This window comes from Mirounga angustirostris, unplaced genomic scaffold (assembly GCF_029215605.1).
Source record: "Mirounga angustirostris isolate CCGP_5_RB_7025 unplaced genomic scaffold, mMirAng1.0.hap1 SCAF_9, whole genome shotgun sequence".
Classification (NCBI taxonomy): domain Eukaryota; kingdom Metazoa; phylum Chordata; class Mammalia; order Carnivora; family Phocidae; genus Mirounga; species Mirounga angustirostris.
Window position 1 is genome coordinate 138,717,390 of NW_026991717.1, and position 231,795 is coordinate 138,949,184.

The 231,795-nt window shown below is 52.0% G+C and overlaps 3 protein-coding genes and 1 long non-coding RNA gene across 19 annotated transcripts; 2 read left to right on the forward strand and 2 right to left on the reverse strand.

Moving 5' to 3' along the window:
- Window positions 1-21,323: 21,323 nt before the first annotated feature.
- On the reverse strand, window positions 21,324-100,848 carry SETD3 (SET domain containing 3, actin N3(tau)-histidine methyltransferase). Of its 9 annotated transcripts, XR_010405310.1 has the most exons (14): window positions 99,671-99,815; window positions 85,283-85,309; window positions 85,064-85,173; window positions 83,183-83,275; window positions 79,703-79,851; window positions 77,402-77,474; window positions 76,844-77,100; window positions 38,414-38,472; window positions 37,055-37,169; window positions 32,038-32,112; window positions 30,812-30,978; window positions 29,869-29,954; window positions 23,323-23,505; window positions 22,580-22,639 (listed from the first exon to the last, which is right to left on the reverse strand). XR_010405310.1 is itself a non-coding variant. In XM_064571551.1 (13 exons), exons 2-13 carry the CDS (start codon window positions 85,164-85,166, stop codon window positions 22,208-22,210), a joined length of 1,770 nt encoding a protein of 589 aa, XP_064427621.1. In that variant the 5' UTR covers window positions 85,167-85,173; window positions 100,753-100,848; the 3' UTR covers window positions 21,324-22,207. The 9 variants fall into 9 exon arrangements, 6 of the variants coding, with proteins under 6 accessions (XP_064427621.1, XP_045757458.1, XP_064427620.1 ...); XM_064571551.1 differs by lacking the exons at window positions 85,283-85,309; window positions 99,671-99,815 and adding an exon at window positions 100,753-100,848 and having other exon boundaries at window positions 21,324-22,639; window positions 23,323-23,483; XM_045901502.3 differs by lacking the exon at window positions 85,283-85,309 and having other exon boundaries at window positions 21,324-22,639; window positions 23,323-23,483; window positions 99,671-99,829.
- Window positions 100,247-129,475, forward strand: CCNK (cyclin K). Of its 4 annotated transcripts, none has more exons than XM_064571554.1 (12): window positions 100,309-100,387; window positions 101,081-101,168; window positions 113,177-113,425; window positions 113,903-113,984; window positions 115,372-115,503; window positions 119,743-119,848; window positions 120,345-120,402; window positions 121,113-121,282; window positions 121,585-121,856; window positions 122,544-122,577; window positions 125,282-125,371; window positions 128,116-129,475. In XM_064571554.1, the coding sequence occupies exons 3-12, from the start codon at window positions 113,229-113,231 to the stop codon at window positions 128,739-128,741; spliced, it is 1,767 nt and encodes a 588-aa protein (XP_064427624.1). In that variant the 5' UTR covers window positions 100,309-100,387; window positions 101,081-101,168; window positions 113,177-113,228; the 3' UTR covers window positions 128,742-129,475. The 4 variants fall into 4 exon arrangements, with proteins under 4 accessions (XP_064427623.1, XP_045757459.1, XP_064427624.1 ...); XM_064571555.1 differs by lacking the exon at window positions 101,081-101,168 and adding an exon at window positions 104,492-104,526 and having other exon boundaries at window positions 100,311-100,387; XM_064571553.1 differs by lacking the exon at window positions 101,081-101,168 and having other exon boundaries at window positions 100,247-100,387.
- A 383-nt stretch (window positions 129,476-129,858) lies between these two features.
- CCDC85C (coiled-coil domain containing 85C) lies at window positions 129,859-205,458 on the reverse strand. 5 transcript variants are annotated; one of them, XM_045901506.3, is made up of 7 exons: window positions 204,415-205,458; window positions 149,571-149,647; window positions 142,625-142,663; window positions 139,055-139,162; window positions 134,659-134,754; window positions 133,801-133,899; window positions 129,859-133,177 (listed from the first exon to the last, which is right to left on the reverse strand). In XM_045901506.3, exons 1-7 carry the CDS (start codon window positions 205,208-205,210, stop codon window positions 133,088-133,090), a joined length of 1,305 nt encoding a protein of 434 aa, XP_045757462.1. In that variant the 5' UTR covers window positions 205,211-205,458; the 3' UTR covers window positions 129,859-133,087. The 5 variants fall into 5 exon arrangements, with proteins under 5 accessions (XP_045757462.1, XP_064427627.1, XP_054369848.1 ...); XM_064571557.1 differs by lacking the exon at window positions 142,625-142,663 and having other exon boundaries at window positions 139,055-139,159; window positions 149,610-149,647; XM_054513873.2 differs by lacking the exon at window positions 142,625-142,663 and having other exon boundaries at window positions 149,610-149,647.
- Window positions 205,459-205,783: 325 nt separating this feature from the next.
- Window positions 205,784-211,434, forward strand: LOC129046577 (uncharacterized). Its single transcript, XR_008508213.2, has 5 exons — window positions 205,784-205,861; window positions 207,703-207,800; window positions 208,559-208,701; window positions 208,895-209,000; window positions 209,380-211,434. It is a non-coding gene; the product is annotated as an uncharacterized LOC129046577 (long non-coding RNA).
- The last annotated feature ends 20,361 nt before the right edge of the window (window positions 211,435-231,795 follow it).

A 231,795-nucleotide genomic window follows, 5' to 3' on the forward strand; every position in this document is an offset into this window, starting at 1 on the left:
GAATTGCTTGAAATTTTTAGAGACATTATTATATAACCTGCAAATAAAGACAACATTATCACTTCTCTTCACATATTTAGATTGCCTTTGTTCATTTTCCTTTCCAGTTGCCTTAGTTAGACCAGTGTTGAATAACTGTGGTGATAACAGGCACCTTCTCTTGGTCCTAATTTGAATGACAGCAGCTTTAATATTTCTGTTTACTGTTCAGTTTTGGGTAAAAGGGCTTTACACATTTAAGTACTTTTCTTATATCCCATTTTACTTAGGAGAGTATAGTAGTTAGAAGTGTGCATTTTGGGGGCGCCTGGGTGGCTCAGTTGGTTAAGCGACTGCCTTCGGCTCAGGTCATGATCCTGGAGTCCCGGGATCGAGTCCCGCATCGGGCTCCTTGCTCGGCAGGGAGCCTGCTTCTGTCTCTGACCCTCCCCCCTCTCATGTGCTCTCTCTCTCTCTCATTCTCTCTCTCTCAAATAAATAAATAAAATCTTAAAAAAAAAAAAAAAGAAGTGTGCATCTTGGAGTTAGACCATGTAAGTCTAAATCATAAGTTCCTTACTAGATTTGTGACCTTACTCAATTTTTCTGTTTCCTGATCTGTAAAGCAGGGCTAATAATAGTGCTGACCTGTATTACAGGGTTGTTAAGATGATTGCCTTATTCTCCTGTCTTCTGACTTCCAGGGCATCAAATGAGAAGTCTAATTATAGTCTAGATTCCCTTAGTGAGTTGACTTTGTCTTTCTGGAATTTTGAAGGCTTTAAAAAAGTTTTCCCCAGAATTTAGGGATTTCACCAGGCTAATCCTCTCTGAAACTTGGTGTGCCCTTTTGATCAGAAAATGGGAACTTCATACTGGCAGGAGTCTACATTACCAAAGGCATTTTTTTTTTTTTTTACATTACATAATAACATCAAAGAAATGAATACTCCATGACCCCGCAGTGCCACCCGATGGTGTATACCTTAGAAAGTTCTGGCCCATTAGCACCAGGAGACTGGTCCTGGGTGAGTAGCACTGTTCTGATAAAACAAGGCATGTGATTTCAGGCAGCGATGGGATGGGGAGGGCCCACAGACGGCCTCAAAGGATGCATCATCCTGTTTCTTAAACTAGGTGGTGGGTAATAAGGTCTCCTGTATTGTTACTCTTTTTTACCGTATGTATTTTCACAAATACTCTTTTGTTGGTCTCACTATTTAACTAAGCAGACATTTTGTGAAGAATGTGGTTTATGAGGGCACAGGGGTTTGCCGTGGAAGGGAGTTTTAGAAAAGCAGGCAGGTGCTGGGGGGCCACGAGGGACCAGGGGCCAGCGTACCCAAGGTGGGATCGGTAGGAGGGGTCCACCCAGGTGTGTTGTTTGTAGGGAATTCAAAACATAATAAAACAGATTAAAAGTCAATCTAATGTTTAGTATCACCATGTGTCTGCAATTCTATACAATGTCAGTGATAAAGAGCCCTCCCTAGAAAAAAATCCTCCGTTGGTCTGAGTCCTAAACAAATGCTGTAGTAACTCTTTTTCAAGACCTACATGCAAGGTCAGGTCAGCACATGCTATTCCTTACCCTTCCCTAAACGTTGCTGTCTACATGGAAATAAATTCCATTGGCCCCGGAAGCACATAGACTCAGCAACTCCCCACGCAGAGCTGCTTGGTCTCCTCTCTGTCCCCAGCCACAGGGACACACCACAGGCCTCCTGTACCTAGTTCCTGGCATCCCACCTCACTTCCCTGGGCACCCCCTCCATGGCACACGTGACTCCTGGACTGACCTTGGCATGACCCAGCTGCCCCTCCCCTGATGTAGGCCACCCCATTCCTCCCACATCCCATCCACACGGCTACGTCATGCACGAAGCATCCCCTCGCTGCACAGCCCCATTCTCAGTGCTGTCTAGGAAACTTAGCCATCTTATGAAGCCCATCTTTGGGCTGTCCCCTCCAGGAAGCAGTCAATGGCTCTTTCCTCAGGGGTCCCACACCATGGTCCACAAAGCAGAATCTGTGGCCTGGCCCCTGCCTTGGGTCATCTTTGCACCTGACACCTGGACACCCTCTGACAGGCACTCAGCATGTGTTGAGGGTAAATGAGTGGTGTTGGAATCGATCATTCCAGGGCAGGATTTCATATCCCGAGGAGGCCCCACAGGCAGAAGTTCCGGGGGCTCTGCATGACTCGGGCCACACACTAGGCTCCTTCCTGGATCCCAGGGCCAGAGCTAGGCTCAGTGGCCCATGGAAGCTCAGGCTGCCCACCTTCCACGGAGAGCCTGCTCATGACTGCACCCTTTTTCTGGACCCTATCATAACACGAAACATTAATATTTTTTTCTCCATTTTCACCCCCCCCAATAAATCTATAAATTCAACACAATTCTAATCAAAACCTGATCAAGATTTTAATAGGATTTGACAAGCTGATTCTAATATTCAGATGGAAAAGTAAATGTTCAAGAATAGCCAAGACAGCTTGAAAAAAGAAAAAACAAAGAGGGGAATTTTGCCCGACAAGATGTCAAAGCATATTATAAAGTAATTTTAATAAATATAATGTGATATTAGCACATGAATAGATAAATAGATCCTTGGAACAAAAATAGAAGATAAAAAAATAGACCATGTATATACTGGAATTTAGTATGTGAACAAAGGTGGCATTTCAAATCACTGGGGGAAAGGTGGATTGTTCAATAAATATTGGAACCATTTACTACCTGGAAAAAAATAAAATAAAATTCTGTCTTCATGCCATTAACAAAAATTAATGGAATAAAGACATAAGTGTTTTTTTAAGAACCCTACAGGAGTAATAGAAGAAAGCTTAAGAGGATATATTTATGACCTTGAGGAATCTTAAGCAAGATTTAAAGAAAAGCGAAGTTCATAAATTTTACTATAGATTTTAAATATCTGTATGAAGAAAGATAATGTAAGATTAAAAGAGAAGTAGCAGATAAGGCGAAAATGTTCACACCATACATAACACACCAAGGATTACTACCCAAAATATGTAAAGAATTCCTAATAAAAAATATATGTATATATAAAGAATTCCTTTAATAAGAAAATAAGAAAAGGATCTGAATAGACAAGATGCAGAACAGAAATTATGAAGGGTTAAGACATGTATTAACAGATGCTCAACTTACTAGTTAAAAAAAGGGAAATGTAAATTAATTCGACATATTTTTTCCCCATCAATTGGCAAAAATTTACATGTGTCAACATCGAGTTTTGGAGAGCATGTAGGGAAATAGTTCACTCATCCACTGCTGGTGGGGTTGCAAATGGGTAAAGTCACTTTGGAGACCAATTTGGCAATAGCTATTCAAATTTAATATGCAGCTCTCCTGCTGGCTTTTCTTCTTGCATATTCAGACCAAAAGCCTAGATGAGGCTGAGCAGGGTAGATGTGCCCCCACCCCGGAAGGAGGAAGGCAGTGGGCAGTCCAGCATGGGCGTGGGAGACCAGATGGGCCCGAGCTGGGTGAGATTTTCCTCATTGAGGGCCAACGACATGGGCTTTCAACGGCCCTAGTGGGCTGAGGGGGTGTCCTGGCAACCTGGCAGGTGTTTATGTCTTGATTCCTTGAGGAATAAGTCAGCTTTGTGATTTGGGGCAAAATACTGTAACTCGGCTTCAATTTTCTTGTTGGAAAAATGGGAACAATACCACAACTGGACCGGGCAATCCTCTGCAGCCGCATGGAGAGAAGCTAAAGTCTCAGTCTCCGTCAGGGGCCTGTTCCCCACCTGGACCCCTGAGCCACAGAGGCTCCTTCCTCCTCCTCAGAGACCGAGTCCATGCTGGCTCCTCTTTCCCCCAGGAAACGCCCCAGGACGCAGGTGGACCAGGAGAAATCGGACAAGGTCCCAGCTTCAGTCTGGTCGGGGCAGCAGACCCAGAAACAACCATGACACAGTGGGGCACGTGCCTTGGGGACCCCTGGCGGGGCGGGGAGAGGTGAGGGAGAGGAGGAGACCCACAGCTGCCCAGGGTCTGAAGAGCAGAACCACTAGACTCAGCTGGGAGGCAGGGCCTCCTGTCCAGCTCATCCCTGGCGCCCGGCACAAAGTGACAAACGGCTCTGGCTGCCGTCCACGGGCTCCCGGCTCTGGGCTAAGCCGTCCCCGTAATGCATCCGGCGTCATCTGTAAAGCAGCCTCGTGAAACCGGGGCTGTTAGAGCTGAAGCATGGGGAGGGCAGCTCTGAGGTGACCACAGGCAATCCTGCTTTGTCACACGCATCGCTTCCCTGCCGCCGGCAGGTGCGCCGGGCCGTCCTGGCTGGGGCCGGCACCTGTCTGCCGCCGAGGAGGCTCTGATCAACACCTCCATTCGTCCAGGAAGATTTACAATTTTTTATTAAAAATGTCACAGGAAGTCCACTCAAACCCTTGAAGGCACTGCCAAGCATGTGCACGTTTGATATTAATTAAAGCAAAAGATGACAGACTCCAGGAAAAGGAGTAATTCTCTTCTGGAGAAATGACCTTTCAGAAGAGCTTGTTCTTCGGTTCTGGTTGGTCATTACCAGAAATTACTGAGCGTTTTCAATAAGGCTGGGGTTGCCAGCTCCGTTTGCAGAGTTGGGCCTCCTGGTCCGGTGAGGGGTCGCGTGCCCGGGGGCCCCTGGCGGAGAGAGTGGGCTTCCCCTGGCCCAGCCAGATGATGTCCTTGGCGAACAAAGAATGAAGTCGGCTTGCAATGCCGCTCTCGGTCCCCCGAGGGACAAGTCCTCACCCAGCATCTCGGCCTCCCTTCCAGCTCATCTCAGACCCACGGCCCCTGCCACACCTGACCTTCCTCACCTTCCCCCCAAAAAGCAGATCCAGCGTGCCTCTCCCGCCCTCCGGCACCCTCCTCCCTTGCAGTCTGGGGCTCAGCCGGACACCCTGCCTCTCTAGCAGCCCCCCACACACCTCTCAGTGTTCCCCTGTCACCTCACCCCCAGGAGAGCTCCTCCTGACCCCTGCCCCTTTTCCTCCAAACCCCAAACTGCAGCTGGGGTTTTGCCAAGTGGATTCAACTGCACTCTCCACGCGTGCGCGGAAGCAGCCGATGGTGGCCGCGGAGAAGGGCGCAGTTGTTCTGGCAGGTTTCATTTCAAATCCATGCATACTGCCTGGCCCGCTCACTTGCAGCTCCTCCCCAGTGGCCTGGCTCTGCCTCCCGAACATCCACCGTTTCTCACCTTTCCACCTCTCCCCAGATGTTTGCTCCTCTCCCCGAGCCCCACGTGAGGAGTCTGCCTTGTTTGTCCCTATCCTCATCTCCCCGCCCCCAAATCCACCCACCTCCCCGAGCTGTGCCCACACTCTCCACCCCTAGCTCACTCCCCATGGGCAAATCCGGTGGAAGAAGGGCCACCAAGGTTCCCCGCGGCTGATGTGCCAGAGTCCTGCACCCTCTGCTCCATTCTGCTTCTGCCAGGATCCCTTACAGAGCACGTGCGCCGCTCATGGGCTTGGCCTGAGCACAGTTAGGAGCCACGACACATCAGGTGCCGGCTTCTGGGCCCCAGGGCTCCTCACCAGACGGCATGCGGTTGCAGATGATACTTTCTGAGGGTCCAAGGGGACCTTCAGGACACTCAAGGACCCCCTCCGCCCCAAGCCAGCCTGGAGCCCTGTGGATGCAGGAGCTGAGGCCGGCTGGGACACACGTCAGAGCCACCTCTCCAGGCCCGTGAGCTTCTCCCTCTCCCTGTGGGACAGCAGAGCAGGGGCTGGATGGCCAGACTAGAGCCCCTCCCGGCTGATGCAGCCTGGCCCGAGTACCATTTCGGACCTCGTGCTGCAGGACCAGGACAAGGGCGGCTACCCAGAGGGCTCAGGGACCCACAGCACCGTCTCCAGGGCCTGTCCCACAGGCGCACGTCTCTGTCTGCAGCCTCACCTCTGACGCCCCTGTTCATCTGCCTCCACCCAGCTTGGCTGCCCGGCAGGCATCTTGAATGTAATTGGGCCCAAACGGGACTCCTGACCCCTCCTCCTCTCTGCATTCTCCCCATCCCAGGAAATGGCATCCGCGCCACTCACCCAGCGGCTCAGCCGAAACCTGATGCAACCGGATTCCCTGCTTTCCCTCACAGCCAGTTCATCACCTTCATGACCCACACCACTCCCTGCCCAGCCCATGAGGCCAGGACGGCCTTTCTGTGCTTGAGCCACCCCCCACCCACATTCCTTCCCACCCTGAGGGGCCTGCCCGCTCCAACCACCTGCCAACCTACCAACCTGCTTTCTGTCCCTTTAGGTACTTGTCATCCTCTGGAATCTGTTACTGCTTTGTTGTAGGATTCTCCCTCCAGATGGGAGCCCCACAAGGGCCTGGGACTGCTGCCCCTGCCCTCCCTGATGCAGGACCCACGCGGTCCAGGAGCTCTCCAACCTGGGAAAGGAATCGGCCAGGCCCAGCCGGCTGGGAGCCCGGGTCCCGTGGTCCAGAACCAGCCCGCCTCTATGAGCCCTGTCTCCTCATCCACACGTTGGCCAGCCCCTCCTGCACCCCACCTGTCAGAGGGGACCGCAAGTCTCCGCAGTGTGTGCTTGTGAAGCTTCCATAACAAACCAGCCTCATGCTGGTCTCACTCGGCTGAGCTGCTCCCTGAAAGCCGAGAAATGCCCAATTGCTACCCAGTCTGTCCTCTGTAGGACCATTCCTTTGCAGAAACATCCCTTCATCCTGTGCTTTGAGCTTCCTTCCCCCGTCCCCAAGCTATCTGGGCACACCATCAATTTCAGTCCCGTGGACTCACTTAAATAATAAACGCTGAACCTCTTTTCTCTAATGGAGAGTAAGTGTCTTCAGGATTATGATTTCTTTTTGCAAGACGAATAGCTGACGGAAAAGTAATACCACCTAATAGAATATAGCCAAGGAAGGGAGTATTTTAGTAGAGTTGGATGCAGCATGTGGGTGGTGACAAATGGTTTCGTTTGTTTTTAAAGAGGAAGAAAGAGAGGTGAGAACTTCATCCTGCCGGTAGCACTCGAGAGGCAGACGCGGGGTGCGCACAGCCCTGGAGGGAGCTCCGGACGCCGGTCCCGATGTGCTGGAAAGAGACCGGGAGCAGAGTCCCAGGGCTGGGGGCAAGTCACCGCTCCATCTTCCATCAAATGGCAGGGAACGAATTTGATCTCCGAGGCCTCAGTTTCCACCTCCAGAAAATGGGGTAATAAAATCTACCTTCCTCCTGGCGTAGAGGTTTAGAATCATCCTTCCAGGGTGTAGGGGCGGAGGGAGGCTTGCAATGCGAAGGAGGCACGAGAAAAGGCTTCCAGTCATGAGGACTCAGGAGACGGCGAGAGCTACGCCGTCGTCAGCATCCCTGGGTGCAGGAACCAACGGCCATCAGGGCAGGGCCCCAGGGTGGGCAGGATGCAGGGTGCAGAAACGCGGCCGTGTCAACGCCGCATCGGACAGGTCTCTGACTTTGAGGTGTTCACAGTCATAAACACAAATCATCAAAGGCCCGCTGAGGAGGCCAACGGAAGGGCCAGCGGGAAGGACCTACTGATTTTGAGGAGGAGACATTTGAGCGACATCCTGCAGGAAAAGGATCTCCGTTGTCCCGGCAAGACGCTCCTTGGTCATTTCAGTCCGCGGTCGCAGGGGCTGCTTGGACCCAGGGCAGGCCACTTGGAGGGAAGCCCCACTTGGCCACTGTCTCCCTGTCTGGGCCCCTCATGGGCCACAGGTCTCTCTGGGCCTCGTTCCTTGTCTGGAGCAGGTAATCACAGTTTGCGGTGTCTGGTGGGGCTCTGCAGCCGGCCTCCCTGGGTCCCAGGCACACAGGCACACGTGTAACACACAGGCACAAACACGTTCCCACACGCGCATGCACGCACACACATGCACTCACCTCATTAGGCCCCCGCTTCCTGGGCTGCCGAGCAAGGCTGGAGCCTCTGAGGGGGGTGCTTGGCACGTGGAAGTGCCCAATACATGGGCTGCCACTTGGTCATCGAATTAATTCTTCCTCCTGTCTCTGCCGCTCACTGAGGGGACCCAGGTGGCCTCAGAGGGAGACCATAAACCAGCCCCTGTGCACTGACCAGGTCCCGGGGGGGCTGGGGGGGGCAACTTGGCCTCCCTGGGGGGAGGGCTCAGTTCTACAGGTGCAAAGGGATGTGTGTGGGGGGGTCACCAGGTGGGTGGTGGGTGTGCAGTCAGAAAGGAGGGATCTGTTAGGTACAGGGCGGCGGGATGGACATTCCAGGGCATTCCAGGCCAGAGGGGGAGGCGGGATGGGGGCGCCGGAGGATGCCATCTGCGAGGTGGTGGGGTGTCCTCCGTCCCTGGCCGACCAGGAGTGCGGGGTACCAGACAGGGAAGCGCTCAGTGCCGGCTACTCCCTTTTCCCTGGAGACGAGCCTCAGCCTGTCTTGCTATTGGCTGAGTTTTCTAAATTGCCTTAAAAACCCTGTCCTTTTTCCTTTGTGTGGTCTACCACCAGCCTCCCCGCATTTCATTTGAAAAACAAAAAAAGCACCCCTTGGACCCTGATGCACCATTACAGACTCGTCTACAGTTCTGTACTTTTACAAGAGAAATGAGAAAATAATTTGTAAATCTCTCTGTGCAGCCCGGCGGCTGATTTCCCGGCGGCGGCCCTGGGCCCGGGTGTCACTCCGAGAGCTCTCTGCCATCTGAGACCAGTCCCCGCGGGCAGGACGGGGACCCTGATGCACAGTGCTGACTGGCACATAAGGATTCAGACCCGGCAGTCTCCGCCAGGACACAGGATTTTGTCTTGGTTTCGTGAACTACCTTTAGGCTTATAGAGAAGCTCTAGAAATAGTGCGGTTTCCATGTATTCTTCACCTAGCAACCTCTCAAGCCCTCAGCTTCCACGCACGACCAGAGTGTGGTCAGCAGACGCAGGTTTTCCACTCGTGCGTGTCCTTTTCCACACCCAGGACGCCACGGGGGCCCCACATTGCTTTCGCTGGGTCTCTGCGCCGCTCCCCCCCCACACACAAGGCTGTAACACTTTCTGGGTGGTTCCTTGTTGGCAAGAACCCCACAGAGGTGATGTTGCGTCTCGCTCATGCCTCCTGTCGGGGGTTCACGGTGTCCATGTCCGGTCACTGTGTTGATGATCTTGGTCGCTGGTCACGGTGGCGTCTGCTGGGCTCCCCCACCCTCAAGCTTCCATCTTTCCTATAAATGTCTTGAGGGAGATATTTGGCAACTTCTCAAACTTTGGTCCACTGACTTTAGCATCACTTGGCAGATTTTGTCCAAAACAGTAATTGCCGTAATGTCTGCTCAATGGTGACTCTGTTTTTAATTCTCTCCTTTTCATCATAGGAATTGGACTCTAAGGAAGAACTGTCCCTTCTCCCCATTTATTTATCAGACTGATTATTTGTATCAGTGTGGACTCGTGGGTATTTATTGTATTCTGTGTGTTATAATGCAGTCCTATTATTATTTTCTTGCACAAACTGTTTCCATTTGGCCATCGGGAGCCTCTTCATTTTGCCTCCTGTGTTCTCTGCACAAGCCCCCCATCTTTCTGACACCACAAGGTCCCCCAAGCTCATCTGGTATCTTCCCTGCCCCAGGGCTGAGACCACTCCTCCAACGAGCTTTTATTAGGGGCGGTCCTTAGAAACCAAGAGCGCTGGGGGTGCCTGTTGTTCCTGCCGCTCACGGCTTCCAGGCCACTCAGCGGACAGAGCTGGGCACACAGGGGCTCACCCTGTGCGGAGCCACAAGCACTCACATCCGTGGTTCTGTGTCCACCCGTCACACGGTGTGCTGTACAAACCCAGAGTTCCTCTGGATGCCTGAGCTTCCCACACCACGTAGCCCACTTCAGCCTGGCACTCTTTTCCTCGGCTGTAACTGGTTTCTCCAACAGAAAGAAACCCAACTCTTATGAGCTGCAACCTGGTGACTCATCGTCCAGTGCCCGTGGCTCTAGAGGGCGGTTTCCGAGTTGCCCACCTGCCACCTGCCCCGCAGTGAGAAACGCACTCGCAAACGTGCTCGCTGGCCTTTGCCTGCGGCCCTGCCAACCCCACCAAGACATCACCATCCACAGGTACCTCCCCAGCCCCTCCAGGGCGGTCATGTTATTCACCTGTAATCCAGTGTGGCTCATTGGGGGTTTTTACTCCATTCGGGGCTCCACCCGTCCAGGTGTATTTGGTTTATTTGGGGGGCTCCGTGAAGGTCTAGGAAATATTGCAGAGGTGCTGAGCCAGCCCTGGAAGGAAGGACACACTGAGCCCGGCCCGCCCTCCCACCGCTGGGCGCCAGTCTTTAGTGTGGATTTTATCCTTCCCGTATCGATGGTACACAGATGAGCAGGTGCGTGTGTACTTTCTCAGATCTCCTTCTTTCTTACAAGGATCACGTGCTACAGAACTCTCTTGCACTCTGCTGTTTGCAATTAACAGTATGGCCCGGAAATCACTCCACATCAGTTCACGGAGCTCTTGCCCTGCTTCTTTATGGCTGCGTAATGCTCCATGGTGTGCAGGTACCAGACTTCACTCAGCCCCTCTCCTATCTGTGAACTTCCGGGTGCTTTCCCATATTTTGAGTCACCTTGTGTATCTATTTCTGTATTTCTGCAGGCATATCTTCAGAACAGAGTCCCAGAAGTGGGATTGCTGTATTGAAAGGTAAGTGTACGTGTGTATGTGTGGTTCTGTTTGGTGTTGCCAAGTTTCCCTCCAAAAGCTCTGCACTAATTTGCATGAGAGCCCAAATGCAGCGTGCATGGGGGTCCCCATAGCCTTGCCAACAGAGCGCGGGGTCACGTTTCAATTTTTGTTAGTCTGATAGGATAGAAACGGTGCTTCGGTGTTGCTTTGACTGCATTTCTGAACGATGAGTGGGTTGGGATGCTTTTTCTGTTTGATGACTTTATGTCTGTAAACTGTGTATTCATCTTTTTCCATTTTCTTTCAAGATTTTGGTCCTTTGTCTCAATTTTTAAGAGTTCTTTATATAATAGAGATACTAGTCCTTTGCCTACAGCAAATGTTGTAAATGTTTTCTCCCAGTATATTGACTTTATTTTTTTTAAGATTTATTTATATTTGGGGGTGGGCATGGAGAGAGAGAGCACAAGCAGGTGGGGAGGGGCAGAGGGAAAGAGAGACTCTCAAGCAGATTCCACACCCAGAGTGGAGGCCGACTCAGGGCTCCATCTCACGACCCTGAGATCAAGACCTGAGACGAAACCAAGAGTCGGACGCTTAACTGACTGAGCCACCCAGGCGCCCTTGACTTTGTTTACTATGGTGGAGTTTTCTTCGATGTGATTAAAGGGAAATGTATGTAGTCTGATCTATCCATCTTGAATCGCCCTGGGGTTTGAGGGACAGTTCCAGCCTCCTCATCCCGTGCGCGCAGACCCGGGGTGGGCAGGGCCAACAAGGGAAGATGGAGGCTTTGCTGGAAAAGGAAGACAAGGCAGATTCACTGTGACCTTGAAAAGGTTATGAAAGGGCTCACACTGTGGCTCCCCAAACACTTTAGATTTGGGTAGATTTGCCAAAACTGAGCGAAAACACCCACGCCTCATGAAGAGCTCGCTGTGCTTCCTGGTGAGACACGACCACGAGAGTCCCCATATCCCTCCCACGCATAAATCTGGGGGCTCAGGTTCATGCTAGGGCTCTTCCACCCTCCTTGACCGCTCTCCTATTCTACAGACCGAGCAACCCAAGTCCAGCTAAAGACCCTGCCTCGATCAAAGAGGCAGGGGTGGGAGAGGGGGTCTGAGGCAACCCCCAGGTCTTCCCTCTTCCCCCTGCCCACACCCACTGCTGCAGACACCTGGGCACTTCCCGGCACCAGCCTGGTCCCCCCAGTGCATCGTAGGGCCCCACAGGGACCTCACGGAAGTTCAGAGAGTCTCTCCCTGGAGAAAAGCCAGGCTTGCGTGGCATGGAGAGCTCTGTGACGGGGCTCGGGTTCCCTTTGGAGGGCCCTTCTTCCATTACACCCAGCCCCTGGATCAGCTCCCCAGCCTCAGAACAGCCAGGCACCACCCACCTCCCTGCCCACTGGGAAAACTGCCCCAGATGTCTGCTGGGGCCCGGCATCCCCTGTGTGGTCGTTGTCCCTCTGACATGCCCAGACCTGCCCTGGCCCCATCCAGAGTGGGGGTCCGACCCCTGCAAACACTGAGCAAATTGTAGGTCAAATAAAATCCGTGAGGCCATCTCTTGTGGAAACGGGAGCAGAGTCAGGGTGGCAAAGAGGGAGACAGATGGGGTGGCGGGAGGGCTGAGGAGGTTACCAAGTAGGCCGGGAGGAGAGACAGCAGGAGGGCGGAGGGCAGGGCCCGCATGGGTGCTGGAGGTCCAAAGGAAGGAAAATGCAAGGCCAAAGTCGTCTTTCCTGCAGGTTTCTGGCTAGGACACAACAGCTTATTTTAACACCGAGCCCCACAAAGGGCTCAGACATCAGGTGCGCTCAGATATAACCCAGGTTTGCAGCCTGCGGGGGTATTTCGGGGAACAGCAGATGCTGCTCCACTCCCCGGCTCTTCCTCTCCATGGTGTCCGTGTAGGTGGCACCCGCTGCAAGCAACACCAGCTCCTGAGGACTTGCAGCTCACCGGAGCTTTGTAAACAGAGTCACATTTTTGTCTCCCAACCACATCTCTGGGAAATGATCTATCCTTCTTCACAGTCTGTAATCACCCCGCGAGCTCCTGCCCCTGCACACCGTCTGCCGGCACGGACGGGTGGAGGTGGGGGGGGGGGGTTGTTGGGAACAGAACATGAAGGCAAAGTCACCCCTCTAACAATTTCTAAGAAGGCCGTTTTTGTTCTTATGCATACTTTCAAGCCCTCTTGCTGAGCTAACGGGCTCGGACTTCCTTTGCGAGGAACCTCAGGTAGCCCCTGCAAGAGGTCAGCGAGCAACGCGCAGGGGCAGCCCAGGCCTCCGGCCGAGAGTTTAAGCACAGAGAAGCAGGTGGGGACGACGGGGAGGGCAGAGGGCGGCGGGCGGAAGAGGCAGGGTGCTGGTCCCTTGCACATCACGGGTGCTGTGGGAGACGCAGAGGCAAGGTACCTGCGGTCTTGACATACTGGTTCTTTAACACTGAGCACATCCGAACCGGGAAGCCTTTATTTCTGCCACACAACAGCAGCGACGACAAAGCCTGGCCCGCGGGTCAGGTTCTCGGCCAGGTCCGCGAAGGTACCTGCTCCCAAGGGTGTGGGATGCCAGCACTGGGCTCCATTTCCCTAGGGGCACTGTCGGAGCAGGGGAGTGGGGGTCACCAGGGTAGAATCCCCCATGAAGGCTTGGAGGGAGCTGACCTTGAGCACTGGGGGGTTTTGATGAGAGTGGAAAGGGAGGTTTGGTTTATCTTGCTTGGGTGGCAGAGGAGGGCTTTGTGGGCTCTTGCTGCTGTATGTTGTCCACTCTGGGGGGCTGCGCATGGGGGCGGTGTGGATGGGGGGCACAGGGCTCCCACTGCGCCCGCCCTCTGGTCAGGGCCACTCAGCTGCCTCCACTGCTGATGGCCCATCTGCCGGTTCGTCTGAAGGACGCAGCCTAGTGGGTGACACGTTGGTTCCTAACTCACATTGTAGTTAGTGCAAGTTTGCAGAAATTACTCATTTTAAAATGTGCAGATTCAACCGTTGAAGCCTGAAGTCTACATAACTGAATGGCTAGAATCTTGAGATGAGTTAACAAGCGCATGTACTCATATTATCCTACTAACTGCACACAGTATTTGGGCTTAATTTTTCTATTTCCTTGGCTTGTAATCTACTCCCCTTCCATCAGATACACAGCAATTCTCTTCTTCCAGGATCAGCTGTTTTATAATCATCACCCTGACAGCAGAACTACATCCTTGTACTCATTTAATAACTATTTATCATCCTCTATCTGCCCATTTTCAAAAAGGAATAAGTTAAGTGCTCCAGAAATTGGAAAAAAAACTGAAATTTGACCTTTATTAACTGGGTTAATTGTCAAAATCTCTGCTTGTAAAAAAAAATTAATGACCAAAAAGTGTAACTTTTAGAGTTTCAAAGATTAGGTTAATGTCCAAGGAAGTATAAACTTTGACCTTCTTGACACATGTCATAAGTAACATCTATCCTAATAAATTGCTACCTGTGGGCAATTATAAAATTTTCCCTGTATCCAATCACGCAATTTAATTGCTGCTGGAAACCCTGGCTTCCTTCGAGTTAGCCTGCAGAATTATCTGATGCTTACACGAGTCATTCTGTATTTGTTTCAGGAAGGTATACTTGTTCACTGGGATTTCTAGACACTGCAAGACACTGTTCATGGACACAGAGCCTGGCCGTTTCGACCAAATGTGGCTTGGGCCGTAAACGACAGGATGAGCCCCAGGAATGAAGTGGAAACTGAGGACAGCTTCTCTGCCTGACTCAGTCTATCACTGACCCTGGGTCCTCTCCTTTCCTTGTTAGTTGTCCATGGAGGACAGGGTGACGTAGGTGTGGCCCTGTGATTTGTCCTGTTACTGGTAGACAGTCAAGTCAACCCCACACGGGACCAACAGGTCATTTCTTAAATGCCCTCATCTGGGGACGGTTGTCTGCCAACCGGTCTGGAGAAACAGGACGAATCCCCACGGTGTATGCTCTCCCAGGCCAGCCTCTTAACACATTTGTTTCTGCAAAGGACACAGGGACTTCACTGTCATTTATGGAGTCCCTCGAAAGAGGTGACGCTGGGTCCCCTCTTAGAATTCCACCGCTCATTCCAAACATCCCAGAATGTCAGAAAACCTGAAGATGACCCCCGTTCCCAGAGGCGTGTTTTCAAAGCACGTAAGTGAAGGTGGGAAGAGAAATCAGAGTTACATTCTCTATTGTTTGGTTACAGAAATGAACCTGTTGGGAGGAGGGAGGGGGTAAAAGAGAAACAGCAAGCAGGTCACCTACGATGTTGTATACAGTGGAATGAAAAGCCCTGGCCAGGCTCCTTTCTGTTAAGAATAGAAAAGGTGAAGGCTGCGGCAGCCTCGGGCAGGGCCGGGTGGGGTCCTCCGTGAGCCCCCCCATCGTGGGCAAGCACCGGCGTCGTGCACTGTGCACCCCGGGGCCTGGTGGGGCGCCCAGCGCATATCGGGTATCAAGTCACGGCTGGTCACGGACCCAAAGCGCATCACGGAAGCAACACTGGGGCGAGTCCCTGTGGTTCCAAGACCCTGGGGTGACACGTGTCGCCCCACATCACGACTGGACCTGCGGCGCTTTGTCGCCTGTCAAACAGGGCTTTGCCGTCTGCCCCTGCCACCTGGGCGAGGTGGCAGCAGCAGCAGGTCAAGCCTGCGTGGGTCCTGGTGGGGAAGCACCTGTGCCTGGAGGCTCTCCAGTTAAACCCCTGCCGTCCCGAGCCTCCAAGAAGACAGCCTGGGGGCAACCGCTGGGTCTAACCCTTGGGGAAACCGAGGGCCCGGCGGACGTCCTTCCTCACCCCTGCGCCTCCCCTGGCCACATCAGGCTGAATGGCACTAGTCCCTGGAGGAGACAGCCTCTTCCGTCACCACGAAGTAAGAGCCGAAAGCCAGATGTCACTGGGCTTCCGGCTCCCCGCGGGCTCGCCCCAGTTACTCAGCGAACCGGCCAGGCCCACTGCGTTCGACCCCCGGTGCCGAGCTGGTGGCTTCTTGTCGACGTCCCTGGCGCAGGAGTCACCGGCTCCCACAGCACCCTGCCTACACATGCGGCCAAAATGCCCGCGACCAGGCCGCCGCACACCCCAAACCCGCTCGGCACCCCAGTGTCGTGGAAACACCACCACAAGGGCTTTTCTGTAAAACGCCACATTTGCTGGAGCAGCTGATACAGTGAGAGGAGCACCTGCTTCCGGGGAGGAGGCGGCCGGTGACACAGGACCGAGGCGATGAACGTGCCCTTTCGTCGATCGGCCTGATGCTCAGCACCAAGCGCAGAGTGGAGAAGAAAATCCCAGCCTCCCTTTCTCCTGCTCCAACTTTTCCCAAACACCCGTACTGGTCCTTTTAAAACCCAAGGAGTGTTCCACCCCAATTTTCAGACTGTCACTACCCTGCAGTCTTCATGGCGTGACACTTAATTCATTAGATGACATAAGCCCGAAGCTGCCCATTGTGACAACTGCCAGGGACCAAAATAAAACCAAACTTTTCCTGCAAGTCTTGTATGAAAAAGCGGTTGTTTCTCTAGGTGCAGGTCAGGACTCACCTGCAAGAGGATCTGGAGCCAGCTAGAGCATTATTTCCAAAGTGAGGTCTGCGGGGGTGGCCCTCACATGTCACCTGCACCTACGTTCAGGGGAGGGTTTGTTCTGAGCGAGATTTACTTGAGAACCAAAAGCCAAGTAATTCAGACGTGCCTATTCTAGGACGGGTCTTCATGCTTACAAACAGGCCCGTGTAAGAGAAGTAACTACAGTCAGTTTGGGAGATCTGCCGGGTTGGGATGACGCCTGGTGTGACCGTGACACACGGCATGAGTCCCGCCTTCTGCGACCGCAGGGCTGACGGGAAGACTTGGCGTCCACGCGGCACCTCCTCCCTCAGGATGTGGAGCCTGGGGTCCCACCACAGGCGGAGTTCCCAGGCTCACTGCCACAATGCATCAGTAACACCGGGGGCGTTTTCCTGAGCACCTACTCCGCTCCCCGCACCGCGCCGGGATTACACACAACGTCGCGGCTCCTCCTTCCTGCAACCACGAGCTCATTCCATTCTGCAGAGAAGAAGAAAATCAAGGCTTGAACTTCAAGAAACCTGCCATGGGGCCCAGACTACGGTGGAGAAAGGAGCGATCAGGATTCGAACCTCCCCGGGGGCATGCGGGCCGCGAGAGCAACCACTGCTCGGGCACCCCGACGTCAGCAGCCCCGGTCAGCCTAGAAGGAGCTTCTCCAGAACCATGCGCTGTTAAGACAGGAAAGGATGTTCTGAGGTTCAAGCCACAACACAGGTCCTCTTCTACTGGAACACTCTGGAAGGGTCGGGGTACAGGAGGAAACAAGGGGTGAGATTCCACGCCAACCTGGTTCCAGGAGGGAGGAGGCGTCCCCTCGTGGGGGAGCCGTGCGGGGTGCGCCCGAGGTGCCAGTTCCCACGCTAGACGCCAGGGACGCAAGGCTGAGCCAGCCACACAGCGCCACTTGCACACCCACGCCCGCGAGCTGGGGTGCAGCGGAGCCCAGGCTGTGCCCGGGGGGCTCTCGGTTGCCTGGAACTGAAGATGCGAGGTGAAGGGTATACACACGCATGTACACACACACGCAGCTGTGTGCATGTATGCATATCTCCGTGTCTGTGTGCACGTTTGCATATATAAAACATACGGACACACACACACACACAGGTATGTGTGAGTCGGAGCTGACAGGAGTGTGACAATCTGGGTGAACGTTCCCAACTCCATAAATGGTGCTCTGAGTCCACGAACACAGACTTCTCTGCCTTCCCGTCTTGCTTCTAAAGGAGACACCCACCGCGGCACTTGTGTTTCAAGGGGCTGGCGATCACTACCTTCTCCCACCTAAAGAAGCTCATTCATTACAAGTCGGTTAAACACCGTGGGGTTCTCCATGCGGTGGCTGGGCACGGTGTTCAGGATTCAGTCCCTGCAGGATCCCTCCTCCCCAGGAGGCGTGGACTTCCTGGCTCTCCCTGTGCCCACTGCAGGATGCACAGACGGACCGCTGACAGCCCGTCCAAGGTCCTTCCTCCGGCATTTCTCTGCCCACTGAGTACCAGAGCACACAGTCTACCCTTCCAATGACACGTGGTGTGGTCTGCCCGGATTCTTTGTTCAAACGGCCGCCCCGCCACCTTGAGGGCAGCAAGGGTTTTGGGAATCCTGAATTACTCACAGAAGCTGCCATTCACCAGGAACACAACTCCTGCTGAGTCCGGGTCTGAAGTTCCTCAAATCTATGGACAGAGGCAAGCTGTGTGTCTGCAGAGCACGGGTCATTTTTGCTACCCCAGTCCCATAAACATTTTCTGAATGCTCAGCATGCACAGACACTGTGCCACCAGCCGGTATATGCATGATCTCCTTTGGTCGTCCCAGAGCCGGGAGAGGCAGGAAGCACAGATATCATACAGGAGGGTACAAAAATGTCCAAGGACTGTGCGTGGTCCCATGGAGGGAGAACCCGGGTCTGTGTCCGGAATCCGCACACTTAGCCACCGTGCATGGCCTCCCCAAGCCTCTGCAAAGTGATTAATAAAATCAGAGCACCCCGGATGTTTAGAACACCGCCTTCAGCACAGTCACCCTGCTGGTGGGCGTCCTTAGAAAGTGCTCCCTTACTCAGGGGCCACCTGCCTCCCCCACGCTGGCCTCGGCTCTGCCTCTGCGGAGACTCCGACTGGGCATGGGCCCACCCCTCCTATGCTCCGTGGACATCACACAGCATGGGCCCACCCCTCCTATGCTCCGTGGACATCACACGGCTTCCTCCCACTCAGCCCAAGCGCACCCAGGACCAGCACGGCAGCGTCATTTGAATAACAAATTCACCAGTGCATTTAAATACAATTCCAGTTACTCAAATTCAACTTACACACAGAATTTTAGGAATACATTATGTAAGGTGCTACGGAGGAAAACAGTAGGCTGACCCCTAATGAGGTCACTGGATTCTACTCTATGCTGCCTGAAATTGACATTCAAATCGGACTGAGCCCAAATCTTGCCTCAGGGCATCAGCTATACCCAACTGAACATGCTCATTTTGCCAGATCAATAATATGAACGTGGCATAATATATCACATAAAAAGCTTCTTCCCGTAGCCATGGTTACAGCACTTTAAGATCTGGGCTCTCTGAAACTCACCCCCCAAACCAGCCTCATTTTCTTTACGGACAGTCCTATTTTAGTGCTAAGCTCAAGTCACAGGTACTTTCTTCGGTTTTGGGTTTTTTTTTTCTTAATTCTTTCACTCCAACACGTACATATTAACCACCAGAAAATACGGTAAAAAATCCCTATGTTTAAGTGAAGGCTTAATTTAGCATAACCCTGTGTATTGTATTGGGAACCTGAGAATCTTTTTAATGTCTTACCCTACCTCTCTCTCACTCTCTCTCAAAAAAAAAAACCAAAAAAACCAAAAAAAACATCTTTCAGTGAGCCTGTTCTAGAAACGACTGGGGGAAGTCACCTATCAATTGCCAGTCTGTGTGGAGAAACGGGGTGGTTCTCCAGGCCGGTGAAATCTAACTGCTAAGCATGTACACAGAGCGAAGGAACAGAAGCAGAGGCCAACTCTCCCGGACACTAGCCCGGACAGCCTCAGATCCAAAAGCATTAAGAAAAAAGTAAACTTGAAAACGACTTGAGAGAAAGGTCTATTTCGTGACAGATGGCAACGAGGGCTCTTCAATGCCAATTTAATCACTTCTCCTCGATTTTCAAATGCTTAAGTTCTGGCTCCAAGTGTTTGTGCACCAGCATGGGATCTGCTGCGCTGAAACGGGGAGGAGGGTGACCAACGTGCGCCTCAGTCTCACCGTCAGCCGAGGGCAATTCCGCCCAGCTTAGGGAAGGGAGGTTGCTCGACGGACACTCCAGCCTCCCACGGTGAAAAGTTCTGTCCTTGGGGCACCCGGGTGGCTCAGTCTGTTAAGCGTCTGCCTTCGGCTCAGGTCATGATCCCGGGGTCCCGGGATCGAGCCCCGCATCGGGCTCTCTGCTCAGCGGGGAGTCTGCTTCTCCCTCTGACCCTCCCCCCTCTCATGCTCGCTCTATCTCATTCTCTCTCTCAAATAAATAAATAAAATCTTTAAAAAAAAAATAGACCATACACAAGAGCAACAAAGCCATAAAGTATCTAGAAAATAACCTAAAAATAAAACACACAGGGGTGCCCGGGTGGCTCAGTCGTGAAGTGTCTGCCTTCTGCTCAGGTCATGATCCCAGGGTCCTGGGATCGAGCCCCGCATCGGGCTCCCTGCTCAGCGGGGAGTCTGCTTCTCCCTCTCCATCTCCCTCCGTGTGCTCACCCACGCTCTTTCTCTAGATCTCTCTCTCTCAAATAAATAAATAAATCTTAAGGAAAAAAAAAGTTCTGTTCTTATGAGCACCATTCTATGTCACAAAGGCAAAGACTGTCCTTGATTGGGAGCCTAATTTATATAATCACTTTTTGGTCCAATTACCTGAACAAACAGACCCGTCGGTGGGGACTTAATACACAGAATAGTCTCCCAAATTTTTAAGCAGGGACTTTTAATAATCACCTTACAAGTAAGAGAAGAAATGGAGTCCCCGGGGGGCCGTGACGACCCCCATCAGCAGTGCCCTGCGGGCCAGGACCTAAAGTCCAACTCCCACCCAGGGCTCTGTCAGCTCCATCGGAATCGTGTCTTTTCCAGGGAATATTTTGTCACCCCATCTCAAGACACTATTTTATATCTCAACTGTATATACTTTTTCCAAGGACGTATTTAATACTAGACTTAACTCTGAAACCAATGAGAAAATATATCCACAGACATACTGGTGATCCAAGTCCGAGTCTATGGGGGGCTTCTATGCCAGAGCAGAAAGCGCCTCACATACACAGTTCTGCCTTTTGGAAATTGATCTGTAGGTTTTACAGACTATTTGTATCTTTGGTAAAGTATCTCAGATACAAGGCTGATGGGGCAGTCTGCAATCACAGGCATCATTATGAATAGGTCGAAGCTGCACACCCATCAACAATGGCCTAGAGTTACGGGCGTCCGTCAACACTGATAAATGCTACCAACCACGTGTGAAAGTGAAACCTGCCCCTCGTATTTAACGGCCTCCTGAGCTCTAGAAGGCAATGCATCCTCAGCGCAGGATTAGGCAACTTCTCTGCAGATCTGCATCTTCTCTGAGAAGAAACAGGGAGAATGTCCTTAAGACCACCTGTGTGCACCAATGTCACCAAAATAGCAGGGTGAAGAATTTACACAGCATTTTCCAAAATAAGTGATGTCCTTCACAGTTAGGACCTCGGAGATGATGTGCAAACTTGTAGCTGAGGAAGACTGGCCATCCGCGGCCTGAGAACCGGTGGCTTTCTGGGCACACCATCCCTAGGCCTTGGCCTCCCGGAAAACCTAAAAGCGCCCTGTTGGTGTGTGCCCGCCGCCACCAGGTCCTCCTCAGGGCAGCCCCCTGCAGGCTGGGGAGTGGCCGACCTCAGGCCCATCCTGCATCTCTGTGTACCTGGGGCAAGCACAGCTCAGGGCACAGGCCACGTTCAGACCTGCTCCAAGAGTAAGCAGGATGGTTTGCGTCAAGGCTCAATTCAAAGGGCCTGTCCCCACTTAAAGAAAAGGAATACACAAAAAATATTAATCATGTTTTCCTTTTAATAAGGCTTTTTACTCAAAAGTGTAGCTTTGAAAATCTCTAGCTTGTTGTGAAAACCAGAAAAGCCAGGGAGCCGCCTCACTTCGAACACCGCCATGGCGAGCTGGACCGACACGGGAAATCAAATGCAACACTTTAAAATCAGAGCCAACATTTAAAATTAGGAGGATGATGCATGTCCTACTGTGATTCAAGGAGAAAGGACAAGTTCTTAACACAGAAAAACAAAACACAAAAGGTAAACAAATCTTTAGAAATCACTAGATGTGTGTGTGTGTGTGTGTGTATTTATATAATTAGGATTATCATCAACATTTAAAACTATTAAAAATAAGGTTGCCACCTTCACTTTTCTTTCAGTACCGGGGTGTTATTTTCTTAGGAAAAAAAAAAAGTTTCGCCCCAACCCTCAAGTTGCCAGACCTCAAGCCCGCTCTGTGCTGTACAACGCCCCCCCTCCCCCACGCTGAGCCCCCAGAGCGCCGACACCCAGTCCTGCTGTCGTCCTGGTTGTCAAGATGACAGGCCTACAAAAGCACAGCTGAGAGCAGAACTGCATTCTTCCCCAGGAAGAAAACACATTTGCCCACAATGGGTCTACAGAGTCTTCCAAAGCACCTCATTGGTGGCTTGATAACCTGTTCGTTTTGCCCAGAAGCAAGATGGCAATCTTAATCAAAGAGGGAAGCTAGATTTTTTTAAATAACTTAAAAAAAATCGTTTTTATATAAAGCAGCAAAAACATCTTTTCCTCTCTGCAGAAAGAAAAATGTGAACAAGAAAACACAGCGATGTAAATGGACGGTTCATAAACTTGCTCAACTCACCCCCCACCCCCCACCAGACGGCACCTCCTCTCAGGGCTACTGCTCTCTACCACGCTCAGTGCTATCTGAAGAAGATTCTTTGGTGCCTTCAGTCGCTCTTTTACTTTCCTCCTGATTTAAATTTCCCTTTTCTGACCTGGTCCCGTTGGGGATAGAGTTTTCACCATTCACGAGCCCGTTTTCCACAGCCTTCGCCCTGCCGACGGCCTCGGTGAGGGTGAGGGCCTCCTGCACCCCGGCCTCCTCCTCCAGGCTCCGCAAGGCCAGGGGCAGCCTGGCGCCCCCCGTGCCACTCTCCTCACACCGGGGCAGCGGGGCCCCCACCTGCACCTGCTTGCGATAGTGCTCCCGGTTCGCAGCCGCGCTCTTCACCGCTTTCTCCAAAATCTCTTTTTCTCCTAAGCGCAGCTTGATGGCCATTGCTGCACGAACAGAAAGGTCGTGGTTTTTCAAGAAGGATTTGTCTTCCTGGAAAACGAGAAAGAGCAAAATTAATTATAAGAAGTCTAAATCAGCAAAAGTACAGCGACAGAAGGCAGATCAGTTGTTGCCACGGATGGGGGCACGAGGGAAATGTGAGGGGTGACAGAAGGTTCTAGAACTTGACTGTGGCGGTGGCTGCAGGACTATGTGCTTATATCAAAATGTACACTTTAGAAGCGTGGGTTGTATTGTATTTAAATTACACCCCAAGAAAGTGATCATAAAACCAAAATGGTGAGCCTAAATCAAACGGTGTCCCACCACATTTGACAGGGAACTTGGCTTATTTTAAAAATCATTCCTTGTCTGTCTCGTGCACTGCCAGGCCCCAGGGCTCGGCACTGTGCTGAATGAATGAATGAAGGAGCGAGATGCATGTGAAGTTAGTGGTGCAATGGTAAACCTGGAAAGCACAAATGAAAACTCAGAATTACAGGAAAGTGTTGAATAATTTTTAAAAATTCATCTTCTAGTCAACAATGCCTCAAGAGGATTCTTTTGATAAGTATAAATGCGTTAAATAGGAAAATATTAATAAGTTGAATGAAAAATATCAGATATACAACGATTTTGCTAACAAAAGTCATTTACATTTAGGAAGGAATCTCTTTTTAAAAATCCCTAAAAACATGACAAAGCTCAAATCCTCACTGAAGCGATCTAATTACCTCAACAGTTGTTTTGTATGTTTTTAAAAGAAGCGAGGCTCGATCTTCAAGAAATGTCCAAAGTCTGACCTCATTGTCCCAGCTAACGGGATATTCAGAATTACCCAAAGTGAAGATTCTGTCGAGAGCATTATCTCCCAGCAAATGCTCCTTCAATTCTTCTGCAGAAATACAAACAGCCATCTGTGAGGGAGGAAACAGCACGGCTTCTCATTTTAACAAGCAGCCCACCTTGGAAAAGATCTTCCCCAGCGACGTCACCCGCCTGTGGTGAAAAGCTCCCCGGGATCGATGGGCTGGGCCAGGCCAGGCTAGGCTCTCCAGAGTAAGTCACACCAGCCTTCCTGATTGGGAGTCCAGACCAAGCCTCGGCACAGCCCTCCATCTCTCGTTGCTTTTATGAGGGACACTGAGAGCTTTGAGACAGTTTCACAAGATACGTTTTAAGGACAAATCTACAGGGACACGTCCCTTATTCTGACGACAGCCTTCTGGCAAACCACGCGCTCAGTCACACCAACGGGGTCAAAAAGACGTTCAGGTGAACAATGTAAATAGTACACACGGGTGACAGCACAACAATCCAGTGGCCCTTCTAAATTTAAATCAGATTGGTGCTCATGGCAGCAATAGACCTGACAAAGCTATTTATCTCCTCTTACAACACATAAACCACAAAACGAAAGAAATAAGAAAAATGGACTATAAAAATCTTAATGAAAAATGTGCCTTTTTCCCTCACTTGTCAGGAATTTAAACAGAAATTACAAATAAGCATAAGTGAACAACTCAATTACCTTCAAGTATATTTAAGAAAAGGAAAGGATGCAGCAACTGCTCTGAGCATTTCAGCTCCCGGCACATTATCTTCAAGAGACCCAAACATGCTGATCCTATTCATGCTCAAGAAATACACCCCAACTTCTTATGTAATTATGAGACAGTATCTCTTTCAGAGCAAAATGCCCCACAGCTGTCACTATTTACAATTCAAACTGAAGAATCTGCTGCCAGCAAACCAAACTTTTATTAGTATTAGTTAGAGGAATTCAAAGAAGAATACATCAATTGTCTTGACACGACAAATTATCTTTCTATGACTAAAGAGACACTAAAGAGAATCAGCAGACCTAAAATGATTCAGGCAGTTTGTTTTTTAAGGAAAAAAGAAGTTAATCTAATGTTCAAAAAAGAAATTTACTAGGTGGCATTTGATAGCAAAAGATCATGATAAAATTCAGGGTTTTTATATTTTGGATCCTATAGTTTATGTTCTTTGTATAAAGTGCTGAAAATTTAAAACATGCTTCCTGAGTGGTAGAGATTTCTTTTCAGAAGCCCTCACTAAGGTCACTGGTTTTGTTTTCTTCCTAAACCCGCCCAGGGTCTGCCCTCAACGTTGAAAAGCTAAGGGGCAGAAGCAGAGCCTTCTCTCTCTGCTACTTTTAACAGTGAAACTGGGCTTATTCACTCTACTGGGAACATGAAACCACCAAGGGGGGGCGAAAGGGGACATGAGGCCGTGTCACCATGTGACCAGAGGCTTCGTGAGTAGGCCCTTTCCCCTGCTTGCCTGCAGCTAACAAAGCCCTGACAGATCCTCTGAGTCCCCACCGGGGCTCTGTGCCTTCACCCGGCCACCACGGGAGTACATGTGGGGTCACCCCAGACAGTGACCAGTGCCCTAGCTCCTCAACCTGGCTCCGTGTTGAACGCTGGTTCGTCCAGACCCCTGGACTACTAGGATCTCTTCCACGAATCTTGTTCTTTGTAAACCAGCAGGAGCCACGTGGGATGCCTGGGACGCAGGCTCTGGATGAGCAGAGCTGGGTCCTGACGTGGGGCCATCACCTGCCAGCTGAGGGCCACGTTACTCCTGCTCTTCGAACTGGAGTTTCCACGTCAGTCACGTGGGAATCCCTATGCCTCACAAGCCTGATGAGAATGAGCACGAAGTCCGCCCCACACTGAGCACTGGCACAGTGACAGGGATCAGTATCACTGTCGTCTCTTGTTACAAATTCCTACAGGCTATGAACTGTGACCTTCAGTGTTCTACCTCTGCATCGTATGCAAGAAAAGCCCACAGGAAACCCTTAACTCGAGCCACGACCAAAGTACAAACTAGCCGGAAGCGCTAACTTGAGGGGCAGTGAGTCTACAGCAATGTGGCTGCTCAGAAGGGGCAAGTGCCATCTCACAGCTCTGTGGGTTCCAGCAGCTGGTGTCTACACTGCCTGGGTCTGGGGACTGTCTCTACCACCTCCACCCTGATGTCAAACCCTGGACCGGACAGCATTTCTCCTGCAGCCAGACAAGAGGACAGGGGGGCCAAGGACAACAGAGCCCAGTAGGCTCTGCCTCTGCAGACCAAACCGCCTCTTCCCTGCTGCTGGGGGAGCTTCCTTCGGAGAAGTGCTTATCTGTCTGCTCAACTAGATGGTAACTCACTTACTCACTTCTTCCTACCCAATCTGGTTTGCACAGGATCACAGGATTTACGGTAGTTTACAACAGCAAACACACACACACAATTACAAGTGAAACCTCAAGGAAGGGAATCATAAAGATCAGAGCAGAAATAAATGACATAGAAACTAAAAAAAAACACAATAGAACAGATCAATGAAACTGGGAGCCGGTGGTTTGAAAAAATTAATAAAACCGATAAACCTCTAGCCAGACGTACCGAAAAGAGAAAGGACCCAAGTAAGTAAAATCACAAACGAGAGAGGAGAAATAGCAACCAATACCCCAGAAATACAAACAATCTTAAGAGAATATTATAAAAAATTACAGGCCAACAAATTGGATAATTTGGAAGAAATGGATAAATTCCTAGACACATATGAACTACCAAAATGGAAACAGGAAGAAACAGAAAATTTGAACAGACCAATTACCAGCAAAGAAATTGAACCAGTAATCAAAAATCTCCCAACAAACAAAAGTCCAGAGCCAGATGGCTTCACAGGCAACTTCTACCAACCATGTAAAGAAGAGTTAATACCTACTCTCAAACTATTCAAAAAATATAAAAGGAAGGAAAGCTTCCAAATTCATTCTATGAGGCCAGCATTACCCTGATAACAAAATCAAATAAAGACACCACAAAAAAAGAGAACTACGGGCCAATATCCCTGATGAACATGGATGCAAAAATTCTCAATAAAACACTAGCAGATCGAATCCAACAGTACATTAAAAGAATTATTCACCATGATCAAGTGGGATTTATTCCTGGGCTGCAGGGGTGGTTCAATACTCACAAACCAATCAACAATACACCACATTAATAAAAGAAAGTATACGAACCATATGATCCTCCCCATAGATGCAGAAAAAGCATCTGACAAAGTACAACATCTATTCATGATAAAAATCCCTCCACAAAGTAATAGGTCTAGAGGGAGCATACCTCAACATAATAAAGGCCATATATGAAAGACCCACAGCTAATATCACCCTCAATGGGGAAAAACTGAGAGGTTTTCCAGTATGGTCAGGAACAAGACAGAGATGTCCACTCTCACCATTGTTATTTAACATAGTACCGAAGTCCTAGCCACAGCAATCACACAACAAAAAGAAATAAAAGGCATCCAAATCAGCAAAGAAGAAGTCAAACTTTCACTATTAGCAGAAGACATGATACTATATATAGAAAACCCAAAAGACTCCACCAAAAAACTGCTAGAACTGATAAACGATTTCAGTTGCAGGATACAAAATCAATATACAGAAATCTGTTGCATTTCTATACACCAATAATGAAGCAACAGAAAGAGAAATTAGGCAATCAATCCCACTTACAACTGCACCAAAAACAGTAAGATACTTAGGAATAAACCTAACCAAAGAGGTAAATGATTTGTACTCTAAATTAAACTACAGAACACTTATGAAAGAAATTGAGGAAGACACAAAGAAATGGAAAGACATTTCATGTTCATGTATCGGAAGAACAAAGATTGTTAAAATGTCTATACTACCCAAAGCAATCCACACATTTAGTGCAATCACGATCAAAATACCAATAGCATTTTTCACAAGAGCTAGAACAAACAATCCTAAAATTTGTATGGAACTACAAAAGACCCCGAACAGCCAAAGCAATCTTGAAAAAGAAAAACAAAGCTGGAGTCGTCACAATTCTGGACTTTAAGTTATACTACAAAGTAGCAGTAATCAAAACAGCATAGTACTGGCATAAAAAAAGACACACAGATCAATGGAACAGAACAGAAAACCCAGAAATGAACCCACAATTATATGGTCAATTAATTTTGACCAAGCAAGAAAGAATATCCAATGGAAAAAGACAGTCTCTTTAACAAATGGTGTTGGGAAAACCGGACAGCAACATGCAGAAGAATGAAACTGGACCACTTTCTTACACCATACACAAAAATAAACTCAAAATGGCTTATTAAAGACCTAAATATAAGACAGAAAACCATTAAAATCCTAGAGAAGAACACAGGCAGCAACCTCTTTGACATCAGCTGAAGGACTAGGTATGTCTCCTGAGACAAGGGAAACCAAAGCAAAAATGAACTATTGGGACTACATCAAAATAAAAAGCTTTTGCACAGCAAAGGAAACAATCAACAAAACTAAAAGGCAACCTACTAAATGGAAAAAGATATTTGCAAATGACGTACCTGATAAAGAGTTAGTATCCAAAATACATAAAGAACTTAACAAACTCAACACCCAAAAAACAAATATTCCAATTAAAAAATGGGTAGAAGACATGAATAGACAGTTTTCCAGAGAAGACATACAAATGGCCGACAAACACAGGAAAAGATGTTCGATATCACTCATCATCAGGGCAATGCAAATCAAAACCACAATGAGATACCACCTCACACCAGTCAGAACGGCTAAAATTAACAAGTCAGGAAACGACAGATGTTGGCGGGGATGCGGAGAAAGGGGAACCCTCCTACACTGTTGGTGGGAATGCAAGCTGGTGAGGCCACTCTGGAAAACAGTATGGAGGTTTCTCAGAAAGTTAAAAATAGAGCTACCCTATGATCCAGCAATCACACTACTAGGTATTACCAAAGAATACAAAAATACTAATTCAAACGGATATAGGCACCCCGATGTATATTGCAGCATTATCTACAATAGCCAAAATATGGGGAAAGAGACCAAATGTCCACTGACTGACGAATGGATAAAGAAACTGTGTTATATACATACAATGGAATATTACTCAGCCACCAAAAAGAATGAACTCTTGCCATTTGCAACGATGCGGATAGAGATAAAAAGTATAATGCTAGGCAAAATAAGTCAGTCAGAGAAAGACAAATACCATATGATCTCACTCATATGTGGAATTTAAGAAACAAGACAAATGAGCAAAAGGGAAACAAGAGAAACAGACAAACCAAGAAATAGACTCTAAACTCTATAGAACAGGGGTGCCTGGGTGGCTCAGTCGTTAAGCGTCTGCCTTCGGCTCAGGTCATGGTCTCAGGATCCTAGGATCAAGCCCCACATCGGGCTCCCTGCTCAGCGGGAAGCCTGCTTCTCCCTCTCCTACTCCCCCTGCTTGTGTTCCCTCTATCGCTGTGCCTCTCTCTGCCAAATAAATAAAAAAAAAAAACCTTTAAACTCTATAGAAACACAATGATGGTTACCAGAGGGGAGGTGGGGGGAGGGAGATGGGGGAAATAGGTGATGGGGATTAAGGGAGTGCACTTGTGATCAGCACAGGGGATATATGATTCCCATATTGTACATATTACACTATACATTAACTAATTGGAATTTAAATAAAAACTTAAAAAAAAAGTAAACGTGAAACCTCAGGACCATGGGATTGGGACGGGGGGGTACATTTTCAGACAAAAAATGAAAACACAACCACAATAGGTCAAATCTCAGTATAAGAAACCCCAAATGTCTTGTCTTAAGTAAACATAAAAGTAGATGCTCAATACATACATTTAACACTTTCTGTACCCGAAATCAGAGGCTGCAGACAAGAACATTTTGTGATGTAAACAGATTCTGTTTGCAGCGTTAATGACTCTAACAGGATGCCTGACATTAAAAAGCTTGCCAGCAGTTTCAGATCTGGAACGCAGAGTCAGCTGCCCAGTGAAGTCCTGTGGCTCACGTATGCCACGCTGACCACGTGACGTCAGGGGGCACTCACACGTCAGCACGGCGCGAGTGAGAGGAGGCTGTCTGCGGAGCGAGCACAGCAAAGACGCCCCTCTACAAACGCAGAATTTTCATGCAGACAACCCCAGATGTTTTAAGTTATCTTCCAACCCAGTAGGGAATCAGTTGTTTATTACAGATGAATATTGACAACACATCAAGAATTTAATAAAACATTTCCAGGGTCAAACAGATCCACTTCGGTTTCCAATAGTGCCTTCTCCCCTCTCCCCAAAAAGTGCTCTAGTTTTAAATAAACAATTGTATCTTTAATCTGAATCTTTAATCTAAATCTATGATTTACACTTCATGAATTTTTTAAAAAGTCAACATCTTTTTTTTCCCCCGGAAATCATTTACCTTCGGTCATGCAGAACACACGGAGAAAAGCCAGGAGCTGCGCAGAGACCGGTGGCTCGGTAAAATGCAGCGCAAACACACTGGAACTGACAAAAGTGGGAACAGCATTAGTCCCCCTGCCTGGGCACCTGCTCCCGGCAAGCGAGATCCCTTCACTCTATACTCTGCAGGGTGGGTCATCCTCAAGGGGCGCCCACCCCTCGCCTGAGCCCTACAAGTACTGCCTTGGATGCCTGGGAAGCACAGGACGGCGGGCTTCCCGGAGAGGACAGTAGTGACTGCCGGCTGTCCAGCTGTCCAGCGTCTAAAAGCCTTCACCTCAGGGTGCACACGACATACTCAGAGAATTAAGTGTGCCCGTGGTTCTCAAAAACTGTTAACAATAATTTATGTTGAGTTCACATTTTAATCATTAATCAAATATTGACAAGTTCAATAAAAACAGGTCTGGATAATCCATTTTCATTAAGAACGGTTCCTCCATTCCCCGGAGAACTAATAAATCATAATTCTTGTCTTCTTTATCATTTTGCACCTCAAATGCAAGAAAATCGCGAAGAATTTCGCCAGAAATTCTTGAATGGGGATCATGACTTCATTACAGAAACTAATGGTGGCAAAGAATTAAATGAAACAAATTGATCCGGGTCATTAACCTTTTCAAGGTGAAAGACACCAATGATCCACAGTATTTATTTAACTTAATGAGGAGCTCAGGCCGTGTCCCCTGGAACGGACCGTGAGTGCTCCCAACGACAAAATGCTATTTATCTGAAAACACTGCTAAGTCTCCATGCATCTCTGTTTAAACCTGCTGTGTAGCAGCGACAAAGACATGAAGACAAACCACTCTAGAGAAGTTGTATTAACGCACCAACTAAACACTGCACAACTGAAAATACTTTAAGGGACACAGGAAAGAGGTGAGTGTTTCCGTACGTACGTGGGGATGCCGGCGCGGGCCAGGACCTCAGCCTTCATGGCGTACAGCCGGTCACTCTTACTGACTCCCAGCTTTATTTTCACTCTGTCGTGTGAATTATTGTCAAAGAAAAAACCACTGTGGATCACAAACTCTGCATTTGACCGAGTGCCATAAAAAATGTAAATCTGAGATGCAGTAAAGAAAAAAATAAAGGGATATAAAAGAAATTCAACATCATTCTCAATACAGAGCAGGGCAAAGGATCAGTTCCCCTATGTTCAACTGTCCTTTCCACTAGGGTCACACGACAGCTCTACAGTGACTACACGTCTCCCCTGCAATCCCGCAACGCCCCAGCTGCCCGGACTGAGCCGGGTGACAGAGGCTGTCTATTCCCGCTGCCGCGTGGGCCTGCCTGCCTCTCAGAGGAGCCCGGGCCACAGCGCTCCCTGCCTCCTCCCCGTCCCTGGGACAGCGAGACTAGTACGTACGGCTGACAACTGGCGACCATCCCCCCTCTCCTTCTAATACAAGAGTCTCCCCTGGAACAAGATCTCAGACAATGTCTGTCAAGACACTCATTTCCAGGTCCTGTGGCAATTCGGCACCTAGCAGGAGGGTTTCTAACTCTTCTGAAGGAAGGGCCGATCAGCACTTCGTTAGTTGGTTTTGTCTCAGTTGGAACGTCAACGGTGCGTCAACGGCTGACGTCAGTTCTGCTTTTGGGGGTTAACTGCTTGGTCATAAGCCCAATAGGCAGAAAGGAGGCATTCAAAGATGCGCATTTTCAAATGTACTGAAAGGCCTGACCCTGCCCCCACCCAGGTTATGAGAGAAAAATTCACGGATTAAAGTGGATATGTAAGATCCACGGCTCCCAGTCCCCTTGTTTTTGCCATTTAAATAAACAGCCTCTTTATAAACAAGGTTCTAATCAACAGAAAAAGAGAGAGAACAATGCGGATTATGTAATCGAAAACTGTGTTCTACTGTCATAACACAAAGTTTATTTTCAGTTGACAGGATCACAAATATTAGGTCAACTGTGCAAGTAAGTGCCTTCACATCTTTTTTCTTTGTGGACCCAAAGCACAGTATGTTTCTTACAGCTTTGGGTCTCAAGATGTGTTCCCTAACCAGTCCTAAATACAAATCCCCCACTTTTCTGAGTTAAATACCCTCTCACCCTGATCCACGCAGTATTAACCCCCTGCCCACTGGCCAGCCGACCTTATGCCGCCTACCTGCTCTCCCGCCCGGAAGTCCCGCAGAGCGACACACTCACAGCGATCATCTTCCAGGTTGTAGCCGGTGGTGATCTAGGCGGGGGAGAGGGTGACAACTGTGAGCACCAAGGTCTGCGGTCCCCTCACTCATGAGGGTCTTTTTCGGCAATTAGAAGATAAAAGATACCCAAAGGTACTGCACTCTGCATGCTTTACTAAACCGACAGAGAACTGCTTGGTTATTTCCATTAATCCTGTTTATACCAGAGATTCTTATACAAGATTCTGCACCTCGAGTAAAGGACCTAACTATTAGGAAAATACAGTGTACAGATTATCACTCGCTGGCCTCAAGCATAGTCACTTGTCCCAAACCAAGCCCCACAGACAGAAGCAGGGTCTCCTGGAGAACTCTAGCTGAATGGCAGCTACGTTTGGCCACCAAGAAATGAAAGTGTGTCTTCCGTTGGATAAAGAATCAGGGAAAAAGAAAAGCCTGTTTCTAGATTATGTACATATTTTACCCTGAAATTAGAGAAATTGGAACTTTCAGATAAGCGAAGGGAAAATAAAATAACTGAGCTGTAGCCTATCCATTTTCAGCTGCGTGCTAGGCTGTTAGCATCTCTAAGCCCGCTCCCTACACCAGAAGCCTGCATCTCTCCCCAATCTCTCCTGTCCTGGGGGGCCAGGCAAGTCCATGTCTCGATGCACAAGGCACAGAGATATTCCTGGTGCCACTGCAGGTCAGCACTTGAACTCCTAAATTATCCTCTGGGTTCTTTCCTTCCTCGTCATTGCCCTGCGTGGCCGAGGTCCTTACCGTTTGCAAAAACCTTCTGACCGGCTTCCAATTCCTCACTGTCCTTCCTGCATCTCTAGTGACACTACAGTGTCGACCTCCTGTTTAAAACCTTTTGGTGGCCCTCCACTCTACCCATAGGAAAAAATCCAAATTCTTGAGCACGGCCAATTTATGAGGAGGCCCATGTCTCCCTTCGGCCTCTTGACCTGCTATCGCCCGCCACACCGGTCTCTGCTCCAGCTCCCTTGTGCCTAGAACTACCTTTTGCACCTGTTTTGTCTGAGCCCCGGCTTCTTTAGGGGTGCCTGCCCTTATCCTACCCAACCACCCTGCACTCCCAGAGTCCCTGTGTTGTCACCCCTCATCTAACACCTGCCCCACCAGCCAGACCTGGAGCTCCCTTTTCACCTGTGTCCCCAGCGCTGAGCACTCTGTACCTGACACCTGAAACCCTTTGATAATATTTACTTGATGCATGAACCACCAGGGTAAGGAACGGGGTCCCCAATTTATATTAAAAGCTCCTTCTGGGGCGCCTGGGTGACTCAGGGGTTAAGCATCTGCCTTCGGCACAGGTCATGATCCCAGGGTCCTGGCACTGAGCCCCGCATCAGGCTCTCCCCTCAGTGGGAGGCCTGCTTCTCCCTCTCCCACTCCCCCAGCTTGTGTTCCCTCTCTCGCTGTCAAATAAATTAAAAAAAAAAAAAAAAAAAAGCTCCTTCTTAGAAGTCCACCCCTCAGAGCAGCCTCCCCAGTCTCTTTGATTGTCTGAAACTGCATGTCCTGAGAATCACCACTCCAGACCGCTGCAAGTGCTACTTGCTCATAAAGGTATCAACAGCTTGGATCCAAAAACTTACTTCCGAATCCAGGGAATGGCATTTTTAGGATGGAGGGCAATGTGACGATCATCCTTAAACCCAGTATCCCCAGAACCAATGGCCTATGAACCGTCTACCTAGAAATCCCTCATGCTTCTGCTCTGCAAAGCCAACAGAGACACAAAAGCGACAACAAATGAATTGCAGCTCCCAGGAATCTGGCACATCTCCGCTCACAGGACAGTTTCAACACTTGATAGGATCAGCCCTGGGAAGTTCCTGCCCACTGTCAAAATCGCTGTTCTGACCCCAAAACATGATTCTGGTGACAAGGACAGAACAGGAACTGCCTGAGAGCTCCCTGCCCTGAAAGTCTGCAGCTCCGCAGCCATGTTTACCCGGGACCCGGCAGGAGGCGCAGATAGCAGGAGGGCAGGCAGGGAAGCAAGAGGGGCAGGAAAGGGCCAAACAAGAAACAAAAATAATTAGGTAGAAACACGGGAGGTAGACAACAGGCCGGGAAGGGAGGCTCACGGAAGGGGAGGCATGGGGCGATGTTACACAGGGCACCCAGAGCAGCCTTCCTTGAGGAAGTGTGTAAGTGGTCTTGCAGACAGTGTTTCAGGCAGCAGGAACAGCCCATGCAAAGGCCCAGAGGTGAGTGTGTGCTGGTGTCTGAGGAAGCCCAGGGTCCCAGACCTGTGTGTGCTGGGAGTATAGTGGGGACAAGTTAAGCAGGGAGCCTTGTCTGTTACTTATAAAAACCTGGGCTTTCACTTTGAGACTGGAAGCCTTGTATAAATCTAAATGTTTTAGATGTTTTAATACTCAACCAGAAAGACCTTGAAAAAGAGCCTCTCTCAATTCTGCTTAAATTTCCAGGAGAGTTATGCTCTCAAATACAAGGGCTGGTTACTTCAACATGCTTTACCTACTGGAACGGACACAGTGGCCTATAAACCACTTGGCAGTGTCCTCTGCACAAACCGAACCAGCTCAAGAAAGGAAAACTGCTGCTTACATTAATTCTGAACCAGTCACGCAGAATTTAAAGATACATCTTATCTTAGAATTTAATATGATGTCCATGAACTTGTCTGAATCTGTTTCTCCAAGTGGCTAGGAAATGGGCTCACACATGCCACCATCTCTGGCCCAGGGACCAACCCAGCCTTTTCCCTTCTCCCCTAGTTCCCTGCCGCTCCTGGTCTGGAATTACTGCTGTAGGCTCGGCTCTCCCATCTCTGCTCCCAGAAGCAGGTTTTTGTCAGAAGCACAGCGTTGCCGGGTTACAAATTTCTACCTACTCCCTCGGTGGTAGTCAGAACAGACAGACAACGACTGTCAAGATAGACACACACAAAACAGAAAATCGGCTGTCTGAAAAGCCAAGCCTTAATTTCAAGGACCTTATTTTTAAAAAGAGATTAACTGTTAATACATGTGATATACAACTTCATAGTGTTAAAATAGATTCTCAAATTCTACCAGACGCAATCTCCCTTGAAGTCTTATAATTACAACGGAAAATGGTTCAACCAAGGTGTGGAGTTAAGTATTCAGGGAAAACGACCACTATAAGAAAAAGCACCAGCATCTTGTAGAAACCTTCTAAAGGCTAGCAATGCTTCGCCAGCTCTGGGGTGGGATGCAGACTTTATGAACAGCGCTAGAGAAAACACAGCATTCGTGGTTGTCACCAATGCATTATTTTTATTTTGAGATGCACTAACTTTTTGTTTTTTACTCCTAGAGGGAAAAGAGTGAATAGTTTAATCCGATTTACATGAAAGCAACACAAAAACCAGTGTGTATATAAAGGTGTGAGGGCGCAAATGCACACAAAGGAGAGAAAGAGTTGCACAAAACCATTAACCATGTACCTGGAGGGTGTTGTGCAGAGGGACCCGGGCCACGGGCAGGGCCGGGTGCTGGCAGGGTGCTGGCAGGGTGCTGGAGGAGAAGGGAACCTCCACATTTTATTCCCGCAGAGGCCTCTGTTTAACTGTTTTTGCTTGTTTACAATAGAGTATGGACTTTTTTAAATTTGCGATATAAAACAATGAACTCTAATGATCAATCACGTTTGAGAACCAATGATCTAATCCAGTGAAGCAAAAAGAAAAATACTATAGTCAAGTATTAAAACCTTTTTGAAAAATTTTAGAACTTCGATCTTGTAATCAGTGTTAAGATAGCTCTGAAAGGAGAAAAAAAAAAAAACAAAGAATGAAAGTAAATAAAATATACTGCTCCTTACTATGGCTAATTAAATTAAGCATATCTAAACTAAGACAGAAATATAATTGTAAGAGGGGAACTCTTCGTTCTCCACAAGTTAAGAGTATGCTTGTTGCTACACCTTTCCAAATTAGCACCAGGGTATTCCAACTTCAAGTGTTTGGCACGTGTTACATGTGTTCTGGCCGTTTCGTGGGGTTGGATGTGAAACACTCATTTACAGCATTTTTTAAGCCCGTTTATAGTACTGCTAATAATAACAAAGGGAGCTGATGTTGAGAAAAGATGAACAAAAAAGTAACCAAGCTGGTATTCCAGTTATAATGCTTAAAAATTCAAAATATTCTGAAGTTGATCCTATTTCTGTGTACGGGTATCAGGAAATCTTGCTCAGACAACCCCCTCAGCACAGAGAGCGCGTCAACCTCCACCGTTGCCGGGAATCCAAAGAACGCTGAGGAACAGGGAGCCAGCTTCCGTGGCTTCCTCCTTTCACATGTCGTAATTAACAATCACCCTCAAATTTCCTTATTTTCTTAGTGTCTCCTACCCGGTGCTTCCCACGCCAACCCTGCATGCGAGGCCAGGAGCCAAACGCCCCAGAGCGCCTCCTCCTGCCCCAGCACCAGGGAAACCAGCACCAGCTCCTGAACAAAAGCAGGTTAAGAAGCGGGGCCAAGGATGTGGCAGTGTGTCAGGTGAAGGGAAAGGGAACAGCGAGCAGTCAGAGAACGTAATGGCCGGGAATGTAGTCAGCAAAGAGAAAACAAGGAACAGAAAAGGAAAAAGAAGAAAGGTGTTTTTTTTTTCCTTCAATAAATCAGTATTTTAAGACAGTAAGAAAAAAAACTTTGGTTTAGTCTGTGGTTCAATAAGATAAGAAAATGAATGTTTAGGCTGGAATTAGGGCTTAGCAAATAAATGCAGTTCACTGTGGTTTCTGAAAGTGGAATGAGATTCAAGTTCCTGGTTTTTAGGATTCAGCAAACGCAGAGAGAGAAAAACACCAGCTTCTCTCTGTGGGAGGTCGGAGGGGTGGCTCGGCTTGGTTCTGCCTGCTCCCTCTGGAGGGAGGCAGCAAGGGGGCAGGATTTGTAGGTGGAATGTCCACTCTAAAGCTTATTCACCACAGCTCCCCGGATTAAACACAACGCAGAGGGGGCGTTACCAGGCCGTTGGTGTGATTGCACATGTCCCATAAAGGAATCAGCGCCAGGGTCACCCGGGAACCGTCCTCCGTGGGAATTTGGTTTTGTCGAGTCATAACAGAAGAGACTGCCCACCTGTAACGATCAGAAAAGAGGTGAACTACGGTAGGCACATTTCAGAGCCCAGTGCAGTGAGACCTCCACGAGAAACTCTGGTTTGTCTGACGTCTCACCAGTGTTCAAAACCTTATCCTAAGTACCACAGGTGATGATTGGCCTTCTTCATCATCATTTAAAATTAAATCTAGGGCTGAGGGGAGGAAGGGGAAACTGGGAGGGAAAAGGAGACAGAGAAAACCCAGGGGTGAGGATAAAGGGGGGATGTTCCATCCAGGGAGACGGAGAGTCTGGAAGGAGGGCCGGGGACAGAGATCTCCAGGCCTCCAGGCTTCAGCCGGGACCCCCCCCCCCCCGCCCCGAGCCCACACCACCTTCTCCTACCCAAATGCTAACTCTGCACCTGTATGAAACCTCAGTGAAAGGCAAACAACATAACTCCTTTCTGACCAGAAACCCTCTAAGAACTCAACAAAATGTGGCATGTTATTTTTTATTACATTGTGCAGTCAATTAAATCTTTTTGTTTAAAAAAAAATTACATGATTTCACTCATATGTGTAATTTAAGAAACAAAACAGAGGAGCATAGGGAAAGGAAAGGAAAAATAAAATAAGATGAAATCAAAGAGGGAGACAAACCATAAAAGACTCTTAATCATAGGAAACAAACCGAGGGTTGCTGGAAAGGAGGTGGGTGGGGGGATGGGGTAACCGGGTGATGGGCATTAAGGAGGGCACGTGATGTAATGAGCACTGGGTGTTATACGCAACTGAAGAATCATTGAACTCTACCTCTGACACTAATAATACACTATATGTTAATTAACTGAATTTAAATTTTTATAGAAATCCCCACTTTACACTAAAATAGTCTATTTAAAAAGGGGGAAAAGTCCTCATGACCACCCCACGTGAAAGTTAATCTCCACTATCACCTGGCCACCTTGGCTAATCCCACCACTACAGGTGAAGGCAATTTCTGTGTGGTTATTAAAATGCTGATCCTTACCCCAGCTGTCCATTATAACTTCTGCAGGACTACCTGTCTGGGGGCTTTAACTGGTCACAGCAGATCACTTCTTACTGAAGTACTTCCCACTTCCAAGATCCCCAGATCACTCAGAAACCACCCCCCCAACACACACAATACACAACACACACCAAAGATGTAAACACACACACACCCCACAACCATCCCCCGCCACACCCCAACACACACACACACACACACACCCCACACCCCACCCCACCCCCACCAACCTGTAGTCCTCATAAGTGAAAGCATCCTTCAACGGCAGTTTGTTGGCGTGAGGATGGGTCTGGGAATTAGAAGTTTCAGAAAGCAGACGTGAAAAGAGAAGAAGGGAAAACAGAAATCAGTCAGCAGAATTTCATTATTTAGCTGCCTAACAGATCCTAACAAGAGCCAAATGAAGCAGGAGGCGTCCAGCCGCGCTACTGAGGGATCATCGTGCTATTATGCTCTCATACATCACTGTCAACTTAATTTGTTGTGCCCAGCAGCCGCCATAAATCTGCTTCTTCATATTTCGATACCAGAACCCACAGACACCACACAAAAATAAAATTTAAGGTGGACTGACTTAACCAAAGGTGGGCACACCCACGCTCTGAGAATCTGATGCAAACTGAAACCGGGAGCCTCCGAAGTTAGGGGTCTGTCCTGGCCTTCCTCGAACCCTTCTACCCACAAGCTGCATATCCCTCATGAATACATTTCAAATCTCGTCTTATATCGATAAAAGGAGCAATTAAAGGCACTCTAATAAATTGAAGGTTCTTTCATTTATCTCTGACTTAAATCATTTGGATGGAAATCAACTTATGTGCAAATGAATCATATACGTAGTAAATGCGGCTCAAGTACAGAAAATCAAGAGAGTTTTGTGAAATAATAAATTTTACAAACAAGACAAAGATAAAACAGAGAATGGCCTATTTAAATCGGACTACATTTTTCCCCCTCTGGACAAAAGAACATTTGGTAACGATGTCCCAAACGTCACACTTATGAGAACATTTTATCCATTCCCTATTCTCTCAGCACAACGACCCCCCCCCCCCCGGACCTTTCCAGCGCTCAAAAACTTTGTCTCAGTTAAGAAATTATAAGCTGTAACAGCATAATTTTAATCTTCGGTTTCAATTCCGGTCTGACAGAGACGGCAGCGAGTGACCAAGTGAGCAAACGGCCATCCCAAAGACGCGACGAGACCCCGCGGTCCGGTCTCCGCGCCGCTGCCGATGCGTGGAGCTCTGTGTAGCATGCAGTTTGTATCCTGGAGCATTAGCATCACAAGTGCACGGCCATTTATCATCGCTCCCCGTAATGTACTTGCTGGCACCACGCGCAGGACAGTAGGGGATGAGGTAAAAGTGGCTCAAACCGTAAATCAATTAGAAAACAAAAGCTTGTGCTCAGTGCGCAATTTTAGGCAAATTATATACTACAAAAGGCTGCCAGTTGGGTGTTAGCTCCCAGGTGCCCGCTCTCTCCTCTAATTCTTCACCCGGTTTTAACCCTTAGGATTAAAAGTCAAAACATAATGTGTGTGTAAGTTTGAAATGTTGCAGGAACATAAATGAAATTAAAGAAGGTATGTCTCAAGTCAATATATAAAATGACATATTGCCCAGAGGACTCTTCCAGCTGCTGGTGGCAGATCGGGATTTTCTCTGTTAAAAAAAGAAAAAAAAAAAATCCGATGCTTTGGTCAACCCCAGCGATGATGCGAGAATCCCAGGGCTTGAAGGTTCTTTCCAAACTCTTTTTGTAATGAATGAAATGGAAGGCCATGTCCTAAGAGCCTAAAGATGCTGTCCATTTACCGTTAATAAAACTTAGCCGTAACAGTGTTCAGGTTTTTCCTTATAAAAGTACAAATTCAGCAGGTAAGAACTGTCCCTCCACAAAACCAGAACCACTGTGCCGGTAAGAAGCAGCACAGCAAGGACCTCGCCTGCCGAAACCCTCTATCACTTACGATCAGTGACACTTCACATCTGCGCCACGGCGGACGGGGGCAGGATGGCGCACACGCCACCGCATTTCAAACTCTAGGACGTGGGAAGCATTGTTGTTTTTGCTATTTTAAAGTACTTTAATTCATTTAAACTGTGGAATGCACTATGGTATTTAGAGAGTTGGTAAATTCCAACACTCAATCCCATAGGTATTAAGAATCTGACCCACCCTCCCAAAAAAAGTCTGACTTACTGAATAGAAGAAAGGATGACAATTTTCAAAACTGGAATGCTGAATGTCAAAATGACTTGAGCAACGACCTTCCACCATTGCAGGACCCTGACACAGCTGTGGACTCTGCAACCGTACTCAAACAAGGTAACCTCCTCAAGGGCCAAAAAGATGGAAAACTAACTCTCCAAAATGTTTCCCTTCCTCCTATTTATATACCTTTCTTACCGAAAACAGAAGTTCATGCTCATAGTCCTGGTGAAGTCGTAAAGACAACTCAGGGGGAAAAAATATGCAAATGCTTTCCTCAGATTAATTTTGATGATTATTTGGCTGTAGGGTTATGTAATATTTGCAAAATCTGTTAGAAATAATTGTTCCTATATGCTTAAAAATTAGGGTGTGCCTCCTGTATGTAATTCTGGTATAAAAAGCTATTCTGCCACAGAACACATGCACTTAACCGTTATGCTGAGGCACAATTTGACACTGTGGAGAAAGGCAAATAACTGCCATTTCAACAGGGCTCTCACCACTGTGGCACTATCGCCACCTACTGGCCTCAGGGTAGAACAGGCAGAGCCGCAGAGTTCCTCAATTCCTGAATTCCTTCCCAGGGTAAGGCCTACAAAGCAACTTACAGTAAACCCAATCTAGGGTTTATCTACTAGAATAGCTACTGTTTCAGCTTTACTCAAGCAAAATTTGGATTCCAAAAAAAAAAAAACACCTACCCTACCTCTTAAAAGTATTGTACAATAGTTCTACAAGGATCTTGAACCATTGAAATACTGAAAATGATTTGCGTGTGAAAAACATTTAACTTTGAAAAGAAGTAATTTCACATATCCTGAAAAAATGAACAAGAATAAGAAAAATACCGGTTTCAAACACTCCTGAAGCTCTGGACCCAATGATTTTTTTTTTTTTAAACACCAAGTCTTTTTCCTGCTGAAGACCAAGTTAAGGCTTAAAAATACATCTTGCAAAAATTTTAATATTAACCCAAAGTTATTTGAAAGTTCCTAAAATGTTCTTGGATGAAAAGTCTTTAAGGTCATCCATTAAAGGCAGGATAAACATTCCTCACCTTATAAAGCAAAATCTGATCAAGGTTTTGTTTATCATGACATATCTTCTCCAAGAGAAGACATTCCTAAGTTGTACTCTAAAAAAGTAGGGGAGCCTCGGTCACTCAGCCGGTTAAGTGTCTGCCTTCGGCTCAGGTCATGATCCCAGGGTTCTGGGATCGAGCCCCACGTTAGGCCCTCTGCTCAGCGGGAAGCCTGCTTCTCCCTCCCCCACTCCCCCTGCTTGTGTTCCCTTTCTCGCTGTGTCTGTCTGTCAAATAAATAAATAAAATCTTTAAAAAAAAATAAAAAAGTAAATTAGAACAGAAAGCTTATTCTTTGTGGCCAATTAGCTTTCGCTGTGACTCGTTTCCGAGACATAGATGTACCTGGGATGGGTGAGGAGGGCCATCCGGCAGTGTCAGGGGCAAGTCTGGGATCTGCCAAAGCATTAACTCCCTCCCCACCCCCACCCCATAAAGACAGGGTTAGAAACTAGCCACAGATTTTTCTGCAGATTTTTAAATGATTGATATTTTTACTTTTTTGAGCATTATAAATATTTGAAGTTGGAGAAATAAACAGTTGGTGAAGCTCATAATCAGTCTTGAAGCCCTGAAGAGCTTACTTTTAAAAGAGGACTCCTGTTTCCTTATGTGAACAGGCAACCCAGTGAAGTCCTCTTCCGTTCCCTTTTCTGCCAAAAGGAGGTATTCCAGATGAGACACAGTAATATTGTATCTAGTACAAAATAATCACTGTGTTTGGGAAAGATTAATATCTAAAATCGCTTGTTTGGCTTCAATAAAAAGAAGTAATATTGCTAAATATGTAAGTATGACATTTTGAAGAATTTACCATATTGCATGGGTCTGGTAGCTATGCTTAAGGAAATTAAAAACCACTACAGTCAGCATATTTGATCCTTATTAAAGTTCTGTCTTGAACTATCACTCACATAAAACAAAAATAAACCGAGAGGAAATTTAAATAAAACCTATGGATTACAAGAGTTTGAAGATGAAAAAAATGAACAATATTCTGGCTTTAAAAAATTGATTTAGCATGCAGCTTCTCTTTATAGTCCCTTGATAAAAATGAAATCTCCCTAACAAACACTTAATAAAACCTGTCAATATCTCTGGAAAGAAAAATGACACAAATGCATTAAGTATTAAATACCCTTGGAAAAAGTCACATATTCCATGAATTTTTGATGCACTATCTTGACATTAATGTAAAACCTTGGTATTTATAATTGACAGAGATTTAATAAAGTGTAAAAGAAGATGGCTGCAGTACGGCATGCCGATTGTTGGGGTTGATCAGAAATGAGAGATACAGACGTGCACTTAAACTAAATCAACAGTTAATATGTGTTACACGGATCAGCTGCAGCCTTATTTTAAGCTCATACAACAAACCTTTGTGGAGAACCAAAATAAGCAGACTTCGTTATTATGTGAATTCCTAATTCAGAAACATCTAGTATGGGAAACAGCTTTGCAACAGCTCTGCACACGAACAAAATGCATTTGACTTAAAGTTTGTTTTCTTTTTAACATCTAACAGAAAGCATTTTTAAAATAAACCAAACCAAAGATAAATGCTCCCACATACAGAGAGAGAGGCATTTCCTAAAATAATTCTCAGAAGGAACTGTATTCAACCTGAGGAAAGATTCAAAACCCTCTAAGGGGGAAGAAAAAAAAAAAAAAAAAGGATTAGAACACACAAATGGCCTCTAAGACACAAACACCAAACACTTTCCAAAATCAGATCTTTATTTTCTAAAAAACACTCACCTCCACCTACACAGACTTTTATGAGGAAATCAAGTTGAACACATTTAATAATCACCTTCAAAGAGGCATTTAAATATACTAAAAGGAGAGTGGCTCAGTCCTTAAAAATGACTCCTAAATACTGTATTTTAAACAATTTACAGCCTGCTATAATATGTACTTGTTAATTTCAAAAATATATACGGTAGTTCAGTGACTTATTAATGGTTCTATAGTATCAGGAAGGGCAAAATACAAAATTCAGAAGTTGTACCTGGTTTAAGCTGATAAAAAAATAGCATGCAATTAAAATTTTCCACCTAAAATATGACTAAGATTATATTTGGCTTTACTTCTTAAGTGTATATTAAAAGGGACAGCAGGGTTAACTAGCTGTGGGTAGTCACACCTAACTCCAGTGATGGTTCCGTTTCTCTTATTTCTACAAGGATAAAATCAGTCACCGAACCTCAGATCTGAACTCTGTGGGTGGACGCAATTAGACGTTTGGGAGCTCTTCTCACGGAAGCAAGAGCTCTTTGGTGCTTTCAATGCCACCTGAGAGAACCTTCCACAAAGCAGCCCCGTGGCATCCTCCCTAAGCCCAGTGTGGATCCAGGTCTCAGCAAATGTCAGGTCCATGCAGATTGAGAAAAGAGAGGCAAAAGGCAGCTTCAACCACCCCCTATCCTGACGCCTGGGGAGACCTCTCCTCTTCCACGCAATTCCACGAGAGTGGGCAGAAGGAAAGAAGGGTTTCCCCTGCAGGAAGCTGAATGAAGGAGACAGGGCAGAAGAAAAACAAAAAGAAGAAAGGACAGGGCAGGAGAGGACAGCAGGACAGAACGGGGAAAACGCAAAGAGTGCCGGTTTCGGGGGTGGGGGGCAGAAGGGAGATTATCACGGAACACGAAGGCCTCTCCCCCAGTGAAGGCCGCGCAGGTGGCATGCTCCTCATGCTCGACCCGCCCTGCGTTTTCTAAGTGGACATAACACAGTTTAACAGAATGACAAGCTGCAAAATAGCTACCAGATCTAAAATTTAGTTCTGATGACCATAAATCAGAATCAAAGCATGGTTCAGGTATTTGGCTCTTGAGGGAAAAAAATCAATTTTTAAGGCTTTTATTTTTAAACACAGATTACATCCAACTCTTCAGGGAATTTTCCATCATAAAGTTCTTTGAATTCACTCAATATGATCAAATAAATACATCAATACACATTAAATTTAAATGATTTGCTTTTCACTTATATATACATATTTAATTTTTCTACAAAAATGCGTATTACCTTGTAATAAAAATGTTTAAATTAAGAAAATAAGATTAGTGGGGAAATATCAACGTCATTCAATAAATTTACAAAATTACTCTAAGATGGAAGAATTGTTTTTTTCATTGGAAGGCACTGAAATCTATAACCTGTATTCAGTTTAAATTAAATTGAAATTTGCTGAAGCACTGCAAAAGATATGCCTCTTCAAAAACTTTACTAGTCACCAACTGTAAACCCTGAAGATAGACAACTATGAACCAAATACAGTTACGATCAATCAGCATTTTCTGACTGCCAACCATTTATCCACTGACCAAATATTTATTGACTCAGGGAAGAAAAAGGTGAAAATAGGTTAGGACTAGAAATTCATTCATTCAACAAATGTTGTATTTACCGACCATGTGAAACGGAAGGCACTCTGGCAGATGCCGTGTGATAGGTGGGCAAAAAGACATGGTAACGTCCTTGCAGGGGGTAGGGGGGTTCTGCCTACCGGCAGTCAGAAGAGTCCCTTAACAACAAGCCGGGGGACCCTTCTCCGGGGCCACCCTGGTCAACCACCCTGGGTTCCCTGCTCTGCCTCCTCCCGGCCGACCCCAGTCTGCCGCTCTGTGAGTGTGCGTGTGTACGCACACGTGTGCACATATATGCACATGTGTGAGAGCATTTGACACCTGTTTCTCTCCCACAGCAGGGAACCTCAGTGAGGCAGGGACCACGCCTGTTTTGATCACCAGAGAATCTCCAATGGCTCGCATGGTGCTTCATTCAAAGGGCTCTTCCTCCTTCAAGTGCTAAGGAAAAACCCTCCTTTGCTGGGTGGCAGAGGAGAGCGCTGACCTTGTGGAATTAGATTTCCTGTCTATGGCTCCAGAACAGCCCGAACAAGAGGCAAGATACAGGAGGTGACAACTTCCCAAACCACCAGGACTCCACGGGGGATGAGAGGCAGGGCCAGGGGACCAGGCGATCTGGCTGCAGTGCAGTTACCACCAGGGAAATGGGGACCTCACGCTCCTGGTCTGAGGGGCACTCCCCCAGGCTTCAGAGACACAGCTTTCCTCCTCCGTTTCTTCTACCTTCCATCCCTTAAGATGAGGATATTCTCCCACCATCTGGGGGTCAGAGAATATTCTTTCTCCCTCTCTCTTTGTCCCCAAATCTACCTTTAAACACATTTATTTGAGAAAGCTCTAAGAATCCAAGAGGGAGCAAATGGGACCAAGCACGGCAGTCCTTTGTGCCAAAGAGTCACCAGATTTCCCTCCTCCATACTCCACCTCATCCAGCAGCGTGCACCCTTGGAAAAGGTTAGCCCATCCCTTCCCGTGTCATCGCTCATCACCCAGCTCCCTGTGCCTCTATTTCCCTGCCGGAAAAGGGGGTTGGACAAATAACTTCTATCTTTTAAGTTCTAAAATGCTTTGTTTCTTTGTCTTTTGACACTCCCCCACCTAAATATCTCAATCTACTGATTAACCTGAGGACTCTAAACCATAATCAAGAAGACAATTCCACCACATAATCCATGATTATTGATAAGGTAACTTACACTTGCAGCTCCTCAAACTTATCAATAATGAAAGTGCCAAGACACAGAATGGTAAAAAGCAGTTATTGTTTCAGAAGGACACATCTGCATCAAGGAAGCAGGCTAGAATTACTTGTCATCAGCTTCATAGTACCTTACTTTTCATTTCAGCTATTTCAGATTTCAGTGATTCAGAATAAAGACTTTGGACTCTGGTTAAATTCATCAATCCAGCATGATCAGAGTCCCCAGTCATTTGTAAGATGAGAGCATTATGACCACCACTGTGAAACCAATTTCCTTGATAGGGTGACTGACATTCAGAGCATGCATATAAACTCTTGTCCTAGAAAAGGAAGTACCATGCTTGGTACATAGGAAAGCTCTCTGCATCTCCAGGAGAGAGAGACAGAGAGGAGGGAGGGAGATTGATATCAACGATGGCCATTTGCTAAGCACTCTGTGCAAGGAACTCTTTTGAGAACTTTACGTGTATTTATATACTGCTGACCCTTGAACAACACGGTTTGAACTGTGCAGGTCTGCTTATATATGGATTTTTTACAGTCCAGTGCTGTAAATGTATTTTTCTCTTCCTTAGGATTTCCCTAATAACATTTTCTTTCCTCTAGCTTACTTTATTGTAAGAATACAGTACATAATACATATACGAAATGTGTTAATCAACTGTTTACATTATCCGTAAGGCTTCTGGTCAACCAGTTATTGGTAGTTAAGTTTTTGGGGAGTCAAAAGTTGTAAGTGGGTTTTCATTGGGGATGGAAAGGGTCAGTGTCCCTAAAACCCGCATTGTCCAAGGGTCAACTATAATTTAATCATTGTGATGCCTATGAAATAGGCACTGTTATTAGCCCCATGCTATTGATGCCGTAACTGATGGGCACAGAAGTTACCAGTATGTCCAAGGCTGCCCAGTAACAAGTGGTGGGGCTGGGGGAAAGACTTAGGCCACTGTTTTCTGGATGTTACTTTAAGGCAAAGGACAATCAGTTGTCCTACTTTTATAAATATAGCGTAAGTTCTGATATGGTAAATACATTTTTTCTTGATGAAATCCTAGAAAAATGCTTGGCAAATATTGCTTTCACTTAAAATTCAGCATATTGGGACGCCTGAGTGGCTCAGTCGGTTAAGTGTCTGCCTTTGGCTCAGGTTGTGATTCCAAGGTCCTGTCAGTGGGGAGTCTGCTTCTCCCTCTCTCCCTCTGCCCCTCCCCCAATTTGTGCTCTCTTTCATGGATGTGCCCTCTTTCTCTCTCAATAAATAAAATCAATTTTTTTTAATTTTTAATTTTTTCAAAATTAAAAAAAAATAAAGTAAAATTCAGCATATTGGGCCACCTGGCTGGCTTAGTCAGAAAAGAATGTGACTCTTGATCTCAGGGTTGTGAGTTCAAGCCCCACACTGGGTATAAAGATTAGTTAAACAAATAAATAAATAAACTTAAAATTCAACATAAACCCAGCCCTGCCACCCCCAGCAGGCCAATACCTGAGGCCTGCTCTGGGAATCTAGCTCCACGCACTAGAACGCCTACAACGGTCATAGCCAGGACCTTGCAGCCAGCCTTGCCAGAGGCCTGCCCTACACACAGTAGGTGTGCACCAACTGCAACCCAGCCACAACAGAAGGGTGCAGGCAGCCCACACAGGGCTCACCCCTGGGGCACCTGGCTTGGGTGACCAGGGCGGTTCGTTCTAGCGGGTCCCACAGGACACCTTCTGCATAAGGCAACTCCTTCAAGGCCAGGAGACATAACTGATCTACCTGATCCATAGAAATAAACAGAGAGTCAGGCAAAATGAGGGGACAGAGGAATTTGTTCCAAATAAAATAAGACAAAACCTTAGAAAAAGAATAAATGAAAGAGTTAAGCAATCTACCAGATAAAGAGTTCAGAGCAATGATCATGAAGATGTTCACTGAACTCAAGAGAAGAATGGATGAACACAGTGAGAACTTCAACAAAGAGATAAAAATAGAAAGAAGACTCAGAGTTGAAGAATATAGTAACTAAGATGGAAAACACACTACAGGGAATCAAAAGATCAGAGGATGCAGAAGAGGAGCAATCTGGAAGACAGGGTAGTGGGAATCACCCAACTGAAACAGCAAAAAAAAAAAATTTAAAAATGAGGATAGTTTAAGGGACCTCTGAGACAACATAAAGTGCACTAACATTCACAATATAGGGCTCCCTGAGGGAGAAGACAGAGGGAAAGGGATGGAAGACCTATTTGAAGAAATAATGGCTGAAAACGTCTCTAACCTGCTGAGGAAATAGACATCAGATCCAGGAGGCAGAGAGAGTTCCAAAAAAGATGAACCAAAGAGACCCACACCAAGACACATTATAATTAAAGTTTCAACAGTTAAAGAGAGAATCTTAAAAGCAGCAGGAGATAAACAACTAGATTTGTACAAGGGAGTCCCCACCTAAGACTATGAGATGAGTTTTCAGCAGGAACTTTACAGGCCAGAAGGGAGTAGCACAATATACTCAAGGTCCTGAAGGGCCAAAACTTACAATCAAGAATACTCAACCCAGCAAGGTTGGGTATCTCTAAGGAGTTTCCCAGACAAGCAAAAGCTAAAGGAGTTCATCACTACCAAACCGGCTTTGCAGGAAAGGTTAAAGGGATTTCTTTAAACAGAAAAGGCCATAACTAGAAATAAAAAAAATCATAAAAGAAAAAACTCACTGGTAAAGGTAAATGTAGAGTCCACAGCTGGTATGAAGGTTAAAAGACAAAGTAGTAAAATCATCTAGACCTACAATAATTCATCAAAGGATACACAAAATAACAAGATGTGCACAATATGAGGTCAAAACATAAAACTCCACCAAAAACCTATTAGTAGTAATAAATGAACTCAGTATAGTTATGGGATACAAATAACACACATAAATTAATTGTACATAACTCTGTTGCAGTTCCAAATTCTAATAATAAATTATCAGAAAGAGAAATCAAGGAAATGATCCCATTTACAATTGCATCAAAAAGAATAAAATACCTAGGAATAAATTTAAACTAAGGAGGTGAAAGACCCATACTCTGAAAACTATAAACACTGATGAAAAAAATTAAAGATGATACAAATAAATGGAAAGATACACCATGCTCATGGATTGGAACAATTAATATCGTTAGAATGTCCATACTACCCAAAGCAATCTATAAAGTTGATGCAATCCCTATCAAATACCAACAGCTTTTTTCACAGAACTAGAACAAATAATTCTAAAATTTGTAGGGAACCACAGAAGACCCCAAATAGCCAAAGCAGTCTTAAGAAACAAGAACAAAGCTGGAGGCATCACCATCCCAGGTTTTGAACTATACTACAAAGCTATAGTAATTGAAACCGTATGGTACTGGCACAAAAACAGATACAAAGACCAACAAAACAAAATATAGAGTCCAGAAATAAACCCACAACTCTACGGTCAATCTTTAAGAGAGACAGGAATACACAACAAGGAGACAGACAATCTCTTCAATAAATGGTGTTGGGAAAACTGGACGACTACATGCAAAAGAATGAAACTGGACCACTTTCCTACACCACATACAAAAATAAACTCAAATGGATTAAAGACGTAAATAAAAGAGCAGAAACCATAAAACTGCTAGGAAAAAAAAACAAAGGCAATAAGCTCTTGGACAAGTGGTCTGAGCAATATTTTTTGGATATGTCTTCTCAAGCAAGGGCAACAAAAGCAAAAATAAACAAAACAGAACTATATCAAACTAAAAAGTTTTTGTACAGTGAAGGAAACCATCAACAAAATAAAAAGGCAACTTTCTGAATGGGAGAAGATACTTGCAAATCACTTAATCAATAAGGAGTGAATATCTAAAATATATAAAGAACTCACACAACTCAGTATCAAAAAAAAGCCAAACAATCCAATTAAAAAATGGGCAGAGGACCTGAATACACATTTTTTGAAGTCATACAGATAGCCAACAGACACATGAAAAGATGCTCAACATCACTCATCACCAGGAAAATACAAATCAAAACCACAATGAGATACCACCTCACACCTGTCAGAATGGCCAAAATCAACAACACAGGAAACAACAGGTGTTGGCGGGGGTGTAGAGAAAGGGGAACTCTCATGCACTGTTGACGGGAATGCAAACTGGTGCAGCCACTCTGGAAAACAGTACGGAGGTGCCTCAAAAAATTAAAAATAAAACTATCGTATGATCTAACAATTCCACTTCTTGGTATTTATCTGAAAAAATGAAAACACTAATTCAAAAAGATGTATGTAACCCTATGTTCATTGCAGCACTATTTACAATAAATAGCCAAGATATGGAATCAACTTAAGTGTCCATCGACAGACGAGAGGATAAAGATGTGGTGTGTATGTATGTGTACAATAATAAACACGTTAATTATAACATGCTACGATTACATGTTATATATTATACCCTTCAGCATAATATATAATAACATAATATTTTAATTATTATATGTATATGGAATGGAATATTATGCAGCCATAAAAAAGAATGAAATCTTGCCATCTGCAACAGCATGGATGGACCTAGACAATACTATGTTAAGTGAAATGAGTCAGAGAAAGACACATGTGGTCTCTAGATATGTGGAATCCAAAAACAAAACAAAACAGAAACAGACTCATATACACAGAGAACAATCTGGTGATTGCCGGAGGGGAGAGGGGTGGGGATGGGTGAAATAAGGGAAGGGGATTAAAAGGTATAAACTTCCAGTTATAAAATAAGTAAGACCTGGGGATGCAATATACAGCTTAGGGAATATAGTTAATAATACTAAAATAACTTTGTATGGTAATGGATGGTAGCTAGATTTATCATGGTGATCATTTTGCAATGTATATAAATGTTGGATCACTATGTTGTACACCTGAAACTAATGTAATATTGTATGTCAACTACACTTCAATAAAATAAAATAAAAATAAAATGCAGCACAGAGATATTTTGAAGAACATTATAAAGCTTAGAGGCAAGCGATATCAGTGAGACTAAGACTGTGAATCTATTATTTCCCAACCACCAGAAAGGATACTGTGTTTACTGAAAAGTAACCTCCACTGTCATAAAATCTCAGACCTAGACGGCAACTCAGAGATCATCCGGCCCAATTCCCTTCATGTTGGACATGAAGAATGCTGGCCCCAGAAACCACAGGTGTATCAAATACGTGTAGATATACACGCTCCCCTTCCCTTCATGGTATTTCAAAACATCAGGGTATTATTTGGAATTTCTTTCCAGTATTTTCTTCACTAGAATTATGCCACATTAGTGTTCCAACAACTTCCAATATTCCATTATCTGGAATTCCTACCATTTTTGTGATAACTCTGAATAGCCTCTAAAATACCCCACAGGTTTATCAATCATTAAACCTGTACTATCTCCAAGTTCTTTTTTTTTTTTTTTTTTTTTTTTTTTTTTTTTTCCACAGAGGGAGAGAGAGTAAAAGCAGGGGGAGCGGCAGGCAGAGGGAGAGGGCCTGCTCAGCAGGGAGTCCGATGTGGGGCTTGATCCCAGGACCCTGGGATCATGACCTGAGCCAAAGGCAGACGCTTACCCGTCTGAGCCACCCAGGCGCCCCCTATCTCCAAGTTCTTAAACGACATGAACTTTTTGGCTACTTTCAACTCTCCTAGTTATCATGTTGTTAGGGAAATGAACCTTGGCCCCTTAAATGTTCTGCCTTTAAGCCTAAAGGAAACTGAAGGAGTCTGTAAGTAGCTAGTAGAGTGCAGCATGGAAGCTGAGAACCTGTAGGTATCAGACTTGCGGTTCTGATAAAGATGGACCAAATTCTGATGGAATCAATCGATCCTAATGACATAAGAGGATCTCCACAATTCAGAGAGCCTGTGAAACATCCACATTCTCAGGCACACCATCAGAGTCCATACATCACACATGCTGTCACCAGCTGCCACAAGTTTACTTTGGTCAATCCCAACACAACAAAATCTAGGGCAAAGGTACCTGCTGGTCACAGGCGGTGGGTGGGGGTGCATGTCCAAGAACCCAGCTCCAAGGTGAAGTGTGCGTCCCCATGGCCCCTGCAGCCACTTCCATCCACAATCTGTGGACATGTCGGTGGTGAATGCACTGTCCCAACACTATTTCCCTGGGTCACTGGTGGGACAGCAAGTTACAGAAGTTCCAACCAAGGGAAGAGAGGTGAAGAGGCCACTGAACCTCTGTTGTCAAAGAAAGCTGCTGATGAAAAGTCTAGCTCAGAAAAGTTTTAATAACTTTTATATCTCCTGAAAAGAGGACTTTCAAAAGTATTACCCTGAGATATGATAAATATTTGAACCTTCCTGGTAAAAATATCCCCATTAAAACTGCAATGAATTGAATTATAAGGTTATATTTATTAGAGTCAAAACAAAACATTCTCACACTCCATCAAGACACTGACTTGACTAACCAAACGTAATTTCAAGTGTCCATGACTTTGGATAGAGCAGTGGAGAAGCAAAAAGATCTTATATTCTTTAGTTGATAAAATTTCCTCTCTCATTTCATGAAGAGTCCAGAATAGGTATCAAAACTCTTTAAACACAGTCGTACCAAAAAAAAAAAAAAGCAGGCACCAAGATGTCGTCAGTACTTACTGGCTATTTCCCCATCAGTATTAACACTTCCCAGGGGAAAAAAAAAAGATGTCATAAAGAAAAATTGTTCTGTGAAGTAATATGAGAGTTAGATTTACCCTGAAACTGCGCAGGGCATGAAGTGACGAAGGGCCAGGCCAGGCCGTGCAGGGACCGCCCCAAGCTTCACCAGCTCCCATCTCGGGACGACAAGCCTAGCGAGGGCCAAGCAAGAGCCAAACAGTACCAGGCAGAAAAGGCCCATCTGACTGCTTCCTTCTCCAAAAAATTACGATTTGCCTTATATTTTCTTAATTAAATGCTTTACTGATCAACAGTTATGTAATGGATTTCACTCATGTTTTTTTTCAGAGGAAACACAATCTCACATTTTAAGAATAATGCTATTTTGTTGGAGCAGTCTCTAGACACAAATTTCCAATGGAACAGTTTAATCAGTGCGTCTCTTCTAAGCACTACCTGTTAGATAGGAAATTGTTCACTTGGAACAGAGAGCGAGAAATCCAATATACTGACTTAAGTCATCTTTTGACCCAAGATGATTTTTTATTATAGTCACAAGTGAGAAGAGATTTTAGAACTGGGTTTTGAAAAGTGGATCTGACTCCTGACCCAGAGTCCTGCAACTTGGAGGATGCAAGAAGACTGGGCAGCAAGAACAGACACGGGAATGGGTGACTGGCAGTCCCAAGATCCACCAGAGGGCAGAGCAGGGCAGTGGGGAGGGCCTGGGGTGCAGGGGCCTGAAGAACTCTCAAGTGTGGAATATTCTTGATAAATGGGGTTGAAGGCAGAAGGTGGACAGAACATTATGGCAAAGGACGGGACGTTCTGGAAACCAAGGGGACAAAGCTAGGACAGCAGTGTAAGAGAGCTCCTGACACAGGCCCCGGGCTCGCCTTGGCGACTGGGGGGGGGTGTTCTTTCTCAGAGGGATGAAGGGAGGTGAAGACACAGCTCCAACATGGAGACAAGAGTTAGCAGGAGAGGTCTCAGTTTTCTCTGAGAAGCAGGACGGAAGGAGCCTGCAGGGAGTCTGAAATAATCCCCAGGGGAATGAGATTCAGGTTGTCAGGCCGTGACACCGAGTCTCTCTGCAGGGCTGAGAAGGTCTGACTCAGCTCACGACCCTCGACCCTAACCCTTGGAGCTGTATTAGGGGAGCTGAGAAGGTGGGCGGTGAGGAGGAGCGCATATGCGCGGAAGTCAGGATGGGAGAAACTGGGGAGTGCTGCAGGGTGCCCACCGCGGAGGCCGGGGGTAGGTCACCCACCAGGAGGCGTGACGGGCCACGTCCACGGCAAGGCCAGGTTTCCTCCAAGTACGCTCCACGTCTTTGAAATCAAACCGCAGCAGACCAAAAGCAACCAGGCCCGACGTGACTTCCGTGTGGACGGTGAACTGCTGCGTCACCACACGGAGTCACGCCCCGCCCGCTGGGCCAGCCTGACGGGTGGCAAGCAGACGGCCGCTCTGAGGTGCGCGGTGGCCGGCAGGGCCTGTGCCAGGGGCACGCACAGCCCCGGGGGACACGTGGCCCAGCTCACAGCGCCGCGCGCACAGCCCCAGCCCAGGGTCCCTAGGCCTCCGCTCGAAGCCAGGGCCAGGCTGCGCGCGGACGACCAGGGGCAAGCGCCGAGGCTTCTGTGCGAGCAGTGTCAGCGGTCTTCGTTCTTCATTCCCGCCACGCCGGCTTCATCCGTGCGGGGCCCTCAGACCCCCAGGCGGCGCTGGCAGATGCCCTGCCGCAGGCCCGCCGCCGGCCCGGGTCCATAGCAAAGATCAGCAGCTGCCTCTGCCCTGAGAGACAGGAGGCAAGTGGGGCTCAGCTTTAGTCTCAAATGACGCAGGCTGGGGACGGTGTGGAAGAGAGCCTCTTCCCAAACACTTAATGAATCTACTGCAAAAAGAAAAAAATCTGTTTTCCCATCTGCACTTCCAGACACATATAATAAAGTGACATTTTCCAACATAGGTTTTTCTAGATCATTAGCTTTGTCAGTTAAGACTCTGTGCTTGGCAAAATGACCACTGTTTTTTTTCGATTCATCCTCTAATTTCTAAAAAAAGTTGCAAAATCTGGAAGTAATAACCTTATTTATCCTTGATAAAACCTGATGTGGAAAATAACCACAGTTGCCCCTTGAACAACACGGGATTAGGGCACCAACCCTCCCACACCGTCAAAAATTCGCATGTAACTTTTGACTCCCCCAAACTTCACGACTCACAGCCCACTGCGGACCAGGAGCCTTACTGACATAGTCAATGAGCACGTGTTCTGTTTTGTTTTGTTTTTAAAGATTTTATTTATTTATTTATTTGAGAGAGAGAGAGAAACAGTATGAGAGGGGATAGGGTCAGAGGGAGAAGCAGGCTCCCCGCCGAGCCGGGAGCCCGATGCGGGACTCGATCCCAGGACTCCGGAATCATAACCTGAGCCGAAGGCAGTCGCTTAACCAATTGAGCAACCCAGGCGCCCCAGCACGTGCTTTATATGCTGTATGTATTATACACTCTATTCTCACAATAGGGGAAGCTAGGGAAAAGAACAGGTTATTAAGAAAATCGTAAGAAAGAGAATACACATTTACAATACTGGGCTGTATTTACTGAAAAAAATCCACATACAAGTGGACACCCGCAGTTCAAACATGTTGTTCAAGGGTCAACTGTATTTTCACAACTGTATATTTGATATTACTTTCCCAGTTAGGATAATTTACCCCTTCCACTGATTCACCAACCCTAGGACAGCTTAAAGTCCTTCCTCCTTCAAACCTTCATATGACCTCATGACCTCTGAAATTCAAACCCACACACTCTGCAAAACACCACCTAGCTCCCGATTCCGCACCTTATTAAACTGCTCTCGTGTTGCTCCGTGTGTTGCTTCGTGGCACTCACTCAACAAATATTCATGGAGCGCCCCCTCATGGGTGAGATGCCGTGCCAGGAATGGGACACAGTGAGCAAGACAGCTCTGGTTTCTGCCCCCACGTGGCTTCTCGCCTGGTGGACGGGGGGTACCAGTCAGGCAGGCAGAGGTGGTCTAATGGGCAGGGGTTAGGTGGCCAGAGGGGGGCGGCAGGGGGAGATCTGGGCTCTCCCACTGAACTTGTCAAACACAGGGAGCTGATAGATAGGGCCTGACATGCTCCAGCAAGTGGCACCGCGTCCCCCCGTGCAGCAGGTGGGGTGCAGTCAGCAGGAGGCGGTGATCCACTGACTGGTTCTGCGTGGCTGCTCCTGAAATGTGGTCGATCCCAGGGGCCTGGTGGGCAGACAGTAGTGTCCTAGGCACTTACCTATCTGCCTCCTGTTGTTATAGTCACTACTACAGTAACTACTACTACTACTACTAGGCTAACTACTCCAAGTATGGTCATTCTGCAAATTAACCTTCTACTTTGAAAAAGAAAGCTAAGTACTTCAACTTAACGCCCAGTAACCCAATGGGCACACGATGCTGACAAGGAAAACGTTCTCTGGAAAGACAGATGACAACTTCCCCATTTGATTTGAAAATGCTCACTGACTTTTAGAGGAAATAAGGCACCCATTATAAGAATAGCCAAATTAATCACATCTTTTAGCTTCCTCACTGTGCTTAAAATTTATGTGCACAAAAAAAAAGGACATAATGTAATTAAACCTAGTATTGATCGTGATGCTCTGTGTCCTACAGGATAAAATATATCTGCAAAAATGTAGGAAGAGGAGCAAGTGTTAAGAAACTTTAACAAAAGGGGGGGGTTGATCACTCTCAGGGAAGTTGTCAAAGTTAAATAGGTATTATTTCACATAAAATAAATAATAATAAAGGAGTAAATTCATAAAAGTGATACACTTTCACCCCCGACCTGCTAAAGCATATTTCTGCATCTTCCATGCATTCTAGCAAAGTTTTGTCCCTCAATTCATCAAACATCACTGTCTGCTAAATGTAAGGCACTGTGGGGGGGAACAATGAGTAAGATGGGCTTCACAAGAAGCTAATAGTGTCGTCATAGACAATCCAGATGGGTAAAATATAACGTGTCACACCAGAATAAACGACATGTGTTGGAATTACAGAGAAGAGGTTGCAGACATTGTTGGAAAGAGAGAGATGTGGCCATGACTTGTGGAGGAGAGGCATGTGAATTGGGTCTCTGAACAAGCAGGAAGCAGAGAATGGGGGGGGGGGGGTATGTGGAAGTTCAAAAATCTGATCAAGACTATGGGTCTGATAAGGCAAGGAACTCAAGGCAGCCTCCAGCCAACTGCCAGCAAGGAACTGAGGCCCTGGGGACAGAAACTTGCCACCAGTCATATGAGTGGGCTTGGAAGCAGATCTTTCAAAGCTGAGCCTTCAGATGGGACCATGGCCCGTGAGAGACCCTGAAACAGCGGGCCTAGCCAGGCCATGACTGGATTCCCGCTCACAGAAACTGAGCTAATAAATATGGGTTGTTGTAAGCCTCAAACAAACAAACAAATGTGGGCCAGGCCTAACTTCTGCAAACAATTCACAGAAGCATATACATATGGTATCAGTCAGGACAGGCTGGGAGTTGCTGTAGTAACAAATGTCTTTCAAATCCCAGTGGCTTAAAACAACCAAGTTTTATTTCTCACTCACTGCAGGCCCACCATGGTTCGTCTGTGCCTCCGCTCCGGGGCATCTTCACTCTGGGACCCAGGCACTCAGCACATGCTAGTGACCTGCTGCCTCTTAGGAAAAAGGAAATGAACATATTTTGCAGGGTGGGGAGGAAGCAACAGAACAAAGACGTAGGGGGCAGAATAAACCTCCGTGGGCCCAGGGGGCAGGGGCAGTCTGGATAAGGACAGAAGAGGGAACACAAAGAGGATGAGTGCAGGTAAGGGGAAACTGAGAGGGACAGACAGAAGCCAAGGAATCTAAGTAACAAGACACCTCAATTCTCTTCAAATCAAAGGCAGGAGACTTTGCTTAGAATGAAGGACATTTGGTCTGTTTCATGATCATCATTAACGTGGTGATACAGTTTCTTGTCCCTTTGGCACCCACTTACACTCAGCACTCAGTTACCAGAGAACTAAGACTCTGTTTCAATCCCAAAGGCATAGCTTTCGGAGATACTCGCGTTCTCGGACTCCTATGCTGACAGCTCTGGATAAAGACACGGAGGACCTAGTGAGAGACAGTTGCTTCAGCAGCCTCAAATCCAAAGAGAAGCCCTCCGAGTCTCCTCAATTTCCAAAGTTCTCATGAAAACCAGCCAATCTGAAGGCCTGCATAAGGCCTGCCTTCTACATCTATGAATTTATTTTGGTCTCTTTAGTTCCATACACCTGTTTTTTCCTTTGAAACAGATGAAAATAGTGAAGCATAAAGGAAGTTGTAAGCTACTCCAGACAGGCTCCCACAGCAAGTACTCTGCCACCCCCAAAGTCCGACAGCCCAGGACACGGTTCTCTGGGTGTGCTGCAGCTGGGCCAGCAGTCTAGACCTACGGACCCCAAGAGTGGGGTCCTGGAAGCAAGGTTTGTGACAAGGGTCCCCGGTGATGCACGCTCGCTCCAGCCAAAGCCAGGACCTGGGTTCATTGCTAGCTGCCACCAAGGAAGAGAACAGGAAAGATCTTTGCTATCTGATGAAACCTCTCCCTGCTCTTCACGTGCACGTATGCACATATACATGAAGGACGGCAAAATGCAGTCTGGGAGAAGCTGTGTTTCCCACGAGGGTTTCTGGCCCCTTCCTCATCCAGATCTGCCCACTTGAAGTTCGGGGTCACTGAAACCCTGCCAAACAGAATAAGACTTATATTTTCCTCCTTAAGCTATTACGCTAATATTTTCTAACATTTTCTGTTATACATACGTATGATTTAGAATTTTAAAAATAATTTCGCATTTAAAAAAAAAAAGTCAAAAAGGTCTCTGACACCATATGGCCAAAAATTCTCACATTACTTTTTCCTCAGGATCGCGAATACAGTTTTGGACTTAACCTGCAAATAAGGAAAATTTATTCAACAGACATTTACTATGTGCCAAACATCAGGCTAGGAGCTGTGGGAACAGAATGGAAGCAAGTTGTTCTCAACCCTCTGGGGGCTCGGAACAGCCCTGTAAACTGGTGAGACTGAGCAGGTGAACGTCAGTGAACCATCAAACTTCTGAACCAGCTCCCCAGCGAGGAGGCAGGCCAAGTTGTGCATCTGGCTCACATCTCTTTCTCTCCCACAGCAGATGCCCCAGGACCCCTTATCAACTTCACAATGCTGACAACCAAAACTCTGTATTTCGAGAACTAACCACACCTGTTTTCAGTGGACTGGTCAGTCTACAAAGAAAAGTGCCGACTGAGGCAGGACCTGAATTCCACTCTTTGCCAAATCAACTCGAACAGCAACAATAAAAATAAACACTTACTAAGCACCTAGTGTGTGCCAGGCACATAAAATGTCCTAGACATGTTACAGAGATAAGCTTTCAACCTCACAGTAACCCTGTTAAGATAGGTACTACCAGCACCCCCACTTTATAGATAAATGATGAGCCAGGCCACCCAGCTAGGAAGCTGAAGAGCCTCCAAACCCATTCCCCTAACGACCCCACGTGCTGTCTCTCCACAAATATTAACACATATTGGAGTGAGAACTTTTTTAAAAACTGGGTGGGCCCACAAGGTGGGTACCTTGCATTTATGCGAAGGTTTCCACTTCTCACCGACTCTTCCCAGTACCAACATGAGGCAGAAGCTGGCCCCACCAGATGAGGCAATGGGCGGAGCGACCTGCCAACCCTTAGGTCACTTAGAGGCGCAGCTGTGACTCAGACCCAGGGGTTGATCCCAAACCTAGCACTTTCTAGTGCACACCATCCACAAATGTAGTAAAAGGGGAACTAGGGGTACCCCCAAAACAGCAACGTGTGTTCTTAACAATTTTTAAAGTGAGACCTAACGCTCTAACCCTAGAGCAACTCACCCCCTTGCCAGAGTCCATTTCAACAGAAGAGCATCAACAGCCCACGGCACGTTCTGGACAAGGTGATTTTTCCCATCTGACCACGCCACGGCCATATGTTCTTACACAGCATTAGATTTTAATGTGACCATGCTAGGAATGGAGTCGGCATGACCATTAAATGGAGGCAAAGAGCTCCAGCAACTCGTCCCTCCTTGCCATCCTCGAGAACAGCTGTCCACATGTTCGAGGACACTGCTTCTGCAAGTATTTTCTCCCGCTCCTAACTATCCTCAAACATCTGTGTATTTATGTGCATGGTGTACAGAAGATCCGACAAGTACACACACAACTGAACTACAATGGAAAAAAGTAACAAATTCCCATCAGTGTGAGAAACGTCTAGTTAATCATACCTATATGCAAAGAACCAGGTAAGAGTCTGATAAAAACAGCACACTTTCAGGTCAATGTATTTTATGAATTGTCCCTTTGGTGTGCAGTTTTCGTTATGGTGGCAACCTGACAGTTACAAAGTACCAACAACAACAAAGCTCTAAATCAAGTCTTTACTAATCAGATTGGAAGGTGAAAAATTTTCCATTTTCTGCAAATGCCAGGCCATTTACATTCTTGCTCCAAATACTGCTCTTAGGCCACCAACTACCAAAACTTTCGTTCTGTACGTTACTATGTTCCATATAAAGCTCCTGATCATGTACTGAATTTTGGTTTAAATAAAAGGCTAGGGACACAGATGTGGAAGAATCCAGATTTCTCTCAGATTCTTCTCCTCACACACACAGGAGCTAAGGAGAGGTGAGTCCTGGACTACGTGTGAAAGGTTAAGCCACAAAGCTTCCAGAAGCACACATGCACGACCCTGTGCTAGACAAGGTTTCCCAACTGCAGTACACTGACCTCTCAGGCCACATCGTTCTCTGTTGTGGGCTGTCCTGCGCGTTGTAGGTACAGCAACTTCCCTGGCCCAGCTGTGACAGCCAAATTGTCTCCGTCCCCTGAGGGGTAAACCACTCTCAGTTGGGAACCCCAGGGCTAGGCACAGAGTTCTTTAGAGAGACACAAAAAATACCATATTTGAAAAATAAAACTGATACACTAGACTTTGTTAAAATAAAGAACTCTGATCATCAAAGGCTTTCATTAAGAAAGGGACTAGGTGAGCCACTGGGAGGACACAGGCATAAATCACTCCTCATCAAGGACACAGATCCAGGAGAAAACACCAAATTACAAATGGGTGACTCAGAAGGGGGCAGGGAGATGGGGAGGTCTTGCCAAGTGTTTACAGAGGTTCTGTTTGGGGCGATGAAAAATTCTGGGGAACGGACAGTGGTGACAGATACATAGCATTATGAATATAACCAATGCCACTGACTTGTACTCTTAGAGTCAAAATGGCAGATTTTTTGATACATATATTTTACCACAATTAAAAACCTTAATGTAATATACTCCCTGCAAAAAAAAGAAAAAAATGTACTGCATTGCCAAGATTTCGTATAAAAAAATATAAAATGTATTATTAAGTATATTACTAATATGTTTAAAGAATACTCTTTCGTGTACATTGAGTTACGTAAAATACACGATAATAACTGTGTTTTAAACGAGTAAGAGATTTGGTTGGGGACTCCTTTAGAAGGAAGATATCCAGGTAGCTAATAAGCAAACGCAGACACGCTCGACCCCACCAGCCACCAGGGAGGGGAAGTGAGAGCTCCGAGGAGACACCCCTGGACACCCAAAGGAAAAAGCAAGCCTAACAGAGCGCGGGGGGGCGGGGGGAGCAGCCAGAATGTTCACGCACTGCTGGGGGCACGTACACTGGTTCAGCCAGTTTGGAAACCACTTTACCAGTACCTACTGAAGCTGCATATGTGACTGCCCGAAACTCCAGAATTCCTCTCCCCAGAGAGTGCCCAGAGGAAAGGGATGCATGTGTCCGCAAGCAGACGACAACATCACTGAGAGCAGCTTCCTGTGGCCCCAGGCCGGAAACGACGCAAAGGCCCAGGCACCGCGTGGATACGCAGACTGCGGGGTGCGCACAGGATGCTGAATGGTGCAGCAGCAGCAGGGACAGGCAGGGGAGGGAGGTCCCGCGGACCCACATGTGGAGGAGCCCCGTGGACAGCACAGGGAGTGAAAGCAGCCGGCAGCGAGCACGTGCACCGCCGGGTCTACCTACAGAAGCGCTCGGCCTCACAAACTAAGCTGTGCGGACACTTGGAAGGGTGCTCCCTCCGGAAACGGGAGGGTGGCTCCTGCCTGGGACAGGAGGCCGGGGGCTTCCTCCGTGGCAGACACGTGCCACAGCTTGATCTAGGTTGTGGTTACGTAGGATAAAAACTAATCGACACTGAATCCCTGTACTTTACGTGTGTAAGTTAAACCTCAATTAAAGAAAATTAAAAATCAACAGAAAATGACCCAAACTGTTCTTTACTACAGGGGGTTACTAAATGTCCCCAGCCTTTTTTTTCTATTATATATTTGTTCTGTTAATATGGGCCATTTTCAAGAATAACTGATACAGTCTAAAGCCTACTCAGTATCACTAGGATAGAATTCATCAACAGGCACACATAACTCTTACCTTCTTCTGTTTCCTACCATGTACAATGCCTGGGGAGATGGTACATTAATCTTATTTTAAAAGTTTATAATGTTCGATGTGTGAAGCTGGAAGCTGTGATTGACCTTTACTGCCTTTAAAGCGGAGTCATATTTTTTATGTGGTAAACTCTTAAATCACTAGAATCTTCCTTGCATCTGAAGTTCCCTTAGCAACTTTCCCCTAGAATTTTGGTAATTGATCCTATACCACCAAGTGAACTCCCATTGCCAACAACTGTCAATCTGATGTTGTATCGTCACTTAGCTTTCCTTAACTTGTCTTATTTCCGCCACTAGTTTGTGAGCTAGGGACTGCGGAGAGACGGGGCTAAGCGTGTGCCTCCTATGCCCACAGGGGCCTTGAAGGGACAGTCCCCCTGCAGTTCACTGCACTGGAAGAACCACCAGGGACCAGCAGCTGTACCTCACCCAAGACGCATGCCAGGACCCTAAAGGGCAGTGAGAGGGAGCTTCTCTTTAAGAAATACGCATTTGTAAAATGCTCTACATCTAAAATACCTTTCCTTCCATTTCTCACCTGGCTTCACACTTCTGCGGGGGAAACGGGGCACAAGGCTGAGAACGTGAGTGACTTGTCTGTGGTCACAAGTGAGCCACCGACGAAGAACAGGGTCCAGAGCTCTGATGTCTTGCCACCAGTCTTCCCCCCACACCTCCTGCCTCCAGATGACTCCTGCTCAATCCCATCCTTCCCGTGGGTCAGAGTTTTCTGAACCAAGACAGGCACAATCTACTTACAAAGCCTCCTTCTCAGTTTTCCACCATCCAGAAATTTGGTCAGCGTGCCTCCTAGGTCTTCACCTCTATCCCACCAAGTGTTAAGCACAACAGGGCCAGTAGTCGGCCTCGGAGGCCTCGCTGTGGCCTGACACCAGCCATCAGCCCTCCCTAACCACATTCAGAGGGCACTCTACTGCGGCATCCGGAGGAGCTCTGTCTGCTGGGATTCTGCACCTCTTTGAAAAGCCGTAAGGCTGGCTTAGAATGCCTTTTTCTTGACACAAATTTGATGTGGTCCGTGGTCCTGTTCTTAGGGTGCTTTAATACCTAGAGCAGCCTTTCCAGGAAGGTAGTGCCTGCCCACACACTGGAGAGCAAACGAAGAACTGTGTCGCCAAGTGCTGGCAGCGTGACCTCAGTCACTACTCTCCTGGCCACCCCCCCAGCTGGTTACTGAGTTCTCCTATGTGACAGCACTCACCGTCTCGGTGCCCGAACAACGCAGGCCAGCCCCTGCCTTGGCGATGCTTCCATTTCAGAGGGACTCCTGAGAATAAGAGCTACTGCCTGAAACATGCCAACAGCTCGTGCTGAAATACAAATCTGATTCCCTGAGCAGCTGGTACTCGATAAACATTTATGGGATGAGTGACCGGCTCCCACGGTTATGAGGTGAATGCAGTATATACACAGTAGAGAAGATACTTCAGAGTCAGACGTGAATCTCTGTTCTGGTGTACTGATAATTAGGTCTGCGTTTAAGTTTCTAGAACAGCAGACCTGCAAATAGGCCTCGCTTTCGTCACCCCTCAAATGGGAATAACAGCAAGCGGACCCCTTGTGAGGCTGTTGTGAGGGTCACATGCAGCTAGCTGTGCTTGATGCAGGTGGCACTGTGAGCCGTGGGATACTCCTGGCCCCCTCCCTGCCTGCCTCCGTCTCTCCACCTTCTCTTCCTCTCCCTGAGTGCACTGGGCGGCTTCGCTGCGCCCTTTGCCCTCTGCCTGGCAAACTCCTGGACCTTCTTCGGGTTCAGGGGCCCTGCCACCTCTGTGAAGCCTCTCCTGACTCCCCACTCTTCCGGCTGCTCCCCTTGCCTCTGGGCTGCCCCGTCCCCAGAACTGCTATTCCGTCACCATCCTGACTGGGTTTTCCACCAGGCTGAGAGCTCCGTGGAAGCAGAAACTGTGTCGTGAGCGCTCCACAGCCCAGCAGCACCCACAGGTGCACTCATGTCTCAGCAGAGGTGCTGGAGAGAGAAAGGCCCAGATGCGGTGAGACTTCTCGCGGGGGAGGAGGGGGCGCACGTGCAAGGAGACTGACTTCCCAACAAACCTTCCTCGGCTTTGGAATGCTGTCCCTGAGTCCCCAGCGTACCCCGGTCCGGCACCTCACTAACCCAGGGAAACTCCGCGCCACGCCCCCCTGTCGCTGGAATCCTTCATTTGTCACTACGTGGCCCACGTTCAGGCGACGGTGTCAGTATTTAGACACAGCAGCTGGATCTAGGTGGTCTGTCGGGTAGTCAACTTGCCCATTAACGAGGAGTCGATGTCCTAGTGGTTCTAGAAGCCACAGCCACTAATTCACTTTAGAGGAATGATAAGACCACACAAGAGCAAAGACTTCACAGCCGACGGAGGCATCATTTCTGATGCAGACGCCGTCAAATACAAACTGGCTTATTAATTTTAAATGATTTCACAGCATTTAAAGAAAAAACATGAGGCTGACACGAAGATTTTAAAACTCATTAGAATCCATCTTGAGATCCCAGATATATTTAAATTGAAAGCTGCTCTTCTGACAGCTCTTCCTTCAGACGTGCCATTGTGTGCATGCCACTGCGGTTCAGGTTGGCCGAGCACTTCCATTAAAACCTTCGCTCTCGGGCGCCTGGGTGGCTCAGTTGGTTAAGCGACTGCCTTCGGCTCAGGTCATGATCCTGGAGTCCCGGGATCGAGTCCCGCATCGGGCTCCCTGCTCGGCAGGGAGCCTGCTTCTGCCTCTGACCCTCCCCCCTCTCATATGCTCCCTCTCTCTCATTCTCTCTGTCTCAAATAAATAAATAAAATCTTTAAAAAAAAAAAAAAACCCTTCACTCTCACCGGCTCATACTTTCACAATAAACATTTGCTCCAGGCCCGACGTTTGCATACAAAAGATTTCTGCTTGAAATATATATTCCAAAGTACAAAATAAAGCTGTCTGGACGGAAAACTCAGATACAAGTTACTTCTGGTAGGTCTCAGGTTTAAACAAGTTAGAATAAGCTAGAAATTTAGGATCAAAAATGTCCTTTCTAAAGCACAGAAGTTATAAATAGAGGCTGGTAGACTCAGTCTAGGAGCAAGGGGGAGAAGGTGCACCTAAAGCCAGCGAATTCCAGAAACCTCATGATCGTCCTTAACTCCTCAGGCCCAGTGTATCCCCGGATACTATGGATTCTACCTCCGAGCACTTCTCAGGCTAGCTAGTCTTCCGCTTCTGAGGTTTTATCAGCAAGCAAGCAAACCCAGGCCAGTGTGGTCCCACGTGGCTCCCCATCACGTGAGGACACAAACCCCAAGGCCTGCTGATGGCCCTCGAGCCGGGCTCCTGCCGCATTTTCAGCCTCATGCTCTCCCTCCTTCTGTCTATCCCTACCCCCTCTCTGCTGTGCCCTCCATCCCAGCGCCTGTGAACAGGCCTTTCTGTTGCATCTTCTTGTCTTTTACATCCAGTGCAGGAAATTTCCTTCATGACATCACTGAAGGGTACTCAAACCCAGCTGCTGGTTAATGACATCAAGAGCATGGCTGGCATTTTAAAAACACATTTATATCCACTGATATCTCAGCTGCACTTGCAAAGACAGCCTGAGACAGGCTAGATTGTAACTGTGGAAACTGAGGTTCATGGAGTTTGAGCGACGTGAGCAGGTGTCACATAAACAGCCTCAGCTAAGCCACAACTCTCTCGTCCCACACTGGCCTGAGCCACAGAAGCTCCAGGCACCCTGGAGAGGTTCAGGCATCAGACTTCTGGGAGCTGGTCCCCACAAACCTGCAATGACTTCCCTCCATTCCAGGGGCTGTGGCCTCTGCTGAGCTTGGGCTGTCTTCTCAGGCTCATCTGGATATGCCCTGCTTGCCCCCAAGTCCAGACCTTCACTGACAGTATTTCCCTCAACCAGACAATCCTGCCTTTCAAGCCACAACCATCTGACTGCCCCAGGCATCCCAGAGCTCAGAGAGCAGTCACTGCCTCAGCTTACCATTTTTGTTCTTCTGTTTCCTGCCAACTGAGTCTCTCCCATCTCTACCATAAACTTTGAAAAGGCAAGGATCTCATATTACTTTTCGATCTCCTTATAGCACCTACCACTGAACTGGAGACCCAAGCATTCAGTAAAACTCCATTACTATCAGCAAATATTTCAAATAGTTATTTGATTTACTTAAAAAAAGAAAAAACTATTTTTTTCCTGACGAGATTCAATGTAAATAAAGATAAGCACAGTATCCATGCTGTGTTTCTGACTACTACTATCTAGAACTCACTTTTTCTTTTAAGCTGAAAAAATAAAGTTGACTTGTGAAAGGGAAAACTACCCAAATCAAAATGTGTGACGAAGCCCGAGGACTAAAGAACAATGGGGGTGCCAAATGAAACAGCTCTCCAAAAATGCACTTCAGGTCTGAAGTGCTGACCCTCGCAGGGTGCTCTGCTGCAGTCACATGTGAGACGGGGATGCCCAGCGACCCCCAGGAAGAAACCCTCAGCAAGAGGGTCAGGAGGAACCTTCTCGCCTCAGGTGTCTCCAGGTCACCAAGCAGAGTGGAGGAGGGGCATTTCACTGGAGCGACACACAGAGCACACGTGAGGCTCGGCGCAATCAGAAAGCCCCGACTCACCACAGGACCCAGCAGCAGGAGGGTGTGCATCATCTAAAAGGAGATCCAGCAAGAAGGGGAAGAAAAATGGCCCAGTGTCTACCTGCACAGAACTCTTGGAATCTGAGCATAGAGACCAGGCAGTGAACATCGGGTGAGGACGGTAGAAAACAGGAGAGGGGCGCCTGGGTGGCTCAGTCAGTTGGGCGTCTGCCTTCTGCTCACGTACTGATCCTGGGGTCTTGGGATCGAGCCCCGCATCAGGCTCCCTGCTGAGCACAGAGTCTGCTTCTCCCTCTCCCTCTACCCCTCTCCCTGCTCGTGCTCTCTCTCGCTCGCTCTCTCTCAAAAATAAAATCTTTTTTAAAAAATTAAATAAAAGCAGAGGATCTGATAAATTCTTCCTTCACTGCAAACTTCATCTTTGGGAAGACAAAAGACGAAAGGACAGGACAGGGATGTCCAGGGCCACAGAAGCCTCAAACAGAGGAAGGAATGTTCTGGGACACTCGGCACAGTCCTCACTTAAGCTGGCTCCTCTGACGTCCCAGCAAGTCGAGCATGTGTCCCTACAGGGGCAAGTGGGTCTGCCAGGGACCTGTGTACAAACCAGAAAAAGCTGCCCATCTGCAAGGACGCAGCTCGGCAGGGCCAGCTTGGGGAGTGAGGACAGGCTGGACTCTGGCCCCGCCCCTCCCCCGGAGGCCCTGGCCACACGTGGCTTCTGTGTGGGGACTCGGACGGCCACTGGCTCCCCTGCCCGAGCCTCCTATGTGGGGGGCACTGTGCAGAGGGCAGCAGCATAAGGTGCCCAGGGACAAGGGCCCCTGCCCGTGAAGCTCACGCGCCAGAGGAAAGAACAGGTAAGTGCAAGAGCAAGTCCACACAGTGACGTGTGCTGTGAGATGAACAGCATGCTCACTGTGCTGGTTCATTTTATGCAGCAACTTGGCTGGGCCACAGTGCCCAGATACTGGGTTATTCTGGATGTTGCTGTGAGGCTGTTTTTAGATGAAACTAACATGTAAATTGGTGGGCTAGGAGTAAAGCAGAATGCCCTACCTAATGCGGGTGGGCTTCATCCGATCAGCTGACGGCCTCAACAGAGCTGGCTCCCCCAGGCAAGAGGAAATCCTACAGGAGAGGGCCTTTGGACTTCAACTGCAGCATCAGCTCCTTCCAGGGTCTGCCCCTGCTGGTCCATCCTGTAAATTCTAGAGTTACCGGCCTCCATAACTGCATGAGCCAACTCCTTAAAATAAATCTCCTTCTCTACGTACATACACATTCTATTGGTTCTGCAGCCTTCCTTGAGACTGGATGATGAATACCAACAGTATTCAACCACACGGTGGCTGCAGCCTAAACCATTCAGATCATCAGACATCACACACAGCACAGTTCTGCAGGGAAGGAATGGAGCTTGGGCAGCAACATCAACCACCAAGGTGTTCACTCATAAGGGCACTTACCCCAGGTCTCAGAAACACGAGCAAGTCCTGTCCTCTAGCGTACAGAAAACAAAACCCCAAAATCCTGTCCCAGAGGTGAGGGAATTTACAAATACAGATCTTAGGGAGGCTGAGGGGAAAAAAAAGCAGGTTTCAAGAAAGATTTTTTTTTTGAGGCTTATTTTTAAACTTGCGGGGATTTCACAAAGTTCCATTGATCCGACTAGTGGGAAGAGCCAGGACTGGTAAAGTGGGGCTGGTGGAGGGAAGGAACTGCAAGAAGGATGGGTCTGCAAAGACAGGAAGAGGGACACACAGCCCCCAGGGTGGGTGGGTGGGGCGTCCTGGGGCTTCAATCCTGACTCACCATCAGCAGCTCCGGCCAGCTTTCTCACCCTCAGCCTGTCTCCTTCCCTGGAAAACGGGGTGATGCCCAGCTATGAGGTAAAAGGGAGGACTGGAGGAGCCTTGACAAGCCCCTTAGCCCACCACTGGCACACAGAACCATCGGCTCAGTGAACAGCGTCTTAGGAGCGAGGCCCCATCTCTGACCTCTGAGGCTTTAACTTCTCCAAACATGAATTTAACTACCAGTGACCTGGGCCTGGTATTGGGGGTTTCTTCAAAATCCAGTTTGGCTAATTCTGTCTCAGATTCTTATGGGAAGACACTAGTTCCCGACTCCTCGTCACCCCGAGAATAACAGGAGAGAAAGTTCTCATCATGGGGCCTGAAACAGCAGGCGTCACCACAAATGCCGATTCTCCTTCTTTCCCGAGTCCTGCCACCAGGGACACGTATGTACAATCGATCTCGCCCCTGTGGGTCTGTCTGCCATCCCTGTGGAGGGACCTCTATGAACACGCTGACGCCCAAGTGATACGTAAAGGAGGAGACGGGGACAATCTATGTGCCTGCTGTGTTGGGCACATGTTCCTAGCCCTGATTAGCAACAATGGAAGATTTCCGAAGGGTGCCAGGATCCCAAGTCAGGTAAGCAGATGAGAAAGGAGAGGGAGGCTGTGGTTCGGGAAGAGGGCTATCAGTGAGAAGAGTCAGCAGGGACAGGCGAGGCCGGGAGACGCAATGTCACTAGCAAACAGGGCAGATGCCGAATCTGTATGTGAGAACTTTGACAGGAGGACACGGAGCACAGGGCTGCCGAGCCTCCCCCTGCACAGACACACCACTGAATGCCCTCCGGCGACGTCCTCTCTCAGCCAACGAGACAGGAACACCCACCACCGCTAGGACATCAGGCCCACTCTCCCCAGTTAGAACCACGAACACAGAGAGAAAGCACTTCATTTCTTGAGCTCCCTCAGAGGCTGCTGAAACTTAAGCTGGAAAAAAACAGGAGACAAGGACCACTCACTGGATTCCGGAAGGTGAAGTCCATAACCATCTGCCCTGCTCTAACACTATGCAAAACAAGGGAAGAGAGTTAAAAACAGTTTTAATGACATATCTGCAGCCTCTATTTATGAAAATGATGAAAATCACATACACGTTTAGAATGGATACCTTACAAAATCAGAAAGCTTACGTAAGGACACAATAAGGACAACACTCTTGCACATTTAACACAAATTAATAATGGTCAAGGTCAGCTATCGGGAACAAGCAAGGACGCGGGTCATGACAGCTCAGCGAGACAGCCAGAGGCTCTAACAAAGACTGGAAGGGCAATGGAAACTCTCCAGGGAACACGGAAGCTACGCTGGTTTCCTAAGCTCCAGTGGTTCTCACGTTTTTCACATCACTACAAACGGAATCAGTAAGGATGACAATAAAGAAAGGACTGGTGGCTTCCTCACAGCTTGCAGAGAAAGCCCCGGGCAGGGGCATGGGTTCCTCTGAGAGGGAGCCTCTCCCACCTCTGTACAGCGGGAGCCAGGCTGGGCGGGAGGCGCATCCGTGCTGTTGGAAAAAGCAGCCAGCAGGTGAGCCCCGTGCAGGCTCCCGCCCTGGGCCCAACCAGCCGCGGCCTCAAAACCAGTCGCCACACCCAGCTTTCTGTAAAAGAGCCCAAGGGAGACTGTAAACAAGACTGCTCTGCCCTGAAAACCAGACCACTTCTTTGTCATGAAATTAAGACCAAAAACAACTTTAGAGATTCAAGGACACGGGCGTGGGGCTAGCAGACCTGCTCCAACCCCAGCCCAGGGCGTGGGCACCCTCACAGGTAACTGGAAGGATTATAGCCCTGCGAAGAGAGCGAGAGGCTCTGACTGGATAGGAGATGGGCTGGGCTCTGGGTTTCCTGCCCTGTGTTCAGGAGCCACTCCGACCCGCCCTGGCCCGGCCCTGCCTCCTCGGGCCAGTCCCACGAAGCACACAGCACAGAAACTCCTTACCTGAAGGGAAAAGGCCCCGGTCAACTCAGATGAGCAACCTGCAAACGGAAATCATCCTCCCTCTGCATCCCGCAGCCTCTACCCAGTCCGTTACCATGGCAGCCAAGGAATAAATATGGACTCATGTTCCTGCATCCAACACCTCCAAACCTGTCAATCAGCCTCCTCTGTCCTCACTGTCACCGTCACCTCTGACTCTGTTCCTTCCCTCTTCACTTCTGCAGCTATTCACAGATGTGGCACTGCCATGAAGTTGGCTGAGAACAAAAATGTCCCATTTGGAACACGTTTGCCTCCAAGGAAAAACATGTAAGTGGGAACAAGATCAGGAGGATGGAATCCAGGAAGCAGTGTGCGTCCATGGCCACACTTTCAACTTTGTGCTATGTGTGCAATTGTTCTGTAAGCCTAAAAGTTCATTCCAGAACAAAACATGTAAAAAGAAAATCTCTGGGGGCGTCTGGGTGGCTCAGTCTGCAGAGTGTCCAACTCTTGATTTCAGCTCAGGTCGTGATCTCAGGGTCCTGGGATCGAACCCCACATCGGGCTCCACACTCAGCAAGGAGTCTGCTTATTCCTCTCCCTCTGCTCCCCCACCTTGTGCTCTCTATCTCTAAAATAAATAAATAAAATCTTAAAAATAAAAATAAAAAAAAGAAACAGAAAATCTCTGTATCCCCAGAGATCTGGGTGTGCTACCTCACACACACACACACACACACACACACACACACTCAACAAGTATTAGTTGAAAAATGCAATAATCAAGAGGGCACACAGGTTAAAAACAAAAGACAGGGCAGTAAATCCAAGGTCAGGAGGAGGCGGTGGGTTGATATACCCACGAAGGAAGACTCTTAGGCAGGTTTCCAAGTGGAGGGGAAAGACCAACAGCAGGAGAAGCTGACCACGGAGAGCCCCACGCTGCCTGGGGGCCACAACCTGCGCCCAAACTTGCAGGTGCCTGCCCACAGCCTCTGCCTCCAGAGGAGACAGTTACAGGAATACACATGCACGCTCTGCCTCAGGTGCTGCTCCAGCACACATTATGTACACGGAAGTGCACAAACAGCTCTGCATGGCGAGGCTCGGGGGGTCAGGGTCTTTAGAGTGAGCTAGTGCCCAGAGCCTCTTACTCTAACTGGATGCTCAGCCCTGAAGGCGCTATGTAGGAGCAGATTCTCTGTGTAGATGCGAGCTTTAGGAAAACATAGGCTAAATCTATCTGGCAACTCCCATCTTGTGCTATTCTTGTGCGCCTCTGTCAGAGACAAGTTAGAACAGCGAGAAATGGGAGGAGCAACTGTTTGTATTTAGCCACAACTGCCACGGGATGCCAAGAACCAAGCGTGACATCTTCCTCTGCCTCTTGGTGGGCTCTGTTTTCAGCCAAGTTGTGAGTATGACTGCTCGAATCTTCTGCCACTACAGCTCTGACTAGGTAGGAGAAGTGGCCTGTTCAAGGAATAGAGCCAACTTAAGACTGCCTGACTCCATCCTGAAGCATAAGGCAGATAGAGTGGAAGCTCGCTCAGCTGAAACTCACAGCAGTTAACACACAAGTGGTTTCTCCATCTCCAGCCCTTCCACTCAACCTCTCAAACTGTCTGACCAACACAAAAGACGAAACCCAAGTAAGGTGGGACAAATCATGTAAATTATGAGATCAATAGAAAAACAGTAATTTTATACCTATGCCTCTATTCTATTAAACCTTACACAGTTGCATTTCCTTACGTGAGCATCATGTTCAAGCTCAGCAACACAGGAAAACGTGCATGTCCCCAGACAGCTCTTAACCCCAGGAGAAGCTGACACCCCACATCGTGGTGCCCGGTCTGGTAGATGGGACTACAAATTAAACAGACTGTTCATTCACAGGATCTGTTCATTTGTTTTTCACTGGCAGGGGTGAGCAATATGTGGACTATCGGTCATCTGTGCTAAGTCAGGTCAAATCTGATAGGATTTCTTCACCTTCACACAATTACATTGCTTCAGAGCTGGGTGTAAGCCAAGTCCTACTTTTCCAGTGATTCCCATCACAAAATTGGTCCCATATTTCCAGACAGAAGTCTCAACTTGGAGCTGAACTTTGGAACGTCCTGGTCTGCGAAGTGTACTCTTAGAGGTTCAAAACTCTGCAGCGGTTTTAAATGCAAAGTTCTGCCCTCTACCATTAATCCTCTCTTCTGCGCTGGTCCCCGTTTCACAAACTGACAGAAATTTTACCACCACTTAGGGTTCTCAATCCACACAAGCCTTTTCCAGGATCTGGCTGAGCCACGGTTCCTAATTTAGCTTCTCGAGTCTGGGTGTTGACATTTCTCAACTGTTAAGCTGCAGTATAAGATTTCACCAGCAGGTGCTCTATCTTCATACAAGGTATGCTCTCCAAATTCCTTGAATCTGAGGCTCCTGGTTACATACTATCATCTGCTGAACACCTAAAGAAAACCCTGTATATTGAACATCTCAAGAACACAATGTAAATATAATATAGAAAACTGAAAAGATCATAAAGCCCAAACCCCTTCTATCTATACATGAGAACCAGCAGAGGCTCAGAAAGACTTCTGAACAGAAAGTAATCTGAACTAACACCTGGCTGCTCTAAAAATCCCCTGACTATGAAAACACTCTGGGAGAAAAGAGTGTGGGAAATTATTTTTCTAGTTTTTAGTCAACAACAACCAAAGAGACAGACAAACATGAAAATACAAAACACAGTGCAGAGAAGTCTACCTACAGGAATTTATAATGACTAGAAGGTAGTACTAACGCTACTTTTCTTTCAGAATAAACACTCTAGCCCCTGAAGCACGTCAGTAAGTCTGACGTGACTATTTCCCTTTTCCGCACCCTTCTCCCAGGGTCTGGGGAGCACCAGTGGGGACACATGGAAACAAGTCGTGCTTGCACTCACATTGCTGATGTGACACAGGACAGTGGCCAAGAGCTGTGGCTGGCAGACCTCAGGAGAAAAATAACAGGTTTCAGGTCCAGTGCCCAGCCCCAGGAAAATGACTTTAAATGGGAAGTTATCATTAAAAACCGCAAATCAGGTTCTGGAATTGGGACCCCTCAAATGGTACGTAAGCATTCGTGATAGAGGACATGTGCACAGTTCTCGGGGAAGAGAGGCCCCATGACCCTGAAAAGGTTAAGAGCCACCACGCCCCACAGAACAAAACTGAGGGCAGGTCACGGCAATGAAGACGTTAAATACGAACTGAGGCAACACCGCTCACTCTCTCTTCCCGAGCAGTGGCGCACTGACGGAGTGATCTATTAAAAAGGAGCAAAAGCCAGACAGCTGATCCTGGAACAGCATGAGAAAGAGGGAGGGTTTGGTGCCGAGGTGAGAAAACCTGACCTACAAAATAATGGCAGTACAATGCTAACATCTGTGTTTACGCTGGATCGTTATCGAAGATTCCACGAGCAATGAGAACGTTCTACAACCAGAAAAGCAGGTGGTCTCAAACTCTAATTTTTAAAAAGATAACTTTTGCTTGAGTCCGTTTTTCTTGGTCAGGAACGCTCGTGCAAAGCCCTTCCCCTCCCCGGCCTGGACCCTCCTCGATGCCACGGCGGCTCCACCCCATCAGGCTGTCTGTGGTCCTACTCTGGCCCGCACTTAAATTAAACCACTGCCTAGGAAATTTCCTACAAAATCTCATTAGGATGTATTTTCAGTTTGTAATGGTTCCCTTCTACTAATGTGGAGTGTCCCCGTTCTTCTGAAAAAGAAGTACACCTGGACGGGCCACGATGTTGGGGTAACAGTGTTTACTACGGGCCAAGCCGGAGCGGGGGCCCCCAGGCACACACAGGGGCAGGTACGGCCCCAGGAGAAACCAGGCTGTTTTCCTACAATGCCAACCTGACTTGATAGTATGTCACTGAACATGGTTTTCAAACTAGAGCAAACATACACATTTGCACAAACTGTTGATATTTTTAAATGTGAAACTGAAGCCAACAACAATGACAAAAGCATGAGACTCTGAAGCAATTCTGAGCCTGTAATGGGCCACTCTGGGTGGAGAGCCTCGTCTTGCAGGAATAAGCTTCACTGTCCTTGGCAGCGAGGGTGTTCAGTAGGGAAGGTTAAGACACACTAATGTAAGTCCCTGCAGGCACAGGGGGAGAAGCGACATAAAACAATAAAAAAATAAAACAACTGAGTCACACGGCCTGAAGGAACGAGCCACAGAACGGTGACACAAATTGAGAACTCCTACAGCAAATACTGCTGTCATCAAGGGCCACACATGTGTCAACTCATTTGGTCAGCTCTGCAACCCCGGAGTCGGGCACCGTATTGGCCCATTGTATAGATAAGGAAACAGAAGCACAGAGACACGCCCCGAAGAGCGCACAGTCAGGGTGCTGCAGGGATTCGGACCCCGGCAGGCCAGCTCCGGAGCCCACCGCCTCAGTGACATTGCACCCGTTGCGATGGCTTCAACCGAGGTGTCCTCCATGTTCCCAGACGAAACTGCACCCCTAATGGCCACAGGTGCCGAGGCCCAGCACCTCAGTAGGTGCTCTGACGAACAGCCCAAGTTGCGCTGACAAGAGTTACACTGGAAAATGGGGCATATGTTTTTATCCTACAGATAAGGAAACCAATCAGAGGGGTAAAGCACCTAGAGCTGACCCCCAAATGATGCAGGGGGTGCGGTGCTGACCCCCACCCAGTCAAAAATCTACGCGTAACTTCTGACTCCCCAAAATCTTAACTACCAAAGCCTACTGTTGACGGGAAGTAATACTGATAACATAAACAGTTGATTTATGTATGTTATACATACTATATTCTATATTCTCACAATAAAGAGAGAGAAAAAATGTTATCAAGAGAATCGTAAGAGTAAATACATTTACAACATTGCACTGTACCTATCGAAAATGACCGTGTTATGAGTGGACCCATACCACTTAAACCCGTGTTAAGGGTCAACTGTAATTTCAAATTATATTTAAATAGCATGTGAGATATGGAATCTGGGTTTCAACTCGGGTTCATCTCACTACGAAGCTTGAGTTCCTTCTGTTCAGTCAGGCCCTAGGAATCCAACCAGTCAGGAATGATGGTGATCTTTGGCATCATGTTGGTACCCGAGACACTTTGTTCTATGTATAATCACAAAGCAAGATTTCTCAACCTTAGCACTACTGACATTTTGGGTTGGAAAATTCGTTTGGGGGCTGCCCTGTACATCGTAGGAAGTTTAGCAGCATCCCCACTGCCACGTATCAGGCGCAGCAGCCCTGGAGCTAATTCTTGAGCAACTGAGAAAGGGGAGAACTGCCAAAACACAGAAAAGGATGTAAGGAATTACCAGATGTAATTCAAATGTTCACAACCTTACATAAGTTTTTATAGGACACTTCCACTTAGAACTAATTAAAATTAATATAATACACAGCACACTCTGAAAGACACAAAGATTCTAAGCATTCTAAGTTATTAAATTAACTGTCACTATAATTCAGTAAAATACATGTCAATATATGAAGAACCCAGAAAGGGCCTTTCACTTTCTTGGAAAATTGATACACAGAGTACCTTTTTCTATTAGATACATTTTATAGCTTCTAAAGTTGTATTGTACTGTAATCTTTCCTTTTCAGAAAAGCTCAAAGACTTTCCTAACTTGGGAACAAGGGCTGCTTCTATTAACACGGGAAGTCAGGTATGTTCAAATCACACTTCAGGGATATTTCTGTACAAAAATAGACAGTGGACTAGAATCAGAATGGCTTTTACCTTAAAAAGCATAATGTTTAAACATGTGTAATAAAATGTGAGGTAGAACGTTTATGCCATTGATTTCCCCTTCTTCCGCACTCTGTTAAACGTGCATTTAAACAGTAACCAGGGGCACCTGAGTGGCTCAGTCATTAAGCGTCTGCCTTCAACTCAGGTCATGATCCCAGGGTCCTAGGATCGAGCCCCGCATGGGGCTCCCTGCTCGGTGGGAAGTCGGCTTCTCCCTCTCCCACTCCGCCTGCTTGTGTTCCCTCTCTCGCTGTCACTGTCTCTCTCTGTCAAATAAATAAATAAAAATCTTAAAAAAAAATAAAAATAAAAATAAACAGCAACCAGCCACTCACCTGGATGACTTTATAGAAGTAGGCATACTGCCGAGCCGTGTTCTTGTATTGGCTGAAGACGTCATGGATAGCTTGTGTGGACTGAAGGTCCCGAACTTCATCCTCCTCAAAGTAGAGAGGAGTGTCATATTCGCTGGGGAGGGTCTGAATATAGGGCTGCCAGAAAGAGTTAGGGTCAGCTCGCTCACACAGCAGGTGAAAGGCCAGTGTGATATTTCCCATAGCTTGAAGAATCCGGTCTTGAGAATATAAGGGCCCTGAATCAACCCAGAAGTTAACAGCGTTAAGTTCCAAAAAGCGACTTAAAAAGTATTCATTCAAAATATATATTAAAGTTACAGAAATAACTGGAAAGTTTTGTAATATTTAGAGTAACATGCACCTTTCTTCTGACACTCTTCTACTATGTCAGATTACAAGCATGCAAAACAATGTGAATTTGGGGGAACATTTCACTAGTTTGAGGAAATATCCAAATATGGTCCTTAGCACCACAAAATAAAATTTCATATTTTTATCACTTGCACTTTGCCTTGAAGAGTCAGAAATTATTCTCACCCAACACTGAATTTTTAGCAGATTCGACAGTCATTAGTAATTTTCGTGGAACCCATAAAAACAATTCTTCTGCCTAGGAGGAAAAAAATAAGAAAATCATATAATCATTAAAACATGTGACAATCTTCAGCCCCTTCATCTGTGGTCAGAAAGCCAATCACACAACACACATGATATACTGTTTAAGGTTACAAGTTAGCACTTCATTTCTAACTATCAAATGTATTTTTTTTTTTTAAGATTTTATTTATTAGAGATAGCAAGAGACAGAAAGAGAGAGAGCACAAGCAGGGAGGAGGGGCAGAGAGAGAGGAAGAAGCAGGCTCTCCACTGATGCGGGGCTCGATCCCAGGACACTGGGATCACAACCCGAGCCGAAGGCAGATGCTTAACGACTGAGCCACCCAGGAGCCCCGAAATGTATTTTTAAATGTAAATATTTGTGGTATACTTAGATGAGTACAAGCAGGGTTTAAAATCCTATTTCCAATAGAAAAAGTAACCATACACACTGAGAAAACAGATGAAAAAAAAATGGGACTTTCAACTTTAATCTGAAGTAAACATAGCCATTTGGAGTGGAGCACAAAACTATTAATTCTTTGCTGCACTTAAGTTCTTCAGTTCAAAAAGCAAAACAAAACACAATTTCTATCTCCAATAAAAACTTGAACCTGTCGATGTAAACCGCTCTCGCTGCTGTATTTTTGAAGCCAGAGGAACATTCCTTTCTCAACATGATTGTCTTTAAGGCACAACAGTTACCAGCAAAAGCACAAGTCCCTAGGACATATTTTGGTTTACGGAGGTTTTTCCCAAAAACATTATCTCATTTTTTGCCAACATGAGAGGTTTCTTTTTGGTATGTGCTGTATATGTTCTATACTGTTTAAAACATGCAAAGAGTAGTGCCCTGGCTGTGGTGACGATACGGGTGTGTGCGCACGTCCAACGCATCACAATGTCAACACTGCATATGTGCAGTTTTTTTTTATCAATTATACCTCAATAAAGCTTAAAAAATGCACACGGTGAAGACAGACCACAGTTAAGATAATTGGGGCAACATCCACATGAATGATGGTTCTCTGATACATCAGAAGAATGTGTGACATCCTGGTTACTCTTGCCTTCTGCCAATGTCTACCATTTGGATTCTGTTTATGTGCGTCTCTTCTCCTACTATATATAGATGATAAACATCATGAAGGAAGAAGGCTGGTATAATAATGAGCAAGGTACTATTCATATACTAGACATTTAATAGCTATCTAATAAACCGGTATGTGGTTTATCAACTTATCAATGAAAGGTTAACTACAACTTGACCAAAAACGTTGCCTGAGGTTTGAGGGGGCCCAAATAAATAACACTCATTTCCTCCATCCAAGTTCTGAACCCACTGAGAGAGACACAAGACTACAACAGATGGTCACCCAAAATATCACCTACTGAATCCCAGAATTAGACCGACTCCCCCACCTAGTTACAGGGAGAACTGGAGCCCCACGGGCCTCCCCACGTGTGGCCTGCCCTGTAAAGCACACAGAGCGGAGAGAGCGCAATGGATGCATATGGGCAACCAGCTCCCACCAAGAAACAGGCCAAGACCAGTTCCTTCTTCCCAAATCTTCAAACAGATTAGGTTACGCCTCCTCTCTAAGAAAGGCACGAGTGAGGGGCAGAGAGAGGCTGGGAATGTCAGGGTACTGCTGCTCCCTTCAGCTGGAAGGAAGGACCCAGAGCAGAGGAAAAGCATTTGTCCCTTAGCAGGTGTATACTGCTCTTCTTTCCCTTTCAGCTCCGGTGGTACAGTATCAGTAGGTGGCACTGCCAACCACTCAGTTCCCCCTCCAGAAAACAAGTAAGCACCCTGGACACTGCCCATCCTCCACCCCAATCCACCCACCTGCACATCGACTCTATCACAGGTCCTGCGTGCTCCCCCCTCCTAACCGCCTGAGCCCACATCCTTCTCTTGAAGTCTCAGAATCCTTTGAGGCATGTTCTGTGGTCTCCTAACAGAGGCTCTGAAACATGAACTGACTTGCCCCAGGTCACTGGTTAGCAGCATGGCTCCCAGAGGACAGACTGGAAGGGGCTGCCTAGAACACTGATAAGGCTCTTCCGGGCCCCTGGTCAGCCCGGAGACCTCGCAGCAGGAAGCAGAGTGCTGACGGCGCACTGCCCGCTTGCCCATGAGTCAGAATCAGCCCAGACACCCGTCTCCCCGTCCTGTGCCCGCCCCGCAGCACAATCCAAGCACGCCGAGGGCTCCCAGAGCAAGCGATCAAAACTCACCTTGATGTCTCTCGTGGCTCTCAAACCAAAGCCCTCTTCTTTGAAGTTGACCATTTCAAAACCCTCAACAGAGGCTCCATTTTCAGAGGCCCACTTCATTAGGTCAGGGAAGTAATCTTCTCTTTTTCCATCAAAAGTAACAGACAGACCTGTTTCAATCCATGTGTCAGAAAACAAGAGCTATATTTAGGACCCATATCATTCTTTCTGCTCTCAGAAACTAAAAAACACACACTGGAAATAGTGATAACGCTCCAATCTTGAAATCAAAACTCATCACCAGGTAACAAGACTTACGGGCGTGACCACTGTGTAATGTATGCAATATTGACTTCCTGTGTTATACACCTGAAACTAATACAATACTGTATGGCAGTTAGGCTTTAATCTTAAAAAAAAATCTTAAAAAGAAAAGCTAAAAAAATAAACTGGTTTAAAAATTGTTTAAATAAATTGGAAAGGACTGAAATCATACAATGTTCTCTGATTAAAACATAATCAAATTAGAACAAAAGAAAAAAATCTTGAAAATTCCCAAATATTTGGAATTAAGCAGAACACTTCTAAATAACCCATGGACAAAAGGAGAAATCACAAGGAAAGAAAAACAAAACAACAACAAAAAAACGAATCACAGAACAGTCACAGTACATATCCTAACTAGCGGCAGGAAAGGCGAAGTACAATCCTCAACCCTCGTCGGCTGCGGAGAAGCATTTGCTGAGCCCAGGACATAGGGCTACTGACTACTGGGCTCTGTGAGGCGATGCAGTAGAAAGGGGAGGGCTTCACCACCTCACATAACAGCAGCCCCCCCGCCCCCGCCATTAAGTCCAGCGTGCCGTGTCTCATAGGCAGCTTTGCTTCAACAAAATTCCCAGAACACAGAAATCAGTAGCTGACATGCGCACAGGAGGTGTGTGTAAGGATGAGCACTACAGGCTTGATTCTAAGGGCACAAAACTGGACAGCTCTGCAACTGAATTCTGTTGAACAGTTTGAATGAGTTGGATCATATGTATCTACAAAGAAAACAAAATAGAACACCGTGGGGTTTTTTGGGGTTTTTTTTTTTTTTAAGATTTTATTTATTTATTTATTTGAGAGAGAGAGAGAGAGAGAGAGAAACAGCATGAGAGGGGACAGGGTCAGAGGGAGAAGCAGGCTCCCCGCCGAGCCAGGAGCCCGATGTGGGACTCGATCCCAGGACTCCGGGATCATGACCTGAGCCGAAGGCAGTCGCTTAACCAGCTGAGCCACCCAGGCGCCCAGAACACCGTGTTTTTAAAACTTCAAGTGTTCTGGGGCGCCTGGGTGGCTCAGCTGGTTAAGCGTCTGACTCTTGGTTTCAGCTCAGGTCATGATCTCGAGGTCCTGAGATGGAGCCCCATTTCGGGCTCTGAGTTCAGCAGGAAGTCTGCTGGAGATGCTCTCCCTCTGCCCCTCCCCTCTCTCACATGCACGCGTGTGCTTTCTCTCTCAAGTAATAAATAAATCTTTAAAAATTCAAGTGCTCTGGGGCGCCTGGGTGGCTCAGTCGGTTAAGCGACTGCCTTCGGCTCAGGTCATGATCCTGGAGTCCCGGGATCGAGTCCCACATCGGGCTCCCTGCTCGGCGGGGAGTCTACTTCTCCCTCTGACCCTCCTCCCTCTCATGCTCTCTGTCTCTCATTCTCTCTCTCACAAATAAATAAAATCTTAAAAAAAATTTTAAAAAAAAATAAATAAATAAAAATAAATAAATAAATAAAAATTCAAGTGCTCTGATACCATTTATGCAAAATTTTAAAATACCACTTGCTTATGGGGTTATACAAGAGGTAGAAAACGGTCAAGACAAACTCCCAAGGGGGCCAAAAAAGGGACTGGGATAGAAGCATGGGGCTTCAGCTACATCTGCAACATGTATTTCTTAAAAACAAATAATGAAAATAAAACAAAGGATGGAGGGAGGGACAGGGATCAGACCAGCAGGTGGGAAGGAGGGAGAACTTGATCGGTGGGACTGATTCAGTTTGGGTAGGAGATTCTTAGGCGTTGTGTTATTTGAAAAGCCATGCAGAGGAAAAACCAAGATTTATTTGACAAATAAAAGGAGAGGAACAGGAACTTCACAAATGTGAGGAGCAGGGTGTGGAGCCCAGCCCAGGTGCCTGCGGCCACGCCAACACACCATCAGCGGTCACCTGGATCTCTGCAGCAGGACGGCCCGGCACAGGGCTGTGCCACACTGCATACGCAGAAAGCTGATTTTGTTAGGGACATTCTGAGACAGAAGTCACTCTTTGCTGAGAATTCAGGAATGCTCTAACCTTAGTGTGAGTTGTAGTTAGCCGTCTCTGCTAACAACAAACGCTCGGGACATACAAACACTGTCCCGCTATAGATCTGGTGAGCCAGGATTGGCAGGTCTACCATTTAGAGCAAAGAACCACATTATAAAGGAACCTGTCACCATCTGGGGTTCGAGACCATCTAAGCTAAAGACTGCATGTTTCTAGAAGTACATGGGAGCGCAATAAAACCTCAGAGAGCAAATAAAAAAACAAACCCTCTTCTGACTTTCATGGCAGTAAATAAAAATGGAGTCTAAGAAGGTTCTTCTGACCCTTTTAAATGCAGGCTCCTTATTATGTTTTCTCCTTCCACCTTCCATGTGGCCCTGCATACCAATCTTTATTTTTTGTGCTTTACAGAACAAAAACAATAGGTATATTGAATAGGCTTTTTCAAGCTGACACTTGGCCCCGTCGCTGGCCTGGCTGAGAATCATTAAGACGCCTACTGAATACACCCTGTAAAAACAGAGCTTCAGAAATAGAACTACATCTCTTACTTAACCAAGATAGGTTTGAGTTCATCGTAAATCTTGTGAAGACATTAATCTATTAGTGTATATTTATTTGTGTGTTGACCACTCATGGCATTATGTACTGACCTCAAACCCTCAAGGAAACACAATGTGGAAAAACAGATCTAAATACATATTTTGTAAAAAATAAATAAATGTGTCATTTTATTTATTTTTAAAGATTTAATTTATTTGAGAGAGAAAGAGAACGAGTGGTGGGGAAGGATAGAGGGAGAGAGAGAAGCAGACTCCCTGCTGAGCAGGAAGCCCAACATGGGGCTCGATCCCAGGACCCCAAGATCATGACCTGAGCTGAAGGCAGATGCTTAACCGACTGAGCCACCCAGGCGCCCCAAAAGTTGTGTCATTTTAGTCCCTAGATACAAACACTTTTCCCCTACTACTCAACATTCTTACCCCTCCCAAAGCAGGTAGCAGCACCTCAGAAATGGGAGAGATCCTTGGACAGCTTCCCAGCACATCTCTCCCAAATTCCGAGCCCCTTCCACTGTGACCTTCCACAGGCAGGAATGACACCAAGACTTTCACATAACCTCAAAACATTTCTGACTTGTGCCAAGTCTCTAAAGGGTTTTATTAAAATAAGATTATTATTCTAGAAAATGTACCTTTTTGTTTTTTTCGTATTTTCTCGACTAGAGACCGGATCTGCACATACTCTTCCCATTCCTTTCCGGGGCCAGGTGTGGGACTACTGCATTCTGTAACACAAAAGCCATGGCACTCAAATACTGCTTGCTTTCAACTCAACCAGCTAGTCTCCAGCACAGAGAGGACTGGGGTTTTGTTACCACTGCTGGTTTACTTTTAAAGGACAAAGATACCACAGCCATGCTGATAAATGTGGGAAGTATAAACCAGGTATACTTTTCAAAGCATATACACCCTCCGAACCCATCCACATGCCCCTTACTAAACTGGGACCCCCGTACCTAAGTGTGAGCACTGAGCTTGCAACTCTCTCACACCTGCTGTTCAGAAATTCTCCTCAGAATATACTTGACCGTGGGAAAATCTAAAAAGCTAGGCTAAAAATGCAAAACATTTCCCTGAAAACTCTTCTAGATGGATTTTTAAAAAAGGTCATCTTAAAAGTCAACATTTCTTTCTAGTTAAATCCTAGAACAATGGCTCTCTAAAGAAACCAGTTAAATTGGACATAAGAACAATTACTCAACAGACATTGCACATCCATGTGTAAGGCTCTATATTAAGTACTCTGGGGGAGTCAAAAAATGAGATGGCACAGTCACTGCTCAAAAGGAAGCTGAGACTCTGCTGTAGGGCCAGAAGCAAAGACCAGCACTCGAGACTGGTGCTGGTGGTTCTGGAAAGCTGTGCCCTGGGCACCCGGCCTATCAGCAAGCTCTTTCCTTTTTCAACAACTGTATGAGTTTAAAGAGAGAGCCTTCTTCCCACGGCCACCTTTGTTCTCTGAGGAAAAGAGTGTATGTGGTAAATAACACTAACAAGTCATAACGCATGGGCTGACTCATGACTATTAAGGTTAACCAGTCATTCTTCCATCAACAAGTCCTGACTGAGGCCCTGGAATACAAGAAGACAGAGCCTGTCCTCAAGCTGCCTGCAGTCCAGTGCGGGACAGAGGTGGTAAGCGGTCAGTACCTCAGTGCTCTATGGGGGGCCCACACCGCTCTGAGGGCCACAGGGGTCATAGGAGTCCACAGGAGCCCTTGGGGAGGGACCGGACCCCGACTTGGTTGCTGCCTGCTTCTGGCAGGAAGAGAAAGCTAAAATTTTATGTGGGGTTTAGCCTGTCACATAATCTGAACAGAAGGGGCAAAGAAAACGAGACAATGGAGTGAGTTAGTACAGTGACTACAGCTAAGTTTGACACCACCATAGCACCAATTTAAATTCACAAGTAAGAAAAGAAGTTACCAATTTGCACTAATGTATTAAAGCAAGTACAGGCACTTAATAGATACTTAACTTCCTTGAACCAAGAAATTGGAAAACGACTACTGAATCACTAAAACGAAAGGGGAGCCACTCTAACGAGGGGGCAGAGTTCCAAAGGTCTGCTCTGAGAGGCCTGCCGTGCCCACCTTGGGCCTGACGGCCACGGCGCACCTTTATGCGCCACGCCTCGCACGGCCCTCCCCTTCCCCGGCAGGCTGTACGTACCGCTGTGAACACCAGGACTCAGAGGGGTTGCACCATCTGCCCCAGGTAGTCGAGTAGGTCCCTGCCCACTGGAGCCCAGGGAAGCCCCTGTTCTGGGCGGTTCGCGGTTTCATCCAGCCCTCGTTCATCACTACCCACGACTGACATTCCCAGCTTTATGGAAGGGGGAAACGGCGGGTCAGAGAGGTTCTGACACTTGCCCAGGTCACGTGGCTAAAATGTTGGGATTTGTCCCACCTCCTGCCTCGCCGGGCCAGAGGCTGTCCTGCGCAGCCCGAGGATGCGAAGGCATGAGGCCACAAAGCCCCAGGGGGAGGCGGGAAGCCCAGGGCGCAACTTACTCTGCAGCAGCTCACTAGTCAGGTTCAAGGTTTCCTTCGGCGACACACTTGCCGCAGCACCAGTGCCTGATTTCTGCGTTTTCACTCGACTCTTCTTACCCATTTTCCAACTATAGAGAAGAGAGCGAAAAGACAAAGAGTGTTACATTTCCAAAGAATCAAATCAAGCAATAAAATGTGGCACAGCAGTGGCTTAGCCTCAAGATGCTAGCATCTTACCTCATGAGTGCCATATTCTGAAGTTTCCTTCCAGAAAAAGAAATGTGTACCAAATATTAGTATTTGGAGGCTCTCCAAAGGAAAAAAAAATCGCTTTGTAGTCTCTGGAAGAAAAGTTCATTCCTTTTCACCTACAAAAACTACAGTAGAGGCAAATTTTACTCTGGAATGGTGTCAAGTTACACAGATTTTACTGTGTATACTAAAATGCTTATTCCGTGACACTACACAGACAAAGATTTTGTATACACACGTGTATCACAAACTGCCATATGGGCACAAAAACCTCTATCTTCTCCCCCCACTTTGCTTTGGAAGAATCATCTCCCGTGAAGAGCAACTGTGCCACAAGCAGCAAACTAGGCTCTCGGGACAAATGCTGCGGACATGTGGGAGCTCAAAGACGCCTCAGAGAGCTACTCTACCTCTGCGGGTTTGTTTCACTGGAAAACTCAAGGTGCCTTGCCCAGGGTCTCACGGGAAGGTGATGGCAGATCCTACACGGGAACAAGGTCTCCCAGCACCTCCCAACGCGGCACCTTGACCACCCACGAGCCTTGGGTGAGAAGTGACCAAAATATTGTATAAGCAGATGAGGCAGTGGGACGTAAATACACCAACAGCACGCTGGGCACAGGCTCTGTGAGACGACTCATCTGAAAACGCTTCAGCACAATGATCTCAAGACGCGCCTTGAGGAAAGGAAGGGATCAGGATGTGTGAAGAAAGGGTAGGGAGATTCACAGGCAAGGAAAGGAACGGGGGAGGCACGAGGGTGCCCCAGGGGGAACCCCCCAGGAGGAAAGATGCCTGGCTCAAGAGGTGGAGAGGTGGCCAGGGAGCAGTGGGGGGCTGAGAGTCCGCCCCCTGCAGGAGGGCTACTAAGGCTGCCTGAGGAGCCTGGCCCGCGATCCTCCTCCAGAGAGAAACACCTTAGGACGACAGCCCAGCAAGATGGACAATACCCAGCCAGGAAGCTACCGCAGCAACCCACACGCTGATTAATAACCAACACCACGATGCCTCTCCGTGGAGCCCTTACAAGTTACATGTCACCTCAAAGGGGAACCAGAAGGGATGGGATAAAAGCTTTGAAAGACATACTCTCCCATTATATAGATGATCCCTGACTGCATCGGAAGTGAGGGCATGGGCCCGTGTGCTAACATAATAGAAAACCGCCTACCTCAAAGGGCCAGGATAGGTTTCTTCTGTCTCTAAGGTGTAGAATGTAACATGTAACTTTATGTATCTAACAAACCTTCTAAAACAGTGTGCGATACTCAGTGCACATCATCCCGGAATCAAAGGGAACAGGTAAGAGAGTATCTACAACATCTGCAGCAAGGAATTAGTTGCTCTGAGATCAGAAGCAGAAAAAAAATAAATAAATGGGGGTGAGGGCAGAAGGAGGAAGAGCTTACGCAGCTTTTTCTGAAGTGAAGGACTAGCCTCTTAAAAGAGAAGATCGCTCCCCACGTGCACTTGCTCGTGGCCAAGAGTGAAGGCACAGCCTGATCGGAGCACCAGCTGCTCTTCTCGGCATCTCGGGCTCTCTGCGGAGAACCACTGAACCTGACCCCAAAATAACCAAAACTACCCATAAGTCTAGAAAGAAACACTTTTTTTAGGGTGATTTTTTTTTTAATTCTTTTCTTTCTTTCTTTGGAAGGGTAGCTGACATACAATATTGTATTAGTTTCAGGTGTGCAACATAGTGATTCAACATTTGTATACACTGCAAAGTGATCACAAGTCTACCTGCCGTCTGTCACCACGCCAAGTTGTTACAGTATTATTAACTATATTCCCTCGGCTATACATTACATCTCTGTGACTTATTTTATAACTGGAAGTTTGTACCTTTTAATCCCCTTCCTCTATTTTACCCATCCCCAGATCCCCCTTTGAAAAGGACTTTAATTACACTTCCAAATACAGCTCTGCAGGAAGAACCACAGAAACCGGCCACTGTCGGTGATGGGCTTGCTTGGCCTCTCCCTTTGGCCCTGCCTGTAAGTCTTCTGCGTATCAGGCTCCAAACAACTTGAAAACATCACTTTGATGAGGCATTCCAGGACCCTCGCCTTCTCCTAGCAGGCCTAGGGAAAGTGAGCCCGAGACAGCCATGTTCTCCTACACCGGCCCCCACAGTGTGGAGACTCACTACCAAACAGGCTTCTTCACTCTGTCCGCAGTCCCCTACCTCCCCCCAGGTTTCCCTGCAGGGATTCCCGGATTGCCATCACTCCCAGCAGGTAGATACCTGTCTTGAGATAATGATCATCAATTAAAACAGCAACAGTGACCCTGTATGCATGCAGTGCTTATGCCCTGCCAGGTGCTGGGCTAAGATAACCTCCTCATTTGATCTTCCTAGACCCTCTATCAGTAGATCATAGCCTCATCTTTTTTTTTAAGATTTATGTATTTATTTGAGAGAGAGCGCGCATGCACGCGTGAATGGGGGGGGGGGGGCGGGCAGAAGGAGAGAATCCCAAGCAGACTCTACCCTGAGTGCAGAGCCTGATGTGGGGTTTGGTCCCACGACCCTAAGATCATGACCTGAGTCAAATGCCAAAAGAGTCGGATGCTCAACCGACTGAGCCACCCAGGCGCCCCAGATCATATCCTCATCTTTTAGATGGCATTCTCAGAAAGGTGAAGTCCTTCAGCTTTGTCCAAGGTCACACATCAGGTAAGAAATGAAGCTAGAATTGGAACTCAGATCTCTGTGACTCTAAAGTTTGGCCACTGCCCTACTGCCTCTGTTTAAATGCAGAGCAAAAGCACAGGGCACTGCAGGGGGCAGGAGGTCTAGAAGGTCTTCCAGACATGACACCCAACAACACCTTGCCAAGGGCCCACACCCCTGGATGTGTCCAACTGCCCGCCATCTGCTCCTGCCCGCCTCCTGAATTCATCTCTCGCTTACACTGTAACACTAGCCTCTTACAGGTCTCTGCAGCCAAGCCCATCGCTACCACTTACATCTGCCCCACGTTGCCATCCCTGCCCTAGCACTTCGGGCTCCACCACCACCAATGGCGCCCCAGTCCCTCATACAGGTGTTGTCTCGTGCCTCCGTGCCGTCCCTCCATCTGTCCCACCCCACCCCTTACCTGCAATACTTGAGTCACTTGTTCAGTAGCCTGCTTTCTCTAAAAGCCCTGCTGGGTATCACCTCTTCCTGATCCTCCTAGCTGTAATATGCCCTCCTCTATACCACTTCTTATACCACTGGATCTCACTGCACTGCGAGACTTGCCCACACACAGGCTTTCCTCCTGGATAACAGGCTCCTTGAGGCACCCTGTCCTGTTTCTATTTGTGTCCCCAACTTCCAGCCCAGAACCCAGCACACAGCAGGCTCTCTGCATAGGGTGCTCATGAGCTCCCAGGGAAAAGCAGTGCCTCCTTTGGGCAGTTCTTAGGTCAAAATCTGTATTGCTGAAGCTCCTACCCAAGTTTCAGTCTCCTTGGAACTTAAGAAAATGTGTAATTCCTGCCGCAGGTGAGAGGCCATTAAAGATCTGGTCACGGTGATTTGAAAACACAACAGATTCCCCTGGCAGTAATACTCTGCCGTTGAATACTTAAAACTCAATTGTTCTCAAGATTTCTTTTCCTTAAGCCAGAAAACTGCTGGCTTTTAAGAAATGACTACTAGGCATAGAAATACAATGCAGGCCAAATTTCCAAACACATCCGTCAATTAGCACTGGGTAGAGTAGGTACATGGAGCATAACCTTCAAAGGCCGGAGGAGTGTTTATAGAGACGGTGACTGAAGCCACACCCAGTTAGACCCTCACCTCCAGCTCCTTCTACCCTTCCAGCTTCTTTTTCCCCTGCCTCCAATCTCCTTCCCACCACACGTGGACAGTTAGCCTTCATAAATGGAGGTATAAAGTGCACCGCTTGCTAAGTGCTCAGGCAGCACTTCCAGTAAGGTAGTAGCACTCACGGAGCCTCCCGGGCCCCTTCCCAGTCACAGCCATCCCCAGCAAGGGACTGTCACGTTGATTCCAGTACCATCACTTAGTTTGTTCTGTTCCTGAACTTCATATCACAGACATGTAGGCTTCTTTTGCTCAGCACAAGGTCTTGGCACAGCTCACAGGGTGGTCCCACCTCCCCAGCACAGCCCTCGAGGTCCTTCACGCCCCACCCCACTTTACTCGCCTGCCTTCACTCTACCCATCACCCCTTTACATGGCACACTCCAGGGATCTGCTCGCTCTCCCCACTTTCTGGAAAGAAGCTATCCTCCACTACCCCCTTTGTCTTCTCCTGACAAAATGTTTCACAAACGTAAAGACGCAGCCAAAACATCCCCAATGTCCTTGAGGAAATTCTAGTCTCCTCTATTCATTTCATAGACTGAACCCATGAAAGTCAGTAAGAACAAGCCAAGTTCAAGGTGATTAATAGATGCTAAAGTCTTGGCTTACCTTGAGATTCAGTCTTTTGCAACTCTCTTTGGACTGTTTCCCTCCCACAGGGATATAGACCCTACTGGAGAGAAAGCAGCTTGCTTGGGAAAGGCAGTAAGAATCTTACACAGAGACGTTAACTCACTTCATCTTAATTAAGGTGAGGGGGTTGTCTGTCCTTGTCCCCAATGAACATACCTCCCTAGGTACAGGATCACAGGTCCAGGCCAGGTCTTAATCTGTCCTCCCAGAAACCGGGTTTGCACTGACCCCCTCCTGGAAAGCTGCCCAGCTGCCCTGGACTTGTTCTGCCTGGGAGTCCCCACCAAGCTCGGGCCCCTGTGCACTGAATCGGAGGTAGTCATGGGCTTATCGCCCAGCCTTCAGTTTGAATGAACTCAGGATTCCAAAGGGTAGTGCTCTCTGTACCCAGTTCTACAGCCCAGCAGCCAATCTTCTGAGCTTGCACAACCACTGATGTCTGTGACATGCATTTACCTCAAGATTAGATATGGTTTGGCACCAATTCTTCTGTAGGACACCCCTAGCTAAAGTATACCTGGAAGTATACACACTTACTTTTCACCCCACTGACCATTGGGCCCTGTCACAGTCCGCCAGCTCCCCACACACTGCCCTCCCTCAGCCCCTGGCCTGGCTGTCATTCGCTGACCCTCACTCTTTCCTCCATCACTGAGGCCTGTATGCCTTTACCCCAGGGTGAACACGTGTGTCTACGTCTTGGTTAAGACCCCACCTCGCTGATGGGTCACCCTCCCTGCACTGCTGGAGCCCAGCTCCAGAGCCTCCAGAGGCTCACACACCACAGTCTATGTTATTGATGTGCCTATTTTGCCCGCTGTCTCACGGCAGAAAAAACCCAAAGTTTCCATCTCTAAATCACCTACAGGGTCCAGCACGGTGCCATGGACACAGGTGAGGGTCAAATACTTGTTGAAGGAATGAAAATCTCTAGATACCATATTTGGATACATCAGTGTTACTCGTGGGTAAGGTTTATCTCCCATCACAACAGTAAGATTTTGTGTCAGAGAACCACTTCCATATATGCTCCCACCGGTGAATAAAACAGTAGTCAAAATGCAACATTTACTAAATATTTATCTACTTCTGCTAAAGAACTAAGATGACTCGTAAAAGTAATGATGTAAATTTTATGTACACATGAAATACACAGAATTTACCCTTAAAATTAAAAGATAGTGTCTTTTGGGAGTCCATAGTTTATCATCAGAAAAGCTTTGCATATTTTCATAACAGAAAATCTCTGATAAGCACAAATCCAAATTTTTTAAGTGTCTTTGGTCTCTTAGAAAGCAACAAAGCAGGAACCAGTCCACTTTCAATAGGAAAAAAAAGAGTTATGGCCGAAACACAGCTTGAAACTCTGTGGGCCAGGGTGCTCCGCACTGGCCTGATACACCCCCCCGCCCCAGCCGGCAGAGGCCAGCGCTGATGACAGCCATGTTGGGGGACTTAAACATGGCTGTGACTTGGCCAAGAGCCCACAACCACCAAACCATGGACCCACAGCTTCAAACCTGAAATCCTGTATCATTCCCAGCACATAGGCAGGCTCTCAATATAGATGCATGCACTCCATTAAACAAGCTCTCCTGCATCTATGTGCCTAGGACTATGCCAGCCGCTGGAGAACACAAAATGAAGGCAGGCCAGGCCTGCAGGCGTCAAGGATGATGAGGGAACCAAGACTCACAGCATTGGTAATTCCTCAAAGACCTAAGAGAAGTAGCTGAACAGAGAGGGGCAAGGGAAAAAGTACAATTAAAGAAGGATGACTAAACTGTAAGATGCAGTTAGCGTTAAAGGTGTTAGAATCCAGTCTGAGTGGTTTCCTAAATTCAACCCCTTTCTGCCTTTTTTAGCTAATGAAGATTTCCTCCACATTATGGATTAGAAATAACTACCTACCCTTTTCATTTACGATTCAAGAATGTGTTTCACATAGGGACACCTGGGTGGCTCAGTCGGTTAAGCCTCTGCCTTCGGCTTAACCTGGGTCCTGGGATCAAGTCCCACATCAGGCTCCTTTCTCAGCAAGGAGCCTGCTTCTCCCTCTGCCTGCCTCTGTCTCTCTCTCTCTCTCTCTCTGATAAATAAATAAAATCTTTCATTTACGATTCAAGAATGTGTTTCACATAGGGACGCCTGGGTGGCTCAGTCGGTTAAGCCTCTGACTTCGGCTTAACCCAGGGTCCTGGGATCGAGTCCCACATCGGGCTCCTTTCTCAGCAAGGAGCCTGCTTCTCCCTCTGCCTGCCTCTGTCTCTCTCTCTCTCTGATAAATAAATAAAATCTTAAAAATATATATATATAAAAAATGTGTTTCACATAATGAATAATTTTCATTGTGATTTCAGATGATCTGGGGCTAGATTCCAGGTTTCAACAAATGAACAAACAGGGAAGCTGAGCATCCTTTATGCCCCCACTGGAAAAAAACTACCTATTAGAAATTCATCAAGTTCCTACAGAGACCAAATATTTATTTTCAATATTTATTTCAAATACTTATATAAGTATAAAGATGTCTAAATTAAATATGTTACACACATGTACACACACACAGACATACACACACACATTCAAGTTAAATTCCAAATATTACCTAGAAGGTACAATGCTAATTCAAAGTTTTTTCCCCAAAGTTCAGACTGAAATCAGGTATCATTTACAAATTCTTATGGAATTACCTGGAGACAAACCAAAGTATAGAGTAAAAAAAGAAACAATACTTAAGACAAAAGAAACTAAGCAGAAAAGCAATACAGGACTGACAGACAAATGGACTCTACAAACAGTTATAGTTCAAAGGAAGGGCATCTATGAAAAGAAACAGGAAGCCTGGAGTTTCACACATGTCTACGTTTCTTCACCATCAAGATATTTTAAAAACCTAGAGAAAGAATCCTCAAAATGTGGCTCTTGAAGACACTATAAACTATTTAGGAAGCCCACCAACAATCTCTCCCCTTAGTAGATAAAATACTTTAGAAAACCATAAAATAAATAAAACTGTAAAATATTCAATTATTTAAATTGCTGACTAATAGGAACTGGCATCTGTAATCAGCAGCCACTTCTGACCAAGCAAGTGATTATTTTATATATAATCTGTATGGTTGAATAAAAAGTCAGGAGAAATAAGATAAAGCACATTTAGACAACTTGGCAAATGGGTGGGGGACAGTGAGGGAGGGAGCTACTTTACCCATTATTACCAAGTCTAGCTCACGTACACTGAACACAGAGATAGGTTTCAGCTGGGTGGGTTTTTTTTAATTCTAAATGAGAAGTATATAAATCTGTATTTTTCTTGAGTTGCTTTCAACTAAATACAAATAGAATAAACATTTTTGATTACACTTATTTGGCAATTTAACCAGAAAATTTTAGCTCTAACCCAGCATCTGCTTTTCAATGTATCCTGAATCTACCCTACTTTACAGCTGGACTGACTAAAGCAGAGAATTGTCCTATGACTTCCTCCTCCTACCTCAGGAAACCAGCTGTAAATGTACTTGAGGGGAGTATGAGAGCCTGCCTTATCTTTGTGCAGGAAGAAGAGAATCTCACTACAATATCTGGCAGGCCATTAGGATCAGATCACTACACTCTGAATTAAATACACCGATTACAGGATGATAGCTTAGGAAAACAAAAGCACTCTCCAACTGAGAAGTATTTGTGCAGTGTTTTCTGTCCTACAGACACTGAGAAGGCACCCACAGACCTGTACTGCATGCGACCATGTTAACTGGAGCTAGCATGTGGGGGAAATACGCACCCTCCACACAGTAGCAGGGCCTAGCAGTGGGTTCAAGCCACACGAACTGTACCAGTTTAAATGGATAACAGCATCCATCATTCCAACCTCTATCAAAAGAGGTGCCGATGTGCCACAACTCAAAGGTATGAGGAAGTCAAGGCAAGCAGGCAGGCAAGAAGGTGGAATTAATTTCAAGTCAGTAGCTACTTAAGTAGGGGAATGAATAAAGGCCTGTAAGTTACAAGTAAGTAAAATTTCAATCTCTATACAGAACAATTTGGGCTGTCATATAAATAGATGGATAGACAGATAGGGATAGATAGATATATACAAATTTGAGATTTAAAAAAATACAGATGTTTCTTGCTTTCTACAGTGTTTTTTGCTAATTTTCCACTAATTCACATGGTAATTTTAGAAGCGCTTTAAGCCATTTCTGATTGACTTTTCAATACACAAGAGTTTCAGTTTTAAACTGTGTTCAATTAAATTGTAAATACACTTAAAATGAGGCTCCTATTTAAAGGAAGTTGGGGAAAAAAACCTCTCATAAAGCAAAGAATCATTTGGTATCATGAATAATCATTTCCTATTATCTCTTTCTAAAATAAAAAAGAAAAATGTTAAGAAACAGCTGTAATCTGTCAAGAAATTACCTTCAAACCACCCACATTCCTCCCATAAGGACTCAAGATTCTAGAACTGTGGAATACCAGGTTTGGAAGAGACTTTGGGGGTTATCTGTGTTAACCCTCCACCTCGCACATGTTTAAAATAACGACACCTAAGGTCATGAAGCAATGACAGGTGTCAGAGTGCCCTGCCGTCCACTGGCAAACTCAGGTCTGAAAACCCCTGGGAGAGGCAGGGTGGAGCATGTCATGGCCAAGAAGAAATGCGCCCCCTGTGGCCTGCTGCTGCTGAGTGCTTCTGGGGGTGCTCCTCTGCTTCCCCACACAGGGCGCTGCTGTCAGCTGCCACTTGTCCCCCTCCATGTCGTGAGCCGCTCCAGCACACGGTCTGAAAGTTCACCATCCTCTCTGAAACCTCCCAATCCCGCCTTTCAAAAGAAACAACTCCTTCAATTTCCGAAGACAGATTTCTGTCCCCGCAACAAAGTCTTCTCTTCTCCAGACTTAGCATATCCCTTCTCAAAAGTGGACAAAACCACTTTGGTGAACAGTTTTTTCCCAAGGCAACAAAACCCTTTGGATGAGCTCTGAGAGGGACACAGCTCTGTGGGAATCGCCTCCCCTGGAGCTCAAATCAAGGGGATCTTACTAATATGCCGGAGACTGCCCTAGCTTTCCTACAAGTCAGGTAAACAAAGGAGCGCATTCATTCGTTCAGTGCACATTTCTTGAGTATCTGATCTGAAATGCACAGATGAGTGACACATGCGCACTCCCATAGCCTTTAGGGTAAGATGGTAAACAACTAAAACCTGTTACATAAACTGATCAGCAAGACAGATGTGCTATATCAAACAAGTGTCTGAATCTAAATGCAATTTTTCATGCTGTCACATGGTTGCCAGATTACTGAAACCATCATCCCTGCTACACAGTGTCCTATAGCAGGTCCCCAACTTGATCATCTTCATCATAACTGCATCAATCGGGCGCTTACTATATCAGGAAGTGAGGTAAGCATTTTACACAATAGATAGAGATAGGTATTATACCCACTTTGCAATGAGAAAGCTGAAATTCAGAGAGGTTAATAAATTCTATGCAAGATGAAGGGTCAATTGGTGGCAGAACCTCACCAACACACCTTGATAGCAAACTTTATTGATACTCAATAGTGTTTCATGGATTCACCTCAAAACCGACCCACTTGTGAAGGCCTGGAAGGTTGGCTATCACCTCTGAAGTTCAAAATAACAGTATCCCCTTATAGTAGGAAAACATGGTATGCAAAGGTTTTAGCTCTTCGGCCCTTTAAAGTATAGAGCCATCTTGCTGGCCTTGCCCAAATAAACAGGAGTGGCCTCAGCTTAAATGTGAAACATGAGCAAAACTTCCAAATAAACTTCTGCCCAATCCCACATAGCCCATATTGAGATTTGCAATGCTACACTCTTGTCGTGGGTCAAGAAACTGCAGTAACCACTCAGGTGACGATGACATGTAGCAATGCTAAGTCATTACAATCAACAAATGGAAAACTTTGTTAATCATTAGTAAATATGGCAGAAGCAACTTCAGTGGTTATTTTTCAACACTAATCCTTACTTTCTTTTAACTGTACTCACTGGAAAAGTACTGATATTGAAAAGTCATGCCTATTTCCTGAGACTGAAACCTTTAAACCACTTAGTCACATAATTTTTGAACATAGACCTTGCTATGTTCTAACGAAATATATCCTAAAAAAACTGAAAAGTGAAATTCAGGATTGTAGATAAGTAATAAGCCTAAAACACTGCACATTTATTAAGAGTTCCATGTAGACACCTGGTTATCTACATTCTCTGGACAATTCCTTAGTCCTTTCTGAAAAAGAGTGAAAACATTTCTTCTGCTCTGTCCCTTTTCCCTACCCACCCTCCACATCCCCATCACTGAAGCTAGAAAAGTAACAGGTTAGGATCTTACTTCGCTTGGTAATCAGTTATCACTCAGATCCCTTTCAAAATCTTAACTTCAGGGTTGGACCTGTCTTCCACTTGGGTTTATCCTGATTATTAATTAACTTCTACTTAGAAAGTACTAGAATAAGAAACAGTTTCAAAGTCTTAACTTTGGTATTTGAATTTTATAATCATTTGGAATCATTTTTCTCCCATTCAAATTTATTTCAGTTGCAAATTGTCAATACTTGTGTTTATATCTCTGGTTTCAGAGCTGTTTATTTCTAAAACCTAGAGGAACCCCCCAAATGGAAATAGAGTCGACACAGCTAATCTCTGGCTTGAGTTACTGGATAAATTTAACAACAAAAGTAGGACTTCTAATCTTGCCAATTCTGCTAACTAAGCTTTCTTTACATAACACTATTAAGTGACTTTAAAAAAAAAAAAAAGCTCCTTTGTAGAAAGATTATGTATCTTAATATTTTGTGAAAATTTCAATTTTACTTTAATAAACATTATGCAAATTAATTCTATTTCCAGATCAAAATATTTAACATCTCCAATTTTAGGAATAGGAAAATAAGATGATGTCAGGAAATCCAACGTAAAGAAGTCAATTTTGCCAAGTAAGGTACACCTGTGACTGCAAAAAAATGAAACCTAGAAAAATGTAAAAGCAAGGAACCCTTAGTTTATTACTCTTAACTGCTTAAGCAGAACTCGGAATGAACTGATGTCCAAAATAAACACGTCTATGACTGTAGCAAAAGAAAAAGGATGCAGAGCAAATCAAAATAGTCTTCAATGGTAAAATAATGGGCCCAAATATAATGTTAGCTAACTGAGAAAACAACTAGCCACAAGCAACTTCCAGAGTGACATAAGAATAAAGGTATGTTCACTGTCTTGTTAAAAATGTTTAATGCCATAGTAATAAATGACTTCCGCTCCTCTAATAGAACAAAATCATGGCTCCGTTAATCCCAGGACTTAGGTACAAGGAGAAGAGACACACTTGAAACTCTTCGTCCCCACCCCCAACAGAAGCACCTCACACAGCAGCCAGGGACAAGCAAACCAGTTTCTAAAGAAAAAAACCTCCCAGTGGAAGATAGTCATCAAACTACACACACACATAAAGATACACTATGATTAGTTACATTTCTAAAAGCTACTTCAGATTAAAGATAAGAAAAAAAGGAGACCGTGTAATTCAAACATTTTAAGAAACTGGAAAGCCTCAAAGTAAACGGACATCTAGTAAAAAAGAATCCAGGGTAACCCTCTGCTAGTAAAATTTTTACTCCTACTTCTGCTAAAATTCCACAAAGTACAAACTGTGTACCTGCTTTTACTGAATTCAGTAACTGTCTACTAAATATTTCTGGTACCAGCTAATGTTGACACTTTTCTCTGTCATCTGTCATGCTCTTCTAGGTATGAAAGCATCAAGCTCTAAGGAGGCTGTTGTGAGTGCTCGTAACAAAAACAGTTTCCAGTGGTTGAACTTTAGAATGGGAAGATGTTTGAGTACAACCTTTACATTTTCCTCATTTTCCAGGGGCTTCTAAAGCAAAGATTGAACTACTTAAAACATGGCCTAATGTTCACCACACGGAAAAGAAGTTCAGTGTGACTTTCTTATTGACAATCTTATTGCACTCATACTGACAGAACTGAACAGAAACTTTCATTTCCATAGCATAAATGTTTCAGTCTTCCAGTCCAACATCATTCCCATAACAGGAACAAAAGCACCAAGAGATGTCAGCAAACTGAAGAAATGAGAAGCAGCAACCACTTTACTCTCTCAGGCTAGAGTCGCATTTCAGACATTAACTTAAAATTTGGAATACACTGAGAGAAAGGAGGGCAGACGGGAAGGGGCAGCAGAAGGTTAAAAACTGAGGTTGTTTGGAATTCCAATAAAGAGGTTGTTCTGTAGCTGTCTGAGAACTTGGCTTTGCAAACTACTTTCTCGGGCCAGAGAAAAACTCCTCCTTAAATTGTTGGAACTTGACCAGAATATCAATCACAGCAGTCCCTGGGACTAATTTGGTAAGGCGGGACTGCATGCACAGTAGCCTGCATAGACATAATATATCATGGTTCAAGCAAATGTCTTGCCAAACTTTAACAGTGGAAAGCTGCTTTTTATTTTGCTATATTCTTTTTTTTTTTTTTTTAAGATTTTATTTACTTATTTGAGAGAGAGAGAGCAAGCGAGAGAGAGCACGAGCGACAGGGAGGGGAAGAAGGAGAGGAAGAGGCAGACTCCTGGCTGAGTAGGGAGCCCGATGCGGGGACTCGATCCCAGGACCCCAGGATCATGACCTGAGCCGAAAGCAGCCGATTAACTGGCTGAGCCACCCAGGAGCCCTATTTTGCTATATTCGTGAGTTAAATGCATTCACCCAAAATCTAGTAAGAAAAACCTCTCCAAGATTATTACTGGTTATTTCAACTTTGAAAGACCAGTGGGGCCATCGAGAAGAAAAACAGGAGAGGGAGAGGTACCATTTATACACAGTAAAATTCACTTTTTGGTGTCCACTTGTACGAGTTGTGACAAACGCATACCGCTGCGTAATCAACCACCACAATCAAGCTGTGGGCAGGTTCATCGCTAAACGGTTAACTCTTCGGAGGGTTTGAAAAGCAAAAGTAACCTGTCAGCATACTTCAAAAGCAGGTCTGCTTCTGAAACAGCTCCTTCATTTGGAAAAGCAAAGCAATACCCTGCAAGTGATCCCACACGTGTCGACACGCGGCGGGGGCGAGGCCGCGCAGCGAGTGGCGCCCGCTACCCGGCGGCTACCGTCCCCCGAGGACAAGCGGGGCAAAGGCGGAGTTGCAGCGCCCGGCCGGAGCGGCGAGGAGGACGAGTTGAAGGCCAGAACGACAAACTCCAAAGCACCGAATTCTTCTCCCTAGTAGGGCGCCGAGCGTGTGGACCACGGCCAGGGCGCGTGGGAAGAAAGATGACCTATTTTCAACGCCTGCTTTTATAACTGGAAAGTGAGGGCGAGAAGCAGGGACCCGTCCCCGAGCGCCCCGGCGCGCACCTGAGGTTTGGGGAGCGGAACACAGAAGCCACACAGCCTTCGCCCGGGCGACGGCGGGCAAGCAAGGGAGGAAGGAAGGAAGGGAGCGCGAGCGCGAGCGCGGGCCGGCCGCACGCCCAGCCCAGCCGCCCGGCGCAAGCCAGAGCGGCCCGGGCCCCACCCGGCGGGCGCCCAGCGGCCGGCGCTCCCTGCACCTGCCGCCGCCTCCGGGCCGAGCGCCCCGAGGGGCCGCGGGGCCGGGGCCAGCGCGCCCCCCCGCCCCGGCCGAGCCGGGGGCCAGAGGCCGAGCGGCGCCCCTAACCCGCCGGGCCCCCACACGCAGCCCTCCCGCCCGGCCCCCGGGGCGCAAACCGCCCCCCGCTCCTCGGGCCCGGGTCGGCCGGCGGGGCGCGCGCAAGACCCAGGCCGAGCGAGGGGCGCCGGCCGGGGCGGGGGGCGGCCTCGCCGCGCGAGTCTGCCTGCGGGCCGCGCGCGCCGAGGGGCCGCCGCCGGCACTCACCTGCCCGGTTGCCCCCTTCGCGCAGCGGCGGCGGCGCCACACTCGGGCCCGGACCCACCGTCCGCCTCAACCAAGCCCCAGGCGGCGGCGGCGGCCGGACGGGAGGGGCGGGACGGCGGCCTGAGACGGCCCCGCCGCCGCAGCCCAACCCGGCTCCGCCCGCCCCCGGGCCCCGCCCCCGGGCCGCCGCCGCCGCCGCCCATTGGCCCGCGGCTCCGACGCATGGGGCCGTCTGTCAGCCAATCAGAAGAAAATAGAGCTCTCCAAAGAGGAAAGTGTCGCCCGTCTTCTCCCCGGCCCCGCCCTGCGGGTCAGTGGTCGCCGCGGGCCGGAGGAGGAGCCAGCCAGGGGTCCATCCCGTCAGTCCCGCCCCCCGGGGCGAGAGGGAATTCGGGAGCAACCGAACGTGCTAACGGAACTTAGACGAAGGAGGCGGGGCCTGAGTCGCCCGTACTCCAATCAGCGCCTGGCGTGGGTACAGCCCAGCCAATTGTGGCCCCGAAGCTGGCGGGGGCCGAGACCGCGCTGGCCCGCAGGCCCAATGGCTGGGGAGGAAGCCGAGCCGAACCGTTGGGGGGGGCGGGGCGGGGCTGCGCCCGGTCGCTTGTTTCCCGTCGCGGTCGCAGCGCGATGACGTAGTTTCCCCGACATTCCGTGTCCAAAATGGCCACAGTCGGCGAGGAGAGACGTCGCTAAGGGGCTTGCCTGAGGCGAGGGGTGAGTGACCGACGGATCGCGCACAGCGCCGCTCATCCCCGCTTACTTGGAGGTCGGAGTAGGGTACGACCTCTTTCCTCCGCTTACTGGCGGAGTCTCTCTTCCCGGATTCCGCCTCGCTCCGCTATCCCCCGTGCAAATCGAAGTTAGTGGGCGACAGCGGGGCTGCGGGACGGGCTTCGGGAGAGGGTCTGAGGAACAGGCGCGAGGCAGGGAGGTCGGCGCGGACCCTAAAAACAGGCAGCGACCCTCGGAGTGAGGGGCGGCTAGGGTTCGGGGACTTTCTAGCAGGTGGGGAGAAGGGGCGGGGGTCTTGTCACACGCGCGCGCGCACACTCTGGGCCGCCCAACCGCAGACTACCCACCTCTTCCCGGTTATTTCGCAGCGTGCCGGTCCCTGTCGTGGTTAGGCCTGGGACTTCGGGAATTATTCCACATTTGGGGCACTCCGACTTGGGAGTCTGAAGAGCCGTGTAACAGGGTGGGACTGGGAATGAGAAAAAAGCACTTCCGCGATTAGATTCGTTCTCTCCGAGGCGTGGTCCTTAACCGATCCTCTCCTGGGTTTGGTTTGTTACTAAAGGACTTGTTCTTTAGCAAGTTGAGGCGTTAAGTCTGGAGCTTATCTAGAAGCTCTTAGCCTGTTACCAGCACAAAGTACGGTCGGTAAAGCTCCCTCAATTTGGATTGCAGTTAAGCCGTGCTTTCGCCAAATCATCCGACGTTAGGCACGACTTCTGAGAGCAATCACTTGAGAGTGGTGGTCTTCTGTGTTTTTAAGGTAAACTTGATAATGCTTATGTGTCTCGCTCTAAATCTCTCTCTAGAGATATTTAGCGTAGTGCCTTTCAATTGTAGGCGCTCTTTAAAGGTTTGTATGCATGATGTTGCTAGAATGAAAACTCTGAGGAGCTTTGTATCCTCAGCACCTAGAACACTGCTGAGGTATAGTAAGCTTTCTAGATTGCTGAATGATGGTAGAAGCGGTGGTATTGGTCGACCTTTTGGTTAAGATTGTTAGTGTCCTTAGGATCTTGCCTGTTAAATAATCTTGACTATAAATATAAGAGTTATCCAGGATTATTTTATTTTCTTTTCTTCAGAGTGACAACTATTGATAATCTGATTTTAAGGGGGGATTTGTCTCATTTTGATTATATTGTGATGCGTTATTCAAACAGATTGATTTTTTTTAGTTGATTCTTGCATGAAACATATTTAACATTTGTTTCATTTGAAAATGTAGTTTGCACCAACAAGCAATAAAGAAACATTCTAGTTGCTAATGAAGTCCATAAATGCCACTTCTGAAATTGAATGTCATAAAGAAAAAACTGGTCTTAGTTTTGGCTTACGAAATGAACTACTTTACTTCAGGAGATTATGTTCAAAAGCATGGAGTTCGCTGAGGAAGAAGAATGTTTTGTTTGCTTTGTTTGTGCTCGCTTCGGCAGCACATATACTAAAATTGTTTGCTTTGTTTGTAAAAACTGGGTAAGGACAAACAACCAAAAGGAATTAAGTTCAAGGTAATTGAGATTACAAAGAATATTAAACCGGGTTAAATTGAGTTCATATTTTTAGGGTCAGATAAATGATATACCAGAGTACTTGCAGGTAAAATTGTTGTTTATAGGTTTTGAGAAATCCAAAAAGCACAGTTAATGATAGAAGACTGGAGTCTGGTAAATGTCTGTGTTTGCAGAGAGCAGTTAGATGGGTGACTCTTGGTTGCTAGAAATTGTTAATAATCTATTTTAGAATCTTGTTGGGAGGGCAAAAAGAGAGTTTGTAAATACTTGGGAGAGGAGAGCTGATTCCTTCAAACTGGCAGAGTTTCAACTAAAAAAAGCCAGGTGACATACATGTAATTACTTTCCTTAGAAGTTTACTATACCCTGGTGATGAATGAGGGATTGTTAGACATGGATCCATTCAGGTTTCCTTAGGATGCTGAACGTAATCTCTCTTCCTATCCTAGTAGACACAAGAGATAAATGTACATTGGGTAAGGTCTGTTTGGATGGATTTATATCCAGTCCAATTACCCAAACCAAAATGTTGATTAATGGGTTGATGTCAGCCTGAAGAGAGGTCTTTAGAGATGAGCTACAGGGCTCTGGTCTTGCCCTTACTCTGGTTAGCACTTTCTTATTACCAACTTTAAATATACGAGGCATGCTTCTCAGATTAATCAATGCACTCAAAAGCCGTACTATAAAGAATTGTTAAAGGTTGAAACAATAGGCCAAAACTAACAAGATGTACATTTGCCAGGTTGAATTTACAAAAACTCAATTACGTGTATTTGAGATAAGCAAGACCTGACTTGAAAAAGGATTCTAGAAAGTAATGTTCCATATAAGGAAGTGAAGTATAGAATTTTCCCCAGATTGAGGGAAAGCAATATCTTCGTCTAATGACAAATTGTGGCTCTGCCATTTACAACCTTTGTGAATTAAGCAAGTTGTTTCATGTCTCTTCAGTTCTATTTTCTCCGCGATAAATTGTGAGGATAGGAAAATATAGCTGGCAGGCATACTGTGTCTCAGTGGGCACACAATGGACATGGTGTTGAATATTAGGAATCTCCCTTCCCCATTTGCTATGAAGATCATATAAAAAGTGCTGTTTTCCATTTTGGTTGCTAACGTTTAGGGGTTATCTTGAAACACTAAAAACCATGTTGAGAAAATAGAGATGTTTGTTTACCCTGGAGAAGAGAAGGGAATGGAAAAATTCTCTTCACGTATTCGAAAGGCAATCAGATAAGGGAAGGTTATTTTCAAGGGTTAGAGAGCAAGGTAGGAGCGTCAGAGTGTTGCTGAAAGGTAGAAAAATCAATGTAAGATTAATATAAGAATTAAGGTGAATACTAGTTCTTGATACTCAGCAGTGCCATAGGCTGTCTGGTAAACGATTAACGTCCCATTAATGAAAGTGGCCAGATGAAGGTTAGTGAGTGACCGAATGTTACTGTTAATTAGAATTTCCGTGTTAGGTGAGAAAATTGAGTAGTGACCTTTACTGTTGTTTCCAACTTGTAAGTGTCCATAATTCTAAATTTGAAAATGCATTTATTCTTTCATCATGTAAAATGACATATCCAAAGCACATACCTGAAACATGTTGCTAAAATCCTTTGACATGCTGCTTGTTTATTGAGAGATTTTTTTTTACTTTGTGGAGCTCATAAACGTCTCTGTCATTTTCACAGTAATCATGAGCTGCTAATGAGAAAACCTGTAATCTTAGGGTCTTGTGAAAAAACAAAGAGTAATAGGGAACAGGGTTATAGAACTGATGTAAGAACTTTTTCAGGGGGATGAATGATACAGAGGACTGTTTTTATTCTATTTGTGTACGTTTATTTTCACTTCCTCTCATGTATTGTTGATTTGGCCCCAGAGTCTAAAGGCACCTACGCTGGATCATTAGCATGGGGTTTGACCACTGACAGCAAGGCCAAACAGGCTTGAATCTGTCTGTGGCTTACCCACTGGGGGACTGGGATTGTCTTCCATTTGTGCTTCACCCTCACTGGGTCCGAACCCTTGTCCTCACTCTGCCCCTGTCGTCTCAGTGGGTGTCTTGGCACTCTACTTCCCAGTGGAATTTTAGGATTTATTTCCTCCCCCTTAAATGAGTTTTTCCCAATATCTTCCTCAAACTTTTCCTTCCCTCTGTCTCAGAGAAAGAGCTTCCTTCCTGAGGTTAACTTTTTTACCTATGCTTTTTATGATCCCTTGGCCAGTGAACCCCTCAGTGGCTTATTCAGCCTCTAGTGGCTCTTTCCCTTCTTGCTTCAGACATCCTTCCTTCTTTATGCTGAATAAACAAGAATAACCTGTTTCATAGCTTATTCATTCCTTGCCCCTTGTAGTCTTCTGCCCCACTGCACTTCTGCAAAGATTCTGCTATTTGTGCATGTGTGTGTGTCTGCTTTATTGAGATGGTTCACATACCATACAAATCACCTGTTTGAAATAGTGTGCAAGTCAGTGGCCTTCAGTACAGAGTTGTGCAGCCATTACTACAGTGGACTTTGACGGTCTCCAAGAACTAATCACCAATGTAACCTTTCCTTATTTCTTGTTTCTCTAGCATTTGTCACTGTTGCCTGCCACATCTGGGTTACGGTCAGTATCCCTTGGTTTCTCTTGCAATTGAAGTTGCAAATTTCCCACCTCTTTGACCATTCCTTCCCTTTCTTTCCTTTGGTGATTCTTCTGCTTTCTCAAGTTCTGTCCCAGACCCCATCCGTTTTCACTCTCCAGCCCTCTACCTGTGACCATGACTTTAATTGTCAGTTCTGTATAGATGAATCCCAAATAGATGTGTTCTTTCCAGATTTCAACAGTCCTGTTTATCTGATGCGTATTTCCATACAAATGTCTTACACGTTCTTCAAACCTAATATTTTTGGAACCAAAATTCTTCTCCCCGCCCCAGGTCCCCCCCATCAAAACTAACCCCTTCTCTTCCCACTTTTCTTTTTAGTATGACCCTTTCCATCAGGCAAACAAACTTGAAATCATCTCTTGCCACTTTTTTTGCCTCACAGCCAGTTGTGGTGCTTCCTCTTTTACTCAACACTATGTTGTGGGGACAAGCCCTCATCATTTCTTGAACAGCTACTATAGTCTCCTAGCTGGTCTTCCTCCTGCAGATCTCCAAACAGCCTCCACTTCATCTCTCTCTCCCCTTACCAGGCCTTATTATTTTTCATGGCACTTGCCACTCCCTGACAAGTAATCACATATTTGTTTCTCTTAGTCTCTACCACTACAACATAAACTTGTGGTAGGGCAAAGACCTGGCCTCTCGTTTCCTGCTGTGTCATATCGGCCTGGCTCATAGTAAATAATAAATATTTGAATGAATAACTACATGGAGAACTGTTGGGTTAATATATCTTAAAGTAGGTATTCCCTACTAGTGTACCATGAATAAATTACAGATAGTTTGAGATATTGATTCCCTCAAGCCAATTGGCCAGTTGCTTTCTGCTCCGCAAGAATGTGTATTATGAATGTTTGTTACTATTATTAATAATGAAAAACCAGAAATATCTCAAATGTTCATTCACAGTAGAATGGATAAGTAAATTGTGTTTTATTCATAGAATGGAATACTGTACAACAGCATTTCTGAACTTCAACACTGTTGATATTTTGGATCAGTTAATTCCTTTTGGGGGATTGTTCTGTGCCTTGTAGAATGTTTGGCAACATTCCTGGCCTCTACCCACCAGAAGCCAGCAGCAGCTCCCTAGTTATGACAACCAAAACTGTCTCTAGACATTGACAAATGTCCCTGGGGCTCAAATTCGCCCCTGAAAACCAGAACGAATGAATGAATAGTGCTTTATGCAACAAGGATAAACTCCACAAACATAATGTTGAGCAAAAAAGGCAGTTGTGACAGAGTGATACTCTATCATTCCACGGTCCTTCAGAAACCTGCAAGACTAGTTGCTGGGAGTAGAGGTCAAGATAGTGGTTATCTTTGGGGGGATCATGATTAGAAGAGGAGTGAGGAGAATGCCCGGGATGTTGGTAATATTCTGCTTCTCAGCAGGATGGTGTTACACAAGTGTATTCACTTTGTGAAAATTAGTAAACCATACACTTAAAATTTTCTTTCTGTATGCTATAATGCAATTACACATTGTTTGAATTTATAAAATCATAAGCAAGCACATAAACAAGCATTCTTTGGCTGCTGAGAGATTCTGATCCAGAGGGGATAAGGAGGATGGTCTGTTAAGTAGTCTTACCTGAGTCTCTCCCCCTTTTCATGAAGTGAAAGAAGAGTACAGGGACCACCTGTTTACCTGTGGTCCAGACTAAAAAAAAGAAGAAGAAGAAGGTAGCGGGAGGGGAAGAATGAAGCGGGGGAAATCGGAGGGGTAGACGAACCATGAGAGACGATGGACTCTGAAAAACAAACTGAGGGTTCTAGAGGGGAGGGGGGTGGGAGGATGGGTTAGCCTGGTGGTGGGTATTGAGGAGGGCACGTTCTGCATGGAGCACTGGGTGTTATGCACAAACAATGAATCATGGAACACTACATCTAAAACTAATGATGTAATGTATGGGGATTAACATAAGAATAAAAAAATAAAAATAAAAATACCTTTGGTCCAGACTGGACACCTGGTAACGTTTTACCACCTTTACTACTTGAGCCTGTGTTTTAGCTGAACCATTTGAAAGTAAATTGCAGACATGATACTTTATGCCTAAATACCTCATTCAGCCTGAGAATAGTCATTTTCGTATATAATCACAATATCATTATTACCGCTAAGAAAATTAACAGTCCCTAATACCCTCTAATATACAGTCCATATCAAAATTTCTCTACTTGTTCAAAATTTCTTTTCTAGTTTTTTTTTTCTTTAAAAAACAAGGATCTAATCAAGGTTCACACATTAGTTTGAACGTTATGCCTTTGTAGTCTTTCAAATCTAGGACAGTTCCTCCCATCTTCTTATTTTTTCATGACATTGACTTTTTTGAAGCAACCAGGTCAGTTGTCTGGTAGAGTGTCACATTTCTGGATGTGACGAATAGTTTCCTTGTGCCATTTAACTTGTTCTTCTACTCCCAGTATTTACTGTAAACTAGAAGTTCGGTTTAACCAAGTTAGCTTGCTTGGATTTAGCTTAAGCTTTCTGGAGGTAAGAATACTACACAGGTGGTTGATTTTTATTTCATATCGCATCATATCAGGAAGCCACAGAATAGCAGGTTTTCACCCTGTTAGTGATGCCAGGCTTGACTTTTTGTTAAGGTAAAGGTACTTTTTTCTACAATAATTAATACCAGTGCTAGCAAAGTAGACTCATGGATCTTTTACAATCAATCCTTGTTGTTTTTCTTTATAATATTCCAATTCCCTGATTTTGTCCAGTGAGAGCTGACGCTGCCTCTTGTGTCTTTTTATAAGCTTCCATTCGCCTGAGCACATCCCAGGCAGACCCCTACCCCAGACAGGGAGAATGGAGACCTGGTTCCTTTTAGAGGGTAACTAAGATGTGCACCCTGATGTGTTCCTGACTAAAGGAGTGTCATTGCTTCTAGATACTTCCAGTGGACAGAGCTAGGATATATTTTAACCATGATTTATTTTTATATTTTCAATTAAAATTCAGCATTAAAGATTTTACTTAACCTTTGATCTTGTGCACTGAACTGAAAATCTTGATTCCTAACAACATTAACATTTATATATCTTTGCTTTATCCTACAATACACACACACACACACACAAAATTATTTGACAAAACTGTTTGACAGTTAACAGTATTAATGCCAGAACTAACAAAACATTACTGGAGAAGTTTAAGATTTCTTTGCAGTTCTTTAGTCCTTAGAATATATCTCACTCAGGATGGAACAAGATCAGGAATTACTTATAATGATTTTCTGGTGGTTATGTTTCCTGTTTGCTATACACTGGGCTTCTTTTCAGTTTTAGGATTTGCTTTTTTTATTTTTATTTTTATTTTTTATTTTTTATTTTTTTTTAAAGATTTTATTTATTTGACAGAGCACAAGTAGAGGGAGAGAGAGGGAGAAGCAGGTTCCCTACTGAGCAAGGAGCCCGATATGGGACTCGATCCCAGGACCCTGGCATCATGACCTGGGCCGAAGGCAGCCGCTTAACCGACTGAGCCACCCAGGCGTCCCTGCTTTTTTTTTTTTTTAGTTAAGTTCATGAATGTGTTAAATATTTACATGATTTGAAAGTCAAAGTTGCAGGGTGCCTGGGTGGCTCAGTCGTTAAGCGTCTGCCTTCGGCTCAGGTCATGATCCTGGGGTCCCGGGATCGAGTCCCACATCGGGCTCCCTGCTCGGCAGGAAGCCTGCTTCTCCCTCTCCCACTCCCCCTGCTTGTGTTCCTGCTCTCGCTATCTCTCTCTGTCAAATAAATAAAATCTTTTAAAAAAAAAAAAGAAAGTCAAAGTTGCAGAAGGACTCCTGAGTCAACCTGAAAGAGCTGCTTCCAGTGGCTGTAGCTGGAGTAGTTTGGGCAGCAAAATAAATAATGATAGTATTGGATTATAACTCAAAGAATAAAACAAATACTAATGAGTCCATACTAATATAAATACATGATTGAATAAATGAGGGAGAAGGAACAGATCTTTCTTACAGAAGAAATCCAAATAATGTTGAAGGAAGGAAGGAAATAGAAAGTCACCATTGGAACACCATGATAATTGTTGCAGGCAAGATCCTTCAATGAATGCTAAAATTAATGGGCAAAACTTTAAGAAAAACAGGTAATTTGCTTAGTATTTTGTATTGCAAAATATTTTCTCTGAGACACTAATTACTGTAGTAATAATAACCTATGTCCCCACATTCTTTGATACCCCTCTTTCTAGGAGATGTAGCCTAATTCCTTTCCCTCGATAGTGGGCTAGACTTTGTGATTCGTTTGTAAGGAATATGGCAAGGAGAAAGTAATGACTTTCAGTGCGAAACTGGGCACAACCCCATCTTCACCAAGTGCTCGTGGTTCATATCAGACACACCTAAACCAGAGACATTTCAGTCAGCCTAGGTACTCTTCAAAACTGGCGAGCTCATGAAAAAACAGGAAAGACTGAGAAACTGTTACTAGAAGATACTAAGGAAATATGGCTCCTAAATGCAGTGTGGCATCCTGGATTAGATCCCGGAACAGAAAAGGGATTTTTTGAAAAACTCAAAATTTGAGTGAAGGCTGTAGTTGATAATGTACCAAAATTAATGTCTTAGTTTTGGTAAATGTACTGTGGCTGTGTAAGATGTTAACGTTGGAGGAAGCAGAGTGAAGGGTACACGAGAATTCTCTCCTATCTTTATAACTCGTCTGTAAATCTATAATTATTTTCAAATAAAAGATTTCTTAAAAAGTCAAAGATGGGGCGCCTGGGTGGCTCAGTTGGTTAAGCGACTGCCTTCGGCTCAGGTCATGATCCTGGAGTCCCTGGATCGAGTCCTGCATCGGGCTCCCTGCTCGGCAGGGAGTCTGCTTCTCCCTCTGACCCTCCCCCCTCTCATGTGCTCTCTCTCATTCTCTCTCTCAAATAAATAAATAAAATCTTTAAAAAAAAAAAAAAAGTCAAAGATGTGTAAAAAGGGATACCCAGAGAAGTATTGCCCACATCCCTGTCCTTTCCATTCTCTTCTTCCCTGTTCCCTGTTGGTAACCTTTTTTTTAAATTAGTTTAAAAAAACAGAGATGTCTGTTCCATCTCTCCTCTTTTCTTACATGTATACTAACGTACTGTGTACAGTGTCTTGTATCTCGCTGATCCTGGAAATGTCTCCTTACTAGTACTTAAAGAAAGGTTTTTTTCAGTCTTTTTTTATACCTGCATGGTACATCATTAGTGTTAATGTTAACTATATTTTATTCAACCAGTGCCCTATTGAGGGACATTTGGGTTGTTTACAGTTTTTGCTATTATAAATGGCATTTTTGTGAATAATCTTTTGCACACGTTGTTTCATACTTGTAACGGTATTTTCAGAGTGAATTTTTCGAAGTGGGATTACTAAGTAAAAGAGCAAATGCATATGCAGTTTTGTTAAATATTGCCAAATTCCCCTCTGTGAGAGTTGTTCCATTTTGTATTCCCACCAGCACTATATGAGATCGCCTCCTTCTCCCTGGCCTTGCCAACATAGTATATAGTCACGCTTTTAGATTTTCTGCCAACTGAGAGTTGAGAAATGTATCTCAGTATGACATCTGACTATGAACTCTTCATATTTACTGAGCATCTGATTGTGCACTTTCCATATTTACCTAGGCTTTAGGTAACTGACCTGCCCCAACCCACAGTGATTGCCTAGTTCTGCAACACAGCCAAGTACAAACTAGTGGAAGAAGATTGCTTTTTTCCTGATACTTAATTTTTTCCTTTTGGAGGAAAGGTCAGATTTTTAGGGTTCCCAGGTATGAGGAAGAGGAGGGATGCACTCAGCCCTGCCACGTCACCTTTCCCACCAGAAATGAAGCGACACACAGAAGAGGTTAGGCTTCCAGATTAATTGATGCCTCTGGCCCAGACTCTAGCTAGTGAACTGCTACTTTCTTGCTAAGCAGACCAACCTGGTTCTAGCTGCCTCTTTAAAATCCTTGACCTGGGGGCCCAGCTGCGGGGCGGAGGCACTGGGCAGGGAGCGGCAGGGCCAGGAGCGGGCGCTGGATCCGAGCCGAGCCAGAGTGGGCGATGCAGGCCGGCGTGGCGAGCAGCCACCATGTTGGTGTTTGGGAAACTGTTCAGGGCAGGAGGTGGCAAGGCCAGCAAGGGTGGCCCGACCCCTCAGGATGCCATCCAGCGGCTGTGGGACACGGAGGAGATGCTAAGTAAGAAGCAGGAATTCCTGGAGATGAAGATTGAGCACGAGCTGACCGCCACCAAGAAGCACAGCACCAAAAGCAAGCGCAAACTAGAACAAATATAGAATTATTTGGAACCACAAAAGACTTGAATAACCAGAGCGATCTTGAGAAAGAACAAAGCCAGAGGCATCACACTTCCTGATTTCAAACTGTACTACAAAGCTGTAGTGATGAAAACAATGTGGTATTGGCATAAAAACATAGATCAATGGACTAGAATAGAGAGCCCAGAAATAAATCCACAAATTGGCCAAATATATGGTCAACTAATTTTTTTTTTTTTAGGATTTTGTTTTGTTAGAGAGAGAGCGAGAGAGGGAGTTCGGGCAGAGGGGGTGGGAGGGGGAGAGGCAGGCTTCCTGGGCGGTGGGGGGGGCTCGGTCCCAGGATCCTGGGATCATGGCCTGGGCCAAAGGCAGATGCTTGACGACTGAGCCACCCAGGCGCCCCTGTGGTCAATTAATTTATGACAGAAGAGGCAAGAGTATATAATGGAGAAAGGACAGTTGGGGAAACTGGACCGCTACATGCAAAAGAAGGAAATTGCACCACTATTGACACCACATACAAAAATGAACTCAAGGGATTAAAGACCTGAATGTGAGATTTGAATCCATAAAACTCCTGGAAGAGAACGTGAGTGGTAATCTCCTTGAGATTGGTCTTAGTGATGTTTTTTTGGATCAGACTCCAAAGGCAAGGACAACAAAAGCAAAAATAAACAAATGAGACTGCATCAAACTAAAACACTTCTTCATACTGAAGGACGCCATCAACAAAACGAAAAGGCAACCTACTGAATGGGAGAAGATATTTGCAAATCATGTATCTGTTAAGGGGTTAATATTCAAAATATATAAAGAACTCCTACAACTCTTAACAAAAAAAAAAAAAAACCTACCTGATTAAAAGATGGGCAAAGGACCTGAATAGACATTTTTCCAAAGAAGGTATCTAGGTAGCAATAGGCACATGAAAAGATGCTCAACATCACTGATGATCAGTGAAATGCAAATCAAAACCACAGTGAGATATCACCTCACACCTGTCATAATGGCTGTTATCAAAAAGACAAGAAATAACAATTGTTGGTAAGGATATGAAGAAAAGGGAGCCCTCGTGCACTATTGGTGGGAATGTAAATTGGTAAAAACACTTTTGGAAAACAGTATGGAAATTCCTCAAAAAATTAAATATAGAGGGGGCGCCTGGGTGGCTTAGGCGGTTGGGCGTCTGCCTTCGGCTCAGGTCATGGTCCCGGATTCTGGGATCAGGCCCCACATTGGGCTCGCTGCTCTGTGGGGGGCCTGCTTCTCCCTCTCCCTTTGCCTGCCACTCCCCCTGCTTGTGCTCTCTCTCTGTCAAGGAAATGAATAAATCTTTTAAAAAATTTTAAAATAATAAATAAAATAAAATCCTTGACCTATTTGAAAATTGCTATTCTCTGATCACATTTACAGTTTACATATGCCAGTGTCCTCTTGATGAGAGTCCTTGTTTTTTATTTTCTTTTCTCAACATGACGCTTTTTTTAAGCTTTTCCATTTGCGCACGTGCACGAGAGAGAGTGTGTGCATGCATGCGTGCGTGTGCACAAGCAGGGTGAGGGGCAGAAAGAGAGAGAGAATCTTAAGCAGACTTCCTGCTGAGCATGAAGCCTGACATGGGGCTCGGTCTCATGACCCGAGATCATGACCTCAGATGAAAGCAAGAGTCGGACACCTAACCGACTGAGGTACCCAGGCACCCCAACATGACACTTCTAGAAAATCTGTTTATTCTGAAAGAAAAAAGGATGAGAAAGCTAGAACATATTAAAGGAACTCCCTTCTTCCTTGTGGACCACCTCCCTCCACCCGCTCCCTCAAAATCACTGCACCCACACCTGATTTATACTGCTCAGTTCAGTGAACTCATGCAGATGTGAAATCATCTGATCTGGTGGCTTATCTCCGTGAAATGAAGTAAACCAAAAAACCAAAATTTTGATTGGGTGGTGAATGGAAGAGATGGATAATTTTAAAGCATAAGTCTTTTTAGGGGGTTAGGACAGGCCTGGGTTTTACTGAAGAATGGAACCTAGGCCAGCGTGAGGGGATTGGGTCTACTGAAGAAAGGCAGAAAGGAATGTAAGACAGAAATGCTCTTCCTTTTAAACTACATGAAATTTGGAATTTATTATCCTGTGGGTCACTTAGGTGTTAAATTGGCTTTGGAGGTAAACCTGGGCTTTTATCAGTCATTCAGTAGTATTGCCGCTCTGGGAAATTTTTATCCAAAATCAAGTATAACCTGTGACTGTAGACTGTTTATAATGATTGGGATTGTTTAATATGGAAAATTCCTTTCCAACTTTGCTGCTGCTTCTCTTTCTCTTAGGATTCTAACATTTTCAGAAAATCTTTTGGAAAGAACAAGTCTACTTCAATAAATGAAGGAGAATAAAGAAAATTCAAGCCCTTCAGTAACCTCAGCAAACCTGGACCACACAAAACCATGTTGGTACTGGGATAAGAAAGACTTGGCTCATACACCCTCGCAGTTGGAAGGACTTGATCCAGCCACTGAGGCCCGGTACCGCCGAGAGGGGGCTCGGTTCATCTTCGATGTGGGCACACGCTTGGGACTGTATCCTGAGTCTCCCTGGAATCTGTTACAGATAGGCTCCCCACTACCACCACTGAGAATTAAGTTAGATACTACAGACAAAGTATATAGTACTGTCTCTACTAAACAGCTCTTAGATATTTTTATTTAAATGTTATTTCTCATTTACTTGGCTCTTCAGGGGTTTTCTGTTTCCCATTCATCATTTAAATGTGTAGAGTTAGCCATTGAGTGAGTGGCCACCAGGCCTAGTGACCATAGATAGTGGAAGCGTACCTAAAGGAAGGTGAAGCCCTGCCTTGTTATAAGTATAAACTTCAACTTGATAATTCCTGTGTCAGAGTTCTGACACCCTGAGATCCCCATCTGCCTGCTTGGCCACTGATAGTGTATGCTTTAACACTGATTTTGTTGTTATTGTTTGTCTTTATTTTTCCACTTTTAACTAAGAACATAACCTGTAAAAATTCTTGGTAAAGTCCTTAACCAGAACAACAGACACTATGATACCCTGGCAACTGGAATAATTTATTTTCATCGCTTCTATATGTTTCATTCCTTCAAGCAATTCCCAAGATATGTAAGTGTTTGAATTTTATTATAATTCTCTATCATGTGTTATATTTTCACACAGTTTAGTGGACTGGTTATAGTCTCTTTTTATTCTGTTTTCCAGGAAGTATTTATTTTTTATATAATACATGCTATCTCTAAGCAATCAAGTTTGAATTTTTTGTTTTTTCCAATTAACTGTATTTAAATCTTCTTTTATTTAGGCCACTGTGGACCATAATCATATTGCACTTTGTGTGGAATTTACTTCCTTCTTACCTTTCACAAGATAAATTTGGGCTTATAATTGAAACCCCCCAAAAAAGGCCAAGATGAAAGAGAAGTTCCTTATGCCATATCACTCATTCTTCAGTTACTCCTTAAACATGCCATATGTCTTATACTCTTTGGGAGAGTCAGTCAGGGAACCTGCCTCAAGTAGCCAGGATCGATGGTATGACATGTATAAAACACACAGTCAGTAGTGAAGCCATAGGAGAGGTAAGGAAGGAAGGCTGGAGCAGTCAAAGGAGAGATTAATTACATCTTAGAGGGATCAGGGAAAATGCCAGCAAGGAGTTGCCAGCAGTTAGTTAAGTAGGGCTTAGACATGCCTAAATGGGACAGAGTAGTTAGTCCAACAGAAGCTGGCATGAGCAGAGACACCAGGAAGCGTGCTGTTTGATGTCATCCCAGCCAGAGGGTCCATTTGGGAGGACGGGAATGGTGGAAAGGTAAGCTGGAATGGCCCATAGTGAGCCTTGAAAGCCAGACCAGGGAAATCTGACTTTAGTAGGTAGATTGTGAAGTTACCAAAGGGTTTCATGAGGAAGATGACAGAAGTCTTACCAGGGAATTCATCTCCTGGGGATCTTCCTCTTAAGATTTTACCGAGCTTTGTACACGTCTTCCACGCTAATTTGTGAAGTTCTAGAGGAAGGAGCCTGTAGCAGAATCATCTTGCTGCCCCGGCACAGCGTCTGACATGCACTGCACTCGGGGTCCCATGGAGAGAGGGGCGCGCCGGGGAGGCCGGCACAGAGAACAGCCAGAAGCCAAGCAGTGAGAAGGCCAGTGGTGTAAGGATGTGCATGTGGATCCAGGCAGCTGGAGCGGGGAGAGAGAGTGTGGGCAGTGGTGTCGAGATGGGCTCCACAGGACAAGCATTTAATTGTGCTCTTTTTCTGCAGCAAAGCTCACTATTCAGGGAGCCATTATCTTTAAGACTGCAATGTAAGATGAAAGTTTGTTCCTATGGTTCTTTTCCTTTCTGGCATCTAGCTTACATGATGTTTTCTTTAGAAAATTAGATTTAAAATAATTTATGAAGCCAAATTGGGAAGGCCAAAAATCCTTGCTTGTTTCTCCATGAGTCCTTGTTAACAGTATCTCAAGAACTTTTGTTTCCCTTTTAGGTGACGGGAGCGTGTTGTCTCTTTCTGGCTGGGAAAGTAGAAGAAACGCCCAAGAAATGTAAAGATATCATCAAAACAGCTCGTATTTTATTAAATGATGTACAATTTGGCCAATTTGGAGATGACCCAAAGGTAAGAATCTTAACTTCCTGCCCTCAAATCTTAATTCTTCATGGTAGTATTATGGTAAAGTTCCTTATGTGGCCCCTAGATCTGCCAGTCCCCTGAGCCCTGACAGGGCCCTATGCAGAAGGTACTCGTGCTTGCTTCTGTCAGAGAGGAAGGAAGATAATGTGGCCTACGTTTAGGTAGCACTTGCTAATGCACACGCCTCCCTCGTTCTGAGTATGTTCGGGGGCTATAGCACGTTGGATATGAGCAGAAATCCTCTTGTCACCACCAGCACTCCTAGACCCTGAAGCGGTTCGGTTTCTTTGGTTCAGCAGTGATGGCAAGGCCCGATCTCCATCCAGCTTCCGGGCAGGCAGAAAGTACAGATGATAGACGGACATGCACTTGTGTGTGCTTATGCTATGTGTCTTTTTGCTTCCTGAGAATATTGGCAAGTATTAACATTCGCTGCTATTTTCAGACACCGTGTTGCTATTGGACGTACCATCCATCCTGTCCCTTCCCCACACTCCCTGACAGTGTCAGGAAATGGTACTAAAATAGTTGTACACATGCTTTTATTAGGTCTAAAAAGGCCACTCTCAGAGCCCGGGGGCAGCTTTCGCCACCCCAACTCTTGCCAGGGTCCCCCCATTGTAACCCTTATGGCACCTGTGTATCATGCTTCACAACATTGATCACAGCTGGTAGTGAGATAGATTTTAATCAAATAATCACACAAAGAGCTCGCCCCTTCTCAACTGTAAGATCTGTGAGAGCAAAGACCCTGTCTGTCTTGCCTGGCGCCTGGTGCAGAGGCTGGGCGGAGTAGGCAGTCCGCAGCTACTTGTTGACTGAACGACAGACTCGAACAGCACAGGTAGGGCAGAGCTCACCAGGGCAGGGGCGTCCAGCCCCATCCAGTCTTGCTTTTCCTCCCTCGCTGCTACTGCCCGCCACAGTAGATACCTGTCTGCCCAGCAGCGTTGGTGTGTGTGTGTATTAAACGTGTTCATTCTCCTCCTTGCTTCAAGGGGGTAACAGAGGCTCAGAATGCTTTTACGTATGGTGTAGCTGCGATGAATACTAATAACTTTCATAAGTATTGTTCAATAGGGGTAACTGTTCCTTGAACTGATTTATAAATCTGTTCACCTGTTTATGAAAATGTCAGTCTGTTAGGAATTCATGCTAACAGTGATCAAAATGCCATTTAATAGCAGTAATGTAACCATCGGATACCTGTGGGTGTCTGATTCTGACACAGTAGGAGACGGTTGTAAGAACGTGTTGTGGGCGTGTGCAGCACACGGGTGTGTGTTATCCTAGGTGCCTTTGGGGAAGTCCGCTTTTACCTTCAGCCTTTACCTACTCACTGTACTTCCAGATCAGGACACCGAGACCTGGTCGGGCACAGTGAGGTACAGGGTCTGCAGCTCCAGTGCCCCAGTTGGTAGGAGAGGGGAATGGTCGTGCTCTTCAGACTTACAGAGTAGGGCCCAGCCTGTCGCAAGTAGGGCAAAGGGGCTTTGAAACCTGCCCCTCCTTTCTATCATGTGCAGTCTCCCCAGAAATGATCTGGAGTACACGGGCCACAGGGAAGTACGCTGGACCTGGGAGCAGTGAAGTCACCGTGGAGGACATTTCCTTTGCCTGAGAGGAGAACGAGCGGGCAGTTATTTGGGGGAGGCTTATAAGCAATTAGGAAAAAAAAGATGGTGAATCACTTGGGACATTTTTGCCTTAATTAGCTTTGCTTTAACTGTGTGGTTCCCCCCATCATATTAATTTCACATGTGCTCAACAAATACTTACTCCAGCCACTGTGTGAGGCACTAGACCTAAAACAGACATGGCCTTTGCCATACTCCTGCATTTTATAGTGGAGTTGGAATAGACTTTAATCAAATAATCCTATAACTATTGGATTATGAGCTGTGGTGAATACTATAAAAAGATATTTAAAGGTGCAATGAGGGCATTCAACCTGGGAACCTGGACGAGTCCCCCAGACGAGTGTTGTGGGGCTGAGGGAAGATTCCCTGAGGAATGATGCTTGCACACAGACCTATCATTACCCCATTACTTGAATATTTGAAACATAAAGGAAGGCCAGGCCTTGGGCTATCCTGTAATACCATAAGGGCCACAGCCTCCAAACCTGTAGGTGCACTTGGTGAAAGACTGTTTCTAAATTTAGAGTCACGGTGAGACTACTGGGAAACAAGCAGTGCCAAAACCAGGCAAACTTAGCAGGATGTTTTATATCGTGGGGAAGTTTCTGAGATGGCAGAAAGCTTTCCTGAGAGAATGCTTGCAGCACTAGGGTAGAAGAACCTTAGTCCTGCCATGCTGCTTGGAGTAACTAATCCTGAGAGAATCGTCTGTGTTCTGTGAAGTGAGGCCAGACCTCAGCGTGAAAGCCTGTTCCCGGCACATCTTCTCTTTCTGGCGTTAATGGACTTGTGCACCTGTTGGCGATGGATTTCAGGCCCCTACCAAGCCCTGTCTTCTGTGGTGTAATAAACAAGTCATTATCTGATTGTTCTTCCAGCTTAGACGACCTTGACTGCGGGTGCACCTTGTCTTTTAAGTGCTCGGTGCAGCCAGGCTGCACAGAGGCCAGGCTCAGGAAGTTCCGGTTTGTAGGTCTTAGCTAGTTCCCGAGCACGGTGAAAGGGGAGATTCCATTTACGACAGCAACAGTAAAATACAATGTCCAGAATGAAGCCTCATAAGAAACTGTGGAAACCATGGAACTTAAAACCACTGAAGGAATGACAAAATTCCACTAAATAAATGTTTGATAAGAAGATTCAAAGTTAAAAATCTCCATTTTCCCTAAATTGTCCTAGGACCCACTGAGTTCCCAATCAGAACGTCGAGAACTTCCTTTTCTTCTGGACTGATACTAAGTAAAACGATATTAAAATGAGGTATGGAGCACTCCCACGAGTCATCGCTGCCAAGATCACCAACAAAAGAAGGAACAGTGTTATGCCAAAAAGCACCATGGCCACGTGCAGCCTCTTCACTACACCAGCTGCACCCATTGTGTGCCCAAGGACAAGGCCATCAAGAAGTTCGTTATTGGAGGGCCGCCTGGGTGGCTCAGTCAGTTAGGCATCCAACTCTTAATTTCAGTTCCGGTCATGATCTCCGGGTTGTGGGATCGAGCCCTGCATTGGCTCCTCACTGAGCATGGAGCCTGCTTAAGATTCTGTCTCTCCCTCTGCCCCTCCCCCGGCTCGTGCATGCACACTCTTTTCTCTCTCTAAAAATGAAAAAATGAAGTCATTATTGGAAACAAAGTAGTGGCCGCCACTGTCAGGGACATTTCCAAAGCAAGTGATTTCAACACCTGTGTCCCACCCATGGTGTATGGGAAGCTCCTTTCCTTTGTGAGTCAGGCATCGTTGTCATGACTCTGGGTCCTGCCCCACAACCTCCACCAAAATCCTTGTGAGAACTAAGTCCTTAAGACTGAAGAAAAACTGTCCTCTGGAAAACAAGGAAAGAGGAGTAATGCTTGCACTCCCCTTTCCAAACATTACATCCCTTTGATCCTCGGACGGAAGGAGACAAACAGATCAGTGACCAGAAAAGATTTTGTGTGTGTGGACAGATTAGGATGTGGTTTAGTAGAAGAGGAAATGATGACGTATTCTGTAAAAACACATGTTGCACACGTACGTATCGAACAGATAGTCTGAATTTGCGTGAATCTGCATTATTATCATTGCTTATACACTTAAAGTTTTCAGTGGAAATCCCTGAAGGATTGTGGTTTTGATGGAGGTCTGGCAAGAAACTACAGTTAAATCCTTTATAAAGTGAAGGTCTGTTTTGTAAAGGGGGGCTCGTGTATTGAGAGTAATGACATTTCTGGGGCACCTGGCAGGCTCAGTCGTGGGAGCCTATGACTCTTGATCTCGGGGGGTCATGGGTTTGAGCCCCACGCTGGGTGTAGAGATGACTTAAAATAATAAAATCTTTTAAAAAATTAAAAATATTTCTAAGACTGTTTCCAGTATTTTTAAAAAATCAACTTCAGTTGTTTCATCTTCGTCCTTTTAGTTCTTTTCAGAATTTCTTCTTGTCTCTGAGCAAGGCGAGAGCCTGGGAGGGCAGAGGAGAGAAGGAATGAAAAAGAGTCACTAAAATAGAGCTAGAAGAGAGGAAGTGGGAAAGTTCACTGTTGAACGTGGCTTCAGACCTGTGATTGAAATCACATCCCAACATTTGTTATTTTATTTTTAGGAAGAAGTGATGGTTCTGGAGAGAATCTTACTCCAGACCATAAAGTTTGATTTACAGGTGGAGCATCCATACCAGTTCCTCCTCAAATATGCAAAACAACTCAAAGGTAAGGGGGAAAGTTACATAAAGAACTTCTCATTGTGAAATCAAGTCTTTACGATGATTTGATGGCACTCGGATTATGCTTCTTGAAACAGGACAGCAGAAGAGTTGGGTGTATGAGCATGTGTGCCCGGGACGTCAGGCGCCCAGACAGCCCAGTAATGGAGCTCTTAGTACTGCTTCCTGTCAGCTGTCGACACATTCTGCCATTCAGTTGCCAAGTGATAGGAGGCAGGAAAATGAGTCAGAATTTTTTAAATGGCCTAATAAAATCTGCCTCGGAGCAGGCTTCCCGTAAACGGTGGTTCAGCGCAGATCGTGTGGGAAGAGAACAGACAGGACTCGGACCCACCCGTGTGCCCTCTGTTCCCAGGCAGCAGCTCTTTGTTGTGTGTTGGGACGGTGCTGAGCACACAGTGGACTTGAACTAAATGGTGCTTTTTATGTGCTCTTTCACTGTTATTGTCACTACTAATTTACCTTTTTCTTCCCATTTCTAGGTGATAAAAACAAAATTCAAAAGTTGGTTCAAATGGCATGGACATTTGTAAATGACAGGTACATGTGTTCGAATGTCGGTCTAATTGTAGTTTTTAAAATAGGGACTTTATGGGTCACTGAATCCAGACTCCCTGTTTTGTACTGAGGACTCCGACTCACCCAGCTTGAAGGGCCAGCTAATGGCAGAGCTGGGGCCAGCGTCCAGGAGGTCGGCTTCCCAGCAGAGGGATGCCCTGCCATGTCTCGAAGCGAAAATGTCATCCCCGGTTTAAAACATAGTCCAGAACAATACACCAGAGAACTGGGACAACTAAATACTTAGAACCCATTTGGTTCTGCACAAATAGACTTTCTTGTAATGGTTTTAGAGCCTGGCCATTCTTAGAGCCGGGGATCCGATGAGGTGCTGTGCGGGGACAGACGGCCTGCGTGTGGAGGGGCCATCACTTGAAAACATGGTTCAGTGATGAGGATTTCAACAGTTTGAAGAACATGAGCTATGTTCATTTGTATTTTGTGACATAGCAGTTTTTTAATGTGCTAGCATCCTGAGTCTTTAAAGAACAAATTAGTAACTGTGGCTAAAGTAACTTATTTTGGTACCTTTAGAAGACTTAACACTTGTCGCTTTTATTTCTAATTCTTTATTTGGGTCATTTAGAGAGGAAAAAGCAAACTGATATTTAGTTGTGGCATCTACTGTCCGTTCATTGGGTGACAGAGCTGTTTGCTCCGACTCACGCCGCCCCTTTTTCTTGTCGGTCTAGTCTCTGCACGACCTTGTCACTGCAGTGGGAGCCAGAGATCATAGCGGTGGCGGTGATGTACCTCGCAGGGCGGTTGTGCAAATTTGAAATACAAGAATGGACCTCCAAACCCATGTATAGGAGATGGTGGGAGCAGTTTGTGCAGGATGTCCCTGTGGACGTTCTGGAAGGTATGGCATGCTGGGCTTTCCTGAGGGGGCTCCATGGTTAGGGGATCCTTCCCTGTCAGCCTTGAGTCCCGAGAGTGGACTTCCCCACACAAGTAAATGTAAGCCGTTCCTCAGAAACACCTTTACTCTAGTTCCCTCAGAACGTCTGCTCTGTCCCCGCTGTGCATAGCAGAGTTTGGGGGAATCACAGATGTGATCCCTGCTCATCGGACCCTGTAGGGGAATCGTAGCCGGAAGGGGAAATGGGCTGGTTTTTTCCTAGGCAGATTAATCTGTGACAAATGTAATTGTCCATCATTCAGACATCTGCCACCAAATCCTGGATCTTTACTCACAAGGAAAACAACAGATGCCTCATCACACGCCCCACCAGCTGCAGCAGCCCCCGCCTCTCCAGTCTACACCGCAAGTGCCGCAAGGGCCACCGCCCCAGCCAGCTCCAGGCTCCGACCCGCCGCAGCCACAGCAGAAGGACGCGCAGCCGCCCGCCCCACAGCCCCCGCCGCAGCAGGCCCCGCCGCCCAAGAAGCCGTCCCCGCAGCCCAGTCCTCCCCGCCCAGCGAAGCGAGCCGTGGTGAGTGGGCCAGGCAGCCCCAGGAGCGGCCTGCTCTCCGGGGAGGGGGGCGGGGGGCAGCACCAGGCTTGTGCAGGACACTGAGCAGGGAGGGCGACCCCTGGCCTCGCCACCTGGTCAGAGGAGGGGGGCCGCAGGCAGCCGGGGAGGGCTCCGTCCTCCTCCAGCCACTGCTGCCTGCCTGCCTGCCTGCCTGCCTGTGTGTGTGGTGTGTGTGTGTGCGTGTCCCGCTGACCAGCAGGATGTCTCATCTGTGTGCTGCCTGCTAACATCGGTGTCTCCAGTCTGGCTTTTTTGTGTTTGGTGCTCTGATGCGGGGTGTTTGTGAAAGTTTCTCCCCACAACAACAGCCCAGCCAGTAGAGGGAACCAGGGGGGATAAACACATGTCAGCAAACAGCTCATCGAATTTAGGCCAGTGCATTAGAGGCCCTGAAACTTAGTGTCGTTCGGAAGCCACTGTTGAAAGTGCTCGGTGGTCCCGTCCGACCGGGGAAAGGGAAGAAGGAAGGAAGCAGAGGGTGATCTCCCAGGTGTCCAGTCTGCCCTGCGGCTCTGAGCCAGAACTGGTTTCTGTCTGGAGCTGTGTTCTGTTGCTGCGATTTCTGTTGGGGCCTGGATAATCTGTTTTTCCTCACTGCACCCCGGGTCTTGGTTAACACTTGTGTATTATTATCTTTTGTAACAGGTTGTTTCTCCCAAAGAAGAGAACAAAGCAGCAGGTAACTTCCTGTTCTGAGGGGGCTTTTTTAGCTTTAGATGTCTGTTTATCAAAACTTTAAATCCTTAGTTAACATTTCTGCAAGATTTAGATTGCCCTTAAAATTTACCCTTAGAGTCCATCCAGAACTTTACCCTGCCTGTGTTTTCAGACTGTATTCTGACCAAAGTCATCAAAAAACATGAGCAGCCATAAAAATGTACTTAGTAGCCTATATACAAATGTGATCATGAACATAGGAGGAGGGTTACAACAGTGTTCCCTTTCTAGAGGTTTGGTTCAGCCCACCGCAGTAGACAGTAACGGGCCTGGGGGGGTCCCCGTCCTGAACACCAAGTGGCAGAGTGGCAGGCAGACAGGATGGCAGTGACAGGCGGTGCTGTTGCCCAGAGAACCACCCTGTGTCCCAGCCCTGCTGCTTATGCAGGCTGGACCTCTTTCAAATACTGCTTGGGTTTGGGTTTTTGGGGGGTTTTTTTAGAGCCCAAAGTTGGTTAATTTTTTTCTGTATTGGAAACAAATGGAAAGGGTGAATAAAATCTGCAAGATCACAGAACAGAAATTTAGAAGTCTTTGTCCCTGTGTCATGGGCCCTGATGTGCTGAACTCTGAAGGCACAGCAGTGTTTACTCATTTCTGCTTCTCTGTTGCTAAGTTCTAGGGTGGGAACTCAGTGAATGATTTATTGGACTGTTGTGAGATCTTCAAGTTACAGTAAAGCTACGTTTTTCTCAGGGTCTTTGGGGAGATGATGAGTTCAGTACACAGGTGAATTTTTCTTCTGCTCCATCTGGGCAAAAAGTAAGTGTGAGACCCAAGGGTGGGCTGCGTTCCTCGCCACGTGGATGTACAATCGAGCTGAGCCGCTGTGCTAGACCTGTACATCTGTACGAGGAGGAAACAAGCCACTGGTGACCTTGGAGGAGGACTGGCCTTTGAGCACCTGGAGCTGAGCTGGGGGGTTGGGCCTGTAGGTGGAAGGATGCAAGTGGGCAAAGGAACTGGGAACAGATGGAGAGGAGGTCTGACTAGAATGTGAAGAGGTAGAAGGGAGGAGCTTTGATGGGACTGAAAGTGTGATTGGAACCGGAGTCCACGTGGAGGAATGTGGATTTTTGCATAGGCAGTGGGAGCCACTGAAGATGTTTGAGCAGGAGGATGGCAAAGTCTGAGTCCATTTTATAAAAAGTTTCCTGGCGGCAGTAATAGGACAGATGGTTGGGAACGGGGAGAAGCTCGCAAGCCTCTCAGTGAGACATGGTGAGGGCAGTCAGAGTGGCAGCCTGGGGCCCACAGATGGAGGGTGCAGACACAGCCTGCAGGTAGGACCTGGACCACGCTGTGTGCTACGTGTCCCTAGCTGCGGGGGGCTTTCGGGCGCTGAAGTGTGGCCAACCCAAATCATCGTGTATCCTTAGTGCAGAATACACACCAGATTTCTAAGCGTTACTAAGAAAAAAGAATGTAAAAACTCTTACTGATAAATTTTTATGTTGATCACACATTGAAGTGATCAGATTTTTACACATCAGATTAAATTAAATATTAAATTCCCTTTTTTCAAAGGTGACTCCCAGAAAATTTTAAATCACATGTGTGGCTCTTCTGTTTGGGGCAGCACTGATCTAGACAGCTTCAGCTCAGCTGGGGCAGGGTCGCAGGTGGGCGTCCGTGGTGACGATGACAGCAGTCACAGCAGAGCTGGGAAGGCATCATGTGAGCTGCTGGGTCTAGGGTGGAGCTCAAAAGTCAGGTCCACGGCTTTGGGAGAGAGAGAGAGAGAAGCTAGAGGCACAGATGTACCGTTCATCCACCTAGAGGAGAGAGGACTTGATCCCCCGGGAAGCGGATACAGACAGACACATCCCTGGACTTGGAATTCGGCCTGTTTGGGACAGAGGAAACCAGGACAGGCTCAGCGACGCTAGAGTAGAATCCGATCAGAACAGTGTACAAGCCAGAATAAAGTGAGTTTCCGTAAGAAAGGGTCAAAACATACAAGCAAGCACAAAGATGGGAGTGCTTTTTCCATTACGTGTACACACTCCCTACCCTCATAAACACAGGATACTGGGTTTAGTGTAGCCTGGCGTGGCTACTGAGTGTTGTCGCTGTGGGTGCTGGTTGCCCGTAGCTGCTGGACCCCGACGGGTGGGCTGTGTGCTCCGCTCCCAAGTGTCCTGTTGGCTTTTACGCTGGCTCTGCGGCCTCTGGATCTTTTCTGACGTCGTTAATGTCCTTCTGACGTGCTGCCAATGGGAGCACATACTTGTGAGGAAGAAAATAGACTTAAAAGGTGCCCAATGAAGAATACAAAGGGGGAGGTTTCTCCCGTGAGCCCTCAGGGCTGGGTGGGGGGTAGGCCCCCCCCCTCCCCCCCGGGTAACCGAGACAGTATTTTGCTTCTCTCATATTGTTGGAAGGCCTTGTCCTGGATGGTCAGCAAGGAAGTCAGGTAGATGTGGAAACGGTTGTGGGAAGCCAGCAGGCTGTTTTACTTGGGTTGGGGGGTGGTGTTTGTTAGACTTGTTCGGTTCTCGTGAAAGGATTAGCACCTGATGGTTTTGCTGAGGTCTCCCTCAAGTTCCCTAAAGCTTTCGTCTCTTGTTCCCCAAAGAAATTCCTGAATGGCACATTTTCCTTTTTTTCTTTTTCTTTCATTATGACATGTTTATTCGCATGAAGAAGCATGAGTTATTTTTCAGTCTCCTTTTCCTTTTTAGAACCACCACCACCTAAAATCCCCAAAATTGAGACCACTCACCCTCCATTGCCTCCGGCCCACCCACCTCCAGGTAAGTGTCTCCTAAAAGCAGCGTGGGAGGGCCAGCTTTTCTCTCTGCTTTTTCAAAGGGCAGACTTGGGAAGGCCCGGGCCACATCTGTAGAAGGGAGACCTGGTAGCCAAAATTTTAAAAGAAGATAATGCCCAAGGATCTTTCAGAAAATGGTGTGTGTCTTTCACAAACCAGATCTTTTGAGGGTGTTGTAAATTCCAAGTATATCTGGATATTCTCTGGCCTCTCATGTGCATAAAGGCCAAACTGTGCAGGATAAGTAAGTGTAGAATCAGTTTTAGGAAAACAAAGCCCTGACGAAGCCCTGACAGTTTATGAACCTTGACCCGGCAGGACTGGTGTAGATCTTAGGCCCCAGTCTCTCACACGTCTGCTTTCTACAGTGGCAGGACATCGTCTGGGTACATTTGGAAGAGTAAGCAGCTGCTCAGAGTCGAGTGGAGAATAAAGCATGACGAGTTCTCGACAGGCCCACAGGGAACTGGGAAGCTTCCTTGGTGCCATGTAAACCCAGAGGAGAAGCCTCATAAGGGATATAGCGTTCTCTCCCTGGGGCAGCGTTCTGGAAGATGGAGCAGGAAGCTGGGGTGGGCAGAAGTTGTGTGTGTTCTGAGGGGTGCTGGGCCGGCCCGCCCCACCCTACGGCTCACGTTTGGGCGCCCAGCGCCGAGTGCCTGGGGCAGAGGTACCACGCATTATATTTCTTTCTGCTTATGGTCAGTCATAGCACTTTAGAAGCTTTGGGAAAATAGGGGCATCATTTTCTGCTTTGGGACAAATTCTACAGTTCCCATTCCAGTATGAAGCCTGCTTAAAAAGGCACCTGCGGTAGGTCATTTCAGTATTTATGTAGTATCTCCCCCGCAAGCAAGTGCAGATCCCCAGCTCCTGTGCCCAGGGGTGTGGCTGAGAAGAGGTGTGGTGGCCTGGGGAGCCCAGGGCAGGGAGAGAGCTACACACTGTCTCCTTCTGCTTCTCTGTTGGTGTTCTGGGGGCAAGGGTGTTCTGCGCACGGTGTCAGGAGCCCCGCAGAATGCCCGGAGCTCCCACCACGGGCAGCAGGCAGGAAGGGTGAAGGTCCTGGCAGCAGGTGGTGGGAGCCGGCTGGGCTGCTAGAAGGACCGCGGTGGGAGGGAGCGTGGAGTCCGGCAGCCGCAGTTGCTGGAAGTGGAGCTGGACGCAGAGGGATCGGGGGGCCAGGCCACAGGAGCTCACTCCAGCGAGGTCCCGTCACTACTTCATGGGAGGCGGGTGGAAAAGAAGGCTCAGAGGAGGAGCAGGATCTGTGGTTTGGGGAACCACAGTCCCTAATGAAGCGCAGGAGGCAGGAAGAGGCACTTAGGTCACCAGGGGTGTCTCCGAGGGCAGCCGGTGGTGGTGGCAGGTGTCAGAGCGAGGATGAAGAGAGCAGCACAGATGCCTGGAGAGACCACTTGTTCCAGGCCGAGTTACAGGGGACAGGCGGATGCACGGGTGACTTGGGGAGGCAGCGTTGTAGGTGACAGGAAGTGATGTCTCACAGGTGGAAGAGCGTGTTAGCGGACCCAGGCGCCGTGAAGTGACACACACAGGAATTCAAGGTGGTTGGCCCTTTTGTCCACAGGCTTCAAGTTCATACTTTATGTTCTCTGGTCAGCTTTGGAACTAAAAGGCCCCTGGTCCTACCCTGGAGCCCAGACTTCTCTGTAGGCATGCCGGACCTCCTGCCTTGGGCGGGCCTGCTGGTTCGTTCAGGGTGGGCCCCAGGGACGCGGCTGTCGGGCGAAGATGTCCCAGCTCACCTGGCAAGAGCAGTGAGGCCCCCGCGGACGCCCACCCTGGGCACGTTGCACGTCCGTGTCGGCACAGTCAGGCCTGCTCAGAGCCCCAGGGAGCACACGAGGCCACATGCTGGGAGACCCGAAACCCCTTCGTGGCCCTTACTCTTTGGTGTTCTCTGGACCCAGAGATCTTGGCTCCTGTGATTTGCCCTTGACTTCTGGGCTGCCTTGGGAATTATCCTAAGAACACACTTCTCAGTGATTGTCCACCGCTGGTGGGGTGTCCCGGTGTCATTCTGCAGGTATCTGCCCACGAATGCAGGGGGGAATCACAGGTAGAAATGTTGCAGTGAGGCTCTGGACGAAGGCAGCGGGGGCTGCGCTGGGAAGCACCACGGAGGGCGGCGCTCCTGAGGACGCGCTGGGGGCTGAGGTCACTTCTCTTAGCGAACTCCAGGCGGAGTGGCTCCTTTGGCGGCTTCACCGGGCCTGTCAGACTCGCTCGTTACGGTTTTAAATGTTGCCTCACTCACCTGCCCGACTCGCAGGCTTTGCGCTCGCTGCCCGTGCTGCAGACTAAGGTGACCTGGCCCCGGCCCCACGGTCTCGAGGCAGAGGCAGGCGGGCAGAAGGGCCCACTCCCGTCTGTGCTAGCGGGAGGGGCTCCGGGCACTGCAGGCTCGGCCTAGGCCGGGGTCGTGAGGACCGGGGGAGGGAGACGCGGCCGTGCTGGGGGGCGCGGGTCCTCGTGGGGGCAGCGGGCACCGGCGAGAGCTTCGCTGTTCTCTGTGACCTTGGCCCTGGGGAAGAGCAGCAGCCCCGCCGGTGCTATGGGGGGGGGGGGGGGGACGTGAGAACTCCGGGGAGCTCCTGGCTTCCGGGGTGGCCTTCCCCACCCTGAGGTCGTCCGTGGACGTGTCCCTGCACAAGGAAGCCCTGGGAGCCACCCAGGGCCAGGCAGTGACTTGTCTCTCCTCTGCAGACCGGAAGCCTCCCCTCTCCGCCCCCTTAGGCGAGGCGGAGCCCCCAGGCCCCGTGGACACCAGTGACCTTCCCAAAGTCCAGATTCCTCCTCCGGCCCACCCGGCGCCCGTGCACCAGCCGCCACCGCTGCCACACCGGCCGCCGCCGCCGCCACCCTCCAGCTACATGACCGGGATGTCCACCACCAGCTCGTACATGTCCGGGGAGGGTTACCAGAGCCTGCAGTCCATGATGAAGACCGAGGGCCCCTCCTACGGTGCCCTGCCCCCAGCCTACGGCCCGCCGGCGCACCTGCCCTACCACCCACACGTCTACCCGCCCAACCCGCCCCCTCCGCCAGTGCCCCCTCCCCCAGCCTCCTTCCCCCCTCCTGCCATTCCTCCCCCCACTCCCGGCTACCCCCCTCCTCCCCCCACCTACAACCCCAACTTCCCACCCCCACCCCCACGCCTGCCCCCCACCCATGCAGTCCCTCCTCATCCTCCTCCAGGCCTGGGCCTGCCGCCGGCCAGCTACCCACCTCCGGCCGTCCCCCCAGGAGGACAGCCACCCGTGCCCCCACCCATCCCCCCACCTGGCATGCCTCCAGTTGGGGGGCTGGGGCGGGCAGCCTGGATGAGATAACGTGATGCCTTTTTTTCCCTGTTTTTTTTAACAAGTTTTTCTAATCAACTTGAAGAGTAGTTTAAATGGGTAAGCGGCAGGGTACCTTCTATAATGCTAGACAGTCGCAGTATGGGAAGAAACGGCCCGGACCCGAGTTGAAGTTGGGGTGGTCCTCCAATCTGGAGAATGGGGCCAGGGGCTTTCAGTATAAGCCTGCGCAGCGCCAGTTTCGATCCGACCGCGCGCTTGGTCTCAGCTGGTGGCGTCGGGGGGTCCTGCACTGGGTTATTTGTACTCGTGAAAACGTTAACCAGCCATATTGGCTCAAGAAATAGCTTCAGTAAGGAGTGAATTTCCTTCTAGAAATCAGTGCCTATTTTTCCTGGAAAATCCATTTTAAATAGTCCAGTTCCATCTGAAGTCAAGCTGTTGTCATCGCTTTCGTTCCGTGACGTTCCCTCCCAACACCCAGTAGGTCAGACGAACCACTTTTTTGATTTGGAGATATTTACATCCTTTGTATTAAACTTATTTTGAAGGGGTTGCCTTGTTGGATGGCTTTGTTCTTTTTCCTCCAGAGAGAAGGGGAGAAATGTACTTGGAAAGTAATGTATGTTTACATCAATTTGCAAATTCCTGTACATAGAAATATATTTTTTAAGTGTGAATGTAACAACATACTGTGAATTCCATCTTGGTTACAGATACGGCTCCTTCGGTCATTTATCCAAATAAAACCCGTTCTGAAACGACCCTTTTGTTTCTTCTGCACAAGGTGGGGCCCCAGGCCGTAAGCAGCCCCAGGATGTGAAGTCCAGAGGGACGCTGGCCTCGCAAGCCCCAGGCCTGACCCCACGTCCCCCAAGGCAGCGCCCTTTTGGGTCTGTCCTCGCGGGCCAGCCCCCCACACCCTGTGCCTGCATGGGCTCCCCTCGGAGGAACCCGGTGCGTTCCGAACCGGCGTGGAAGTGTCGGAGGCGCCTGCGCAGAACATGGGCTCCTAGGACCCACAAGGGAGCAGCCGTCTGTGGTCTCCAGCACCGAGCCGAACCCCCCACCTGAGGTGCTCCCAGGGGCCGTGGCCCTCTGCCCGGTGGACCCCCCCGAAACAAGCACTGCACACCCACCACGGAGGCTTGCCAAGAGCCTTTATTTATCTAGCGCAAAGTATACACGATCACAATCTTCTGTTCCTCCTTTTACTAAAATAGTTCAAATCAATGTTTTTACCACACTATCAAAAGTTCTATCTCTCTTTCTCTCCCCAAATCAAAGTGGTTCAGTGGAAGGTAGAAACGGGCACAGGGGTCCACAGCTCCCAGCTCCTCCTGGAGCCGGGCGAGGGGCTGGCCCCGGTTCCCACGGCAGTCACCCACCATGGAAAACAGCATGGCTGACGGCCCGGGGCCGGGAACCGAATGTTCCAGCCCAAGTCCAGAAAGCAGCACAAATACTCCCCCCTACAGTATGAAAAATATACACCTCTACCGCTCTGCAGTCATGCATTTAGCTTGTTTCTTAAAAAAAAAAAAAAAAAAAAATCAGTAGTATGTATTTTGTTTCCTCTCAAGTTTCCAAGAAAAAAAAAATGAAAGGTCACTTTTTTCTCTTTAAACACTGATGTGTAGCTAGTAACTTTTGGATAAAAATGTGCCACCCTAAAAAAATGTGCTCAGCAGACTCTGATCCCAGGATGGGCTTGGCCACCTGGCGTGAGGCTGGAAGGGTGACATCCATCACAGTGGGAACTGAAGCCCCAGTCCAGGTGTCACACGGGGCTTCAGGATCTAGAATCAGAGTATCTGAAAGGTAAAGGGACCTTTATGAAGGGGCACCAAGTTCAGCAACACCCCTCCCCCCACCGTGAGCTGCTACAGCTAAGGCTCCGGAGGGGAGGAGGGTCACCCGACGTCACCAGACACACGTCCGTGTTGCTGGCAGGGCTGGGACTCGTGCTCACCTGGCCCCTGGCTGCCCCTTTCGTGAGGCTCCTCTGACCCTTCCCAGCCTGTGGGCTCCCACTGCACCCACCCACCCCCTGCCCCGTGGGGTCAGGCAGGGGTGCTGCTGGCTCTTTTTTTTTTTTTTAACAGCTTATTACGTTAGATGACTGTCACAGGTACAGTTCTGTCCTTGAAAGCCATCCCCATGCACTTGGCTCAGGAACACGAGCAGCGGTGGGTCTGCGCCTGGTTCTGCTGCCTCCACGGGGTACAGGAGGGTCCAGGCAGAAACGCTCCACCTGACCCCTGAACGCCACCACAGCACGAGGGACAGGGTCCCTTCCTTCCGGAGCGGGGACGGTCCCGTCAAAGCTGTTCTTCCCTGGGCCAGTTTGCAGGTCTGCAGATACCAGGAGCCCTTACTTATTGCTTATTTTCAGTGGTGGCCAAGCCAACCTGATCCAGACATGACAGCTGGGCTCCCAGGTGTGGCTTCCACCCAAAATGGACCCATCCCCCGCCCCCCCGGGCTGCTCTGTGGTTCTTTGGACTCCCAAGATCCAGAGGGGGGCCTCTGCCCCCCAGCTCACTGCCCACTAGGGCAAGAATTGCCTGGTACCATGACCAAGGGTGTTCCCCAGCTTCAAATGCATACCCCTAGTGACAGGTAGCTCACCACCTGACCTGCTGGCAAGCTTCCTCCAGGAAGAGCCCAGAGCTCCCTGTAACACCCAGGGCAAGAGGAACATGCCTGTCGCTGTCACCAGCACCCACTTAGCACTCCCTGGGCACAACGAGGGCTGCGAGCCTTTCCCCTGAGTGTACGACCGACCCAAGGGTGCCGATGGCCGACAGATGGCGGCAAGGGCGCAGAGTTCCCGCTGGGGCTCTAGGGACAGGGTGGCCTCCCCCATCCCCTCGCCTGGCCCCCGTCCGTCATGCGGGCCTGGACGAGGCCTGCCTGCTGCAAAAGCCATCTTCTGGGCTCTTCAAGCGCTTGCGGCACGGAGCTGAGCACCACCGGACAGTGGGGGACGAGGGAGGGACCGAGTGGCCGTCAGGGCCAGGGCCAACAGCATTCACGGTGGCCCGCCCACCTCCCAGCATCCGGGAGCTCGTCTGTAATGTGCCCCCGATCACCCACCCTCTGGGCCTCACCTGCCCCACCATTTCAACGTTTCTCTATCACACTCTATAGTTTGTACATGGTCATTTACACTGAAGGTCTCGTTTGATCCCGAGCCCTGCGAGGAGGGCCTGAGGCCGTCCCTTCTCCAGTGGAGGACACTGAGGCTCAGAGAGGGGAGGTGACAGCACCTTTGAGGAGGCAGCAAGGAAGCGGAAGCCCACTCAGTCCCCGGCTCCATCCAGCCCCGCCAGCAGCGGCCTCTGGCTGGATGGACCCCCTGGGCGCGCGGGCCGTGACGGAGGCCCAGGCTGAACAAAGCCGGTGGCCTTGGGTGGTGAGCACGGCCCAGAGAACCTGAGACCTCGTTTTCCCACCAGGGGCCCAGAGAAGCGGAGTGACTTGCTGAAGGTCACACAGCCAATTAAAGCCAGAGCCAGATCAGGCTCCTTCCAGAGAGGGCAGAAGTCTCCTAAGGGCCAGTCCGTGCAGCTCTGTCCACAGCGACCCCGGCTAGGGCCGGGCTCTGGGGGCTACCAGAGGCCCAGCTCAGCCCGGTGCTGCCCACCTAGAGAGAGCGAGCGTGGGGCTCAGCCTCCTACCTCCCTGGCCCGTCATGGGAACCACAGAACTGGAGAGGCCTCGGGCACTGGGCAGGAGGGCCCCGAAAACCTAGGGCACGACCTGGCCCGGGGTGGGGGGACTCTGCAGCGAGTGTGTGTGTTTGGGGCTGGGGGCAAGAACCCTGAAACCAAGCAGCAGCTTGCAGCAGGGAGCTGGGCATGGGGGTGGGGGAGGGGGGTTGCCAAAGGAAGGGCCTCGGGGCCTCCAGCCGGCCACTCACACCAAGCTTCCCTGTCCGCGACTCGGGACGCAGTGCTCGGTGAGCTGGTGGTCAGGCCACAGCGGAGGGGTGAGAAGCGGTGCCCCCTGCGTCAGGTCTCGCGGCCAGTGGCCTCTGCCCAGCGCGGGTGGCAGCCCGGGGGTGGAAGGCTCCCCTCCGCCAAGGCCGGGCCCAGCCTGGGGTGACCCGGGACCCGGCGTCCCAGAGCGGCCTTCGGCCTCTCGGCAGTGGGGCCCCAGAGCAGGAACGAGGCTGTCGGGGCCGCTCCGCCGCGGGGCCCGGCCGGCAGCCTCTCGTCCTCCGTGTGCTGGTGTGTGAGGAGGGAGACGGAGGGTGCCCGGGCCACGGCGGGCGGCGGCCTATGTACAATTCACCACAGGAAACGAACGTGGTGGCTGCGACTTGTCCTGGGCGCCCCGCGGGGCCAGTCCACGTCCACGGAGGCGCGGCCCTACAAAGGCCCCTTGAACTGGTTCCCAGACAGGTGCTGCCGGATGGAGGGCGTGGAGCTGGCCGCGTCCCCCAGTTTCCGCCAGACCACCTGTGGGCGGGGGCGAGCTGTGAGTGCAGGGCCCACCCGAGCCCGCCCGCCGGCCCCGGGCACCCACACTGCCTCGGGCCCCTCAAAATCACCCACGTCCCCAGAGCCATGGGGCCGGGAGGGGAAACTGAGGCCACGTGGGGTCGAGGCAGGAGGCAGCCTAGGAGGCGGGGGTGCTCAGGACACCGGGCCCCCGGTGAGGCCCAGTGCAGCCCCCTGCTGGCTCCCACAAGGGTCCAGAGAGGACACACCCCGGCCAGGCGGGTCGGGGGTGGGGCCCCCCCGGGCCTGGGCGGCCACAGAAATAGCCCGGCTTCCAGAAGCAAATGCAGCCCCAGCCTTGTAGGGGCTCACCTGCACCTCCGGTCTGACCGCCACCTGTGTGACCAGCAGCCACCCGGGGCCAAGGGGTGGGATATGTGGGCTGAACGGGACCCGTCCCAGGGGGCTGGGGGCGGTGCTCTGGGGACGGACAGGCCTGCAGAGGTCAGGGGCCCCCTCTCGGGGACAAGTGGGACAGGCTGTGGGGTGAGGACAGGCCGGGCCTCCAGGTCCGCGGCGCTGCCCACACGGGGACCCGCCCTGCCCGCACCGACGGGCCCCGGCCCCGGGACGAGCCTCACGTTGCACATCTCGCGGACGATGGCCTTCTCCTTCTCACTCAGGTCCTCCTCACAGCTGTCCTGGAGCTGCCGGTCCAAGTTCTCGTGCACCTCCAAGACCTGCGCGGAAGCGGCCACAGGGTCAGCGGGGAGGCTGCACACGGGAGCCAAGGACCCTGAGCCTCTGGGTCCCAGCCAGGGTCGGGGGGCATGGAGACACCCGACAGGCCGGTCCTCTTCCCTCACCCCAGCGACCCTCCGCAAGGGAAGCCACACCCCCACATCACCGCTGGGGGCAAAGCTGAGGACAGGTCACCTGGGAGCAGGGACAACAGGTTGGCGGGGGGGCTACCCTGGGACAGGTGCACTCACTGCAACCCAGGGCCCCTGGCTTGGATGAAGTGACACTAGGACAGCACCCACATGCACACGTGGGGTCACTGCCCGCACCGGCTTGCGTCTACGCACACGAGGGGTGAGGGGCGCAGCCATGGCAGGCGTGGGCCGGGGAGCCAGCCCCCCCCAACCCCGGAGCTGCACCTGCAGGCGAGGCTGGGCCTGGGAGGCCGGAGCCCGAGTCCTACCCCAGCCCTGCCCCCACCTCTCCGACTCGGAGGGAGTGCCCACCGGCCCCCTTCCTGGCCCAGGTATCAGCTTCCTGTTACTGGGACGGCAGACAGGTGACAACGTGTGGCCCACTCGGTCCTGCTAACCCACACCTCCACCTCCCTCCCCGAGGTGTTCCAGGCGTCCGGGCCGCTCCCCTCGCGCCCTGCTGCTCAGACACCCACGGACTCCGAGCAAATGTGGGGTCCTTCCGCGTCCCGCACTGCACCAGGGACCTGGGGGCCCCCCGGGGGAGCGGGCTGCGGCCCTCACCTTCATGGCGTGCACAACAGCCTCTGGCTTCTGTCCCGCAGAGCTGTAGCCGGCGGAGGGGGGCGAGGACAGCTCCGGTACCAGGCAAGCTGGGCCCTGGGGGAAGGAATCGCGTTTAGCTGGTCCCAAATGGCTCCCGGGTGGTGGCCAGAGGTGCGACCAGCAGCAGGAAGAGGTCCCTGGGCCCACGCAGGCGGACAGGGGTGCTGAGTGACACGGAGAGGAGGCAGGGTGTGAGGCCGGGGCCAGGGCAGAGGACAGGGTGGCCGCCCTCAGAACCGCACCCCCCCCCCCCGCAGGCTCCTCTCCACAGCCCAGGGCCAGGGTCTGTGATCTGTTGCCCAGAGGAAGTGAGTGCAGTTCACAGAAGGGCAGGAGCTGCCAAAGATCCCCCAGCAAGCCTCAGGGGGCCTGCCTCCAAAACTGCCACCCTTCCCCCGACGCCAGGTGAGTGGGTTAAACTAGACTTCACCCTCACCCCCACCCCCACCCGCAGGGACACTCCTCTAGCCTGGAGCCCCGCCTCCCTGCCCTGAGCTTCCAGCCGGTCTGGCACCTGATGGATGCCACCAAATTCAGCACCTTCCAAAACTAAATAGAACTAAAATAAAATACAGATTATATTTATTTATTTGAGAGAGAGAGCAGAGAGCACAAGTGGGGAACGGGGGGAGGAGAGTGACAAAAGGAAAAGGAGAAGCTCCCGGCTGAGCAGGGAGCCCGATGCGGGGCTCGATCCCAGGACCCCGAGATCATGACCTGAGCCGAAGGCAGACGCTTAACTGACTGAGCCACCCAGATGCCACTCAGCGAACACTTTAAATGGCAACCAGGCATCCAACTCCCCACAGCCCGTGGAGCAGGGGACAAGGCCAGGTGAGGAGGGCATCAGGACTTCTGGTGTTGGGCCCACCTATGTCAGAGGTGGCGTGTCTGGCCAGGGTCCCCAGCGCTTTTCCACAAGGATTCCTGGCCCAGGTGGTGTGCCTCGGGCTGCAGGGGGACCCCAGCTTAGGGTCCCATAAAAGGAGTGCCCAGCCAAGGACTGGAGGATGGCGCTCCCCAGGGCCAACAGAAGCCAGGAGGTCAGAGGACACTGGGAGTGGGTCTAACGGGAGCCAGCAAGTGCGGGAGGCCAGACAGAAAACGCCAAGCACCCCGGCCAGCATGTGTGCAAGCAGGAAGGGAGGCGGCCCGGGAGCCGGGGTTCCCAGCACATCCGTCCCTTCTCTGAGTCTTGGTTTCTTTCTCAGTCACTGAACCCCAGTGACCAGGCAGACTTGGTGAGCTGGTTTATGCGGCCATCACCCTGAGGGCCTGCCCAGCCAGGCCACGCTGTGTGGAGACCCTCAGGGCCCAGAACTTTCTGCCGTGGGCTAGCTCCTCTGCACCCTCCCCATCCGCCCACCCTTCTGGACCTTCTCCGGGCTCCACATAGAGGATGGGCCCCAGAGCCTTGGGGGCCGGGAAAGCTGGACTTGGGCAAGGCTCTGCGGGCTGTGACCTGAAGAAGGGCCCAACCCACTCTGTGCCTCGGTTTCCTCGTCTGGACGATGGAAAGGGTTCTTGTGTCCCAGAGGGGTTCGGGGGAGGCAGGTGGAAGGCAGAGAAAACACACACACACACCCATCCGCCTGAGGCCGAAGGCTGCGCTCCCTCCACCATCAGCCAGCAGGGGGCGACAGCCACACGTGTGCGGCGTGGGAGGCCCCAGATGCCTGGCCCCTGGCACGTCCAGCCTCCTGTCCCATCTGTAAGGGGCCAGGGGGCTGCACCCTGGAGCAAAGGCAGGAAGGAAGCCAGGAGTGGCCGGGACAGCCTTTTCCGGACCCCCTCACCAGGCTGCCAACGAAGCCCCCGCGAGCCAGAGGGCTGGTACTTGTGGGGCACTCCCCACGCACAGCTCCCCCCGAAGACCCCTCGGGCGACACCTCCCACTTCCTCGGCACCCCCCCCACCCTCACCCCCAGGGCAAGCAGCCCGCTGAGTGCCTGCAACCCTGATGCCATCTTTCTGCACCCCCATGTGACAGGCGAGGTCAGGGACAGTGGGTCTGACACAAGGCCACGGCCAAACCGCTGGTGAACAATGGGGCTCAAGCCGGGTCTGGGGTTCCAGAGCTGGTGCCCAAAGTGGGGAGACCAGTGTGTCCCCAAGAGAACTGAAGCCACACGTCCACACGTCCACTTGTCCAATGTGCACAGCAGCGCTCCCCACGACGGGCGAAGGGCAGACACAGCCCAGATGTCCAGCCTCTGCTGAGCAGAGCTTCCGCCCCCGGAACATCGCCCGACGGCACAAAGGCACGAGGCTCAGGCCACGGCAGCGCCGACGAGCCTCAGAAACACGGCGCCCCGCGGAAGCGGCCGGTCACAGCGGGTCGCCTTTACAGGGGTCTGTTGCTAAGAAAAGTCCGGAATAGGCAAATCTGCAGAGGCACGAGCGCATCCGTGGTCGCCGGGCCGAGGCAGGGGAGAGTGGGCAGGGGCTGCTAAAGGGGGCGGAGCTCCTCTGTGGGGTAAGGAGATGTTCTATCTTGATAACTACACGGATCTGTAAATAGGCTAAAAACCAGTGAAGTATGTGCTCAAAAATAAAGTCAACTGACCAAAAAAAAAAAAAGGGCAGGAAGACCAGTCTCCCCCAGGGACTGTCAACAGGTCCTCCACAACCAGCTCCTTCCACGGGGTCCTGAGTCCCAGGGCCGGCCAGGGCCCCCTGCACCCTGCCCCACGGCCCCCGGGCCGGTGACCCTCATAGGGGAGAAGCTGGGGGGCCCTGGGCAGACACTCAGCCTCTGACTCAAGTGGGCAGGGAGTGGGGAAAGTGGACAAGGACAGAGGTAGGGAGGGAAGCTCTGGGCCTCCACCTCAGCCCCAGGCCCTCCACGCTGCCTCAGCAGCCTCCGTGGCTGTATCTCCCAGAGGACCCCCAACCCTCTCTGTGCACCCCAGGAACCTGCCCCCCAGCTTCGGAGTCACTTCACCCTGACCCTGGCCTCTAGGCCCGGGGGGGCTCAGCGCCGGCACACACATGCACTACCCTTCACAGCCCGACCCCACAGCCACTGGCCATCGGGGTTCCCACAGAATGAACCGCGCGGCCGGCCGGACTGGCGGACGGGGGAGCCAAGCCCCACCGCGGCACCCCGGGCTTCTCGGGGCCCTTCGGCATGCGGCACGGGGAGCCTAACTCGGCCACAGGCTCCCGGAGGAATATCTGGGTGATCCGCCTGCTCAGCCTCAGCAGCTGCATCCCTGGAGGTGTGAGGGCCTCAAAAGGGAAGCAACAGAGCACTTGGCCGGCAGCCAGCCGTGGCCCCAGCCTCTGCCGCCAGCCCCAAGGCCCCCGAGGCTTTGCAGGGGCACCCCGGGGTCGTCCTTGCTGACCGGGGGGGGGGGTCACCTGGCAGAGTGACCTCAGGCCGGCCCGGCGGCTCCTCCCTCGTGCCCTGGGGATGGCCAGGGTCCCTGTCTTGCTCGGGGGGCTTGTCCCAGCTGGCTGCCCAGAGCGTTCAACCAAAGCTGACAGCTCTGGTCACCATCGTCCGCAGCTCATGCGGGAAAGTGTTTGGCGGGCAGTAGTTTTGCACGATCATCACAATGGAACATTTCATCACCCCAAAAAGAAACCCCATTCCCATTAGCCATCCCCACTCCCCCTCTTCCCAGCCCTCTACAGCCACTAACGTGCCGTCTCCACGGACCTGTGTGTTCTGGACATGTCACACGGGGAGCAGTCCTGGCGATCCATCCACATCCCAGAGAGCCGGCCCCGCACATCGCCACCCCTCCGTTTCCCATGTCGGGCAGCCCCAGAGCCCAGGACCACCCTGGAGGACCCCACACTTAAGCTGCCCCCCGAGCCTCGGTTACAAAGCCTGGGTAGTGTGAATGCACTGCCCCAAGCCCCCATCGGGCATCCTTCCCCGCCCACCATGGCCAAGTTCACATCGGGCATCCTTCCCCGCCCACCATGGCCAAGTTCACAGACGCGCGGCAGCTGGGCCGGGGCAGCCTCTCGCGTGGCCTCCAGACACTGGCCTTCATGGCCACGTCACTCTGGTGGGCCTCCACCTCTAATCAGCACGCTGGGCCTGCACAAGGCTCCTAAGGCCAGGAGCCCAGCCCCCTTCCTGGCAGCGGGGGTGGCAGGGGAAGAGGGAGGAAGGCCACTCCGGCAGAGCCCAGGCTCTGACCCTTCACCCTCGCCTGACCCGGAAGCTGCTCAGGCAGGAGACAAGGGTTCCAGTCTCCGCTCAGCCACAGACCGTCCCCTGGCCCGGGCAGGTCACGAGACGGGCCGAGCCTCACCCCTGCACTGGCATGTCGACCAAGGATTCTGGAGGCTCGGGGTCCACCGGTGAGCAGTGCAGCTCTAGGGGAGGGGCACTTACGTTCTGCAGGGAGTCCTGGTAGGAGGGCGGCAGGCTCGCCAGCTGGGACTCCGAGTGGTACGGGGAGAAGCCTTTCCGCAGAGTCCGGAACTCTCCAGAGCCTGCCTGCTGGGGGGCAAGGAGGGACAGGTTAGAGGTGAGCGGCTGCGCTGAGGGGGCCAAGGACTGTGCCGTCAGGACAGGGCAAGCTGCTCCTGCCTGCCCCCCCACCCTCGGCAGTGGGCTGCACCCTCCCTCCCCTCTCCCTGCTCCATGGGTCCTCAGGCCATCACGTGCTGGTACCACGAGGCCAGGGGGCTTCATTTTGCCCCCCAGTGCACGCTTTATCGACGTTTCTTGAACAGAATAAAGCAGTAAATGAGTATGTGGTACTCCCTCTTTCCTCTGCTCCAGCCTCCTGCACTTGGGGTCCCCGCGCCTGGCCTGCGGAACACTCTCTCCAGCCCCCGGGGTCCTCCCGCCTCCCACGGGTGAACCTGACCCTGTGCGCTGCTCAGGCTGCCCTCAGCCTCTGCCATCAGACGGGAGCTCCCAAATGTGGGCCCTGCGCCTCTCCCCTCTCTGTCGACAGGAACCAGTGCCTGCTTAGGAAGGAGGGAGGGGGAGGTACAGAAGGGACGGAGGGAAGGAAAGAAGGAAGGAAGGAAGGGAGGAAGGAAGGAAGGAAATGCCCCCAGAAGCTGGGGGCTGGGGGCTGGGATCCGCAGAGGGAGGGGACCCAGGGGTCACGCTTAATCCAACACAGGCCCTCTGAGAAGGAGCCGTGGCCTTTGGGGCCCTCTGCATCACTCAGAGCCCAGGAGGTGTTTCTGGCCCAGACATCCTTTTCTACTTCAAAGGAACTGAGGGCACACTGTTGGGCAGACAAAACACAGCAGAATGTCCCCTAAGTCCCCAAACAAAGCCTGGAGGACAGGGGCAGGGTGAGCAAGACAGCACAGCAACCACACCTGGGGGTCCCTCCCCCTGCGCACCAGCCCCCTCCCTGCTGGTCCGGAGGAACCCACACGCAGCCTGCTCCCCTCCTGCCAACTGCTGGACCCAGCCCCCACTCCTCACAAATCTCTAGCCTCACCGACTCCCTGCGTTCTGCTCTCCCATCCCCATCAGACCCGGGTCCAACCCCCTCGGTCTCAGGGCCTGGCTCAGGGGACACACAGCAGCACTCTGGAAGTGGCTGGGGGACTGGAGTAAAAACACAATGAAGGCAGGTGCCCGGTGCAGGCTGCCAGGGCAAACATCAGAAAGCAGATCCACGCAATCGCTCGCCTGCTTACCACCCCCATCCAGGCACCTGGCCAGAGCGGGGGACATTCCCATGGCCTCTGGGAGGAACTGAGTATAAACAGAGGTCACCAAGAGGCACAGAGGGGACAGAAATGAGGACCCCCCTCCCAGGCTGGCCCCTGAAGTGTGGCAGGGTATCCCCAGGAACCCTTAAAATGTGACTGCCACACCCCTGATTATGGCCAGCTGCTAACCAGAGCCACGTTAGTCCTCCCTGGCCCAGCGGACGCCCGATCTAGTGGAGCCCCCCTGTCACCAGGCACCAAAAACACAGAGGCCACAGTGCCGACCCTCACTCCCCACCTCGGGGGACCCCTCCGCCCATCAGGGCACCTGTGCCTCCCTGACTCGCCCGCCGTGGGCGGGGGCGTCAACCCAGCTTCACTCCAAGGCAATTATCTTCCTGGCCAGGCGTCTGTGACACTTAGAAACTTCTCCAACGGGCGCCTGGGTGGCTCAGTTGGTTAAGCGACTGCCTTCGGCTCAGGTCATGATCCTGGAGTCCCAGGATTGAGTCCCACATTGGGCTCCCTGCTCGGCAGGGAGTCTGCTTCTCCCTCTGACCCTCCCCCCTCTCATGCTTTCTCTATCTCATTCTCTCTCTCAAATAAATAAATAAAATCTTTAAAAAAAAAAAAAAAAAAAAGAAACTTCTCCAACAGAGAGTGTGTTCTAAACTCAATGATACTAAGCATCTGCAGTCAGTGCCATCAGGCCCTCACCGGGCCCTCCGACTCCATTCTGCGGGAGCACCCCCCACCGGCCTTGCCAGGCTGGCGAAAGGGACCAGGTGTAAGGCTCAGCCCAGCTCACACACACTGACATTTGGCCACGCGGCCAAGGATCTGAGCCACCGCCCCGCCCTCTCCGGCCAGCCCCTGGGACTGGAACAGCTGGACGCTGCCCTGTCCTTGCCCACACCGTCTAGATCCTCCTCTGGGCTGAGTCTCACCTCCTCCACAGCTCCTCTGGCCCGGGACCAAATGGGTTCAGAAGCAACTCATGTGTGTTGTTACTGAAAACACAGGTTTATGTTGCTTCCTCCCCCCCACCCCCGCCAGATAATTTCCTTGGGAGGACATGTGTGTGCAAGGGGGCGGGAGGCGGGTTTAAATGAGTGCGTGCAATTCCTACCCCTGCCTTCAGCGATCATCAATAAATATTTGCACGTCCACAGAACTTTATTAACGACCCACAAAGCTGGCAGGGAAAACGTACAATCTCTCATTAGGGGCCATGTGACTAATGATGCATCAACATGAGGGACCATAATTGCACTTCAATCCAAATTAAAAATTCTGGGATTCGCCTGTTGGTGCCCTGGAAAAATGAAATCCCTAGGTTTTATCACGGAGGAGAAGTGGAGCTGAAAGGGCCTTCTGGGGTGGCTGGGCCTGCATCTGCAGGGAGCGCAATCCCAAACATGGGTCCCTTAGGACACAGGGAGAAAGGATCTGCCACGCAGAGTGGGCGGGACTCCCACATCCTTAAAAGTAAAAGAAACATTGAGTGCAGACATAGACTTGCCCCTTCCCACTGGGAGGGCGAGACCCAGGAGCCGGCAGGGCCCCCAAGTCCACTTAAGGACTCTGTCCAGGGCTGGCACTGCATCGCCACCGGGCTCGAAGCCGGCGTGCACTCAGGCGACCCTAGTCTCTCCGGACCCCCGCGGTCCTGTGGTGAGCTCCCTTGCCATCGCCTGCCAGGGGACTCCTGGGGAGCACCATCAGAGGGGTGCTGGAGCAGAAAAGGGCCACGGCAGGAGAGCGAGGGAGGACCCTGCCCACCTCCCCCACCTGCCCACTTGGGGCTCCTTGTCTGGGCAGCAGCTGCGGGTGGGCTCACTCCGGGCAGTTAGTCTCGCCCCTCCCTCTTGCTCCCAAAGGGCTTGGGTCCCCGCGGGACTGTGTCACGCAGAAGCAGCTCCTGAGTGCACCCGACAGGGAGGCAGGGTCTGACAGATGACACGGGGACTGTTGTGGGGGCTCCAGGGTGAGCAGTAACGTAGGGGCGTCCAGAGGCCACTCGGACCACTGGACTCGGGCCGGGAGAGCTGGGTGAGAAGGGCCGCGGAGGCCACGGGCTCCTGGCTCCGCTGCTGTGTCATGTGGCGAAGCTGCCCGCGACTGCACGCTCGGAGAGGGCAGGGCCAGGGCACCCTGGTGGTGGTCAGCTCCCAGGAAGGGACGGGAGGGGACCCACAGGAGACAGAGCGGCACACAGCACTCGAAGCAGCCCCCACCCCAAACACCACTGCACACGCATCCCACCAGGCGGCTCTACCTGAAGCCAGCTTCTCGGGCGGCCGTAGGGACGGGCCAACTGGAAGGCAAGAGAAGTGGTGTCACCCAGCAAACGCCAGCCACGACCCCCACCCTACCCCCCTCCCCTGGACCCCTGGCACCTCGGCTGGGCCGGGGCGGGCACCTCCGGAGAGCCCCCACGTTTTTAGAAACCTCCACGTCTACAAGGACTGACCGGGCCCCCCGGCCCGCTCACAGCCCTCCCGGGGCTCACGCGGGGACCCCGCAGCCCCGGCAGGCCGGCTGCCCTGGCCCAGAGGCGCCCCAAGATCCCGGCACGCCAGCTGGCAGAGGAAGGGAAGGGGTGCTGCAGGGCCGCTCACAAGGGCACCCTGCCACTACCTACCAACTGGACTGGCTTTCTCTCGTTGCCACTTTAGTTTTCAGAAAACTCATTTGCAGACCATTAAGGAGAACGCGGCTGCTGCGTGGCTGGGGGCCCAGAGGGTTCTTCCTAATTAGCGCTCAGAGCAGGCCGCAGACGAACCACGTGTGGCTGGTGCATGGCTCATAGGACTTCTCCGCAGGGGACATGGCACCGCATCCCCACACCCCATGCAATTTCCGGCCCTAAATCCCAGTTTCCAAACGTGGGGGTGTGCGTACTGCCCAGGACCAGTGGCCTGCAGCTGACGGGACAGCACACGGCCCAGGTCTCATCCGCCACAGTGACCGTCGACCCTCACAGGTCCCCTCAGCAACCCACTACTGGTTCCAATAAGGTGAGCGAGAGACAGGCCACAGGACCCCGCAAGAGAAGGTGAGGGGGCTTAGTGGGGGCACAGACTCCCCAAATCCAAATCCCATCTGGGCTGGGTGAGTCTGAGCAACTCCTCAACTTTCCAGGGCTCTGTTGCTTGCACGTAAATTGGGGTCAAAAAGGGCGCCCAGCTGCTGGATGGCCCACGACTCTCACTGCTGGCCGGCCCTGGACCTTGGTGCTTTGCAGGATCGTCCCTTTAAACCTGGGGCGGGCACCACTGGTGTCCCATTTGACAGATGAGAAAACTGAGGCACACAGACGTTAAGCCCCGGGCCCAACGCCGCCCTGCTGGTAAGGCGGCACTCGGGCGATCTGAACCAGGCCCTGTGGCTCTGGAGTCCCGGGCTTGGCATTGACGGCCACCCAGCATGTGGCTCACAGTGGACAGTGATTAAGCCTCGGGCACAGAGGGGACAGAGGTGGAATTCCTAGTCTCTTTCTGCCCATGTTGCTAGCCAGACCAAGTGCTCAGATGCTGGAAAGAAGAGGCTTCCTCCCTGGCCGAGGGAGAGCCTGGACCGGCTCTAAGGTTCTGCTAACGGAGTAATTAAAGCCCTCCAGAGATGCAGAGACCACCCCACTCACAACAGAGGGAGCAGGATGTGACCACCAACCCTAGACACCAGCCAGGCAGAGCTGGGATGGCTCAGAGCCGGACAACCGGCGACATGTCACGGAAGACACCACCGCGGAAATACTGGAGGCCAGCTTCTCTGGAGGGTTTGGGCAAGGGAATCAGCCACTCGGGATGACACGTCCTCCTTGGGCACTCAGACAACAGGACTGAGGTCCAGCACGGGCTGAGATGGTGGCAGACTGCTCCCCTGTCCCCCAGCCTGTATGGCTCAAAACGCAGACAAGGGCCACGGAGGAACCATTCATTCAGGGACGGGCCAGGCCTGAACCCAGCTAGGTGGGCTCAAGCCTGCCAGGTCTCGAACATCCCAGGTCCCCGAGACCAGGGAAGGGAGAGGCGGGCAGGCACCGCGCTGGGCACCCCCCAGGTTATAGTCACCATGGCACACGCTGCACTGGGCATCACCGTCACCCCCGTCTTCCACATCAGGAAACCGAGGCACCAGGACAGAAGGCATGTTGCCTAAAGCCACAGTGCAGGTGAGTGCTGGAGCATGGGTCATTGGAACTCAGGTTCCTCCAGGGCCCAAACCCACTTCCTTATACAATTAGGCCCGCCACACCACTGCCGCAGGATGGACTGTGCCCCCCCAGGTTCATTTGTTGACCCCATGGCCCCCAGGACCGTGAGAAAGTACCTTCCGTCGCCGAAGCCACCCAGTGTATGCTTTGTTACAGCAACCCTTGGTGTCGATCTTGGGGTCACTTGCAACCTGAGCATTCGAGCAACCCTGCACGGCGTGGCACAGGGGTGAGGAGGAGGGGGGCGGGCCTGCACAGCCACCTCCACTTCCCTCCACGGCGGCCCATTTGCCCCATGGGAGATCCGCTCAAGCACTTCTTGCTCTTTTGAAAAGCCAGCTCCCAAGATGTCCATCGACAGATGAATGGATAAAGAAGATGTGGTATATATATATACAATGGAATACTATGCAGCCATCAAAAGGAATGAGATCTTGCCATTTGCAACGACGTGGATGGAACTGGAGGGTGTTATGCTGAGTGAAATAAGTCAATCAGAGAAAGACATGTATCATATGACCTCACTGATATGAGGAATTCTTAATCTCAGGAAACAAACTGAGGGTTGCTGGAGTGGGGGGTGGGGTGGGAGGGATGGGGTGGCTGGGTGATAGACACTGGGGAGGGTATGTGCTCTGGTAAGCACTGTGAATTGTGCAAGACTGTTGAATCTCAGATCTGTACCTCTGAAACAAATAATGCAATATATGTTAAGGAAAAAAAAAGAAGAAGAAAAGGTAGCGGGAGGGGAAGAATGAAGCGGGGGAAATCGGAGGGGTGGACGAACCATGAGAGACGATGGACTCTGAAAAACAAACTGAGGGTTCTAGAGGGGAGGGGGGTGGGAGGATGGGTTAGCCTGGTGGTGGGTATTGAGGAGGGCACATTCTGCATGGAGCACTGGGTGTTATGCACAAACAATGAATCATGGAACACTACATCTAAAACTAATGATGTAATGTATGGTGATTAACATAAGAATAAAAAAATAAATAAATAAAATGAAAAGCCAGCTCCTGGGCGAACACGGAGGCTTCATCTCTCAGCCCAGCAGGGGAGGGAACCGCGGGAACCGAAGGAGCCAGGCCCCAGCATCAATGCCAGCTGCCCCCAGCCCAGCGCAGCCCAGCCGGGCACAGAATCCCCAAGAAAAATACTAACGTGTGCGGGGGGGCCCAAAATGAATCATCACGGAGGAAGCAGCTGTGTTGACGAAATTTTAAAGCCAACGCAAGAAAAGAAAATACGAACTGCAATATAGTAATTTACTTCTGTGAACGCACTGGCACATTTTTAATTAAAGCCATTTTGGAGTTAAACAGAGGCCATGAGGGGAGTGGCGGGGGCAGCGGGAAGTGGGGGCCGCAGAGGCTTGCCGCCCTCCTGCCCAAACCCTGAAGCCACGTCCCCTGAAGGTGCTTCAAAGACAAATCCTACTCTCTCCCGCTTCTCGCCAAAAGGCAGGTGCTCTCCACTCTCTGCAGAGCTGGAGGTTTTTGTGCAATTTGATTTCGGTGGCAAGACTTAAGTGCCAGAATCATCAAGTCCGACAAGCCAGGCCCATGAGGTCCAGGCCAGAATCCCACCCCCGGCAGGAATCTCTCTCTTTCTCCAGGATTCCCAAACATGGTCATCCATCCCTTGATTACCTCCAAAGATGGCATGCTCACTATCTTAGTGAAGCAGAACTTCCTTATTCTGGGCAAGAGCCAGCCTCCCCTCCCAGCCTCGGACTCTGGGTAGGGGATGGCCAGGGGCTCCCCAAGATGTATCCACCTAGTCCAGCTGTGCTAAGCGCTGGAGAGGCAGATGTGACCACAGAGAGCCAGCAGCCCAACCCGAGTACCTGACAGTCCAGCAGACGTGGGGGCCGAGCTCCCCAAGGGAGGATCACAACAACTAGCAGCTCACAGGGCTGAGAGCTCAGACTAAGTGCCAAGCCCCCCTAGGGGTGGCTGGGAAGGCTATCGGTAGGAGGCCATGCCTTCCTCCTGAGGAAGAAGAAAAAGTAAACCCTTTCTTCCCTGGACTCCCCTAGAATGAGGCCAGGACCGTCATTGTGGGCCTGCCGCAGCCCCCTATGCACATGAGTCCTGCTAGCTGGGACAAGGAGATGCTCAGGCCTGGGCCTGGTCACCCCTGTACCCCTAAAGCCGTCAATTACACACGAAGTGTGTGAGTGCCCATTTTCCAGGTGAGCAAACAGAGTGGTGCCATCTGAGCTGCCCCAGGAATCCAGAAGCAAGTGAGGTGTGAGTTGCCACCAGGAAGCCGAGAGCAGGCCAGGGGGGCCCCTCTCTGTCTCTCTCTCTCACCTCTCCTGCTTGGCTCAGAACAGTGGCGCCCCCCTCTGCACCCAGCACCACTGGCCCACCCTCAAGGCCAAGCTCTGGTGGCAGCAGGTGGCAGGAGCCCCACCCATGACCCCGGAGACATCCCGCCAACGCCAACAGCTCCCGGGTGCTCTTGCGGACTGTAGGTTGAGGGCCAACTCTCTTGTTGCAGCCAGGCGCACAATGCACTGCGGGGGCCAAGGCCCCAGCACCACGGGGCTGCCCCCTTCTTGGGATGCTGGGTGTGGACCTAACACCCGCCCACTGGGAGACCCCGGGCAGAGTCCCGCTGAGGAAGAGACCAGGGAAGGGTCCTGGGTGCCCCAACCCCAGGACCCACACGAGCCCACATGGCTACCATCACACCAGCTTGGCTTCGCGAGGCTTCGTTCATTCAGCGAGAAAGGAAAGTTCTACCAGAGAAATAAGACACTTGCAGCCCTTTGTGCTGGATGCTTAGCTCCCAGTACTTGCCCGCTACTGGCCATAAGCCAGAAAAAAGCTCGTTCTTGTCCCCAAATCCCAGTCTAACCGCCCGCAGCCAGCAAGCCTGGATCCCGGCAACGCTCTGCATCCCTCCATCTAATGGACATCTTTGCCAAGCAGGCCCGGCCCAGGCAGGGAGGACAGAACCCTACTGTTGCTGCCTCTGGGCCACGGCCCCAGGTCTGACCCCGGGGAGCAGGTCTGAGCAGGCTTGGGGGCGGGGCGCGGGCAGACAGCTGCCATGCCCTGACGCCCAGACACAGGGCCCCTGACAACCTCCCCCTCTCTACATGTGGGCATGGGGCCAGTGGGCACAGCTGGGGGGGGCCTCCCTTGTGACACCAGGGGTGCCCCCAGGGAGGAAGGAATAGAAGGGCCACCCCTCCATGGTGTGCACATTTCCCCCAAGTCCACGGCCAGGTCCACCACTGGGAACTGGGGTGTATTTTCCCAATGGGACAATGTGGCCTGGGACAGCAGGGGCCACGGGGCTGGGGACACGCCTGTCTTTGTGGAAAAGGGGCCATAAGCAATGCCCAGTTGGACCACAGAACAACATGGCACACAGCATCCTGAATTCGGGGCTTTGGGCGCTCAACCTGCTTCTCCAAGGGAACCATGAAACAAAGAACAGTCGGATGGGGACAGACTCACGAGGCCACTGACCCACGGCTTCGGGTCCAGATCGTGGTCCTGGCCTTCATTCTGCTGTCCAGTGGCCGCAGCAAGCAGGACAGGTACATGCTCCAAAGCAAAGGGCCCCGAGCCTTAATGCTGGCCCCCACCACCCCCACTCCTCCTGGCATCACCTCGGCCTCAACTCCTGCAGCCCAGCCCACGCCAGGCCCACATGGAATGCAAGGTGCCCCAGCCCCCAGCCAGATGAGACCCAGCCCCTCCCGGCACTCCCCCCCCAGCCCCGAGGAGCCAAAGGAGCCAGCAGGCCTTGTGGCCAAGCCCTTCTGCCACACAGGACCTGAAACCATATAAAGTCACCGAACCAGCCTTGCAATTCGATGCCTGGCTCCACACCTGAACATGGGTGCAGTGGCCTTGGGGGTGTGGAGGAGTCGGGGGTGAACCGTGTACTCGGCCCAGTCCTGCTAGGCTGTGGGAACTGCCCACGCAGCCCACGTAGGGGTGAGGCGCAGGACGGCAGAGGTGGGGGCTGTACTCCGTGCCTGGGCCCTGAGCCTCCCAGCAGCCGCCCAGGGGCAGAGAGGGTGCCGTGGGCTTCCGAGCCAGGAGAGTGGCCAAGCCTGCTGGTCGCCTAGCAACGGGGCCAGGCAGCTGAGCCCTCCCTGGGGTTGGTTCCCAGAGAAACGCTCTGGGCATTCTGGCCGCCACTTGGCTGGGAGGGTAGGGGGGCCATGGCGGGGGGGCGGGGGGGGCATGGCAAGGGAGGGGGAGGGGAGATCAAGCCCAGGATGGGTATGAGGGAGAGAGAGGCTGGAGGGGTTGGCCAAGCCGGCAGGCCCCCAGGACCCCGTGCGGGGCTGACCACAGCCTCCCATCCCCGCCCCACCCGCAGCAGAGAAGGCCCTCGTCCTGACAGTCATGACCCCCCCCCCCCCCCGCTCCAGCCACACTCAGCAGGAACAGAGCCGCCTGTCCCCCCTGCTCTGGCTGTTACCCTGCCCGGCCTCCCCCCTGCACTGCCCTCATCTTCCAGCCTCTAACCCGCCAACCCACTGGGGACGTGCTGGGGATGAGGCAGAGCCTCATCTGTCTGTGGGCACCAGCCAGGCCCAGGAGGGCGGAGAGTGCACCCCAGACGGGAGAGGATCAGCATGCAGGAGGGGGGAGGTCTCCGTGTGGGTGAGGGCATGCCAGCCCCTCCCCGGCCTCGATCTGCCTGCCTGAGGGCCAAAGCAGCCCCTTCTTCAGCAACTGTGCATTCCACACCATCTCTGGGACAGGCCCAGGACTGGCCCGAGGGGCTCACAGACCACCGGGGGACACCCCAAAGGCCATGGAGTGAGGATAAGGTCCATGACCCCAAAGTTCCAGGGGCTGCCTCGGATGGCAGTGGGGCAGGTGGGCAGCCATGGGTGTGAGGGGGGAAGGGAGCCCCAGGTAAGCTGGGACACAGGTGGGGGGGGCTCAGGGGGTCAGGGGCAGGGCTCACGCTGGCCCCCAGAGTGCAGTAGGCACTGCCCCCCGCGGTCTCCCCCCAGCCAGCCTACCTGCGCGAGGAGGGCCTTGTCACCCTCCAGCAGCCTCACCTTGGTCTCCAGCTGCCTGATGTAGGTGGACGAGGGATCTGTAACGACACAAGTGGGGAGCACGTTAATCGCGGCAGACTCGGTTTCCAGTGAGAGACCCACACCCTGACTGAAGCCTCTGGGCCGGGGTTTCCAGAACCTGCAGAAAGGCGAGGGGTTCCCTTACCACCTGTCCTGTGCCTATTCCCTCAGCCTCTGTCATACTTCCCATCCAAAAAGTGCTCCCAAACATCCCCCTGACAGGACCCTCAGAGCCAGGGGGCAGCACACAGCAGGGAATGGGGTCCAGGGAGCCCCCTCCCCAACACAATGGGGAAACTGAGTCTCCTGAGCATACCGAGTCTGCATCCAGGGTTCCTCTGCTCCCCCCTGCCTAACACACAGGAACTTCTAAACAATTCACAGCTGGGGCGGGAGCAGGGGGTACATAATGCAAGTGAGACACCATCATTCTGGAAGGACTCTACTGACGAGAGCAGCCGGGAGCCGGGTCCTGGGCCAAGCCAGTGACACACTCCCCAACCATGCACCCCCAGTTTCGGAATGCAGCAGGGTTTCTGAAATCCACCCTCCCTCACCACACTGACCTGTTTTACAATCACATCAGAAAGGCAGGCAAAATTCCACCACCCGGACTCCCAGAGCCCTGGTCCTGCCTCCCCAGCAGACTAGAGATCGGCTGGGCCGGCAGAGGAGAAAAGCAAGGACTAAGTCCCTGCAGGCCAGGCTGGGATGAGGGAGACTACCAAGGTGGGAGCCCAGGGCAACAGAGCAGAGGGGCCAGGAGACGGATGTGGACCACAGAGCAGGGAAGGCAAGGGGACCAAACCATCTTGGCAGGTGCGGTCGTGCAGGTGGGCAGTCAGGTCCCACCTGGATGCACGGGGCACCTCCCTGCCTGGTCTGCAGCCTCTCATCCACATGAGCACCTCGCCAGAGTTCACATGGCCCAGACACCGGCCTACACACCATCCACTGGGCCAGCCACCGCTCCCCTACTGCACCCACCTGCCCCCGACAGGACGGAGTCTCCACGGTTCCACCACCAGCCCTTTGGCTCAGAAATCACCACACCTTTGACCAAAGCCACCTCTCTACACTGCAGCCTTGGGAGACGGACCCCACGGGACTTTTAACACACCGGGGTGGGCTAAAAGGGATTGGGTGCTGTCAGAGAACAAGCTGGACTATCATGCATCGGTGGGAAAATGAAGATCTGCCCACCCCAGCACACAGCCCGGCCCCCTGGGGACACGGATGTGGTGCCCCTCCCCCGCTGGTGCTCAGCGGGCGGCCCCCTCCCCAGAATGGCCTGCCCTCCCTCCCCTGGAGCTCGGCCTGGGCCTGCCATGGGCAAGGCCATTCTCTGAGGCGACCCCAGCTTTCACACACAGGTGCCCCTCTGCCCACTGAGCTGCCCGCTGTGGGGCACTTTGTTCTCCAAGCACAGGGGAAGGACCCTCAGGAGCTCCGCCCACCCAGCCCTGGACCAGGCCCAGGAGCATCAGCCCAGCCCGGGGCGGGAATGGGGGGGCGGCCGGGCCCACCCACTAGCTGCAGGGGAATTACACAACCAGCTCCTCGGGCCAGAGTCAGCACCAGTCAGCTCTCAGGAATGCCAGCCTTCTAGAGAGGGAGAAGGGCCACTCCTCACCAGGCCTGCCGCCCTCAGCCTCGGGGATGGCACTGGTGACTACCAGGCAGCTGGGGGGGGCCTGCTGCTCCCCACGCCACCTCACCGAGCCCCCAGCTCTGCAGAGCTCCCTTTGACAGCGAGGAAATCAAGGTTCTGAGACGTCAAGGGGCTTGTTCGCAGCACAACTCAGGGCAGCAGCGAGGGGGGGCTGGACCCCAGGAGGGTGACCCCAAGGGCCTCCCCACTTGGACCCCGCATGCGTGCCCGGCGCTGGGCAGATCCCACCTGCCCGGGCAGGGGACCCGGGCCAGCCCCGTGGCCGCAGCTGTACAAAGGCATTCCTCGCACCCTTCTTCAGCCGGTGGTCACTAGAGTCCATGCCCTGTGCCTGCCCCCTGCCCTCCTGCCTCAGTTCATTCTCAACCAGCCGGGACTGACGGACACTCCCTACATGCCTTCCCACATCACTCCCACGCTAACAGGCCTGATGGCTCAGGGTGTGCCAGGCCCCTCTGGGCATTGGGACGGAGTTGGGGTGCAGCTGGGGTTCCCCACCTCTCTGGGTCCTCATGCTGTCAGCAGGAAGGGTTCCCCGGAACACTGGGAAACAGTGGGCAAAAACTACAAAGATCCTCCCAGCTCTCTCATCCTCACACGTTAAGACAAGGAGACCCAAATAACTAGCGGACCCCTGTGTGGTCTGCCCCTGGGTGGGGTCGGTGGGGGAGGGAAGACCCACCACCCACCTGGTGAGGGTCCAGCAGGCATCCTCCCCACTTTCCAGATGAGGAGGCCAAGAGGACCAGGGTCCCCCACCTGCTGGCAGGTGAGCTGGGAGCCCCAGGCCCAGCCTGCCAGACCCTCTCCCCACCATCCCGCTCCCCCTGCAGGTCGGTGCTAAGGACCCCAAGTGCCTGGTTGCTCTGAGCAGAGCTGACAGCGCCATGAGGTTGAAAGAAGTTGGCACGGGTCCCAGAAAGAAGCCATAGTTCCTGTGCAAGCCTCTCTCTCCGGGACGCTCCGCAACTGCCCAGTCCTCGGGCGCCACGACAAGCCACCCCCCCCACCGCACACCGCAGCCCCCACCATGGGCCGCGCTGCCAGGCACAGCCCCGAACTCAGGAGAGGACCTGTCACCCGTGCACAGCCAGGCCGTCAGCTCACTCACTGTCATAGGAAGGGGGGCCCCTGCCCCCACCCCCAGCTTCCCGGTATGGGGACAGTTCTAGCTCCCTCTGCCAATTTCTCTGGGGTCAACCGGGAGCTCCCGGCATTTCCTTTCTTGGTCAGAGTGCAGTCAGAGTCGTGGAGCGGAATGGAGTCAGCAGATGTGCCCACCAGCCTCAGCGCCCTTGGCCCCAGCAGGGTCCGCCACACTCCCCAGGATGGCAGAGAGGACAGCAGAGTGGGTCCAGGGCCAGTGCCAGGAGAAGGGGCAGAGGCAATGCTATGGGGGACAAATGACCCAGCAACAGCCCACCTGCCCACCCACTGCCGTCAGGACCAGTCCTCAGGGCCCATGGGCTGGCTGTCCTCCCTCAGAGGCCACACGTGGACACCGGCCAAGGTGCTGTCCTTGCTCAACCCACCGGTGTCCGTTTGCCCCTAACTCCAAGCAGCTATAGAGAACAAAGTCCACTTCACACCACCAGGCTTCGGTGGACTTTTCTTTCTAATTTCCAAACAAGAGAGGAGGCCTTGAAATATTTTAAATCACCCGGTACTTCCAAAGAAATCTACCCTAAAGAATGAATTCTAATTATAAAGATGGTGTAGCAGGGCGCCTGGGTGGCTCAGATGGTTAAGCGTCTGCCTTCGGCTCAGGTCATGATCCCAGGGTCCTGGGATCGAGTCCCGCATCAGGCTCTCTGCTACTTGGGAGCCTGCTTCTCCCTCTGTCTCTCTCTCTCTCTCTCTCATGAATAAATAAATAAAAATCTTTAAAATAAAAAAAAAAAGATGGTGTAGCAACGGCAGCCAGAAATGGAAATAACTATTTGTCCAAGAGAAGCAGAGGAGTATACCCTGTCACTCAAAGGATATTTAGGAAGGGTTTCTCTTCTCGACAATAAGGAAAAACCTTCACGCGCCGGTGGAAAGCACTGGACACAAAACGAGAAGTAGAACTGCTCTCAACATTTAAAAATATCTGTGTGTTGAAGTGAATTCCAGAAGGAGGCACGTGGAAATGTTGATGGTGGCGCTGCTCACATGAGGGAACAAGGGAGTTCTTGATTCATTCACACCCCTTCTTGCTAATTTTCAAATAATCTACTTCCAAAATAGGGAAAAAAATCTTTCGCTTATTTAAAAAAAAAAAAAAGAAAGGATTAAATTATTGCACTGGCACAGCGCCAAGCCACCCACTGACACCACGGAAGCAGAAGGGTGCCCATCAGAGTTCTCCCAGCTCCGGTGCCGGGGCCTTTCCCGAGGCCCAGGGCCAGCCTGAGTCTGCCCATTCCAGTGGATCTGAAAAGGATCTGAGGCTGTCCCCCAATGTCCTAGAGAAGCCTCCTCTTCTTCTGCCACATTCAACTCCCCAGACCAGGCTCTGCGCCTGCCAGGAGCCCGGGAGCCAGACATCATGTCGCCCGTGGGTCAGAGCAGGCGTCCTGCAGCAGGGCAGAATGGCTGCAAGATGGGCCTTCTCGGGCAGGGCTGGGAGGCCCCGGAGGTCTTGGCTCCCTGGGAGGATGATCCTTCCCAGCAGCCTTGAGCAACTCGTGATCACACTGGGCGCCTCTGAGCCCCAGCCTCTCGGAGATGAGCGTGTAATTAAATTAATCCCAGGGTTTGCAGTGGTGAGGAATGGGGCCCCAAGGGAGGGATGCATCATTTTTCGGCTTGGCTGCTTGCGGGGAAAATGAAGGAGGTAGAAGGGACCCCAGGATGGGCCGGCCAGTGTGTCCCCTCAGACCTTCCCCAGGCCCCCCCGGACTAATTCTGGAGGATTCACAATCCAGTTTCCATCTGCGGGGGGGGGGGGGGGGGGGGGGGTGGCGGCAAGGGGTCGGGGCCTGCAATATTCTTGCTTTCAAGAGCCAGAATGTCAGCCTAGCTTCGGCCTCCTTGAGGATCCTGTGTTCCCCGGGGAGGGTGGAGGGCTCTGCAGCCCGAGGATGGGAGGGACTCACAGAGCCCGCAGGTCTGCAAGCTCCCCTCACAGGTGCAGACCACCAGTCTACCCTCCCTTCTCAGAGGCTGAGTCTGGGGTCGGGTCACATCTCCCCCAGCCTGACAGCCTCCCCAGGTAGGCAGTGTGGCCTCAGCCTCACTGTTAGTCCAAACGGTAAGAACGTGGGAGCCAGAGGAGGTCACATCCAATCAGCCCTGGAAACCCTCCTCACCAACTCTGCACTAGGCAAAAGGAAAAGCCTTTTCGCTCAGGAAGAGCCTGAAGACCTAACAGGAACGCATCCTGCCGGCGGGTCAGTTCCCTATCCTACAAGCTCCCACCAGCAGCAGGTACTCAGCCTGAAACACAGCACCCACACCCCACACAGAACACCCCGACGAGGACTGCCCAAGACACAGAAGGCAGAGCATCCCGGGTGCAAAGAGCAGGTGCTGCTCAGAATGTCCCTCAGCAGCAATGGCCGGCCACACCAGGAGCTCACATGTTAGCCGGGGTGAGGCAGGGCATTCAAGGACACGCGGGGTGTGGAGGGTGACCCTGGGAAGCCCAGGTAGGGGAGTGGGAGGCGAGGCGGGGAACAGAAGGAGCGGATGAAAGCAATTTCAGTCTGCCGGGGGGCTCCGGGGGGCTCGGAGTTAGCCCACCTGCCCCAGGGCTCACTAGGGGGGCTGCTCGTGGGGGACAGGGGTGAAGCCCAGCACTGCCCCGCTGGGGAGTGCACAGGAAGGGCTCCCAGGCAGAGGCGGGTACTGGCAGATGGCACGGGCAGTGGACACAGAAGCAGGAAGTGCCACGGGGATCTGCACAGAGCGCCAATCGTGTCTGTCACCGCTTAGGAGAAAATACGAGCCCCTCCCCCCAGAGGAAGCAGTGGGGGCTGGAAGGGGGGGATGCACGATGACGCACAGTGACACACAGGGCCTGGCCCACCAGCTGCGTCCCCTTCCAAGCCTCTGGCCTCCTCCCGCTGAGCGGGGCTGCCCACAAGGTCTGGGGGACAGGAGCTTTGTGGCAGGTCATTAGCAGGAGACCCAGGCGCACCCCGCCCCGGGCCTCCTCCGTGGGGGTGGCTGACGTTTCCACACTACCACTCGGGGGATTCGATTCTCTCCTCCTCCCACTTTGGCGCCAGGGTCGGCGGCTCCATCCATCGGGGCAGAAGGGCCTCATCGAACAGAAGCTCCCTCATCATTCCAGGCTTCCATCTCTGCCCCCAGCGGATGGACGCGGCTCCCGAAGGCATCTGCTTCCCCGTAAGCTGGTTTCGCCGCTTCTCTCTCCAGAGGCCTTGCCTTCCCTCTGGCTCAGTGGCTCAGTGCAGCCCTGGGCTCTAGAGAAGCAGCAAAGCCCACACTTCCTGCGGGACCCGGTCCTGCTGGCCCTTGCTCAGTCCCCAAGTGGCTTCTGTCCCCCACCCTGCCCACAGGCCAGGCTCAGCAGGTCTTGGAGCTGTCCGCTCAGCTGCCCTCACCCTTGACCCAGGGCACTTTTAGGTGTCCCTCGACAAGGCCCCAGACACCGATCCAGCAGAAGCTGGAAATGGTCCATCTCCTTAAAGGACTTGGAGCATGTTCTAACCCCAAGCCCACCTACTCCCTGGACCCTGGGCCTCTGCTGGGCATCCTGTGCTGGACAGAAGCCCCTGGAATGCTGAAGGCTCCTGACGCAGGTGAGGAGGCACGAGAAGCTGCTTCCGACCCCAGTGCAATGCACTCACTCTGCCCCTCCCAGGGACTCTGCCAGGAGGGTGGCAGAAAGCCTGGCCTATAGGGGAGAAGGATGCTCGCAGAGTGAATGGGTCTGCCCAAGCTCACAGAGCCGGGCACCAGCAGGGCCAGCAGCCACACCTGCTTGTCCAAGGGCATGGCCCCCCTCTGTGAGGGTCCCTCCGCCTAACAAAGGAGCTGCGGGAATAACCGCATTTGCTGAAGGGCAAAGAGTTGAAGAAGTACAGCCTGGGGGAGGGGGCAGAGGGCAAGGATGTGCTGACAGGGAGAAATCGGGGGCTCCTTCCTGCAGGAGGCGGCATCTGAGCTGAGCCTTGAAGAGCAAGCAGGACTCTGACAGGCAGATCAGCGCAGTGGGGATGGAAGGCAAGTCTGAGCAGGGCACAGCGTGAGCAAAGCCACGGAGGTGGGACGGAGGCAGGCAGGCTCAGGAGCATCTGAGCCGATGCCCATCAGCATCTGCTTCCTGGCACACACTGAGGCTCCAGGAGGTGCGGGCTAAATGTGAGACACGTATTATTTATGGATGAGGACGAGAGGGCTGAGAGAGGCATATCAGGGGAACATCAGGTTCCCGTGAGGACACCTCCCAGGGGCAGCCACACTGAGCCAGGGAGGCTGGGAGGGCTGGGCACCTTGGCCCCTGCTGCCCCCTCCTCTGTTCGGCCACCCACCTGAGCATGTAGAGGGGCCCGGGCCAAGGCAGCCGACCACAAGCTCAGCAACGATGAGCTGTAGGACAGCTCAAGCTGTAGCAACGATGGATGTAGGACAGAGTTCTCACGCCCACGCAGGGCACTGAGAAGGGAGGTAACCTGTTCTCCCACTGGCCACACAAATTTTACTGACCATCTACTAGGTGCCATTAGGCATCTAGCAAAAACCCCAGCCGTCACTCCATGTAATCCTCACACCAAGCTGATGAGAGAGGCCCTGTTATTACTATCCCTGTTGAGTGAAGAGGAGCCTGAGCCTCAGAGAGGTTAAGTATCAAGCCCCAAGTCACACAGTGAAAACACTCGCCCAGCAGCCTCTGGGCCAAGAGGCTGGCACCAGGCCCCTCCCTTGATTCCACCTCCCAACCGACAGGCGGGATCACGGAAACCTTAAATCCTGCCCCACCAACTCAAGAGATGAAACGGAATGGCCAAACAGGAGCCCCACCCTCTCCATCCACAGAAGAAAGAAAATTAACTGGCACTGAGAAAACCAAAGTTGTATTAATGAAACCTGGGATCTCTCCATGCTTGCCACTCAGCCTCTCCTGAGACCCATGGCTGTCCCCTGGCTACCTATCTGCCCCTTTGTGTGCTTCATGCAAAGCTCCGGGGGCCCCGGTGGATCAGCACCCTGCTTAGGGGTGCCTGGCATTTAATTCCAGGGAAAACCACAAGGCCCCCCCTACACTGCAATCTCAACTTGTGTCCAACTTGGCTGACTGAGAACAGGCCCAGTTTGGATCTGCCTGGTAGCCTCTGGTGTTCTCAGCCCAAACACTCAACCTCATTTCTCCGTCTGGTGCCTGAGAAACCTGGCAATTCCAACTGAAACTGTGCCATTGTTTCCAGCCAGAGGAGAAGAGGGGGAAAAGAATCCCCTTCCTGTTAATTTCATGCCCAGAAACTAACAGGGCACTTTCACAGTCTCCTCCCCCAGCGACCGGGATTTCACTCTGAATGATTGGAAATTACCGATAGAGGCAAAGAACGGAAGTCTACCAGCCTGCCTGGCAGGGTCACCTAGCCACACCGAGGTCAAGTCACACCTGGCCCAGTGGCTCTCAGCATGGCTCCGTCTACACTCCCTGGGGACTTTTTAACATCTGATCTCCTCCCCCATGAGACCAAGGGTATTAGACTCCAGGGGAGGCGCCTGGATGTCCATATGCATTTTAGATGCCCTCTGGGTGATTCTAACACACATGCAAGGCTGGGAACCCCATATTTACTGAGCCCCAAAATCTATGCACCAAGCCCCTCAGTAGCAAGAAAGGGAGATACAAACTAGTTTCAGGAAGGAGGGCTTTTGCTTTTATCATTCGATGTCAAGCAGATGTCTACTGAGTGCCAGGCCCTGTGTGATGGGGCCAACTGTCCTTCAGAGGAGGCAGGAACAGTGGGGAGGCATTGGTGGGGGCAGGACACCAGGGGACTCCAGGCACGTGCAGAGGTGGCAATGTGTGGCCAATGGGGCCAGCTCAGGAAACTGGGAAAATCTAGGTGTGGCGGGGTCATCAGACCCAGGGGATCCCTGTTCCCAGACACAGGGGGGCCGGAGGTGAGGCGGGAGGTCTGGTCTTGGCAAGCACCTCACCCTAGGCATGAGAAGCAACGGCAGGCCTCCAAGGCTCCGGAGCAAGAGAAGGTGCGGGGCTCCAGGCGGTCACCTCAGGTAGCAGCGTCACGTCTGGTCAGTGCTTCACTGGTTCAGTGAAAACAAGAATTATCACGAGCCACGTGGTGGGACTGCAGGATGGTGGGAGTCCAGAGAGCTCCGTGTGGAACAGACTCCATGGAAAGACGCCAAAGCCACGTGGGGGGGGGGGGTGGAGAAGGGGACAGACGGGAACCAGAACCAGAGAAGCTCGCACGCCTGCCATGTGGCCCACGTCAGGGAGAGACGGAGTGTTTCATGAGCAGATCGGCAGCAACTGCCTGGCCGCTCTCTAGAACGAAATTTGATCCCAACCTCACACCACACACGGAAAGCAGTTCCCACAGGGTCAGAGGAGTTCTACGCGAAAGAACAAATTTAAAATTGGGGCCTTTCTGACACATGCTACAACATGCGGAATGAACCTTAACAACCTGACGCTACAGGGAAGAAGCCGATCGCAAAACACCACATACTGTAGGACTTCACGTATATGAAATGTCCAGAACAGGCAAAGGCAGAGACAGAGGGTCGATCGGTGGTGCCAGGGGCCATGCGGAAGGAGGACTGGGGAATGACAACGAGCGAGTACAGCCTCTTGCTGGGGTGATGATACTGCTCTGGACTCAGTTTTGATGGCTGTGCAACTCTGTGAAATACCCAACAACGCTGAGTTGTACACTGTCCTATACAACATATAAACCATGTGAACTTGGTCTCAGTGCAGCAGTTACGAAAAAGAACAACTTCCGCTTCCAGGTAAAAAGGCTTTCTCAATCAAGACACAAAAAGAACAAACCATCAAGGGAAAGGCGGTCAAGGCTGTTTGAGGATTACAGCCCCGCCCGACAGCGGACGGCGGATCTGTGGGCACCATCAGGAGAACGGCTGCCGTCCGGGAAGGGCTGTGCGCAAGTCCGGCCCAGAGCGGACAGGGGGTCGCACGGAATACACACTGAACTGCTACAAATCAGTAAGGAAATACGTGAGGACTCCACGGAAGGTGAGTCACGGGCGGAAATATGCCAGGGGATGCCTGACTGCGGGCGTCACCAGGGAAATGCAAATGAAGACAAGAAGACAGCAGAGTGTCACATGGGAACTTGGCGATGGCGAGCGCTGAAGAACCCGGGGACGCGGGGTGCCCACCGGCGCAGCAGATCGGAGGGCAGCCTGGCGTGGCTCCCTGCTCTAGAAGACGCACGCGCCCCCGAGGATGCCCAGCACAGGTGGGGGAGGAGACGGAACAAGAGCGCATCCCCAGCACCCGCTGGGGCAGCGGAAAAACTGGAAACCCCCTAAATGTCTTCCTGGAAAACTGGACAAACTGGTTTCAACCAACAACAAAACAGTAGAGGTACAAACAAAAGAGCTAGAGGTATGAACGAGGACAGGTCTCAAAAACACAGGGGGCAAGTAGCCGAGGGACACGTGTAGAGAGGACATCGTTCCCGCAAAGTCTCATCATCACACATCCTTCACGGATCTGTGACCGACAAGAGAAGTAAAAAGCTCTGCAGGAGAATGATGGGCCCTGAATTCCAGGCTGAGGGTCTCTCGGGGCGCGGGGGGATGGGGGGGACACACACGCGCACCTCGTCTCCACCTGTTAACACTTTATTTCTTGAAAGAAAAGGCTCTGGAGCTAACATGCATTCTTGCTGACAATCTGACAAAGGTAGGCAGTGGAATAAACAGCTGTCTCATCATTGTCCAAGCTTGTTGCTTTTTATAGAATTCCTAACAAAAAAAAAAATAATGCTTTCTAAGTAAAAGGAAAAAAGTCAGGGCAGCACAACAGACCCTCCAGGAGAGACACTGCAAACCCCTGATGTCAGCACACCCCCTCCCTGGCTCCCGGTGGCCAGGCTGCTTCCGGAAGACCCCCAAGCACCCCTGGCCACAGGCTCCTTGAGTGCCACCCCCACCCCATGGGAGCAGTCCAACCGCGGCAGGTCAGGAGCCCACGGGGAGGGGAGGGGTCCACAGGATGGAGAGGCTGACAGGCGGAAGTCACCCTCCTGCACACAGTTAGGGGACAAGAGCAGACCCCTTTGCCCCACCTGCTCTGCGGCCTTGGACAAGCCCCTGCCTATTAGGCCCCTGAGAAATGGGGGCAAGAGTCCCAAATGACCCAGGGGCAGCTCTCAGGGCAGGACGGGAGCGAAGCGACTCAGAACCCCTGCAAGACAGCATCCCTGCAATTAGGCGGGGCAGGGAGGACCCGCCCAGTTAGAAATGACACACACTTGGCATGGGGACAGCAAACCGCATTTCCCATTTCACATAAAACCCCCAGCAGGATGAAGACTGACCGAAGGATCACCGGCTTAAAGGCGCCACCACTCCCCCCACCAAGTCCCGGGGAGGTGGTGCTCCTCCAGCGGCCGGAGGGCCCAACCCCTCCCGAGCCCGGGGAGTGTCGCAAAGGGAAAGAACTAGGCCAGCCACGTGCACATGACCGCCTCCGCCGCCGAGGGTCCTGCAGGGAGAGGCAGAGTGGTGTGCGGGAGGACCCGGGTCAAGGGTCCCGGCCCCGGCAGCACCGTCCACGTGGCCTCGACTTCCCCATGTGAAGTCACAGGGGACTCGTTGGGGATGAAGATCAAAGCCTGGGCTAGTGACATGTACTCAGCAGACGACCGTCCCCCCCAAAGGTGCCCACACCTGAACCCCGGTCCCGGAGCCTGGGAGGGCGTTCCCCGCTGCGGTCACAGGGCGGTGTGACCACGCAGGGAGGGAAAGCTGGCTGCTGGCTCAGAAGATGGGGAAGGGGCCGCTAGCGAGCAGTGCCTCCTGGAGAAGGCAGGAGAGCAGAGCCTCCCCTCAGGGCCCCGGGGAAGAGCGTAGCCCACTGACGCCCGGACTTCAGCACTGCTGACCTTGGGAACCGAAGACAAGATGCCAACGTGCGGCAGCCACAGGAACCAAGAGGCGGGCCGTGACCTTAGCTGACTCACCTAGGCTCGCAGAGCCTGTGTGTCACTTAAAAATGGGATAAAAACCGAGCTTGGGAGGCTGCCGTGAGGTCTGACCGAGGCAGCAGGTCCGAAAGCCCCTGGCACGGGGCCGGGAGCTCAGTGGGCGCTCAGTAAAACCAGCCCGTCTGCCCCACTGCCCACACGAGGACGGCACGACCTTGATGGGAAGGAGTGGCGAGCCGGGGCTTCCAGGCCACCAGGATGACCCGCGGGGACAGTGGCGCCACCCGGGCCTGCCACCTCCACTGGCTCACCCAGGCCCGCAGCACCTGCCTCGTTGTCAGATCCAGCGAAGGCTGGCTATCACCACAGACCTTAGGAAGTGGAGTGTGAATCCGATTGAGTCAAGGCACACTGGTAGGGTATTTGAAGCAAACACGGAGTCCCCTTTGGTTGTAAAGCCAACTGTCCTGCTGGCTGGGCGCTTGGTTACCCCTGGCCGCTGAGCACGGGCCAGAGCGGGGACCCTCAGTGGAAGAGTGACCTCCCCTGGCAGAGCCGGAGTCAAAGGTCAGGAGAGGAGGGGGGTCAGCTGGGCCTCTGCGTATTCACAGCTGTGTGACCTCGCACTAGGGAATCAACGTCTCTGAGCCTCTGCATCGCCATCTGTAAAGGAAGGAGTGATGCCCCGTCACGGGCTGCCAGGAGGATTCTGGAATACCCAGGCCATGCCACAGCAGCTCAGGAATTTGGAGGGCAGTTGACAATTCTCACTAGTCCCTCCACAGCCTTTCCAATCACAAGCTTGGAGTTCGAATCCCCTCCTGCCACTTGAGCAAGGGACTTCCCCCGGGGTCTGGGCGTCACCATCTTAGACGGAGGCCTCGTTCTCAGAGCCATCCTTTGGAGGAAGCCCACACTGGGCGCCCCTCCAGGTGGCACCTGGTGACTCTGTGACTGCGTGCTGAGCACCTGTAGGCAGACCCCACCTCCCCCGCCACCTGGGACCATGGAGCAGTCTTGTTCCCGTTGCTTATGAAGCTGTCCCTACTGTCTTCCTGCCTGAACGCCCCAGCGGTGTCCTCCCCAGTGTCGCTCCTCCTGCACCTGCGGAAGGAGTGCTGGCTGGCCCCACGCAAAAGCTCTCCCATGGCGCCTCTGGCGGAGCCCGCACTGCTGGACAGACGCCCAGCCCCCGCCAGCCTCGGCAGCCCAGGACCCAGGCCCAGGGTCCATCGGTAGGGCACTGGGCACACCCCTTAGCCGTTGCTGCAGCCTCCTGATGCCTGGGGAAGGTTCGCAACCCTCACACCCTTGCACCTTGCTCTTGATCCTCGAAGCCCTGCCCTCAGACACAGCAGGAATCGTTAGTCCTTTCCACAGGGTCAAACACCCACCTGGGGCTGGGAGACGTGACCGGGGAGGCTGAGCACTGTAAGAAGGGCTCCCGGACACCCAAGCACCTGCCGTCAGGGACGCACTCAGAGCACCAGGGGCCTAAGCTCCAGCTCTGGCCGTGTCACCACTTGCCCCTGCCTTCTCTGGGACCCGGAACACCCCTCTGTACAACGAGGGAGTTGAAAGCCTCCAAGGGTCCTTCCGGCACAGGTAGGCATGGGTGGGCGTGGTGGGCGTGGTGGGCATGGTGGGCGTGGGCCACGGCTGCATGCCACATGCCCACGCAGCTGTCTTTCTTGAAGGAAGATAGGAACGAGAACAGACCCGAAGGTCAGGAGACTTGGTGCCAGGGTGAGGTCAATGTCTGGTTACTAACTAGAATAAACAAACAGGCCTCCGTCTTGCAGACAAGGCCCCACCCCCCCAGCCTCCCTCCCCCCAGCAGGTGAAGAGCCAGGAGGAAGGGAGGGAGTGGCGTGGGGCGCTCAGGAGTGTGTCATCACTCCCACGGGTGACAGGTGACTGCTGGCCACCAGGAACTGCCCCACAGCCAACTCCAGGTCTCAGCAGAAGAGCAGCACAAGGCCTGGCGGGGGACCCCGAGGGGAGCTCGGAGGGCGGTCAGGACAAAGAGGCCTTCAAGCTCAGCCTGTCCAACCTCCCCTTCTGACATCAGGGCGAACCTGGGACCCCAGAGTATTCGCCCCACTTGTCTGAGGTCACAGGCCATCCCGTGGCACGGCCAGGACAAGAGCGGGCACCCTGGGCCCCACACTGACCCTGTGAGGACACGTCAAATTCCAACTCCCTCTCCTCTCTGGCCTGCAGCCAGCAGTCTGTCCCAAGCAAGGTGACCATGACGATCCTAATGAGAGCAGGGGACTACAACCACGTTGGATAAAATAAGGATCCCTGTGTCCACACTGATAAAAACGACGTGCACACACGCCCGCCGTGGAGAGGGGGGAGGCCCTCCCGGCAGACGCCAACTGCTAAGTGTAGAAGGGAAGAGAGAGCCAGAAGTCCCCACTCACAGGCCAGAGTGACAACCAGCAGATGCCAGCCCGGCACACGAGGGTCCAGTGAGGACCAGGACACGGCCATCTCAACGTGCCCCCACGGGTTATCTATTAGCCACAAAGATTTACTGCTCTCGCCTCACAGCAGGGGGCCCTTCCGGAAACCTCCGAACCCAACAGATCCAAGCCTGCTGGGACCAGCCAGGTGCCTCCAGACCAGACGTGTGACCCCTCGGCGTCCTCATCCGTGGTCCCTGCCCCAAATGCACACACCGACTCCAATCCTGAGGCAACGTAAGACAAAGCCAAACACCTGGCAGGTCCCCACTCCTTAAAAATTCTGATGAAATGTCACAGGACAGCTCTGCAGGAAAGAGGCTGAAGAGAGCGAGCGGCGCGTGGCCGGGACTGGGGCCGGATCGGCAGAGCTCCGCGTCCAGACAAGCAGGTCGGCACTCCACCTGCTCTCGCTGACCCCCGGGGTGGTCCCCACGTGAGTGAGCCCAAGTGTTCAGTTCAGGAAAAACAGAGCAGACACGAAGAAGCGAACGCACCCGGCAAGAACGATCAAGGAATGAGGCGGCCACGGGAAACCAATGCACCTTCTCTTGGAGATGTTTTCAAGACGGGAAAAGGCTGAGCAAAGGCCAGTCTTTGTATCAGCACCAACACTGTCATCCCAACCACCATGCAGCCACATCCCCCAGAGTGACGTCCACGGAGGTAACTGGGAGCCCCGGCCACAGCCCCACACCAGCTGCACCTGCGCCCGCCAAAGCCAGCGCCGGGAATACGAGGGAGCTGCCCATACCATCAGGAGACCATCCGTGTTTGTCCCGCGACAGGCGAGAGGTACATAACATCTGGTTGGCCCACCCGAAGGAATGTTTTGTCAACACTAACAAGGTTTGCGAAGACCAAGAGAGGAAAGCATCTGATGCAGCGCTGAGCGACAAAAGCCAGATTCCACATTAAACCTGTGGCGAGATAAACAGCAGCCCAAACACTCATGCAACGGCGGAAAAAACCAACAGCTCAACCAGAAAGGAAAAATCTTCAGAGCAGGATCTGGGGGACTGGGTTAGACATGTGTTTTGGTTTTCTTGCTCCTTTTCCAAATCCTCCTGTCTCTAACAAATGCGTGTCCCCCTCAGAAGTAAGTAAATGCCTCAGCCCTCCTGTGCACACAGCATGGAGCTTCTCTTCCCTTGCAGGAGCCGCTCAAGCCAGCTGCCTCCTCCATACCAGGGATGGGGCCCCAGGAGCTCTGGGTGAAGAGCTGCCTCTCTGTGGTTGTGGCTGAAGGATGCCCTCCTGTCCCGGTGAGCAGGTGCATGTGGGTGGCCAGCACACGCGGTCTTCACACCTGCCCACGCGTGCAGTGTGGGAGGAATCTTAGTTCAAACACTTGGCAGCCGGGGTCAGGCCTGGGGCTGGGCTGGGCTGGGCGATCCCAGGACGGCCCGTGAACCCACTGAGTCTCAGCTTTCCCATCTGTGAAACAGTGATGATCACACACACACACACACACACACACACACACACACACACACGGCAGGATCACTGTAAGGAACTATGGCCTCATGTAGCAATTCCAGGGTCTTCCATCACACCAGCTGCCAGACAGGCCCTCAGCACTCCTAATTCTGACCCCCAGGGACATCCAGGGGGTCCTGCCCAAGCCCCTTCCACATGGACATTTAAACCCATCAGAAGAGGGTACAAGGGAAAAGCATTCCCAGAAGGGCCCTGGAGGAAGCTCAGTCATTCAAAGCATGTCCTGCCCCACCACCCGGCCCCGTGGCCCGGAGAAAGAAAGGGCCATGCTGGTCACACACCCCACAAGGGCACAGTTTGGTTAATCAAAAGCCACGGCCTGGCTCTGTCACAATGCTGGAGCCCATGGGAACCTGAGAAATCCCTTCTACAGAAAGAAACCAAGGTCCAGAGAGGAGCTGAGCCTCCCTGGGAGTCACAGAGCCAGGATGAGAAATCAAGCCCCGACCCAGGGGGATTCTAGCTGCACGGAGCAGGCCAAACAGCTATCCCGAGCCCCAGGGCCAAAGAGCTTACGAGGGAGACAGCCACGCTCCTGGCTGAGATACCCCCGGCTTAGCCAGGACCACATCCTACTGCAGCCACGGCCAGAGCCCTCCGTCCAGCTAGGACAACTCACAAGCATGTAGCATCAGCTGACACGCCAGGACAGCACCATGTAGGAGCATCAGCAACCTCTCGGAGCTAGGCCAGCTGAGTGCTGGCCTGCCGCCCCTTGCCACGTGGTCCCAGCCTGGACAGTGGGCTGGGCCGGGTGGCCTCTGGTACAGTTCTCCACTCCTGGCGAGATCCTCCTACTACAAGGCCCAAACAGCCTGGCCAAGGTAGGGCTGCCTACACCTGGGCTGGGCACCAGGACACAGCACGGAGCTTTCCCCAAGAGCAGGCTGCCTTCGAGAGGGGGCTCTGCTGCTCTTTTCAACGGAGCCTATGAGCCACTGCCCATCAAGTCCCCCTCTTGGTGCTGAGGTTCTGCTCCATCCATGCAACAAATGATGAGGATGACCTCCGCCAGGACGCCAAGGTGGAGGCCAGAAATGGGCAGTTACCTCCCGGCCAGAAGAGCCTCTGAAAGGGCAGATGAGAAAAGACCCACCCCAGACCCAAAGTTGAGGCAGGGAGACCCATGTTCCCTGACCCACAGAGGCCTTAGGGAGACTAACAGGCAGGCACCTCATCCCTCCCTGGGACAAGCCAGTGGCCTCGGTGTGGCTCGGCACGTGGCCAGTGGCTCAGGGGGTGGCTGGGGCCCTCCCATTGCAAAAATCAGGGCAGGACTAAGCTTCACTATCTACCCTGGATGCGGGGGCTGGGGCACCTCGGCTGCTACCCGATGAGCCTCCACTACAAGCAGGCAGATCCCAAACTCCTCAATTGGTAGACAAGGAAATAGTCCCCATGAGCGTGGGGCCCCGTCTGCCTACCCAGCCACCCCAGTCAAGAGGCCATGGGGGGATCCCGACCCTCAGGCCTCCCCACCTCAGCTTCAGGGGCTCCAGAGGCAGCCCCACTATGGTGTCCTCAGTCGGTCACTTGGAGATATGGCCCATATTCACTGTGTAGAAGCTAGCAGTGACATGTTTGACAGGTGTGGCTCCCGGAGTCCCCTCTCTGGTGACCAGAAGCACAAGGCCTGCACTCTGGAGCTGAGGGAGCTCCCGGAGGAGGAGCCAGGAAGAGGCTCGCGTGAGGCGGGGTCCTCCGTAGTCACAGACCCATAGCCCTGAGAGTGTCCCAACCTCTGCCCTGCCCCCTCTCACCACACTAAGACCACCCAGGGGCTTCTGGGGGCCCATCCCCAGCCAACTGCTCACCCCCAAACCCTGCCTGGGCCCAAGCCCACCCAACCACGGGAGAGAAGCCTCAGGCAACACAGGTTTCTGCTGGGCTCAGAGGGGAGAGAAGAGAAAGGCTTGGTACACACTGGACTGGACATTCTCCTAGATCCCCAGGACAATCCATGGGGGCCCGGCCCCACCGCCCACCTCTACCTTCAGCCTCTCAAATTCAGAGATCACACAGATGGGGCAGAGGGGAACAGGCGGCAAGCAGCAAGTCCACAGGGAGCCACAGTGGCCGAGTCAGCCCTACACCCCAACCTCCCTCCCGGGCCTGCAGATGCCTCCCTTCCTCCCACGGGAAGCAGGACCCAAGCCTGCAACTCTGTGGGGAGGGGCGCTCACCAGGCAGCATCAGGAGGCTGTGCCTGCCCGGAGTACGTCCCAAGGAGCCCCGGGGGCCCTCAGTAAACAGGAGCGCCCGAGGGTAACTATCTCTCGGCTGCCGCTAACGTGATAGGCAAAATGAGGCCTCTGCGTGTCTGGATCTGAGCACTGGGACAGCATGAGCTTGGGCAAGTTACTCTAGCAACCAATCCACACTGGCATGACTCCATTTACCCAGCCTGGAAAGACACTCGCTCGGGAAAAATGTGCTGGGGGCCAGCTAGGGCCCCCTAGAAAGGCAGGGTCAGAGGGAGGAGCCCGGGGACCCACAGCTATCTCACGGGTGGGCAGACCCAGGCATTGATGCTCATGGCTGCCTCCTCCCTGTGGGTCCTGGCGTCACAGACTCCCAAGACAAGGGCCTATCCCAGGGGCTCACAGCAGCAAGGCCGGGGGAGGGGGGACGAGGCTGAGGCACCCACAGGCAGGAGTGGCCCCCAGAGAGAAGCAGCATACAGCCTCCAAAGCCGGGGGGGGCCGTCACGTGCCACGTCCCTCCACACGGCACAGCACGGCCATGGCTGGGCACGACAAAGGCGAGAAGCTGCCTCAGACGCTCCCGGTGAGGGGGTTCAGAAGGCACAGCCGAGGCCTGGGAGGTGAGAGGTGCGTGTCCGGTCACGAAGGCACAGCTCGGGGAACGGCAGCCCAGGGCTGCAAGCTCACCGTTGGGGCTCTCGGCCGGGCGGGGGGTGTGAGGGGATGACGCAGAGTCGGCCCAGCCTGGAGAACCCACAAGCTCCCGGCCCTGGGTCCGGCCCAGGCTGGGGCCTAGGAAACATCAGCGGGAAGGAGGATGGGGGAGGCACGGGTGGGGGTCCCGGCCTTGCCTCGTGACTTTGGCACCTGAAGGTCCCTGAGTTACCACCTTCTCGGCTATGAAAGAATTACCTCTCTGCTGCAGAGCTGGTGAGATTCCATGAAATGTGAAGAGCCTGGTACCGGGCCTGAGCCCCAGCAATCTGTGCGTCCCCTTCCTTCCTCCCTCCCCTTCCTAGGGCCACCTGCGTGCTCACCTCAGTGCAGAGCCACCAACTGGGTCTCCAGCATTCTTCAACTGCATCCTTCCCCAGAAATGCCCAACCAGCCCAGGGTCAGCCCCACAGGGTGACGACACGCTATGCCACAGTCCATATCGTCTGAGGAAGGCCACCCTTCCTCCAAACAAAAGGATAGTCTGGACCAGAAGATAATGACATTTTCCCGCAGGCTGGTCCACGCAGCCCTGAGGTGGCAGCAGATGTCCAGAGGCACAGATGCGCTGGCTGGCTGGGGGCAACATCGCCCCCACCCCCAGGCCTCAGGTCCTGCTCCCCATTTTATCTCTGCTGCCTGTGACCCCCATGACCTTGTCCCCCCATGGCACCCCTCCTGGTCACCTGGGCCTCAAGGGCAGTGGGGGACCGGGGTCATCACTCTGCCCCCACAGACTTGGGAGTCCCCATGCCTCTCAATCGGCAAAGGACAGCTGACGTGCCCCGGGTGCCTAGCACCCAGTGGGACAGGCGCGGTTACCTCTTCATGCAGGTGCTGAGACTGAGCCCGGCCACAGCCACACGGCACCAGGGCTGAGGTTTGCATCAGGGCTGCCCCCCACACAGGAGACCACGTCCAGAGCCCAACCAGCGTCCGCCTGCCTTGCAGGAGGAAGGAAGGTTTCTTCAGGCATGGCCTGCCCTGGGTTATGTGTGTGTCACAAGAGCTGTCCTGGAAAGCAGCAACCCCCTCCACACCTCACACTCACGTAGGCACACATGCACACACCTCTCACATTCATTCACACCCACGTGCACACACGTATGTGGACATGCCTACATTCATACATACATACACACGCTCACACCCGTGCATGTACACACACTCGGGGATGCACACACACACGAGCACATACATACGAGCAACTCACACCCACGTGTGCATGCGCACGGCTACGCACAATCACACTCCTGCACACCATGTACGCACATCGCGGTTATGCACGCACACACAGGTATGCACGATACTCACACCCACATATACACGTACACACAGGTGTGCACAACCATACACACACACAGACAGTGCACGCACACACAGGTGTGCACTACCATACACACACCCACATGTGCACGCACACACAGGTGTGCACCATACACACACCCACATGTGCACGCACACACAGGTGTGCACCATACACACACCCACATGTGCACGCACACAGGTGTGCACAACCATACTCACACCATGTGCACGCACACACAGGTGTGCACCATACACACACCCACATGTGCATGCACACACAGGTGTGCACAACCATACACACACTCACATGTGCACGCACACAGGTGTGCACAATCATACTCACACCCACATGTGCACGCACACACAGGTGTGCACCATACACACACCCACATATGCACGTACACACAGGTGTGCACAACCATACACTCTCCCACATATGCACATACACACAGGTGTGCACACACTCACACAGTCACGCCCTGTCTGTCTCTGGGGTCTCGACACAAGGGAAAACTATCGAGCTGGGAGCAGTCAAGGGGTCATTTATTTTAATTATTAAAACAGCAGCTACTATAATGCCACTTAATTACCTAGTACATAAAACTGCCTCCACATCTTAGCAGAGCAGTAAATCAACTCAGAAGCAGAGCTGTTTTAAGCATTCTTGCTGAAGATTCAGGGGGGCGCGGAGTCATCCGTCACCTCCCCCCCAGGAAGCGATAACCCAGATCTCTGCTCCGCAGCGGTGGCCTCGGCTGGCTGCCTCGGCTGGCTCCCGTGGCCAGTGTGCGCTGGGAGGCTGGCGTCCCCCCGTCCCCCCACCCCCACCCCACGGCTCGTCCGCTCCGGCCCCTGCCCCACCACGCTCCCTCCTTTGTGCGGTCCACAATAGCCCCGCCAGATGGCGCGGCGTGGCGAGCGGCCTCTTCAAGCCAATCGCTCATCCTGTCGGGACCCAGCAGGGCTGTGGGCAGGACACCCGGGCACGGGCCTAAGCCGAAGCCCACACCGCACTCGCCTTGCCCTGCCCTGCCCTGCCCTGCCTGCCTCCCAGGCCCCTGCCCATAGGCACTGATGGCTTAGGGCACAGCTGGGCCATCGACGTCCCGCAGGTAGGTGCACCCCCACCGGGGAGCAGGCAGGAGCACCAGGTGATTTGGTGGTCCCTCTGGCCCTGTGCGACACCGGGATGAAGTGGGAGGGCAAGAGAGCAGGCGGGGACGTGCCAGGCACCGTTCTCCCCCAGCGTTGGCAGAAGGCACGGTGCCGAGCTTGCCAACAGGCAGACATAAATCACTCCCTCCTGTGGGCTGCCCAGCCTCCAGGGGCCAGCATCCCCCTCGCACGTCTCCGCGGGTAAGGGGGCCTGTGAAGGGCACACGAGAGAGCAGGTGGGCTGCGCAGCTCCTGGGCATGAGCCAGACCAGGCTGGGAGAGCCCCCCGCTCCCCCTGACGATGTCCCCCAGAGACCTGGCGGGTGGCGGGCCCCGGCTCTCGCCAGGGACCCCGGGGCTGTCCCTAGACTTGCTGCAGTGCGTGGCCAATGCACACGTACCAGTTCACCTGTAGGCTAAATTCCCAGCAGCGGGAGTGCTGGGCCAAAGGGGACATGCCTTGGCAACTGTCTAAAAATTACCGAATTCACACTCCCATTAGCGTGAATGAGAGCATCCGTCTCCCATCAGCATGTAATGAGAAAAGTTTTCTGTGTTGTTCTTTGTTCTTTGTAGAGAAGGCCCTAGCCAGTCGGAGGTCTTTGAGCTCTGCATGCTGCCTCTCAATGCCTTCTGGCCCCTTAACCCAGGAAGTGCCTCCTATCTGTCCCTTGTTCTCCCACCACTCACAGTGTGGCTGGAGTGGCTGGACAGGGGGAGTGGGATCGGCTGACCCCCCAACATACCCACCTCCCTGGGCCCGCCCTGCGGCTGGGCAGGTGCATCCCAGGGTCAGGCTCAGCAGGAAAGAATCAGTGCTCCTCTGAGGCCCCTCCTCCATGGAGCCTTCCAGGATTGCCTCGAGAGGCTTGTGCTCTCCTACCTGCCCTCTGCAATGCCCTAAGCTTTTTTTGATTCTTACCTCCTCCCGTAATGTTTTCCCACCCCAAATCAGCCTCCTCCCCAACTTGAGTTCCCTGAGGGCAGGGACTCTTCTGAGGCGTGTTGCATTCCCCGGGTCTGGCGTGGTGCCTGGCATGGGTCCCGAGGATGGGAAGTGCCTGGTTAAGACCGTTAGGAAGCTAAAGCGGGGGCTGGTTGCTGGTTCACCCAGGCCCATCTCATGACACCAGGAACAATGTCCAGCCTGTTAAGTCCCCTCAGTGACTGTCCAAATTAAATCATCCTTACAGAAAGATGGGCATCCAGCCAATCTGAGACCTTCTGGACAGATCGGGCTGGCTTAGGGGACGCCAGTGGGGAGTGGGGGAGGGGGGCACACGCAGGAGAAAACAGGCAGTGAGGAACGTGCACTCGTCCACGGAATGCTCTGGAACTGCCAGGAATCTGGGCAGCAGCGGCAGCCACCGGGGACAACCAGTCCCTTTAAAAAAGGGGAACCAGACCCTCCCCAGGCGGCCTCCGGCCTCTGAGCACGCAGTCAAGCGGCTGTACTTGGGCTTAGTCACAGGCCACTGATCGCACTGTCCCCCAGCTGGCTTTGCCAATGAGAGCCAGCTCAAACTAAAGTGCAGCCACTTGGGGACCCTAGTCCTGGGTCGCTGGTCCCCTCGCGCTCCATCAACCACCGCCACCCGGCCCTCCTCCTACAGCCCAGCCACTCAGGCTAAGATGCTGCGTGCTGTCTGGTGGGAAGGAACTAGCTCCCCAGGGTCACCGTGCAGGAAGGTGGCAGTTGCAGGACCAGACCAGATCCCCGAGACGCAGAGCATGTGGGTGCATCACCGAGCTGACTCGTGACTCAGCTCACAAGGGGCCTCCCTGCGCTGCACAGCCCCCAAAGCACAGGGAAGCCGAGGTGCAGGGCAGGTCTGGGCCGGCAGTGAGAAGGGGTGTCATGGAGGGGATCGGGGGTCCTGAGACGAGCATGCACCCCCCCACCTTCCCTGCGCCTCACTTGGGGATGAAATGCCATGGCTCCGCCCTTGGCAGCTCACCGTCACAGAGGCCAGGACTATGTGCCCGCTGACAAAATGAAAGCCGGCTGGAATGTTCTATGGCTCTTTAGAGTGTGAAGATTTACAGACAGAAGGCTCATTTACCCCCATCACGAAGCTTGAGCCTCACAACAGCCCCACTGACGGGCTTCTATTACCTTCTCCCATCTTCCAGATGAAGAAACTGATGTTCAGAGAGAGTCCATGACTCACCAAGTTTACTCCACAAATGAGAGCAGCAGTGTTATGTGCCCAGACTGTCTGCCGAGAGGCCCAGAGCAGCAACATGACCCGTCGGGAGTACCAGCTGGCCTGGTACAGACATCTGCCTGCCAGCTGGGGTGAACACCACCATGAAACGGGGGACAGGGCCACCTGAGCACCACCAGCCCACAAGCACAGCAGAGCACAGCCTCAGCACATCCCTCTGTCCTCACTGAACACCCGGGAGGTAAAAACAGGGTGGTCACTAGCAAACCCCAGACGCCGGCTACCGGGCCAGGGTCCCTGCCGCTTGGGGACACAGCAGCCCAGCAGGTTATGGGACTATGGGCAGCCCAGGGTTTCCTCCTGGAAAGTGAGGGCGAAAGGCAGCTGAGTCCTGCTATCGGGCTGAGCAGGGGCTCCCTCTGTATTCCCCAGACCTTCTGGTGAGTGGGCAGCGACTGCTTTGAAATACCAACTGAGAAGGGCCGCGCCAGGCACCAAGGGCCTCCAGGAGCCTCGGGAAGAAACGTAAGCAACCATCACTCCCCCCACACCAGCCACCCAGCGAGATGGCCTCCATGCTCATTCGTGTGCCTTGACACGCTGGCCCCTTCCTCGTGGCAGCCCTCTCCTTCACTGCCACCGTAGCCCAGGACGCAGGCTCTAAGATGACCTCCCAGGTCCAGGAGCACTCTGCCGGGAAGCTCCGACCCCGGGTGGCGCAGGGGGTGAGTACTGGGGGCACCCTCCCTGGCACACAATGCCCCGCACTGGGCTAAGAGCAGAAACGTGCAGAAGGGACTTCAATCCCTCCATAAAAGTCAGACAACCCAGAACCCCTACGAGGGATGATGCAAAACCCGAGTAATACTAACCTGGGACAAATGCAAGTTCTAGCGTAACTGAAGGCCTCAAATTCAGACTGATAGCACACTCCATGCTCACAGACCCAAGGGCACCGTGTGGCCCAGGACTGAGGGGGCCGCGGGAGAGGGTCGTGCGTGCGCAGGCCCAGGCTGTAGCAGGCACTGGGCACGTGGGAGCCCGCCCCTGATGATTAATAACCCATTGTCTGGCTCTTCCATTAACAGAGGACTCTACTCCGGGCATTCCAACTCAAGTAGAAAAAACACAAGGACAGCCACAAACATAAATAGGCATCCAACAGGCCAGGGCGGGGCAGGGCAGGGCGAACCCCAAAGTAAAGGCAGAAGGATGCGTGAGGGGCACGCTTGGCAGTCCCACCCCAGGGCAAGGGAAGGCAGCTAGACGCGGCCGAGGAAGACTGGTGGAGACGGGTCCAACAGCAGACAGGCAGCTCTGTCCAGGGACACAGAAGAGCAAGACAGGAGGCTGCAAGGGAGTCCACGCTCTCCCAGCGGGGCATCTGTGCGGCATGCTGCTTTAAAAGGAAACTGGTCTTTCCTGAGCACCAAGCTTACCCACACCCATCACCACGACCGAGGTCCACACAACACTACTAGGTGCCAAGCACTCTGCCAACCAACTATCTCAGACCTCCGAGGTATGCACTCTTGGTGCCCCATTTCACAGATGTGGAAACTGAGGCTCTGGACAGTGGTGTAACCTGCTCACATCACCCAGAATGGCAGCTGGTAGATCCAAGATATTGAATCCAGGACTGACCCACCAGGCTCTTCTTCAGCACAAACCCACAGCCTCCTGCCTCACCTCTCTCCCCCAGTCCAGGGAGGTGGGGCATCCTGTTTATACTCTCCTGAAGAGTGAGCAAGGTGTCAAGGCCCCTCAGCTCCCCAAGACACAAACGCCCTTTGCCCTGCCTGGCCCGACGAACTCTGTACCCATTTATAGCAGGCAAGCCTCATGGTACCTGAGGCAGGTACCTGCCTCCTGCTGAGCATCTACCGCCCGGGAAGGCCTACGAGCAAACCCTGCCCCACGCCGAGGGGCTGCCGTGGCACCTGGACAGGAGTCCCTTCCAGGCAGGGTGCTTGCCCCCTGCAGGTGGCGGGGGGCTCTTGGGGGCCAAGTCCTTAGTCACTTCCTCACTGAAGGGAAGGGCCCAGATGGCAGCAGAGGCAGAAGACATCTACCACGCCCTGGGCCTCCCGAGGTCAGGGTGCCGCTGGACCGTCCAACACAGCCAGAATACCACGAGGTAGGCCAAGGCCATGTGTATAGCTGCCCCAAGAACCCAAGCTGCCCGAGCCGGGCTACCTGGCTAGCTCAGCCTATCTCTGCGCCTCTACGTGGCTCCCTCATCTGAGACATGGGAATGGTAGCCGTGCCCCAAATCCTGGTCCAGGCTGACCTACGGAGGAGATGACAGGAGCCGGCATGGGGCTATCTGGAAGACTGCATCTGTCCCCCACACATTCACAGTCCCGTTGCAGGCTGCCTCTGCCCTGGGTGCACTGGAGCATGGCATGGTGACAGCTAAGGGAGAGCTGCACACAGGACCCATGGGAGCGCGTCAGAGGGGACCCCGGTTCATCCCGGGGAGTCCCAGCAACGACAGAAGTTCTCCAGGTAAAGGAGGCGGGGGCGGTGGCCAGGGGAGAAACCACCCGTGCTAAGGCCTCGTTAAGGCACCTGGGCTTTCCAGGAGAGCTTCGGAAGAGCCCCCCTTCTTACAGCAGAAGGGACCCCTGGCCCGGGACATGAAGACGCAAGCTCATTTAGGATGGGGGTGGGTAGCTCAAGGGCTTGAGTCTGTGACCCCTCTGCTGCCCACGAGCCTGGGACTAAGTCTGTGCAGAACCACTGGACCACATCAGGGTGGTGGTGACCACACCCCGTTGTGGTGAGCCGCCTCCAGAGGAGGGCCGGCCCCGGCCCAGGGAGCCAAAGTCCTAGCACCTAGTCCTGCTTCTGCCACTTGGGTGCCTTTAGCCATTTTCTGCTGGAAATGAAGGGCCGGTCTTATGTACCTGGGAATGTCCACTGAGCGGCTACAGGAAGGGCCCATGACCTTGCTGAGTGATCCAGGTCTCTGGCCCCAAGGCGGGGGACTGCTGGCCAGCTGTGCGCACATCCAAGGGGCCGCACCGGGGCCTGCTAAACCTCCTCCGAGCTCCGCCAACCTCCTCTGCACCTCCTGGCACTGGAGCCTCTGCCTGAGGCATCTCAAGGCATATCCCACCTCCCCGGCTTCCTTGTGGGGTGGGGGGCAAGTCCCAGGGGCATCCTCCATGAACCCCTGGACACATGCAGACATTTGGAAGACAGCACCCTGGTGATGGGCTGGCAGGCCTGCCCAACAAGGACATGAGGACACTGCTCAGGAGAGAAGTAGCTGCGGGACCCTGTGCCAACACCGAGTGGGATAGAGCAGCTGAAGAGGGCGCAGGGCAGGGCCCTCTGGGAGGATGAAACTGGGCCTTCCTGGGGCCGGGGACAGGGCAGGCCAGGCCACACATCCCACAAATGGAAGGATTACTGTGTGGTGCGTTATTAGTGGTTTGGCCAAAATCCAGACACAGGCTCCAAGAAAAGGGCAGATAAAACATGAGTTCAGTCAGGCTGTCAACAAAGGGGAGGATTACCCCGTCATCGACAGAACTGGAAATTATGTAGGGGTGGGGGAGGGTTCCTGTCGGGCTCCTGCAGAGCTCCCGCCCTTGCTCTAGCCTGAACGTGGTCCTGGGAGGCAGGCAGGGTCCGGGGAGGCCGGTGCCTGGCACAGAAGCAGGAACACGGGCCTCGGAAACACAGGTGGGCTGACCGAGGGGACGGGGGGCCGGGGGCTCCCGGGGATTCCAGGAGGGGGCGGCTACAGAGAGGCGGTCGCACGGAGGCAGGCAGCAGACACAGAAGGTCAGATCCCAACGCTCGGCCTGGCCGTCCAAACCCAGTCCCCAAACCCAGGCACGCAACCAAGCCCCACGCAAGCCCATGCCTTAGCCATGAAGGAAGACCCAAATCCTACCTGGGATGACCCTACGCAAGGAGGCTAAAACCGGGAACCTGGGAATCACACGACCCAGGGTTCTGGTTTCTGGAGTGCTCCCGTCCTTGAGCAAACGGGCCCCCCAGCCAGCGGGGATGCGCCGAGCAGAACCAGGAGGTCTTCCAAAACGGCACACGTGTCCCAGGGCACCGCACACCCGTTACTGCCCGGGGCCTATAAGCAATGACAGGCCGGCTCCCGGTGCTGGCACAAACCTGCAGCCGTGAGGACCAACACTGCCTATCCAGAGGGGCTCCAGGAAGATAAGAGAGAGGGACCCAGCCATCCAAGGCCAGGACACCCCAGAGCCCACGCCCGAACGCAGACACATCCGGCCTCACATCGGGATCCCGGGCATCCCGGGCAGCCTCCTAGAGCCTGAGACATCCGTCAGTTCTCCACACCGCCGAGGCGGCACGCGGAGAGTGCCGAGCATGGTGTCTGCACACGCAAGACGGGATGGCCGTCGTCATTAGGGTCACTGTCCCAGGGCAGGCAGGGCTCCGAACCCACAAGCAGACTCGGTTAGGACATCTGCTAATGCTGGAGCCAGTGAGAGCAATCCTGAGCTAATGGCTGGCCTTAACAAGGTGAACAGGATGTGGGGCCAGAGATGGCTCCGAACAGGGAATTTCTGATGTAAAGCTAGAAATGTGCCTTCCTGAGACCCAGTCACCCCTGCAGTGACATCCACGTGCAGCCATCGTGGCCGTACTCTAACACACCTGAGCATCTTACACACTTCATCCCATCCAGCCCAACCACACCCTGCCGTAAGGAAGGTTCTAGCATTAAGTGGGGACTTAATGCATGAGGAAAGAAGCACAGAGAGGTTAACCCGCAAGCCCAACGCCACACAGCAACCAACACTGGAGCCTGCTGAGAACCTTGGGCCCCTGGACAGAGTTTCCTCCCACCAGGATCAAGAATAGTGAGAAAAGTGGGGGCTTCTGCGTGCCTGGCCCCTTCCTGCACACAGACCCTGTGATGGTGGTCTCCTACTGATTCCACTTCATAGATAAGGAACCCCAGCAGGAACTAGAGTGGCCCAGGCAGAGCCCAGGGCAGCAGGGGTTGGGGGCTGGGGATGGTCCTACCGGCCTGACGCTTCTAAGGGGATGACTCGCCAGGAGGGGAGGGTCAGAGGAGTGCATTGGGCTATAACCTACCGAGCCAGTCAGGAGACACACAATGTGTTCCAGGACCTGAGGAGACAGCCTGCAGGCCCCAGGAACAAGGAGTGCTCCCAGGGCCAGAGGCACCTTATCTTATCCCAGGCACCGGGCGGGCGCAGGAAACACAGACCTTATGGGCGTATGCAGCTTTGGAGGGGCCTGAATACAAATGGAGGGACAAAAGCCAAAAAGAAGAGGAGGGCCGGACCCAGAGGCCCAGCTGGGTGGGCACACGCCTCTAGGCTAGGCTGGCAAGCCCTCTGGGTGGTCCCAGAAGGACAAACGGGGCCTCCTCCTCTCCCATCTCCCGGACTCCAAGCAGCAAGTCCCGCCTGGAAGGTTCCCACCAGCACCCCGCCCACTATCCACCCAGTCCTGCCGTCCCCACCTGTGCCCCGGCGGCCCGACCTGCCCCCTCTGGCCGGCCACTCCACCAAGCTGGCAGTGGCACAGGAAGGAGGGATGAAGACAAAGGAAGCCCAGGCACGGAGGCCACCAGAGATGTGGCCCCAGGGAGGGGGCCTGGGGACACCGAAGACCAGCCTTTCCAGAACTACTATGCCAGAATCCAACCTCCCCCACCCCGCGGACGTCTCACCGAGGTCTGCGGCCAGGGGCCACTACGGCAATCGGTCACAGCAGCAGAAGCAACACCCCATAATAATCACGGCTACTAATTTATAACAAACACCCCAGCTCCAACTGCTGGGATGACCAAGTGCCTTTGCCACACACGTGGCACTAAATGCGTACAGCGAGCAGCCCCCTCGGCCCATCGGAGACGCAGCGGCTCGGAGCCGGGAGACCAAGGCAGTGGTCGGGGGCGTCCCTGGGCACAGAAGTCCGGAGGGGAGCAGGCTGGGGCCTCCACCTCCGGGCGGGTCGGACCCCCTCCTGGCTGTTAGAATACCCTCCAGCCCCTCGGATTCTTTCCCTCCCTGCCGCCGCAATTGCGGCAAGATTTATGATGCCAGGAACTCCTTGGAGAGAAAAGGTGAACGGGAAATTGAATCACAGCACAGGGTAATTTGTGGCCTGTCCAGGGCCTGACGGATGTAAGTATTTCGGGCTGGCAGAGGCCTGGTTCCAAGCCCCATGACTGTGTTTCTGAGCCCGGCTCCACCGGGCTGATTGGAACAACAGATCCCACCCACCCCCACGGTCCCGCCTTTTGATGCGGGGCGCATCACACCTGCCCGGCCTCCTGCCCCTTCATCTTGGCCCAGAGCCACAAGAAGAGGGGTTGAGGGGGACGGGGGAAGGGGCGCAGGCAACAGGACTAGAAACTGCTCGGCATGAGCATCCTACCCTCACAAGGGTGACTCCAGGAGCAAGAGGTCCAGAGCCTCCCCACACAGTGTCCTAGAGCCCTAACCCTAACCCAGCCCCTGGAAGTCTCTGGAAGTCAGCAGCATGGGTCAGATTCCCCACATCCCCTCCTCAGCCCACTGGCTCACGGTCGCAGGGTGGTAGGCCCCACAGGTGTTGGAGGATGGGCTTCTGTGATCCCTGGCCCCACCATGGGCAGCCTGCAGGAGCCCTGGGACCGTCTGTGAATGGCCACACTGCGGCCTGCCCTGGGAATGCCTCCAGTCCCGGGGGACAGCTGCACCTCCTTCGAAAATGAATTGTTTTTTCCAAGAAATAACATGAAAAGTCCAAAGGCCGGAACGTGGGGGTGTTCATGCCACCATGGTCATCTCCTCCCCGCAGCTTGTCAGAGGGGCTGACGGCTCTGACTTCACCACCAGGATGCCACAGGGCCTCCAATCAGGCACCGCACGCCCCACGCCACGCCCAAACTCCACTGGGAAACCAGAGAGCCCCAAAAAGTGTAAACGGGGTGGTGTCCTCTCCGCCCAGCTCTGGATAGGATCCTAACTCCAACAGCTCCATCCACTCAGTCCCCTCGGTCACCAGAGTCCAGCCATGATGGCCCTCATCCTGCTCATACCTCCTCCCCTTCCAGACACTTCCACGTGTCCCCACCAGCACTCACCAGTGTCCGAAGCCGTCCCTCCGCTGATTCAGTGCTAGTTCATCCATCTCCCCAACAAGACCACTGTCTGTCTCACTCCTGGAAGAATCCCAGGAGCATGGAAATGGGCCCACCCCGACCAGGCTACTGGACCTCTGAGCCACCCTGTCCCTGTGTGTGGGATGGGACGATGGTGACCTCAGAGCCAGGGCGTCATGGTGACCAGAGGAGACCCGACACGGAAAGGCCAAGGACGCAGCCTGGTGCCGAAGGGGACAAGTAAAGCCGCCACCGTTTCTGGGGGCGCCCAGCACCCAGGCCGCACCGGCCACCGCCCGCCACACCAGTTCAGGTCTCTGGGAGCCCCCAGTGTCCCCATCCCGGCCCTGCTGCTGCCGCCGTCCAACATGTCCCCAGCGCCGTCCATCAGCCAGAGGTGCAGAGACAAGGGCAGAGGACGGGACGCCCTGGGGGCTCCCTGCAGGGTAAGGAGGCGAGGGAGGCCAAGACTCCATAAAGAGGGGGAGCGCCCAGGATCGGGCCTCTGCCTGGCTTGTGGGCTGGCGCCCGATGGTCTGAATGTGTGTGTTTCCACAAAATTCATGTTGAAATCCCGACCCCCAGAGGTGATGAGCCTCTGGGAGGTGCTCAGGCCAGGAGGGTGGAGCCCCACGAGTGGGATCGCGCTCTTATAAAAGGGGCTCCAGACTGCTCCCAGCCCCGTCCACCGTGTGGATGCCGGTGCGGGAAGCGGGCCCTCACTGGAAGTCAACCATGCTGGAGCCTTGATCTTGGACTCCCAGCCTCCAGAGCTGTGAGCAGTACATTTCTGTTCCTCATAAGGCTGCCGGTCTCTGCTGTTTTGTCACCGTAGCCCAAACAGACTGAGAAGGGGGTGCTGCTTCCAAGACCCCACCTTAGGGAAGTTTGTTTTGAGTGCCACTGAAGGTCACTGAGTCCCCCACAAAGAAGCGCAGGACCCTCAGCTGTCACGGATGACAGCACCGAGTCCTAACCACTGGACCACCGGGGAGCGTCTGCAGTCATGGATGTGCCAGCACCAGCCCAAGCCACCACCTCAAGGTCAGTCGCCCCGCCCCAGAGCTGGGCCTGTTTCCCCACAGAGGAGAGGGCTACGCAGGGCCTGGCTGGCAGCAGGTGGCCAGGGATGAGGCCGCGTGGCCTGGCTGCTCGGGGCGGGGGGGCAATGGCAGCCTCCTGGGGGAGCTCGGTTCTTACACTCACCGCCCCCCGAATGCACCCCTCACCACAGCCCCACCCAAGACCCTCTGCAGGCCCTGGGCCTCCCCCACGGAAGGGTGCAGGACCCCTGTGTCTCTGAGCCTCAGACTTCTGGAAATGCGAATGCCTGCCTCGGACCTGACCTGCAGAATATCCCAGGCTGCCACAAGCTCTCTGCAGCAGCTATGCACTGAGGGGCTGCCCCAGGGTGTCGCCCAGATCCTGCCTTGCTGGACTTAGGCTCCTCACTCATCCTGGAACCTGAAGGACAGAGGGGGATGACCACACGTAGGAGTTGTCACGTGGAACCCCAGATCTTGACCGGATAGCCTCACTGAAAAAGGGCACCCCTGGTTGCCAGCTTTGTGCAAGGGTTAAATTCTCAGTGAAACCCTGCTCTGTCTTCCCGGCCCCGGCTGTGCTCTCTGACTTCTCACCACCCTGTGGCCGACGCAGAGGACTAGGGGGCCCTGCCCCTGGGCGGCTCGATGAAGTGAATGTGCTTCTCTGTGTGTTCGGCCGTAGAAACAGGCAGCTCTTGGCGGGAATCCTGCCTGGACCAGGGAGGCAGAGATGCTGGCTGGGCAGCATCCCACCCCCCGGCTCGTTTTCTCCCCACCAGGACCTGACGCACACCTGGCGTGCTCTCCCTGCCCCCGTCCCAGGTCGAGACACAGAGAACCCTGTAAAGCTCGATCCAGAGCCAGGGCAGTGGGGAGACGAAGCTGAAGGAGCCCCGGGGGGCTCACTTGTAGAGCATGAGGGAGGTGAGCGGGATTGCAGGGAATACAAGGAGACGAGAGCCAGGAAAGGAGGCAACCGGTGTGCCAAGTTCAGGGTGGGGGCCTCGTCGACATGAAGTGATCTGGTTAGTCCTCATGCATGCCCCAAGGACTGTACCAGCTGACAGGCAGGGCTCAGTCGGCCTGCTGGCCCTACCACTCCCAGCTCGGCGACCTGGGCTCATTCCTAAGCCCGTTCTCACTCCCACTTCTGCAAAGCAGGACCAATGGAGGGCCTGTGGCAGGGGAATCCGGAGGGTAATGGGATCACAGGTCAGGTCCTCCCCCAGGGACGGGCCATGGGAGCCGCTCAGTGGGGCGCTGCCATCCTGTGGGTCATCCCATTTTTACCCCCGGAGCCCCCCGAGAAGTAGGCGCCTGCCAAGGGCACTTAGCAAATGACTTCAACTAACAACAGGGAGGAAAGGCTTCCTGGAGGGTGGGAACTGCAGCCAGAGGGTGGCCCTTCGGATCTCACCCGGAATGGGGCCAGGTCCCAGCCTCTGCAGGGACGGTCAGTGCCTCCTCCTTCCTGTTTAACTGGCACCACCCCAGGATCCGGCCTGTTCTGCCCAAGTTCCCTGACTCAGGAGCTGTGGGGTGGGGCCCGCTTCCTGACCCATGGCCAGCACTCAGGGATTAGGATGCTCAGCGGGCATTAGTCGGCCAAGCCTGTGCCAGGGGAGTGGCAAAGACCTCGGGAGACACGGAGACCCCGTGACTCAGGAGCACAGATCCTAGGCCCCTCTGCTATCCGGGCCCCACTGTTCGGCATGCCAGGCCCCAGCCGCTCCTTTCCGTCATGGGGGTGCCCACCGTGCAGGGCTCGGCAGGCCCCAGCACCTAGTAATCACTCAGGAGAGCTCAAAGCACTGCAAACATGCATGCTGGCAACATTAGAGGAAATCATTCACAAACGTTTGTACGGCAGGCTTTTTTCTCCTTAAATTGGACAGCAAAATGGCAGACCCACCTGCTTCCCCACTGAGCACATCTGAAACCCAGGGCCAGCAGCCCCAAGACAGAAAACATGGTCCCAGGGTCACTGCAAGTCAGGTGAGCCGGCCAGACAGCACATGGCATCCCTTCCTGCTCTGAACAGGACCCAACTGGCCCAGGAGAAGGAGCCCCCAGGAGGCTCACCCCACCTCTGCCTGGTAACGCTCAGTCCCTGGGACAGGATGGTGTCACCCACACACATGCCACAAACCTCCCCTGTGGGACCTGCCTCTCTGGCCCGACAGCCTCACCCCCAAGAACCTGTGAGATCCAGGAGCATTGAAAGGAAGCCAAGTCCACATCCACATGGGATGCTAAGACAGGTGGAGCGCGAAGGTTACCGAGCCTCCCATTCACCCCAGAGCCTCCTATTCACCCCACACCCATTCCCACCCGTCCCAATGAGGTTCTGATGAGGGCCGCCTGGAAAGCACCAAACATTTATTTGCATGGCCTCCACCTGGGGCCTCAGGGGTGGCGACCCTGTCAGTCGCTCTGCAGGAAATCAGGACTCAGAGAGGGTGGGCCACATGCCCAAGGTAACATAGCAAGTCAGCAACTCTTTCCATGCCCCTTCCCCACCCCACCACCCCAGACGCCTTCATCAGAGCACCTACCCACACCCACGGACGTGCTCTCCCACCCCACCCGGGCCACCTGGGCACAGAGGGGGCACCAAGGACCAGACACCCCAGGGACTCCGCGCCCCAATCAGCCCTGCGGCTGGAGACCTCACGTGTCAGAGGAAGACACTGGCCGGGGAAGCAGCTGCACCTGCACCCAGCTGGGCCAGATCCAACCTCCCCAGAAACAACACTCCCAGCCTGTCTCCTACATGGTTTCAAGTCTGCATCTTGCCGGTCACTCCCGTGCAGGGCACTCAATAAACATAATACACAACACCACCACCATTTGTGAACCTACTGGGTGCAGGTGTGCATCCCCGATCTGCACAGCACCGCCTGAGCATCCCTGAGCCCACCTGACTGATGAGCAGAAGCCCCCCTGGCCTCCCCCGTGCACCCCCAGGGCACCTCCTCCTCCACTGGCCAAGGGGTCCAGACTTGTGCCCCAGGGACACCGTGGCAAGGATGCTGCCCACCACAGTGGGCACCCACACCCTCCGTGTCTCCATCTCGTTGGCCCGGCATCGCCCCAGGCACCATCTCACGGGGGAAACACACATGCTGGAACCCAGGGGCACCTCAGGGCTCCCTAGGCATGACCTGAGCAGCTCCCTCCACGCTCTGTGCCTCAGTTTCCTCACCTGCAATGAGGCTTTGTAAGCACAAGGGAGGAAGGGGCTGCATGTTCTCGATGCCGCTCCCAACACCTGCCTGGGCACTGGGCAGGGGGTCGCCCTCCATGCACTCGGTGGGAACTCTGGACAGAGGGGGTGCCGTGAACACCACATGTCACCTAGAACCTTCCATGGGTGCAGTCATACCATCCAGCAGGGAAAGAGCTTAGGGAAGTCAGCTCTGCTCTGGGGAGGAGCTGAGGGAAGCAGTGTTAATATGAAAAGAAATGAAATTGTCCTCTCTCCCAATTACACATGCCAAATGCCGCGTCGCACCAGCAGCCCAGCAGTGGTGAGCCGGCCACTGAAGGGCGAAGCAAAAATAGAAGCTGTGGGAGGGGAGGCTTCTGAGCCAGGGAACGTGGCCAAAGGGAGTGGGCACAGGCTGCGGAGACACCCCCCCACACACTCATGCGGACACACACATTACACACTCACGCAGACACGCTCTCACATGCAGACCTGCATGCACACTCCTGTGGACACACTCGTGCAGGCACACTAATACGTACACTCACTCACGGAGACACGCTCACACACTCGTGCAGACACACACACACTCATGCAGACACAATCACACAGTCCCTCTCTCTCTCTCTCTCTCTCTCTCTCTCACACACACACACACACACCCTGCCCCACCCCTCGTCTTCCCCAAGCCAACCTCCTCAGCTCCCCTCCAACCCAGGGACCCGTTCCTCGTTCCTGCCCCATGCCGGGCACTGGGCACAGGGCAGGCCAGAGAGAAGCTGGGGCCTTGTTCTCGGGGAGCCTGGTCAAGAACACTGAGAGAGGACACACACCCCTCGCCTCGGCTTCCTGGGTCATTGCTGGCAGCTCGATTCATCTGAGAAGCTGGCAGCTGACTCCACAGTTGAGGAGAACCGGGGCTTGGGACAGGCAGGGGAGCCCCCATCCCCAGGCTCCTGCCAGCTCACCCCACAGGACCCACAGGGCACCCATGAAGTCTTCCCAACGCCCAGGGGCAGCAAGCCACCCCCTGTATCCTCTGAGCCTTCCCAGAACCTAGCCCCAAACAGCCCAGGCAAGAAACACAGGATGGTGTCGGCCCAAAAGGCAAGGATGTGGGTCTGGGATCACTGAAGGCAGGCCAGGGTGGGACAGAGTTTGACTCCCGGGTGACTCTCGGGCCCTGCCCTCCCCCACCCCACTGAGGGCCCATGAGTACAGGGCAGCCGGGGAGAGGCTCACACGCCAGCCTCCACCTGCCACCACCTCTCCTGACGTCACCATCTTCATCTGACTGACGAAGGCACCGAGGGCTGTCAGGCTGTCTGCCCCAAAGTGGCCTGAGGCCTGACCCCCCTGTGCATCTGGGGCGAGTCACGGGGTGGGGTGGGCGCACCCCCGCCCCTCATCTCTCAGCCTCACATTCCGGGGGCCACCACTGGAGAGCCACGCTTCCAGGAGCTCCACCATCCAGGTGGCCAGAGCCACTGGGTCGGGAAGCAGCAGGCCCGGCCAGCTCGGTCCCCAGGGAAGTGAACGGCCACCAGGTGCCAGACCAGCGCTGACCCAGGAATCTGTGGCAGAGGCCCGTGTTGAGACAGTTACAGCCCAGACAGAGTGAAATACATCTCAGAGATCTATACTGAGCAGGGAGGGTGAAGGCAAGAGGGACCGTTTGGACACTGGGGGAGGGGAAATGTGAAAGGCGGGATGGCATTTCAGCCAGAGCTGGAAAACAAGCAGGATTTTCCAGGGGAGGGGAGAGCAGCAAGGAAGGGGGAGGGAACTGGAGGTGGGGAAGAAGACAGCCAGGGCGAGGCCAAGCCCAGGGTATGGAAATGCCTGGACGGTATTCAGGGACCACTACTGGCCTGGGGTCCCAGAAGCTTCAGGAAGAGACGGGAGAGGGTGTGGAAAAGGAGTCCGGGTCAGAGGCCAGAGCGCCTCCCAGGAGCCTGAACTCGATGCTGAGCAGAGGGTCCCTGCAGGGTTGGGGGCAGGGCAGGGGCTATGTTTCAAGAAGAATATTCCAGAAGGGCAGAGTGAGGGCTGGACGGGACAATCCTGGAGGTAGGGAGGCCAGCTGGGAGGCTGGCTCCAGGAACCTGGAGCAAAGGGTGGGCATGGGAGGGTGAAACCCCAGCACCAAGATGGACAGAGAGACGCAAGTGAGCCCAACAACCAAGAGACCCAGAATCACACTGCACAGGTCCACATACACCACCATGCTCAGCAGAGTGAAGACCTGGGCAAGGTGGGGTGCACCGAGCCCTGTGAGCAGGCCACCCATTATGCCACACCAAGCGGGTCTGGACCCCGCCTGCAAAGGACACAGCCCCGGAAGTTACTCGCCAAGCCCCATGTCACAGGAGGGTGCTGCCAGGCAGGATGGGGCATGGCACCTCAGCCCCGGGGTCTGGCCTCAATCTGGTCTTCCCCTCCTTCAGAGCACGTTCATGGCCACGCCACTGGTGGGCAGAAATCCAACAACCTGCCCAGTGGGTCTGCCTGCCCTGGCCCAGGGCAGCCACTGACCCTGCCCAGACGGCCCCAACAATTGTGCCTTTTGTTTCGTGGTCCCCATTGTGTTCAATTCTCTCGCCTGCCTGCACCAGAGCCAAAGGAGGATTTCCAGAGGGATTTCTCAATGGGCTTGCAGAGAAACATCCTGTCGGCGGGACCTGCTGTTCACGGCCTGGCCCTGAAAGGCCACAAAGGGGTGGGGTTAACGACCCCTTGGAAATGGCCCCAGATTGGAGTCGCTTTCCTTCTTTTTTTTTAAGATTTTATTTATTTATTTGAGAGAGAATGAGATAGAGAGAGAGAGAGCATGAGAGGGGGGAGGGTCGGGAGGGTCAGAGGGAGAAGCAGACTCCCTGCCGAGCAGGGAGCCCGATGCAGGACTCGATCCCGGGACTCCAGGATCACGACCTGAGCCGAAGGCAGTCGCTTAACCGACTGAGCCACCCAGGCGCCCCAGTCTCCAAGTCTTAAAATCTGTGGTGCTGTTACTCCGTCTCGGCAAGTCACTGCACTTGGCAGACAAACCATCATTTGCTTCTCTCCACAGGCTGTGAAGGACATCTGAGTGCGCCCGGCTTCCCCAGGGGAAACTGAGGCAGAGGTGATGGGTCTCACCCAAGAACACGGGGTCGGTGCGGGCAGAGCCATGCGTGAACCTCTTCCTTCACCCCACCCCACCCCGCTGCCACACTCTGCGCCACACTCTGCGTGACCTGATTCAGTCTGTCACAGACGCGTGCCCTGCGTTCACACAGGTTCGGCTGTCCCAGGCGATGCCCCTCGAGGAGGGCGACCGGGGGGCCACTGGGGGAGGCCTGTGTGCCTCCAAAGCTGTCCCCTCCTCACATGGAAGGCTGTGCCAGACCTGCCCCTAGGACCGCCCTGTCAGGACTGGCTATCAGGACCAAAGAAGCCAAGATGCAGCACGGCCCCCCTCGGGACACTCCCCGGGTGGGGAGGTTTGTGCACGCGATGGAAGGAGCAAGCAAAGACGTGTTCAAAGAACAGTCAATGGTGCAATAAGATATTCTCAACATCTCATGAAAAAAAGGTGAGATTACCAACTGCAGGGATATTACGTGGTGAACTGTTTTTTAAAAAGTGTGTCTTGGGGGCACCTGGGTGGTTCCGTTGGTGAAGTGTCTGCCTTGGGCTCAGGTCAGGACCCCAGGGTCCTGGGCTCCAGCCCTGCAGTGGGCTCCCTGCTCAGGGGAGTCCGCTTCTCCCTCTCCCTCTGCCCCTCCCCCTACTTACTCTCTCTCTCTCTGTCTCAAAGAAATAAAACCTTTAAAAAAAAATAAAAAATAGAAAGTGTGTCTTGGATCAGATGCTGAAAAGAAGGACATTAGGTAAAAGTTAAGGAAACCTGAACGAAACATGGATTCCCATTAATACTAATGTATCAATATGAGTTCATTCATTGCAACAAAGGTGCAAAGCTCTGCAGGAAGTTCCCAGTGGGGAGACTGCGTGCAGGCTTTATGGAACTCCATCTATCTTCTCAATGAGTCTGTAAATCTAAAAATAGTTCCAAAGAGCAAAGTTTATTTTTAAAAGAGCAAGACAACTCTATACACGTGAAAATCTCATACAACTCTATACACTCTACACGCAAGGAAAAACTCAGTGCCATCTAAGATCTGTTTCTAGTCATCGTATTATACCGATGTCACGGTCCTGGTTCGATCACACACTAAGATGTCACCACTGGGGAATGCGGGGTGAAAGGTACACGGGAGCCCTCTCTACCACTCTGCAACTTCTTGAGAGGCTGTAATGATTGAAAAATAAAAAGCTAAAGAAAGATGTGTATAGAGCTCCCTTTGGACCCAGCGTTTCCTGATCTAGGAACAGAGCAAAATGCTAACATCAGTTCTCTCCAGAGATTTCAATTTTCAGACTCCCAATGTCTTCCAAGCTCTCCACAATGAGCAATGGGGAGAAGGATACTCTGCCTCTCCACCAGTGATAAATCACGGGGTGGGGGCGGGAGGGTTGGAGCCTGCAGGGTGGAAGGACCAGGCGAGTGAGCCACTGCAGGAGCCCCCCCCAAGCCCCCCCCCTGCACCCAGCCGGGCAGATGTTGGTCGGCAGAGATGCCTGGAGCCTGCGAACATCCTCGTCCTCCCTCCCATCCCCGGTGGGGTTCCCACATCAGCAGACACTCTCACCTCAAGGAGCCCCTGTCAGGGGATCCCCGGATCAATCAGCAGCGCTGTGCATCTCAGAACAAACCGAAGGCAGAGACAACACCTGGGATGCATGACGCGCCAGGAGAAATCTATCATGTGGCAAGAGGAAATCCTGTGCAGCTCTGGAGCCAAAAAATTCCACACTGAGTGTTCGCCGGTACTCAACTTCCAAGTCCACGCAACTGCCCCCCTGCCCATGGAGAGGAGAAAAGTGGCACCAGAAACGACAACGTCCCCGATCATCTCCTTAACACGCACATTTCAACAGCCCGTCGTCCGGGGGAAAGTGAGGAAACACACCAATTACTGATTCTCTCCCCACTGGCCACAGCTACGTGGTTCGCAGAGGCCGCCTGCAGGCTGGGGTCCAAGGTGACTATTTTTCTAAGTTCTCTATAATAAATGGGTCATAGTTTGGGAAGAAGGAAAGTTATGGCTGGGAAAATGCCACTTCCACACCAAGAGGCAGTACGGGGTCGTGGTGGGGAATGGGTCCAATCCCAGCTCTGCCCCTTTCTGCACTGGACCCCAGGCCGCTTCAGCCTGCTGCGCCTCAGTTTCCTCTTTTGGTCACACGGAGAAACCTTAGTGCCCTGGCTTCATGGGGATTAAGCGAGTGAATGTGTGGAAGGCACCGAGTCCCTGTTACCTGCTGTGGCTATAGGTCTGCAGGCCTCGGGGGCCATCCTCAATTGCCCGCGGACGCAACAGACGGGTCACCCCACCTAACAGAAGCGGGGAGCTGAGGCACGGGGGTTTGCCTTGTCTAGGATCGCAGTGGTCGACCCACAACCAGAGCTCAGGCGTGAGGACCCTTCCTCAGGACCTGCTCAGGAGCTGACCAGGTTACCAAACCATCACCTCACCTGGGACCCGCTGGCGAATCAGACTTGGCCAAACACAGCAAGATGTGGACCTCAGGCCTGCTGGAGGCTTCATACAACCGGCGGGATCAGAAGGATACGATCTAGGAACAGGAGTGAAGGGCACTGGGGTGTTATTGCCCTACTACAGTGGGTCACTCCCTTCCAAGACCTTCTTCCCCCTCATCCTTACAAATCATGACCAAAAACAGCTTCAGTGCATGATGTTAATGGTCAGAACTAAGTCCCATCCAAGGCCTCCGATGGAGACTGTGTTTGTTTCCTTACGTATTAGAAAAACCAACTGGATTTATTCTGACCCTGTGAGGTGGCCCTTAGGGGTCCCTAACCTAAGAGTCTGCTTCACAAGTAACAAAGTAGATCTAGCCAGGGAGGGGAGGGGGGAGGAGAGGGAGGAAGAGAGGGCCCATCCCCTCCGAGTGCCTCAACAAATCACACTGCCACTCACCACTGCCTTAAGGGTCTCCCCAGCCAAACTGGACCAGTTGTGGGCCTGGCGCGGTGGGGAGCCACTGGCCGGAGTGCAGCAACTATCCTTCTGTGTGGCCTGAGGATCTCCCTGCCCATCCCCGTTCCCTGCCATTGTGGTGGGCTGATCCCACCTCCCCCGAAAGCTCATTCCCAGGTGCAGAAGGACACAGCAGCAGGCGGTGACTCCAGCCTGGAGCCCCACAACTTAGGCTGACTCAGGAATGTCTGCCACACAAATAAGCAAAGCCCCATCTCACTCGTGGCGAGCCTCGGCTTCCTCATCTGCAGGGAGAACCCAGCAAGCCCAGTCCAGCACCCCTTCCATCTCCCCTCGGCCCTCCCCGCTCCCCTGGCCACCCTTCACCTGAAGCCTCCCTATACACCCTGAGGCCACCCAGGCTTCCCAGCTGCATTCGCCCATAGGGACCCTCCCTCCTGCTTCTTCCAGCTGATAATCAGCAAACCAACAAGGGGCAAATGGAGATAAGGCTGAGGAGACAGGCATCTCAGATGGATACAGACTCCTTCCTTCCCCCAGAGCCAGCCCGCCCACCCCGCCAGTACCCAGGATACAGAAAACACCAGCCAGCATGGGAGTAAATTAGCACCTTTCAAAGTCAAACATCTTTGGCTGGGTCAGTCTGGAGCCCAAATCACCTCCTCCTCACTCCTGGGCCTCCCTTGGATGCTCCCAAGCCTGCCATTTTCATTAAGGCAAACAAGAGACCAATGCAGGTATATTTAGCCAGAGAAAAGGGAGCCCGCAGGACTATTCAAAAGTCACCAGAGAACTGGTCTGTAGGAGTAGGGAGGAGGGATCAAGGTTACAATTGAAAAGAAGAAAATTAGAAGACTTTCCCATTTTTATTCTGCTCCTGCGGGCAATGACTGCTGTACCCGGCAGCCTCGGGGACAGGGCACGTGAGACCTATGGGGATGGTCTGGGAAAGAGAAGCCTTGGTGGGTGGGCTGCAGGGAGGGTGGCAAATGATCCCTCCTGGCTGCCGCCTCCTGATTCTGGGTCAGATCATTCCCCCACCCGGCCAAGCACTTGCACGGTGAGGGCCCGAGGTTAGAAACTGGGCCACTATGGGGCCTGAAAGCTCCAGAGCAGCAGGTGTTTGGGGGGGAGGGAGAAAAGGGAAAAAACAAAAAACAAAAAACAAAAAACCCACAACCCAAGTGATACTGGTTTGGCCTCATGGGAAGGGGCCAGGCTGGGAGCAGCCTCATGGACGAGGCTGATGCCAAGGGACGGCCCAGGCATCTAGAACTTCACCAAATCCTTCCAGGGTCTCTGAGTCTCCAAGGACCCAGTCCAATGGCCTCATCTCACAGATGGGTAAACTGAGGCTCTGGGAAATGGCGTAGGAATCAAGGCAGAAAGGAAACAAGGAGAGAAAAGTCCAGGAAGCGAAGGTTTACACAAAGACATCGTCAACAACCCTCAAACCCTCACAGAAACACAAACCACTTCAGGGAAGGGGCGCAAAAGTGGTGGGCCCTCTAAAGACGGACGGTGGCCAGGGGAGGGGACAGAGCTCGTTGTCCAAACCTGCCAGATGACAGGCACCAGCCAAGACTGTCGGTGTCCAGGATGCCCGTTGAGCTGAGGGAAGAAGACCTGTGTCCCTCACCCTCTGCCTCAGTGTCCTGAGGGGTTTCCTGACCGTGAGCAGGTGAGGAGGAAAGACTTCCGGGAGGAACCTCACTAACCCTCCTACTGTGGCTACTGGTCTTTCCTGGGCCATGGAGCACTCTGAAGCCCCGATGAAAGCTAGAGGGTGATGCATGAGTCCACAGTCATCTTAGGGGCCCAGGGGCTTCCTGAACCCTGTCACAGAAGCTGGAGAATGCACCGCTGACAAGTCAGCACAGAGGGGAGGGCAAAGTGACCCTAAAGGCAGTGGGGACTGCTGAGGGGCCAGAAGACGCACTGAGCGGGCCCAGGCATCTCCCTCCTAACATAAAGCCCCAGGCCAGGGCGTTCCAGTGCCCCCGCTTGTGCCCAAGAGTTGGAGGACAGGAAGGCAGAGCGGGGGGGCTGGCTACTCTGCTCTCTGCCCTCCCTCATGCTCAGACTTCGGGCTGCCCCCAAAACAAGGGGTCTTTTCATCAGCATTTCCCACAGCATGTCAGCACCACACTTGGGAGCGGATCACGTTGCCCAGAGCCAGGCTGGCAGTCACAGGAACAAGGTCTTAACTCTGCAGAAGGGGATTAGGGACTCTGCAGGGGGAAAGGCAGGATGAAAGCAGCACCAGGCTCAGACCACCCTCCGGGTGGGGACCTGGGAGGCGGGAGGGCAGGGAGCATCCCCAGGGCATCCTGACCACACTCAGGGAGCTGCCCCCTGCCCCTGGTCAGCAGGAGGAATTCTGAGCATGGGCGGCAGAGGCGGGCTCACAGGAAATGCCCTCGGGGTGAGGGAAGGAAGCAGCAGGAGGAGAATGCCCTCCAACCCAGGCTGTAGGGGGAACCTCCAGGGCATGACAGCAAGGATCCTTCACCCACCATAACTCCCACCACCATCAACACTGTCTGTATTACCAGAATAAGACAGTTTAATAGGGGCTCTCCTCAGACCCTCCCAGCACCCAAGGTCATTGAAGCCAGAACATCGGCCCCTCTTCCCAGGCTCTCGCAGGGGACAAGGGAGAAAGCTCCATCCCACTGTGATCTCACCGATATCCCCCTGACCACCCCCCCCCACACACACACACACCAGCAGCCCCAGTGGCTGGGACGCAACAAGGCACAGCGAGCCACGGGGCCACATGCACAGAGTCCAGGTGTGGCACCTCCCTGTCAGGCACTGGCTGCAGGAACAGCCCACGGCTGGGCACAGGAAGCTCAGGTAAACCCAAGAGGCCCTGGTGGCGAGGCTGCCCGCTACCTGCCACGGTCACAGCCGTGGGAATCGACAGCTCAAAAGGCAGGAGGGGAGGGGCGCCTGGGGGGGCTCAGTGGGTTGAGCACCTGACTCTTGATTTCGGCTCAGCTCATGATCTCAGGGTCATGAGATCGAGCACCACGTTGGGCTCCAGGCTCAGCAGGGAGCCTGCATGAAATTCTCTCTCTCCCTCTGCCCCTCCACCTGCTCACACTCTCAAAATAAATAAATAAATAAAATCTGAAATTTAAAAAAAAAGGCAAGAGGGGAGCCATGCTCAAATTTGGTGACAACTGGGCCAGGGCAGGAGTGCAGCCTGTCCAGAACACTCCCCACTTGGAGCAGAGGGAGAGGAGGGAGCGTGGCTGGCCTGTGTCCATTCCCCTGCCCCGCCCATCCCACTTTACTGTTTTAAAACCCATTTTCTTTGTTTTCTGATTCTGCGGGCCTCCTGGCCTCCTTTGGAGGATAAGGAGCTGGTGGCTGGGCTCTGCAGGGGAGGCCTCAAGAGCCTCCCGGAGGCATGTGGCCTCTCTGGGCTTGGGTTTCCCGTGCATACGTGTGGACCCCCCCCCCACAAGGCCACCAGCAGAAGTGGCATCTGTGGCTGCAGGGCGACCACCAAGAGCCTGGTTCGAGGCTTCCGAGTGGACAAGAGCAACCGGTCCCACATCCCATGACTGTCCACCTCCAGGGGTTGACCCAAGCCTCAAAGGAAGCGTGAGATTTTGGTGGTGGTGGGAGGGAGGAAAGATCAGCCCTAAGGGCCTGCTATGTGCCTGAAGCCCACGGAAGGGGACCGCAGGAACCCCTCACCCCATGCTCAGGCATCAGAGCTTCCTTCCGTGGACAAGTGAACTCCCACGACCCAGCAAGAAGTTATCTGAACCAGCACAGCCCCAAAAGCTCTCTGGAACGATGGAATACTCTGTTTGTGCATTGTCAAGAAGTGCAGAGCACTTGCAAGGGGCTAGTGTGACTCAGAAACTGAAACTTTCCATGTTACTTGATCTTAAATAGATGGAACTGAAGCAGCTACTTGTGGCTCGTGGACAGCTCAAGCTGGGAAACCTCGAAGCAGAGTGGTCTCCAGTGAGGCAGAGGGCGTGGGCACACAGGTGAGAGAGGAAGGGACCCAAATTCAAAGAACAGAGTTGATAGGATGGTGACTAGTAGGCCACTGGAAGCCTGGGCTCAAGGTCAGCAGCAATAAGAGAGAGAGACTGGGGGCTCAGTACAGGGCAGGAGGGGCCAGAGAGAGAGCCAGAAGCTCCTATTGGAGAAGACAGAAGTAACCAGCACACACACCGCCCTGTTCTAGAAGACAAGCCCAGAGTGAGCATCAAACACCACCCAGAGGTCAGGACAAGAGGCCACTTGACCTTTCCCAGGCCAGACCTGCCCAGCAGCAAGAAGCAAAGGGTGGGAAGGAGGCAGGCTGGCCTGGGGATGGGGGGGCAGGAGGACAGAAGGGAGAGGGTTTTGTTTACTGCTTTGGACGAGGAAACATGAGCCTGTTTGCAGGGGAAGGAGCACAAGAGGAAGGAGACAATGGTGCGGGGAGGTCCCACAGGAGGGCTTGGGAAAGGAGGGAGCGGGGCCCGCCAGGACAGAAGGTGCTGAGAGAGGGAGAAACTCACTGCTTCATTTTCCGTCCAGGTATAAAAGTGGGGCGTGTGCATTCCAGAAAACATGGAAAACACAGAAAAAGGAGAAAGGGCAGGCCAGGAGCTTCCCATTGTCCCACCAGCTCGGAGGGACGTTGGGCAGCAGGGAAATGGAGCCTCCTGAGAGCCCGGAACCCACCACAAAGGGCCACTCCCAGAGCGGGCTCCTTACACAGAGAGCTGGTGTCCCGGTGCCGCGCTCGCTCGGGGACAGGAGGGCACATTCAGGGCCCACACACAATCGCGCCCTTGTGGGGGGCGGGGGCGGGGGGCGGGTGCTCGGGAGCCTCTGATTCCAAGACAAGAGCTTGCCTCCTTACTGCCTTACAAGCCGGGAGACGGGAGACAGGAGACGGAAAGACTGATTTGGGGAGACAAAGAGACGCTTCCCCTGACAGTGGATGGGCTATTTTTGGAAATGGGTCGACTCTTCTCGGTAGCTGCCGTCTCGGTGCCACCGGCCTTGCCTGCATCTGTCCCCTCGAATGCAGCCTGAAAAGGCTCCCACCCCGTCTGGGGCCGCCAGCACCCTGCCGAGGGGGTGGGGAAGGCAGCGCCTGGCAGTCTGACAGCGGCCATGGTGTGGAGGTGGGGAGCAAGCCGGGGGGCGTGGGGGGCCCCCAGGGCCGGGCTCAAACCCTGCTTTCCACGCCTGCCAGGCAGCCCACCTGGGCGCCCACGCAGCAAAGGTGAGCAAGGGGAAACACAAACAGGCCCCTTTCTCTCTTACTGCTAACAGGAGCTGACAGCAGCCTCAGCCTCCCCCCACCCCACTGGCCAGGCTCTGCGATGCCCCAGATGCCCCAGGGTGGGGCGGCATCCGCCTCCCGCCCACCTGCTGACGGGTCATCTTAAGCTTGGGCGACCACAGCAGGCCCAGTGGCTTTTCTCCTTTTTCTCCTGAGCTTCCCACCAAGGCTCTGGCTGCCCAGCAGAACCCCTGGGGAGTTTCTAAAACCACCGAAGCCTCCAGAACCAGTTGGGCCCATCCCTGGGGGCCCATCCAGGCACTGGCATTGTTTAAAGTTCCCCGAGCGATACCTAATATGCAGCCATGGTTAGAAACCACTGGTAAAAGCAAGTGTGTACTTCGTAGTTATTGTTAAGGGAAACAGGCAAGGGGGAATAGGCAAGCCCCCGCCCTCAGTGGGGAGGTTTGATTTCTTTTTTCTAAAGGAACTGCAGGCCATTTGGCACCAAATGGAGCAAATGGGGAAAAAGGCAGGGGGACGGGTCAGGTGGCCAAAGTGGGTTGACCACTGTCGGGTTTAAAGCGACAAGAGGGAGCACCTCGTGCAGTGCCTCCCACCTCCCCGTTCCTCTCCCCAATGTACACCAAGCACCTCCTGCATGCCAGGAAGACTGCCCTGAGAAGCTTATGAACCAGGCAGAGACAGGACTGCACACAGAGGAACCTCAAGTTCAAGACAGGCGGCTTTGTCCTGGGCAGACCCCACACCAGGGCACCGGAACCCCACATACTCTCCAAGTGCCAAACCTGTTACCTAGTCCCGTAAGAGCAGATCGAATGGCAGAGCTAGGTAATTCCATCAGCCCCTCACGAGGACAGGCTGGCCAGGCAGGAGCCTCAGCCAGCGCTGGACAGGTCACCTCCATCACCCCAGAAGCTCAACTGGGAGACCTGCCCCAAGCTGAGGACCAACCCCCGGGCAAGACACAAAACCGTATATATGACCGATGACCGAAGAGAAGCAGGAGCGCAGGCCGGGAGGCTCTTTCCTTGTGGCTCTATGCATCGTAGGAACTCTGAGTCAAGGGGCCAGAGAAAGCTAGGGTCTCTGGGAGCCTCGGCACAGCCTCCCCAAGCCCTCCATCTTACGGACAAGAACATGAGGGCCTGGAGAGAGGAAGGCGCTTGCACACAGTGGGGTCCAGGAGTGGGCTGAGCCAACTGGTTCCGCCTGTGTTGTCCAAAGCACAGAACATCGCCAGGCCCCCAAAACCCAGATGTGGGGAGCACATCAGCTGATGAGGCCAGCATCAGGGCCAGCAGATAACCCCGGGGGCCCTGGGAGTAAACGAGGGTCTGTTTTCCTTCTTTCTGGCATCCCCATCAACCAGAGACCTTTGTCCTTTGCCATTTGTTATTTCCTGCATTCAAAGATGAGCATCTTCCCTTCAGTTACAATGTGGGGTGCCGCTCAGACTCCATGTGTGCGTTTACCGTAGGGTCTTCCCCTCCCAGCAGGAGCTGTTGTTAAGTACACAGGGCATCTGTGGCTGATGGTATCTCGGGGTGGAGGAAATGCCGTGCCTGGGAAAGCCGGAAACCCCTGAGCAAACTGCCCAGAGTCCTAAGGCACTGGCGAGAGCTGGAAGGGAAGGGGGCCCGCCCCCGGGCTCGGCCACACGGGAGGTGGAGCCCTCCCTGGCCACCCGGCCAGGGGCCCTCAGTCCATCATTTATCTCTGAGCTTGTGTGCCCGGGGCCTTGGTCCTCTGGACTCACAGCCTCGGCACAGAGGGGCAGGTTCCAGAAATGTCTTTTGACGGGCACCAAATGTGCCTGGCATGGTGCTACCAGCTTCCTGGCTCCCACAGAAGGGAAAAGTCCTGCTGGGCCCCACTGGGATCCCAGCTTTGCTGGGGAAAAGGGTCAGAGCGGTGAGGCAAGTCACACTAGGTCGTGGGGGTGGGGGTGGGGCCAGGAGCTCCAGTCCCCGAGACCCTGGAACCTCCCTGGTTACACACGCCCAGGTGGACCTCTTGACCTGGCGTGATTATTCATCATGCCCCTTTCACTCCCACAACTGCCCTGCTTTGGCTTTCAACCTCTTCGGGGTGCTCGGAGCTCAGCTAGGAGGGGGTGCTAACAGGAGATGAGATGAGCCTCAGAGGTGCAGCAGGTTTGTGCAAGCAGAACAGACCCGGGAGGAGGCCAGGCCCGGCAGAAAGAACAGCTGGAGCCCAGGCACATCTGGTTCAATGGGGAACGCAGGACCGGGGGTTGGGTTGTGGACAGGCCAGGCAGGTGGGATCTGTGAAGCCCCTCCCACTGCACCTGCACCCCACCCCCCAAGTCCCTGGGTTGGGCTTTTTCCTCAGGCTGTAGGCAGTTCCAGCTGTGACCTTTTTCTGATGGGCTTTCCCTAGGGGATCCAGAGTTCTCTGTTAGTGGTCCACCTTCAAACCTTTACATAGCAACGTCTCCTCCCTTTCCCCTGCTCCCCATTTAATGAATACGCCTCTGTTTAAACATCATACACCAGGTGAGCCCAAGAACACTTACAGGCGAATCAATAAAGCTCCTGAGCTTGCTGCCCTGCTCCCTGGGGAGCTGGAGACCATTACAGTGACTTGTTCAAGAGTAGACATCCACCACCGGGTGGCCCAGCTCCAACCGAAGAACCCTGCGGGGGCAGGGGACAGTGGCAGGGCAATGTGTGACAGTGACAAGCTCTAGGTGCTTGCTAGGATTCCTGACTTTTCAGGATCAAAAGAGCAGCTCATCCCTTTACAGGCAAGCTTGTTCCTGCCACCAAACCTCTGGGGACGACACCTAGGTCGCCTCGTCATCCTGCTCCAGGGAGATGGCACTGCCTACTAGCTCAGAAATCCCAGAGTCACCCCTGCACGGATCCGGGGCATCCAGGCTGTAGGCAGGGACAGAAAGTGGCAGCAGGATCGGGAATGAGGCCGCGGCCAGAGAGCACAAGCCCCCAGCAGCGGACGGCCTGACCCCTGAGCTCAGAAGGGAGGAGGAGGCCGACAGGGGCTGGGAGCATGGCTTCGGAGCCACCCCGCCGGGTCTGAGAACCTGCAGAGACGGTTCTCTCCTGTGGCCACAATCGCCGTGGCCACGTGGGAACTCCAAACTTCCTCCCCTGCTGCCCCCAGCCCAGCCGACACCCCAACGGCCACAGACGAATGCTCCTGAATGGCCACTCCCCAAGCCAGGCCACATGAATCACTGTGTGCATGGCACCCACAATTCAGACTGAGTAACCGCTCAATAAAGAGGTGCTGATGCAGCCCTTCCGGCTTGAAGGGCCAGCTCACAACAACCCGGCCACGCCCCGTCGCCTCCTGACTCGCCCTGTCCTGGGCTCACCCAACCACCTTCCCAGCGCTGTCTGGGGTGTCCCACCACGGTGGGTGCAGGAAAGCCCTTCCCCAGCTCCCTGGGCTGCTGCTGGTCTCCAGAGGCGACACAGTCCTCCTGGACCCCTCTTCTGGGTGGCCCCCGAAGGAAGGTCTCTGCCACTCTAGGGCTCCACCCCCAGGGGCTGGACACAACCCCCTGGGCTGACAGCCTCGCAGCAGTTCCCTGGCCCCAAGGCTTTTCTCCTCTGGGCTCCACATTCCAGTTCTTTCTGTTCACAGGAGGCGGCGTCCAGGCCCAGGGCCACCCCAGCTCCGCGCACAGACCCTGGGCTCTCAGCAACCGTGGTCAGACCCACTTGCAGACCTGCTTCTGCCTTATTCCTGCTGAAATGCTGTCTCCCTTCTCTGTCCAGCTAGACAAGGGCTCACGTGGCTCTGACACAGGGCAGGCACAAGGCTGTCCTCGCAAACATGTGACGGGGATCCCCCATCCCCACCCAGAGGAGGCAAATCTGCAGGGGGTCCAGGTGACAGTAGAGGGTCACCGAGCCTATCACTGGAGGCCCAGGTCTAGGACCGGGGTGTTGTTATCCTTGGGACAGGTGCAGAAACTGAGGCTTATAGGTTTAGTAAGCTGCCCACTCACACAGCAGGTGCAAGGTCAGCCTTCACCCAGGTCTATTATTGTTCCTAAGCATACCCAGCACCGAATGCTCCAGCTGGGAGGAGGAGGACTGGCGTGTGGGAGACAGTCCCCGCTTCCCTCCCTCAACCGAAAGACTGGTAATAGTCTCCCACTTTGCAGAGGAGAAAACAGAGCCCCACAAAGGTTCTGGAACTCACCGAAGGTCCCAGGCTTCCAATTCTCTGTGTTCATATCATCGACAAGCATGGGGTGGAAAATCCCCATGGGTGGAAAACACAGATTATGAGCAGCAAAGGATTTCCTTGCTAATCATGCTGCTCTGGGGACAAGGTTGTAAACCAAGTTGTGCCCTGGGAGCTCTGAGGCCAGGCCATGGTGAGGGGTTGGGAGGGGTCACCACGGCAGAGGGAAGCCAGCCTGGGGCAGGAGTGAGGGAATGAAAATACAAGAAGGAAGGACTCCCTGCCCTGAGCCCACGTTCCCCATTTTATGGATGAGCCATGCTGGCTCGTGCAGGAACACAGGAGCGCAGGAATGAGGCACAGGTCTGGCTTCCCCAGAAGAAATGCCATCCCTTTGCTACACAGGTCCAGCCTCTGGAGCTCCCCCCAGCCCCAACTGTCCCCATGTCCATCTGTAGGTCACCGGGGCCCTGCCAAGGACCAAGCTCTGGGAGGCCTTCCATTGCTGGTGGGGCCTCCCATGGGAGTCTCTCTGAGCCCGACAGAGCCAGACTATCCAGGCCCAGAGGGGCAGCAGGCAGAGTGGCAGGCCCAAACTCTGACACAGGAGACCCCAACACTGAGCCCAGGTCCCCCGGGGACCCAGAGCAAGTCACTGCTCTCTCCAAGCCTCAGTTTCCCCATCTACAATATGGGACCATTTGGGAGCTCTGACCATAATGGAGTGGGGACTGGGAGGCTCTGTGTGGTAAACTGTGAAGTGCTGGGGATGCCCTGGTCCTCCCCAGGCTTACCTGCCAGTGAGTCCCTCTGGCCTGTCTTCCTTCTGTGCAAGGCCCTGGGGACCCAACACCCCAAGGCCCCGGATGGAAGGTCAGGGTCAGGTTGGGGAGGGAGGGGGAAAGGCTTATCTAAACCACCCCATTGTCTTCACTGACCTTTGCTCCCAGGCCTGGCTGGGTTTAGGAAAAGCCGTCTTATTAGCGATCCTGCCCAGGAGGCACTGAGCTGGAAGGCCCCTAATAAAAGACCTATTCAGGGCCAGCATGCCGACTCACGCCGTCTTTTTTTAAAGGTTCAGACCACCCTCGCTCCATCCATCCTTTAAACCAACAAAAACACAAGCAGGAGAACAAAACCATCTTATTTTGAGAAGCTCAAATTTTTAATCCAAACTTTTCAAAGTAAACAGGGCCCGTACAAAGGCTTGCTGGAGGTCCTGGTTTCTCTGGGTTAGCTAAGGGGGAACGGGCCACGGTGATGGGGGAGGACAGGATGCAAACACAGGGACTGGGGGGAGGGGGAGTGAGAGGTGGGGGAGGGGAAGGAGAGACCTTGTTGAAAATGCTTTTGTTTGAAAACTGTCGGTTCAAGGGGGCAAACCTGACTTTCTAGAGTTTGGGGTTCGCCTGCCTCAGTCTGTCCCACTGCAGTACAGCAAGAGCACTCGAGTCCGGACTTCGGTCAGCACAACCCACAGCCCAGTCAAAAACAACCCGGAGGGAAAAAGGTCATTTGCATATGCATTCTCGGCAGCCAGGCCCAGCCCAGCCCAGGACAGCCTGGAATACAGATGGGCCACCTCCCACCACAGCCGCAGGGGCCTTCCCCGGGCACCCCGCGGGGCTGCAGGCCCACCCCAGCCGCTTACGAGAAGACTACAGGGCCACAGGCCCCCAGCTCGTCAGCAGGTGCTGTGGTCGCAAACATTCAGGCGAGCTGTCTAAACAGCAGAGTTTTGAAGACAACACCAAAGTCTGTCTGGCAAGCCCCCAAAGGGGTCCCTCTTGCTTTTTCACGAGGAGCCTGGGAAGAAACAAGCATGACAAGGATTCTGACAACTATCAAGACTTACTGTGCACAGACCCTGACCGCCCTCGGCCTCGGCGGCTGAAGGGGGCATTCTGGGTTTTGCCCCACTTTGCAGAAGAGCAGAGGGAGGCCCAGAGAAGTAACCTGCCCCCGGAGAAAAGCAGGAGGCAGATTCCACCGCAAGACGGTGTGACCCCTTGGGGTGACAGGGTTATCAACCATCTGCTCAGTGGTCACCGATAAGGAAGTGACATTTCCCAGAATGGGCGAACGAGAGCAAACCTGGGTCAGGAATTAAGAATAGGGAGTCACCAGTGTTGTCTGCTGACTAAGAGTATTAGACAGTGACAGAGGCCAGAGATGCAAGCCAGGCGTCAGCCGGAGCCATGAGGGAACGCCCCCAACTCCCGGCAGTCCCACCCTGGGGAACCCCCACCCCCAACCCCGCAGCCTCACCTGGGCAGCCCCACCCAGGCAACAGAGCGGAGACACTGCCAGTCTCCACGGCTTTCCCAGGCAAGGCTCAGAACCTCCCTCAGCCTCCACTTGCTTATCTGAAAATGGGGATACTACTACCTCTAGGGTTCCTGGGAGGACGAACCGAGACCAACTATGGAGGGCAGAAGCCCGGCATCTGACCCCACTTTCTCCCCCCCACCCCACCACTGGGACTGAGGTGCATTATCTTTCCTACCTCCAGCTCCCTCCTCCCTCCACTCAAAACTACCCAAAAGTCATTTTTAAGAGAAGGGCCTTGCCCCGTTTCTGGCCATCCTGTTCACATTGCTGGGAGAATAGCTCAAGGCCGCGCATGACTTTAAGAGACAAGGCTCAACACCAAGCCCCTGTAATTGAAATTGGTGATAGCAGTGCTCATTTGTATTTCACCCAACACAGAGCCTGGCCACCACCAGACCGGTGGCAGGCCTGTTCCAAGTGAGCGTGGGACTTGGGGGGCCGGGGGGTGGGCACGGACTCTGCGGGGAAACTGTACACCTCAAGTCCCAGCCACCCCCTGGTCCCCTGCCCTGACATCATCCACTGCTTTGGCTGATACACTGAGCCAGACAGAGGCCGCATCTCCTTGTCCAAAGCATGACGGAACTTCCCTGCAAATATGCTGCGACGCTGGGCACTCCAGTCCTGTGCCGACAGCCGCTCTCGGCAAGTGTCACTGATGACGCAGCCGAAAACCAGCAACATTTCCCAGCCACAGGACTGCAGCAATCCCTCCTTGCACTTGGGAGAAACTGAGGCCCAGAAGTCGGGCCCCTCCCGAGGCCCCCAAGAAGGCAAGGCCAGAGAGGCTGGAACTGGGACTCCTGACTCCCCAGCCCTGGAAACCCCCACAAATGAAACCCCCTAACTCTGAGCTGCTCCCCCTGGCCTCCAGCCGCCTGTGGTGGGATGTGAGTGGATACAGAGTTACAACGGGAAACCCGAGTGGTAGTGGTAGATTGCTAATCAGTAACAAAATATCCCTCTCAACCCAGTCCTGCTCTGAACTCAGGCTGGGAAGGTAAATAAAGGAAAAATTGTGATGGGCGAGCACACCACCTGCATGGGTCCGGTTCCCACCCCAACACCCTGCAGAGGCCACTCAGCCACCAAACCAGAGAGAGAGAACGTCCCTCCTCTGCTCAGGCGTCACTCTGGGGAAGAACAGTCATTTAAAGCCTAGACACATTTTCTCTGAACCAGGAAAGCCTTTAAAGAGAACCAGAAAGGGCTGTTTAATCTCCACCTTCAGGCAAATAGTTCAGGCAGCAGCAACTGCCACCAGAACTGGGAGCCAAGCCACCAAAAATGTGGAAGAACAGGGAGGTAGGGAGAGGCACGAGTGGCCAGGAGAGCCACAGATCAGGGCGCTGGGAATGGCGGACCCAAGCTGGGGGCCCACAGGTCACATGGGCGTGGAAGACAGTAGCCGAGCTCTCCTGAGGCCAAAGGTCCTCCACCCACACCCAAGCCACCCACCACCAGCGCACTTCCTGTAAGGCGACCAGCAGTTTACAAATCCCTTGGGAGACTTGATCTCTGCCCCAAATCCACACGGCAGGGACCATCAACTCCATTCTACAGATTAAGGAAACTGAGGCAGGCAGAGGCGAAAAGCCAGGATCCATTCCAAGCACATATCCCTCTGGAAAGTCTTAGAGCCTCGGTTGAGAAAGGTCCGTCCACCCTGAGAAGTTCAGGACTGACAGCAAACCAGAAAGGCTCTTCGCCCGGGGTCCTCTGACCCAGGGGCCTGGGAGTCTCAAGGGCTACCTGCCTCCTTCTGAGCCCGCAGGCAGCACCGAGAAGCCCAGGTGGAATTCCAGCCCCAGCCCCCCACACACGTGGACGCTGCTCAGGTTTGGGGTTGCCTGTTGCTCCAAGTAAGAGGAGAAATTCACCTGTACTCAAAGGGCCTTTCTTTTCCCCCTCCCACGCACCCCCCCCCCCAAGAACTTCCCGCTCCTGGACAAATGAATGAGGCGTCCCCAGCCGGCCCTGCGGTGCCCTACACGAATACTGATAATTCCGCAGGAGAGAAACTTTCCTGGGGTCCAGTGGGTCCCCGGCCCGGCTGCGAATTCGGAGCTGGGCAGGGTCACGCCTCCATCACTTGACCAGAACCAACACATCACCCAAAACGCCACCGCGGATAGGCGCGGGATCCCCCAGCCCTGAGTCTGGATAGCAGCTGGAGGAGGGGTCTGGAGTGGCGACCGCCCCCGGGGGGGAGAGGCCGTGGGCCTGAGACCCGCGCTGCCCGACCGGTGCCGTCCTTACCGTGCAGGCCGTTGGGGATGCTTCGGTGGTGCGGTGGCGCGGACAAGTCGTCCAGGGACCGGCGCGTGGCTACTGCCTTGCCGTCGGGGGCCTTGTGCGGCCCGGGGGGCAGCAGGGGGGGCGGGACGTGGTGGTGGTGGTCCGGGCTGCCTCCGCTACCCGCGCTCGACGTGCTGCTGCCGTCGCCCACGTCGCGGGCTCCCGCGCCCGCCGCACCGCCGGCCAGCGGCCCGCTCAGGCTGGCCTGGCTGTCGATGGAGCTGCGGGAGCCCGCGCCGCCGCCGCCGCCGCCCGCGCCGCCCCCAGCCCCCGCCAGCGCCGCGCGCTCCTCGTCCAGCATCAGCACCAGCTCCTTGAGCTCCAGGTTCTCGCGCAGCAGGGCCTCCTGGCGCGCCTCGAGCTCGCGCAGTTTCTGCTGCGAGCGGGCCACCTCGTGCCACACGGCGCCGGCCGCGTGGCGCCCGAAGCGCTGCCACTCGCGCGCCAGCTTGCGCCCCTTCTGCCGGTCGTCGTCGAGGAAGCAGCAGAGCTCGCGTAGCTCCTGGTTGTCGTCCTGCAGCCGCTGGTTCACGTCCTTGAGGCCGCGGATCTCCAGCAGGTGCTGCTGCAGCCGCCGGTTCACGTCGCGCATCAGGCCGCCGTGCTCCAGCATGAGGCCCACCTTCTCGCCCTCGGCGCGCCGCAGCCGCCGCGCCAGCTCCTCCTTGCTCCAGCGCAGCAGCTCCTCGTCCGGCACCTGGCTCAGCTCCTCCGACGCCGCCGCCGCCGCCGCCGCCGCCGCCGGGGGCTTCGCCATGGCGGGGCCGTCACCGCGGCATCGCCCGCGCCCTCGCCCGGCCGGCGCTCCCCGCGCCGGGGCGGCGCTGGGCCGGTCCGCTCACGGGCAGGGGGCGGCCGGGGGCGCGTGCGGGCCGCCCCGCGCCGCCTCGCGCGCCCTCAGCAGCGTCCGCCCGGGGCTGCCCGTGAACCGCGGGGCTCGGGGCTCGGCGAGCTAGGACCGCTGCTGTGTCGGCGGCCGCCGTGCCGGGCGCTCTCCGGGTTCGGGCGAAGCAGGCGGAGGCCCGCCCCCGGCCCAGCTCCCAGAGCCCCGGCCGCCCCGCCCACTCCGGGCGGGGAGGGGGCGGGGCGCCTCGGCCGGCTCCGCCTTCGGGGGGGAGCGAGGGGACGGGCAGAGGCGCGGCCGGCCCCCGACGTCCCCCAGCGCCGTGCGCCCGCCCGCCCGGCGCCCTGCCAGAGGCGCATTCGAGCCGCGGTCCCGCCCTCCCGCCCATCCGATTGGGCCTCTCTGGGGGTGTGTGGGAGGGGCGGGGCGCACGCGGGGGACGCCGAGGAGATGGTACAGTCCAGCCACCCGGCTTCCAACCCCCCTCCCGGCGGTTCAAGTTTCTGCGCCCGGAGGACGCGGCCTTGGCCAATCCCTGGGCTACAGGGCGCTTTTAAAATGCAGGTACGGCTGCAGGGAGGGGGACGGTGGGAAAGGTAGGGCAGGGTTTTCCTTAAAGGAGACGCGCGGAAATGGACGCCGAGCCCCCTCCCAGGCCTGCTTCCCCCGCTCCCCCTCCCCCGCCCCAAATAAACAAATACCCGGGAGCCGGAGGACAGCTCCGCTTCTCCCTCCCGGGGGCACCAGAGTCCGGCGTAGTCTGAAATACGACGAACAATGGGACTCTGACTCGGGGGTCGCTCTCCCCGGAGGCAGGGCGGCTCTTTGTCCCCTTCTTGCCCCCGACTCCTCCGCCCCATCTCCACTCCCGTCCCCTGCGGGAGCTTGCGGAGGGGCTGCGTTTCCAACTCCAGCGCAGGGCTGTGGCTCCTGCTTCTGCGCCCCGGAGGGCCAGGGCCTCGCCAGTCGTGTCTCTGAGCACGGTCTGTACCCTCTCCCCTGCCCCAAGGGGGGGCGAGGGCATGGGGAGTTTGCCCCCCGCCCGGAGCCGCGCTCAGAGCAATGCTCCCCCGCCCACCCGACCGCTAGTCCCTGGGCTTCGAGGGAGAGTCGGGGATTCCTGAGGTGGAGACCACTGGAGGGGATGGAGGAAGGTCTCCCACGGGGGCCTGAACGCCAGGGTCGGGGGTCGCCGAGCCGGCCACAGAACCCCCGCCCCACCGGCAGCCTCGCCGGGCACCCGGGGTGTTGTTCCCCCAGCCTGTGAGTCCGTCTCGTTATCCTCGTTTCCCCAAGCGTGTTTACGGCGCGCCTGCGGCTAGCTGGTCCGAGGGGGGCGTCCCTCCCCCGAGACCCGCGATAAGATAAAACCCGCGCGCCCGACTGTGAGCCGCCACGGCCTGGAGCGCGCGCCCGCGCAGCGGCTGATGTCCCCATTTCCAGTTGCTCAACCATTCGTTGGACAGCTGCGCACCCAGCACCTTCTCTACGCCAGTCCCGTTCCAGACCCCCGGGGGATTTCGCGGGGCAGGACAGCAGAGGTCACTGCCCCCTGGGGCGACGTTGCAGTTGTGGGGAGGAGGAGAGAGCGGATGATAAACACTCGATAACCACGAGGCTGTAATAAGTGCTGTGCAGGGGATTAAGACAAGCTGCTGTCACAGAAAGTGATAAGCAGTTACTTTAGATCCCGTGGTCAAGGAAGACCTCTCAGGAGGTGCATCTAAGCTGAGACCTGAGCAGAAAGGACAAAGATGAGGGGGGAAGGGCACTCCAGGTGGAGGGACTAGCTAGTGCAGAGGCCCTAGGGTTGGCCTGTTAGCGGCCTATTCAAAGAAGGCCAGTGGGGCTGGGAATGGGCCAGGGAAGGGGTGAGAGATGAGGTCAGAGGGGCCGGATCCTGCACGCTTCTAAGGCAGCTGGGAAAGCAGTAGGGGGTTAGCACCAAGCAACCTGACCTGATTTGCCTTTTAAGAGGCTCACTCTAGCTTGCCTGTGAAGGGATGGGGGAGGTGCATAGAAAGGTCCAGATTCAGCACCTCATTCCCCACCCATCTGCCCCTCTTCCCAGGTAGACCTTCAGGAAGGGGTGGTAGGGAGAGGATGAGTGGGAGGAGCAGAGCTTTGAGGGTGAAGCCCCAGAGGAGCTCAGGGTTTCCAGGACTTGGCCCCGGTGAGCCACTGTTCTCCATGGGCCCAGCCCAGCCCAGATGAATCCGGGTTTGGAGAGGGTTTCAGCTCACACCTGGGAAGCTGCAAGCCTGTCTTACCCCAGGAAGCCAGATCAAACAGCTCCCTGAAGGCTGTGCACAGAGCTGCTTCTGGGAGAGGTGAGAAGAGGATAGGTAGACTAGGGAAGTGGTGGAAATGGGTAACGCTGCATTCCTGGAAACTCCCTTCCCCAGGTGGTTCCCGTGGCCTGCATCTCAGTCCTGGGTCTCTCCAGGGCCGGCAGCTTCAGCTGAACTTTCCAAGAGAAAAACGAAGCCTGCATCTACATAGGGTTTGTTTGCAGCATCTACAGACTATAGGACTAAGAGTCCCCCAGCCAGGACCCACATAAGCGTCCCTAACTCCCCCCCTCCCCGCCCCCGGTGCAGCAAAGACAGACCACTAGAGATGATTCTACCAGGTGGCCTGACGGAGACTCTCCACTCCCCACACCGCACCCGTGGCTGCACAGGCTTGGGCACAATGAAATAGGACGGCAGGAGGTTGAAAGGGTCCTGAAGCAAGAGGGACTGGCCAAGCCAAAGCTCCCTCCCTAAGGGCCGATGTCCCTCAGGGTCCAGCAAAAGGTGCCAAGATCCCCAGAACATTCTCAGTCCGACAGACCTTGTACCCCAAGCCATGAGCTCAGAAATGTCATGTGTCTTGGTTTCTAGCTTCCCAGTCATGACAAGCTCAGCTTTGTCATGAAAACAGTAAAACCGAATCATGGCTCTTTAGCACAGTAATTCTCTAGATGTCCAGTAAAAGTAGTCGGGGGTCTTTTAAATAATAAAGATACACCCCCGACTCTCCAATTTTTTTTTTCCCTTCAGAATCTCCCAGTTTGTGTCCATTTAAAAGCACACAAATGTTTTTAAGGGCCAGGTGGAGTGAGAGCCAGTATACAGACACATAATAGACAAACTATTTCAAAACACAGGGTCTGTGACCCTGGGAACTGATAATAAGACCATACTGGTGGTAAGCAGCCTGTCTCCCCACTGAGAAGGGAGCACAGAGCCCAGAGCAGATACCATTTGATGTTTGCAGGGTGAATGCACGACCCTTCAGCACATGACCAATTGAATCTGAGCCCCTCATTTTGAAGATGAGGCAACTGAGCCCCAGGAGGCAAATGACTTGCCCAAGGTCACTTTCGTTCATTGGTTTACTGAACACACAAACATAATTAGGTAAGTATATATACATAAAAGCATATATATGCATAATCATACACACGGGCATATCTATAAAATGCATGTAGATGCATTGTGGTGAGTACCCCAAAGAGATGAGTAGAATATATCATCAAGGGAGCATCCTGAAGCTCTGGGCTGGGCTTCCTGGAGGAGGTGACGTCTGAGTTGAATCTTTTTTGTTTTTAAGTAATCTCTACTCCCAACATGGGGCTCAAACTCATGACCCCAAGACCAAGAGTCGAATGCTGTACTGACTGAACCAGCCGGGCAACCCCTGAGTTGAATCTTGAAGAGTGAGTAGGAGTTTGTCAGATTCTGGAGGGGGAGGAGGGCTTTGGGATAGTCCAAATGGAGGGAACCACACAAGCCAAGACCCCAAAGGTAGGTGACAGTGATCTGGGTGGGGGGTGTGGGAGTGAGGTGAGGCAATAGAGTGGGGGTGCAGAGGGCTCTGTGAGCTGCAGGGACAAGCATGTGTGGCCTTTCCCTGGGGCCAATAGTTAACAGCAGTCATAACCACCACCACCACCTACCGCTTCCCCAGCACCCAGTATGAGCCAGGGACTCCAGGCCGGCCCTCATGTGATGATCATAACAACCCGATAAGACGGTCATTAGTCTTTCTAGGATTCTATGTTGATTCTCTTGGCTTGCTTGTTTGTCTCCACAAAGCTCAGATGACCATGTGAACTTACGGGTGATGACCAGAGGCGTGTGGACATGAAAGGACTCTGGTACGGATAGCCGGGGGAAGGTTGCCCAATGGCTGAATGTTTCTGCAGGCCAGCACAGCGATGGTGACTGACCGGGCCTGGGGCCGGATTCTGGGGTTTCTTCTCTGGCCCCCCTGGGGGACCCTGTAAGAGGGGAGTCACCATGTAGGGCTGAAAGACCTCCATGCCTAAGAAATCAGGGCCCATGGAAAAGCGGCCATAATTGTTTTTATTAAAAGATTATATATTTATTTGAGAGAGAGCATGGGGAGGGGAGGGGCAGCGGGAGAAGGAGAAGCAGACTTCCGGCAGATTGAGCCCCTTTGGTTCCTAGGGTGGAAGGCCCCATTAGGGACCAATTGGGAGATATCTGCATCTGCACCACTCCCTTCCCAGCTAGAGCCACTGAAATTCCCTCCTCCCCCTTCAGCTGCTGACATCCCCTCATACCATTGCCCTGAGGAGCAAGGTAGGAAGGAGGCTCAACAGCAAGGGAAACTGAGTCAGGGAGCTCTTTGCAAGACTACCTCTTACCTTAACACACTTAAAAACATTATTCTTGGGGCACCTGGGTGGCACAGTCAGTTAAGTGGCTGCCTTTGGCTCAGGACATGGTCCCAGAGTCCCAGGATCGAGCCCTGCATCAGGCTCCTTACTCAGCAGGGAGCCTGCTTCTCCCTCTCCCTCTGCACCCCTGCTCATGCTCTCTCTCTCTCAAATAAATAAATAAAATATTAAAAAACACACATTATTCTTATTAGGAACTATTTTAGGGGCACCTCACTGGCTCAATCAGTTTGAGCTCCACGTTGGGTGTAGAGATTACTTAAAAATAAAATCTCGAAAAAAATAAATGAGAATTTTCAAAAATAAAATCTTAAAAATAAAGTTAAAAAAAGGAACTGTTTTTATATTATAACAAACAGGGACACAGCAGGTGCCTGGCAGGCACTGCCCAGCGTAGGAAGTCACTGCCACTTTTGAAGGCCCCTGGGGCTCCTTTTGGTCACATGCCCCAGCCCACCTGACCCCATGATTCTGAATGTTGCATTAATTATTCCATCAGCATACTATATTTCCCCCTTATAATAGACCGCTTGATGTTCATGCTTTTGAACCTTATTTAAGCTGTATTGTGCTTCCTGTGTTCTTTGGCAACATGCTTCTCCCTCATTATTTCCCTGATGCGCGGAAGCTATAGTTCGCTCACTTGCGTGGCTGTGTAGCAAGGTTGACATCTTGTCTTTGGCATGGGGACAGAGGAGGACTGTCTTGTGCATCGTAGGATGGTTACCAGCATCCCTGGCCTCTATCCATTGGATGGAAGTAGCACCCCCACCCCTAGTTGCAAGAGTTGAAATTATCTCCAGACCTTGCCAAATGGCTCCCAGGAGCAAGATCACCCTCAGTTGAGAATCTCTTCTAATATCCATTGCATGAATATGTCACTTTTACTTTCCTCTTGAAGGACATTGGTTTCTCATGTTTTGCAATAAACAGCAATGCCGCCATAGACATTCTGGTATGGTCCTGATGTACATGAGCTTGAACTTTGAGTCTAGACCAAGACACAGAGTGGCAGGGTCATAGGACTCAATGGCTTCAGGTCGACTGGATGAGGCCAAACCGCTTCCCAAAGAGGTGGTGCTAACTTACAATCCGGCCAGCAGGGTATAGAATGCTGTCACTCTGGTGGGCGAACCTCCGTGTGCTTTCCACACCCACTCTGCCTCCCTCAGGCTGTCAGAGCACAAGAGAAGCCCAGGCCAAATTTCATACTGGAGGTGCCTACTCTATTAGGAAACAAAACAAAACAAACAAAAAACAGAAGAGGAAACAGTGGAGCAGGTTTAAACACTTGTAACTTACTTGAAATGTTTGTATTTATGGAACTGATGCAGGTACAATGCAACATTGTGGGATAATTAGAGGGCTTACTGCTGGTGATAAGTTCCAGGTCCCAGACACTGCGTCTCTGAGCCCAGCTGCGTATCCCTGGGACTATCACCTCCATTCTGGGAAGGGTGAAATGTCCCCACCTGTGATGGGTGGTTCCTGCCTACCTCCTCCAACTCCCCAACTGTACATTCCTTGAGGACAAACCTGGCTCTTCTCTGAGACCCTCAGGGCATGGCCCCATTGATGGTGTCTGGGTGTCAGAGACCTCTGGGCCACACCTGCCCGGCCCCTGCATCCCCCCCAAGTGCCCTGCGTGCCAGGCATGGGTGCCGCCTTCACCCCGGGTCTATAAGCAGCAGTGCTCCCTGCTGCAAAGATCAGAGACCAATCTTCTCCGGTGCCTGAATATTTCATGTGCTGAGTATGGAATAAAAGTCGGCAAAGACCTTAATTATCAATGCGGCTTCTGTCCTGCAGGCCCAGCCTCCCAGCCCCCTCCAGTTTGCCTCCCCCTCTGATACAATCCCAGCAATAACAGTAATTTCCCCCACCCCCACCCCCAGTTGAGCCCACTGCTGGGCAGAGAGAAGATGGGACAGAAGTCACTCTACCAACCATGCCACTGGGACCACCATTTTGATCACTGCTCTTCTCAGGGCCCTCTCAGCATAGAGCCTGGGAACTCAGTGAGTGTTCGTCGAATGAGTGAATGATGACGGGGGAAGCTGGGTTAAGTAGAAAAACCCGGACTCAGAGTCTGGTCTCTGGTCTGATACTTGCTGGCAGGTAGCCCTGGGCAAGTCACACCCCTCTCTGAGCCTCTGGATCTCACCTGGAGATGGAATCATTTCAAATGCACAAGAAAAGGCCAGCTGGAACCCTAAGCCACACAGTGAGGCAGATGGGATGCTGCTTTGCTGGGGAAATTGCTGACAGGCCTGGGAATACCCCAGAGTCCACACGGAATGAGCATCTTGAGACTCTGAAAAACTAACAGAAGAGCTGCACCTTCTCTCAAGAAAGGCTCAGCCCGGCTCAGACCCAACACCGGACGCAGCTTTGCAATGAAGAATCTCCATCTTAGCATCCTGCGCGTCCAGAGCTCCTGCAAGCAAGTCAGAGTCCTAATGAGGCAGCTGGTCAGGTTCTATAAACAAGGCCAGGGGGTCAGCCCAGTGGTTCTTGGTCCTGGGTACTTGTTAATCACATAAAAGCTGGTAAAATGCAGATGCTCAGACCCTACCTCACACCAGTTCAATCAGAATATCAGGAGAAGGTAAGCCTGGTGGGCAGGGCTGTGAAGCACTGGGTTAGATCAAGGTCTTGTTCATTGGCATCAAGCTGCAACAGAAGAAGACATCCCCATTTCTGGGGGGAGGAGCATACCCCTCCCCAAGTGTCTGGATTTAGAGATAGTTCTCTAAGATTATCCAAATTCCCCACATAATCCTCAAATGTGCTGCCTATGATAGGAAAGGGGGCTAGGGATTCTGGAGTCTCTGTGGTGTTCACTTAACACCCCTACTCTCTGTCCCATATCTAATGGGAGAGAATGGAGGGAAGGAAAGTATTAAAGATATAATACCAAACAGTTTTCTGGAACTGCTGGACACGAAAGTCCAGCATAGAATTGGGCGTAAAAAATGGCCATACTGGACAATCCTTATAAAATTTCAGAACACCAAGATTGAGGAGATCCTAAGAGCATCCAGAAAGACAGACAGAGAGAGGAGGCCACATACAAAAGATCAGGAATCATAATAACACTGACATTCTCAAGGCAACTCCAGGAGCTAGAAGACCATGGAACGATGCCTTCAGTGTTCAAAAGGGAAATACTCCAGTACTTAAGCCATCAAGTGTGGGTGTATGATAAGAAATTTTCAGATTAAAAAAGAAAAGAAAAGGGGTGCTTGGTTGGCTCAGTTGGCTAGATGTCTGCCTTCGGCTCAGGTCATGAACCCAGGGTCCTGGGATGGAGCCCCATGTCAGGTTCCCAGCTCAGCAGGGAATCTGCTTCTCCCTCTCCCTCTGCCTTGCTCATGCTCTCTCTCTCTTTCTTGCTCACTCACTCTCTCTCAAATAAATAAAATCTTTAAAAAGAGAGAGAGAGAAAAAAAAGACAAAATTTCCCAGACAACCTTTCTCTAAAATTAGGAATGAAACCAAGAAATAAGAAGACTCGAAGGCATGAAATGCAGGAAACAGGTAATCCCAAAGCAATGGTGCAGGAGAAGTCGGAGGGTGAGGGTGTGGGAGCCAGGAGCAATCAATGCGGAGTGGGACAGGGAGAGAGATCTCCAGGAGGAGCTGGCCAAGCAAGGGAGCACAACTCATGGGTTCCCCCCAGGGGCTTGGCTGTCTTACAAGGAATATTAGAGCTCTGCCAGAGTTTGGTGGTTGTATTAGTGATAAGCACAAAAGTAAACCAAGCAAGTCAAACAAGGAGGCAATTATTAATCCCCAGGGAAACCCGAAAGTCCAACAAGGAAGGAAATTTAGTCATAGGACATATGGGAGAGGTGGCACACATAATGTTTATACACGTAGTATATTACAAAGACAATATCGATTAATCAAAAACTGTGATATCGCTGTCCTGGGAGGACAGGGGAGGGGACGGCAAGTGCCTACGTTGACTAAACCCTCCTGGTTCCTAAGAGAAAGGCAGCGTTAACACGGAGAGCCAGTAAAGAGCGATGTGTGTTGTTTGCAAATATGCAGATAAGTCACAGAAGAATCTAGTTGCCTCTGGAAAGCACAAATCAGGGGTGGAGACAGGAGGCAGGGGACTAGGTTATTTCGGTTTTTTCCTTTAAAGCCTCATAATTTTATTTGATTTTTGAAACTCTGCGCATATGTTTTTAAATTAATAAAATATTTAAAAAGCCCAGCATTGGACTTCTCATTAGAAACTCTGAAAGCTAGAAGGCCCCAGAGCAATCAGTTGCCTTAAAAGTCTGAGGGAAAAGGATTTTCTGCCTGGATTCTATGCCCACAGAGAGAATCAGCCAAGTATGAGACTGGAATATAAACTTTTTTGGAAATGCAAGGTCGCAAAAAAAATAATAAATAAATAAATAAATAAATAAATAACTGCTGTGCATCTTCCAGGAAGCTTTTGTAGCACATGCCCTCGTAGGCTGTGAGAACAGACCCTGGAACAGGACAGCTTCCCCAGGAGTGGGGGGCAGGGGGCCTTCCCAAGGCTGGCTGGGCTCCAGCCCCCAGCTCTCAGAGGCCCCAGAGCAGAGAAAGGAGCCCTCAGCCTGGATGGGACCCTGGTGAAGACCAGATAAGATAGCCACATGCCTGAGCTTTTGACACCACTGTTTCTAGGAGCAGGGTGAATCAGCTGGAAAAATTAAGAAAACACATTTAAATACCTTGCGAGGTTTTTTCGTTTTTTGTTTTTTTTAATGCATTAACTCCAGGGCGCACACAAACAAAACTATAAGAAAAGGAACTGTCGGGCGCCTGGGTGGCTCAGTTGGTTAAGCGACTGCCTTCAGCTCAGGCCATGATCCTGGAGTGCTGGGATCGGGTCCCGCATCAGGCTCCCTGCTCAGTGGGGAGTCTGCTTCTCCCTCTGACCCTCCCCCCTCTCATGCTCTCTATCTCAAATAAATAAATAAAATCTTTAAAAAAAAAAAAAAGGATCTGTCATTGACCACTAGGTGACTATTCCTGGAGTAATATTTACATAATCCTAATAAAACCCTTGACCAGCAGTTAAGGAAAAAGTGGATAGAACCGCTCCAGGGGATGCGAAGGAGGGGAGGAGGATGGAATGGCTGAAGAGAGCTAAGCCTCATTTGTCCTGACCAGAGGCGACAGAAACATCTAGAATTGAAAAATCAAGAAGCAGCAATGGAAACGTCTTACTGAGAAACATGGAGGCCAAAACCAGAAGGAACAAGTCCGCGTGGAAACTGTTGTTCCTGGGAGAAAGAAAGGAGAGGAAGGGGGAGCGCCTAGGTCAATCAGTTGGTTGATCTTCGCACTCTTAGTTTCTACTCAGGTCTTGATCTCAGGGTTGTGGAATCGAGCCCCCAGGGGCTGGGCTCCGTGCTGGGGGTAGAGCCCTCTTAGGATTCTCTCTCCCTCTCCCTCCACTCCTCCCCCTGCTCGTGCTCTCTCTCTCTCTCTCTCTCAAATAAATAAATACATAAATACATAAATAAATATTTTCTTAAAAAGATTTTATTGATTCATTTGACAGAGAGAGAGACAGCGAGAGAGGGATCACAAGCAGGGAGAGCAGGAGAGAGAGAAGCAGGCTTCCTGCGGAACAGAGAGCCCAACTCGGGGCTCAATCCCAGGACCCTGAGATCAAGACCTGAGCTGAAGGCAGACGCTTAACAACTGAGCCACCCAGGCACCCCAATAAATAAATAAATCTTAAAAAAAAAGGAACCTTTAAAAAAAAAAAAGAAAGGGGAGGAAGGGCTAGGGAGACGTTTCATTTCCTTCTGAACATTTTGGTGTTATCCAATTTATTTTTTAACCTGGGTGCATGCATTATTTTTTTACAATATAAATATAATTTCTCTAAATAATCATAAAAATGTACCTCCGGACAGTGGCACGTGAACCAAGGGAGGGGGAGAGGCAGGAGCGCTCCCTGATGGGAGCCCCCAGACCTGACCCTCCTCAGTGGCCCCCAGGCCACAGGGCCTCACCTGCTGGAGGACCCCTGCCCAGCCCCACGTGACCCAGCCTCTGTCCAGTCACAAAGCATTCTCTGGACCGTTTTCTCCTCCTGTCCTCCCAGCAAGCCTGTTAGGCAGGCAGGAGTCATCATGCCCATTTGACACACAGAAGCTGAGATCCAGGTGTGTATTTGGGGGTCCATAGTGGGTTGACCTCCCATGGCAGGTTCACCCTCCTATGAAGGCAGTGCAGAACCTGCCCAAGAGTCAGGGAGAGGTGGCACACAAGGAATTTCAGAGGCAGAATCACCTCTCCTGGTCCAGGGGTTCTCAGCCAGGGGGAGCGTGGTGGAGACCCCTACAGAAACATTCCCACAGCTCCAGGGCATTGGATGTCCTCAGACCAGCCTGTGTGGCCCGGATGGAGTGTGTAGATATGAATTCCTTGGCAGTCATAGGACAGGGAGAGAGGGAGACTGGACCCCAGGAAAGGGAGGGAGGAGGGGGAGAGGGAGACACAGGCTGTGTGAGTGGTGACAGAAGCTCACAGAGCCCAGCCCCCACGGGGGCCATCGCTAACCCTGTCACCACCCCAGGGGCAGGCCATGGAGCTAGGCCCATTTCACAGAGGCAACCACCACGGCTCAACAAGGCTTAAACAAATGCCATCACTGAAGCTGTGGTTTTAGCCAAGAGCGGGGGTTTTCACACCTGCCTGGTGATAAGAACCATGTGGGACGCTTGTCAGCCAGATTCCTTTTCTGGAGATTCTGACCCACCACCTCTGGGTGAATCCTGGGATGGGTCTCTTTAAGGAGTGCCAGGGTGGGGGTGGGGGAGGGGTGGGGTGGGGCTTCAGGAATCACAGAGGGGCTGACTCAGGGCCTCCAAGCCCCCCTGCCCCGCTCACCCTATTTCATAACCCTGTGATATTTAGCCAGCTGAGGCGCTTGGCGGCTCCCCCACCACTGGACACAGGGTTATTTCCGGGGCTGGACCATTATAAATAACTCCTGTGTGGGACATGTTTGTGCACAGCGTGGTTTTCCTGTTGGATTGTTTCCCTGGGATAAGTTCCCAGAAGTGGGATTCCTGAGTGGAAGCATGGCCGTTTTCCCGCTCCTAAGCCCCAAAGCTCCTAAGCTGGCCCCAGGATGGGGATCCGGCCTTTCAATGGGTCCAAGGAGGGGCTGCCACCGAGTCCCACCTGGCACTTGCAGAGGAAAACGACAGATCTGACCCTCTCCTGGAAGAGTTCATCTCCCCTCTGCGCCTGAGGTCACGGCCGTCAGAGCTGGAGGGCCCAGGTGACTCGGTCTTTCTGGGACCACCCAGGCCACTCCAGCAGCCAGGATGGGTTCTCCCTGTGGAGGTCACGGGAAGGGAAGAAAGGGTGCCTCGCTCCCTGGGGAAGCAGGTCTGTCAGCAGCGCTGGGAAAGGCCAGAAAGGAGGTCTGGAGATGGTCACCACTGGAGAGAGGGGTCCCCAGAGTCCCCGCTCTCCTGAGGGAGCGGCAAATGAAGGTGGGGTAGGGCAAGGTGTGGAACAGTCCCGGGGTGGGGGGGGCACTAGCCTCCTGGCTCCCCACAGGAGGGCTGGGGGCCCAGCCTTTGCAAGCTCTGGACAATTGCCCCAGCACAGAAGGTCGCTCCTCCCTGCAGAAGACCAGTGAGCCAGGCCTCTGGGCAGGGCCTTAGGTGGGGGTCACTCCTCCAGGGCCCATCTATGGAAGACCGGCCCTTCTACTGGGAGCACCCTCTAACGGGACCAGGGGAGTCAGTCCTGTGAGGTCAGCCTCTCAGTGTCCGGGGGTCACTCTGTGCTTCCCCCACAAGATCGTGAATGCTTTGAAGGCAGGACCAGTGTCTGCTGTGTTGTAGACTCAAGGTAGCGAGCTCTCCGTCTCTGGAGGTAAAACAGCTAAGGCAGCGTGGACATGTCTCAGAGGCAGAGAGGGATTGCTTGCTGGCTGGGCGGGGGGTTCTGTGGGCTGAGTGCCCACGCTATGCCACCATTTGGCGAATACTTATGCCCACCTCACTGCTGAGCAAACAGGCACAGGAGCTAAAAAGGCCTGGAGATCTAAAGATAGCTGACTCTTCATGAATCATCAACTATTTATTGAGCACCTGCTGCGTGCCAGGCCTCCTGAACGTCCCCTTGACCGGTCTGCCTAGCCACCATCCATAGCTCATCGCAGGCAAAAGCGGCTGCCCTCCGTCCGCTCCCACAGGAAGGGAGCTACGCCCCGCCGCCGCACCCCGAAGCTGCTGCTCGCCTGTCCGAGGCGCTGCCTGGTCTCCGGGCAGCTAGAATGACTTCCTGGGTGGGATTGGGGGCTTGTATGTGGGCGAGGCCAGCCCCGGCTGTAGTGAGCGGCAGGGGCACCTCACCAGCAGTGCTGGGCTGAGCCCTTGCTGGCACACGGTGCTGGCCACCTCCTCGAAGGACTCTCCCTAGGCCGGGACACCCAGCGGTGCAGAGCACTGGGTGCCACTGACCACAGAACTTTCTAAAGAGATTGTATTTATTTATTTGAGAGAGACAGCGAGACAATGAGCAAGAGAGCACAAGCAGGGGGAGCGGCAGAGGGAGACAGAGAAGCAGACTCCAGCTGAGCAGGGAGCCTGACGTGGGGCTCGATTCCAGGACCCTGAGATCATGACCCGAGCCGAAGGCAGACGCTTAACCGATTGAGCCACCCGGGTGCCCTGTGACCACAGAATTTTTAAAGAGGACCTTCTGTGCACAGGGCCAGGAAACATCTCAGCCTCGGGAGATGCGCTTTTTAAAGACAACTGGGGACAGAAAGAAGTCTGGCCAAGAACTTGTCAGTCTGTGCAATTGACCTTTTGCACACAAATGCAGGTTATTCTGGTTTTCCCTATTCAACTCCATTGTGTCGGTTTCAGTCCCTTGTTCCATCTGCTGAGGTTCCTGGAAATGCCATGTTTTCACGAGCTGTGGCCATTGGCACAGACGCATAGCAAGCCTCCCACAGCCCCATCCAGATGCTTGATTGAAACAGGCAGGGCCGAAGCCTGAGACCTACCACCCACCCTTAGAGACTCTCTTATTTCAGCTTGCACGGATTTACAAAGTATCATCTCTGGGCTGTGCTGTCCAGGGGGTTGACCTCCTCCTAACTGCCCTGCTCTCCAGCCCGCATTTTTCATTCTGCCAAAAGGACAACATAAAGAGCTTGTTCCCCAGATACACTATTATCTGTCTCACCTCCACGCCTTCACCCACAGTGCTCGCTTTGTCCTGGACATCCTGTCCCTCTTCCTCACCTGGCTGACTCCCACACCAGGACAAAGGTTTGTCAAGTTCTTCTCCATGGCCCCCTGGCAGCCCGTCAGGCGCAGGCCCCCAGGCTCTCCGACTGTGGTATTGCAGTGCTACACGGGGTGTGGGCCCCATCTGCCTACCTGCCCTGCCCCTCTCTACACCCTGGGATGCCGGGGTCTCCTGAGTCCACCCAGGGGTTTCTGGCCCCTACAGAGACGGCACTGTGCTCGGGATGGGGGACCAGCCAGGCTTGGGCAAATCACCCTCGGTTTCTTCATTCGTCGCATGAGGATCCTTGCCACGTGAAGGGTTGTGGGAAGGACCCCAGACCACGTGTATGAAGTGCTCAGCGCACAACCTCAATGTCAACTGGCCGAATGAATGGCTGAGAGTGACTGGAGGAGAGGAGGAGGCAGAGAGATAGGCCAATGACCTCTGGGAACCTCCAGGAGGGCGCAGTGATTCTGACAGGGGGCTGGGAGGGCTTTGCTGTTGGGGAGAATCGTGGCTAAACCTGAAAAGGGGCTCCCCTGTTCTACAGGCTGTGGAGTTGGGGAAGAAGATCCAAGGAAGAGAGCCTCCTTGGGGGTGCGCTGTTTCCTACAGACCTACCACGCTGGCTTTATCATTTAATGGTGTGTGTGTGTGTGTGTCTGTCTGTCTGTCTGATTTCAGAGGGATATAAGGGTGTTGGAGCACCTTACTGCCTTTCTTTGAGTGTCTGTTTCCCTTTAAGTCTCGCTCTGAGAACCATAATCCCGTAAGGCAGGAGTGAAGAGAAGTCTTCCATTAGCTCAAAATTGTGACATGAGCTCAGCCCAGGAGAATTTGGGTGATTTGGGGGAAGTGGTGCTTCTGAGATGAGAGGGCCACACTTGCTGGGGGAGGAGGGGCAGAGGACCCAGCACGCCTCCCTGGGCCTGCTGCTCTTGGGATCTGAGGAGCAGGGAGCGCTTTTCCCAGCTGCCGCCTGGCCAGACACGATGCCCCAAATCCCACCAGCACTCCTGCCACTTCGTAGGACAGGCACTTCTCTGAAAATGTAAATATTTTGTCTGGGAGTGGGAGCACTTTGCTTGACCACTGAGGGAAAGAAAGATGGAAACTGATCTATCGTGTGCCCACTGCAGGAGGTGGGCACGCCACATCGTGGTTGGATCCACGGGGCAACCTGGTGAGGGCGGTTACCCACCGCTACAGGTGGGAGAACGGGACGCCGAGGGGCCAGGGTGCGGCCAGGTGCTGGGCAGAGCCAGAGTTCAGGCTCTCCGCCTCCCATCAGCCAGACACTCCTCCGCCTTCTTGGCAGTGGCTCCCTGCAGGCGGAGATGAGACGGTGCCAGGGTTCTGGGGGCGTCCAGCCCTGGGGTCCTGGGCGGCTGTGTGCCTGAACAAACCGTCACCTCCTGGATTTCTCCCCACCTGGGGATGGCATATCCAGAGCACCTACACTGCGCCCCAGCCCCAGGGCTGTTGTGGGGACAGAGGAGATATGCAGAGTTGGTGACGCCGTGTCTGGGCTGGGGCTCCGTAAAGGGCAGTCTGCCATATTCTTATCAACTCACACAGGTTGAGGAATGTACAGCCCCAGCTCCCAACCCGGGGATACCCCCGCCCCTTCTCTGACTCAGGCAGCTGCAGGAGTGGGAGGCAGCTCCTTGTCCCCCGTGTGCCCATCCTGGGATCTGTGGAGAGAAGGCGGGTGGTGGTGGGACCTGTTGGCCTGTAGCAGGACCTTGTTCATGGGGTGGGTGGCTTCTGGAAGCTCCCTGCCCCCCTATAGCCACCCATGACCGTGTGTGCGAGCACTCGCTGTATCCCATTCTCTTTCTCTGGGAGCCTAATTCAGGAACTACATAGGGGAAGCCAAGTTCAGAATCCTTACTTGAACCCTGACCTTGGTGCCCCTTGGGGGTGTGTCCGACAGCCCAAGGCCAAGAAGGCCGGAAGCCAGGCACTGGCCCTCCTGTGTGCCGCAGGCACCCTATCTCTAACGGGGGCAGCCCGTCGAATTCCCATCTTCTTGAAGGAGAGGAATCTGGAGAAATAACTAGTCCTGACCTAGTATAAATTGCAAGGTGCTGTGAGGATGAAGTGTGTAAGCCACCGGGCTGAGGGCTGTCATCCCAGGACCCGAAGTTGCTCATCAGGTGATGACAGCATTGGAGAGGCTGTGGGAACTCTGAGACCGCAGTTTCCCTGGGGTGCTGGGGGGCTCACTCTAAAAGCACAAGGCGGTGGTGCAGGACCTCCCTCGCTGTGGCTACAGCTCAGGCTCTGTCCCTGACAGGCTGGCCAGGAGCCCCAGGCGGCCCGCAGAACCTGACGCCTTCATCAGGTTCTTCATCAGCACCGGGCAACTTCCTCCCACTTTGCAGAGGAGGAAACTGAGGCACAGGGAGGCCCAATCACAGGATCCTGCAGCCAAAGGTGTGCCACGTCTGCCTGACACAGAGTCTGGTCTCCTGACACGACGCCAAATTGCCTCTGTGGTTACTACCATCATCACAATAGAATGTTAATAATAGTCATAATTAGTATTATTACTGAGGGCAGTGCCCCAGGCAGGCAAATCTGAGTGACTGCATCACTGGGGCTGAGTCCGTGGCCAGTGCCCAGAACTGGGCGGCGTCCTGTCCCAGCCGGCCCCAGGATGGTGCTGAAGATCAGAGGCCCCGTCATGCAGCCTGGGTCACAGCATGGGGTTCTCCCCACCCTCCATCGGATCCTGGACTCAGGCAGCCACTTCTACCCATCTGCTCCTGGGTGCATCTGGTGACAGACCCGGTGGACATTCGTGAGTGGGAAGACTGAAAAGTCAAGCAGAGGCAATCACTGTTTTTATAAAACACAGATCCCGGGACACCTGAGTGGCTCAGTCGGTTGAGTGTCTGCCTTCGGCTCAGGTCATGGTCCCAGGGTCCTGGGATCGAGCCCCACGTCGGGCTCCCTGCTCAGCGGGAGTCTGCTTCTCTCTCTGCCTCTCCGCTCCCCCCACCCCAGCTCGTGCTCTCTCTCTCTCTCTCTCACTCATTCTCTCTTTTTTTTTTTTTTAAAGATTTTATTTATTTATTCGACAGAAAGAGTGAGAGAGTACAAGCAGGGAGGAGTAGTAGAGGGAGAGAGAGAAGCAGGCCTCCCGCCGAGCAGGGAGCCCGACGCGGGGCTCAATCCCAAGACCCTGAGATCATGACACCTAACCATCTGAGCCACCCAGGCGCCCCTCACTCATTCTCTCTTAAATAAATAAATAAATAAAATCATTAAAAAAAAAAAAAAATATATATATATATGAAGCACAGCTTCCTGCCTCCACACAAGCTAAGCACCCCTGCTCCAAAAGGCAGTGCATCCTGCTGGTTAAGAGCATGGACCCGGGCCCAGCTGGCCTGGCCTCCAATCCTGGGGCTTCTGCTCGCTCCCTGTGTGACCCTGGACAAGTGAGTCACTTTGCTCCCTCCCGCCGTCTGCACAACGGTGCACACCCCAAGGCCCCTGGGGGCCCTGAGTGAGCTCGCGCTGTGCCTGCCCCACCCTGGCTGGTGCCCGGTAAGAGTCTGCGTCAGGAGCCCTTCGGGTGGGTACCGCCGGAGCAGCTGTCTGGCCTGCTGCTGGAGGGAAAGGGGGCTCCCTGAGACGTGATTAGAGATCGGCTTCGTGGCGGAGTTTGACTCCGGAATGGCTGGCAGGCTTCAAGCGTGTTGACTGTGCCTGCGACAGCCCTAGGTCCCCGGCGGGTGTTGGCTCTGGGTAGGCGAAGCCGGGGGGCTTGCTGGCCCTGGGACCTAGGCTCAGGCTTTTGCAATCCCCGGAGGCCAAAGTAGAGCCCAAGAAACAGGTTCCCAGCTTCCCCACTCCAGTCAGGGTCCCAGCTTGATCTTGTTTGGGTCTATCCTGCCGGCTGGGACTAAGGGAAAGAGACGCAAACAGTGCACGACCCAATCCTGGCCTCTGGGACATGGCCTGCCCAGCTGCCTCAGCTCTGGGCTTGGAGGCTGAGTCTGCAGCCTCAAGATGGGGGCATCTAGTGCCTGCAGCAGCCCAGAGCTCCCAACAGCCTGCGGACCGCCCCAGAGGGATGGCTCTGCAGCCATGGGGCTGGGAGGGGCAGGGGTGCCCCGGACAGAGGTACCAGCACGAGCAGGTGCAGGAGAGGTGGACTTGCAGGGAGCCTTCGGAAACAGGCAAATGGACTGAGCCGAGGCCATGAGGTCCCCCAGGGAGTGTTGCTACGGCTGGGGCCTGGTGTCCAGGTGTCACGGAAGGGATGGGACAGGGCGGGGCGGTGGCTCTGGCTGTGTGTGTAAGACCACCTCTTCCTCTTTGTCTCCTCCAAATGAAAGCAACAACAAAAACGATGGCTTGAAAACTTCTCTCCTTTTCCGGAGAAGTGCGTGGGGTCACAGGTGACCCCAGCTTCTCATCCCCGTATTCCTGGACGAGGAAGATGGCAGGAGGATGGAGGAGGGTAAGGCAGTGCTTCTGGGAATTCAAGATGCCATGTCACAGCCCAGGAGCCTCCCTCCCTCCGAGGAATCTCCCATGCTGTCCCAGTCCCCTCTGGAGGTGGTATGGCCACCAGCAGGACCAGGTAGCTCCTCCAAGGAGCCCCCTGGTGGCCCAAGCAGTTGCTGCGGCCCCATGGGCCAGGGCGCGCTCGTTCCTGGACATCCACTGACGTAGACCTTTCCCAGCACCCAGACCTCGTGCCAGGCACTTTGCTGGGTGCCACCAGGGAAACATCATCTTCCAACAGCCCTGTGAGGTGGGTGTTACCCCGCGTTATAGATGTGGACCCCTGGAGGGGACTGTCCTGGATCAACAGGCTGCTGCCATTGCAGCATTGTTGGTGAAAAAAGGAGGCCACCCATGAACAACCATGACGTGGAAGTGTGTTTATTTTTATTGTTTTAAAGATTTTATTTATATATTTGAGAAAGAGAGCGTGAGAGGGAAAGAGCACAAGCAGGGGGAGTGGCAGAGGGAGAAGCAGGCTTCCCGCTGAGCAGGGAGCCTGACGCGGGACTCAATCCCAGGACCCTGGGATCATGACCTAAGCCGAAGGCAGACGCTTAACTGACTGAGCCACCAGGTGCCCCGAAAGTGTATTTATTTTTAAAATAATGATCGAGCACGCAGGTGCATGCATAAACTCTAGAGGACCCTGCAAGTACCTGGCATCACCAGGGGCTTCTGGAAGGTGAGCAGGGGGGCTAGGGTATAGGGTGGAAATGAATCATTTTCACTGGACTTAGTTGTGAGCTTTTTGATTTTTGAACTATATGGAAGTATTGCCTATACTTAAAAATTCACGAAAGATTTAAACAGTTGTGGATCTTCAGTGACAGAAGGAAACTTGGGAGTGACGGAATTTTCCCTCAGTTACAGCAGCACAGACAGGAGACCGCTCAGCAACTACTTGCATGCATCCAGTGATGGGGTGTTTACCCCTTAATTGGCCAACTTCCCATCTGGAGAGATCCTCTCTCTATGGGCTGAAACATATCTCCCTGGTCAAAACTCTCTCTTCTGGGATGACCTGCTGGGTATCTTATAAGATGTCTGGTATTAGCTGAACACTTCCCGGTTACCAGGGGCCATGGTTTCAGCCCTCAACAACCTCAGAGCCCAGTTTCTGGAATTTTAGGAGTGGGCAGGACTCTGAAGCCAAAGCAGGACTCACCCTCCACACATGGGGCAGGCCGCTGTTTGTAACGATGGAGGGGAAGCCTTGTTGCCCAAAGCCCCTGTCCCCTCATTTTGTGGTGTCACATCACCTGGCGCTGCAGGGTTGGGAGGGATGAGCCAGATCTGAGACCAGCCAGGGGCTCTCTGAAGCTGGAATTAGGATGCAAACTGCATTTGGGGAGGCCCATGTAGTGCTGTGGAAGGGTTCTGGACAGAGGCGTGACAATTTGATGAGACTTGACAAGTGTCGTAGAATAGGTTTCCCTATCCCACTTACCGAATCTGGGGTCATCAGATGAGGGGCGCTGTCTCCATGGACTCAGGGACCTGCCCTCATTTTAGGGGCTCCTCCTGTCCTTGTGGGAGACCGAGAGGAGGCAGAGGAAGACAGGGAGCCTCAGCTTTCCTGTCTTTAAAATGATAGCCCGGGGGCAACTGGGCGGAGCAGTCTGTTAAGTGTCCAACTCTTGGTTTTGGCTCAGGTTGTGATCTCAGAGTCATGATCTCAGGGTGGTGAGATCAAGCCCCATGTTGGGCTCTGCGTTCAGTGTGGAGTCTGCATGAAACTGTCTCTGCTCCTCCCCCACGCTCGCTCGCTCTCTCTCTCAAATAAATAAATGAACCTTAAAAAAAAAGTTTAAAATAATAGCCCGTTTTCCTGCTCTGACGTCCATGGATTTTCCCTGGAACTTTGGTTTTGAAACAAGTGTTCTGATATTCTTTGGTTGGAATCCCCCCCCACCCCGCCCCCCGCATGCCCAGGACAGGATTGAGCGAGAAGAGCACTGGGCACAAAGTTAGGGCAAGGCTGTAGCTCCCATGTCTGGGACTCTGGCAGGAGAAGAGCAAAGCAGCTGGGGATGAGGATGGGGAGGCTGCACTGGGCTTCCCAGGAGGCAGGAGCTCTCACAGTGGGCTCCAGAAAAATCTCCCAGCCCCAGGCCCGTTGGGGCCGCATGCACAGGGTGTGCAATTGGGTCTTCCCTGGGACTTCCGAGCAGGAGCGAGGGTGGGGCTCTGGCTGGGGCAGAGGGTGGAGGACCCTCTACCCTCAAGTTGCCAGGGGCAGGCAGCACCAGTCAGCCCCCTCTCAGGCCCTTCCCATGGCATCTTCCACCTGACTCTTCTCTGCCCTTGACAGGCCAGCGTGCCATTCCTTTTTACAGAGAGGAAACACAACTCTGAGAGTTCTGACTTCGATGTGCATTAAGGCAATGGAGAAGAATACTGTTAATAGTACTGTTAATAGGTGTGCTGGGAATCAGATGTCTTACTTGAACAAATAAAAGAAACAGGCTTTGGCTGCAGGACTTTTCAGAGCCTTTAGCATGCAGACGTACGTCTTGAATCTCTAGGAGGGGCTTGGAATGGGATATTTCCAAACTTACCTAGCTGTGCACCCTATGCAGCCCCAGCCCCTGATAAGAACCCCCAGAACCCATGGTCTGCAGCACAGAGCACGGGAAATGTCAAAGGAGAACGTTGGAAATCTGAATTCTCCAGAACAGCTGGGCTGTCTGGTGGTGGTGCTGATGTGGACACTGAGGTTCAGGGTGGGTCAAGCCAGAAAGAGAGTACAGATTTAAGCTCAGGGCTGTCTGGTGTCCAGGCCACTTTCCTGGGGGAGCCAGGGTCCTGGAGAATCAGCAGACAGTGCCCACTCCGGAAGAAGACCAGAGAGTGCTCCTGCCAAGACCTGCCGAGTGCTCACAATTAAACCAGATGCTTCCTCAAAGCCACAGGGGGCAGTGAACAAGCAGCGGATGAGCAGTATAACCAAGTGCTGGAGCCATGAGGCCCCATAGCTGGTGGCGAGGGGGAGGACCCGGCAGGCCCAAGTGACAGCCTGCTGCTGACTCCACCCGGGCTTTCACCTGCGGGGGCCTCAGGGAAGCGTCCTCCACTGAGCCCTGGGTTCAGATTCCGACCCCTCCACTTCCTGACCCCGCTACGATTCCTTGTTGTCAGCAAGCTGTGCCTCAATTTCCCCATCTGCACGTGGTGAAGAAAGCAGGGCAACAAAGGCTGGTGTGGGCAGGGCAGGGAGGGAGATGGTGGGGCCGCAGCACGTCAGCAAAGGTGCCCCTGAGTTCATGTGAGACCCCCGGAGACTCAGAAGAACAGGGGAGGCCCGGGGGGTCCTGCCAACCCAGGGGTGGGGGTGGGGCAGCATTGGGGGGGAGGACGATCCCCGTTCCCGTGGCCCCAGCTGGGACCTGAGAGCTGACCTGTGTGCCCGGCAGCTGCCGCATGCCGTCGTGCGGGTGCGAGGATGGCGGGAGGTGGCATGGGCAGAGCCCCCGGCAAGCTGCCGTCTGCGGTGAACACTAGTTCTGTCTTCTGCTTTTATTTTTTCTTTTTCCAGCTTTAAACTTAAAAATAGAGTTTCTGAGAGACCAGCAGATTGGCGAGCAGGCTGGTCTTCAGGGACAGTCTGAGCTGCCTTTCGGGGATCTGTGTCCTCTGCAGAAGGTGGCAGGTACATACAGCAGCATTGTGGACAGCAGTTAAAGCGAATGCCCTGACTAGTGTGGACGGATCCCAAGCACGGGATTGAGGGGAAAGAAGCAAGTCACAAAAGGAAAAGTGCAGCAAGAGATCGTTTATACAAAGTTTAAGAACATAGCAGGGGACGTGTGGCCCCATCTTCAGGAGAACCTTCCCTTGCGGGCAGAGGGACAGGCCATGAGGCTGGTGTGAGGCCGTGGGACATGGGTCTGTAATCGGTCCCACTTACTGAGCCCATGCTCCATGCCAGGCTCTCTTCTGACAGCCTCGCCCATCATCCCCATTTAACAGATGCATAAACCGAGGCACAGAGAGGGTAAGTGGCCTGTCCAAGGTCGCACGTTAGCAGGTCGTTGAGCCAGGGCTCGAGCCCAGGGCTCTTGGTTACTAAGGCCGTGTAGATGGCCTCTCGCCTGTGGCTCACAGTTCCTCATGTCTTAAAATGATTGAAGAACCCTGGAGCAAACGCGGTCAAATATTCACTTTGGCAAAGTCCGGTGGTGTGGTCTTGGGTTTTCTTTCTTCTCTTCTTTATAATTTTCTGTAGGTGTGAAATGTTTACAAAAGCCCTTGGGCTCTGGCCTGAGGCCTCTGCTGGCCCCAGGCCTTGTCCAGCCGCCGGCCACATCACACGGGCTAGTCCGTCCTGCTGCCAGGGTGGCAACGACCAACTCATTTCCAGGGCTCACGAGACGACGCCTAGCGTATGCTTTTGCTGTAGCTGATGGCCGCAGGAGGCCTGGGACCTGGGAGAAAGGACCATCTCCAACACTTGGGCTTGAGACTGGGAGGGCAGGTAGCCCAGTGGGCGAACAGGCTGCCCATGGCCTTCCTGTCGTTCTGGAGAAGGAACTAATGACCATGTAACTTAGGGATGTCTGGTCTCCAGGAGCCAATGGCGTGGCTGCCCCGACTGACCCAGTCTGGTTTGGGCAGCCGACAGTGCCCACTGGGCTTCTGGAAAAGCTCCTGGACCCTCATGCAACCCTCAGGACCAAAGGGCTGGGACTCAGAGGGGCTATAGCCGTGGGCTTGGTCTCACTCAAGAGGTAGGGACACCAGGGCTGAAGGTGGAGGCCAGTCCTGCATGGGGTCACCGAGGGAGTGGACCTTCATGCCAGGCTCAGCCTGGATGGGCAGCAAGGGCCCCTGAATCATCTGTTGACAGCAGAAAGCCTGTATCTGCGGAAGAAAATCCGGAGGTTTTCTCAGCCACGGGGCTGGCTTCCGTGGCTGTTTCCATGGGGTTTGTGGTAGGGGAGGACCTTGAGGACACACAGGCTCAAAAGACCAGCTTTGTCCCTGCTCCCAGGCAGTGTCCTCTCCCTGTGTCCCCATAAACATCCTTGACTCCCAGAAGGCATTCGGTGAAATTGTCCAGCCTATCTGACCCAAGGCTGTGGCAGGAGCTCAAGCCTCACAGAAACGGCAAAGTCTGAGCATTCATTCATGCATTCACTCCCTCACTCATTCCTTCATCCCATTCATGTGCTGATTAGTTCATATAAATAATAGAATGCCCAGCACATGTCAGATGCTGTACCCTGGGGGTTCAACAGCCAGGACACCTGCCCTCAGGGGGGTGAGTCTGGTAGGGACTAGAGGATCCAGTTCTTTTTTTTTTTTTTTTTTAAGATTTTATTTATTTATTTGAGAGAGCGAGCATGAGGGGTGGTGGGGGAGGGCCGAGAGAGAGGGAGAAACAGACTGTCTGCTGAGAGAGAAACAGACTCTCTGCTGAGCGTGGAGTCTGACTCAGGCTCGATCCCAGGACCCTGAGGCAGACGGTTAACCGACTGAGCCACCCAGGTGTCCCTAGAGGACCCAGTTCTTTTTTTTTTTTTTTTTTAAGATTTTATTTATTTGAGGGAGAGAGAGAGAGTGAGAGAGAGAATGAGCAGGGAGAGCAGCAGAGGGAGAAGCAGACTCCCCACTGAGCAGGGAGCCCAATGCAGGGCTCAATCCCAGGACACCAGAATCATGACCTGAGCCGAAGGCAGACGCCTAACGACTGAGCCACCCAGGCGTCCCTAGGACCCAGTTCTAATACTGACATTTACTTTATCTGAAACTAACATAGCTACTTGGGTTTCTTTTGATTAATAATAGTGTGTAGTATCTTTCTCCACCCCTTTATTTGCAACCTTTCTGAGTCTCTACATTTAAGTTGGGTTTCTTGTACATAACCTATAGCTGGGACCCATTTTGTTTGTTTGTTTAGATTTATTTATTATTTATTTTGAGAGAGAGAAAGAGAGACAGAGCAGGAGTGGGAGGAGTGGCAAAGGGGGACAGAGAGGGAGAGAGAATCCTCAGCAAAACTTCCTGCTGAATGGAAAGCCTGACTCAGGGCTTGATCTGAAGACCCTGAAATCATGACCAGAGCTGAAGTCAGACACTTAATGAGTGAGCCACCCAGGGGTGCCTGGACCTCGTTTTTTATCCACTCTGACAATCTATGAACTTAAATTGGTTTATTTCAAGCATTCACATTTAAAGTGATTCATATCTTAAAACTTAGTATCTACCGTTCATAACTGTTCTCTATTGATTACACATGTTCTTGGTTTTCCCCTTTTTATCTGCCTTCTCCGATTTCTATTGAGCATCTACCACTATGATTTCATTTTACTTCCTTTCAAAGCATATCAGTTATACTTCTTTTTAAAAAATGACCTTAGTGGGTGCTATAGAGTATGCAATATACGTTTTATTTATGACTTTATTTTAGAACAATTTTAGGTTTACAGAAAAATTCCAGCGGATAGTACAGAGGAAATATACATTTTTAATGAATGCAAGTCCACCTTCAACGGATACTGTTCTGTTCCCTGTGTGGTGCAGGTATCTTATAACGGAGTATTGCCACTTCCTCCCTCCCACCCAGCAGCCCTGCTCTTACGCATTCACCCATCCATATGCTCTCATTATCTGATACATTGAGTTTCTGACCTTTATCATTTTCCTTCTCGATGAAGAACTTCTTTTAACACTTTTTTGTAGGGCAGGTCTGCTGCTGCTGAATTCCCTCAGCTTTTGTTTTCTGAGAAAGTATTTCTCCTTCACATTGAAGGATGGTTTTGCTGAGTCTAGAATTCTAGGTGGATTTTTTTTTTCCTGCTGCTTCTGTAAACCCTCCACTCTGTGCTCTTCTTCCTTGCATGAGCGATGTGCTGTGGTTCTTCTTTGTTCCTCTGCAGGCAAGGTGGTTTTTTTCCCCCCTTCTGGCTTCTTTCAACCTTTTCTTGTCATCAGTTCTGAATATGATACGCCTAGGTGTCGATTTGTTTGGTGTTCATCCTGCCTTATATTTTCTTAGATTCCCAGATCAGTTGTTTGTTGTCATTAACTTTAGAAAATTTTCAGCCCTTGCTACTTCAAATTTTTCTTCTGCTACATTGGCTCTTTCTTCACTTCCTGGCTTTCCAATCACACATGTGTTGCACCTTTTGAAATGGTCCCATAGATCTTGGATGTTCTGTTCTGTTTGCCTTTTTAACATTTTTTCCCCCTCTTTGTATGTTAGGTTGGGAAGTCCCTACGGACATATCTTCAAGCACACTGATTCTTCCCTTGGCAGGGTCAGTCTCCTGATGAGCTCATCAAAGGCGTTCTTCATTTCTGTTTCAGTGTTTTTGATTCCTCCCATTTCTTTTAAATTTTTTTCATAAAGTTTTCATCTCTCCGCTTACATTTCCCATCTGTTCCTGCACGCTGTCAACACTTTCCATTAGAGCAATAACATTAATCATACTTATTTTAAATTCTCTGATGATTCCAAATTCGGTGTCTTACCTGAGCCTGGTTCTGAATGCTTTTTCTCTTCAGACTGTGTCTTCTCTTGTCACTTATCACGCTGTGTCATTTTTTCTTGAAAGCCAGACATGTACTGGGTAACAGGAACTGAGGCAAATGGGCTTTTAGTGTGAGGATTTATGTTGATCTGGCTGGGGTTGCACTTTGGGCTATGTTTGCCGTACCCGTAGGAACTCTCGGCTTCAAATTCCTCTGCTGGCCGTGTTTATGTCTCCCCTGTTGTCTCTGAGATTCCCTAAGATCCTGAGATCCTAAGACTCCCTTAGATCGAGTGTGTGACCACTATTATTATACTGGAGGCCTGTTTGGTGGCAATAAGGAGTCAGGGAGGAGAAATGTTCTATAATCTTACGTCCTTGGGCTGTGACATTCACGAGTGTTTCTTAGTAAGCCTCAAAGTTTAGAGGGGGTTGGAGTTGGGGAAATGCCACCCCCCACGGTGGATAAGGCTCTGGTATAGCTTTTTTCCCTGGAGAGCAGGCCTTTGATATGGAGAACGCTGTGGATATAGTTCCCAGGG

Bases quoted from the DNA above. Each gene is read 5' to 3' on its own strand.
- SETD3 (XM_064571548.1), bottom strand. The intron at 77,101-77,401 runs GTGAGAATAATT...GGGTTGATTCAG, and splicing joins TGCTAAAAATTCAGTGTTGG to GGCCCTTATATTCTCAAGAC. The intron at 23,484-29,868 runs GTAAATGATTTC...GTATTTCTGCAG, and splicing joins TGTGTTCTGCATGACCGAAG to AAGAATTGAAGGAGCATTTG.
- CCNK (XM_064571553.1), top strand. From the start codon at position 113,229: ATGAAGGAGAATAAAGAAAATTCAAGCCCTTCAGTAACCTCAGCAAAC. The intron at 115,504-119,742 runs GTAAGAATCTTA...TTTTATTTTTAG, and splicing joins AATTTGGAGATGACCCAAAG to GAAGAAGTGATGGTTCTGGA. The intron at 119,849-120,344 runs GTAAGGGGGAAA...TCCCATTTCTAG, and splicing joins ATATGCAAAACAACTCAAAG to GTGATAAAAACAAAATTCAA.
- CCDC85C (XM_045901506.3), bottom strand. From the start codon at position 205,210: ATGGCGAAGCCCCCGGCGGCGGCGGCGGCGGCGGCGGCGGCGTCGGAG. The intron at 139,163-142,624 runs GTAGAGCCGCCT...CTTGCCCCCCAG, and splicing joins GCCCGAGAAGCTGGCTTCAG to CAGGCAGGCTCTGGAGAGTT. The intron at 134,755-139,054 runs GTAAGTGCCCCT...TCCTTCCCCCAG, and splicing joins ACCAGGACTCCCTGCAGAAC to GGCCCAGCTTGCCTGGTACC.